We start from the raw sequence: 288,358 nt of genomic DNA, 5'->3' as shown, positions 1-288,358 counted from the left end.
TATGCAAAGCCCTTTCCTTCAGGGGTTCCTATCTGACACTACAACCCACTTAACCACAAAGGGCTCATCTGAACCTGAGGCCAAGCTTAGCCCAGTGATCTGTTGAGTTATTTTAGGAAATTTAGGTCCTTCCTGAAGCTGCTGAATGTTGGGAAAGGCAACCATGTACGCAAATATAAGATTATAAACTGTACTGTGTGCCTTCAAGGAAAAGCACCGCATGTCAGAGAAACCTGAGCCCGAGGATTTGGGGAAGGCTTTCCTGAGGAAGTGATCCTGGCCATGAGATCAGGAGGAAGAGGAGGAGTTGACAAGGCCAAGGGATGATAAAGGGAACAGTTTGTGAAAGGCTCCGAGGCAGGAAGAATAGTGGCCATTTAAGGAAATGCAAGACTGGGGAGCTAGCAAGGAGAATGAGGAGGCCAGCATGTGGGTGTGACGATGGAGAGGAAGTGGGGAGATGGACCTGCAGGTCCTGTTAGAGTCCCAGTGGTTCTCAACCTGCCTAATGCTGCGACCCTTTAATACAGTTCCTCATGTTGTGGTGACCCCCAACCATAAAATTATTTTCGTTGCTACTTCATAACTATAATTTTGCTACTGTTATGAATCATAATGTAAATATCTGATATGCTATATGTGTTTTTCGATGGTCACGACCCACAGGTTGAGAACCGCTGCCTTTGGTCGCAATCAGGTTTTCCTTTAAATTTTTTAAAAATGTTTCCATTACAGTTTTTCTTTAAATATTATTTTGTATTGGTTTCAGGTGTATAGCATAGTAGTCAGATAATCATATCAACACTAATAAAAGAGAAAAATGGTAATTGGCATACGAGCTACCCTTTTCATTGGCTAATCAGGGCTATATGCAAATTAACTGCCAAGTAAGATTGGCAGTTAACTGCCAAGTAAGATTGGCAGTTAACTGACAACTAAGATTGGCAGTTAACTGACAACTAAGATTGGCAGTTAACTGACAACTAAGATTGGCAGTTAACTGACAACTAAGATTGGCAGTTAACTGACAACTAAGATTGGCAGTTAACTGACAACTAAGATTGGCAGTTAACTGACAACAAGATGGCGGCTAATTTGCATATGTAGGCACAATGCAGGGAGGTGAAAGGGAAAGCAGGAAGAAGCCCCCTGCCACTGACAGTGATCAGAAACCCAGGGGGGAGCTAAGAGCTGGGGGGCAGGGCAAAGGCGGCCCTGGGGCCGCCTTTGCCCTGCCCCTCAGCCATGATCGGAGAATCAGGTGCCTTTTCCGCCCTGGCCAGTGATAGCAGGAAGTAGGGGTGGAGCCAGCGATGGGAGCTGGGCACGGTCGAAGCTGGCAGTCCCGGGAGCTAGGGGTCCCTTGCCTGGGCCTAAAGCGGAGCCCACGATCGTGGGGCCGCTGCAGCTGAGGGTCCCCGCTGCCCGGGCCGGATGCCTCAGCCAGAGGCGTCAGGCCTGGGCAAGGGGCCGATCCTGCGATTGGAGGGTGATGGGGGTCAACGCCTGAGGGCTCCCAGTATGTGAGAGGGGGCAGGCTGGGCTGAGGGACACTCCCCCCCCCCCCCACACACACACACCCAGTGCACGAATTTCGTGCACCGGGCCCCTAGTACTTTATAAAATGTTCCCCCCTGTAATTCTAGTACCCACCTGGCACCACACATAGTCACTGCCATATTATTGACTGTATTTCCTACGCTGTACTTTACATCCCCGTGACTGTTTTGTAACTGCCACTTTGTGCTTCTTAATCCAGAGGAGAGGGTGCTTGGGGGACTGGGTGAAAGAGGTTTTCCTTTTTAAAAGTCCACCCTACTGTGACGGACAGAAAGGATTGTAAGGAGCAGGGACAGGTGCAGAAATGCTTGTTAGGAGGCAACTGCAGTCATCTACACAGGCTCTCAGGCTATGACTAGGAGTCTAGTTGTGGAGAAGTTAGATAAAATAAATATTATTTGGGGAGTTTTAACTTTGCCCATTAAAATATTAAGAAAGCATTTTCCCATAAGCTCTACCATTCTTGAAGAATTTATATTCATTCACTTATTCGATAAATATGTATTGTGTTACTTTGGCATGAGAATATAGTAGTGAATAAAACAGGCAAAACTCCCTGCTCCCAAGCAGCCTGCAAGGGAGTTAAACAATAAATAAGAAGATAAGAAATATATATAATAATTGAAAGCAACAAATGCTAGGGAGAAAGATAAAGATGAAAAAGGGGACGAGGAAATGTTAGAGGGTTGCGTTATATATGTCCAGACAGGATCTCACTAAGAAGGTGGCATTTGAGGAAAGGTCTGAAGGAGCTTAGGGATCAAGGCATTACAACTATTGGGAGTGGAGTGGGTCAGGGAAGGGTATTCTAATTAGAGGGAACAGCAGATAATGGTACAAAGACTCTGAAGTGAGGGTGTGACTGGTTTTCCAGAAGGTGATGATGGCTGGAGAGGAATGAGCAAGGGTACGTATGTTATCTGTTCTACAATAATCTGACCTGTCTCCAAGTGTTCGTGTGTAGTTTGGGGACTAGGATTGAAGGAAGAGGAAACTTTACTGACAAAACAAGAAGAATCTTCTATAATCATTTAATGACTCCCACTTCTCTTCCCTCCAAAGTTTTCAATACAGGAAGTCAGGCAAATATATATTTAAAAGTAAACATTAAGAATGAAACCAATAAGTAAAATAATGCCAGATTGAGAATTTTTTTCTCCTTTCCACCTGTGCCAATAGTCTGAATTAATAATAGAGGCATATGGCAGAATAATCAGAATTACTTATCAACTTCATTAACTATGTGTAGTTTCCAAAGTGGCCACAACATAGCAGAAACCTTTACTCATAGAGCAAGACTTAAAAATTCATCATGGTTGTTACAGTAATTGCTATTTTTTTTAAAAATCTTTGCAGACACAACTCCTTGAAATAATATATATTCCTATCAGGTGCTTCAGAGGAGCACTGGCCTTTTTCTTGACAGGCGATGTGCATTTTGGCACCAGATTATTGGATGGAAAAATACAGGCGTTTTTCCAGGCCCTAAACACAGAGCGTGCTATCTATTCGTTTGGATTTTTGCCGTAACCATCGTCATACCAATATGTGGTGGTTTTCTAAGAAGAAATCAATCCAAATGTGTCTTTGGACTCAGAATCCGGGAAGCCTGGGTTTCAACACTGGCTTGGTCACAGATGCGCTGAAAATGGGCAAGTCACTTCCATCTTTGTCTGAATTTCTCCATCTGGCGAATGTAGATTCTGACACTCACCATCAGATAATGTTTGCAAAACGTTTGACGGGCCTTGCTGGTAGACAGCATGTAATTGCAAACTGTTGGATTACTTTTTTTTCTGTCCTAAAAACTCTGCTGTTTTCTAGAAACTATTTTTTTAAATTAAAAATACCACTTTTAAAATATGGGCACGTGGCAATAAAAATTCAGGTGGTAATGGAGAGTAATTAGAAAAAAAATGCAAAGGTCTTTCTCCATGGCATTCCCTAGAGGTAACAGCTTAAAATTTGTTTGTGTTTAATCTTCCTGAGGCCAACCTCCGCAGTAATAACTTATTATCTCTTTATTCTTGACTACCAACTTCAAAGTATATGTGATGGGGCCCCTATGAAAGATGAAGATCTTGGCTCATATACACTTCCTTTTGACAACTGCCGATTATATTTTATTTTTATTATTCTGTTAGATATTTTTTTTTATTTCTTTTTCTTCTTTTTTAAAAAATTTTATTTTATTTATTTATTTATTTTTTTAATTGCTTAAAGTATTACAAAGGGTATTACATATGTGTCCATTCCCCCCCCCCCCCGCCCTAGACAGTCCCCTAGCCTCCCCTATCCCCCAGTGTCTTATGTCCATTGGTTATGCTTATATGCATGCATACAAGTCCTTTGGTTGATCTCTTACCCCCCCTCCCTCCTGCCCCCCAACCCTCCCCGGCCTTCCCGCTGCAGTTTGACAATCTGTTTGAGGCAGCTCTGCCTCTGTATCTATTATTGTTCAAATGTTTATAATGGTCTCTATTATCCATGAATGAGTGAGATCATGTGGTATTTTTCCTTCATTGACTGGCTTATTTCACTTAGCATATTGCTCTCCAGTTCCATCCATGCTGTTGCAAATGGTAAGAGTTCCTTCCTTTTTAGAGCAGCATAGTATTCCATCGTGTAGATGTACCACAGTTTTCTAATCCATTCATCTACTGATGGGCACTTAGGCTGTTTCTAGATCTTAGCTATGGTGAATTGTGCTGCTATGTATTCTGTTAGATATTTCTGTAGCTTTGACAATATATTCAACCTGCCATTTCTTGATCCATAAATATTAAACCGTATCTCTTAATTTCCCTCTAAGACAGTGAGAGATTTAATAACCCTCTGTGGCCATCCTCAATGCCAGTCTTTCTATTTAACTTTTTATTTTGACAAAGATATTTTTAATTTCTGGAAATTCTCTTATATTCTCAAATAGCAGCCTTTTCTTGCTTTATGGATGCAATCTTTTAATGACTTAAGGTTCTCTTCTCTAACTTGAATTACCTGTTTCCTTTATGTTCTTTTGCTTTGTCCTTCATCTTGGTCCTTGTGTTTAGTGCTAATGGTTTTCCCTTCCTGTGTGTGATGAAAGAATGGAAAAGGTGACTTGTCTCTGCCTTTTAGGGCCTGCCTGTGGAAGAGAGGGCTGGCCTTATGACCTGGGTGCAAAGTCAGGGTCCAGAGCCACAGGGCCCAAGGTCAGAGCGCTGGCAGCCAGCCTCTCTGCCTCCCTGTGCCCCATAGCCAGAAGAAAAGGGTCTGCTCTCAGACCACAGCGGAGTTCAACTAGAAATCAATAACTCAGTGGTTCTCAACCTGTGGGTTGTGACCCCTTTGGGGGTCGAACGATCCTTTCACAGGGGTCGCCTAAGACCATTGGAAAACACATATATAATTACATATTGTTTTTGTGATTAATCACTATGCTTTAATTATGTTCAATTTGTAACAATGAAAATACATCCTGCATATCAGATATTTACATTACGATTCATAACAGTAGCAAAATTACAGTTATGAAGTGGCAACGAAAATAATTTTATGGTTGGGGGTCACCACAAGATGAGGAACTGTATTAAAGGGTCGCGGCATTAGGAAGGTTGAGAACCACTGCTCTAAGGATTCACTTAGAGATAAAAGTTAAGAAAAAGGGTGACTGTGTTGCTTTGGTTTGAGCAAGGTTCCTTGGAGCATTAAAATATTGATCATTGTGGCCACCTGTATGTTGTGAGAAGCCTTGCCCCTCCCCTTTCACATCCCTTGGAGAAAAAAACAAAAGAACAGAGAGTAAAATGGCCATGACTGTTCTCTGGGAACAGACTTAGGGCAGTGTCTCTTCCTTAACAAAGCGTACTTCACGTATCAACTCCTAATACAAATACAACAGCCACGAGTCTGAGTGCCATGGAGACCCAGCTGCACCCCCGGCCTCATGCCAGATGCACAGAAGGTTAAAGGAAGGAATCTGCTGAAGGGGCCAGGGGTTTGGTTTGCTAATGGACTGTTTTGTTAACCTTTGCCCATTCAGCAACTGTTCGGAACTGTTTTGTCTGTCTCCTCACCCCACAATATTGTACAGGGTCAGGTTCCATGAGTGAGCGAGCGTCTGACATATTTCCCTTCTTCTTTTTTGATGTTTGGGCTTGATTAGGGTAAACAGGGAAGGAGATTTGAATGAGTCCCTGTTTCCAGGGAAAGGGGGACCCAGTTGATGCCCCACTCATTTCCCCTCACTTGCCCTGGAGGTCAGCTGCCAATGGTTCCCACACTCTGACGGATTCCTGTGACTGTGCCTAAAGGTGTAGTCAACTATAGGCCTAAGCTTGGCCACACTCCCTATGCTCTAAGGTAGTGGTTCTCAACCTTCCTAATGCCGCCACCCTTTAATACAGTTCCTCATGTTGTGGTGACCCCCAATTTTATTATTACAAGTTGATCACAATTAAAGCATAGTGATTAATCACAAAAACAATATGTAATCATATACGTGTTTTCCGATGGTCTAAGGCAACCCCTGTGAAAGGGTCATTCAACCCCCAAAGGGGTCGCAACCCACAGGTTGAGAACCGCTGCTCTAAGGACTAGAGCAGGCCAATCATGCTGGAGTCAGTGCTCCCAGAGCAGGCCTCTACCAAGGAGGTGGGAATATTGAATAAAAAATTCAGCTTTCTATTTTCTCAGAGGGACAGTTCTCAGGTGCATTCCTTCCATTTTCTTAAAATGTCCCGGAAGTATGAAATCCCATTAACCCACAATTCATTAACTTACAATTTATTGGCTCTACCCCTTTTCTGTCTTATTTTCTGATTCCTTCAATGTCCTTCCTAGACTTCACCTCTCAAATAAATTACTTGTACTGCAGTTCTTTTCTCAGAGTCATATTGTAGGGACTACAAAGTGAGATCGGGGCATATTTTGCCCTATCTCACTGGGGCTAAGCGTGCTCTAGCGAGAAGCAAGCACTTGGAGCTCCAGCATGTCTGAACTTGCAGCTGAGCTGCATGAAGCGATGTGGCAGGGCTGAGGCTGGTGAAGTATTTCATCACTTGGATCATAATAAAATTACTTGGTTAGTAAGTACCAAAGTAATGCTACTCATTTCTTCATTTACTTTGTTGACTTAAATACTATATAGACATAAATTATCAGTATGAATAACATAATGTTAGCATTTAGATGATTATCAGATTAGTTGTTTGTTATAGGGTACTTTTTAAGAAATAAGAGTCATTATGAATTTCATTTATTAAATTTTAAAAACATTCTCAAAGTACTGTGAAAATGTAACTTTCAACCTAGAATTCTATACTTAGTATGACAATCTCTCAAAAATAAAGGCAAAATAAAGACCAAGAAAGTTACCACCAACACATCTTCACAAAAGGAACTTCTAATGAAGGAACTTCATGTCAGAAGGAAGATTTGTGATACATAAAAATGGAAAGCATAAATATTGACTGTATAATAGAAAAATTAATGTCTAACGTATGAGGCTGCATATCAAGAGAAGATAGCATATAACTTAGGGAGGGAAATGATTGGCATGCCAACATTCTAAGATTCTTACATGATTCAGAAAAAGTAAAACTATTAATATTAAATTCTTAATTATGCATGTTAAGATTTCTGAGATGATCATTAAAGGAATAGAACTAGCTATATATGTTAGCTTTTATTATTATTGTTATTATATTATTACTAGAGGCTCAGTGCATGGATTTGTGCACCCGTGGGGTCCCTCGGCCTGGTCTGCACCCTCACGCAATCCAGGATCCCTCGGGGGATGTCAGACTGCTCATTTTGGCCCGATCCCTGCAGGCCAGGCCGAGGGACCCCACTGGTGCACAAATCCATTTACTGGGCCTCTAGTATGCATATAAGATCTTTGGTTAATCTCTTCCCGCCCTTCCCCCTCTTCCTTCTGAGATTCATCAGTCTGTTCCATGTTTCCATGCCTGTGTATTGAGCATCTGCCCCCTGCTAGTCAGTGTGCATCATAGCTACCAGTCAGACGGTCGAATGGTCACTTGGGCTTTTATATATATAGGTATATAGATAATTATTACATTCCAGGGATCTTATAGAAAAAAGAGAAGGAGAAAGAGGAAGAGAGAAGGAAAGGATTCTATAATCAAATTAAACATATTTCCTACTTGATTTCTCTAAGTTTTTTCTCAGCTAATGTGAGTTATAAATCCCTAAATAGAGACTGTAGAAGGTTTTAAGCATTTCCTTTGTTTATTTGACATCAAAATCTTTATTTCATTGGATATCTGTTAACACCTTGAGAAGTTTGACTGTTTGGCGAATGCCTTTCAACCCAAATCTGAATCTACTAGAGTTTGATTTGCCTGTTTAAGGGAATAATATAACAATGTGGGCTTGAAAAGAATAACAGACTCAAATAATAAGGTGAATCTTAGAAAGATCTCAGGTTTGGGAAAATAAGACATTAAAGGAGAGTTTAAAATATTGTTGTCCAAGGATACCAGGAAGAATGGGGCAACATACTACAAGCTATTTAAACTGGAAACACCATAAAAGCACCACCTAGCAAATAGGTTGGCAGGCTTCTGCCACAAGGCTATTGAAACAGCTGGGAACACGGCCAAGCAATTCTGGGGAGCAGGCTTGGCGCTGATTGTGGCCTTGTGTTCTTTATGAAAGAAAGAAGATTAATTTATTTTATAAGTCATAATACACTACCTAGAAGCCAAATTGCCCGTTAAAATTCTATTTGCAAGCAGGTGTAGGGTTTCAATATAGCTTTCACTTAACATCACAGAATGCTGCCTCTTCATAATCAAACATGATGCAAACTATCTTTTCAACTACAGTTTCAGTGTTTCAGAAAAATGGCAGGTTAGGAATGGCCTCAATTATAATGGAATCTCAGGATCCGCTTTAAATGCAGCTGTTCTGTTTATACAGTAGAGGAAATAAATCACCACTTATCAACCCAATGAATTTTATCCTCTAATGTGTTCAAGCAAACAGAAGGTGAAAGGTATTTGGTGGTTAGTTTTCTAATTTCATGCTGTTTAGAATATAGAATGTTACCTTTATAAAAGTTCATAATACATTTGTTTAATACTCACCCGAGGATATGTTTATTGACGAGAGAGAGAGAGAGAGAATATGAGTGATATGAAAGAGAAACAATCAGTTGCCTCCTGTATATGAACCCTGACCGGGGATCAAACCTGCAACCTTTTGGTATATGGGACAACGTTCCAACCAACTGAACCACCTGGCCAGAGTAAAGTCTGTAATATTTTAATTGCAATTGATGTGATGTAATTCATTGATGCTTTATGTAACTCTGCATATAGCAGGCGTGTTTTCACTGAAGACTCGGAAATCTGCCAGTGTTAATCACAGTCCTCATGGTGGGAGACTGAAGAGGCAAGCTAGATCTGAGCTGGCCTGAGAAAATTTCGAAAAGGAAAGAAGAGATGCCTCTCACCATCTTCTCCACTAGCTGGGATGCCCTAGGCACTTTTTTCTCTTGCTCTGCAAAGCCCAGTAAGTTTAAAGCCTGCCTCCTCCAGGAAGCTTTCCTTGGTATCCGGCCCCCCTGAATCTTTTTTTCTTTCCTGAACGGAAAGTCCATCTCTCTGGTTCTCAAGGTAGCACTCGAATCCTACTGCCTTGCATTGTCCTCTAGTTACCAATCTGACCTCCTCCTCTAAGCAGTCAGCTCAAAGGCCCATTTAGGTCTTATATTTTTTACTCTTGCTCAATTCAGTGATGGATTTACAAATGGTAACCTATAAATTCTTGCTAATAAAATGACTAATGAAAGAATCAGAGAGTGCAAATATTCAGGAACCCCTTATTCAGGCTGCTACCTGACAGTAGGGAGGTTTGAGGTCACCTGTGGTTTGGGGATTACTTCTATGTCATCCATCTCCAGAGAGCTTTGGGAAGCATACTTAGTGCTTTGGAGAACACTCCTTTCTTATCTGTGTTTGTGATCAGATTAGATCAAAAGCAAAACAAAGGTCTCTCTAGTGATGGAGGAGGGCAGCAGAGCAGGGAGCAGGGCTGGAGACACACTAAGATGTTTCAGTTCTTCCCCAGGCCTCAGCCACCACACTTTGCTACACTGTTTGCCCGTTTATTCCCCACCACAGCCCCCTGTATGTTTCTATTTCTTTTTATAGTAGTTAGAAAAAAATTTTTAATTAGTTTTGACATACCCTATTATATTAGTTTTAAGTGTACACTATAATGGTTAGAGTTAGACATTTATCAGATTACTAAGTGATCCCCCAATAAATCTAGTGTCCATCTGACACCATACGTAGTTATAACAATATCATTGACTATATTCCCGTGCTGTACTCTACATCCCCGTGACTGTTTTTACAACTTCCAATTTGTACTTCTTAATCCCTTTCCCCCTTTTCACCCAGCCCCCAGTCTCCCTCCCATCTGGCAACCATCAAAATGTTCTCTGTAGTTATGAGTTTGTTTCCATTTTGTTTGTTCGTTTATTTCATTTTTTAGTATCTTAAAGGACTGTTTCAAAGACAAGCACTTGGAAACATGTGTTTAGCCTTTGTAAAGGCCTCCTTCAAAGCTTTGCAAAGTTCCCAGGGAGCATTTTGATTATAGGTATTTGTTTTCAACACATGAGTTTGCAGAAGATGAGAGGTCAGCCAGACCCGCCTCTTCTTGCTACTCAGAGGGACTGGAGCAGCCAGGTCAGATGGAGGGGGCCCGGCTGCTCGGATGGGTGCCTGAATGAGCGCCTGGGGACTGGACAAGGCATGGGGATCAGAGCCCTGAGCCCTGCCAGCTTTGGGTGACAATCACACCTGGGTGAGTGGCCTTGACTGCAGTGTGGATGCAGCAGGTGCTACTCTGAACAAGGACCGAGCAGGCTCCTTGAACGTGGCACTGACTAAGGCAGAGGACTGTCACAGTGCCAACAGCTGTCTGATTTATTTCAGGGGCAGCTGTTTCCACGGGAATGGGAAATTATTTAGTCTCAGATCCTTAGCTGATTTCCTTTTATACCATTTCTGTGTCTTTTGATTATTTGCACATCTGGGGAGCTCTAGGATCCTCGTAGACCATACAGGTGTCTAATTTTAATAAAACACAAGTTATTAAAATCTGAGTTCACAAAATTAGTAAATTATGGGGATGGGTTATTTTTTACCACAAAGAGATTTTGTGATAAAATTCAGCGTCACTTTTAATAGTCCTTAATTCTCCTATTGTATATAACATTACATTTATGGATTTCTTTGTCCAGCCTTCAGAAGTAATCTGTGTTTCTAGCCATACACACATGGTGGTTAAAACTATATTCTTTGACTTCACCAAGACCTAGATTTGAGGCCAGGCTCTTCTACTTACCCGCTATGTGTCTGGATATGTTTCTTATCCTCTCCAAAATACAAATGGAAAAGTTTGCAATTATTAAATGAAATAGCATCATTCAGGCACTTAGAGCATAGTAAGAGCTCAGGATGTCAGTAAGCAATTCTTTATGTTGTTATTATCTATAATAATAAAAGCATAATATGCTAATTAGACTGGACGTCCTTCCAGATGACCTTCCAGATGAAGCCGGGGCTGCAAAGGAAGCCCGGGTCCCAGGTGCCAGAGGGAAGCGGGTGCCAGCAGCTGGGGAAAGGAAGGCCCACTCTTGTATGAATTTCGTGCGTCAGGCATCTAGTTTATATATAAAGGTTGGTTTACTGCATTTTATTTAAACATAGTGTGTTTCTTTTTTTCAAGTGAGAGATCTACCTTTATTGCTGTGACCGTTCCTATCTCTTTGCCCCTCCAGTCCAGTGGTTTTGGGTTTAAGGCTGCTGGGGCTCCCTCAAGGGCCGGATTCCTTCCCTGGCCTACCCATCCTGTGATGGGTAGAAAAAAGGCTACTCCCACATCCTACTGGCTGTAGGCAGAGAATAGGAAGCTATTTTCTCTCTAAAATAATGTTTCTTACAGCATAGCCTCTCTCAGAATCTCTTAGGAGTGTTGGTTAAGTTGAAGCTTTCTAGGGTCCTGCTTTAGGCTTTTGAGGTAGAATCTTTTGTGGGTTTGGGGGTAGGAATCTTTATTGTAATAAGCACCCAGATTATTCTGATGCTAATAAATAATATTTTAGAACCGCTCCAATGTGGTCCTTAAGCTTCCCCAATTATACACTCACCTGGGATTCTTAATAAAAATAGAGGTTCCTGGGCCCCGTCCCAGAATTTTCAGTGGAGAAGCCTGAGGTGTGTTTTTAATAAGTATCTCCAGGTGACCCCGAATATCTAGCCAGTGTAGTAAATGCCGCTCCAGAATGGCTGGCTAGTGATGAGACTCGGGTGGTGGTAGTGATGGGTGGTGGTATGATTAGGGAGAGGACAGAGGTGTGAAAGATCTAGAGAGGCACTTGGGTCCCGAGTTGAACCCCCACTGTGAGTGCTAGTCTTTGCGTGTTTAATGTCCTCTTCAGGTGCAAGAGTCTCATGCAGCCATTCCCACATCTGGCTGCAGGAAATGAATGCGCACTTCTGTCCAGACTTTCCTCCTCTCTCATCCAGATGTGCTCATTCCACTAACATTTACTAGTATTTTGTCTCTATTCCCGGACTAGAGTTGCAAAGATGCATGTGCAATGGTCACTCTTGCAGTTTTCTCCTTGCCCCCTTCTCCCCCCCGCAATTTCACACAGTTTTTTTTGGTTTTAAACACCTTTCCTCACCTTGTCCAATTTTTTGCTCTTTCTTCAAAATTTGCTCAAGAGTTAACTCCCCAAATCTTTCTTACTCATATTCCCCATCAGGGTGTAACATAAGATCCTATGTTAGCCTTTATTGTTCTGTATTGAAATTATTCATGAGTATGTCGTTCCCACAAGACTGGGTGTGCTATGAAGGCAGGGACTGTCTTATATATTTTGTATTTCTAGAACAAGCATGGGTCTGGGCAGAGTAAAGGACCTCAACAAACATTTATTAAATGCGTAGATATTTCCTGTGAGGTGGCAGAAGTTGAGTTCTTATTTGTCTTAGGTAAAAAGAAACAAACATTACCCAAGGTCACACAGCCAGGAAGATAATTCAGAATAGTCAACAGAAGTTCAGTTCCACCCAGCCCGTGTTGCTCAGTGGTTGAGCGTTGACCTATGAACCAGGAGGGCACAGTTTGACTCTGGGTCAGGGTACATGCCTGGGTTGTGGGCTCTATCCCCAGTAGGGTGGGGTGCAGGAGGCAGCTGATCAATGGTTCTTTCTCATCATTGATGTTTCTATTCCTTCCTCTCTGAAATCAATTTAAAAAATTTCTTTTTAAAAGAAGAAGTTCAATTCTCCAAAGTTAGTTGAAATTCTAGATCTAGGGACAAGGTTGAGGAGGCTGAGAAAAAGCCCTAGCATGAATGGATTCAATTGTTTAGCAGAAATTGCCTCACGTTACCCACTCTATTCTTTGTTTACTAGGGGAATGTAGGGAGTTCTGTCCACTGCCAGGAAACTAAAAACACCAAGAGAAGGAGGATAGTCTGATAGAGTCCATTAAAAAAGAGAGTGGACACGGGGCTGTGTGCAAATAGGAAATCTAACTTAGAAGTACAGTGGCAGAGGGAGAATTTGCTCGTTATTCTCAAGTGACTCTTGAGCAGAGAGAGACAGCTGTTATCAGAAAGAGAACCTGTGCCTCGAGGCCCAAGTGGTGGGGTCAAGTGGATAATTCATTGGAGTTAAAACCTCAGCTCAGATAAAACATCGCTCAAGGACATCTGACTTCCTGTGCTCTGATTTCGTGCTTAACACACCTCTTCTGTTCACTAATTTGGTTTCTTACATATTTTTTTTATTAGGGAAATATTCTCTTGAGAGTGGATCTGGGTATTCCAGTCTCTAGAAAGAACCCTTCCTCCTTATAAATGCATATGCTAATATGGCAGCTTTTAAGCTAGTTTCTTTTACACTTGGTTAGTTGGGGAAATTTCTCTGAATATGGTCAAATGCCGTGGTCGGCAAACTGCGACTCGCAAGCCACATGCGGCTCTTTGGCCCCTTGAGTGTGGCTCTTCCTAAGCCTTAGGAGTACCCTAATTAAGTTAATAACAATATACCTACCTATGTAGTTTAAGTTTAAAAAATTTGCCTCTCAAAAGAAATTTCAATCGTTGTACTGTTGGTATTTGGCTCTGTTGACTAATGAGTTTGCCGGCCACTGGTCAAATGAATCTGAGTGTTGATTGCCATAGTTTTTAAAGATCACACAAATAATTCATATATACTTCCTCATTGAAAGAGATTCAAATTATTGAAATTAAGTAAAAATGAAAGCTCCTTTCATCACCAGTCCCCCATCCCACTCCCAGTCTCAAGGATAATAATTGTTATGAGTCCCATTTCTATACATTTATATAGAGAGATGCGCCTATTATATGTGTTGCAAATATTTTTCTCTCAATGCATCACATCTGTATTAACTCTATGGTATCTTTTGTCACATAGACAAACATTTCCTTCATGACTATAGAGTTAGTGTCTTGTTTAAGAAGAGAAGATTAATATCTTAACTAGAAAAACAGCACACGCCTGTCTGACCCTAGTAATAAATAGCTTGTGACCTTGAGTAAGCTCAACACTCCTTTGAGCATTAGTTTTCTTATCAAAATAATGAATTTATTTACTGTGAACTACTTTATACCATGCCTAGATGCTGGGAAGACCCAAGTGAATTCAACATTCAAGGACAATATAGTCTAACAATGAAACAGCCATAAGAGTAACAGGAGGACATGTGCTGTCATAGACTTTTGTGCAGGATCTCATGGGAATTGGTGGGAGGATTCCCACATCCTTTCCAGGAGGTTTCATAGGACTTGTCCAGGTGAGATCAGATAACAGGAAGGGCACATTGGGCAGACAGAGCTGCGGGTCCAGAGGCCTGGGGCAAGAGTGAAGAACCACCCATAGTTCATAGGATGGGAGTGGGGCTGGTGGTGAGTTATGAGTCTGGAGCGGTAGGCAGAGACTGTTGTAGCCCATATCATACATTTAGCCTTTCTCGTGACTGGAGTTTGAAGCAGGGGAGTGACATGTTGACTAGCCTTTAATAGAGACGACTTGGCTATTCTGTGGAGAAGGAGCTAGAATAGGGCACGATCAGAAGCAGGGAGGCCCATGAGGAAGGGGCCCATCGTATTAACCCAGGAAGGAGATGGTGAAGTAGGACTAAAGTAGTGGCAGAGGAGATGGCCATCTGGCAGACCTGAGAAATGTACGCCCGCCTTCCCCACAACTCAGGTTTGTTATGAGTCAAAAACAATATGTAGTGTTTTTCCAAGTGGAACTTGTTTATAAACTAAAAAATTCCACTTCATAATGGAATTGTAGGCACTGTGTCAGGCCAGTAGAAATATTTCTGAATAGAGAATACTTTCCAGGGGAGGTAAAAGCCACTATATTGAAAGCACCAAATTATTACATATTCACAGCATACTTATTCCATCCGTCATATTTTGAATTTCTTTATATGGCTATGAATGTATAACTCAAGCATCAGCCTGTCTGCCATCCCCTTTTTCCTACCAACCTCTTATTCCTTGTGTTGGTTATTTCCCCATGTGTGTGTTAGGGCACAGAGGGCTTATTGTCCATCTTGCCTGCCACTCTCAGCCCTGGTATTGGCCACCATCCATCTCATGATTATTCATTACGTACCTGAAAATCCTGGACCAGTGGATAGAGTCAATGTCCTCAACCCAGGGGCCACGGAAGGTGTGGATGGGAAAGAAGAAAACTCTCTGATGTTTTTCATCCCTCTCTTCTACATGCCACTATTTCTCAGAGCAATATAGAGACTTTACATTTTTCTAAAGTGTTATACTGAGTCAAAGGGAATTATAGAAGAGAAAATTATTAAAACTGTAAACTAAGATGTTTACCTTGCTCCAAGGGATAACTGCTTCCCTCTGCTCCACTCTTGTCCCCAGCTCTGCTTCTGCTTCCTGTTCCCAAGCAAGTGACCAAACAGCACAGGGAGAGGACATGCCCTTTGCCAGGAGAAAAGTGTTTCCTGTCTCAGTGTTAATCTTCAGCTCCCTCACTCAGACGTGGAAAAACTATTGAACAGCATTTCCCAGACCTTCTACTGGCTAATAGTGCAACTGCTAATGTTTTATGAAATCCATCCCAGACAATGTGGTACATTAAGGAGAACCCACTGGGTCGATGTGTTCTCTCTCCCTTTCCTACTCTCTCAATGATGCTGGGCCTGTTCTGCTATGCAAAGAGGCTCTGTGGATCCAAAGCCCAGTGTGTGCCAAGCAACAGTGACAGGAAATGAATGTCATCTTGATGCTGCCAATTTGCCCTTTGCGCCTGACGTTTGGTGGGCCTTCCAAAGAAAGCTAAGTTTGTTGAAATTATTTTTTTAAATTTTTATTTATTGATTTGAGAGAGAGAAAGAGAAACATCGCTTTGTTGTTCTACTTATCCATGCATTCATTGGTTTCATTGGTTTTTTCTTGTATGTGCCCTGACTGGGTATCAATCCTACAACCTTGGCACATCGGCTGACACGCCAACCAACTGAGCTAGCTAGCCAGTCAGGGCCTCAGTTTGTTGACATTCTGAGTTTGGTTATCAAAGGCCCTATGTAGCCCCTATACCAATTGGCTGACATTAATTTCATCTATTTCTATTCCTCATGGTTAAAAATAAAGCTGAGTCATTGGTTCTTTGGCATGAAGATGCCCAGTCTCACTCATGTGACATGTGGTCTCAAATGGCAACATGCAGAGGACAGGTGGGTGGGAAAGGAGACAACTGGAAATCTGTTCAGAAAGTTGTAAAAATAATCATAATATATTTGCATGTCCTGTCTTATTTGATCCTGAAATGAGGTGGGCATTGTAATTTTTGTTTTAAAGGTGAGGAAATTGAAGGTCAAAGATTCAGAAGCTTGCCCAATTTGTTCATGTTGGTGGAAGAAGGATTCATGTGATTCAAGGCCTGAGTGTTCCAATATCATAGGCTGGATCCAGTTATGTTTGTCTGCCCCTGGACAAGGAGTGCCATCGTGCAGGGAAGTCAGTGACCAGGAACAGGTGAGCTTTGAGTTTGGTTTTGAAGAAGGGTAGAAATGAGCCCTAGCTGGTTTGGCTCAGTGGATAGAGCATTGCCCTGCAGATTGAAGGGTCCAGGGTTTGATTCCTGTCAAGGGCACATGCCCAGGTTGTGGGCTTGATCTCTCTCTCCCTCCCTCCCTCTCCCTTCCTCTCTGAAGTCAACAAAAAATATATTTTTAAAAAAGGGGGGTAGAAATGAGATCTGGCAAACAGAGAAGAGGGACATTAGTTTTTTTTGGGGTGGGAATTTATTAAATCCTGCACATTAAATGCATCTGGTTGGGAGGTAGCATTAACACAGGGGACTTCTGTGTTTGACCTGTAATCAGCTTAGCATTATGGACCCTTAGCTTCTGGGTCTGTACATAGTCACAGCGTTCAAGTACAATGGTCTCCAGTTCCATTAGGATTTGGGAGGTGGGGAAAGTCAGGGCTGAAACCTGATCCTTTCTCATCCCTTGGAACTTGAAAGAGGCCATGGCACAACCGGGAGCATCAGCTGAGCACGATGGGGCCATTTGCAGCTTGACAGTGTCTGCTGAATTATTGATGTCCCTCCCTACTGCAGGACCTCCCCCTTGTTAACAAATCGCACTCCATATTAAAATTTAAAGAGGCAGATGAGTGCAATCTCTCACCCTATTATTCCCCTCTTCTTTTGCCATCTGAGCTCTAATTTTCAAGTCAATCAGCCTGAAAGGCTTCTCCTGGGAGCTGGCATAGCTCGGAGAGCGAAGCTCAGGACAGAAAAACTAAAGGTCATGAGTGAGATCGTGACCTGAGTCCTGAGTCAACTGATGGAGTCTCAGTGACCCTGGGCCAGGTGAACCTGACTTTCTCTGAGTCACTAAAATACATGAGAAAAAAACTTTGTCACCCCCTTACTGGAACAGCAGTGCCCCTACCCAGTTTGCCACTCCCCTAAAATTTCCCTACAGCAGAGGACAAAACCTTTTAAGCAGTGGTCCAAATTTGGATGTTAGATGTTTTATTTGGCCTGCAGAATAATGTTATTTTTTTAAAAAAAATTAAAATAGTTGCCAAATTTTAACAAATTAGGAGGTTTTGCATAACTATTTGATTTTCTGAAAATCTAAGGACTTGGCTTTTCATTTCTACATTGTGCTACGTTCTGGGGCTGACTGGCTGCTCCTTTAAATGAGGTGCCTCCTCACTTTGCCTCAGTTCCCATCACCCTCTTAGTGGTTGAATCTGTGACCCTTGGTATTAAGAAAGATGGTGGCCCAGCTGGTGTGGCTCAGTGGTTGAGTCACCTATGAACCAGAGTCACGGTTCCATTTCTAGTCAGGCACATGATCAGGTTGCAGGCTCGAACCCCAGTAGGGGGGTGTACAGGAGGCAGCCAGTCAGTAATTCTGTCTCATCACTGATGTTTCCATCTCTCTCTGACTTTCCCTTCCTCTCTGAAATCAATAAAAAAAAATTTTAAAGAAAGAAAGATGGTGAACACACTTTTCTGTGCCTCCTTGAGTCTGTTAGGACTGCCCACAGTGCCCTGGTGAATCCGATCAGTTTGAAACTATTCACCTCCCTCCCCTATGAGAGGACTCTCCATCCCTGGCCATTGCTGTGAGACTGGTGTGGATCCTTGGAGCAGAAGCTCTCAGAGGCATTGTGGTCATTCAGCTCCAGGCTGAAGGACCATGGGGTGTGCTGTTCCCCAGCTCTCAGCTCTCTCCCTCTGCCTGGGGAACAGCACACCCCATGGTCCTTCAGCCTGGAGCCCGGAAGGAAAAGAACACATGGTGCAGGCCAGCCTCTGACCTGGAGTCAAGTCACAAAATAGAACAGAGCAGCCAATCCACAGCTTTCAGCGATGCGAGTGAGCAACAAATGTCACTGTGAGCCACTGAGAATCGGGGGTTATTTGTTACTGTATAGAGCTGACCTATACAGCAAAACCAGGCTTGCCAGGAAAGGGTGCTGAGATGAAAAGGCAGTATTTTCCTACTTTTGGAGGAGAAAAAAGTAATAGCATTAGAGAATTCTTATTGTTAATTTTAATTGTCTTTGATTAAAAACAACTTTAGAGGATGCTGGAAATATCACAGTGGTGGCATCAGAAGCACTGCGTTGAGTTCCTTAATGACCATGTTAGAAAATCTGGAATAGTTTTTCTTTTATTGAGATAATTGCCTTTTAAAAAAATCATGTGTATTGAAGTTGTATTTTCAGTCAATTTCATTTTGTAATAGTAAAGAGGACATTGCAAAATATTTGTCACATAAAGGGTATCTAGCTCAGGTGCCAGGGACTTGCTTGTCTTTTAAGGCGGGGAGGGGGAGGCAGGGGTAACTGGGGACAGGGCCTCTGTTTCTTCTGTTGTAGTGTTTGAAATTAATAACTAACATTAAAATGTACTGGTTGGTGGTAGCACCAAAAAAAAAAACACATTAGGGTCAAATGGCTTAAATGTTTTGAAAATGCGTTGTCAGAATTAAGTGCTGACACATTCTAAGTTTTCTAGTTTGTCGTTTCTAACCCTTCTCTGCTCTTCAGGCCCAGAGCACTTGGTTTGTGTTCTGGTTACTTTTATGCGTGTGTGCACACACGCATGCGTGTGTGCATGTGTGTGTGCGCGTGCGCGCGTGTGTGTATGTGTGTGTGTGTGTGTTCTCCACTACCAGTGAGAAAAGTCCTTGAGGGCAGGGACCCCACCTTGTGTAGCTCTATGTCTTGCCTTGTGCTGCTCCTTGTATAGAGCTAATGCTGAGTAATTCCTGGCAAGATGAGTGAGTAAATCTCATATTTATGACTTTGGCCCTGCTGTTTCTTCATTGCCAACCTATCAGGTGACCACAATGCCCACTATGTGCAGAGCTGAAAGAACCCCAGTGCGGTGCCTAGTGCCCAGGAGGACTCCCCACCTGCCATGGGTATGGTGCTGGTTACAGAGTCCACAGGCCCAGGAGGTCTCATTGGCTCACAGATCATCCAGTAGAGCATGTAAGAATAGTTTAAAACTTGTCTTTTAAGGGAGTAGGGGGAGGTAGGGGTAACTGGGGACAGAGCCTCTGTTTCTTCTGTTGCAGTGTGTGAAATTAATAACTAACATTAAATGGTTTAAAACTTCATTTGAAGATTACCTGAGATCTAGTAGGTAATCTGGAAATATAGTAAATAGCAGCTACTATTATGGTGGTTAAAACTGTAACTGTTAAAACCAGAGGTAAAGTCAGAAGTTAAAGCCAAAATTAAAGGAAGGGAAACCTTCTTTTTCCCTCCTTCCTTTTAATCCCCTCCTGCTAAAGAAAGCTCAGGAGAGGGATCCCCATTGCTTGGAGAAGGAATGCAGAGAAGCTGAGACTAGTAAGGCACAGGTGCATAAACACACACAGTAATTACCTCATTAATATAAAATCCAGTAGGAAACAGGCTCATTCCAGAGGGCAGGGCTGGGCCAGGCTCCTTCCTGGGGCCTCCAGGCAGCATGGCAATTCCTGTGAGGTGTGGGGCTGGCTTGCAGTCTCTCCCAGCCCCTGCAGCTGTGCTGGAGGGCCCAGACCACAGGAGCACTCTCACCCACCTCCCGTCCTCACCTCCCTCTAATTGCTTTAGGTGCTAATTTAATAGTACCTCATGCTAACCTTCACATCTGTTGCCCCATTTTAGGGCCAGCAGAACTATACTATTACCTTAGAGATGGAGGACTGACATGGGAGAAAATTATGTGATTTACCAATGCTTTTTTTCAGTACAAGAGAGTGAAAGAAAAAAGTGGTTTGACAACATGGATGGACCTTGAGGGCATTATGCTAAGTGAAATAAGTCACACAGAGAAAGACAAATACCATATGATCTTTCTTCTAAGTGGAATATATATGTATATATGTATATGTGAATATCTTAAGTTCATAGATACAGAGAACAGTTTGCCAGGGGTGGGGGATGTGGAGGAGAAATGAATGAACTATTTTTAGTTATTTTTTAGTTTAATGAGTTTGATGATAAAAATACTTATGTAATAAAATAAAGAATGATAAAGGAAAAAGTGGGAGGAGACGGAGCTCTCAGACATTCACAGTATTCGTATTCTTGGAGGAGTCCGAGTGCACTTGGTTCATTTTGTGGCTTTCTTCACTGCCCTCCTCACCACCTCACGTTGAGCCTCAGGAAGGTTAGGTGTCCCCAGATCCCTGGCAGAGGGAGAGCCCACTAATAGGATCACACTCTTCCTTCCAGACCACAGGGATTCCCTCACCTTAAGAACTTCCTCCCCTGCCCCCGCCCCCGCCCCATGCAGCTCCCTCTTACAGCTAAGGGAACAGACACCAGGCTGTCTAGAGTGACTTGCTCAAAGTCACTGAGCACACTGGTGGCCTAGTCAAGATTTATGAGAGAAACTGCTGCTTGTGGGGTCTGTCCATCAGCCACCCACCTGGGTCAGTGAGTGTCTCCTTATAACAGCTTTTCTCTTTGGCGCCTTGACAGCTCCTAACCAGTATTTTCATTATTGAACTACAGTTAAGTTTTGGACAACATGGGTATGAACTGCGGAGTTCCACTTAGACGAGGATTTTTTTTCACTAAATACAGCTGGCCCTTCGAATCTGTGGGTTGGGTTTCACATCCGGGGATTCAACCAACCGGGATTGAAAACAGCATTGTTTTCATTCCCAGCTGCAGTTTCCCAACTGGATCCGATGGAAAGTGCTGCTTTCAGTGTGTGGTTGGGTGCAACTGAAGATGGAAGGCGGACTGCAGAGAGTTGAAAGGCGGATTTTTGACAGAGGTGGGCGCCCCTTGGGCAAGCACAGGTAAGAGAGACCTTTGTTGTGTCCGTCTCCACTCCCACTACTAGGTTCTTGAAGTGAAACTGTCACTAACCATCTAGAAACCACAGGCCTAAGACGCCATTTCATCTTTAGAGCCGATTTTCACCTGCTGGGCCGCATGGCCCACTGAAGGTTGAGCAGCGTCCCGTGGAGACGAGCAGGGCACTGTCACCTTCTGGTTGTGTATATGCCGGCCATCTGCCCTGGGAGGGCACAGTGGCAAGAACCTGTGGCAGGATTAGGGTGGACGAAGGGACTTTCTTACAGGAGGTCGAGGGCGTAAGTTCTGGTCTGCAGTGGACATTGTTAGGCTATTGGACAAATCATGTACCTCGTCTGTGCTTTAGTTTCTTCTTTGGTCAAATGAGGAGGATATTCATTTTGATTTTCTTGTTTTGTCAGTAAGTGAAAAAAATTATTTTAAGTTTTTGAAGGTGCAGGTGAGCCCTGGCATAGTATTAGAATGGGTTTACTCAGCTGTACTCTGGCTAGCATCATGGTAACCCAGGGACTATGGCCAAGTCACTTAATCTCATCGATCCCCAGTCCCTTCAACTACAAGGTAATAATCATTAGTAACAGCCTCCTGGGATGTTGTGAGGTTTAAATGCGTCCATGTATATGAAGCACTAAGCCCATGGCTGGCATTTCCTTCGTGCTCAGTACGTCACTGCAGTCAGAGCTAAGATGAACTGGCTCAGATGTCTAGAGTTTAGGGCCTGCTCTAGTCATTGCCTCGTGGCACCTGGCAAGCTTACAATGTAAATGGAAGAGCAAAAGACAAGGGATAGCAGGAGGAGGTTGGAAAAAGGACAAAGTAGAGAAACTGCCCTCCCCAAGTACCAGGATCTCTTATAGTGTTACAGCAATTCAGGGGCATGGTACGGGTGCAGGACAAGGAAAAAAAGTGAACCAGTAAACTGGACAACAGCAAGCCCCACACCTAAGTAAAAAATTTGATATTTTTACTTATGTAAAAATGTAAATGAAATGTATGATAAAGCAGGAAAATGATGGACAATTAGTTCAACACATGGAGAAAAATAAAAGTATATGACACACAAAAAATAAATTTCAAGTGCATGAAAAATCTCTCTGCCTGAAAGCAAAAGTGTAATAATTTTATAAGAAAGTATAGGAAAGCATCTTTGACTTAAGGGTTGGAGAATGATTCCTTAGACAATACATAAAGAAGAAAAAACCGTAAGGGAAACTGTTACAAATCTGACTACACTAACATTAAATTTAAAACTTCATCTTAATAAATGATACCACAAACAGATTAAATGTAAGCCTGAGAGTAGGTGAAAATATTGGAAACACAGATAATTGATAAAGGCCTAGTATCCAGAATTTAAAAAGAACTACAACTCATAAGAAAGAAAACAAAATAAAAACAAAGTGGGATGATTGTCATTAATTGCCAGTAAACACATGAAAAGATGCTCCAGCTCCCCAGTAACTAATAAAACACAAATTAAAACAACCATACGCTACCATTACTCTCTCATTATGTTGACCAAAATATTGAAGTCTGATCTTAGCAAGTATAAGCTAAGATTTGGGTAGATGAAAATTCCCTCATACTACTTTGTACTTAGTTACAATCACTTTGAGTCAGTTTTAGGCATATAATTTAATGAAATTCTATCACACTGCATGGGAGATTTATAGAGGAATGTTGATTGCAACATTGTAAGTCATAAAACAAGAAAAAGGCAGAACTACCTAAATGACCATCAATAGTGGATAAGTTATAGAATACTCATATAATGGAATATTATGTAGGGATTAAAATGAATGGACTAGAATGATGTGGATTAAAAAGGATAAATTTTAAAAACATTATGTTGATTGACAATAAGCAAATTATAGAAGAATAGGCATAATAGAATGTCATTTCTAAAAGTTAAAAAGCATATAACCCAGTCTTACTTCTTAGGACTTTATTATCTATGGATTCCCATAGGTGAAGAGTAGTATAAAATGTGAATAGGAATGATTAACATCAGATTTAGGATGATGGCTGCCTATAGGGTGGCTTAGAGGTGTGTAGAGGAGACTTCAATTATAATTGTAATATTTTACTATTTCAAAAATCTAAAGCAAATAGGGAAAATGTTAAGATTTTACCAAGTTTGATGGTGGGCAGACAAAGGTTCATTATGTGATTTTCTCTCACTTTGTACATCTTTATAGAATTTTGTAACCCATTTAAAAAGATTTTAAATTGGATTGTATTTCCAACACAAAGGAAGGTGAAAGTATAATTGTTTGCTACTAAATTGCTGATGTATGACCTGCTTGCTCCTTCTAATAGCCCAGGACAACTCTCCCTAGTACCTAGCCCAGTGCCTAGTTCTAGAAGAGCATGTCATAAATGAGGATGGAAAGAATGAATGGGCCTGTCATTGGAAATAGAGGCCCAGTCATATGTACACTGTGCCCTTTCTATCATTAAATCACACTTTGAGAGTCATTTCCTTCCCATCCATCTCCCTCAGCCCGAGTTGCCATGTAGTATAATGATTCAGGGGCATTGCATTGAGGGACCCTTGCTTGCAGGACAGCAAGGAGCTGCAATTCAGTCTCAGCTGTGCTCTGAATTCATTAGTGTCTTCCCAGCATCCCGCGGTGCTCAGAAGAATGATCCTGAGAGCAGGGCATTGCTGTCTTCCTCATATTATTGTAATAATAATAACCCAAAACAAACCCAGGGAAGTAAAATCACCAGGGAGGCCTTCCTCTTTAATTAAGGAGTGCAAATGAGCCACAGTCCCACCATGCACAGGACTCAATCCGCCTTTATAAATAGGGGGTTGTGAACATGGGCTGTGTTGTTTTGCAGCCCTGCTGTGTTTCTCTTTTGTTTCCCTCTCCTGATGCCGCTGCCTGTCTCTGTACATATATGTGCACATATGTGAAATACATGACATACAGGATCCAAAGCTCTTTATCCACCTAGCCAGCTTGATGTTCTAAGATTCCTTGGGTGTTATCCAAGGAAATGTAATAGGGACCAGTAGCTTAATGGGTAGGTAATGGTGCTAATGAAGGTAAAGTCTTCTGTTCCACTCCCCAAAAGCCAGAAGGATTTTCTCTGTTCAACAGATACAGAAAGTATCTCAAATCTTGGCAAATAGATCTTTGTTTATATTGGGGTCAGACAAGACAGAGTGGCATGAATCATGTCAAATGCACCACCACCATGGGAACTCAAATCGTCCTCAGGCTGACCCTGGCTGGCTTGCTCAGTTGGTTGGTGCATCATCCTGAGCACCAAAAGATTGCAGGTTTGATTCTCGGTCAGGGTACATACCTAGATTGCAGGTTCTATCCCTGGTCTGGGCGCATACAGGAGGCAATCAATCAGTGATCAACATTTCTCTCTCACAGTGATATTTCTCTCTCTCTCCCCCCCTCCCTCCCCCTTCCTCTCTCTAAAAAAATCAGGTAAAACATATTCTTGGGTCAGGATTAAAAAAATTGGTCCCCAGGCTGGTGAGTCTGTGGACTCCTTTTATGAGAAAAGGAGAACATCTTACATGGGTAAAAAGGGCTAGTAATGTCCCAGCTCAGCTGTAAATGTGAAACTGAGGAAGTAATCTGGGCCAACATTCCTAGCTTTATTATGAATGAGTAGAAAATAGAGACTTGGTCTCTATTCTCATTGTCATTTTTGTGATTTTTCTGAATCTGAGTGTATATAATGTGGAAAAATGTGACAAACTCAAGCAAAGAGAAATTTGGGCTGAATCTGTGGGGGGAAAAATCATGGTGAAATCCATTAGACTGAGTAATAGTTTCCCATGGGAAATGACATAAACCTCATAGTTGCAGTCATTTAAATTTAGACTGAGCCATGCATTTGTGAGCAGACCCCAGGGAACCATTCTGCATTGAAGAGGGGATGGGGAATGTGATAGGCCAGGTGACCTAATAGATCTTTTCCATCTTAAGTGTGGGATTCTAATTAAAATGAGGGTTATTGCCTGTTATGAACCCATTACATTAATATTCTGTAAGGTCTCCAAGCAAGCCAGAGGGAGTTTAGTTTTTCCTTATTTTTGTAGCCACGAGTCGATGAGCCACCTTACCCACATAGCTGCTGCCTCTGCACTGATGTCTTCACTGGTGATACTTGGCTTAAGTCTTTAAAGGAAATTACAGCACTAATTTGACATGGGCTGCAACCATAAATATTGTTCTGGCTAATGAAACAATGGTGATCTGACTTTGTGGTGGCAGCAGTTGTTACCATGGAACACCCAGGACTACAATCTTCTTTTTCACAGTTTCTTCTGATGTTTGAACGGGAATGTTGATCATTGGAAAAATCTTAGCAGAGACCCTGTCATCATGGAACTAACAGCCCTTTTCACTGATGTTAGCTTCTCTTCCTTGACTGTCCCTTAAAAATGGACTCCAATGAGGAGGCGCAGACAAGGCCACTCGAGTGTCTGTGCGGGGCTGGTCTGAGAACCACCAGCCAAGGGGCAGAGTTCAGGGCAGGTAGGAGAGGTGGGTGGCTCAGTTGCCCATGTTGTGTTTCAGGTGAATGTAGCTGCTGGATAAGAACAGTGGTGACATCCATCTGGTCAGATGTTTTATCTGTCTTGTCCCATCTTGAGGATCCCCAAAAGGTTCTTGATTTGCCACAGAACTTTACCAGCAGGAAGTAGACACAGGTATGCATCAGAGGATACCAAGCTCTACCTATTTTAAATTTATAAACTGGGCTCTAATTACCCTGCAGGGAGTTTCCATGGAAATTGGAGATACCACTTTGCAACAGTATAGGCATACAGTATCAGGTAGGCGGGAGGACTGCAAAACCCCAGTTCCTGGTGTCACCTCAGTACGACATTGTCTTTGACTCCTTCGGGCAAGTCTCCCACTTTCATTACAGTGTTTCTAGTGTGCAGTTGTCAGTGTACATACCTATGTCTTTACAGACGGGGGAGAGTCTGTCATTCCATTTATTTCCCCCACAGTATAGTTCAGTTGACATAGAAGGCACTTAACCAGTTAACTACCACGATATTTTGAGTTAAAAAGGTCCGCCCCTTGCATCTATAGACACTTATGGTGTACAAATGGTTAATATGAACCTGTTGGGTTATTACAATAATAACTTAAAACCGTGGTTTATTCATCTGTAAAGTAGCACAATAATCCTAACTCAAATGGCTGTTCTGAGCATTAAATGCTGGAACAAATAAATCACTTAGCACAGTGCCCAGCACTTAAATAACATGTAGTTCCATTCCCCACTTTTTTTTTTTTTTTTTTTTTGGCATGAAAGGCTTATTTACTTCTGGTTCTGATAGATATCAGGCCAAAAAAAGTGCTTTTTAAAAACACTTGAATTTTGTGTTCAAAATGTAGGATAAGTCAGCATTTTGTGCCTTATGATCATGGTCGAGGTTATACCAGCTTCAGTCCAAATTCCAGGGCTTTCAACCTGTAAGATTTCTGAGATGTTCAGACTTGATTCTGTTTCGTACTTCCAGTATATAAACTTGGAGGAACTACCATCAGTGATGATAAAAGTGAATACTGGGAGGTGGCCCTGTTTGCTTGTTGATGGTCAGAATTTTACTTTTGTTGTCCCAGAATACCTCTAGGCCTTTCCTGAAAACTCCCCTGGAGGAGTCTTAACTTGTATATATTGCTTTATTTCTGTAAGCAAGAAGTACCTATAGAGGGATTTGTAAAGGAGGTTTGTGCAGCCGAAACACACCGGCCTGCAGTGCTGGGTTTGCAGGCCATCCTGGGATGGGTTGGCAGGACCACACATGGAATAGCCTAAATGCACCAGAAACCAGTTTTCTGCTTCCACCAGCTCTGAGTTCACCTCTTCCAGATGCACACCCATCGCTGCAGGCCATCCTCTCAGTTGCCCTCTGCCACACAACGGGGCCTGTCAGGAGCAACGGAGAGGCCAATTCGAGGAGGAGCCGAACACCGTCAACACCCAGGTGCCACCTGACAGCATTTCAGAGGCTTAGTCTCTCTTGCTCTTGGTGAGCCCAGTTCCTGTCAATGGTTTGGGTTCTCCCACCCCAGCCCCATGCCCTACCTGACTGATCATCCCGGGTTCCCAGTTCTTCCATGATCTCACCTCCCAACCACTTGAAATTGCGTTGTCCTGGAGTCTGTGAGCAAATGCATTCTTTATCTCCTGCTTTTAATTCCAGCTGAACTCTCAACTTCTGATATGGAATGCTCATCACTGGAATTGCCTCCTTGGAGGGTAGAAATTCCCTGACTCCAGCTCTGTTGCCCCAGCTGCCCTCTGCTGGCCATCAAGGGTACTGTGGTCAACCCTTGGTCACCTGTAACAGGAGCCGTTTTTCTTTGCTCTGTCCTAATTCTCATGCTTTCTTTTCCTTCTTTTTAAAAAACCGTGGTACTGCCTCAGAGATTTCCAGACAACATAGAAACACCCCATCTTCCCATGCTCCCAGTGACTGTCATGGGTGTGCCAGGAAGCATCTCGCACAGCCCCGCCCTGGCCAGGCACTTGATCAGTAGGTTCTTGCTGACATGGTTGTGGAGGATCGTGTGGGGCTTGTGGAAGTGGGGTTGGTAAGCTGGAGCGCTTTGTTACAGCAGGGTTTCTCAAACTCGGCACAGACGGCATTTTGGGCCAGAGAACTCTGTTGTGTGGGTCTTGCCTACACATTGTAGGATGTTTAGCAACATCTCTGACCTCTACCCTCCACATGCCAGTAGCACCTCCCCCAAGGGATTGTCTCCCAGATGACACAAAATGCCCCCTACACACACTCCACCACCTCAGGGTGATGGAGGAAAGCCTTCTTTTCATCAGTAGGATTTCTAAATGCTAGAAGGTGCAGGTCTGTTCTGGGGCCATTCAGTGCCTTGAAGGACACCCTCATTTATTCTGGAGATGATGTCAGCTGCTGACTGCTGGGGAAGTAAGGTGTCTCAGGAACTGCTCTCTGTGAAGGCTTCCAGTGAATCCTCCTGTTTTCCACTGCCTGGCACACTCCTGCGCTCATGTCTGTCAGGCCTGAGTCCTCATTTCTGAGCCTTGCTGAGCCTGGCTTCTCAGTGGCACCCTCTCCCACCCTTCCCCGCTTGTCACCTCCTTTTCCTATTCCGGAGTAGCTCTCCTCCATCCACTTTCTTTCTTTCATAGATTTGTCAAGTCTCTTGTCTTAAGGCACTTCTCCCTTTTTTATGGATTTATCCTCACAATGTTATTCCACTGTAATTGTTGGTTATAATCTCTTAAGAGAGAGAGAAGTTGACGATGTGCGGCTAGCCAGTTACCTTTAACCAGAAGTCATTTCTCCTGCCGCATTGAGACGCCCTTCTGTCTCCACGGCACCCTGGACCTACCTCTCCTCAGCCCGTGCTGCTCAGTGCTGAGCCTGTCTGTCTCTGCTCGGTCCTCCTGACTGGACTGTATTCTCAGGCATCATGTCTTTTTCATCCTTAACATTGCCAGGGCTGAGGAGAGAAGTGCTCACAGCGCCTGCAATGTGCTCAATAAAAGATTATTGAATGCATGACTAGCTTCAACCTCAGGAAAAATTCCTTAATTTAAATGCAGCAGCAAATAGATGGTCTTGAACTTTGAGAAAACTGAGCACACAAGGCTTTGAATATGTCTTTTGCTCTCCTCAAGGAACATAACTCTGCCTTAATTTGTCAGAACCTGACCTTCAGCCTCTGGGTTCACTAGTACCTTTGACTGGGGAGCTCCCAGTCTGTGTCTGATCTGCTGCATCCCATGCTGGGATGAAGCCATTCCTCTGGCATCCCAGTCAGAGGGTCATGCTGGTATTGCCTGTATTGATACTGCAGATTAACAACACATCCTGACAGAGAGACACCTTGTCCCAGTTGTGCGAATGGGATGTTGATGGCATCCCCTTAGACAGCCATCTAAATATAAACAAAGCAGGATGAGCTAATAAGAGAACAAGCTGCAAATACCAGTCTCTTTGTGTCACAGTTTCATAATATCTGGGCGCCAGCCCAACTTTATGGGAATTACTCAGAAGAATCAGAGAAGCTTTTCTTCCCAGGACACTGTTATATTTTGCAAAACCATCATCATTGTTGGCTTTGATTAATATTTATTGATGTGTAGCACAATTTATTGACTATTAACAAACTCCAGAACTGTCATTTTACAATCCCGGGAGCAGAGGTATAGAGAGGTTGAGCAATTGCTTGAGGCCACAGGGTGAATTCGGTGTCAAGCTGAGACCAGGCTCGTTACTACCCAGCTGCCTGGAGGAGAAGGACTGCTGTCTTGGGTCAGCTTTGGGGGATTTGCCTAACCTTTGTGTATTAGAAGACAAAATGAGCCCCTTGGTAGCTATCCCAGATACTGGGCAAGAAGCAAGTTTTCGACATGAAGCAGGAGCCAGCTCGTTTCCCTGACACATGTCACATCTCTCACTGAAGGAAGAGACCCACTGACGCCTGGCTTGTCCATTGGGCATATCACGGTCTAGATGGCATATGAAAGACAAAAGCTCTCTTGTCATCTGCCTTTCGCTCTTCAGAGACAGCCCCCAAAGTGCTGCTGTCGTAGCTGTGAGACAACGCGTCACATAGCAATTAGGGGGAGCATATGTAGCATTTCTAAGCCAGGGGCCATGTGTGGCTGTGGCAGCCACACAGGGAATGAAGTCAGTAGCTAAAAGATCTGGTTAAGATTTAGGAGGCAGACTGAATCAATAAGATCATCTTGCCTGCCTCCACCCAGTCCTCCTGCTGGTTCTGGCCAGAGCGCACCTCTCATCCTCTATTCTGTAGCCCTTGAGACCAGCAGGGGCATGGAGGGATGCACTACCTGGAGAGCAAGGACGCATGTGCAGAGCAGCCTGAGATCAATGTGCACACCTGAGAATGCTGCTGAATGAGACAGACCCCACCTCGTTCTCCACCTCTGCTCCTCCCTCCTTCTTCCCTTGTGGACATGGCTTTCTGTGAGTGTTCATGAGAAGAAACTTATACAAGGTCAAGGACAGAACTCAGAAGCTGGAATTGCTGCCTGCTTCTGACAAACTGTGTGGACTTAGCGTCCTTAACATCTCTGAGCTCTGAGTCCTCATTAAAATGAGACTGATAATACCCACCTTCTCTATGATGCAGGGTCCGATCAGATACTGAATATGTATAGAAAGCATGCTCTACAAATCTGGATGATATTTTTAGACTCAGCTATGTCAGTTATACCCTTAACATCTCAAGCTGATTGAGAGACACAGAACCCATTAGGCACGCAGGTACTATGATTATCCATAGTTATTATAATGTGAGGATTTGCTGCCCTTTTGTGTCCTTGTGCCCTGTCAGGTAGACGGCCTGGGATGTGCCAGTCCATCGCCCCAGCAGACCATTACTAAGTTCCTTAGCATTACAAGAACAGACTGAGCACAATCCCGGCCCTTGAGGATGAACAGTCTAGAAACTAGAAAGCAAGATAAGAGTTGGAAATATCACGTCCTCTAGTCCAGTGGTTTTCAAACTTACAGAAATACCATATCTTCTTGGGCAGCTCAGTGTCTGGAAAGTTCTTTTTCATACTACTCTGCAGTGCTGAGTAATGTAAGTCAAGAACAGGTGAATGTTGGTCATTTCATATGGGTCACCTTAAACATTTGGGGGTTCGGTGAATATCTTTGTACTTACATGGAGTTGTGGCCCTTAGATAAATCTGGAACATAGCTTTGATATTCTATTTGGCCATTTGTACTGGTAACTAATATTTATAGCATCCTTTCCATAAATTGTCTCATTTTAAACTCATAATAACCTGTGAGTTAGGTATTTTTTATTCTCATTTTATATAAACAACTGAGGCTCAGAAAGGTTAAGTAGCTTGCCCAAAGTTGTGCAGCTGGCAAGTGGTGGAGTTGAGATTGGGACTTGAACCAGGGTTTGTCTGGTGTCCCCACCTTTCATGCAATAGTGCTTCACAGATACGCAGTACAACATGCCCTGCTGCTCAAACCTCAGCTGCTCACCTTCCTACTTACAGCTGATGTTCAAGAAACATTTATTGAATCAAACTAAATACACGCATCCAAAGGTCCAGTCCCTACAACTGCTTCCCAACCATGTGGTTCTTCACATGCGTACATTCGGCGCTCGTGTATCCCATCTGCCACTTTCCCCTTATTTTTCTACCAGATACTGGGTATCTCTGAACCTCATTTTCTCTTCCAGTAAACAAGGACGTAGTGAACACATACTACGTGAAAGGCTCTGTTCTGGGTGCTATTTCTGCTTCTTGTGTCCTGACTTTCCTCAATTAAAAAATTATTATTTACACACACATTATTTACCCACTGTGTGCCCACCTCTGCCCTGAAGACAGAGTGAATAGACGATGTTTCCTGCTTCCAGGAACTCAGAGTCAAGCAGAGGAAACAAACCATCCAGCTAAGCAAGTTCCCATTCAACAGTGTGGATTGGAGCAAAGTAATAGATGATTAAATGGGGTGCACAGGTAGGATATAGGGAGAAGTGATTAACTCGAGGGTGTCAGGGGGCTTCTCAGAGGGCGCTAAGCTTTACAGCTCCATCACCCCAGGACTGAGGCCAGGCATGTAGTCATGTAGTAGGCATGCCATATATTTTTATAAACAGAATCACATTGACTGAACATCAGTTTGAAAGGGGCATGGCACAGAATGTGGCTGGAGAGTTTATGAAGCTCAATAGATTTTCTCTGTGGGCAGGCGGGAGGCCTATGCAGCGTAGGTAGAAGAGCACAGGAAAAGAGTCACTGGATATGTGGCTGGTGTAGGTGACAGAAAAGGAGTTGGAAGGAGACGAATGAGAACATTCATTGCCATTGGAGCTATGGGCAGGATTTGGAGGCAGGGGGCATGCAGGAAGGGACAGAAGAATGCCATGCAGGGCACTAGGAGAGGGAGGGTTCTTCTGGGATCACCAGCTTGACCTGCTGTGCCTGGTTTTCTCTGAATTCTTTATTTGGATATTTACATTTATAGTCTACCTTCTAAGTTTGAGATGCAATAAAAGAAAAAGATATAAATGTATTAACATAGCGCAATTCTAGAACCATAGCATAGGCCCACACCACTACTATTACTGAGCAGTAAGTTTGGCTCTAAGCTTCCAAGCAGCCAAAGCAAAAAAAAGGACAGCACGGAGGTTTTTTGAAAGAGACGATGTTTTTTCCGGTACTAAATGCTGAAGGGAATTTCTCAAATCGACCGAAGTGCTGACACCAACACCACCTCCCTGCCTCATTGGGCTCCGTCCTCAAACATTGTGGCCTCTGAGATCCTGTCTGGCTGGTGTATCTGACACTGCATCCTGAACTCCAGCAGCGAAGGAAGTTCCAGCCCTGATTCTGCCCTGTGTCTGGACCTGCTTAGTTACATTTGAGGATTAGATCCTCCATTCCCGTCAGCCATCGGCATGCACATAGCAGAAGAATCTGTATTTGCGGGACACTGGTACTGAAGACGTAACCCATTGTTCGTTCAACAAGCACTTAGCAGAATCCTCGCTGAGCAGGACACTGTTTTAGGCAAAGGGAAAGAAGCACAAAGTTTTGGCCCTTTGGAGCCGATATTTTTTGTGGGATTGACAACACATGGTTGAGTAAATATGTTATGTACTCAGGTAATGATGGGCATGGGGAAGAAGCCCAAAGCAGGGTAAACGGGTCATGTGTGCTCACTTAGTGGCTGGTTTTAGTGGCGTTACGTGGCTCCATGTTCATCTCATGCCTTTTATCTGATGACAGCACCTTTTCCTTAGCAACACGGAAAAAACATTACAGAACCAAATACCTTTCACCAAGCTGTCCACTAAGGGTGGCAGGGAAATGTGCTGCTACTATTTGAGGCAGAGGCTTTTGCCAAATTGTTCATCACAAGAATAACAGTCGTAGCAGCCAGGTCATTTCAATGGTAAATCTAATCTGAGCCCACGCCACTGAATGCAAGCTCTTTCTGAATTCCTTTCCCGGGTGCCAGATTCACTCCTTATATGCTGTGCTTAGATGGGCCACGCCCTCAACATATATTAGCTCAGTGAGTGAGATTTCTGGGAATCAGGAAAGGAAAAAGGCAATAGTGCAGATGGTTAGGAAGCTGGGCTCTGGAGCCAGACTGCCTGGCTCTCCACCTGGACCCCGAGAACGCCTAGCTGGGTGATCTTAGACAAGCTGTTTAACCTCTGAAACTGTTCACCTTGTCTCTAAAAGGGGGTGATAATAGTAAATAGCTAATATAACAGGATTAAATTAGATAGATGTACAACACTCAGAACATATCTGGCCTATCACACCTAGTAAGTGTTTACTGTTACCATTATAACTCCAGTATACAGATGGGGATATTGAGGCTCTGAGAGGTAAAATAACTTACCCAAGGTCATATAGGTAGTGGGTGGTGGATTCAAAATTTATTCCTAGGTTTTTCCGACTCCGAACTCATGCTCTTCCTGCTAATGACTGCTTCCATCACTGATGCATAGGCATTAAAATAATGTTTCCTATAAGAGACCTAGATCCGGATAACAAGAGCCAAACAGGCAGAGGCATTCACAAGAAACCAGGGTCATGAATTATACTGGTGAGTGATCAGCAATGTTTTTCAAGTGCTGTTGTGCCCAAGGCCTCCCACCCAATCAATAGTGTTGACTCAGGGCAATGGGTTTTCCTCTTCCCTGATTATCCACTTCATTCCTTCATTTCTTATTTGTGTACCATTTACTGAGCTGTGGGGTGGGGGTTCTCAGAAGCAGGTGAAATGATCCTGCTCTCAGGCTAGGGCAGGAAAGAGCAGAAGACGTATGCAAATGGCGAACATGGTCTGATACTCAGGAGGGTGGGTCCAGTCAGAAGGGGACTGGAATGGGAAGCAAGAGTGAGGTTGGTTTAGGTTGGGAATAGTCACAAAGGGCTTCTTTGTGCCCCTGGAGGAAGTAACTGACATTAATTAGCCAGGAGACCTGCTAAACAGTGATGTCAAATGGAAGGTCAGTGAGGGCGTCCTCAATAAAGTTACCTACAGAACATAAACCCGGTGCATGCTTTGGAAGTACACTTTTTGGGACGGATTTTACATTGCAAAGTGTTTTTTTTTAATATATATTTTATTAATTTTTTTACAGAGAGGAAGGGATAGGGATAGGGAGTTAGAAACATCGATGAGAGAGAAACATCGATCAGCTGCCTCCTGCACACTCCCTACTGGGGATGTGCCCGCAACCAAGGTACATGCCCTTGACCGGAATCGAACCTGGGACCCTTGAGTCCGCAGGCTGATGCTCTATCCACTGAGCCAAACCAGTTAGGGCGCAAAGTATTTTTTAATCCCTCAGGATTTTTATGGGAAGAAATCTGAATTAGAAATCCACATGCTAAAGGACTTCTTTGGTTCTGTGTTAGTCAGGGTGTGGTCAGAAATTGAAAACCACACCAGTTATTTACACAGAGTAAATTTAATCTGAAGAATTGCTAACCAGATGTAGCTGTTAACTAAGTAAATAAAAATGTAAAAAGAGAACTCTACAGCATCATGAGGTAGGCAACTGCAGGAAGCAGCTCCCACCTCTATGTGGGAACAAGAAAAAAGTTAGAATTACTAAAATGTAGAAGCTTGGAGGAGGAGCCCCTAGGGCTGGGACCCAGAGCTTGAGGAGGGGTGCTGGCCCATGCTGTAGTTCCGAAGGGCTGGAGAAATTGCAAGCTGGATTCAGCTGCTGCTGCAGTAGGGTAAAGAGTTGCTGGAGTTCTGCTCACAGGAACAGGAAGCAGACAAGAAGCCAAAAGCAGCAGACAGGAAGAGGCAAGTCCCTTCCTCCTCCAGTCTTGCAGCTTCTTTCTAGCACTCCCTTTGGCAGAGCCTAACATGGGGCCAGTTGGCAGTACAAATATGAATCCAACACAGGGATGCCTGTGGCATCTTCATCCCCGTCTTCAGCCTGAGAGGGAATCCAGGAAGCACAATAGGTGTGTGATACCAGAAGACCATGCAGGTTTCAAGAGAGCCCTGAATTAGAAATGATTCTTCCTAAGGGAGCGGACAGGAAAGACTTTGTAGATAATTCTTAAGCTGAGCCTTCAAAGGTGGGCTTTGTGGCCCAAGTAGACCTGGTCACAAAGAGAACATTTCACCCAAGGAAGCCTGGGCAAAGATGTAGAAGCAGGAAGGAGAGGTGTGTGTTCAGAGATCGTGAAAATAGTTCATCCTGGCTGGATAAGAAATGAGGGTGTGGTAAAGGAGAAGGTTCATGAGGTAGATCTTCAAGAGTTGTCTCTGCCAGCTGAATTGTTTGAACTCTGCCCTGGAAGCAGGGAAAGATTTAAATTAGGAAAGTAACAAGAACAGAATTTCTTTTGAGTGATGACTCCTCATTCAGTATGGGGAATAGGTTGTAGAAGAGCAAAGGAGACCAGTTAGGATACTTGTAACATTCTAGTTGCATAATGGTGTGAACCTGATCAGAGGCAGTAGCAATAGGAAGGGGGTGCAAGGGACAGACAGGAAAACTACTAAGAGAGTAGTAGTGAAATGAGTGGGAATTGCAGTGAGAAAAAAAAAAAGAGGAGTCTGGGTTATTGGCTTAGGTCACTGGATAGATAAATGGTAGGGCCACTCTCTAGGATGGGAGGTAGCAGAGGTTGGAAGGAAATAAATAGGATAAGAGCATGACTTATGCTTTCTACACGTGGCTTGAGCATTTCAAGTGATGAAATTATTACCTTAAAAGGCAGTTGAGTTGATGTTGAGCTCATGTTTAACAGGGCTCTGCAGTCCACATGACATCACTACCGCCTTCCCAAGAGGTGTTGCTCATTAAGAATATGGAAACCATTCAGCAATTCCAGGAAAGATCTCCAGGATCATTGACACTTAAAGCAGATGTAGTCATCATTTCCCATATTATCATTTTTTCCCTTCCATCCACATGATGGCATTGAGGCCTGTGTTGGCAATATGGCAGATGATGCAGAAATCGACATAAATGGATTTGTCCCAGTGCTCAATGACTAGTTTCTTAATTTAACTCTTGGCCTGAAATTTCTTCCTAAGCAGATCTCCAGAAAACTTAAAAAAAAAAAATTTCATCTTGTGCCTGAAGTGGTTGCTGATCTCACATGAGGACGTCACTATTATTCTGAAGTTCTGGAGGACTGCTGTTGCGTTTTAGTTTGCTAAGGACTATCATGTTTGGAGCCAATGGTTCCTTTCTTCATATCTTCTACATTGAGAAAGTAATTGTACACAAAGAAGTTATAGAAAGCCAGCACTACAATAGAAAATGTTGTAGTGAGGGATATCTAGAAGGCCTCCTTGGCACTTGGGCTTATTCATCTTCCTTTACATACAACACCGTTGCTTAAAAAGGAGAGATGAGGGAATAATTTGTGGGCATGCAAGGGGTCCATGGATTTCCCAGAATCTGTCTTTTACTTCTTACCTCTCTGATTCCCCTTTACACATTTTCACCCACCCAGCCATTTAGCACTACTCTCTCTGCAAAGCCCAGCTCAAAATCACCTCTTTCTCCCCAACTACCCAAGCTCACTGTAATCCTCTGAGCGGCAGTATCAGCGCTGTACCGCCCTCAGCCCTGTCTCATAGTATCAGGCATGCTATCCCACCTTTCTTGTGCATGATCTGTCTTCCTAAATAGAGTGTAAATCTCAGGAGAGCAGAGACGCTCTCATTTACCTCTTGATGTACTTGGTGCATAAATGACTTCGATGATAGCCTTGACCCATGTTCTCCTGGGCTAAGCCCCAGAAGTCACTGGATATGTACTTGGAGGCTAATCCCTGACCTTTCTGTTGTTTATACTCATGTGTCTGAGTAGCCCTAGGGATCTGGCCACAGGACACAGGCATTAAGGAAGCTGCTCCCTTTCTGTAATCGCCCCTGGTTCTTCTCATTTATTCCTCCCCAGAGGTGAGCCACTCTTTTTTAACTTGCACCATATTTATTAACTCTCTGTCTCCCGGTAACATACAAACACGGTCTTGATAAATGAGATACACTATTGCTCTCAGAAGAAAATCAGCTTCTATAAAAGTTAATGTGTTTAGTTCATAAAGAAAAAAAAATCTTCCTACACACAATGGTTGCTTGGAAATCGGTGTAACCACTTTATGACCTCATTTACTAACCAGAATGATGCCTTGTTTGATCTCTGAAATTTGTTTAGGATTCTCAGGAAAGGGCTCCTGGGTGCTACTCACAATTTATACACTGGCCTGGCACACAACCCTGGAAATAAATACTAAGGAAATGGCGCTTTTATTTCTTTTGGCTATAATTTCTTCTCTCTGCTAGTACCTGAGTATTTCTCAAATAGTTTATATTAGCAGACTTTCTGAGCATCTCAATAAGACTGTGTTGGTTTATGATCTCCACATAGGAAAAGAGAGAGTTATTTACCAATAGTATAAAGAAACTATTTGGGGATACAGTGGTTCCTTAGAAAAGTCAATATCAGATCAGAATTCTAATATTGCACTACTGGATATTGTTTTCCCTTTTAGGTAGCTCTTTTCCCTGAAAAATCAGAAGAGAAGTGTACCATTTCTCCCCTCGTGTGAGCTGCTAGCTGTCAGAAACAGAACAAATTTGAAAGAACAGCTGAGAAAATATGAAGAAACCTGTTTGCTGATCACTGTTCCAACATGCTCAGGTATTTTATCTCTGTCACAGATGGTGAATGGGAGCGATATACTCCATATAATTTTGTACTTCAAGTTCAACTCCTCCTTACCTCTCATGGCCACAACTGCACTACCACCAACCACCACCACCACCACCACCATCTCCACCTCCACCATTACCACCATTACCACCATCTCCACCTCCACCTCCACCACCATCTCCACCTCCACCTCCACCACCACCAACATCTCCACCTCCACCACTCTGCTAACACAAACATGTATCTTTGCTTCTAACTTTGGTTTTTAGCAAGAATATGTGTTGGGTGAACGAGATTTGTTTTCTTCATCCCTATGTCTATGTGTCAGAGGATGTGATAAAATATGATTTTCTAATAAGGGGTAATTCTGTACTATTAGGTAGGCTAGTGATGCTTGCTGGGCTACGACAACACCATTATCAATTTGTAGCTATTTAATGATGAAGTCAAATTTGTAAAGTACCGGGTCATTTAAGTTTCAGAGGGGGTTGATCCAGTGTTTCAGTGTTATCCTCAAGGATCTGATTTTTCTGCCTTCCATGGCTAAGACTGATTCCTTCATGGTGTCAACATGGCTGTAGCATTTCCAAGCTTCACAACCATGGAGTATACCATCCAGAAGAGAGTACTTGTTTCTCCAGGACCACAAGGCCATCCCTGAACCACTGACTATGGCCAAGGTGAAGGGTTGTATTGATGGGCATAAGCAAATGAGGGTCCATCCTTAGAGCTGTGGGTCAGATTAGCTTCTCTAGAGATATTTTACCAGTCCCTAGCACCCATCTCATTTTTATCATACCCTATCACCCAGGCCAGATCTGAGCAGACACCACCTGGTTACTTGAGCATTTCCTAGCTGAATTCAGAGATGTCTCTTCTCCATTTAGTCTATATTAACGTAGGTGATGCTCACACTTCTCTCCTACTTTTCATCTTTACTTTGTCTTTTTGTCCCGGGATTCTGTTTATGTTCCAATACTCTTTGCATAGTAGGCCTTTTCTCCCTTCCTGGCAGTATTATTCCTGTCTCCTTTTTTAAAACAAGTTTTCTCCAACCACTTGCTAATTCCACCTTCCCCAGTTCTCCCAAAACACACTCTTCCATCCCTACTCACCATCAAGATGTAATGCACAATAAAATCTCATGCCAGGACACTGACAAATGGCACCAAGGATAGATGCTCCCTATTTTATTTATTTATTTTTTTAAATATATTTTATTGATTTTTTACAGAGAGAAAGAGAGACGGATAGACAGTTAGAAACATCAATGAGAGAGAAACATTGATTAGCTGCCTCCTGCACATCTCCCACTGCGGATGTGCCTGCAACCAAGGTACATGCCCTTGACTGGAATCGAACCTGGGACCTTTCAGTCTGCAGGCTGATGCTCTATCCACTGAGCCAAACCGGTCAGGGCGATGCTCCCAATTTTAGAAGTGGATGTAAACTACTTGTGTTTACACTTCAAAAATGGCTGTTAGGTTGCTTCTGGTTCATTACCTTACACCTAAAATTTGACCAGCACTACCTCAACAATGCCTTTCAACAAGTAAACAAATGAACAAAAACCCAAATGCTTGAGGCTTGAATTCAGGAACTTGAACCAGAAACACAAACCTCAGGGTGAAATCTAGTCAATAAGAATGGAATGTGACTCAGGGCATGTAAATTATCTTGGTATTCAAATAGCCCTCAGGAGTTGAGATGTTTATCTGAGTCTCAAAATTAGAAATCTCCCTCTCAGACTCCTCCAGGATTTGGTGATGTGGTGTTCAAATCTCTGTGGTAATTGTGAAACAGATTTTGGACATTTTTCAAAACCTATTAGTATCATCATCATCATTATCATCATCATCATCATCTAGGAAGTGCTGTATCCACATGTTCCTCTGGTTTTGGGTTACTACAATCAGTGAATTTTTCCCTAAGAACTCTTCCCCATTGGTCCATAAGCTGTTCTCTGAAAAATCTAATTTAGAGATATAGTTAGAAATGACAGGAGTCAAAGAACTCGTCAGAAAGAACAGATGGTTACTTTCTGTGAGAAACAAATGCTTTCTTTAAAAACATCTTCTATTCAAAGCTTTAACCAAGAGATCCTATTCCAACCCCTTGTTGTTGTTGAGATCTGTCTGTGGGTTCCTTATTAACATTAATATAAAAGATTTGGATTTATTGTGAAATATCTTTATTAGGCCATTAAGATACAATGCTATCAAACAGGGGATTGAACGAATACATGAATGGACAGACAGATGGATAGGTATGCCATACAGCAAATCCCTAAAATATTGATGGTAGAATCTAGGTAGTCATGTGTTTATGGATGTTCACTGTCTAATTATTTTCATTTTTTATATGCTTAAAGTCGATTCCCTAACCACGTTGACTATTGACCCAAGGTGAGATTAAAACTATGCTTTTTTTTTCTTTTTCTTTTTTTTCTGAGTCCTGAAGGGCTGAAAAGGGGACCAGGGAAAGAACAGGCTTGAGCCCTGGATGATGTCCAGATCAGTGGTTACAGAACACTCCTCTAATTGTTATGTCACCACAAATTTAATGCTCACAATATGCCAGTGTCTGTACAGTTTTATTTTGGGCATGAAATAATAATTTAATTATGACAGTCAATTAAAAATGGTGACTACTATATTTGTATCTCCTTAAGAACTGTGCCAATTTTTTTATTCATTCTGGCATTGTGTGTGTGTGTGTGTGTGTCTGTGTTAAAGAGAGAGTTTGGAGTGGGAGAGGGAAGAGGGGGCAACGGAGGAATTGAAGAAATAAGTTGCACAATCTTCTGCCCCACTGAAGGGAGATGAACAGAAAAGAGTTTAAAATCTCTTCTAGGATGCATGTACTATATAAATATGTAGCTGAAGTGGCAAACCCTATTTTCTTAAACAATACAAGGTTTAAGGGTTTTTTGTTTTTAATTTTAATTTTTATCAAAACAATAATTGTACTGGGTACAAACCAAATAATGCATAAGAACTCAGGAACACTGATATTTTCCCAGCCAGCTCTTGATTTATTTTTATCTCTTTTCATTGTCCCTGTATTTAATTCTTTGGCTAGTTGTTTCCACAAGTACAGTTATTATAATTCTAACTCTGTATCATAATTATAATTTATAGTCATTATCAATTAACTCACGAGAAATGAACATTTATTTCACATTAACCTGTTCTTTCCCATCCTCTTTCCAATATTTAGTATTTTTATTATTTTAATGCTTCCATTAGTAAGTTACTTCTGTGATATTAAATAATATGCGTAAATTATTTGTTTCCACCAACTTTGTATCATTCCAGTTTGGAAGATGGCCTTACCCTTCCTCTACATATCACCCCACCCCACATTCTGTCTGTCAGCTATGTGTTATTTTACCTTGTCAGATATTTATTAACAATTACAACTTGTTCTGAAATTTCACTTATATGCCTGCTTTGTCTGTGGATTGACTCTGAAATATAAAAATGAATAAATAGTGTCTACATTTGTATAACAATGTAAATATAGTTTACTGCTTGGCCAAGTAGTATATTAGGTTACTTTTCATTTTCTATAGGTTCAATACTAGGTTTCTTGAACTACTTTAAAGAGACTGTTCCCAGCATCAAAGTCAAATAGACTTTCCTTTTTTCCATTTTGTCATTTGCCTAAATTGACATCACATTTGGATTTGCTTCTTATTGCAACCCATTTTTCTTTTCTCTTCTCTTCTCTTCTTTTATTTTTTAGAGACAAACAGTTTATTTGGTTATAAGGAGTATACACAGAATTCTTAATTCCTTTTCTCTCTTTTCTGGTGATAGTCAAATGGACAGTTTATACAAGTGTTATCAATGGGGAGTCCTCTGTGTCCCCACCTGCTGCTGGTGAAAGTGGGATTCTTGGGGCGCTACGGGAATAACAATTTCCCAAGGTCCCCATGGGAGGATGAGGTATCCTGGGAAGCTTTACTTCTGTGGAATTAAACCCCAGAGTCTCCAAGGTCCCATCTCCCTCCATCCCAACATGGAAGAAGTCCCATTTTGTCGCATCAGGGCTAAGATTAAAGCCAGTGCCCAGAGTTTCCACTCTATATTTGCACAGCCCAGCCCGGCATTAGGCTAGGTTAGCTGGTGTCCCCAGCTGCAGTCCATGTGGCTTCTAGGGCCTTTTGGCTATGGAAGGAGCATTGTCAGGTTCAAGGAAGCAGGAGTGAAGCAAGAGGAACAAAAGAGAACTTCTTCGTGTTGGGATTATGGGATTATGGATTCCCAAATTTCTGCATGCTTGCATTGGCTCCACCCCTCTGGCCAAGTACCTTTTCCCCAGGTTAGACTGACATACAAGCACCTTCCCTATGTCACCCCAACTTCACTGTACATGCGCCCACCTTCCCTTTGTTGGACCCCTTCCTGTAAAGCTGCCGGGTCCTGGTGAAGCTGCCCAGATAACTGTGCTTGTAATGCCTGGCCTCCCCTTTTCTCCCTTCCTATTATTAATATTAACAAAGTAGCTTGTTATGAAAGTAAAACAAGGATTTCCTTGCAGTCCTTGATCTTTTGCAGAAGTGCAAAGATGCGTGAGTTATGTGACTTGCAATGATTTTCTAGAAGGAGGTGCCAGCTACGTGCTTTCCAATGCATCAGTAGTTGCTACATTTTCCTGCTAGTTTTCGGGTTTAATGTCAGAAAACAGGAGTACTTCCTTGATGCTATTGGAGTGTGTGAGAAACATGGTGATTAGGCCCATTAATGTTCATGCCCCAGGTATAGTCCAGGGCACTGCAGAAGTTTTCATCTATGAACATGGCCTCATTATTACCAGTGGCCTTGGCCTTGGCCTATTCTTCAGAAAGCTGCCACTGCCACATAGGGTGATGCAGCTTAGGGTAGGCATTGCATATGTCCTTCTCCCTGACAAACAACTCATAGTGCTTACTAGAGCCTCTTTAGAGCAGTGGCATTTGGCCAAAGGGTTCATTATCCGTGAGATTGATGCATGTCACTTCCAGAAGCTCCCCAGCAAGCTTATTAAGGAACCTGGCTGGGGCCTGAGTGGAGAGCAGTCGAGAGCTTTTCCATGAAGTTAGTTTCTGGCAGCTTCTTCCCCAGGGCTTTCTGAAACTCCTGTCCATTTCTGATTCTATGGAGAATGGGGTGAAGTCAATCTCGTAGGCGTGGTCTTCCGGGCCATCTGGATGGTAAGTGACCTTGTAACTGCCTGTAGTGTGCTTTATCATCTCTGAGATCATCTTCATGATTTCCATGAGCTCCTCATAGACTGCATGGACTATGTAGAGCTCACAGGGGGTGAACTCAGGATCATGAGTCAAATCAGTCCCTTCATGACAGAATTGGCACTCAATTTCACAAACCTGGCAAGTGCCACCAAGAACCAGCATCTTCTGGTGGAATTCTGGAACAAATCTCATATATAAATTCAGGTCCAGCTCATGTGGTAGGTGATAAAAGGTATGGCCACAGCTCCCTCTAGGATGATGCTCATCATGGGAGGTCCAATCTCTAGGAATCCTGACTCATCCAAGAAACTTATAATGTGATGATCTTAGAGCAGATGATTAATTTCTGCCTCACTAAGTCATTCAGGATCAAGTCCAAGTATCTCTGACAATATTGTGTTTCTTTGTCTTTGAGGCCGAAGTGAAGATGAGGTAACATATGCAAGCAAGGAGACAGCAGTGTGACCTTATAGGGAATGATGTTCAGCTCACCCTTCTTGATTTTCCCAGGACTCCTCTGAACTCCAGTTATGTCTCCTAATGCAGTTTGTTATGGATATGAATAAATTTTTCTTCTGATTTGTAATTCCTGGAATTGTCCATGACTTGCAACTTGACTCCCTCTCCTCCAAGGTCATAGGAGATGAACTTTTCCTCAAAAAGCTCTTTAGTATGGATCCCACCTGCCACCAGGTCATCCCAAGGCTGCAGATGACTGTATTCTTGAATGAAGTGAATGAGTAACACACCTACATGGAGCTTGTGTGGTGTGGGTGTTCCCCATTGACCTTTAGTTGGTGTACTGCTTGGCTGCAGAAATCATTGGTTTTGGTTTGGGTCCAGGCTCTCCTCCTTGGCACCCACATCATTGTTAGTGGTGTGGCTGGTAGCAGCAGCACTGGCCTGGCTTAGTTCTTTCTCACTGAGCGCCTTCTTCTCTGCTACTTTCTTCTCAGCTTCCAGATGTCAGAAGTGCCAGCTGTGTGCTTCTGTTTGGCTTAGTTTTGCTTAGTTTCAGCTTGCCAACGTTCACATTCACCTCTGCCCCCTGCACCACAGCCATCTCTCCAGAGGGCCCGACCTGAAAGGGCACCGAAGTTTTCTTACAGTTTTTGTTTTTCCTGGAGTCCTTTTTTTGTACCTCCCTTATTTGATAGAAGTGGGGGCATTTCAGCATTTTACTATATCCTCAATTATTATCAGTGTTAATCACACCTTTAATTCCATTGAGACTTCCCTCCTGTTCCTGTGTGGCCTCTTACTCCAGCCTGGACTGAGGTTTTCTAGATCTGCTGTAAATAACATCCTGAAAATCCCCATCATTGTTTGACTTGGTTGAATTAACTGTTTCTTGACTCTTGTCTTCCTTTTTCATTTTAAAAAAATATATTTTATTGATTTTTTACAGAGAGGAAGGGAGAGGGATAGAGAGCTAGAAACATCGATGAGAGAGAAACATCGATCAGCTGCCTTCTGCACACCTCCTACTGGGGATGTGCCTGCAACCAAGGTACATGCCCTTGACTGGAATCGAACCTGGGACCCTTCAGTCCGCAGGCTGATGCTCTATCCACCGAGCCAACCTGGCTAGGGCTTCTTTTTTATTCCAATTGTGCTTGATCACCTCCTCTAGTGACTAAGGCAAGTTGCTTGTAAATGACATTTTGAAAAAATGCTTTCATGCTTTAATCTTCTCTCATTATTGACCAGGTAGAGAGTTTTAGAATGAAAATCACTTTCTTTAATGTCTTTAAACCACTTTACCTTTTGTTGTCTAGCATCCAGCATAATTCTTTTTTAAAAAATATATTTTTTTATTGATTTCAGAGAGGAAGAGAGAGGTAAAAACATCAGTGATGAAATGGAATCATTGATTGGCTGCTTCCTGCACATTGGATGAGCCTGCAACCCAGGCATGTACCCCTGACCAGAATCAAACCTGGGACCCTTCCATTCACAGGCCAGTGCTCTATTCACTGAGCCAAACTGGGTAGGGCCCAGCATAATTCTTTATAAGTCTGATGACATTCTGTGATTCTCCTTTCTTCACAGGTGAACTATGGTATCTCTCCGAAAGCTTTGGGGATTTTTTTTTTAAGTGTTGGGTGATTTTATGCAGTTGTATCCAAGTAAAGGTATTTTTAAAATTCATTGTGCTGAACACTGTACCTAGTTTTCAGTTCCAGGAATTTCTCTTCTCTTCGTGATATATTTTTTCTTATCTCTTTCATTTCCCCTGTGATTCCGATTAATAGGGTAATGGCTTTCTTGGATCGCTCTTCTAATGTCTCATTTTAAAAATTTTACGTATTTCTATCTCTTTGACTCATTCTACATTTTGAGAGATTTTCTCAACTTTAATTTTCAATCCTTCGGTTGAATGTCTAGCTTCAGTAATCACTCTTTTTGTCTCTGAGAGCTCTTTGTTCTTCTCTGATTGCCTCATTCTATAGACCATCTGTGGCCACCACGGAGGTACACCCCTCAGACCTCCCTTCAAGAACCTGCTGGGAGGAGTGCGGGTAACTGACAGACGCCAGGTGACCTCCTTTGAATCATGGAAATATTCAGCCCCAGCCCTCTCTCACTGGAGGCTCCCAGGCAGTGACAGAGCACGGTGGGCCGATAGAGCCCGGTCATTCTGCCAGTTGTGATACCCCAGTGGGCTGGCTGAGACTTTCTCAGACTTCACTGCAGTCTGAAGTGCTTATTTCCACCTTCTTTCCTTCCTCTTCTCCTTTCGAAGCTGTCAGACCTGCATCACAGACAAGACTCTCTCTGCCTTTTCCTGTTCCAACTGCCCTTTATCTTTCATAGGCATTCCCTCCCACCATCTCCTATACTTCTGACTTTATCTTGGCCTTTGCTTCCCGGCTAGAAATGACAGAGCATTTCATCTTTGCTTTATGAATTTACTCTTTTCTCATACCTCTCTAATATATTTTAATTATTTGCATAACACCTAACATCTAACTGATGACATTTAGCTGTTGTAGTGACTAGTAGACTCAAGTCACATTGCAGTAAACTGAAATTAACTAGAAAAAAAGGATATCAACACATCAAGAAAAAAGCATCAGGAAAGGGGTCTAGGCCATACCCCAGCCTGTGTCCAGAGAAGGCAGGATTTTTAATAATTGTAAGAGATGAAATAATATTGAACTAGCAATGAAAGCATGATTCTGTTCCATCTGTTACTGCATAACGTTTTCAGATGTTCTGGCTAGATGTACAACTACCTCATTTAAATAATCCGTGGCAGGCATTATGCAGTGCTGTCACTTTTAGTGATCCTAGTGCTTGCCCACGTCTTGTCTTGCCACTGGATTTTAGGGTCGCGGAGGTCAGGGACCATGTCTTCTCTTCAGTCCTGGTAGGACTGACAATGACAATAGCTGCTGTTTCATGTCTGGTAACTGTGTGCCAGGTAAGGTGGTAAACACTTTATCTCCACTGTCTCCTTTAATCCAAGCAAACGACCCCATTTTACAAATGGAGACATGAGATCTCAGAGAGGTTATGTGAGTGGCCCAAGTTCCCACCGTTAGAAGGAGACTCACATCTGCCTGCATCTGCCTGCCCCAGGATCTGTGCTCTCAGTCACCTCCACATCCAGCCTCTGCCTGTGCCTGACACATAGAGGACAGCAATAGCTTGAGTGACATGTACCAATGGGTAATGAGTGCCATGTCATATGTATTCTACAGACTTGTGATGGGGAAGGAGTGGATGTGCAGGTCTAAGGAGGCTGCATTTATAGTGAAACAATCTTTCTGGAAGGGAGCACAGTGTTTATCAATATCAAATCTTATTTCATTTCAAGTTTCCTGACCCTGTGGAGCTCTAATAATAAGCTGCTTTATAATCTTTGAAAAACAAGTGCTGATTAGGAGGCAAAAGCGAGTCTTTGGATTTCCCCTGTAGGGCCTCTGAGGGGAAGGGAGGCACTGCGTTAACAGCAAGCTTGCTCTCTTATAGAAAACCATCTATCAGAGCTTCTTCTCTCGGGCCCCTGGAGGAGTGATTAAACCAACCACTGACCTCGCCTGCAGCAGCTCAGGAGTCCGTTTTCTTTCTATGAAGGAAAAGTTTTCGGGAAAAGAAAATGTCATTGATCTACAATCAGGAGAAATAAGTTTATACAAACAATATACACAGGAGATTTGGCGACATCTCCTGTGATCTCTTTCCCCCCACTATTCAGAAACATGAACTTTTATAACAACAAATGTCATCCTTTTTGTTCTTGGAATTCCTTTGTGCATCGCGCATAGGTCATCAGGAATTTCTTGTCATAACAACTACCACTTGGCCTTCAGCAGTCTATTAGAAGGTTAGGATTTACCCAGGATTTGAATATGTGACTCCTCTTCCTCTTTTTGGGACAGTGTAATCATTTGGAGGCAAAATTCCATTAGTTTTTCTCCCTAATCTTTTCTTCCACCAGCCTGTAATGCCATAACACACATATTCATTCACCTCCCTAACTCATCCCTTTGGAAGTCACCAGAGATTAGCAGTCATAACTTCAGAACATACAGCGGTGATCCCAATCTTTAGAACTGAGCTGTGACATGGACCAGGAACTCATATGCAAAGGATGTTTGCAAACTAAAGCTGGCTAGTACCCGGTACCTTTCAGTTGATGGCCGATCTAAGGGTCTGTGGACAACTTATAAACTAAGACTCTCTTGCCCGGCCACTGTGGCTCATTGGTACAGACGGGTATGAGGAAAAATTTTTTTTTTTTAGTTTTTATTGAATTTATTTGGGTGACTTCGGCTAACAAAATTAAATAGGTTTCAAGTGTACCATTCCATAATATGTCATCTGTATATTGTATTGTGTCTTCCATCCAAACTCAAATCTCCTCTGTCACCATTTATCCCCCTTTTACCTTCTTCTGGTTCCCCTCACTCCCCTTCCCTCTGGTATCTGGTATACTGTTGTCTGTGTCTATGAGTTTTTGGTTTTTTCCTTTCATCTCTTTTTCACCCAGCCACCAACTCCCCTCCCCTCTGACAGCGGGCAGTATGTACTCAGCATCTATGGATTTATTTTTATTTGGTTTATTCGTTTATTTTGTTCATTCGTTTATTTTGTTCATTAGATTCCACATATGGTACTTATCTTTCTTTGACTGTTTCTTTAACTTAAACATAATGTTCACCAGGTCTATCCATGCTGTTGCAAAAGGTAAGATTTCCTTCTTTTTTACAACTGAGTAGTAGTCCATTGTGTAAACATCACGGTTCCTTGTTGCTTCACATAAGTCCCGCTCCTGGCTTTAGAATCTTAGCTGCAGCCCCGCCTCTTACCTTCAGGACTAATGTGTATATTTGTTTACCATTTGAACTTTGTATTTAAACTTGGGTGTGAATTCCACCTTAGCTTTGTCTCCAGGAAACCACCCCACACAAAACACACTTGGCTGTCACCACCAGTACACCAACTCTGACTATTTATCCCCTAAGTTGGGGGAGGGATTGGCCAGTAGGAAGTTAAGATAATGCACATTTTATGCAGAAGATATATTTATTGGCATGGTAAAAGAGTTGGCATCTGGACATGATTTCCAATTAAAGAAGTATAGAATTTATAAAAGAGCCATTTGACTTTCTAATGTGACATGAAAAGTATGGTTTCTTGTAAAAGCATTTTACAAGAAAAACAGAATGGCACACCTCCAGGCTGATGTAAAGACAATTCCATCAACAACTGCTAGGGCTGCTCCGTGCAGCATTCCAGGATTACTTGACTTGGAAAAAGAAATGATAAGAAATATTTATCTGAAAGGAAGGATGAGCAAGACACACAGCAATGATGCTTGGGGTTTTAAGGAAAAGAGGGCGATGTAGGTGCTTTTCCAGCCGAAGGGCTCCACTGGACGTGACAGCCAGAAGGAACTTGTCCTGATGGTCGGTCCTATCTAGACCTTGGAATTCTGTGCATTCTCTGCATTGCCAAGAGGTAGGGGAGATGAACCATTACTGTGTTTTGTATTAACTGTCCACAGGCAGGATTTGTGCACCAGCATGCGCTAAACATTTGCAATGATTTCCTTTACACTGACATAGGAGAGAGAAAAGAAAAGGTAAAACAAAAAGTTCATATTTCTGCTGGCTTGGAAACATCTATAGTCTATTTCCAGCCACTAACATGGAAGTGTCTACCTTTGTATTCTTCAGTACCATTTTTATGCTTTTATAACTTTCTAGAGAAAGCTCCACTTTAAGCTTTTTCTGTAGATTTTCCCCCCTTGGTATATATATGTAAACCCAAGTATTATGAAAGCTAAAATGTATGTTTTTACTTCTCCTCTATTCCCCCCTTCTTCATGGTTTATAGAGAAAAGTAGCAGAAAGTTGTTTAATACAGGAAATCATGATCAAAAGAATGCAAAGTCACATAAATTCAGTTTTGATACTCAGCTGGTAATAGTAGTAATGATTAATCAACAGTTCTAGAGCGCTCTATAAATGATCCTGTATGACACTTACATGTGCACTAACTAGTTGATTTTGGTTTATAAGGGTCCTCCATAAAAAGGGAATAACATAAAAAGTCACAAAAGAAGAAAAAAGAAAATATCAAGTATGTACTATGTACCAACCTTGTGCTAGATGCATTATACACCTTAACTCTTTTATTCTCCTCAAGACTATAAGAGAGGCACCACTGACCCAAAGATGATGATGTAGTGATGATGATGATGATGGTGGTGGTGGTGGTAATGATGGCTACAATTATCAAGACTTTTATGTGTGCCAGGAATTTACTAACTTCACTCTACCTTCATTCATTCAAAAATCATTTATTGAGTGAGTGCCCACACTGTGTGCCAGGCACTGTTCTAGGCACATCAATATACAAAACACACAAAAACTAGGGCTCTTGGAAAAGATTTGCTGGTGAGATTAGCATAGGAAACTCCCAGGCAATGCACATATACATAGGGAACAAGAGAGAATATGTTAAAAGGGGATACATTCTTTGGAAAAATAATAGATCAGAGTATAATGAATCAGGATTGTGATTCAGATTGCAATTTTAAATCAGATAGTGGTAGGCCTTACTGAGAAGGTGGCACTTGAAGCAGTAAAAGAGGTTGGCCGCATGGCTATCTTGGAGAAGACAGCTCAATGCAGAGGGAACAGCCAATGGAAAGGCCCTCAGGCAGGTGGAACATGAAGAGCTCAAGTAAAGGCCCACATGACTGGGCAGAGGAGAGCAGTATGTGGGGGCCAGATCCGGTAGGGTCTTGTAGGCCAATGGAAGGAGCTTGACTTTTACTCTGAATTAAGTGATAAATCATTGGAGAGATTTGAGCAGATGCATGACATGGTCTAACATATACTTTTAAAGATTCACTCATGGCGGTTGTGTTGAGAATAATACTCCACCTTACAATGGTTCTCTGAGTTTCCTAGACTTTGAATTTTACAAATGAGAACATGGGGCAGAAAAATCAAGTAATGGTTAGGTGAGTGGCAGAGCCAGGAATCAAACCCAAGCCAGGCATTGCCTGACTTCCAAGCCTGGACTCATTTATGACTGCCTTGAAAGAAGAGCATCTAGGTTCACATCAGTTCAAGTTCATGATTACTGACATACAGATTTCAAAGACAGAGAAGCAGCATGTTCTTTTGGCTTGGTATTGGAAGGCAAAATAAACAGTCATGGATTAATTTAGCCAATGATTACTGAGTTCCTATGTTTGAGTCACCATATGAAGGATTGATGTACAAACCACCCCTTAGGTAGCTTACAGTCTAAAAGGGAAGAGATGGATATTAAATATGTGCAAAAAAGTATTCTAGGAATCATTGTAAAGGGGTCTCTAAGCTGAAGTGGGGGCCAAGTGGGGGCGGTCAGTTCTAAGGTGGAGGGGTAGGCTGTGGTGTGGCCCTTTGCAGTTGGCCAAATCCTTTCTCACATCTAATGTTTTATATTGTCTAGTTGTTCACGGGCACTGAGTTTCCTTCAAATGGCTTTTTTTTTTTCCTCTTGAGGTACTTCCAGGAAAAAAGCAAAGATTTTCTCTTCTAAAGCTTCCACTCTCTGGGCCTTGCCACTGACTTTAGTTTTACAATTTCAGTCTATTGAATTCTTCTGTCTGGGATGCATTGCAGAAACCCAGAAAACAGAAGGGAACAGAAGGCTGTCTGTGTTTTTGATGTCAGTGAACTCTGTTGTGAGTGTGTGTGTGTATGTGTGTGCATGCACGCGCATCTCAGATTCCTGCCAAGGCTGTGCTCCCTACCCAGGGGCCTCCCTCCACCCTCCAGTATTTTGTTGAAGAAGCTTGATCAGTATTGTGTCCCCGTGTTGGAGGTGGTGCCTCTGTTGGATGAAGCGGTCACGTTGCCTTTCCGGTTTTCTCCATGTGAACTCTTGACTCTGCTCCTTTTCCATCCTGCTGCCTTGGCTGTCCGGTCCCTTGGCCTGATCCTCCCGAGGCCTCCAGCCGTCGGCGGGATTGTGAGATGGAAACAGGATGGCCCGTGGGCACCTGGCCTGCGCGGCGTTAGAATTTCCGATTCAGCAATGTGCTAAACTTAAAATATGTGACACTGAGAAATTCATGTACCTGCTCGTCTGTAGCTCACACATAGAGTGCCTGCTTCATAGGGTCATATTAAATAAGGTAACCCATGGGATGAGCTTGCCTCATAACGAGGGCTCGATGAATGTAGCTAGTCATAGGGTTATTGAGGGACATGATCTTCTCACATGTGAATTTGCGGCTGTCCTGAGCACAGGGTCATGGCCTGGGCCAACAATAACAGCCGCGAGTCCCTTTGAGGAGGAAGGCCAGAGGGCCGGCTGCTCATTTTGCCTGTCTCCCTGCTGGGAGGGTGGGGACAGAGGCTGGGGAATCACAAGCCCCCCGCTGAGATTTCACCCCAGTGGCTTCCAGGCAGTAGCTTCACCCCAGGAATTACGGAAATATTTGTGTCCCCCAAATCTTGCTTTGGGCACCATCCCAAGGGAGCTCAGTGTTTAGAGTGCTGTGCGCTCAGCAGTCCGGCGTCAGACATTATGAGGCAGGAGAAACGGCAGCAGACAGGAGTCTTCCTCGGAGTGTTTCTAGGGAGGTAATGAGGACGTCATTGTCAAATCACCCATAAATATTGAATGTGTCCTTCCTCCAGGGCAGTTTGGTGGGGCCTTGGAGTCAGCTTAGTGTCTGCTTGCTCCCCGCTCCCCTCTGTGGTCACAGTGAGACACTGGGCGAGGCCTCAGCGCTAGATGTTGGAGACGGCTGCTTTCTGAAGGAGTTGAACACTGACTCATGAGCTTGAGGATGGAGCAGCATCCACACTCCTCAGCAGAACCCGTACACTACACATAGGAAGCGCTTCCCTGTTTCCTGGGACACATGCGGAGTGGTGGCGCCCAGAGGTGGGGTGGGGGCCTGCAGGGGGGCTTCCTTGGAGCGCACATCCACTCCACAGACATGCATGGACCGTCCCTTCATGCAGGCCCTGCAGGTCGGGAGCTCCTGGCCTGGAGACCGGGGTGGGGAGGAGGGCAGCATGAGACAGGTAAGAGAGTCCAGGACATGGGATGCACGCAGAGAGGGAAAATAAAATGTCCAGGGAGCACAGGACCAGGCAGTTGATCCTGATCGCATCTCAAAGTCCTAAAATCCCCATTCATAGGAATGTAGCCTGGTGAGATCTGGAAAACAAACAGATGCACTGATGACTTACCAGTGGTTCTCAACCTTCTGGCCCTTTAAATACAGTTCCTCATGTTGTGACCCAACCATAAAATTATTTTCGTTGCTACTTCATAACTGTAATGTTGCTACTGTTATGAATCGTAATCTAAATATCTGATATGCAGGATGGTCTTAGGCAACCCCTGTGAAAGGGTCATTCGACCCCCAAAAGGGGTCGCGACCCACAGGTTGAGAACCGCTGACTTAAACATTGCTGAATTGCAAACTCCTGCAAGGGCAAGGACTAAGCCTCTTTGACTGGCTTGGTCTGTCTGCCAGGCAGTTGAAAGCACATGGGCATTGAATATGGCAGAACTACGGGATAGTCAAGGGAGAGGCCTTTGCCAGCAGTGTGGGCTGGTGGGGGCGGGGTGCCTTATGTGAGGACTGATTGGCTCAGTGCTGACCCTGGATAAAGTCACCTCTCTGCCTTCCAGAATAGGTGTCACCTATCTTCACAAGTGATTCAGACTAAGTTAATTCAACCCCAGCCTTTAATCTGTCTGTCCAGAACGTTGGCATTTGGCCGCCTGCCCTCCAGGAGGCGGGCCGTCTTAGAAAGGTGCTTTGTGTTTGCAGAAAGGAAGATGTTTTGCACATATGAGGTTTTATCATTTGTGGGTTGTGACTCAATAAGGACATCATTCCCCTTGGGGAAGCAAAGCAGGCCCGGGACACACGAGCTGGGTGACCGTGTTCAAGCATGTCAGAATAGGCCAGAGGGTCACCGTCAGAAGTCACCCTGGAGCAGGCCTGGCGCTGGAATGCACACCTCGAATCGGGACGCTGGAGCAATCTTCTCTTCAGACGCAGATAAAATCAGACCCTCTGGGGTCATGCGTCCCATTCCGGGAGCTTCGCTGAGAAGGGCTTTGGACAGGCTTCAGAGGAGAGCTGTCAGGATGATTGAAAGTCTGGAAGATTATACCTCCGAGAGCAGGTTAAAGGACACAGGTCTGGCACCAACTAGCTGTGCGTTTTAGACGAGTCACTTCTACTCTCAGGAGCCCTGTTCCCTCTCCTGTGAAATGAGGACAGTGGCCTGGCCGACACTCGGGTCCTCCCAGGCCTCCCAGCATTTCTGTAATCCAGCAGGAGAGGAACTTTGTCACTGGTTTTAATTATATGCCTATCTGTTACTCATCTGTCTACCTTACAGGAGACAGAATAAGGGAATGAAGGCTGGCGATGGAGGCATTTTGCTGAAGCAAAAGCAGTGCCATACAGGGCTTTCCCCTAATGGACAGGAGAGTTCAGAACAATAAATGGAACTTACCTGGAAAGTTTTTGTTGAAGACACTCAGTTCTCATGTCTTCAGAAGTCATAGCAGACTCTTCTGCCTGGAGCCCTTGCCCCACCCATGCAGACAGGAGAGCCTCTGGATTCCTCCATGTGGTCAGGTGAGATGGGAGTGATATGTTTCATCTCCCAAAGTGATGCCGGGAATTTGCACCCGTGTGCACTGACTACAGGTCACTGCAGGGCATGAACTCCATGTATAAAGGGGGGGGGGTGCACCTCCAGAAAAGCTTAGCCCCTGCTTTCACAGTGCTTCCAGAGTCAGGGGCTGCCTCCCAGCTGCTGTTGATATGTCTCCATGAAGTCTCAAAAAGTGACTTGTCCCTGGAGGTAGCACCCACAGAGTTCTACCCCCAACCTCTTCATCTTCTACCTCCTCTCTGGAGGAGCCAAACCTTTGGAGCAAGAGTAAGTGAAAGTGGAGCATCTGGGACAGAGTTTGAAAAACAGAACTCTAGAGCCTATAGCTCCCATTCTTCCCTGCCTGGGTGGGAGTGAGTCAGCACGGGGTTGTGTTGCATGGAGTGTGGGAGCCAGGATCACGGCCATGCTGACAGGGACTAACACCCAAGGCCCCCGTGTCCACCTTCCAGTAGTGCTCTTCTTGGTCAGGCCTGCTTCTCAACTTGGGCTGCACTTTGCAATCAGCTGGGCAGTGTTTTTGAAAATACTGATGCCCAGGTTTCATCTGAGATGAATGAAATCAGGATCTCTGGGGTTTCAGGAGGAATTTCCTTATGCTGTAAATTGTACTTTGAACCACTATATGATTCCAGTGGCAAAGGAACCTAAAACACACAAACGATCAGAAGAATCACAAAGGAATAGAAACCCAGCTTACATCCCCATGTCCCTGGCATACATAACCCTCCTTAAAAACCCTCTTCTTTGGAGCCGCTCTGCTTGTTCGTGCCTGTGCTATGCATGCGATGGACATATCACCTTTGATGATCTGATGTACTGAAGACATTCTGCCCTCAATGAGTCAGCAAAAAACAAAACAAAACAAAACTTGGTTGTAGGTCTTGTTCTTTAAATCTTCACCTGAGGATATGTCTTACTGATCTGAGAGAGAAGGATGAGGGAGAGAGAAACATCGATATATGAAAGAAACATCAATGGGTTGCCCCCCTTTATGTGCCTTCACCAGGGATTGAACCCACAACCTGGGTATGTGCCCTAACGAGGAATTGAACCAGCAGCCTTTTGGTGCATGGGATGACATTCCAACCAACTGAGCCACACTGGCCAGGGCTAGGCCAGTTTTGACATCCGCTTACTCTATTGCTGTTTGTCCCAATCATGGTGATTTTGTCATAGCGCCTGACAGTTAGTAGGAGCCTGTCAGTTAGTAGGATCGCGTTATGATTTCAATAACTAATGGGCAATCCTCCGTCTTGCTCCTGAACATTTCAGCCCACTAGGTGCTTAGAGAGTATTCGGGTATTTTATTCAGAACTTAGAAGAGCGACAGCACTAAATCAGTATTTCATATCCGTGGGGGCTCCTGGCTGTGATACAGATTTACAGAATTTTATTTTCCATCTACAGTTTTCCTGCCCTACCTCGTTTACCAGACAAGCAAAGGGCTCGCATTTGTGTTACGGCTGCGGGATGTTTTCACCTTGTCTGTATAAGCACCATTAAATAGTTCAAGATCAACTGCAGAGGAGATAAACAGCAATCTTTTTCACTGTTCAGAGCTGGGTTCTTTGATTCCACTTACTCCTGGGTTTTCACTGTTGTTATTTACTATTCCTTTGCAGCTCTGTAGGTGCTGGGTGATGGATGGGGCAGAGTGCAATCTGTCAGAGCGAGGCACGGACGGGCATACAGTTGGCGAAACCTATTACGCCAATCATCAGTACCCACTTAGAACTCCCGTTTCTCAGCTCTGTTCATCTTTGTTCAAGCTTCTGTTTGTACCTGAAAGGCTTCATTCTCAACCGCCCCCTTCACCTCGTCATCTCCAGATCACTCCTCAAGGCTCCTGGGGTCCTGATATATCTGCTGTTCTTCCCCATGACCACACCTACCCCTGCATCTGCACTCCTTGAGGACAGAAATCATACTTCTTCTTGTCTGAATTCACAGCACTTAGCAGATTATAAACGCTTGAGAAGTTTTTGATCAGTATATTCATTTGATATACAATTGTCCGGCCATCATCCGAAAGTATGTTATGAGAAAAAACATTTTCCCCCCAGCCCCTAAAGGAAGAACCAAGTCACTATGCTTCCCTACTAAGTTCCCAGGCAGGAATGGCGGTTCCTCTTTGACCCCCTTCCTACAGTGAGTCCTCTCTTCCTTCTGACGGCCTTGTAGGAGTTCTCAACTCTCCACACATTCCCTAGCATCCTAACTAGGCCTTTCCCCATCCCTGTCCTCTTACAACACAGTGTTGGCCTCCTCACTTGTCTCCCTGTTGGTAGTCTCTCTCACCTCGAACCAATTTTGCAGTCAGCTTTCACACTAATCGTTATAAAGAGAAAGGCTTGTTTCTGCCTTGAGCTTGCTCAAGAACCCATCATGGCTCCCTATTAGTGTTTATTTTTTCCTAAAATGCTTCTTTTAGTCATTATCAAACTACTTATCCTAAACCTGTTCCCTCCTCTACTCTTTCTCCACCCACCCAAGACAGATTGTCAACTATTCAGTGGGTTCCCTGCAGTTCAGTGGTTGTTTCCCTGCCCATCCCATCAACATGCCCACAATAGTAACATCACAATAGTAACCGTAACCCTTATTTCATTCCAGCACACATGAGAACACTTAATGAGTATATACCACGTGCCAGCCTTGGAGTGTGGGAGAGCTGGTGGAACTCAAAGTGAATAAACTGTAAGTAGATAATTGCAATACCACATAGACTGTAGATAACGTTATAATAGTTGAAGAAACTTTTAAATGTATTTTGATCTATGGTTTATGGAAGGACTCATTGAATCAGGGCCTTGATACAGGATTTTTAAAGGGAGAGGGTAGACCTTGCAGGGTATTGGGGGTTGAGGGGAAGGGTGGAGTAAAGTGGGAAGAGCAGCAAATTTCATGGAATTTGAAGGTACAGGATGTTCTAGGGAACAGTCCGTTATACACAGTGTAGGTGGAGCATAAGGCATTGGGAAAAGGGAGGGTGTCGCAGCGAATATGGAAGGGCAGAAAGTTCATTGGCACCAGGTTGTGTAGCCTCAAGGGTTTGGACTTTTTGTGTAAGAAAAAAAGAAGCCATTGAAAGTTTTTGAGCAAAGTTCTGATTGCAAATTTTTGCAGGACTTTGTGGCATAATTCCCTTAAGGGCTTTGAGAAGTAAAAAATCGGCCTAAGGCAACCAATTTCCTTTTTTGCGTGAAATGCCAGACTTGAAAGAAATATGTCAAATAAAACTGAAAACTGTCGAACATCTCAGACAGCCAGGAGTTTGCTCTCTGATGTGTGGGATTTTGCTAAATGTATAATATTTGCATGTTTCCAGCGTTGTCATAGAAGCAAGTGGCATGTTTTTGAGAACGCAGATCTCTGGTGTTTCCTGGCTAGTACAGGATGTGCTTATATTGGCGGAATTGGGTGCCTGGAGCCCTAACCGGGTGCACATGTACCTTCCAGAGTTGAGATGATGGGATGGTTCCTTCACCCCTTAGCAAGAGTGCCCACTGAAGTCAAAGTCAATCAGGCAGGCTGAAATCAAAAGCAATCCCTTCTCACCAACAGTTGCATTTGCATTTATTTATTCAGAATTGATATTTTACTGGAAGTGGCGACTTGCAGTCATTTTCTTTGTATCATTAAAATGTGTTCATATGAGCCATAAACAAAGGCAGCCATGCCCAGATATCAACCAGAACGACTTGATGAGCGACAATTGCATCGCAGTTCTCCCACAGCATTGCACAGGGGCTCGGCTGACTACCATTACTGAAGACAGTCTTGGCAGGAGGGTATTAGACAGGTGGTTCTGTGTGGTTTCCACCCAAAGACAGACTCGAGGGGGAAAGGATGCTGCCGTATAGCTACCGTCGCTCAAAAGCATTTCAACACTTCAGTTAAATTGATGGGCGAGTAATGCTATAATAGTGCTAAAATCTTTTCAGATTTACTTTGGCTATGGTTTTTGGAAGTATTCATGGAATCATGGCCTTGATACAGAACACAGAATTTTGACAGGAAGAAGTAGGGCCCTGGTGGTTAGAGTAATATTGCTGAAAGGAGCAAATTGCATGGGGTTTGAAAGTGTAGCATGAAATAAGCAATCATATATTTTGTCGAGAAAATGTATTGCGATTACTTGGTTTTTAAGCATGAGCACTTTAAGCTTTAAGGAACTGGTCTTACCTGTGTCCCAGGGATTATATTTTGAGAGCCACTTCTCAGATAATTAATAAATTGAAACAGAATTGAGGGGCTCTAATGCGGCAAGGAGAGGTGAAGGAAAGGGTGAGGGGTGGCCCACACATGCTTTGGAAAACGCCAGCCCAAAGAGCCTGGGCGCACAGTTCTTCTGGGAGGGAGCGATCTGGATGATCAGATTCTTGGCTGAAAATGCTTTACCTTAGAGTCCCTCAAGTTCAAACCTGACCCATGGCACCCACATGCTCTTTCTCTGCAGTCACCGAACCCTTCACTATTGGGCACATAGTAGGTGCTCAAACATTGTTTGTGGAGCAGATCTTCATAGATACGACAACTTCCCGAATGTAAGTGAATCTGAACCAGAATGAAGAGATCCCCGTGCCTGCATAGGGTGCCCATCCTGTTTCCAAAAGGGCCAAACACCAAATGCTGACAGGCATTCTCTCATTCTTGATTTGTTCCTAGTTGTCCATTTTTTGAATGTTAGTTAAACAAACTAAACACCCTGTGTTTCTGATAAAGCTGAATCGATTGCAAAGGTAAAATAAGAACTTCCTTTCCCCAAGGCTGTGCTCAATTCTCCCAAATGGAACTAGAAAACACTATTATTAGTTTTAGCGATGCTAAATTTGTAAAATAGCAATCTCCTCTCCTCGGGGATTCACGCATAATCCCCACCATTTATTGAGCATGTATTGTGCTCTGGTTTTTGGCACTTATCTGATTGGGTAAGCCTATGAGAAAGGTACTAGAAACTGAGGATCAGAGAAATTAAATAACTCAGCCACACCTAATAAGGGACAGAGCAGAGACTGGAGCTCAGGGCAGAATGACTCGAAAGCCTATTTTCCCACTGCTCTGTATCCCAACATGAAACTGAGTTGGGTTGAAAATAAGCTCATGGCTGAAGAAGTATCTCTCACAGGGTTAGATTGCTTGGTGCCTCTCAGGGTATTTCAGCTTAACACCCTGAGGTCAGTTAGCTTTGTGTCTCTGAGCTGTGGACATCTGGTTAATTCCAGTCACATGCGGGCATTTGCACTCCAATTATAACGTCAGCTCTAAATCTGTTGGTATGTCACAAAGGCACAAGTTAAAATCCAGCAAAGAACTGGAGCTGCCACTGTTCCCAAGCAGAAACATCCTTGGAAGCTTATCTGAACAGAAGGCCCATCTGAAACCTTGGAGGTTTGCCCGGCCCTGGTTTCCTCCTGTCTAACTGAAAGCAGAGGCCCAGACACAGAGCCAAGAGGTTCACACTTGTGGGATCAGCAACCTAAATTTGAAGATTTGGACCAGCGCGGCCAAATGCAGCCTGCAGCCAGGGCCCTGCCGGCGTCACTGCTCCGCTGGGCCCCACAGTACAAGGAAAAACTTGCGAGAAGATAAATGTTATAAATGAAATAACAATGCAAATAGACGAACCAACCCCCCCCCCCAGGGGCGGAGAAGAGGAGACAGACCCCCTGCATCACTTTTATAGATTATTCTGCTATCTCTGGCACCAGAAAGGACCCTTTGCTCTCTGTGATAATGCTGGTTGCTAACATGGACTAAGCACTTGCCATGTTTGAGATACTGTTGTAAGCACCTTATACATGTTTTCAGTGGTGAGCGATTGCTCTAGGGGTGGCTGAGAGGCTAGCGCACAGCTTCAGGGTTCCCATGGAGGGCGTCATTTAGGCAGATTCTTTGCTAAAAAGGACCCTCCTCCATTTTTAGAGCTGCACCGCCTCACCTGGTTGCACTATTTTCTATACCCCAGCAGGAGATCACCTTGAATCAAGACGCATTGTTGTCACAGGGTCATGGCCATGGCTGCAGGAGTAACCCACCACCTATTTTGGGGAGTAGGGCTCCTGATTCATCTAAGACCCTTCTGTAGATATTCCACCACCTCCCAGTGAGGCTTCCTGCTCTAGCTACACTTATACCCCACAATCAAACCATATCTCCCCTGCTGAGAACTCTCCCCTTGCTTAGAGGACACAGGGCATCTGTGGGGAGAAAGAGAAGCCGTGTCTTCATGTGTTGCTTTCTTAGGAGGGAGGAAGGTTTGCTAGATACCCCACAGAGACTTCACATTTCATTGGTCAGAAATTTTTTCTTTTTCTTTTAGAGAAAGGGGAAGGGAGAGGTAGGGAGGAAGGGAGGGAGGGAGGGAGGGAGGAAGGAAGGAAGGAAGGAAGGAAGGAAGGAAGGAAGGAAGGAAGGAAGGAAGGAAGGAAGGAAAAGAGAGAGAGAGAGAGAGAGAGAGAGAGAGAGAGAGAGAGAGAGAGAGAGAGAGAAGAGAAACATCAATGTGAGAGAGAAACATCAGTTGCCTCCTGTATGCACCCCAACTGAGAATCAAACCTGCAGCCTGGGTGTGTGCCCCGATCGGGAATTGAACTCAGGTGTACAGGATGACGCTCCAACCAACTGAGCCACACTGGACAGAGCCAGAATTTTTTTATTTACACATTTCTAAACCCAACCTTCACAGGAGTGCGACTGCCAGGATTAGCCTCCCTGGGATCTGCCCCCAGAGCGGGGATGAGGTGGCCTCCCCGGAATCATGTGAACAGAGGTTGATGCCTGAATAAATGGAGGTGAGGCAGAGAGAGCTGGGGACTTCACAGTGGGTAACAGCCAGCAGTGTCCTCTACAGGCCTCCATACTTCACAGTGTAACTGTCCTTCCCACCTCTGCCCCAGGCAAAGCCTGACTTTCCTTCAATTATCGCCTAGCCAGGGCTGGGTCCTGCTGTTCTCCAGGGAAAATAATTGATCCCTTCTTGGGTCCCCATGCCACTCTGTTCTATTATAGCACTTGCACCTATTTTCTATTCTCTCTCTCTCTCTCTCTCTCTCTCTCTCTCTCTCTATATATATATATATATATATATATATATATATATATATATATATATTACAAATGTATTTTCCAACTGGATTGTGAGTTCTCTGATCATAGAGGCCACACATTATTCAATTTTATATTTCCAGCACCTAGCGTGATTCCTGGAATAAAGTAGGTGCTCAGTAAACATGGGATTATTTCTGAATTTTTTATGAAAGTCTATTTCATCATTACCTGGAGGGCGGGCGGGGTGCAGGTTTGGTTTAAAAAGTGGGAGACAAAGGAGGCTGACTGTTGTTGGTTTGTTTTATTACCCTTAATATTTAAGCTGCCTGATTTAAAAAAAGGCGGGGGGGGGGGATGTAAGGGCTCCAGGTGCTGGGTGTAATGTGCTTGATGTCACAGTTCCTGTACTTCCCATAGCTCACAGGACAGGGAGGGATGCATGCGATGCTGACCTCATCTGTCTGTGCTCTAGTTCAAAGACGGACAGATTTCCCAACTTGCCCAAGGCTCTGGCAGGGAAAGCTCAGGCCCCACACTCAGGTCATTCTCATGCAGCCATAACCAGCTGGGTTTTCAGCAACTTGGATGGAGCCATCTGTCTCCCCAGCCCACATACAAATATGCACAGGAAGGGTGCAAATCAGCAGATTGGCGGCTTCCAGGGGACCCAGCTGGGCTGTGCCCTCCCTGTGGGGACCTGGGAAAGGTAAATCCAGGGCTGGAAGACAGAAGACCAGCAGGAAGGCTGAGGAGCTGAGCAAACCCCGCCTCTGCCGCCCCTTTCCTGCCTTTGCCGAGAATAAAGCCCATCTGGCTCCCCAGCCACGTGGGCACTGCTTCTGTGAGTGACACCGTGGAGCATACTGAGTGCCCGGAAAATTACCAGCGGCCTCACACAGTCCCCCACCCCCCCACCCCGGGCACCAGGAACTGCCACATAGGAGCTCCCTTCTCTGGCGCTCCTGGGTCCTTGCTGCCTGGTCAGCTCTCGCCTTCTCACATAACGAGCCTGGTGAGCCCAGGTGGTTGGGAACAGAGGGGCTTTCTGTGTCCTGGACTTAGAGAAGAGAGCCCCTTGGCTTTTCCCACAGATTCCCCCCTCCCTGCTGTAGCTTCTCCTTCCCTACCGCGCCACATCACAGACAGGGTTTAGAGCCGCCCTGGCTCTCCAGCGAAGACGGAGGACAGTGGATTCCACATGAAAAACAGAATAAAATGAGGGTGCTATTAGCCAGCCACCCAGGTGCAGATGGCTTTTGGCAGCCCAGAACCCAGCGGTGATTTAGAAGGGTCTGTCCGGGAGTCGTTACAGCTAATGATCACAGAGTTACGGACTCATTGGCAGGCAGAGCGCCAGCTCCCGTCCCCTGGGAGTTTCAGGGGGATTAATAAACAAAGTGGCAGGCATGTAAGGCAGCTGATTCTCTCTAAAGACATGATTTCATTCATTCTTTATTCCTCGCTCCCGGATCCGATGCCTATTATCCGCATCTTGGAAGGCATCTGTCCCCAGCGCGGCTCTGGGTCAGGGGAAATGATTGTGTTTCTTGTGGCAACGCAAACACTTTCACCGGGAGACGACGCATATTTCACGACTCCCGAGTCATCCGGGGAAGAGGCATTTCATCCCAGTCATCTTCTTGACTCAGGAGCACGCAGCATTAAACCAGAATTCTGCATAGGACCCATGATGCAGCCTCAACAGCGACAGCAAGGATGGCATCGCCACCCTCTATGTATAGCCAAGCCCGTGCGCAGCAGGGAGCCAGAGCAGTAGCTTAATTGACATCATCCACAGAATCGGGGAATCTGTTCATCAGAGCTGGTGCTGCGGGAAAAGGGAAAGGCAGGAACTTCCTCTCCCAGGTTCTTATTCTTTGATTTTTGTGCTAAGGTCTCTCTGATGACCCCTGAGAGGCAGGGAGTGTCTCAGGGAGTGTACTGCTCTTTGGCATACACCCCTGCAGGCTCTCTCTGCCACACAAACCCTGCTGGTCGGGTGTAGAGGGAGTCAGCTGTGTGTCTGCTAAAACTCACTCCATCACCAGTGATCTGTGCCCGGCTTCGCCTCTCCTTGCTGCTTGGGAATTTCTATTCCCTCTAAGCCTGTGGTACTTTACACAGCCCAGAGAAGTACAGGTTAATGAAAAAACCAAGAGCTTGACTTTATCAGTGAAGAGGAAAATGCATTCTTTACAAAAGCAAGAACTAAGTGAATGGATACCTGTGTGAGAAAAGGAGAGTTTTTCTGAGCTGTTTCAGAGTGATGATTTAATGACCATGCTACTCCCTGAAGATATTCTTATTTTGCTCCTTAGTGCTATTTCCTGCTTAAGAAAATCTCATGGAAATAATTCGTAGCATTGACTTGCTCCCATGCAAACTTGTCAGGCAAGACTTCTCAGGAATAAACTCCATAGCAGGGGTTGGCAAACTCTTTCTGCAGAGGACCAGAGAGTAAATAGTGGGCCATGTGGACTCTGTCTCAACCATTCAACTCTGTCCTTGTAACATGAAAGCAGCCTTAGCCAATACGTAAGCAAATGAGTATGTCTGTCTATGTTTCTTTTTAAAAATACATATATTTTTATTGATTTCAGAGAGGAAGAGAGCAGGAGAGAGAGAAACATCAATGATGAGAGAGACTCATTGTTCGCTGCCTCCTGCTCGCCCCACACTGAGGATCAAGCCCACAACCTGGGCATGTGCCCTGACTGGGAATCAAACCATGACCTCTCCTGGTTCATACTAGTACATCAGTGCTCAACCACTGAGACACACCGGCTGGGGCTGTCCGTGTTTCAATAAAACTTTATTTAAAAACAGGCCATAGAGCAGACTTGGCTCACAGGTTATATTTGCCAACCTCTGCTTTGTACTAAAGTCCTAATAAGTTTTCTCCTTTGGCTAAATACTGAGTGGGAGCTTACAAACCCAAGCCATTCTGAAGGGATGATGCGATCCCCACATGAGATGGCAACCCCACAAAAACTGAGCTTCTTGCTTCTGCTTTCTAGCAATAATAATAACTCACAATTTAACAGCTTTTTAACCTCCCAGACATCGTTCAGAAGCTAATATAAATCCTCTCTAAGAAGGAACATGTGATTAATCCTGGGTTTCAAATTGCTCCTACAAATGATTTCCCAAACACAAGGACCTAGCATAGAGTCAAGAAAATTAGGTAACAATCAAACAAAGTACCACAATGTCAACTAAAGCCCATTTGCAAATATGTTAGCTATTAGAATGATCAGATACAGTTATAGAGCAAGAGTGTTTACTATTCTTAAAGGGGAAAAAATAGCAGGCTTGATAGCAAACAACAACAACAAAAACACACACACACACAAAAAAAACTCCCAACCCAAACCCACCACATTTAAATATGACAGCATATTTTTTTCTTTTAGAACCAGTAGAATTTCTAAAAAGGGAAAATGAAACAAGCAAAAATTAAAAACTGAATAGAAGTTTTTAATAGCAGATTAGACACCAAAAGACTGAATTAGATATTAGTAGCCCCATTTTGGAGGAGAAGTACCCAATGTTCCATAATTAGGAGGTGCCTCCTGAGTAAGTTTATTTCTTTGGACCTAAAGTCCTACATACTTTTCAGAACGTGGCCAACTTTGTGGGAATGTGTGTTTATATTGCTACGGGAGAAAAGAAAACGTGTCCTTCTTCTCTTCCCCACATTAAACTGATAATTTTCAATCCAGCTTTGGAGCCACATTTGGCCCCCTAATGACAAACTCCCCACCAGGTCACCAGGATATAGATGCTTCTGTCCTACCTGGAAATGTTGGTCTTATGACCAAATTCACTTGACCTGCCACAGTGGAATTTAAGTTCTTACCTTTCGTTTCAGTTTGTTCTAGATAATGAAATGAAAAAAGAATAGCCTGATCAAAGGGCCCTGGTGTTTAATAACCAAACGTGAACAAAGTTGAGAACAGAAAATAAAACTGTGAAGGAAGTCTTCATAAAAATATTTCTTCAGCCCTAACCGGTTTGGCTCAGCGGGGAGAGCGTCGGCCTGCAGACTGAAGGGTCCCAGGTTCGATCCCAGTCAGGGGCATGTACCTTGGTTGCGGGCACATCCCCAGTGGGAGGTGTACAGGAGGCAGCTGGTCGATGTTTCTTTCTCATCGATGCTTCTAGCTCTCTATCCTTTCCCTTCCTCTCTGTAAAAAATTCAATGAAATATATTTTTAAAAATATATATTTCTTCATCAAAAACTATTTAAAAGTCTATATATGAGAACAATGTTAGTTCCACTGGTAGTCCCTCTCCTCAGGGAGAGAGCTATGTGATCATGCTCCTCCCACAGCCCTGGTCACTGCCCTCAGCCTGGTGTTCTTTGAAGTTCCCATGTTCCCCTCACCCCTTTGGTAACTAACTTCACTGTGACAAGCTCTGCCCAGATGTCTTCACAAGGACCCCAAGGATTTACCCAATTCAATCCAGTTTATTTTGGCTTCCTATAATATAGTCCAATTGGCGTCACCATCCTAATTTTGTGTTATGGTTTTCATAAATTTTAATCCTCTCTATATTTTAATCCCCACAAGACGACCAATATACATTGGATTTATCATCTATTCTTTCAATTTCTCTTCATTCCTTCTTGGATTTCTGGGATAACATTCTTCTGGCCTGAAGATTCCCTTTAGCATTTCTCTTAGTGCAGGTCTCCTGGTGATGAATTCTCTGTTTTCGTCTAGAAAAATGTTTATTTCACTTTCACATTTGAAGGACACTTTCACTGGATAAACAGTTTCAAGTTGGCATTTTTGTTCTTTTCTTTTGGCATTGTATTGCCTTCTGGCTTTTATTTCTCTTTCCAGAAAATGCTGCTAGTCTGACTGAAGCTCCTTTTAAGGTAATGTGTCTATTTTTTTCTGGATGCGTTTCAGATTTGGGTCTGTAGTAATTTTACAATCATGAGCCTATTGTGGTTTCTTTTGAAATTTGCAGCAGTTCTTTGATATTTTTCACCAGTTTTGGAATAAATATCTCAGCTATTATCTTTTCAAATATTTCTTCTGCACTATTATCTCTCTCCACTGCTTCTGTGGCTCCAATTAAATGTATGTTGGATCTTTCCCCCATATCCCATGTATCTTTTACGTGACTCTCTGCATTCTTCATCCTTTGGCTTTCTGTACTTCATTCTGACCTATCATCCAGTTAACACTTCCTCTTTTTTATGTCCAATATGTAGTTAAATGCTCTATTGAGATCCTGCATTCTTCTATTGTGGAAGTTCCATTTCATACTTTTATAGACTTCAATGCTCTGGTGAAATTTTCCCTTTTGATGTTTGTTTCTCTTGAACATATTAATCAGATTTAAAAAAATCAATTTCTCACAATCCTAATATCTAGGTCAACTATGGGTCAGTTTCTGTTGCCAATTCTTGTTTTTAATTCTGTTTTTTGATATGTCTAGTAATGTCTTATTGAATACATAACATTGCTTATGAAAAATAGATGTTCAGGATGACATATATTTTTCCAGAGGGAATTTATCTTATCCTCTAACAAACAGCTGTAGTAAAACAAAAACTGGGCTGATTCAGGCAACTTTAATCTTTGTAAGGCTTTGTACAGCTCTAGCGTATCAACTGAGAGCCTCCTTGGCAGATTCTGAGCTCCAGTTCAGTCTCTTCACCCTCTTGACTGCCCCCACATACCTTTTTCTTGTTATCTGCTTGGCTTTTTAGCCTCTTGTCCACATTCCTTAAGAATGTAACAAATGCCTCTAGTTGAAAACCAGAGTATTCTCTACACCCCTCTTCTCCCAGACATCTCGGCTCCTCAAGTCCTGTCTCCCTAGCGTCAATCCTGAACTCCAGTTTGTTCTCCCTGTTTGTGTGAGGCTGCTCAAAGCTCTCCTGGATTCTCTGCCTCTTAGCCTCCACCTTCTGCCCAATTCTCAGCCTTTTCATCCATGCCCCAAATTGGCAAATTTCCTGAATGAAATTTCCACAGAGAATATTGGAGTCATCTTAATGAGATTCTTGCCTTCTGGGATTTGACTCCTCAAGTTTAGATATTTTGGCTGCTCTTTGATGTCTTATAAACATGTATACTTTGTGTTTTATGTTTATGGATTTTCTAGGTACTTTTAATAGGAGACTTGGTCTGCTATGAGGTACTCCATTATAACCAGAAGTAGGCCAAATTTCCTATAATAGAAACATAAAATTTTCATCTCTCTGCTTCCATCTTTCTTCTTTTGTCAGGTACAAGAAAATTTGGCTCTTGATCCCTTCTCAGATATGAGAATCTTCTTCTAATACCATTTAAATATCTTATATTTTCATTACTTTAGGGCTAGACCTACCTAGTTCATATTTCTGAATATGTCCAGACCTTCAAGTAGAAAAATGTGGCTGTCACATCTTTCCTGACGAGTGTTAGTCCAATGTCTGGGAAGACATATTTCCTTCAGCTATATTTTCAAGCTTCAGATTAATCTCTGCTAATTTCAAAATTTCTCTAATTTAGTGAGGTTCTTCCTGCTGTTTAAAATGGAGTTTTCTTACTTATTATGCAAACATTTAGTTGGCTCCAGAAATTTCTTGGTCCTTTACTTTTTGAGCCTGCCAGTTTGTTACAAAATGTCTCAAAATGAGGAAAAATGAGACAGTTCTATATAATTCTGTTCACATGCCCATTCTAGCCTTCTTTTTCTTTTGTGACTCTTTAAAAAAATATCTTTAACTATATTAAGAATCCATCCAGTGAGGCCCATTTATTAAAATCACATTAGGCATTATTAAGTCAATTAAAATATATCATTCAGTAGACATTGTATTGAGCCTAATTTAAAATGCATATGTTGGAGCCATTATGGATCACTGTGTTGTCAGATACAGTGGCTCTTCATCTGTTGCTGAGAATGATGAAACTGGTTTTTGAAAAGTAAAAGCCATCTGCAGCTGCTTTGAAAGTCAACTGACATTTTGTTAATTAGCATTTATTTACAGTAGTTGAATAACAATATGAAACTACAATAAGGAATGAGCAGTTAACATTGAAATAAAAAAAAAAGCCTGTGACATTATGTTTATTGTTTGGCATCTAGTTAAAGACACAAATTCAGGGATGTAGAAGGGGATTCATTGAAGCCTGTTTAAATGTAAAATAAACTAGGGAAGGGAATGAAATCTCGTGAGAGATGAGATGGGTGCCCATGTGACTTTTGGGTCTTTGTAGGGAACAGGAGCAACCGATACTTGATTAACAGTTAATCAAAAGAGGAAGATGAGAAGTAGATGAAATTGTTTCCTTATTGAACGGCTTTTTAACACATGTCAGATCTTCTGGATTTTGGCAGCCAGCTGATTCCAAATGACTTGGATGACCAAATTCAGATGCCACATCCAACTCGGGTCCTGAACTGTTACCATCAACCTCTGGCCAGGAAGCAGGCAGAGAATGAGGGGAAAGGGAGGGTCCTGGTTTTATCAGGAACATTTTGCCATATTAAAATTAGGTATCAGGAAAAGATTACACACAGTTGTTATTTCTTACTTGCTTTCTTCCCTCCCTAGACATTAAGGAAGTAAGAATGTCAAAACTGAAAGTGACTAAGTTTGTCATAAAAAACAAACAAACAAAAAAACACAAAAAAACAAAAAACACTGGTGATAGGTTACCAGAACTCCAGTTAATCTTAAGAGCTGTTATCAATAAACAAATAAATCACATTTTCACCAGAGAGAAGCACATTTGCCACCTCTGTATTCGTCGCTATAATTGGCACCAATGCTAAATGTTTGTTGACAAAGGAGAAAAATATCAATTCTGCTATTTTGTCTTTTAGGGATAGTAACGTGCTTTCTAACATAGAGGTCCCATGTGTCTAAACTCTCATATGGATAAGCAGAGCACAGCTTCTTTCTTTAAAAAAAATTTATTTTTAAATTGATTTCAGAGAGGAAGGAAGAGGGAGAAAGAGATAGAAACATCAATGATGAGAGAGAATCATTGATCAGCTGCCTCCTGCATGCCCCCTAACAGGGATCAAGCCCAAAACCCAGGAATGTGCCCTGACCTGGAATCAAACTGGTGACCTCCTGGTTCATAGGTCGACGCTCCACCACCAAACCATGCTGGCTGGGCCCCAGTTTCTTTCTTTAAAATGCTGGCAAGCTGGCTTTGCCTCACATGTACAATACTCTGTATTATTATTTTCTTTCCGGAGAGCGATAAAACATGTGGCCAGAAAATAGCTAATGATTTCCATGATAGTAAGCATGCAAACAGCTATGCATGTATGGAACTAGATACCAATTTTCTCATATCTCAGAGGTTTGGGTGTGATTTTCCCACCCAGCCAGGCTGTGAAGTAGGGTGGGCAATTAGTGATGTGGAAGACTGCCTGACGGTGGTGGGTGGAATCTGCAGTTCCTCCCATCTCAAAATGCTCATGTACAAATTAGGAATACAGATACAGAGCAACAACAACAAAGTGCATCAACTTTTTCATTCTCCATTCTTCCACTCTGGCCGAGTGACACTGTCCAGCAATGACCAGGAGTTCAAAACTAGTTTTGTTAACCACTCTCCTTCACTGAAAAGCAGTTGATGAGAGACGTTAAGGACCGGTTGCTCAGAGAATTTTCACTCCACTGAAGCCAGTAATTGTAGCTTAAAATGACGTGGTGGCTTTATATTTTAATTATTCATTTTACTTTTAACAGATATGTTCTGAATCTGCCCACTCCTCATTGGATCAAGTCAAATGAACTATTTCCCTGGCTAGGCATGGGGAATGCTAGTAAGTAAAATATGTGTACTATAAAGAATTTCTGTAATTAGCAAATATCCACTAGTTTTCCTAGAGATTTTAGGTGGGGAGATTAAAAAAAAAAAATAACCAGCCAAATGTGCAATGTGATGGCTGAGTACCATCTTCTTTTACTTATTGGATCTCCATTGGTGTTAAAATTCTTCCAGTTACCACTTTTGCTTCAAAGTATGGAAAAGTTGCAGTTTTGATTAAGCATTTCCCTTCTTTACCAGTAACTATTATTTGAGATCTGCTCTGAACTTGCATACCCTTGTTCTGGTACACAAGAGACCAGTTACTTGGAAATAAATTATCTTTTTTCACGCTGAATGATCAGCCATTTCGTATTTAATCAAAGTGCACCAAGCACTGTAACAAATAGCATCTCCTTTAATGTAATTCAATCCTTCAAGAACCTTGAAAATTGGGCATTATTATTCCCATCTTATGTACAGGAACTAGGGCTTACAGAGGTTAAGAGAGGAGCTCAAAGTGACACAGTTAGGAAGCAGCCAATAAAAACAAACCTTATTCTGTGATTCCAGGGACATGGTCTATCGCAGGACAATTTATTCATTTAAATGAGACAATCAGGAAGATAGTTGATATTGTTAAGGTGAAGGATAAGTGATGCTCTCATCTCTAAGTTTTTAATTCAGTTTGAGCTATGCCATTTTTTATTTGAATTGGCCCTCTTTACTCTTAAAAATTAAAAGTAATGCCAAACCTTCCATTATGATTAGAACATTCAGAAGAGGCTCCTTGAGTCTACTATTTCAGCAGTTTAGGAATAAAGTAGGCATAACCTCTATTGAGCTTTCAGATTCAGAAGTCAAAGGGGGTAAGAAACCCAGAAAGATCTCTAGAAGTTAACGGGAACTTTCTCATCTTGCCATACATGGTCCATTTCTCCTGCTTTCTCTTCCTACAACACGAACAATGTTTGCATTTTCTTTAGTGTTCCTTTAAAGCATAGGGAGTTAGGATCTTCAGTATTTCAAACCCAGGGAAAACTAGCCCTTTAAGGAAAGAGCAGTTTAGGGGAGGGGGCGGGCTTTGTCACAGAGAGACCTGGCATCAGATCCCTCCTGTGGCCACTCCCAGGCCATAAGAATAGCCACTAGTAACCTCTGAGCTCCCTTTCCTGATGGTATTTGCCCTACAGAGTTTTTGCTGAACAAGATAACATTAGCATAATATCTGAGGCAGCAGGAACTGTTTACAGTCAAAGTTATTCCCTTTCTGTCCACTTCTCTGTGTTCGTTCATCTGGAGGCAGCTTATTTTCTATAAGCATTTTTCTCCATTGTGGCTCTTTCTGGCCTGGATAGGTAATTTTAGTATTCGTATTATTCATTGTAATTGTGATAAAATACACATAACATAAAATTTACTCTTTTCACAATATTTAAGTGTACAATTCATTGGTATTAAGAACAGTCCCATTTTTAGACAGTCTTCAACACCATCCAGATCCAGAACTTCTCATCTTCCCAAGCTGAAACTCTGTCTCCATTAAATAATAACTTCCCATTTCCTCCTCTTCCAGCTCCTGGTAACCACCCTTCTACTTTGTGATTACCTTATATAAGTAGAATCATACAGTATTTATCTTTCTGTGACTGCCTTTTTTCACCTAGCATAATGTCCTCAAGGTTCACCCATGTTGTAGCATGTGTCAGAATGTCCTTCCTTTTTAAGGCTGAATAATACTGTATGAACATACCACATCTTGCTTATCCATTCATCTGAACAGATCATTTTGATTGTATGGATGCTTGGGCAAAAATGTAACTGAGACCACCTTCCTTCAAAAAGGACTTCTGTAGCTCTTTCTGGTGGTTAGGGAGGAGGAGGAAGAGAGGGGAAGGCAGTGCTGGGTGGACAAAGCTTGGTGGTCCTCCACACCTCCCCCTCCTTTCTATGATCCAGCATTTTGCTTCCTGCCATGTCCTTCTCCATTGGGTGAGTCATTTAAATAGCAGTGGCCAAACCCTACACCTAAGCTTTCACTCCGACATTAAGTTAGGCAATCACCTACTGTGAGGAGAAAGTAAATAATATTTACTATGAGTTTAGAAATCTTCCCTAAGCTTGGATTTTGATGGTTCTGGTTTCTTAGGTCTGGGAGACTAGGAGAGACTATGTTGTCAGTCATCTGTTTCTTCTGTCTGTTCTGCTTTCTGTCTCTCCTTTGCCCCTCTTTCTTTTTCCACATTCACGATACTTCCTTCACTGTCATGATATATTTGAATCTGTGTTCTTTTCCTGAAATGGGTGCAAAGAAGCATAGTATTAACCTAACTAAATAATTTTCTATTTCGAAACTCATCCTGAGAATTCTCCCTCCGTGTTCATTGTTTTGTATCTCTGGGTCTCCAAATCTTAGGAGCAAAAGGGTAGTGAACCACTAAATACCACAGTACAGTATTGTGTAGTTCAATGGGAATCCGAAAGAATGGAAAATTTGGTACAAATACAATCCACTTACACCAAACTTCCAGGCAGGTTCTCAGACATAGAATTTTCGAAGAATTGTTTCTGCCTCAAACCCTATAGGTAAAAAGAGCACATGAAAACATCCATCCTTCTCTTTAGAAAATGAAGACATAGAAATCAATCTCAGTTTCTTGCCTTCAGAGAAGTATGAAAAATCACCATTGGAAATGTGTGTTTGTCCCAACCTAGGCAGCTTCACAGTTCTCTCTTAAGAAAAGGGAATGAGAGATTTTGAACAGAAGCTGTTTAAAGCCCAAGTCCCAAAGCGTTTTTATAACCAAACTGTCCCTAGAAATGCTTCTACCACAAAGACTATAAAATTTGGTGCCATAAAAAAAATGTAGAATTTTAGAGGTAGAAGGATCTTGGTCCAAACCTCTAAACGATGCTTCTCTTTTAGTTCACACAATGGAAGATGTAGGTGAACAAGAATAGGCACTGTGGCTCGTGTGGTCCATGGTCATTGAAAGATGCTAGAAATAGGATCAATGTATTTGGGCAGCATGAAGGTGGAGGAAAGAACGGAAGAGAGAGGAAGGAAGAAGGGGGAAAACACAGAGGGTACAAAAGGGGGGAAGCAGGAAGATAATATTTATTGCATTTTCCCCCAATAGATATTACCAAAGTAACTAATTAAATTATCTCAACAAACCACTAACAAAGATGTTACAATCCTGGATTTAGAGTTGAAAAAAATAAAATTCAAAGAATATAAATACATATATTCTTAGCATTGACTTGGAGAGAGGAGGCACAGAATTCCTCTTGAAGGGGACACAGGCGAGAGAAAGGCAGCAGGATGGATGTGATGGACACACACTCATCACATGCTTTGACGACAGTCTTGTAATGAAGAGATCACAGCTGTGCCCATGAGTTACACAGACCCTGGATTCATATTGAGCGAAGTTAAGTTCCTCCTTATTTTTCAGATATGGCAAAAGAAAAGGTGATAGTGGGATTTATGATGTTTTCTCTCTACAAGTTCTGTTTAGCACTAATGTCTCCTTTGACCCCTTACCAAATGTGGGTCATAGTAGATTATAGTAACATGGTAGGAAATGGCCTAATACCAGTACACAATACTAGAAAAGAGGAGAACACCACTTTGATCCAAGCCGTGTTTGTACCCTAAGATGTGAGTTTTGATTATTCTTATTTTAGCTTCCAGAACAATTGGTCTTATGACTGATTGGGCTAATAACTGATTTCAGGAGAAAAGATTCCTAAAATACATTGTATGTGTAATTTATAAGCATGACTTTGTTGACACATTATTTAAATAATTTAGAAACAGCAAAAGGCTCTCAGATTTCACCAGCATCTTTTGTCTGAAAACACACGTCTCTTTATTGTGTATGTGTGTGGGGGGGGTGGGTTGGAGCAGGTTCAAATGTAGTGTTCTGAGGCTTCATGCAGAATTCTCTGGCAAATCATTTAGCGTCTGTATGTGTCTGTTTCCTCTGCAATGAGATGAGAAAGCTAGACTGCACTCTGAGACCCATGCCAGGCCCAGCCTTCGAGGCATCTTCATTCCCTGAAAGGTCTGCTTATAGAATGTTCCATTCACTGTTGACTTTTCTGCCCCAGTGCAAAGATTTAAACACAAATCTTCATCCCCATCACCATCCCAGGAACTTTCACAGAGTATCTATTATATGCTAAGAGCTGTATGTATATTATTTCTAATTCACACTATAATCCTAAGGATAGGCAGTATTATCTCTAATATACTGATGGAGCATTGCACTAACTCAAGAATTATTCAGTATTTGGGATTGATTTGGAGATGAATACTATAGGGTATTTTCAAAGCTAATTCACCAAAAAAGGTTTTTGTTTGTTTGGCTGGTTGGGGTTTTTTTTTGTTTGTTTAATTCTTTTTTCTTTAAGGTTGCTTCCTTAGGCTTGACTCACAAGAGAATAATTATAATTTTCAAATTGATGAAGGTGAATTCTTTTTCAAGGCAGCACCATTCTCACTCCGTTTATCAGGCAATTCCTAAACTTATCTTCCCACAAACAGAAGGAACCACTCCTTCCCTTGTGTCCACTTTGGACTCTGACCATATTTCTGTCCCAGCACCTACAATGCTTTTATCAAACTGAATCATTACATGCCTATCTCCCCTTACCAGATTCTGCCTGTGAGTCCCTACAATAATGTCTTTTGTCTTTATTGGGAGAGAATCTTTTTTATCTTTATTGCCCAATCAGTTCAGTAGTGCCTGATATATAGCAGTCACACAAAAAATCATGAATGAATGAATAGAATGTTGATAAATTAGCTTTCATAGAATTATGTAGATTTCAACTATAAGCAAAAATAATCTATGTGTTTTTATCTTTTTTTAAGTATATTTTTAAATGTATGTTTTTATTGATTTCAGAAGGAAGGGAGAGGGAGAGAGAAATAAAAACATGAATGATGAGCAAATCATCAATGAGCTGCCTGCTGTGCACCCCCTAATGGGGATCAAACCTGAAACCTAGGAATGTGCCCTGACCAGGAATCGAACTGGTGACCTCTTGGTTCATGGGTTAATGCTCAACCACTGTGCCACACCAGCCCGGCAGTGTGTTTTATCTTTTCTACATTTACATCAGCATGGTGGGCTGGCAGAGAAGTTCCCCTCAATCATATTTTCCTTTCTATACTCTCTATAAAGGGGTTTTATAAGTACTCTCCTTAGTTCAGGAAATTCTCTCAGTTCTACTTAACATCATCTAGGCCTGATATGACTCCAGAATTTCTGCTTTATCCCTATCCTGTGTCCTCCTTCTTCACCTAACCCTTCCCTGTTGACAGCCAGTTGGAGGATCAACATTGCTCTACAGTTTCCATTGATGAGATTATTAACATTGGAGGTGGAGATGTGACCATCATCTCTCAGTTTATACCGTTATTTCTTGCTTGATCAACATTAGCATTAGATTAGTAGCTGGCTCTCTGCGAAAATATGCCTATAATTTACCTCTTGTCACTCCTTTTCCCTATGTTTACATGATGATTACATTTATGTGTCAACTTGACTAGCCCCTGGGATATCCAGACATCTGATTTAAACGCTATTTCTGGTTGTGCTGTAGGGTGGTGTTTCTGGAAGAGATTAGCATTTGAATCGGTGCATTGAGTACTAGTAAAGCAGATGGCCCTCCCCAATGTGGGTGGGCATTATCCAATCCATTGAGAGTCTGACTAGAACTAAAGGGTAAGGTTGGATTCGCCCTCCTTCTGTCTGATGGCTTCATATGGCAAGTCTACTTTCTCCTTCTCAGACTACACCCCTGGTGTTCCTGGGTCTCCAGCTTGCAGACAACAGATCGTGGGATTTCTCAGCCTCTATAACTGCATGAGCCAATACCTCATACTAAGTTAATTTCAAGATATATCCTATTGATTCTGTTTCTCTGGAGAACCCTAATAGAATTCTTATTTTTATTTCCTCTATTGAATATACCTAAACTTATTTTTCCATTAGTACGCTTTCTTAATTTATACCCTCAGTTTGCTGAGAAGTACATCTTCAAGTAACTTCCTAAGAAGGGTGTGTGGGAGATAGATTTTCAATGCACGGGTATATTTGAATATATTTTATTATTGGGTTGATCATTTGGTTGAGGAGTGTATTCTAGACTGAAAATACTTTTCTCAGACATCAAAGACATTGCTCCATTTTCTTTTGGCGTTCCCTGTTATTTTTGAAAATTTTGATGCCAATTGGAATATCATCCATTTGTACGTTGCTGCTCCCTCCCCTCTCCAGTCCTCTCTCATTGCTGGGACGTTATGATCTCACATCCAGAATTTCACACAGGTACATCTAACTGTGTGTAAACATTCACTAACACATCTTGGCGCCCGTAGGCTCTTTTTTTAATAGGAATTTTTTGACCCTCTAGTATCTTTGCACAAATGTTACTGAGTGAGGCCTTCTCTGACCACCCAGTTGAAGTTGCAGCCCTGCCCCAGCAACCAATCTCTCTTCCTTCCCTGCCTTATTTTTGTCCATAGCACATAGCAATCTCTAACATACTGAGTAATTTGCTTACTTCCCCACCCCTCTTCCATCATAGGAATGTGAGCTCCAAGAGGGCAGGGATTTCGGTCTTTTCTGTTTACTCTTTTATGCCCAGAACTCTGTCCAGCATCTAGTGGGTATTCAATAAATATTTGTTAAATAAATTTTTGTTTCATATGTAAGAAAGAGGAAATAAAAGCTCCATCTGCATGTGTAGGGCTTGACAACTGTCACACTTCACTGTAGATTAATTCTAGGGCCAGCTGTCCATGTGGAGGAGAGGATGTAGAGAGAGAATAGAAATCAGAAGTAAATCTATTAAAACAGATTGTTGAATTATTGGTGGTTATTTTTTCCTGAATTTTTCTGTATCATTTGAATTTTTATATTTATTGTAGAAATTTACAAAGGATTAAAAGTTAACAAAATGTGTTTTCAAGATGTTCCAGTGAGTATTATCCCAGTGTTAGCTCATCATGTGACCTGCCCAGGTGAACATCTAGTCAACACTTCCTCTTCATTCCAAGTCGCTACCTGATTCTCCTCTTCAGCTTTCCCCGTAGACTTTTAACTCCTTCACCACTTGAAAATACCACTTTAACTTAGGTATGGGTTTCTTTAGAAATCTTATCTTTGATAGGGTTGTTAAGATTTCTGCTACTAGGCAACAGAGTATGGTTCTGTCACTAACATCCTTTCATTTTTAGCAAAGTGAAGTCTTAAAATATTTTAATAAATTTGTAAAGATAAAAGCCAACTTTAAAATATTTCTTTGTCTTAAAGAAAAAAAATAGAGGAGGTAATAAATATAATGGGCTGCATATTTGACCGTGTTTCTTGGAAAAAACAGAACAAGCTTGGAAAGAGAGAGAAGGGTGAATATTTTAAAACAACACAAACAACATCCTGAGGCACCAATAAAGTCCAGGTCTGGTTTTCAAAGTTGGATTGATTCTTTGAAGAGCATATTGACTGACTCCACATATTGCATCTTAAACACACATAGACCCATTTACGCTATTTTTTAGATTGTGGAAGCAATGCTTCTGATTAGATAATGCTATTAAAATGCAAATAAAGATTCCAACTAAAATATCATACCATAAAATCGAGAGATAATTTCTCTAGCATGCTGTTTTGAATTCTACACTTTTACTTAAAAATTATATTATGAACATTTACCCTATTATGAAAAGTTCTTCAAAATTAAAATTTTTCAGAAGCATCAATGTACCATAGTCTACCAATGCATTTTTTTTCATATAATTTCTTTCCAGTATTTGTTATTATAAATAGAATGTAAAGAGCATCTCTGTGCAAAATAAAAACCACATTGTCTATATTTCCTTTTCACTTCTAATGACAGAATTCTAGAAGAAGAAACTCTGGTCAAATGATCAGAGGTTTTTAGGCTCCTGAACATACTGCAAATCCTTCCCTAGGTGATATGGACACTCCCCTCAGGCTTACCTGACAGTATCCACTATCTGACCTTCTCTAGCCCTGAGTTGAAAATGAAATACATAAAGGTGATGTTTAGATTTATGAGATTGATAAGCTGGATGTCCCCTATCTTTACTGACCATTTGTAATTCTCCATAAATTACCTTTGTCTTTTTATACTTTTTTTCTATAGAAATGTTAGTGTTTTTTATACAGATCTATGAAAACTTTGAAAAGAAGTGTTACCAACTCTTTGCCTGTTATCAGTGGCAAACATTTTTAAAAGTTTGTCATTTTAATGTTTTTCATGGTATTTTCTTTTTAGTTTAAGAGGTGAGAATTTTAATATTCAGAGTTTGAAACTTTATCTCACCCCATCTATTGGTCTTTTCCTTGCTCAAAGGGTTCTTCTCCTGAGAGCCACCTTATATTCTCCTAATAACTGTGTTGTTTTCTGTGCTTACATACATTGTATTATTTAAACATCACTGAAATTAATGCTTGTGTGGGACATATGGGATAAGGTAAGGACCTAACTTGATATTTTCTATATTCCATTTATCCAGTAATCCATCTTTTCCTTTGTTTTGTGATGTTACCTTTATCATATCTCAAGCTATTGCACATAAATAGAGGGCTTTCTTTTTTAGGACTATTCTCTTTTATTAATTCACTAGAGGCCGGTGCACGAAATTTGTACACTGGCAGTGGGGGAATGGGTCCCTCAGCCCACCCTGTGCCCTCTTGCAGTCCGGGACCCCTTGAGGGATGTCTGGCTACCCAGGGAAAGTTGGCCTAAGCTGGCAGTCAGATATACCTCTCGCAGTCCGGGACCCCTTGCTCCTTACTGTCTGCCTGCTCACTGCTCCTTACCACTTGGCTCACTGCTCCTTAGCACTGCTGCAGAGGTGGGAGAGGTTCCTGCCACTGCCGCTGCGCTCGCCAGCTGTGAGCCCAGCTTCTGGCTGAGTAGTGCTCCCTCTGTAGGAGTGCGCTGACCACCAGGGGGCAGCTCCTGCATTGAGCGTCTGCCCTCTGGTGGTCAGTACAGGTCATGGCGACTGGTCGTTCTGCTGTTTGGTTGATTTGCATATTAGCCTTTTATTATATAGGATATTTGTGCCAGCACCACCCTTTGCTGTAGCTTTACAGTATATCTTCTATCTGATAGAACAAGTTCACTCCTCCGCATTAGCTTTCCTTTCAAAACATTTTTATTATTCTCATGTATTTATTCTTCCAGCAAAACTTCCAAAGAAAAATCCCATTGAGAGAATATTGGATTGCATTAAACCTAAAAATTAAATTGGGTAAAATTGATATACTTGTAATATTCCACACAGACACACTGTATGTCTTTCCATTTATTTAAGCCTTATTTTATGTTTCTTGGTATAATTCTGAGGCATTTTTCACGAGGTCTGACACATTTCTTATTAAGCTTGTATTTCTTGGTGTTTGAGATTTCTGTTACTCCTGTGAAAGAGATTTTTGTCCTCATTATATTTTCTGGTTGTGGCTGGGATGTTTGAAATCCATGGATACTTATTATTCATTTATCTTGCTGAACTCACTTCTAATTGTTTTTTAGCTGATTCTCCAGGGTTTTTCTAGGTATGTGATCCTATCATCTGCAAATAATGATAACTTTGTTTCCTCTTTTCCAGTAATCACACTTCCTATTTCTGTTTTCTGCTGTAACCAAAATTTCTAAAATAATATTAAACAATAGGGAGAATAGCAGACATCCTTGTTTTGTTCCCAATGCTAATGGGAATGTCTCTAATGGTATTTTTGCAATAAATAATTATATAAGCTGCCCGTGAAAAATATGCTTTAATGCGTTTTATGAATTTATTCTTCTATTCATAGATAACAAAAATATTAATCCCCACTAGAAATGATTGTAATACTTTATCAGTGCCTTTCAAAATTGAATGATCATACAGTTTTTCTTATTTGATCTAACAATATAATATGACAATAAAATTTTTACAGCCATTCAGTTTTTTCTATCACCAATTATCCCCTTAAGCCCTCCTCCCCTCCCCTCTGCTTCCCCCCACAATCACCACACTGTTGTCTATGTCCATGAGTTTTTTCTCTTTTTTACTCAAAACCTGCATCCCCCAACCCCCATCTTCTGACAACTGTCAGCCTGCTCTCTATCTATTGATCTGTCAATATGATGTGATGGATGACAATACATTTTCTAATATTAAATCAAACTGATAGATACTACTTGGTTGTTATTCTTTTTATACTTTTAATTCACTTGGCTGTTAACTTATTTAAAATTTTAAAAATATATTAATTCTTATCTTTTTACCCTATCTCTGTTATGTTTTATTATTGAAAATAATAATGGCAGTTGCAATCATTTTTTTTAAAATATATTTTATTGATTTTTTACAGAGAGGAAGGGAGAGAGATAGAGAGTTAGAAACATCGATGAGAGAGAATCATCGAGCAGCTGCCTCCTGCACATCTCCTACTGGGGATATGCCCGCAACCCAGGTACATGCCCTTGACCGGAATCGAACCTGGGACCTCTCAGTCCTCAGGCCGACGCTCTATCCACTGAGCCAGACCGGTTTCGGCCAGTTGCAATCATTTTAAAAGCTTATACCATGTTCCAGACACTGCATTTTCTCATGTAATTCTTACAACAGTGACAAGTGAGATGTAGCATTGTCTGTATTTTGCAGAGAAGGCACCGAGGCCCAGAGAGGGGAGCCTGTCTCCGCAGCCTGTGCTACATAGTTTTGGAGAGTGAAATATGAGTTGGGTAGCTTTCCATGCTCTGGAACAGAATACATAAAATAGGGGGGGGGGAATCTGTTTCTTGACAAATAAAAAGACTGATTCAGATATGTTCAGGAGGCAGAGTGCTGCTGTGACAGTGCACGGACTTTGACACCAGGCACAGCTGGCTTGCTTTCCAGCTCTGTCCATCACTTAGCACTTAGCACTTAGCACTTAGCACTTAGTAAATAGAAACGATGGCAGCAGGCCTGCCTGTCCTGGCTCTGTGCTCCTGCTCTGGCCCCTCTTCAGTCTGGAAGACCCGCCGCTTCCTCTGCCCATCCAATTCCTACTTACCCTCAATACCAGCTGCTCTGGACAGTGCATCTCCCATTGAACGCCCAGCGCTCTGCTGGCCCTGTTCCTGAGTGTGGAGGCTGGTGACCCCACCTAGACATCCCATCGTATTGGTCTTTGCTTCATGGGTTAAAGACAATAGAATGAACATCCATTCCAGGGAAGAAACCTCTTCATTGTATAGAGTAGGAAACCAATATATAGAATGACTGAGGGACTTGTTCTAAGGAACAAAGTGGTACACTAGCTACAGGAGGGGGTAGGCATAGTGAAATAACTTGGTTCTGTAAAAATGGAAACACCTGGATGTGAATTATGGTTTGAGCAACCTGCTAGTTCACTGACCCCAGGCCTGTTCCGTCACCTTCCTGGACCACTTTGTCCTTCCTTACAAATCGGGAAGGATCATATCTTCTTTGTAAGATAGTTGTGATGATAAGAGATAAAGTATATAAAATGTCAGACATGTGCTGGATTTTACTGTAGGTTTCCAATTCTTTATTTTATTACACTGCCTCTTTCTATAGGACTAATTTATTTGAAAGTAGGCTCTGTATTGTATCAGTCCCCTATATTCTCTGTAACACACAGTTCAGTTCAGAGCATTCGGTGGGAGCTTCAGAAATACATTTTTAAAGGAAACAGTTGTTTTCTGAAAGAAGAACATTTGCATAAGTGAGTGTCTCTGGAAGAACAACACTCACTTAAATGAACAATGAATTTAATTCTACTCTCTTGTTTCCCCCCCATTCTTATTGCTCTATTGCTCTATTATGCCTTTATTTTTTATATCATTCCCATATGAGGCAAATACTGCATAAACACATAAAATGTTAGTAACAAATGAAATTTTTAGCCTCTAAGAAAGTAGTGTTCTTGAACAAGCCTTAGGGGTTTATATAGTTTTAATCTATGAAAAATAATTAAGTTCTTCCCAGTGTTCATTTGTATTTTAGTATTAAAGCTCCAGATATCAGAACTGAAAAGATTTCCAGACTCATGCCAGAAGGAAGCTTCTAAGTGTACTCTGGCACAAGGCCACCTGCAGGGTGAGAGAAAGTTCATGATTTCCCACTGTGTGAAGTCACATGGACAAAGTCCTTTTGTCCAAGTGGCCTTGTCATGTGACATCACTAAATATTTTTCACTTGGCCTTCCAATCACGTCCAAAGTGTCATACCCCTCGAAACAATTTGATGTGTGCATAATGGGAATTTGAGGTGAAGCTAAGAGGGGTCACCGGTTGGCAAGAATTGTACTGTGACTAGTGAACCAAATGCAGACATCTCCAAGTTTCCTCAGGACATGTACAAGGTGAGGAAAATTCAAATTAAGAGCCAAAGTCCTTTCAGGGCTGAGAAGTAAAAATAGAGTACTGGTCAGGTTAGTGGAGGACAAAGAGTAGATGAGTTTCTTTTGTTTGAGAACAGAGTTTGGATCAGCATGGATTTCATAGCTTTTTCGGGATTTGTACCTTTCACCAAAAGAAGCAAAGGCAAACTGATAATTTCTTAGAGAGCAGAAGGCAAAAAAATTGGAATTTAATTTCTCACATGGCATGAATAAAAACATGCAATGTTTTTCTTGTTTTGAAAAGTAACCAAAGGATTATTTGGCAAGAATATTTTTTAATTCCTTCTTTAAGCTACTCATTTTCCCGTCTTAAGCAGTCTTTGCTTCTTATACCAGATCCCATTCCCCTATAGCTGTTTAATCACATGAACCCACAAAGGCCTGTGTCTGCTGGCTTTATTCTGCAGATTCTCAATCAGCCCCATGAATGCCTGTTTTGACACCGTCTCGTTAGCAATTCTGTGCACTACCCAGGCTCCTCCTTTCCTACAATAACAGATCTTCATTAGACTTCCATTTTTCAGCCATTTAAATCCTGACTACAAATTTGAGAATATTATCTGGCTCATCTATTTACCAAACTTAGACAGCAATTTTCTCAAAGATACAATGGTTGTGACTTATCTCCACCATTTATATGTTAAAACAATATTTTTCTAAAGACAATATTACCATGCATTTGTATAGTTGTCAGGCAGGGGAAGCGTTATTTTCCTGAAGGATTTTTTGAGAAGGGACTGTTTTGCAAGTCCTCTGACACTCTCCAGTAGAAATAAGTGAGATAAAAATAAGTTGTAAGAAGATGGGAGATTCCTCCAGTGGTGTTAGTTACGAAATGATTTCTGGGGCCCCCGATGAAGTCTGCGCCTGGCTGATAAGCTGAGTAGATCGAAGGCCACTCAAGAATTGAGTGAGAGCAACACAACACAGGTCTTCCCAAATCTCTAGAAGGGCTTCCAACTTTCCTAATCACCTAGTTTTTGGCCATTGTCCAGGATGTCCTAGGGAACTCAGATCCTCTTTTCTTGGTGCCCTTGTGAGTATTGGTCATCCTATCTAATAAAAGCATAATATGCAAATTGACCTAATGGCCGAACAGCAGAATGACCATCCGGGACCACACTATGACACCCACTGGCACCAGGCCAGCCAAGGCAGGTGTGATGTGATTGGTCAGGGGCCCGGCCATTGCCCCATGATCACCCCACAGAGGGAGGCCCAGGCCACTGACCAGCGGGCTGCGACAGGTAGCCCCGGGAAGCCCAGGTCCTGGGTGCCGGCAGCCAGAGGGAAGCCTGGGTCCCAGGTGCCGGAGGGAAGCCGGTGCCAATAGCTGGGGGAAGGAAGGCCTACTCTTGCATGAATTTTGTGCATTGGGCCTCTAGTATTGATTTTAAAATGATGGTGCAGGGATTTCTAAAGAGAGAGTGGTGATTGGGATAGGGAAACTGGTGCTTTTTGAAGCTACAGAAATTTTTAAAGAAGAGTGAGAAAACATCAATTGGCCATCACAAAGAATGATGGTTAAGAAGTTGATGAGGATTATGGGAGCTCTAGAGACCCCAGTATCTCCACATCACATAACACTGGCTTTCATTCCTCTTTACATATTTCTCCTTGAGAATAAACCTCCCTGACAATCAGTCAAACTGAAAAAACCTACTGCACCACAGTTGGAAAAACAGGTCAGACTGTATTAAAAAAAGGGAAAATACAGGAATCCTGTATTTTTGTAGAGTTCTGTTTTGCCTAACCCTTTAAAAATTCTTAGATTCACCACATGGAGGTAAGACCAATGTGATACTTTCAGTATTTGATATGTGAATCTCATAATATGAGTTATCATTGCCCACTATAGTTTATAATGTGCTTTCTTTCGTATAATGTTGTTTCTCAAACAGAGATCATCGGAGATGTGACACGGGTATACACGATCAAAGAATAAGGGGCATCACTTTATTGTTCCTGCTGGTAAGACATTTAAAATGCTATTTTGTATTAAAACAAACACGCATCTATTATTAAATATAATGCATAATTCACTTGATTTTCTCAGATAAAACCTGAGCCTTCAAAGCAAAGCCACGCCTGAAATGTGCCACAAGGAGCTTTGCCTGCAGTGTGCTCAGAGCACTGAGGGTGCTTGGTGACAATCTTGTTGGGAAATCTTATTTCATTTTCCCAACAAGAAGTATAGTAGAGAACATGTTTATCCCTTTACCAAAGAGAGAACGAAGGCTTGGGAGGTTCAGAACTTCTCCAAGTCCCTTTGCCACTTTCTGCTGGGCAGTCCTATTCTAGAGTCTGTGTTCTCAGCTCTAGAAAGTGCTGCCTTTCAGTGCTGTGTGGTCAGTGCCATCCAAATAATTGTCCCTAATTGTGTGGGTTGAAATTCTTTGACGCTCCTTCCACCCACCAAGAGGTGGAGTCCAGCTCTCCTTCTTATGAATCTGGGCTGGCCTGTGTGCACTTTGAGCCACAGAGTAACGAGAAATGACACTCTCCCCTCGTCTGGGACAGCCTTTAAGAAACTGGCAGCTTCTACGTTGGTTGATTGAAGCCCTGGAATGCCCCACAAGAAATCAAACTACCCTGCCTGAGAGACTGTGGAGAGGCCCTGAGGCTTCATAGAGTAGGAGGAGGATATATGTGAGTAAAGACATCTTAGACCCAGCAACCCAGGAAGAACAATAGTGAAAGACCCCACGCAGCATCACATTGTACAGTAGAATTGCCCACCTGAGCTCTGCCTGAATTCCTGACCCACAAAATCATGAGATATAATAATAAAGTGTTTTTTTAAAAAACACTAAGTTTTGGGGCACTCTGTATGCAGCAGTCATTAACTGGGAAACTGCTCAAAGGGCATTCCCATTTCTGTTGCCTCTGGGATTTTTCAATGTTTCATGGAAATCTTACTGATATTCCAGATGTGATACTGTAATTGTCCTACTCATGGGCTTAATAAAGGGCCAGCAACTGAGAGAATTATGGCGACCCATCATCACTTGTTACATCAAGTCTGTAGATGAAGATGAATGTGAAATCAGAACCACCCGGGTCCCCTGCTCCGCTTCTGCATCTGGGCTGCTGATGGTTCTTCCCTGAATTCAAAGTGAGGCTTCGGGGGTCCATAGCCCACCTGCTCCACAAGTTAAACTGCCATGAGTTTTTGTGTCATAACTAGATATTTATATGGCTCTCCCGGGAAAGGTAAGTTTTTCTGAAACACTGAGTCATCCATCTACTGCATACAGATAAGCCATGGATGCATCAGAATGAAGATGTTTTTGAAGTGTTGGCAATGTCTGATCTCAGCATCTGTGTTAATGCAGGATGGGAAATAGAAAGCACCGATGCTTCCTTTTATGGACCTGGAACTCTGCTTAGCCACAGAATGCCAGCTGTCCCCAAGGTCCAATTGCTTACTGCTCAAGAACAGTCAATGTACAAAATAGAGCACACACTGGCAGAGAAGCCCTTGGCCACCATGCAGGTTCAAGAACAGTCGGGACTAATGCCTCTCAGATGATAATGCTTCCCTTTGTTAGAATTTCTAAGCATTTTCTCATAGAATCAAAATTTTGTTTTGCTTTAAGAAGATTCTTTTTTTTTTAAATCCCACCCAAGGATATGGTTTTTAATTGATGAGAGAGAGAGAGAGAGAGAGAGAGAGAGAGAGAGAGAGAGAGAGAAGAGAAGAGAAACATTGATCGGTTACCTTTTGGGACCCACCACCTGGCTGTGTGCCTTCACCAGGAATCAAAGCCGGGACCCTTCAGTGCATGAGATGATGATCCAACCAACTGCACCACACCAGCCAAGGCTAGAATTAAAATTTTTAAACATTTGTTTTGTTTGTTCACTTGTTTTGGTGTTTACAACAACCTGAACTGTTTATTTACAGTCTGAAAAAACAATATGGAATGCTACTATTTAAATGAAAGCCCCTAATAGCTACTTACTGATAACTACTAAAAATCCATCATGGCTTCCCCAGTGCCAGCTTATTTTGCCTTAAGTCTTTCCCTTCACTATTCTCTAACCACTGTGCCTTTACTAAGGACTTATTATATGCCAGCCTCTGTGCCAAGTTCTGTAGAGGCATTATCTGATTTAATATTCATAACAGCCCTAGGAAAGAGATAATATTACTGCTATTTTATAAATAAGTTAACACCAATAAATTATGTAACTTGGCCGAGGTGACATAAATACTGAGTGTTGAAGCCAGATATTTGACTTTATATATACTGACTCAACTCCTAAATGTGTATATAAGTGAGATTAGGTACCTCCTTTAAAAAATTTTGGTATTAAAGTTGTGCTGTCTTTGTAAAAGGAACCAGGAGCTCCAATCTTTTTTACTATGGCTAGAATCACTTAAATGACATATAACTAGCTATTCTTTAAAGGTTAGATAGATTTCAGCCCTGAAACGAATAGGTAACATTTTTAGTAAAATATCTTTTTGACCTTTCCATTGTCTTCTGTGGTAATTGGTCTGCTCAAAGTTTTTCATGTCTCCTTCTTGGATTAATTTTGGTCATTTATATTTTACTGAAAATGATTAATTTCTTCCAGATTTGCAAAGTTGTATCCATAGAGTTGCATGTAATTCCCTATTATAATATTTTTAAAACTCTCCTACATTGTAGTTTGTCTCTTTTCTCATCCCTATTTTTTTTAAATATTTTTACTTCCTTAAGCAAGTCGGCAATAGGTTATACATTTCTCTGGTTCCTTTGAAATACTAGCACTTAGATTTATTTATTGTTCTACTAAATTTTATTTCTCATTAGGTTAGGTTCAGTTTTTTATTTTTGTAAATTCTCTCTTCCTAAATTGCAAAATAAGGTTTTCTTATTCTTTTTCTAATTTACTAGATAGAAAGCAAATTTCTCCATGTTTCATTTTTCTTACTAAAATAATAAAGGCATTAGGACCACCTATTATTATTATTATATTTAAGTTCATGTATGAAATATTCTTTTTCATACTTTCCATAGAACTTGGAATATTATCATTAAGATTTTCTTGACCTAATGGTGATTTAAAAATATATTTCTTTTTTATTGTTTGAAGTATTATAAATAATAGTACATATGTCTCCTTTTTCCTTCAATGACCTCCCCCTGGCCTCCCTTACCGCCCCTTCCCCCTCCCCGCCCCCCGCACATGCCCTCACACACCCCCTCCCTCAATGTCTGTGTCAATTGGTTATGCTTATATGCATGCATACAAGTCCTTTGGTTCTTAATTTCCAAGTAGTTAATATTTTTTACTTTTGGTCAACATTTTATCATATACTCCTACAGAAAATGGAATCTAGCATTTTCTAACTAAAGAATAAAAGAGCATGAATAATTAGGAATTATTCAAGGAGTGCAAAGTTGGTTGTACATTAGGATGTCAATCAAAGTAATTCATTAGAACAACAAGGGGTAAATGGTATTTACTAAATTCAACAATCCTTCTGCTAATACTCCAGGTAGGGGATGAGACTTACAGAAGGGTTGAGTGAGGAGCTCAGCACATGTTATCCCCCCCAAAAGCAATAAAACTAGACAAAATTGTAAAAAAAAAACCAATCATTTCAGACTCTAGGAATTAACCAAAGCAAACAAGTTAAAAAGTATTATGTACTCCTGTTACCTTCCTTGTTGTAAAGTCTCTTTTGTCTAATATTATTGTAGTTACTTAAACATTCTTTAGATCAGTGTTTTTATCTTTTTCACTTTTAACCTGCTTGTATCTTCATATGTAAGGCAGATTTCTTATAGAAACATTATATATTATTTACAGGTACTTCAATTATTAATGTGGTTAGGTTTACATACACTCTGTTGCTATTTATTTTCTATTTGTCCCACCTATTCTTTGCTTTTTTTCCCTGATTTCTCCTGCTTTAAAAAAATGTTTTTTTGTATTTTATTGTCCCCATTATTGACTTGTTAGATACATCTCTTTCTTTTGTATCTTTATCTTATCACAGTCTACCTTCAAATAAATGTACAATACTTGCCATATATTTTAAGAGCCTTACAACAGTGTACTCCATCTTCTCCCCTCAAACAAACATTGTTGTATTACTTTAGTTCCATATATGTTATAAACCTCACAATAGATGTGAGTAGGGAAAAGCCCAGTTCTCCACCTGTGTTTCTCTTTACTCTCACACTACTACCACACTCACACTTCTGACACCAGATGTGTGGAGATTTTCCCCAGAAAGTAATACTATGACACCAGCTGGGTGTCCTACAATTTAACTCAACTCTGACACTATCTACCTGGAGATGGCATCAGATCACAAAGGTTAGGGGCTCAGTCCTAAAAAACCGCCCCTCCCCACTTCAGATACCGGTCACAAGTTGAGGTTGTCACCTGGCTTCTAACAGATTGGCTATAACTCACAGGTGCAGAGCAGATCGCAGAACTCAGGACAACAGTTTGCTTATTTACCACCTTAGGACACAAATGAACATTCAGATGGAGAAGATGGATAGGGCCAGGTGTGTGGGAAGGGGTGCAGAGCCTCCATGCCCTCCCCAGGTGTGCCACTCTCCCAGCACCTGCACATGTTCACCAACCTGGGAGCTTTCCAAACCTCATGATTTTGAGATTTTCATGGAGGGTTCATTACATAGGCATGATCGATGGATTATTAATTCAATTTCCAACTCCATCTCTGAAGAATGGGGGAGAAGAGTAGAAGCTGAAAATTTGAAGCTTCTATTCTTGACTTGGTCTTTTTTTGTGACCAGCCCCTACCCAGGGGCCCACAAAGAGTCACCTCATTTAGAACAAAAGACACTGATATCACCCTGGAAATTCCAAGGGATTTAAAAACTCTATGTCAGGAACTGGGGTCAAAGACCAAATTCTAGAACAAAAGATGCTCCTCGTACTCTTATCATTTAGGAAATTACAATGGTTTTAGGAGCTCTGTGCCAGGAACCAGGGCAGAGGCCAACATATATTTTTTTCTATTATCTCACAGCTTATTACTTTTCTTTAAACAGTCAATTACCATTTAAAGAGATTTTAAAAGTGAAAAAAAAGTATCTTATATTTAACCACATATTTACCATTTCCAGTGCTCTTTATTTCTTTGTGTTGATCCACATTTCTTCTAGTATCAGAACCTCCTGCCTGAAGAACTTCTCTTAACACTATTTGTAACATAGACCTTTCAGTTTTTAGTCCCCCTTTTTAAAAGTCTATATTTAACTTTCATTTTTGGAATAGCTTTTTATCCTTTATCTAGATTGATGAGGTTTTCTTTCAGTACTTCATTGTCTTCTGGCTCTGACAAGAAGTCTGCTCTCTTCCTTATTTCTCTTCTCTCTACATTGTGTTTTCCCCTATCCTCGTCTGCTTTTAAGATTTTTACTTATCACTATTTTCAATAATTTGATCATGATGTGTCTTGGCAGGATTTTCTCTGTATTTCATGTGTGGTTCATTGAGTTTATATTTGCAAGTTTAGAGTATTCATCAAATTTAGATATTTTTCAGCCATTATTTCTCCAAATATTTTTATCTTTTTCCCCCTTCTAGGGTTCTAATTATACATATGTCAAATGGCTTACTATTCTCTCACAAGGTTTCTCCTGTTCTGTGTTTCATTTTAGATAAATTTCTAAGATCGTGGATACTTTTTCTGTGGGGTCTAAGATGCTGTGAACCCCAGTTAGTGTAATTTTCATTTCAGGTATTACAATGGGAAAAATAAAGTAGGGAGGGAGATCAACCCCAGGTAGTTATTTTAAATATGGCCACCAGTGCAAATCTTACTGATGGGTAACATTTAAGCAAAGACCTGAAGAAGGTGACGTCAGGAAATTCATGTCTTCATAATCTTTCAAAGTGTTTTCTATTATACTTTTAGCGCTTTCTCTTTTCTCTTTAATCTGTTATTTTCATCTAATATGGCAAGGATAGATTTTCATTGTCTTCTGTGTGTTCCCTTTTGTCTCACAGTCTTCTTAATTGTGTCCTTTTACATTTTTTCCCATTTGTCTCTCTCCTGTCTTCATTTCCCTTACTATTGGTTCCTTTTTCTGCTTCTCTTTTGGCTTCTGTATCAGCAATGGTTTTATTTTTCTCTTTATTCTTTCCAAAGCTTTGACTGCTCACTCTTGATCTCCTTTCACCTTGTATATGAAGACTTTTATTTCCTCTTATATTCTTATTTCTGGAGATCACATCTTTAATTTAGTTGATATCTAGAGGAAACATTCTGTGGCATGTCTTCCTCTGGGGAATGTTTTTTATCTGAGTTTTGCTTACCATGCATTGTTTTCTTTGTGGCTGCTTTGTGATTATTACTCAACTTTGACTGGGACCAATTCTTTGCGGACCAATTACTTACAAAAATTGTCTGGGAAGGGTTCATGAACTGAATACTGACAGAAGATGGCTTGGGCTTAGGACTTTATTTCCTACCACATACATGCATGTCTACATTGCATGTTCTCAAATGCTAATGTTCTAGAGCCACCTTTGGGGTAAGCTGAAAGCTCATTAGTCCCTTGTATGCCATGTTTTGTTGTTGTTTTTTTAAAGTGGTGGTTTAGTATTTATTGTTCCTGATTATTTTCTTTGCCTATTATCAGCAGTTTCTGAACTGATTGTCACTTACTTCTTCTTATAGAAATGGCAGGACCACACAGGTTATCTATCATTCAGCCCCTCATCTCCCGTCTGCCTGTGATGTTAATCTAGGTTTGGGATACTCACACAACCCACCTCCCCCCTGCCAGAGCTACTGCTATAGAAAGTGAATAATGGTTTGGCTCTCAGCATGGCCAACTACTTTGAAGAAACCCATGTGCTCCTCCAGCTCTGTGTGGTTGTCATCCCCTTCTTGCTGTGCCCCCCATGTGTGGTCCTCATGTTACTGTGTTTGACAGCTATTCTTCATAGACTATTGTTCCCTGGCACTTCTTCCTTAGTTCATGTTCTTCTCTGGGATTCGTTATTATTGTTTTATTGTTGTTATTGGTTTCACATAGGAGAGTGGATTAGAAGAGTCTTCATTCTAATCTTTAATTGGAAGTTTCTATTATTTATTTTAATTCGATTTCACTCAATAAATACTTATTGAATGCCTACAAAGAATAAGGTATTGTGCTTAGCATTGGGAAGAGTAAAAGATGGAGGTAGAAAATCACAGAAAGTGCTTAAAGAACACAAGTAACCCTATTCTATTGGAGCACAAGGAGAAGGAAAGAAACCCACACCCGTCAATGTAGTGGCAGTAGGAGTGTTGTTTCAGCAGAAAAGTCTTTGCAATTTTGCCTTAAGTGAAATAGTCCTATTTATGTGCTGGGAGCCCTCAGGACTATCCTAATAATAGCAATGCTTGGAAGTATTAATAAATGATGCTGAACCATCCAAATAATTATGGTAACTAATATTCAGCGTATTCTTTAGGAGGTACTTTCATCCAGAACCATATGGGTCACTTAGTAAAATAGAATTTTATTTAAGAAAAAAAAAAAAAGACCTAATGTAGGATAAGCAGTTCTCTGGAGTGGCTCTTTGCCTGAGAGTGTGGCTGTTTCCTGCAAACTTAAAGTAATTGTTCTGTGGTAATTAAACATAAATGATAAATAAATAAATACATAAATAAAGTCTCTTCAAGAGGCCAAGTAAAGAATGAAAATAAAGAAATCAAGGGCTGGGGGACCCTGATGTTGTTTCAGACGAAGAAGTGTATTTAAATATAACTAAGTAAGAACGGGAGATGGTGGCCACTTTATTCTCCTGAAGTCTGGGGATATTGTAACCAAAAGTCAAGCCACAAGATTTCATTGGTTAAACTGCTTCTCCTTCTGCCCCAAACCCTGACAAAAAGTCTCCACCTCAAAGAAACAGTAGTGACTCTCAAAGTATTTGCTCATTTATTTGACCCTGACCGTTCTGCCCATCCCCTTTTCTCTGACTCCTCTGTATTCTCCGAAGAACCAAATTTTGCTAAAGCTCTGGGTGCTGAGAAGAAGCCAATGCAGCCCTGGGCTGCTGACAGTGAACTAGAGATGATCAGGTGAACAGTGCGCTTCTTTTCTCTTTCTGAGTCGTGTGGGGTGCCCTACAGATGGACTCGCTGTGGGAGCCCTTGAACTGGGGAGCATCCTGGGATGGAAAAGCGTAAGCACTTCTGGGCTAAGATCAAACCTTGGCTCTCAAAAACGTTAGTAAATGCTCCTGTCACATTAGTGATGATGGTTCTGGACTGGAAATGACTACATATGGGCAGGTTCTAGAAAATACATGTCAGTACATTAGCAATAATAATCAGATGGATTTTCTTGGGAGAGAGAGAGAAAAGAGAATTATAGAGCTAAGACCTGTGGGGCAATGGTTAGCTGAAATGTGGTCCCCAGACCAACAGCATCAGCGTCACCTGGGAACCTGCTGAAATGCTAAGTCTCAGGCCTCTCCCAGGCCTGCCAACTCAGAAATTTTGTGGGTGGGAGCCCACAATCTGTTTTAAAAAGCCCTCCAGGTGATTCTGAACTATGTTAAAATTTGAGAAGCAGTGCACTAAGGGGAAGAAAAATAACTAGGTATAGGTCAGTACTTCTCATGCTTTATCTTGCATCAGAATCTCCTGGTGAGTTTATTAAAACAAAGATCACTAGACCCTACTCTGAGAGTTCCAGACTCAGTAGGGTGGGTAGAGGGGAAGGCAGTTTGCTTTCTAATAGATTCCTACGTGTTCTCCCCTGGGCCAGGGACCGAGGTTTGTGGGAAACGGGAGCAATGTGGCTGATGTTCCCTCAGTCCTGGTGACTCAGCCCAGCCCTGCCAGGCGCCAGCCTCAGAACAGGAGGGCCTAAAACTGAAATGAAGTTGAGCTGTAACATTTAATGACTAATGAGGAAACAATTTGTAAACCTCAAATTGAGGGACATTCTACCAAATCTACTGGCCCATACATTCAAATATGTTAGATTACGGGATTGTAGCAATAGTTTCCTGAATTTGAACACAAGTGAACCTGACTTTGTGGATTGAGATTGTACCTGCTACACTCAAACCCATATCCTCATGCTCCATGCTTTCTCCAGAACAGTGATGACCACAACAATGAAGCTCTTAATCAGCACAAAAAACTTACCAAGAATAGGAATTGCTTGCTCTTTTGACTTGGAATTATTTTAGAACTTTCCAGAGTCCATGGTGGTTTCCTTCTCTGAGTGGTTCCTAGGCTGTTCTCAGAGTGGGCTGTGCTGGACTTGTCCAGGGCAGGTGTGGACTATCACACAGTCTTATTTCAGTCTTTCCCGGGGAGATAGGAGCCGCAGAGTTGACTGCTGACACCCGAGATAGGAAGAGCGGCTTCTTGCGATCTCTTTCAAAGTGACTGCTCTTTGATTTTTCTCCTTGTGTTATTCCTTGCTTCTGGATTTCTATAGTGCTTGCAATCCGACCCAAACATCCTAGCACTTGATTTTAATCCAGCCTAGTGTTTTCCCCTGTTGTCTCTTGTACATGCAACTCACCTCCAACCCAGAAGCGGGAACTGTGACTCCATTACGTTTACGTCCTGAGTAGCATTGCACTGTACTAGACCTGTAAGCACAGAAATACATTTGTCAGTTTATTCACAGAATGCAGCAGTGAGTGAATGAATGAATGAATGAGTGGTAATACCCATTTCTCCTAATATGCCAATTAAAAAAACAAATTCCTCTTGGAAACGTGTGAGATTTGAGAGAAGTTGGATAACAAATTATTTACTAAAAATGCAAGACTTCTCCCTCTGCATATGGTAGTTGTTATTTAGATCATTAGTGGTTGCCTGTATAGTCCCTTCAACTCATTGTTAGAGAATTACTGCATGCGTCATTATTTAGGCCCAATAATGATGCAATGACAAGCTTACTTATTGGTTTTCTCAAGTGAACTGTTGGACTAAGCCAAGCAAGACTGTGAAATAAGCAAAATCTAGCTCTGCTATCCCTCCTTCTAATGGCTATTCATATCCTCCTATCCCCCATCACTACTCTCCCATCTTCTCTTTAACTAGCAATTAATTAGCTCATAAGAGCTAATGTATTACCCCTCTAAAGAACTATTTATCTTTTAGTAAAAGAGTAATTAAGAGCTAACATTAAGAGTCTAAAGAAATGAATCTCTAATTGCAAATTTTCATGCATTGAAGAGTCAGTGGGAGAGAGATTTAGGGAAAAGGTTTCTTAAACTCCCCTTCTAGGAAGAAGCCCATTTTAACTACTCATTAAGCCAGTGCCAATAAGATTTATGAAAAAAATTCCATTTCTAAGTAAAGTTTAGAAACTTTATTTTTATTTTATTTTACAGAAATATATTCATGCTTTGGAGAATACATTAAGCTGATAAAACTCACAAATCACTGTTTTATAAGTCAGAAAGTAATTTAGTAACTTGTTTATGATTTCTCGTTACTATTATATTTATGTATTCTAAGGCATAGAAGTCAAAAACCTGGTAGAAGTGCCAACAATTTCTCCTACTGTGCTCAGAGCAGACATTGGTAATCAAGCACTGCACTCCTTCCTTCTTTACACAGCTCCAGGCAACCATTGCTTTCACAAATTCTATCTATTGCCCAGCAAAGGGTAAAACCTTTGCTGCCAGTGCTGTTCTTCTTGATATCAAGGTACCTAGGAAGTAACTATTTATTAAAATGTTATTTGGCAAGAATGGAATCAGAACAAATGACCACATCCCCAAAATACAATTGGGAAACAAAATAACACAAGTGAAAATAAATTAGAACTAAGGAATTTAAAAAAGGGGGCAGGAAGTCAAGATGGCTGAGGTGCATGGCTCTATGTAGTTAATGTCATTAGAACTTAATTTAAATTAACTGGATTCAGAAGTTCAAAAAAGAAAGGAGGTAGGAAGGCAGAGAAGGAAGAAAAGTTTGAGGATGGAATAACACATGAGGGGTGATTGATTTGTTAGACAGGATCCTTATTTCTATGACAGATGCAGCAATGAGCTTCATACGGCTGTCCCTCACTCGGTAAAAAGCCCCAGGCATAATTCAGTGAAGTCAGTTCTATGGTGGGTCAAGATAACATCTTCTAATTTGATACCAAAAAAAGAACCTAGACTACGGAGATGTGTGGGTGGATAATCCCAAGGGGAATTTGATAGTTTTGTAAAAAATATTTTCTACATTTGGGATATTACTGCCAACCTACAATGTAGTATAACTTTCTAACACTATAATATCAAAAAGGTAGTATCAATCTTGGGTAAGCCTTGATAAAATATTGCTCTTCCTCTCCCCAGAGACTTCTGTCACTGCATTCCCTCATAACATTGCTATGTCCTGTAATGAGGCATTGCTGAGTTAGTTATATTTTAGAAGACTTGCTTCTTGCAAAAGTATGAAGTATATTAAATTGACCATCTTTTTATGCTCCATAGTGTTGCACATACTGGTGCCCTTTCCTCAAACACTGAAATTGTAATTCCAGACGCTTCCCAACCCAGCACAGTTTCTGGTGCACCTTGGCACTCAATAACATGCATTGAATAAATGAATATCTAGGGCCCTCTATTATTTTCTCCTGCATGTTCCAGGTTTTGTAAGAATTTGTCTAATACACAATTTGCATTTGGATAATAATGAATTTGCATTTTCAGATCAGTAAGATAGAAGGTTGGCCCTCTTAATTTTGATTTTTTGTGCTGTTGAATTCCTACTGAATTTTACTTACAGAGAATGAAAGAGACTTCCTGGTCTTGGAATGTTGCCTTTGATGGGGATGTTCTCTCAATGATACCTGCATGATTCTTACCACATTCCATAAACCAAACTAAACTCCAGAAGCTTATGAGATAAATGTAGATAGTGAAAGGTGGTAATAAAAAAGCTAAGAGAAAATACAGATGAATATTTCTCTTCCCCACATTTAAGAAAGGAATCTATACAAATAAAAGGGTGATATGCTAATTAGACCAGGAGACCTTCTGGACGTCCTTCCGGAAAAAGCCATGGTGGTGGGGCCGAGGCAGAGGCGGTTAGGGTGATCAGGCCAGGAGGAGAGGGCAGTTGGGGGTGAGCAGGCCAGCAGTGGGGGGCAGTTGGGAGCGAGCAGGCTGGCAAGGGGAGGTAGTTGGGGGCGAGAAGGCCAGCGGGGGTGCAGGGGGAGCAGTTGGGGGGGGAGCAGGCAGGCAGGCAGGTGAGCAGTTAGGAGCCAGTAAAAAAAGGAAATTAAAAGGAGATACTCTGATCTATATCTTTAGTACATATTTCAAAGGTAATAATACTTAATAGTGGCAAAGGTATAGACTTTCTGGAAAGCATTTTGGCAATACGTGTCAAAATCCTTTAAAGTTCCCATGCAAACCATGGCAAGGCTGTATGTATTACATTATTTTTATCACATTATTTCTAATGGCCAAAAACTGGAGGAAAAATAGAGGCCCAAATAGAATGATTAAGATAATTAAACCATGAAATGGGAAATAATTAATGAAATTATGAAATAATGAGAAAATTCATATGAAATAATATTAACTGACAAAAAAACCTGTCTATATAGCTGTAAATACAGTGTAATTTGTTACCTGAAATCTATATATCTGTATATGCATAGAAAAAAATTTATAAGGAGACATACCAAAATATTAAATCTGTGTTATACTCATAGAAATGATTTTTTCTTCTTTGTACTTATTTATTTTCCAAAAATATTTACAATATTAATATATTATTTCCCCAAGTTTTGAAAAGTAGCATATGAAATAAAAATGGAAAGCTTCATCTAAATGGAAGATTCTAGATTCGAATGTTTCCATATAAACAGTTAGTTTTTTCTAGAAGAGTAATCTCCATTACATTCTCTGGGCTCGAGCCCTTAAGTTATTCTCAACTTACCTCCCCAGGGGCAGGTAAGCGATGGATGATACAATTTCTCTAAGATGATACCTAAATTACTAAAAGTCAGGTTAAGCCTGATGGGTTAAATATGTGGTTTGCAGTAAAAAAACAAACCAACTGACTGTCACACACACACACACACACACACACACACACACACACACACACACAGTCAAAGGGATGGCCATCAGACTTCAGAAGCAAGCTTTCTGGCCAGGATTTCTGGAAAGGTTGTGTTTTTTTTGACTTCACCTCCGTATTTACTGAATTGTTCTGAAATAATCTGTCCACGTGCCTTTCTCTCCTTGAGTCCAGGCTATGAATTCCTTGTGCACAAGTCTCCGTTTTTACTTACTATCTCTGTAGCTCTGAACACAGTACTAGTCAATCAGGAAAGTGTTTCTTGCCGAATGCTTTCATCTGTACCTTGACCATTAAAAAGCAAATTCAAAGGAGAAGTGAAAATATCAGTCTCTTAAAAATAAGATCAGGGAATGATGGTGAATCCTGCCTGCTTCCTCATCTCAGCATGCCAAGTCATATATACATAAAATTGGTGGTTTGAGATTGCTCTGGCCAAAAGTGGCCGCATGAAACCCAAACCTTGTATCATTATCACATGTTCACTTACGACTCTCCCCGGCCATCAACAGACTAATCATTACCTTAAATTAGCCCTTCTTTTAATAACTCTGCTTAGAAATGACTACATAAAACCATGAAATAGAATAGTTTGTCGTTTCACTGAAATTGGACCCACATTTACCGTCATAAACTGCTGTGGTCACTGCTGTTCCTAGTCAGGGCCTTCTCTCTATTAGCTGCCTAGATGTCTCCTTTGTACAGCCAGAGACTGAGGTGGCAGTGAGCTCTGCAGTCTGCAGAGCCCTGGGAGATTCTGCAAGCTGGTAAAATTCTTCCATTTGGGACTTGCCTATACAGTATCTGAAAGAGTTACCTTCCAAGACCCTCAGTGGATGTTTGAAACCGCAGCGAGTACCAGATCTTACATATGCTATGTTTTTTTCCTATACATACATACCTATGATAAAGTTTTAATTTATAAATTAGGCACACTAAGACATTAATAATAACTAATAAAATAGAGCAATTATAACAATATACTAGTACTCTAATAAAAGTTGTAAGAATGTGATATCTCTCTCTCTCTCTCTCTCTCTCTCTCTCTCTCTCTCTCTCTCTCTCAAAAGATGTTATTGTTCTGTGTGTACCTCATGGATATGTTTGATAAAGGGATAATTCACATCCTGGTAGGATGGAGCAGGATAGCAAGGAATTTCATCACACTTCTCAGAATGGTGTGAAATTTAAAACCTATGACTTGTTAATTTCTGGAATTTTCCATTTAATATTTTTGGACTGCGGTTGACCATGGGTAACTGAAACCTCAGAGCAAAACCACAAGTAATTGGGACTACTGTATTGGAGTATCAATGCTGTGTGCTCTGATAGGAAACCTCGAGTGTTATCGTCCTGGAAACTGGTATCCTTAAAGGGCCCTGCTATGTGAAACCCGCCCCACCAATATGTTCTTTAAGCCCTCGCCAGATTTTATATGGGTTTCATCCCATGTCTGTTTCTTTCCTTAGACAGTAAGTTCCGTGAGGGGGGGGGATACTATTTCATGTATCTTTGTAGCACAGTGTCTGAAACAACCAGTTAAAAACAAATTGAATTAAACCACTGGGGGTGGGAAGGGGGGATGTTTTTAGGGCTTATTTTACTTTTAGACTCTTCTCTGGGAGTTCCAGCCTTTTCTAAACATAATTCTAAGCATTTTCCAGGACATAGAAATGGTTGGTAGAAATCTTTGAATCGTAGTTCTATCACTTACTAGCTTTCTATACTGGTAACTTAATGTCTTTTGAGCCTCAATTTCCTGATCTGTAAAATGGGTATGATGATAATAGTAGCACTGTCGTCAGGATGAATGCACTGGCATCATTCTCCTGGCACACAGCTGTGATTAGAGGTTCCCCCGGGCCATCCAGAAGCGTTTTACCCATCAGAGTTTTTCTCTTGTATTTTGGGCTTCTTCCTTTTATCAGTCAGACTTCATGATCCTCTAGGGCAGGAGTCAGCAAACCTTGTTTGTAAAAGGCCAGCTATTGACTATTTTAAAGCTTTGCAGGCCACTCAGTCTCTGCTCCATGTTCTCCTGGGGTGTTTTTGTTGTTGTTATTGTTGTTGTTTTTGTCTCTATAACATCCCTTTAAAATCTAAAACCATTCTTGGCTCATAGGCTATACAAACACAGGCCTTGAGCAAGATAAGCTATATGGACCCATAACATATATGGGTTTATGGGTTTGCTGAATCCTGATCTAGAGTGGGGGTTAGCCAACAGCGACAACATCTCCTGGAAACTCATTAACATAAATTAGTGAGCCTTTCCCCGGATCTACTGGATCAGAAACTTGAACGTGGGCACAGTGAAGATGTTTAATAACCTCTCCAGGCGATTTTGATGCAGGTGTTCACCTTGGCTGCACATTAGAATCCTGGAGAGCTTTAAACCTGTCTGTACCCACGCTTCCCTCCCTAGCAGATCAGAAGCTCTGGGTGGCCCAGGGCACAGGTGCTGAGAGGCTGCAGGTGACTCAGTGTGCAGCCTCCTTTGGGTTCCCCCGATAGAAACTCAGGGGACAGCTTTAGTGCTAATAACATTGCCAAGGCACCCAACATCGGGAGTCCCTTCTTGTTTTGATCGTTTCTTGAAGAAATCTCACTCTAATCAATTAATCAAATGATGGCTTTTCAGCACTCCATAAAAAGCACTATGTTAGGTACACTGGGGATATTTTAAAAACTATATTAAGATGGTCTTTTCTACCTTTGAGTAAAATGCATGTGAAAAGCAGACTTCTCCATTACAATGAAGCTTCTAATTCAGTTTTACGAGGAAGGACCAACTCAAGAAATACCACCCATTTATCCTTTTTCACTGAGTTTAAACCTGGTCACTGGTCACTATTCCCTGACTCCCCTCACCATTACTACAATGGATTGGGTCCATTAGTCCAGTTTTCCAAGAGTAAGGTATAGGGCGTTTCATTCTTGTTTCAAAAACACATTTTCCTGTAAATATTATGTGGAAAAGCCTTTGGATGGTTTTATGTTTGTAAGGTAATTCTAGAGTGCCACATTTGACAAATGACATCAGCCAGCCTGCCCTCGCCATAAACCATTTTAGAACTCTTATGCATAATTTGGCTTCAGGTCAAGGTGGTGTAATATGAACCAGCAGAATATACAGCACAGCGTGTCCTTAGAAGCTATCCTAAAGATCAGCAGAACTCATTCCTGTAAGATAAGCTCATCTGTGGAGCAAGGTCAAGTCCAGTGGTCATCAGAGAAGGATCCCTTCATGGAACTGCTCCTTGCCTGCTTTGTGATACTGCCGTGGGGGTCCCTCTGGTTGCCTCCCTTACATCCATTCCCTCCTACCAAGGACGGGCCTGTCTCTGTACCACAGATATTCCCATTTTGTTCAGGAATCAGCCATGTTCTTCGTGGGGGAAGGGCGTATTTGACTCCTCACTAGCCCGAAGGGTTCAATCTTGATGGTTCATGGTAGTTCCATTTCCTTTGTCAGTGACTGGTTTAGGAATAAGCTTGTGACTGATAATTCTGGCCTCTGAGACTGAGAAGAAGCCTGCAAAAGAAGCTTCTGAAAAGTTCTCTGTGGTGTTTAAAATACATGTAAAGAAGGATGAGTCTTCTGAAGCCATCAGATATAGTGTTTCTTAAAAAAATACGTTTTTATTGAGTTTGAGAGAGAAGAGAGAGAGAGAGAGAGAGAGAGAGAGAGAGAGAGAGAGAGAGAGAGAAGAGAAGAGATGAGATCAATCAACACCCTGAATCAGCAACCTGGGTATATGCCCTGACTGGTGTTGAACCTGCGACCTTTCAGTGCATAGGATGATGCTCAACCAACTGAGCCACACTGGCCGGGGCTGGATGTAGTTTTGTGAGGATATGATGTTTAGAGCTTCTATAGCCATCATGCAACCATGAGGGAATGTGTCTGGAGCCAATAGCCAACACAATGAGAATGAAATACTAGAAAGGTGAAAAAAGTGTGATTCCCCAATGAACTTGTTGAGTTACTGAATTAAAGACCCAGAAACCATCTGATCTCCAGATTTCATGTGAGTAATAAATGCCATTATCTAGGCCATTTTTTTGTGTGTGTACTATCTGTTTTTACAGCCAAATGCATCATAACTAATACAGATGTGAAAGAACCTTGTATTATACTTAGTGTCTGCTTACTCCAAAATCTTGCATATTTGTACTGAGGATTTTTCTTTTGGGAGAAAGATTTTTTTACTTTATTTCTTAGTTTTCTCTCTTACTGACATAGCTTGTCTCCAAAACAAGGCTATGTTTTCCCGAGAACTTTATATTTACCACTCTTCTTCTTGAAGGCCTGAGTGAACTTTAACTTTGATATTACATCAGCCTAATACGGAATGGTAGTCCCATCCACACCAGGCACAAATACGACAAAGGATGGGCCTTCCTATGCAACCGCTGGCATTTTAGTCTGTGTTGTTGTTAACACTGGCATTGGCATCACCATAGCCAGCAGTCTGACAGCCTCAAAACCTTCTCAGTGCTTGACACAATTCTGCCATTCAATAAGTGTTAGTTGGATGAATGCATAAATAAATGCTAATTATTTGCAAACTGCCTATCAAAGAGAATTTAGAGGCTTGAAGATATTTGAGATATAACCCTAAGTAGCCTTTTTCTGCCACATGTAGCTTAAACTAGAGAGTAGAAGTCCTGTAGCTTCTTTTTTAAAAATGAAGTGTCCCCCCTCTCCATCTCTCTTGCTCTGATTCTTACACTTATGCTATCTGGGAATTTCAGAACGTAAGTAATCTGATTTTACAAATATTTTGAAATCAGAGGTTTTCATTTCTGCAAGAATATCTTCTTTTCCAAAGAATTTCATTATTACTCATTAAGAGTTTCTGACATATCAGGGTATGGTGCATGTATACATTTTGAGAGGGCTATGCGGTCATGTAGGTTCTATGTAACTAGTTTATTTGATAACTTCAAAGGTAAGGGACTGTATATAACATGGCTTTGAAAAAAGTGTCATTGTTGGAAATATTTCATCCAGCAGACTGACTTTGGTAGCGGGAGTAAAGAAATTATTAGCTTTGTTCAACCTACTGTGTACTTTCCCGCAGCAAAGGGCAGATTTGTGACCTTCAGGGTGAGCCTGGCAAGGAAGGAAATGTCGTCCTATTTTCTTGTGGAAACTTCATCATTTGTCTCAGAGAAGGGACTTACTTGCATGCTAAGATTCAATGTCTCAATGACCAGATCCTACTCACTGAGGGAGGTTGAATGACCTCAACAGAGAGAAAGGCTGAGACCAGGCTTTTTCAAAGCTGATACTCTTTCAGAAGTCAATTCCTAGTGGATAGGACTTCTCCAATAGTCCCATGAGGGAGGGAAGTGTGTCTGTTCAATGTCCTTCCCGTAGCCCCTTGTTATATATGTAAGGATACAAAAATTATTGGCTGGATTCCACTGATCAGAGTTGCTTGAATCTCCACCTAACACTAAATGTTTCTCTCTTTTTTAAAATATATTTTTATTGAGTTCAGAGAGAGGAAGGGAGAGAGGGGGGGAGAGAGAGAGAGAGAAGAGAGAGAGAGAGAGAGAGAGAGAGAGAGAGAGAGAGAGAGAGAGAGAGAGAGATACATCAATGATGACAGAAAATCATTGATAGGCTGCCTCCTGCATGCCCACACTGGGGATCAAGCTTGCAACCCGGGCATGTGCCCTGGCCGGGAATCGAACTGTGACTTCCTGGTTCATAGGTCAACGCTCAACCGCTGAGCCACGCCAGTCGGGCCACTTAATGTTTCTTTATGAAATAGTGACTTGCTTATAAGTCTGTCTCTTCCATTAAATGCTAAGTGCCTTGCAACCTGATCCATGTGTCAAGTCATCTTTGAACCCAGTGCCTGAAATACTTATAGTAATAGCAGGCACTCAGTAAATATTTTGAAATGGAAGTAAATCATTACATAATAGTGAAAAGGCCCAGACTCAATACGTTGACAAGTATTTACTAAGCCTGGGAGAAATAAGACAGAGACTGTAAATAAAGGTATTTTGCTTATATAATGAGAAGAGAATGTGGTTTAGAATTAGACCATGTTTCGAATCCCAGCTTTGCAACTCACTGGTTATTCTACTTTGAGCTCATTACTTAACCTCACTGGGCCTCATTTCATAGTCTGTAAATGGGGATGACAATAAATTTCTAAATGAGTTGTTATGTGTTGAATTGTGCTCCCCATTCATATGTTGAAGTCCCAACCCCCAACCAGTACCTTACAATATGACCTCTGGCTCTTCACTCAGTAAGCATCATGGAAGAGTCATATCCTGGAATTAGAAAACCCTGGCTTTAAATCTTGAATCTTCTGTTGACTAACTTGATGGCCTCTTCTGCTTACGACCTAAGAGGGGATGACAGTAGGTCAGTCCCAGGGTGAAGGGTCCCCACCCTTCTCACAGAAGTTTGGCACTGCATTTTGTCTGTCTTCAGAGGCATCGCACCCAGTAGAAATGGCAGCCCAGATCTACAGAATCAGCGTTGAATCCCTCACCCACAGGATTGTGGTGGTCAACCCAGATGGCCACCACAGGATTGCTCTCCAGGTGCCTGTGGTCCTGGTTAATAGAACTAGCACATATTCTGTATCAAAGCCCACAATCACTATCACCTACAACGTGCTCTTTCCTCAACCCCCACTGGAGGTGACACCATGGCGGTCCACAGCTTTTTGGCCCCTCTGAACCTCAGGTAAACTCCAGGGGTGTGGGTTACAGCTGTGGAGCCATAACAGCGCATCTCAAGGTGATTTCCTGCCAACAAAAGGTCACAGCTCTTTTGTAGCTGAGAGTGGGGAGAACTTTGACATTGTCATATTTAAATGAAATATTTTCTGCCACATGGGTTCAATTTCTGATGGTGATGTGAAAGGGGTTGCACCCCATCTAGCTATGTTTCTACATGGGAAGGTTAAAGAGGGATCTATCTGTAGGAACACATACACACAGAGATTAAGAAACTATAGTCTGAAACCACAGGAAAGACATAAAGCTGCTATTTCAAATTAGTGAATGTGTTATAAATGTTTAGGCCAGGGGTGGGCAACATTTTTGTGAGTGCGTGCCAAAACCAGCAAAATCTCTGACTCAAAATTCTTCTGCGTGCCAACCCTAATTTTTTGAGAACATGATACGCCTACTTGATATCTCTTAAGGTGTACGTATGTGAAGAACCTTGAAGAAATAATAAAACTCATTTGAGTGACAAGAACACAGTATATGATGATGAAAAATACATTTATTTTTTAATGTATACATGTACACTGATAGTCCGACAGAAAACTTTATGACTCCGTTTGATATTATCAGTGGGACTTTTGCTGCTGCATCACTGATGACAGAGATTTTACATCAGGTTTATATTTCATGACCTTCAGAGATATGCACGAGCTACTACTTTCATCCGTCAGGCTACTCCTATTACGAGACTTAACAAAATTCATCACTGAGAACAAAGATTCACAAGCGTATGTGAATAAAACCAAAACACTGGTTGGATCTAGGAAGGCAGGGAGAGTTAAGGCAGAGGCATAGAAATTGCTCTTCCCCTCTCTCGTCAATCCATGTCTATGGTCTTTAAGATAACTTGTTATGTAAAATTATTTATTTATCTAAGATGCACCTACCTTGAATTTATCTGAAAAATAAAAAAGTTGATATTAAGAAAAAAAATTGTAAATGGAAGATTATAAGAGAGGGATTTGCGTGCCAGCAAAAGTTACTGGAGTGCCATGTTTGGCACGCGTGCCAGAGGTTGCCCACCCCTGGTTTAGGCTAATGGTTGCCTTACATTGATACTGGGTATTTGTTGATAAAGCTGTCCTTTCGCAACAAAGTTATTTAGAACCAAGAACTAATTCAATTGAACAAGTGAGGAAGGATGGAAACGCTATTGTGTTTCATGCCTTCTAGCCACCTTTGCTCTGTGATCTCCTACCTCGGTAATAGTCTTATGGCGAGGAGAACCCACAGCAGGCTTCTGAGTAGCCAGCAGGTATCATGGACCCACAGTGCTAATCCTCTTCTGGACCCTCACCAGTGATAGAGACCGTGGAGGAGGTGGACAGGGTACTGAGGCTGTCTACCACTCAATAGATTCCTGAAGATAAAAGTGTTCTTTTCTATGCCCATTAGTCACCATCAGTATGGTGTAGTCTAAGTACCAAGTCTGAGAGCTAGTGCCAGTCCTGTCACCTATTAGCTGGGTAACCTTGGCTTTGTCCTAATAACTTAACCTTATTGTTTTGCATTTAGAGATTTTGCATCTAGAAGATGGAGCTGTTTATAATAACAACACCTCCCTAGCATTTTATGGTGGTGGGGGGGTGGGGGACTAAATCAGTTAAAGCATGAGGGGGAGTTTAGAAAACTTTCTGATTATATGCCAACACCCCAAAACTATTTGAACCATTTATTTTGGAATTCTCCCATTCATTCCTTTCTCCCTGTTAGCATCTAATCTGAAACCAGCAAGTTGTTTATATCTCCACGAGAGCAGTATTTTTTATTAGCTCTTAAAAATGTTAGTTCTCAATAATTGTATCTGAAATGAGTCCACAACATCAGAACCAGCAGAGCGTTTATAATCTGAAGTGTAATGCAAAGTAATGACTTATCGGTTGTTTTAGGGGTTCTTGCTTCAATAAGGTGAAGGGAGCTGCAACTTGACTCCTTCCATTTATCTCCTCCGAATTGTTTCACTTTCTGAAAGGCTGTCAGAAAAGGAAAGGCTGTGTTCAAAGAGGTAAAGTTGAGATAGAGGTGAAAATACGGTAATGAAGATTTTGTTTCTTTCTCTCTCTCTCTCTCTCTCTCTCTCTCTCTCTCTCTCTCTCTCTCTCTCACACACACACACACACACACACACACACACACACACATGCACACACATGAATTGCGCTCTTTTTCTTCTTTTAGCCACATTCTCTGTATCATTGTGGCTGAAATGTCTGGACGTCAATATTTGCTTTCCATCATTACTAAGAGGAGCCCACACAGCAATGTCATGGCAACTTGATTACTCCCTAACCTCTGAGGCTGCAGGAGACCCTGCTGTCTGGCTGAGCCTACAGGGAGCAGCAAAGCCTCCAGTTCTCACAGAGCTTAAAGTTCATTAGAGAGACAAGACCAGCATGTGACATAGCAATACTATTAGCACATATAAGCTGGAAGCAGGACAATACTCCAGGCAGGTGTCAGTAAGCACCAGGTGACTTCATCTGTTACACCCACAGTGGTGGAGCTGCTGTGTGACCTGGGGACGAGGGCTCCACACTAGAGAGCAAACTTCCAGTGACTGGGCAAGGCCATGACCCTGAGAAGGAGAGGGGAGACAGCCTGGGGGGCTTTGCTGACCTTACCTGGGGGTCTGGAGTCCCCCTTCCTCTCCTTCATCCTTCTCTCTTACCTGTGGCTGAGTCTCTTGGTTATGGGTTCTTAACATTCCATGCTTCAAATGACTATATCCCCTGTTTTCATCTTCTGTCTACCCAATTTTGGAAAGTGAGATAAAAGAAAAATATATACCCTAAGGAGAGACCCAAGGAGGAAATAAATAGAAGTAAATAGAGCCATAATTATCAGGTCCAGAAAAGCAGGTTACTCAGAGTAATTCACACATCATGGAGAGACCAATTAGAACCATTAGCAAGTTGTTAGCACTGACTTTAATCTATCTGCTCTGATTTTGCCCCCATCATTCTGTAGGAGCTGTGTGGTGTCTTTAGATTAACCAGTATAAAGAAAATACACAGACAACCCTCAACCCACAACTGTGTATTGGGTGCTTTACCTGTGTGTGCATTGTGGTACCCCCAAGGGAAGAAGACTTGGACACACACACACACACACACACACACAAATATCTAGTTTCAAGTCTTGATGGTGGAGCTAACATAAAAGATAGGGCAGGTCCCCGGCAGTGTAAGGCAGTGAAATTTCAGCAAGGGTGGAAGACTCCAAAAGTTCAGGAACTCCATGCTGGGTTGCTCGGATAGCACATTTCAGAGTAGTATTTATTTTAGGATATTCATCTGTCTTTGAATAATCCTTCCAAAGCTACTTTTAACTTGATTATTTTAAAATATCAACCTGATTGGAACTTTTTAAAATAAATCACATAAAATGAATTCATGTGGATTTATACGAGAAGTTATAAGAGGCATATAGCTCTTACTATTTTTATATGTACAGCTTTTACTATTCTTTTTTTCAATCAACTTGCATTTCCCCTTCGTTTCCTTTTTATAGTCAATGGTAAAGGGAACCCATATGTCTTAGTCAGCTTGGGCTGCTATAACAAAATAGCGCAGACTGGGTGACTTAAACAACAGACGTTTATCTCATAGTTCTGGAGGCTGGAAGTTGTGATCAGGGTGCCAGCATGGTCAGGTTCTTAGTGAGAGCTCTTTTCCTGCCTTGGAGATGGTGTGTTGGGAGGGGGACAGGGAGTTGAGGGTAGGGGGGTGTTGGGAGGTGGGGAGGCGTGGGGTTGGAGAAGGCAAGGGTGAAGGAGTGGTCAGGATTGGGGTTTGGGGAGAGTTTCCTACTCTCTTCTCATAAGGGCACTAATCTCATTGAGGACCCCACCCTCATGACTTCATCTCCCAAAGGCCCTACTTCCCAATACCATCCACTTTGGGACTTAGGGCTTCAACATATGAACTTGGCGGGATACCAACCTTCAATCCATAATACTCTACTTAAAAATAAGAACAAAAGATTCACACTTACGTGTTATGAATGATCCTATAGAGCTAAGCATTTATAAGTTAAAATTTTAAGGATAAAAGAAAATTCATCATGATAGAAATGCTTTTGAAGATTAAAATTTAAACTTTATTGACCAAAACCAGATATCACTTTTAAAAATTATACTTAGAGTGTTTGAAGTTACGGAATTCAGAGATTCTGGTAGCGTGAAAGGGCAAAGAGGAGATGGTTTTATTACTTGTGAAGGGGAGGGGATCATCTTTCATTCTTCTTATATTAGTTTGTTTATAGTCATTTAATAATGATGAATAGCCAGAGAGATTATTCCGTGATAAAATGTCTAGTAGATTTAGCTCATGCTGACCACACCGATTTGCAGGCAGCTCCTGCTGCCATGGTTTATCTAAGGAGTCTCCCAGCACCTCAGCGCCCCATCTGTCTGTCCCTCCCAGCCACTGTGCACGATCTGCCCGCTCTTCTGCAGCCCTTGCCGGAAGTTGCTGTAGTCCCACTGCCCCTACTGTAGCAGTGTGCACAAAAGTGTGCGTGTGTGTGTGTGTGTGTGCACATAGTGGAAGTCTCCACTCTTCCAGATTTGCAGAGGAGGTGGGAGAGGTATCCTCAGGATCCTGGGTGAAATTAGGAACGAGTTTTCACATTAAATGTTTATCAAAGCAGTTAATTTCTATGGAAATTTTAGCACCAAAGAGGGGTGTACTGAGAAGCAAAAAGGGGCTTAAGTCCATGACCCCTTAGTCCAAGGGGTAATTGCATTTTTGTGTTCCTTACCTTGAAGATGACTCCCCAAGTTGTAAGTGCTTCAAACCCTACAAAACCTGGATTGTTTCTGGTCAGCACTGCTGTTTAATTACAGGATTCCTCTTGGGGGCTTTTTGTAGTCTACCCTGAAAGCCTCGCTACCATACAGAATGGTGCTTCAAGGAGTATCTACTGAGAAACAAACAACACTGACATGCAGCCTGCTCTCGGCCCTGGGAAGTTGTCTCGTCCCTAACTAGGTCCTTAATAAGTGTTTGGTGATTGAATAATAGCGAAATAAATGAAGGGGAGATGGATATACTTGAAGCACTTATCGAGTGCTTCTCGCTGCGAGGTAGAATTATGGTGCTTTTAATTTTCTTCATGCTCGGCTGAGTTTCTGAAATTTCTAAATACAGTTGACCCTTGCACAACACAGGGGTTAGGCGCACCGACCTCACACGTCAGAAAATCCACGCATAACCTTTGACTCCCCCCAAAACTTAGTTGTCTCTCAGTCTCTGGGGGGGATTGGTTCCAGGACCCCCATGGATGCCACCATCTGTGGATGCTCCAGTCCTCTATAAAAGAGTGTAGATCAGTGCATCCAGTTGGCCCTTTGCTTCTGTGGACTCCCAACTGCAGGTCATCCAAAACAGGACCGGTATGTTTTGAAAAAAAAATCCACATTTAAGTGGACCCACACAGTTCAAACCCATGTGATTCAAGGGTCAACTGGATTCTACAATGAGTATGCATTACTGTGAATAATTGAAAGTGTGCTTTAAAAAGGCATGGTATAGATGTTCTTTAATGTATGCAATGCATGCATGAAGTGCCTGCTCTGTGGCCTTGTTAGTGTTTAGGATGCCAAGTCAAAGAAGGCACACAGTGCCTCGCCCTCAAAAGAAATCTACATGCCAGTCACTGTTCCCAGCCCTGAAAGGATAAAACACAACACAGGCCAACATGTACAGAGCTTGGTCTATTCAGGGTGGGCTTTGTAGATGAGAGGAGAGAGGTGGGGAGACACAGGAGCTTGTTACCCTTCAGGATCCTTTAGGGTCACATCTAGATACAGACTTCTTTCATTTTACATAGGAGTAGGGGTCAGGCACCAGAGAAGGGTTGACTACATTTGGGATGAACCCAGCAGATAGATTTCCCCTTCCCCTCAACTTTAAGAAGGAATGCAAAGAGAAAAAAAAAAGTCTACTAAATTGGGGGTTAAACTACATATCTGAAATAACAGCTGAGTTATGGAGTGCTTGCCATGTGTCAGCATCATGCAAAGTGTTTTGCACATATTGCCACCTCATTTTAATTTCCTTGTACTTTCACAACAAGCTTATGAGGTAGGAGCTCTTCTATCATGAATCCCATTTTACAGACAGGAAAGAAAGGCTAAAGGAAGTGAAACAAGTGGCCTAATGTAAGAGATGGCGGCTGGCAGCCCCTGGCTGGAATCCTAATTAGCCCACTTTCCCTTCTTAACTACCCCTCTTCAGGAAGCTAGACTACAAAGAGTTCTGGTCCAAAAAGAAAAACAAACTAGAATACGGATAGCTTAAAAAATAGAATACAAGCCAGTTTCAAAAACAATGTGATACCAGCCTTTTAAATTGAAAAAGGGAGCCCACTGGAAAATCCTTTTTTTTTTTCCCCAAAAGGCCGACTTCCTAGCCATTATGGGCGGTTATGAACTCATTTCACTAAACTAAATTATGAATTTGCTTTTCAGTTAAGAGTCTCAACATTGCCACAGCTCTGGTGTGCCCCTTTCCATTTTCCCACTTCATCTCGGCTGAGAGTGAGAAATGATTGGATGGTGAGCGATCCGCGGGACCCAGGAGGCTCTTTCTGACCCTATTGTTTTCTTGGGTGTCCTCACCCTGGAGGCCTGACATTCCTCACGTGTCTAGGGCAATGCAGGCGCAGCGAAGCGAGGGGAAGCCACACAAAGGCATCCAACAGCTATCCACGCTGAGAGATCAATTAAGTGCACACACGGAGCACCCCATATGGCCGGGGAGAGGAGAAGAGTGCCTTTGCCCAAAGGGTGGGAAATTCACCCCCAGCGAGGATCCGCTAAAACGGAACAGATAAAGTGGTGGACGGTGATCTTTGCAGACCCCAGCCATCCCAGACCTGCCCAACTGGCGCGGCCTCCTCCCTTTAGTCCCCAGAGGCCGGGAAGGGCGGGGAGGGGCGAAGGGCGCCAGATCTGGGACCCAGGGTGCGCCCGTCACTTTCCCTCCAGTGCCGTTCGCACCGAGTGGCCGGTGCTTCATTCATTTTGCAGGAACCACCGCTCCAGGGCAGGGCGGAGGCGGTTTGGTGGCGGGGCCGGCGCCGCTGGGCTGCCTGGACCGCGAGGATGCCCGGCCTTCCCCCCGTCTTTATCCCGCAGCCACAACCTTACGGCGGGGCCCACGGGCTGGCCTGGGTCTCCCGCAGACCTGGGCCCTCGGGGCCCCTGAGCCGCCCCGCGGCTGCCAGGCCACCGCCCGGGTGACAGGCCCAACCTCGGCTTTCGCGCCGCGCGCTCCGCTCCCGCTGGCCCCAGGGCGCGCGCACACAAACCACAAACACAAACACACAGGCACACACGCCCGTCCTCGCCCCCCGCTCCTCCCCGCGGCCCTTCGCACCCCGACCGTCCTCTCGCCGGCTCCCTTTCTCCCGTGCGCGGCGCCCTCGCGGCCTCCGCAGGCCCCTCCCCGGGGGAGGGGAGCCGGGCGCGCGGGGAGGGCCGGGCGGCGGGGAGTGTCTGGCTGCCCCCGCCCCTCGAGCGAGTGACTGGGCGAGGAGGTCCCCTCCCTCCCCGGCTCCCTCCCTCCTGCTCGGTCCCCTCCCTCGCGCGCTCCCTGCCCACTCCCGGGGGCCGTGCCTGCCGCGGCCGCCGCTTCTTTCACACTTTAGTTGGGAGCCGCGCGCCGCGCTCAGTGACTGGCGAGCTGGCCGCGCGCCGCCGCCTCCCGCCTGCACGCACGCGGGCCCGGCTTCGGGGCTTTCGGCGGCTACTCCCGGCCGCGGGGCGGAGGGGGAGCCCGGGACCCTCGGTGGGCAGGAGGAGGAAGAGGAGGAGGAGGGAGGAAGAACCCGGCGCGGAGGCGAGGGGCGGGGGGCGGGAGGCTTGCCACCTTCAGCCCCCCCCGCGAGCGCCCAAGGTAAGCGGGAGCCGCCGCCAGCCCCGGGGCGGGGGGAGTGGGCGGCGGTGCGCGCCCCGTCTCGGCTCCCCGGCACGGCACGGCACGCCCGGGCGGGCAGGCAGGGAGGCCTGCGGGGTGTCTGCGGCGCGGAAGGGATGGGAGCCGCGGCCGTGGCGCTGCCCGCGCGCGGCCGGGCCGAGGCTGCCGGGGGTGCGGGGCTGGAGGGGTGGCCTGGGCGGAAGCCGGGGCGGAGGGCGCCGCAGGGGGCGTCTGCCGGCGGGGGCGGAGGGGTGGGATGCGGTTGGGGCTGCTGACGGCTTTCGTCACCGCGAGGCCTGGGTGGCTGGGGTGAGACACCCCTCCCTTCCTACTCGCACCCCCGCCGCCTTCAGCCTGCCTGCACCGCTCTAGCTTTGCATGTAGCCTTCGTACTTTGCCAGCCGGAGCCCGAAAGAAAATAACAATTCAGAACCCTCTGCCTGGTCCCCAAGCTCCTTCTCTCCCGCTGCGACTGATGGATGTGTGTGAGGGTGCCGTGATCCCCGGCATTTCTGAAGTTTTGACCTTTTGCGGGGTGGCTGGTCCCGGTGCATCTGTGTGCCCACCTCCATGTGTTTATTATTCGTGCCCCTGCGAGGCTGGCAGAGAGGGCTTGCTGATTGAGCGAGGAGATTTCACTGCTCCCTGCAGGCAGCTGGAGAAGTGCGCTGCTTGGCGGCCTTTGGTCGGCAGCTTAATGCCCTTCCTCTATCATCCACCAGCCGCCTCCCTCTACCGAGGGTTTTTATTATTTTTTTTTCCCCATTTACTGTTTGTGTGAGAGAAGTCCCCGGGCTTAAGGGCTCTCATCTCCTATTCAGTCCTTTTCCCAAGCTCGTCATTGGCTCAGGCAGGACGGTAACATTTGGGGCGGCTTTCGTTGCTCCAAGAGTTGCACGGCCAGAGATGAATTATGTATACACACAAACACGCATTAGTCCTGACAGATGACAAGCGAAGTGTGAGACAGAAATGTTTTGTTTCCAGTAGGAAGTTGAAGACCTATGTAGGAGGCATCTTCCATGCATGTGGGCTAGGACAAGTGTTTTAAAATAGATAGCGATTATGTTGTGTGTGGTTGGAAGACAGCCACAAGTTCAGCTCCCGGGGCAACTCTGAAAGTGATACACCCTGGTCACCTAGAACCTCGGTAAAGGCAGGCGGGCTCTGACTCAGACCTTGGGAAGGGGCTGACACACCACAGATTTCATGTAGAATTTTTTTTTAAGGAAACAGTATGGACCGTTTGGGGAAGTGACACCTTGGTTACCCGGACAGATGTTATAAACACTTCCAGCAGTGGGCTCACCCTCTACTAATGAGAATAGCCGTTCAGCTGGCTGGACTCGGGATGTACCAGGGTAGAAAACAAATCCTGGGTTACCGCGGGCCTGGCCTACTCTAGCTCTGTTGAGGGGAGAAGGTGATGTTTTTGAAAGGGTCTTTAAGTCCAAGATGCTCCATTTTCCGTTTTCTCCCCTTTTTCATGCTCCCAGAGCTGGATTGTAGCATCAGTAGAACATGTTTGCCCTGTGTTGCCTTTTTGGGAATGCAACTGATCCGACATGGAAATTAGTTTAGGCTTGATCACCTGGTTTTGTTGCGCTACAGCTGAGCGTACTTATCTGTGTTACACCGCTGCTGGGACCAGCACTTCACCAATGGCAACAGCCACGTTGAAATTAACCTCCCCTCCTGGCGCCTGTGTGCAAACCGGATTCAGAGAAGGGCTGTGAGGCTACTGGGAGAAGCAACAACGACAGCAAACTCAGCACTTGGCTGAGTGGATGCCGGAGGAGGGGTGGGGTGTACCTCTTGTCAAGCTTATCTCCATTCAAGCAGATTTCGGAGAAAACTGGCTTTGGTTGGATAGGGAGGTCTTAGAGCCATGGCTAAAAGTTTATCCTCAAAGACCCTGAGGTTCTAGCTTTCTACTTCAACACTGACTCGGTTTCACTGGGTGAGAGAACGGATCGTTTGGTTTTCTTGGCTCGTAATTTATCCTTCAACCCCTCGTGTCTCCCCACCCCCGTCTTACTTTATTGTGAAGCATGGATTTGGGGGGGGGGGTGACTAGGCCACCCCCTAAAGTGGTTTGAGCATCTTGAGGAATCCCAGGGCGGAAATCAAGAGCTTGTTTATTCATTGGTACTATTTTCTCGGACTGATTCATAAAACCTACCGAGGAAGAAAGTGGCTCACCCCATGAGGGGTATCATTTCCAGGCCGATTGACGGGGCCTCCACTCCGTGTTGGACCTTTGACCCTTCAGGCCTTGAGTATTAACTCCTGAACGGCTTGCTCCAGGCTCTTCGTGGTCCCCTTCCCCTGGGTGTTTTCCTTCAGAGAATGGGACACCGGCTGGGACAGGGAGGTATGGTACCTCCCATGAGGGGCAGGGAGGGCGGGTGACTCATTCCCAGAGGGTCCTGAGTGTTAAGTATCCAGCTTCTCTCAAACTTCTCAATACGCCGTAGAGCCCCATGGAGCACAAACAAGGGCATTTGGGGCCATTTTATGGGCCTTCTTCGGAATTTTAGAAGTCCCATAGCATGGGAAAAGGGAATGTTGCGATTAATCGGGTTCTCGTTAAAACGTGGAAAGCGGAGCGCAGTGGATCCGTATGAAATGCTGCTCAGAAAACTGAGAAGACAGGACGCGCCTGCGTGCAGGGAGGCTTGCCACACTGGAACGGCCTTTGAACGCTGGTGACGGCGGTGACTCCCAGGGATCATCATGCAGGAGCTTATCTGAAGTGGCATGTACATTACAGAGACACGTCTTTTTAAAGTAGGCAATTATTTAGCTTGACTATCTCAGTTCTGAAGTTTAATTTTACAAGTTACAGTTGCAACAAGAAACAACTTGACATGCTGTGGTTATGCAATTATGACAGGAGCGATTGGGCGGAAACTTGGCGAGGAGGCACGTAGCAGTCACCAGGTATTAAGAGGTTCCTTGACTTCTTAACATTAAACATGTTCCCAGGTAACGCGGTCCCAGAGGAGACGGCTTTCCCAGTCTGAAATGGACACGGATCCATCGTGTAATGGTTAGCACTCTGGACTCTGAAATGGACACGGAGAAGACCCTCGGTGCAGCCCCTCCCCCGCCCCCACCCAGTAGCCACCACTTTGCCTGGTAGTTGGAAGTCACTCACTGAGTGAATGGAATGGAATTCACCTAATTAGTTAAAATCTAGAAGGCATTAAAAAAACTCCTTGGAAATGCATTAGATGCGAGCTTCCATTTTACTAAACCAGTAAGATGGTTTGTGAAGAGCTCCATGGCACGTGCCTCAGGTAGGGTTTTAAGTGTTGAAAACTATGTGACAGGAAAGTAACATACCAAGGGCCAGGTCCTCTCCAATGACTGGAATTTCTGGTTAGGGCATCTCGATTTGGAAGAGGTACAATAGCCATATTTGCCGAGTATTTCTTCGCTCACGGTTGTCACGCTGGCCTCACTCTTCTGTGTCTGAGGGACTCAGGGGATGACAGCGCCTCGTGTTTGCAGTGTGCTTTATGGTTTTCAGGATCCGTCCTGTAGCCTGTCTTCCTGTGCTGCAGCCTCCGCACTCGGGGTCTTCCACGCGGGGGTCTCTTCAGGATCGGGGAGGGGAGGAGGGTCCTGGGACAGCGCAGGTAGCCCCACCTCTTGGTTTTTCAGATTTTCCCAAGAGAGGCTGTGTTCAGCAGTCACTGCTGTTCCCTCTACAGTAACTTAAAACAAGCAAAGGGAGATCTGTCTCTTGCAGTGAGCGCCCCTGGGCTGCCCGCATCCTTGGCTCTGCCTCTCACTCTCTTCTCTCTCCAGCTGCTTTTACCTTTTATGCCTTAAGACGAGTGCCCCCTCACCTTCCTATCCTTTCTGAAGGTTTCCCCTCGTTTTCTGTCTCACAGATTTTCACCATAGACCCTCCTGCTTCTTGGTCCCACTGCCTAACTGCTGCCTGCAAGGCTTGGGTTGGATGTGTCTGACTGATCTCCAGTTCTTAACCGCATCTCCAGCCCCCGTGTTCTCCCCGACTCCTTCCACCTCTCTGTCAAGTGTAGACTCCTGCCCTCAGGGCCCTCTACCTGCCCTACTTTGCCCCACACCCCCTGTTACTCCCACTTCTCTCCATCAAGCCTTTAGATCTTCCAGGTGCCTGCCTCTGCCTGTTCCACAGGCTCACGCCCTCCCAGCAGGTGTGTTTAGAGTATTCATGACTCGAAGTCCACGTGCTTTGTACCTTGCAGAAAAAATGGAATTAGAGCACCCCCAAGTTCAGGGATCTATCTGCCTCTTTCCCCCCCCACTTTTGATTCTACTATATTGTTGGACTTTTTAAGGCTCTTGAAGCCATTTAATGGTAGCTGAAGTACATTGCTTGTTTACTTCATTTAGCTATTCCATACTATGTTGGATTATAAATAAAGGACTAGCCCAATGATGATTGTTATTTTGAAAGATTTGGACAACAAGTCTTGAAAAGCGTTTTATAGATTTTCATAATAGCACCATTGAAAAGGCTTTATTGCCCACCAAAACCTACTTACTAAACACAGAAGGGGAATGGTTTATTTAATTTCATCCTCATTACCTTGATTTTTTTTTCTCCTTTGGTTAAATAAATGCTGGTTAAATAAATATGACTCTAACTTGAACCACATTTTTTTCTCATTTGTTGTGGTTTTACTGCACGCCATGAAAATTTTATAAGCTCACGGGACACATTTATGCCAAACAGTGTTATCCCTAACAGTGTTGGTTTTCCCTGTAAGTTTGTGGTCTATGTTGGCCCCTTCAGTAGGGTCAGTGGGAGAAAAAAATATTAAGCTGAGGACCACTACTGGCAAATCATATCCTATGGACTCGTTGCATACAAAGTTGAATTGGTCTTTTATAAAACTGTACTTCAACAGTAGACCCAACATTGGTTGTGCAATATCCTGAGTGCTCTAGGCCTTTGGAAAGAAGGAGCTTCAGAGCAGAGCAGGAAGAATGGCTTTTCAGTAAGAATTCCCTTTCTCTGATGGGCCTATATTTATTTGAGTGCAGTGGAAATCGAAATAATTTCAGTTCATTGTCAAGCCATGTGTCAGGACATAGCTTGACCTCCCTTGGTGACCTATGGTTGTCCCCGCCTGGGCAGGGGAGGGCAAGGGGAATGGGGAGTCTCCACACTCAGGTGGGACGTGGGGACATTTTTTATACCCATCCTCACCGATGCTAGTGAAATTGGTGAGACACTCAACAACTCAAGAGAAGCGGCCACTTCTAAAAGCGTCTCCCTGAACCCCAACGTCAACAAGGAGGTCTGCCCCATGGTTGCTTACATGTAGTAGCGCCCCAGTATGAACACCATATTCTTTCATGAGAAGACCGAAAGGCCAGCTGTCGGGTAAAGAGCGCTATAGGCTGCCAAGCTGTGGTTTGCTGAGAACTTTACAAAGACATCGATGGTTCATACATGCCAATGGGTGACTTCAGCAGTTCTTCCATCTGAAAGTTCTGCCAAAGGTAATCTTCCTAAGATTATGTTTTACCAGGTCTCACAACTAAAGAGATTCTAAAGGAATGAGCAACCTATATGTCTCAGGCAGATACTATTACTTTTTTTGAGGAAGGAGGTACGAGTCCAGGAACCTTTATGAGTTGCTTCATATTTGCTGAAACTAATCCGTGAAAGTCTAGTTACAGCTCCCAAAACAAATCTTCTTACCCCCGGTGGTCTCCCCAACATCTACCCCTGCCCCGCTTGGGACTTCCTCCCTGCTTCCCTCATGGGCAAAGCTATTTCTCAAGGCTTCGTTCAAATCCCATCATTTCAGGGAGCTGCTTTTCTGAACATAAGAGTGGTGTCTTTCTTGCCTTCCGTGAATTCCTGTAATACTTATTTGGTGTTTATGTATTTTATTTCTTTATTAGTTTTCATTTTTGTTTATGCATTTTTTTTGTCATCCCACAAACTATAAGCTATTCAGTTATACCCACTGGGCCCTAAGAGTGTATTAATGCTGAATAAATAGCTGTTGGTTGATTGACATCTGGCCATTGGTCTGAGGCTTAGAATTTTTCTCTGTGAAGACTTTGTTTTCATTTAAAACTCTTTAATCAAATGAAGAAGTGTAGTATGGAATGAGAAAAGATAATGGGGATTTTTTAATTCCTTTGTTGGCCAAAGTTAAGGCAACTAATCTTTCTTACTCAGATAATTTATTAAACAAACATCTGCTTTCATTGATGACACTTGGTGTCATCCGTGCCTGGCCCTGGAGAGATGCTGGTGATACAGGTAGAAAAGGCCTGGCCTGGTCTTTGTGGAATTGTCAGATAAGTGCGGGAATCGACATGCGAACACATGCTATGTAGTGAACAGACAGAGGTGCATTGGGAGTTCAGAGAAGAAAGTGGCCAACTCTGTCTAGAGGTGGGCTGACCATGCAGCCGGATTCCCTGGGACAGTCCTGGTCTGGGCCCATTGTTTAACATTGTTTTTAATGGCATCTCCTCTGCCCTCAAAGTCTCCCAGTTTGGACAATAAACAATAAACTGTGTGATTCCCCAACATCGAGAAGTCATGGAAGGCTTCTTAGAGGAGGTATTAGGATGATATTCAAAAGCTACACAAGAGTCCTTAGGGTATTATTTACATTTCCCAAAATACTGGGGGACCTCCATTGGGTTGCTAACTTTATTTTTCTCACTTTACTATGGATTCATAGACTGTTCAAAGACTGGCATGCGGGGATAGAAGGATTTGGGGGCAGGTAGAAGATGAAATAGGGCGTTTCAGGCAGAAGACACGCTATGGTGTAGAGACAGCTGGAAATGGGTCATCGTGCCTGGAATTTCCACCTGCACTAGAGCATGATGGGACAGGGGACTGATGAAATATGCACAGCCTCCTAGTACAGTTTGGACTTATTGCCCAGAACATAAGCAGTGAGATGCACTGAAAGAGGGAGAGGCATACTTTGCATGGTAGGTTGTTCCATCTGAGTGTGGGTAAGACTGGACGGGGACAGACACTGGAGTCCGAGCAAGTGTGCTCTGGTACTAACTTGGTAAGACATGATGGGAGCTGATGCTTGGGATGGAGTGACGGGACAGACAGGAAGCAAAATTGATAGGACTTGGTGACCAATTGGGAATGGAGAGTGATGAAGGGGACAGAGGAAAGGATAATTGCCACATTTCTGGATGGATCACACTGTCACTGAGATGGGGAATTCAGGAATTGGGAGGAAAGATGATGCAGTTTGGAGTATGCTGAATTTTAGGTATGTGTACTTACATTCTTTGAGATGGAGATATACTGAAATTCTGGTCTGGGATTCAGACGAGAGGTTTGGGATGGAAGGGTTTGACGTCAGTTCAGTCATCGCTTTCTTAGGGAATCATTCCCTGATCTCCACGATGAAGTTAGATCCCTCTGTTTCTTACTGCACCATGCTTATGCATTGACCACTTTTATCATTGCACATTTATCTTGTGATTCTTTAGATATGAGCCTCTGTCCTCTCACATACACTCCTGGACGTTGCATGGGTTACATCCTGATAAACCCATCGTAAGCCAAAAATTTCATAAATAAAAAATGTGTTTAAAAAACAAAAGCCCTAACCGGTTTGGCTCAGTGGATAGAGCGTCGGCCTGCGGACTGAAGGGTCCCAGGTTCGATTCCGGTCAAGGGCATGTACCTTGGTTGCGTGCACATCCCCAGTAGGGGGTGTGCAGGAGGCAGCTGATTGATGTTTCTAACTCTCTATCGCTCTCCCTTCCTCTCTGTAAAAACTCAACAAAATATATTTTTAAAAATGTGTTTAATTCATCTAACTTACCAAACATCACAGCTTAGCCTAGCCTACCTTCACATGCTCAGAGCACTTCCATTCTCAGGATATAAACTCATCCTAATTTGGGACCATCCGTGATTGCCTTCCTCTTATTCTTCTCCTCAGAAGCAGGTAACATAGATGGGAGTTTTGTAGACACGATGGGATGTGAAAACACAATATTCAAAAAACGCTGGCACACAGCGCGCTAGAGTTTCTGTTGTTCACCCTTGTGGTCCTGCAGGTGACCCTGAGGTGCACTCGCTGCCGCTGTCCAGCATCACGACAGAGCGCCTCCCACACTTCGCTAGCCCCGGGAAAAATAAAAATGGGTAATTCAAAGTATGGTTTTTACTGAGTGAGTATCACTTCTGCAGCATCGTAAACTCAAAAAAGTGTAAGTTGAGGGCCATCTGTCTATCTGCTTTGATCCTCTTGAATCCCCAGGACAAGATGCCACACAGTGGGGGCCCAGGACATACTTGTTGAATGAATGCACAAAGAACGAATGAAAGGAAGTTTTTAAAACATGGTAGTTGAAGCTACCTGGTTTGGCCTGAGATTGCCTGGGGCAAGTACATAGAAGAAGCAAATGGAACAGTGGGTTCCAGGGAGCACCAGCCTCTAAGGGCTTTGGATGGAAAAGGATAGTGAAGGAGACAGTCTCCCCTAGAGGCAGGAGAGCCAGGCAGGCATGGCTTTGGGAGAAAAGAGGGCGGATCAAGAATCGGCATGTGGTCAGAACTGTCACATGAAGAAGTAAAATAGCATTGAAGAGGCTTTCTCAGGATCTGTAATCCAGTTGTTAAGTAGAAGTGGAAATGTTTATCTTATTGGAGATATCAAGATTTCTTATGGGTCCTTAGCATTGTAATCTTATATAATAAAAGGCTAATATGCAAATCGACCAAACGTCAGAACAACCGGTTGCTATGATGCTCACTGACCACCAGAGGGCAGACACTCAATGCAGGAGCTGTCCCCTGGTTGTCAGTGTGCTCCCACAGGGGGAGCACCGCTCAGCCAGAAGCCAGGCTCATGGCTGGTTAGTGCAGTGGCGGTGGCAGGAGCCTCTCCTGCCTCCGTGGCAGCCCTAAGGATGTCCGACTGATGGCTTAGGCCCTCTCCCTGCCTAAGCTGTCAGTCGGACATCCCCTGAGGGCTCCCGGACTGCAAGAAGGTGCAGGCCAGGCTGAGGGAACCCCCCGAGTGCACAAATTTTGTGCACCGGGCCTCTAGTATTATATAAGCTTGTGCCGCATGCGAAGCTTGATGCTTTATCACTTGGTTAGTTTTCTGTGTTGGGATTCTGAGGTTTGCCTTACATCATTTACGCCAGCACCCAGTGTGGTACAAATCTGAGGCCATGTTTTGCGAGGATGATGCAATAGCTCAGTGTTTCATCATTGTGAATTTATGCATGTGCATATTGATTTATAAGGGGGTTACAGTACTTGAGTGTTTACATTCCACCAGAGGAGGAGCTATCCACAGTAAGGACACATTAAGTTACAGCGTTACAACACAGCATGGCTCATTGTCTGATTCCAGAAGCCAGGCTGCATAGCAATGCCATTAAAGGTTTTAGTATAGCATCTCTCATTGCAGAATGTGACTGTTACTTGTTCTCAGTCTCCACTGAGACTCAGGGTGGAGCTGGGGGCAGCATCAGAATGTATTGGAAAGAACGTGGGTTTGGATTTAGCAGATGCCCAGCTTTGTGATCTTGAGTAAAGGTGGTAATAACTGACAGTAGTAATAATCAAAGGTAAAATGTATTGAGTGCTCACTCTGTGCCTGGGTACTGTGCTAAGTACATTACATGCATTTTCTATAATGTTCACAACAGTCCTATGAGGAACCTACAATGGTTACCTCTACTTTATAGGGAAGGCAGACCTGAGGCTTAGGACCTTGACCAAGGTCTTGTGGCCAATAAGGGGTGGTGCTGAGATTGGGATCCAGGCTCTGGGACTCTTTTTTTTTTAATTGCTTAAAGTATTACAAAGAGTATTACATATGTCTCCCCCCCCCCCCCCCCAGGGTCTGGGACTCTTAAGTTGGGCTTTTAATGAACAACTCCTAGCCAGTTGTGTTTTCTCCATATGCCTCTTCCCTTCCAACACACACACACACACACACACACACACACACACACACACACACACACACACACATACACTCCCTTCCCTTCACCTATAGGTCCTTTTTGAAACAAATTATGTCATCTTGTCTGTACAAACTAGATTAGGTTTATAAATGACTAGAGGCCTGATGCACAAAATTCATGCAGTAATAGGCTTTCCTTTCCCCGGCTGCCGGCACCGGCTCCCCTCTGTCACCCAGGACCCGGGCTTTCCTCGCAGCCCCAGCTTTGTCTGGAAGGATGGAAGGATGACTAGAAGGATGTCCGGTCTAATTAGCATGTTACGCTTTTATTGTTATAAATAAGGACTTTTTCTTTTAACAACCACAATATCATTGTCATGCCTAAAATTTTTAATAATTCCTTAATATCAAATATCCAGTCATAAAGCAAATTTCCCTGATTGGCCCATATTTTTAAAGAATGATTTATTTGTTACATTCAGGATTCAAACAGTTTTCACACCTGAGAATGCTTCCGGCCTTAGTTGTAGGCGTCCTTCCTCTATTTTTCCCTTTTCTCTCCCCCCACCCCCCGTAGTTTGTTTGTTGAGGAACTAGGGATCTATCCTAAGAGATTTCCTGCATTCGCCTTCTGTTGTTTGCTGATTGCATCTTTTTTCTTGGTGTTCATCACTATATTCTTTGCCTATATTTCTTGTAGTTAGATTGAAAGCTTGATCAGATAGTTTGGCAAGAATACACCGTGGACAGCGTCATGCCTTCTTGTTTCTTCTTTTGTGAGGGTATGACTGATCAGTGGATTTAGATGTTGTCGGCCAGATCTTTCCATTATAAAGTTTCCGGGGCCCTTTAGAAACCACTGATGGTCATTGTTTAGCTATATTGTTTCTATAAGAGTTGTAAAGTGATGTTCTCTCATCTCTTCTGCATTAGCTGGAGTTTTTCTATCAAGAAGAATCAACTACATCAATTACTTGGTTACCTCGGGGTATAGTTTATATGGGAATATTAATGCTTAGTGTTATTCCCTCTATATTAAATAGTGCTCAGAACAATGAGTTGATTTTTCTACAAACTTCCAAAGAAGATCATTGAGGGTTTGGTTTGTTTGTTTTTGTTTTAAGTATCATTTTGGACGCATGGATTTTAACACAATTTATGTGTTTCGATCCTTTGCAGTTACTGCTTTTGAAGCTCTACATTTCTTTGGCTTGTAGGAGATTCTCTTTTAAATTGGCTTCTGAATTCTTTTGACATGAATGTAGTGGTCTTTAATGACATCTTTACTTTCTGGTATAACAAGATATTTCAGACTTACCTAGAACTCTTCCTGCCCCAGATCTCTTTAATGGTAAATGGTATTTAGAGACCATAGTCTGGGTGTTAGGGGTTCTCATTGTGAATAGGCTTGCAATTGTTTCTAGGTCTGTTCAAGTGGACAAAGTTAGGAAATATATATGTATGCATAGCTAGCTACTAAGATACGGATATGTATATATATGTATGTTTATAGGTATGCTTTATGTATACATATGTATGTGTGACATATGTATATATACATATATGCATATTGTTTCTATCTAATGTAAGCAAATATATATTTCTTCCCTCTGAGGAAAAAAATGTAGCATACTACAGTTCTGTATCTTGCTTCTTGCACTTAGTATATTTCAGAGATCACTCTGGAGCCGTTTTTAAAAGATTTTTTCATTGTGTTTTATAACTGCAGAGACTCTATTATAGTCAGTTGGCTATCTGGTTGTTTCCAGTCTTGCTCTTACATTGTAGTGGGATGATTTGTTTTTGTTTATTTGCAAATCAAAAATAAAGCCAGAACTAAAACATTATTTTTCCTGAACTCACTGGACAGCTGAGTGAACTGTGCTGCCGTGAACAGCTGTGTGAATATTTACGTCCGTATTCTCGCACAGCTCGATTTGGTCACTAAATGTTCTGTTATTAAAATTCCATTCAATTTATTTCAACCAATAAAACATCTGTAAATACTGGATCTGTATTTTAAAACTTCAAATTTAGTTCCTCAGTTATTATTAACATTTAAATCTGTGACCCATTTGCAGTTTACTTCCATGTGTGGAATGGGGAGTGGATCCAATTTTCTCTTTTTTCTACGTGGCTATCTGGGTATCACAAACCATTTATTAGAAAGTCCATCTTTTTTCCACTGATAAGTGACATGCTTCTCTCATCTACCTAATTTCATGTTCCAGAACCCTACTATTTTACGCATAGAGGCAGTATAATGTACAACATTAAGACCACAGGCAATACCATTTATAATCTACCAGATTGGCAGTGTCCGTCCACATCAAGCTTTGGGGAAGGGTATGAGCAGAGGGAATATGCATACAATGCTGGTGACAGTAAAAATTGGTGTAATGATTTGGGAAAGAAGATTAGAATAACATAAAATGGTCCTCTGATTCCCAAGCCTTTAGGATAGCAAAGCAAGGGAGCAGAGCAGATAACTTCAGTTTGCCACCCTAATGTTATCATTTGCTATATAAGTTGGGTTATGCAAAGGATGGGAAGCACTGCCTTAGAGAAACTCTTACACGTGCAAAAATGCTCACAGCAATGCTACTCATAATAGCAAAACAACTGATATGGCTGCCAATAGTATGTTGATTAAAGAAATTGTGGGTCATTTACAATAAACAGTAGCGAGAGTGCTCTACAGCTGAGTATGTCAACAGGGATGAATCTCACAAGCGTAACAATGAGTGGAAAAGCAAGACAAGAATAATACCGTGTGATCCCAGTTATGTGAAGTTAAAAAATGCTAACCGAAAGCACACATCATTTAGGATTTACTCTAGATAATAGTCCCAATAAGAATTAGATACGCTTTCCATGTTACTGACAAATAAACTTGGCACGCCGAGAGGTCTAGCCACACAGGAAGTACATGATGTCCAAAGGTCAACTCGGAGGACACATGATGGGATTTCCATGAAGGTTTTTCTGGCCCTGAATGCCAGGTTCCCAACTTCTATTCCAGAGCATCGTTTAAGAATTTCAGGTGCAAATCTGTCCCCATCCTTTTGCTCTGTGGAGGCCCATCCCAGAAAAGTTAATATTTCTACACATAAAATTTTCGAGAAGAAAATCCTTGGATCTATTGTGACAGTTCTTCATAACATCTATGTGAATTTTGGGGGCTATTATCTAGAGTAAATGAATTAATGTACATGCTGTATTTGCCATATAGCATATGTTTGCTTCTCTTCAATAGCATCAAGCAATTCCACGCCACCCCTGTCATAGACTATGGCCTATCATAGACTTGCTGGCCTCAAACGAATTTGATTGGGCAGTGAGAGAATTTCCAGGGTTTCTGCTTGCTTTCTGATTTGAAACCTCCCCTAATTTTTCATCCTCAAGATCAGTCTGAACCCCCAAACCTCTCTTGACGGGGCCTGTGCAAAATCTTTGCAACCCACTTTCCCTTCCGGCATTAAGATTCTATGCATCTATTTCTCTATCTTGTGAAAAATCTTTAAATCTGTTTTTTTGTTTTTCCCTTGGTTCCTCAAGGATTATGTTATATATCCCAAATTGTGATGTCAGCAAATGAAATTTATTTTATCTTTTATCTGAGTCGTTATTTGGCTTTCTTAAAAAATCAGCTCCCCCCCCCCCAAAAAAATCAGACCCAGTACTAATAATTAACGTTATGCTTTGAAGTGGCATCATGTTTATCTTCAAAGTGCCCCTACCTTACGTCTCTGAGGGGGATAGGGTGAGAAGGAGGATTCACATGAGCATTTGGTTGCTAGGGAACCTCACTTACTGAGGAACTGTGACTTCCCAAAGTTATATGGAAATGATGGTAGAGCTACTCGGAATCTCTGAGAACACAGTCCCTTTTAGATCAGTGCCCTTCAGCTCGCTGAGGAAATACTAGAGATACTCAGCCTCTGTCCCTGAGGGTCATTACACTTGCTGTTTCAAGGGCCTGTATGTGGCAAAAATTTTTTCTAATCAAAATGAGAAGGTCTTTTTCTAATCAAAATTAGAGGTGATAATCCCCAGCTGACCTTGTGACTGTGGATGGAGGGGTGTCTTTCCAAGCCCTAGGAGGGTAGTTTTTATAGTGATACTGAAGCCATCTTTATATCTTCCATTTTCATCATATTTGAGTCTCTACCAAGTGCGCTTAGGTTCTACAGTCAAGAAAAATACTTTCCCTTCGTATATTCTCACATGAGATTTTCACGATGCTTGGTGTGAAGATAAAATCCCTTGCAAGTGTTCTGATTTTCCACTTGAAAAAAACCGTGGCCCTGACTGGTTTGGCTCAGTGGATAGAGCGTCAGCCTGCGGACTGAGGGGTCCCGGATTTGAATCTAGTCAAGGGCATGTACCTTGGTTGCGGGCACATCCCCAGTGGGGGGTGTGCAGAAGGCAGCTGATTGATGTTTCTCTCTCATCGATGTTTCTGGCTCTCTACCCCTCTCCCTTCCTCTCTGAAGAAAAGTCAATAAAATATTTTTTAAAAAATCATGATAGCTAAGACTAACCAAGGTAAAAAGGAACCAATTAGAATGAAAGCCCTGTGATTAGCAAGGAAGCACAATGAGTATATCCAGAAATGAATGCATGTGAGATTCATGTTGGCTTTCTATTGCTTGGTTAGATCCTATAATGATTTTTTTTTTTGGGGGGGGGCTCTTCTTGGGATATTAGATGTTGTCAGTTACAAAAGTGAGATTAGAGTGAGGGTGGGGGAGTAATGACATTTGAAGAGCAGAAAAAGAAACACTTATGATCAGGAATTGCTCTTTGGGAAACGTGTATTAGAACTTAGTTAAGTGGCATAGAGGACCGCAAGTATGAAGACATTCAGCTCCAGTGAGCATGGCTTGTCTTCTCCACACAGCCTGAAGGTAAGCTTGCCGTTTACAGGAACACATTCAGGCTGCATTTCCCTCATTGCCCCTGGAGAGGACTGTTCAGGAAGGACCGAAGTCTCACTCTGCCTGTTACATTGTGTGTAGTGGGCCAGCTGCGTGTGTGTGAGAAGTAAGGGAAACTTGTAGAAACCCAGGCCTAAATTTGGATGCGTTCATGAGACTAAGTGGGTTTTGTCCTCCTTGGTGGACTAAGTGGGTTTTGCCCCAGACCCCATTTCTCTATGGAACTGATGCTTTGATGCGAAAGTCACTGCTTATCACATTTTACTCATCTAAGATGAGTGGGTGAAAATTCATTAGGTACCTAACTGGCATTTTCCATAATTCAATGAATATGCATCTACATTTGGTACATTTAATACGATAAACTCAGAAAATCTCTCAGGTGTAAGATTTGCTTTCTATGCTAAATAAAACTTTCCCCATGAGTCACATCCACTTAGTGCAGTGTATGCATCTGGTAAACCAATGCTTGCACGGTAGTTCAGAAACGCACAAACACCATTTTTTCTCTGAAGTAAGTGAAAAACATCGTCCTCCAATTAATCTCTAACCTGCTTACCTTTGAAGCATCATGCCTTTTTGGGGTGGGGGGTATAGGGGAAGGAAGGACCCTGGTTTCCCACAAACTACTCAGGGTTGTAAAGATGCCAAATGAGCATTATATTTGACGTGACTATTCGTGTTTTTCATCAAGTGTAAAGAAGTCTAAAATAGAAAGTAATATATCTTCATTGCATTGAAGGTCAGGATAAGGTCATGATGAAGTTAGGACAGGACCCAGAGTCTGGGGTTTGCCCTGCTCGGGTGGGTGGATTCCGACGCAGCTGTGCTAATGGGTATCAGGTGAGGAAGAAGCCAGAACTTTCCACTCTCAGGGTTTGTAGACCATGAGGTGGGCCACTGGGAGTCTGGGTTCCCATTTTCACGTTTTTACTAACCTGACTGTAGTGGGAGTCAGAGATTGCGTTGCTTCCCTGAGAACAAGCAACATAAGAAAGAGCAGTTGGAGAATTAATAACTCGATGGCAGTAACAATGAGATTGGGCCAATAAGAATGAGAAGAGTGTCCTAAATAAAAAAACGTAGCAATTCACTATTTCCTTGCTGAGTAGGTACATGACTCAGTGCACGTAGTAAGACATTTAAATTGCTCTTTTGAAACTGGGAGCTGTGTGTTAATATTGTGACATCGCAGTGGAGGAGGGTTTATTTTTGTTGTTGGTGGTGATGTATTTGCAGGTCAAACATAAAGCCTGAACTGAAACATGACTTTTCATGAATTAGAGGGACAGCGAATGAACAGAGGAGGTGAGGGAATTCATTCGGGAGCAGCAGCCCTGGGTATGGAGGGTCTGTGCTTGTTGGCAGACCCTATCCCCAAAGAGACTTCAGTGTCTCAACAGAGGGACCCATTCTGTCAGTGAGAAACACCATGCTTTACTGGGATTTTTATTGCCTTGATTTTTTTTTCATTTATTACATTGTTTTGAACCCAAACCCACGGAGGGTTATAATTTAGGTCATTTGCCAGGGGTTGGAGCTCCCCTAAATTGAGTTGTAAGTCACAGTGTTTGTCATCCAGGAGGAATTTTTAACGGCATTGGGTATTTGTGAGGAGGAACGAGGAATCCCTGATAAGCACTTGGGAACAGGCATGGTCACTGAGCCACTCAGCAGCTAGAATGTGAAGGCATTGCCGCCCCCCCCCCCTCCGCCCCCTCCCCCTAAAGGCTTTCCCCTCCTTTGGGGATAGTCTGACCTTTGAAAACGCTTGGTCAGGTTTCACTCCCTTTTCTCTTGCATCCCAATCTGATGAAGCCTCATGCATACTCAAAATGGCCGATTAGGGTCCTTTGACTGAATCCTGACAATGTTGCATCAGAAAATCTCAGAACAGAGTCTGTGCCTTAAACACTTGACTGTTCTCACAGGGACCCAAGGGTTTCAGATGTCGGCAGTGTTTCTCCGCTAGACACCCAAGCGTTATTTTAGCCGAGAAGGTGAGCTATGGGTCGTTTCCAGCATTTCCATTTCCTGTTCAGCACTTGTTGGTTTTCATTCTTACTCCATTTTCAAAGAACGTTTCCTTCGGTGTGTTTTGCATTGTTGGGAAGATGTCAGGCCCACAGTTGGCTAAATGACTTGCTGTTGCTTCTTCTTCGTCCAGGTGAGTGACAGCTGAGGGACCAGAAATCTATTGTTTGTCCTTTCATTGAGGAGGCTCTGTGTTGGCGTTGGTTCTGCTCTTCAGCCTTTGTAGAATGAAATTACCTCACATCAGTATTGGGGAAGTACGGGAAATGAGGCAGGAATGGAATGGATGTGGGTGTAGACTGTGGGCTTGAGATAGGGGATGGGAAGACAGCTGGAAATGACCTGTGGGTGGATTTTTAACACAATCCCCCTTTCAGCAATCATCCTGGAATAAAGGGACTCATATTGGATCTTGGTGAATTAAAACAGAAAGAAGAAGAAGAAAGTGATCTTTCCTAAAACGAACATAATTCCCTCAGTCATGCATGAGAAGTTCTTTACAGACCACCAATTAATAACTCCTTGCAGACTGAGCACTGTGGTCCTCACGGCCTGCCCCATTGCCTGGTTCCCTGCAGGCCGGGACACATTCGTGCAGAATTGAATTAAATGTGACTCCACGGGCTCTGGTCCTCATTGTTTCATTTCCCTTCTCTGCGGGTTACTGAGTAATATCTTACCATTCTAAGCTATACCCTCAGTTGACTTTGTTCTTGTTTTTGCCCTTTCTCAAGCCGCACTGCAGAGGAGCTACCCACAGAAGAGAATCAAAACATTTATATAAGTTTGTATAATGGCAGGAAGAGACAAATAGCGGAATAGGGATAAAGTGTGAAAATTAGGCAAACTTAGGAGAAATAAAAGCGATCGACTATGGAGAAGAAAGTGTAGGGACAGGAGGAAAGTTCTTTTTTTCCCAATAAACTAGAAATAAAGTGTCTATTCTTAAAATTTAAGATTATATTTAATAAACACACTGCAAGATTATTTTTAATTAAGAATTTATTATTCTTGTCAACAAAAGAAAAAAGGAAGTATCTATATTAATAAAAGGGTAATATGCTAATTAGACCGGATAGACCGGACGTCTTCCAGACGTCCTTCCTGACAAAAGCCGGGCCCGGACGAAGCCGCCCGGGGTCCTGGGTGCCTGCAGCCGGCCTGGGTGAAGCTGGCCCAGGTTCCGGGTGCCTGTGGCTGACCAGAGGGAGGGAAGCCTGGGTCCCGGGTGCTGGAGGAAAGCCGGTGCCAGCAGCCAGGGGAAGGGAGGCCTACTCTTGCACGAATTTTCATGCATTTGGGCCTCTAGTATTAGATAAATGATCTATGCATAGTTTGTTTATCTACAAAATATGGCTTTGGAAGCAACGTCCTGATCGCTATACCCGTGTCTGGTTAGGTGAAGAGGTTTCAGGAAGTTAGAACTTGTCTTGGGAGGAAGGGATATGCTGAGGTCCAGGGTGTTTTCAGGTGGATATCATGGATTTTATACTTTCATCATGACTTTTAAACATGTTGAATGACTTTGATCAAATCCATAATAGCACCAGAACTGTCTTAGAGCCGACCTCTGATTTGATGTGCAAAGTTGAAACAAAAATGAAAGCCAGTTCATTTCCAAATGCGCATATTTCTGTAAACTGTAATGAATCACAGCTGATTTCATGCGGATGAAGGCGGCTAATGGTAAATGACAGTGTTGAATGAGAACGTACCAGTTTTCAGATTTTTCTTCTCATACGTACTTTGAATTAATTCTCTCTGATGTAGTGAAAGGTTAATTTGCCAAAAATATTTCTCACCTTAAATCTCTGCGTCAACTAGACTTTGTTTCTCTCAGGCAGTTCTAAAATCCTACAGAGATCATATAAATGAAATATTTCCCATTTGGAGAACATGCCCTATTGATTCTCTGTATTTTATTGCCTTTCTTTTGGTTTCAATATGTACGGAGGCTTAAACAGGAATATCTGTGCCTCATGGGAAGATTTATGATCAAATGCAGGAGTCAGTGAGGCCCCATCTGGGTCTCAGGTTTGGGCTTTAACTTGGCTTAGAAAGCCTTCTGGATCCTCTAGCCCCTTGAGGTCTCTTCCCCAATGGACTAGGAGGCAGGACATCACTCCCTTATTCATGGTTGCAAAATAAATAAGAATTTTTTTTCCCATTAAAGTGTGGCTACTGGGCAGCTTTCCATGCTATTTTCGAATTACAGTGTGGAGGGCTCAATGCTATCTCTTTGCTAAAGTCAACGTAACTGAAAGTTCCTGGTTATAGGGATTTCTTTCTAAATGCTACATCCTGAGCTTAATGTCTGAGGACACCACGTTCTGGGTGGCTCAGAGCGTATTTGACTCCTTCCTAGTGCTCATCCTAGAGTTGGGACACCCAAAATGGCACAACATGCACATGTAGAAACTACTTTTTATGGCTGTTCTTCATCGAATAAATTTCAAAGAGAACTGAGAGAAGAGGCTTTCCCGTCCGCGCTGCCTTTCTTTATTGTGCAAGGACAGATGGCTTTTTAATGGGATGGATTCTATGGCAAAGGTGGCAGCATTGGCTGCTTTTTATCTATATACATAAAAGCCTAATATGCAAATTGTGCCCGCAGGAGTTCGACCGGGAGACCTATCACTCACTATGACGTGCGCTGGCCACCAGGGGGCGGCACAGAACGAAGGAAGGCCCCAGCCGGCAGTCGGCAGTCAGCAGCCAGGGAAGGGAGGCCCTGGCTGGCAGCTGGAAGGCCCCGATCGGCCCTGATCGCTGGCCAAGCCTAGGGACCCTACCCTTGCACGAATTTCGTGCACCAGGCCTCTAGAATTTCTATGTTTTAGTTTAGTTATTCTACTTCCTTCATCCCCATTATTTTTCAATATTCCTATCAGATTAAAAAAGGATTTCTTTACAAAACTTAGAAGCCAGGTTTAGTGACCGGAGGAAGACAGCACTATACCCGAGTGTGTCAGCCCTTGCGATGGTCAGCAGGCCAGAAGTGGGCTTTCTTGGATACACCACAAGCTACAGACTCAGGTAACGTGAACGTGTCTCCTTGCTTGGGAACCTCCTTATTGGTGGTGAACCCTTAGGGGAAGTCTCATGACAAATGATGCTTAGGTACTTACTTGTCTGTTTTTTAAAGAAACACATTAATGGAGACAAAGAAATCAGAGCGAAAATGGCAGAGGGATCGAACGATAAAACCGGGAGAGTGTTAAACTCCAGCGATGCCTTCTGTTGGGCTCTGCCTCCTTCTGTTAAAGGCAGTCTGCAGATCTAACCCTGAGATTCCCTGTGGCCAGGCAAGAGGAAGAAATTTCCTCCGTGGCGAGATTCAGTTCTGAGATATAAATACATCTGTGCACAGGTACCACTGTTGCTCCCACACGGGGAGAGATTTCTCCTTGGGAAGGCGCACTGAGTGATGCCAGTGTAACTGTGCTTGGGGAAATCCAGATTTCTCCCCAGGCCTTTCTAGAAATAATGCTGTTGATGAGTGCGGTCAGGGAGCAATGCAAGACATCATGTTCTACACGTCGGGAGGGATTAACTCTTGGGATACAGTCATCCTAAAACCCTGCGAGCAAGCAAAATCATCTAATCTCTGCTGTTCTTCCTGTAGTCTCTCTGGTGGACGTGTGTTACCAGGGTGATCCCGCAGTGTCCGCCATGAGTAGCTTCTTAAAATCTCCCAGCGAAGGTGTGACTGGAGAGTCATACATGATGTGACGGACATATATGTAGATGTATGACCAAATCTATGTGGGAGAGATGCTTAAAATCCTGATATTTGTCATCAGAGCTCCATAGGGGAAGCTCATCCTGGTAGCAATTAGACAGCGCACTCACTGTTTGTTGTTGACTTTATTTGAGCTAAATCACACAGTTCTCATGATGACAGGAGGAGTGGAGAGAGGCAGCCGCTTTGGATCAGGAGAGACATCCTGTGTGGACATCTGAGTGATGCCAGGGCTGGCACTCTTTCTCGGTTCATGAAAGCGTTGGAAGCCTGTAGGCTGCTTCTTTCTCGTCCTGGTCAGCCGCAGAGCGCGGCGGGAGCTCTCTGAAGTAGTGCTGGGCAGACCTGAGTGACGGGAGGAGCACTTTTCTGAAGAAAGGCCTGGGAACCTGAGCCTCTGAGTCTGTGGGCCTGGTTGGCTGTCTCACTGACCACCAGCTTATAGCGAATACCCACAGGGAATCTTGGAGAGGGATGTAGGAAGTGAAGTGGGCGGGTGTGTCATCATTGCCCTTCCTCCCAGAGCCTTGTGAAGGAGTATCTGTGCCCTTGAAAATATGGTCGCGTGTGTGACTCCGTGTGTGTGTGACAACTGTGTGTGTTGCGGGGGTGAGGGGTGGAGGAAGGGGGGCATCTTTAAGCCACTTTTTCCACCACCTACCCTTTTCCAGAGAAGTCACAAGAAAGGGCGGAAGGAGGAGTCTCAGAGTCAGAGGAGGGGCAAGGGAAGGGACGGTCATTCTGCCTCATATTTGCCCATTTCCCTGAAAAAAGGTCCCCTTAGGTACGAGTCGCACTTGCTTTCTCCTTCCTTTCAGGTAAGTCCGTCAGCCACTGTGGACCTGCTCGTGTGATTATTAATAATAACCTTATATTTTTGTACAGCCTGAGAGATTATTTTGCAAATAGTTGCTCAATAAATGCATATTGAGTTCATTTGATTCTAGACCCTGGGAAACTATTCTTGGGCAGCTTCTGAAAGAGGAGTAAACATCACTCAGCAGACCCTTCGTAGAGGACTGGTCATACTGTGGGAACGGCTGTGTCTGTGGGCACTAAGGCTTGACCTCGTACACTTGAACTAACTGGAGGAGTCCTTTAGGTAGAAAAATGATGTTAAAAAGGAAAAATCAGTAAGCCTAACCAGCCTGGCCGGTGTGGCTCAGTAGTTGAGCATTGACCTATGAACCAGGAGGTCACGGTTCGATTCCCTGTCAGGGCACATGCCTGGGTTGTGGGCTTGATCCCCAGTGGGAGGTGGTAAGCAGGAGGCAGCCAACCAATGATTCTCTCTCACCACCGATTTTCTATCTCTCTCTCCCCTCTCCCTTCCTCTCTGAAATCAATAAAAATATATATTTTTAGAAACCTAACCAAACCATAGATTTGGCAGTAAATGTTCCAAATCCATGGTTTATTTTTATGCTCTTACATAGCTTTATTTAGAATCCTAGATTGACTTGCTTTTTTTGTTAATATTTGTTCTTTTGTTAAAATCTGAGAAAACCATGTGTAAGTTTTATGATTTAAGAGCTAAAACTGATGCTTCCCACCCTGGCCCATGTGGCTCAGTTGGGCATCATCCTTTGCACCGAAGGTTGCCAGTTCGATTCCTGGTCAGGGCACATCCCAGTAGGGGCCATGCAAGACGCAGCCAATCAATGTTTAGCTCTCACATCGATTTCTCTCTCTCTCCCTCCCTCCCTCCCTCCCTCCCTCCCTCCCTCCCTCCCTCCCTCTTCTTTCTTCTCTCTCTAAAGATCAATTTACAAAACCACAAAACTGATGCTTTCCATTCCTAGTTTATTGATTCTTTGGGCAACCTTTGCATCATTTCTGTAGGTTTCTTCTTGTCTATATGGAGGGAAAGTGAAGCGCCTTTGCCTCCATTATTTCATTTTTCAACATTGGAGGTCATTCATTTTGTTAGATCAGAGATGCATTTGGCGAAGATGAATGCTTATTAAACCATGTGCTCGTTATTAGATGGACCATGTGTGTGATTATGGGCTCCTTGACTTCTTGGAACTTTAATTTTCAAAATGATGACATACATTTTATGGTTCTTCCTAACCCCCACCCAGACATGGCCTTGTTCTAGGCATTGCAGATACAGCAGTGAGCTTGACCATGGAGTAGAGTGTGGGGTGCTGGATTCGAGACGGGCATGAGTCTTCATGTGTTTAAAGTGCACTACTCAGGAATACAGGGTCCTGTTAGCTTGGCTACTCATCAATGGTGTGACCTTGAAAAACAGGTAGCCTCGTTGGACCTATTTTCCTTAAGTCTCACGACCTGATACCAGTCTAGACAAGTTTTCAAACTTCAGTGCACATCAGCATTGCCTAGGAGAGGGATTGCAATGACAGTTCCTGGGCCTTACCAACACATCCTCAGGCAGCAGGTCTGGGATGGAGCCTAGGAATTTGCTTTTTTTTTGGCCTGTTCTGTTCTAATGCAAGTGCTCTGTGGACCACACAGTCAGAAACACCTGGTCAGTGTTTTTGGAACCATGGGAGGTGACCCATTGATGAGTCATGAGGTCAATTTGATGGTTTTTGGAAAGCCTTTCAAAATATGAAATAGAAAAGGTCAGGGGCCTCCTGCAGCAAAGAGCAGTAAGATGGCAAGCCACCATGTACATTCTTAGGTGTTTGTGACAGCAGCACCCACTTCCAGGAGCCCAGTAGACGAGGGCGCCTACCCTCGCCCATTGACCTGCATGTGTGGGTAGGAGTTTGGGAATTCCTCATTTCCTGGAGCGCTGGTTATGTCAAGAAGGCGAATTTCCCTGGGGTAGGGGCTTTAAGACGTAAACAGCTCCGGAAGTATTGATCCCATCGTGACCGGGAAAACTCTTCCTCCGAATGCCAATACAGAGTAGGAAGATCCTTCCATTGAGTAAGGAGTCTTCTCCCTGGAATATAATAGGAAACCCTGCTCCCTTCCACTTGCCAAAAACAACTTGGATAACACAGAAATAACAGTCCCAGGCCAAAAAGGCTGCCAGGGACAAACTACATCTTCATAGCAACGAAGTCATCTTCCTTAAAGAGATGACTTATTGCAAGGAGGTCTAGAGGGTTAGCTGGTTATTCCTGACAAACTGAGCCTCTCTCTCTGCTCAGTACATATCCTTTGGCTGAATGCTCTCTAAAGCCACTTCAATTCTAAAATGCTAAATAAGGCTTTTCTTTTATTCATTCAATCATTTTTTTCCCCTTGAAGGAATCATATAATCTAATATTTTCATCCATCACAGTGAAAGATTTTAATTTATGGAAATGATAATGGGAAAAGAATACAGTTTTGTGAAAATTAATCAGCATGTTAGCTTAGGAGGCAGTTGGCAGAAATCACTAATTTAATTTATTATAGATACACGTATGTATGTGTCCAAATGGGAAACATTGGCTTCAAAGTAGCTTTGGTGATTTTGTATTAATTCCAAAGATCTTGGCATTGCTCGAAAACACGTGAAAAATGAGAGTATCCACCACCTAACATCTTGGGAACGCTTTTTTTGCCATCAGAGTCTGATTGTGATCCTCATTCGAAAACCAGTTTCATTATTTTAATGGTCACACCTCATTTTTATGGAAACCAGTATTACTCAGCATGATTACCTACCTTATCGGGCCAGCTTGGCTTTGAACGCCTTTTGGTTGCTTCCCAGAATCAAATCCATCTTCATAGAACGACAGTTCCCTGTCCCGAGCCCTTGAAATGGGACAGAGCCTCAAGGCAGTTCAGAGAGTGGGGTTTCAGTCATAACTGAGCATCCCTCTTCATTGTGTCACCCGAACAAGCGAACGCTCCAAAATGCCGAAATTTCCGAAGCATTTGTTTTAAGACACAACTTGGTCACACTTACTCGATTTCGATAGACAAGTTTTGCCAATAAAGTGTCCGGAAAAGAGATGGGAATTAGTTCGGTTTATCGAGTGACAGGGACCCCGGTGGATGCGGGCACTCCGGCTGCTCTGTTTTCTACCTTCAGGCTTGCAGTTCAGCTGAGAGCGACACTTGAACAGGAAGAGGACGGGTGACGGCCTAGGCAAGGCAGGGCATGCCACAAACTCGGGATTATTGTCAAAGCCGTCCTCCGTGGAAAGAAAAGCTGCATATGAAGAATATGGCCTTTGCAGCATAAAGAGAAACAGTCAAAATTTAGAGCTGCTTCCATAGCGACAATGCTATTTTTCAAGTACAATTAGATCCGAAGTACCCCTCCCCCACCCCCACCCCCAAGACACGAACGTGGCAAGCAGCCCTCAGTGGTTAGAGCATACTTTTCATTACATTTTTCCCCCCCGAGGGACCACTGGTTGGTTTTAGATGACTAATAAGGTAAAATGTTCTACTCATAATAAACCTCAAAAATGAGGACTTCAGGATGGTTATCTTGATTAAAGCAGTTCAAGCAGGGATTTTAAGTGGGGGATTTCTAACAGTTCTCACAAGAGGAATTCTTGGCATTTATGCATAATCCAATTTTAGATCTTTGAGCTCACAATTTAAAATGATCAAGTAAAAGAAAAGCTTCCGTTACCCGTGTGATACTTGGAAGGGTTAGATATTTCATCTGCTCGAGGCAGCTTCCAACATCAGCACGCTGGAGTCTCCGTTCAGCTCTGTCCCTGGCCACGGAGGTTGCCACCTCCCATCTTGGAAAAGTGGGAGCCACTGTTTTCTTAGTCAGGGTCTGGGTGAGAAACCCCCAGGCGAGTTTGGGCGGAAGATCAAATGGGTGGTTTTGGAATAAGGCCAGGTCTGGGGACAAAGCATTGTCATGCTCTCTGTGTGTGTGTGTGGGGGGGGGGGGGGGGGGCGGGGAGGGGGGCGGGGGACCAGCAGAACCCTCCGGTGGCCTTTCCGCCCTCCCAGGGCCTGTGGTTCAGGAGTTGCTTAAGGGGGTGACAGTCGTCCCTGAGATGGCACCCCAGCCTTGACTCACCACACCGCTTATTCTAAGCCCTAACAGTGGGTGACTGGGGTGGACTGCTTCCCCCTCTGCCTGAGGGCGGGCTGACCCTTCTGGAAACGTTGGCTCATGGGTCCCGTCTCCCTTGTGGCTTGGTGGCAACTGAGACGTTGGTCCACCACTGAGATGATTCAGTGGAAAGAGCCTCTGACTTCTCCTTTCCTGCGTCCGTCTGGGAGCTGCTGGGCTCCGCTCTCTGAGTTCACTTAGGTTTCGGGCTTGGGAAATGGCTCTCAAACTGCTCCAACCCAACTCAGAAATTGTGCTTAGGAGGTCGCTGTGTTTAGAGAGTGCCTTTCTTCCTCATGTTCATGAATTTTGCACGTAGATTTTTCTCATTTAGTGTGAAAACCTGCAGGCCACACATGAGGCTGGGGGCACTGCCACCGTTTGCCGAGGCTCAGTGCGGGGTCGGGGGCCTATGCTGGCCTCCCAGCACGTCTTGGGGAGACCACGCTGATTCCCTGGGCCATGCCATGTCCCTTTCATGTCCTGTCATTGTCGGTTTGGTTATAACAGTATCAGGATGATTTTATTAGAATGACCATATGTTTTATTACGGAAGTGCAGCACCCTGCAGTCTTCCTATAGCATAACATGTCTCTGGGGTCTGTCTGTTGTCCGGTGCTACTGAAGAGGTAAGTCAGTTTTATTTATTTGTTTACATTTTTTATGTTTCAATTGGAATTGACATACAAGATCATACCAGTTTCACGTGAACAGCACAGTGATTAGATATTTATATAACTTGCGAAGTGGTCACCCCAGTAAGTCTGGTACTCACCTGACACTGTACATCGTAGATAGTTATTACAATGTTATTGACTCTATTCCCTCCGCTGTACTTCACAGCCCTGTGACTATTTTCATAACTGGCAACTTGTGCTTCTTCATCCCTTCACTTTTTTCACCCAGCCCTCAACCTCCCTCCCATTTGGCGACCATCATTTTGTTCTCTGTACCTATGAGTCTGTGTGGATGAATTTTATAATGAAGGAAGCAGAATGGACATCAGATTGTTCTGGATCTGTCTGCAGAAAGCCCAGCACAGGCACACATCGTTGTCGGACAGTGATGGCGAACCTTTTGAGCTCGGCGTGCCAGCATTTTGAAAAACCCTAACTTAACTCTGGTGCCTTGTCACATATAGAAATTTTTTGATATTTGCAACCATGGTAAAACAAAGACTTATATTTTTGATATTTATTTTATATATTTAAATGCCATTTAACAAAGAAAAATCAACCAAAAAAAATGAGTTTGCGTGTCACCTCTGACACGCATGTCATAGGTTCGCCATCACTGCTGTAGGATCTTGGCTATTTACTTAATCTTTCTGAGTCTGAGTTTCCTTAGGCTCCTTAAGACATTAGGGAGGAATGTAACGTCTTTCTTACTTGCTTTTGGTGAAGATTAAATGAGAAAGCACTTGTATAACGCAGTATCTGGCACATAATAAATGGTGGCAGTTGAACGTTTTTGTACATTAGCTACTCTGTTTCTTGGGTTGGTTTCTGTGGGGAAATAACTAGTTAACAGTTTACCAAACAGGAAGTACTGGATATTCCATGGAATCATAAGAGGTTAGAGGAATAAAAGATCTCATGCATTCATTCTGGAAATATTTATTGAACACTTACTACATACCAGGCTCCTGAGATACATCAGTGAGGGACACAGGTAACTCCCTGCCCTCCAGGAGTATGCACTCAGGCTGGGGACACGGACAATGCACAGGAAACACAATAAATAAGTCTCTTATGTTCAATCAGAGTTGGGAAGTGGTAAGTTTTTCAAAAAAAAGAAAAAAAGGGCTTGCAATTTTAAATGAATCTAATTGGAAGGGAAACACTTAGTCAACGATTTGATGGCAACAGAGTTAGCCAGGTAGCAGTTTGGGAAAAAAAGAGCACTTCAGGTGGAGAACAGCCACTGCAGAGAGAGACCAGCGCGGCTGGAGGGGGCTGGGCAAAAGGAAGAGCAGGAGTGAGCACACAGGGGCCAGCATATGTGGAGGCCTGAGGGCCATTGTCCCGCTTGGGTTTTACCCTGAGCGGGAAGGTGAAGGGGGGTGTGGAGCAGAGGCATGCCATGATCTGGTGCAGTTGTGTGTGTTTTTCTTTCCATTTTGTTTTGTATGGGTTTCCGGCGTGCATGTTAGTGGTGAGACAATCACATACTTTGCATAGTGTTCCCCTGAGCATTTCCAGTACCCCAACTGGCACCCTCCACCTGTAGTTATCACAGTGTTATTGGCTATATTTCCTATGCTTTACTCACTTCCCTGTGACTGTTTCGTCACTGCCCACTTGTGCTTAGTCCCTTCACCTTTTCACCCACTGCCCCAACCCCCTTCCCTCCGGCAATCACCCTCTCTGCGTCTAAGAGTCTGTTCAAATTGTGTTTATTTTGTTGTTCAGATGCCACTTATGAGTGAAATCATATGGTATTTGTCTGACTTAGTTTTTATAGGATCTCTCTGACCGCTGCTCTCAGAGCAGTGGAGAAGAGTGTATCTTGGGGGTCACCTTTAACCCCTTCATGTCAGAAGGAATTTGGAATCAGAGTTTGAATCCTGGGTCTACTGCCATACCATGGGGGAGTGGTGGAGTCCGAGATCCCAAAGTTCAGGAAATCTTCAGCCGAGTCTTGAAAATATCCTATTACTCTCAGAGTGCCAAGATTTAGGTTCTTTGTATCTACGAGTCTGTGTGCAAGAAGGGAAAAAAAATATACTGATTCCATTTATTTTACCAAGAATATATCTTTGAGGGATGAATGTATTTTTGTGCACAAATTACTTTTGATATATATTTGTCCATATAGCTCTGGATATATGGATTGGAAACTTCAAATAAGAAATGAGATTTCACACAAATGAGGTTGCTTGTGATATTTTCTTAGACGTTCTCCAGGTCTGGTTAGCTGAGGAGTCACCTGTCGAGCAGTTATGGAACAAGAGTACTTCAGTGATGTAAAAAAGGGAGGTATGGGGAAATATGTCATTTTTACCTGAAGAAAGGTGGCTTTTCTAAGGCATCGGATTTTAGACAATTAGGAGGGAAAAAACAAGTTGGTTTGCTGGGTTTGCCTTCCCATGAGGCTTCTCATTCTTAACCCTGGTCAGTTACTCAACCTGCCTGTCTTTCTGCTTTGGAGAAGCCCCCAAATGCCTTATTTGGCATCAGATGCCTCCTTCCTGTTGCTTAATCTGAAGTTATCAAAACTAAGTTAATGCCTTAGAAAAAAAACACCCACAAAATGCTAAAAAGTCAAAAGACATTTTCTCCTTTAATTCTAATTTTATAAGAATTTTTAAGCCCATGATTTTTTTTTTTTTAAATAAGAAGACCTGTAATAAAGATTGATCATTACTCAGATGCCAAGGTACTTATAGGGAGAATGGGTGATTATCTAATTTTTTTATTATCTTGGTCTTTCTATTTCTTTTTTGTCACTTTCCCTACATTGCAACCCTACTCCTATGCTTGGGCTGAAAGGAAAAAGCGACGGGATTCATTCATATGTGTCCCTTTGAGCCATGAATGTCACCGTTTCACCATTTTTTTTTCTTTTTGGTGCATTTTCCCCCTGACCTGCAATTACCCTTTGGTTTGAATTGCATTCTTGAGGTGTTGAGTCAAAAATTGTCCATGGGAAAAATAAAGTTACTTTAGTCTTTTAAATAAAACATTACTTGATGTTGGCTAGCATTAGGCCATTTTATTATGTTTCTGATAATTTTTAATATAAAATTCCTTCTCCCTTTCTCCCACTCCAGCTTACAAAGAAGCCGATTTAACAGAATGCCTGGTTTATAATAATAAATAATTCCTATTATTTATTATTATTATTGAATAAGTGTTGAAAGTGTATTCAAATGGTGTTGGAAAAATTGGATAGGTACATGCAGTAATGAATTCACCTTCTTACACCATACATAAGAATAAACTAAAAATGGATGAAAGATTTCAATGTAAGGCTCAAAACCAATAAAAATCCTAGAAGACCTGTAATAAAGATTGATCATTACTCAGATGTCAGGATTGTGGACTTAATTGAATAGGCGAGGGGAAACCATTCAATTTTTTTGAGTAGGAGGGTGACATCAACAAAGCTGTCCTTTAGGAAGATTAATCTGACAAAACTATGTAGGATGTGTGTAAAGATCACATAGACCTTTAATGGAACCACCTACTTGGAATAGAAATCCATTCTGCAACATCTTTTACAGTGAATGCCTGAACACACCCAGAAAGAGGAAGATCACTACCTCCTGACATAGCTCCCTCTTTCCCTTCTTCTTCCTTTGTTTCCTCCTTCCTTCCTCTCCTCCCACTCATCCATTCACCCATCCACCCACAGATCCACCTACCTATCCACTCACTTATTCACCAGCCTATCCACCCATTCACCATCCATCCATCCATCCATCCATCCATCCATCCATCCACCCATCCATCCATCCACCCATCCACCCATCCACCCACTCACCCATCCACTTGCCCATCCATCCAACCCATCCACCTAGTCACTCATCCATCCATCCATCATTTCTTAAGCATTTCCTATGTGCCACTTACTAGCCTAGGTGCTGAGAGTATAATGTTGAAAACAAGGTTGTCCTGCCCTTGAGGACCTCACAATCTTTAATGGCCACAAGTCCATTATTGAATCACTGAGGCCCGATGCACGAAATTCGTGCAAGAGTCGGCCTTTCTTTCCCTGCTGCCGGCACCGGCACCTGGGACCTGGGCTGGCTTCTCTCTGGCCCTGTCTTCGTCAGGAATGACATCAGACGTCTGGTCTAATTAGCATATTACCCTTTTATTATTATAGATTTTTATTATTGGAAAGTTCCTTTTTCCTTAGCTTGAGTCAAAAGCTGCTTCCTTCGAGCCCCTCTCCTATTGGCCCTACTTTTCTAATTATTTCTTGTAAAACAGACCAAATGTTCTCTTCTTTCATGTGATTGCTTTTATCCTTTTAAGAACTGGACCATGGAGCCTCTTAACTCTTCTTTGGGAAAATGTATTTGCCTTAGAAGGTTCTCATAAGGCAGGGTCTTAAAATGTAAGGACTTTTGGAGCTGATGGAGACTTTGGAAGTTATTTTGAATTCATATCTCAACCCTCATCACTTTCCGGGTAACATCTGAGTCACAAATAAGTTGTGACTTGCCTAAGATCACAGAGCAAGTTAGTGACAAAACTAGGACAAGAACTCAGGCTTTTAGGTGTCCAGACTTGCAAGACTAGTGTGTTCTCAAACCTTCTCTCCTGATAACCCTTCCCAAGTGTCCTGCAAATGTGGAACCAGAAGTCAAGTGTGGTATCTCAAGTGTGTTCTGACCTTGGCAGAGAGCTTTGATGAGAGTTAACAGAATGTGCCAGGCTTCATGCCAACCCCATTACCTCCATTTCTCATCAGTTCTCCCAACAATCCTTCCAGGGTGGGTTTAGTACTCTCCTTTCTAATGGGGAAGCTTCACGGGGGAGTGAAGTAGTTTTCAGTCCATAGCCATAGAGCTACCAAGTAAAAGGACTGCAGTCCTCAGGGAGTGGGAGGATGGGGTTCCCAGGTCTGCGGTGGGGCTGGCGAAGGGGTCTCAAGAAGGTCACTTTTAAGCCAAATCCAGCTCTTACTTTGCTATTTTCATCTCCAGGCGTCAGACGACCACATACCCTGCCCAACTCTTGACTCTAAGTGAACCTGACTTTTCTTGCTCACCAAGAACTCCGTCAAAAACAGAATAATTTGACATGGTTTCCTAGTGAATTCTTGATAGTGCCTGGTACTTACCAAAATCGGCTACAACCCCTTTTTAGCTTGGACAGAACTCTGTCTATTGGTTTAGTTTCCTGGACCTACCCTATTTGGGGGGGGGGAAAAAGGAACAAATACACTCTGACCTGTCTCCTTTCGTTTGTAGAAACTTCTCTCCCTCTTTGTGGGTCCCCAGTGATTTCCGAGAGGCTTCCTGGTCAGGCCCTCCTTCGGTGCGCTGGGTCGCTTCCGTTTTTTCTTACATTAGGTTGCTGTTCACTTCTCACCTGAAGGCTCCAGGAGGCAGTTGTGGGGAGAGAGCCCGGGGGTGGAGCTGGAGGCCTGGAACAACCTCCGGCTGTGTGATCCTGATCCTGGGGTGTTATTTCACCTTCCTTCGCTTTGGCTCCCCATCCGAAATGAATGAACTCAGTGTCTCCCCTCCCTGAGCTCCTGGGATCAGGAAGCTCCACCTCCTTACAGAGTGACCCTCCAGCTCCCAAACAGAGGCTGGTTGTCTCTGCCATGGGTTTGAGGAGCGTGCCCCTGACCTTTCCCATCTTTCCCATCATCCTTGCTCCGAAAAAACCCATGGATTTTCTTTCTTCTCTTCCTGCCTGCGCCCCCCGGCCCCCGCACCCCCCCCCTCCCCGACGTAGCTCATTTGAGGCATGGCCATCCTAACATTTTTACAGCTTTGAACAACTCTTGGGCAACGACCTTGTTTGTCCACTTGACTTCAGGGCTGGAGCCATCAACGACTTATCTCAAACAGGATCAAGTCATCCAGGTCAACCAGGATCAAATCCTGGCCCAGCTGTCTGCCCTCTGCCTCGATGCTTGACCTGTCTGAGTCTCAGTGTCCTCGTCTGTAAGATGAGGGTGATCCTAGGCTCCAGTTCTGCGGCATCAGGGTGTCAGTACCTCCCTGAGCAGTCATCCGCGCACAGTGAGCACTCGTTCAGAGCCATCCTAACATTTGTGCCTCTCCCTTCTCCAACCATCGGAACCGGGCCCAGCAGACCTACACGGAATTCTTAGCTGCCCTATGCGGTTGGTTCATCCCTGTGTGTAAGCAGACGTGCTGCTGCTCGGAGAAGCATTTAAAATCAGGGCCTTCCTGCCATGAGCAGCTCTGAGGAGGAGGATAGGAGACGAGGAGGGACCAGAAGTGATTCTTTGTCTAAACCTTGTGAGAGCTGGTTACCAGTAACGTACACGAGAGCAGCTTCAGATGGCCGAATGTGAACAAGGCTGGCCCTACTTCACAGTGTATCAGAATTCATAAATGCACCCACATCCCACATTAAATAGGATGGATGTTTAATGATGTGAGCATCGAGCTGTATTTGATTGTTGGCCTACTACACTCATGTTTTTTAGACACTTGAGCGTTTACTCGTTTTGATAGTTCTGGTTTCCTTGTGGATTCTGGAGCCAGCTGTGCTTCCCGGGGTCACAGATGTTTCTGAGGTTGGTGTGAGTCCGTGGCTCACCACCTGTGCCGGCAGTGATGGTCTTAGAGAGGGCAAGTGGGGGATCTGAGCTGACCCCGGGCTGAGACCCGGTGGCTTTCCTGAAGACCCAGATGCAGGAGTGGTGACATCTCTGCATCATGGTTTGCAATGGGGCCCCCAAAGGACCCAGTTAGGAAGATAAAACCGAGAACAAGGACTGTGGTGATCCTGCCTTCTCCCGTCGCCCTGCCCTCAGACTTCCCCTCCTGTACTCGGTTCCCCATCTCACCCGCTCTCCTCCGTCGATACACATTTGGTCTGATGGCTCAGGTTTACTCATTCATTCGTTCATTCGTTTATTCTTTCATCAAACATTCATTGAGTGCCAAACACTTGGGTTAAGCAAATGAATTCAATACTCATTCGGTCCTCAGGGAGCTCACAGTCCTTTTCTTCTCTATTTGTATGACCACGTGTCCAAAGGGCCTCGAACGAGGTGCTAGCATTGGAAAAATAAACACCCTCCTACGGGAGAGGCACTGGCATCTTCTTGGCTCTCCTGTGATTAAATTGGTGCCCACGTCACTCTCCTCGCCCCACGCTGGTTACACGTTGTAGGAAACTTCTTTGCGCTTGGGAATGGCATCATCTTTTTTCTTAAAAAAAAAAAAAAAAGAATTCATGCAAATCTCGAATTCTAAACTTTTTGTGACTCCATGATTCTAAATTAGTTTAGGGAACGAGGCAGACAGTTTTTGAGCGTGTCTCCATGGACACTGTGAATGCTGTGTTGAGATGTCTGCTTACTCACTTTTGGTACCATCTGGCAGAAAAGAATGCTTGGATTTTGGTCTGAGGGCAACTCAAGGTATTTAGAGGGGCCTGCTGTTCTCCTGATATTCGGCTGCAGTGTTCTAACAGCTTAGCGAACCAACAGGTAGCAGATTGGCCAGATAAAATACTAAAAAATACGAATACTTTAAAAAATATAAGTATATGCCATGTGATATACTGTGGGACATGCTTATACTAAAAATTATTTGTTATCTGAAATATACATTTCGTGATTTAAAATTTTTTTTCTTTTTGCCTACATCTGGCAACTCTAGGGAGCATCCACCTATATTTGTGATCGTGGGAACGTCGTGGTACAGGTCATATACTGCCCCGAATTATCTACCAGATAGTGAGAAATTCTTCAGTCAGCCCTGCCTCCCACTGGACGGTCTCCACTCTAAGCCCCTCCCCACATACAAGGAGTTGCCATTTTAAGGGTAAACCACTTTGCTATTTAGACTTTGATTATGTCTCTGCTCCCCCCACTGCTGATGAACAACCATTCTCCTGAAATCCCTAAAATGTCCATCCATAGAATCTACATGTTAATTAGCAGTCAGTTACTTACAATTTGAAAACTAGACTTTTTTGATTGAAAAGTATTTGGTGAAATTAGAATGAAATTTATGAGTACTTTTTGGCTTTGTACTTCTTATGGGATAAAATAGCTCTGGAATTTATGTAGGGTCAGGACCTGTTAACTCGAGCACACGCCAGGAGCTAGCCCCCAAATACCAGATTTTTCTACAGTTCATCTGTGGTTCTCATTCGCCTTGAAATATTTATAACTATAGCCACTCATCATGCCTTCTTTTGAGATCTGTTGTTTCTGTGAGGAAGAAGGAAAAATACAGCCCCACATCCTTGCAAAATTTATAGGCTGTTGGTGAGTTAAGATAGTTGCTGAAGAACTAAATGGAGAACACGAGAGGTTTTGCAAAATCCTTAAGATGGCTAGGAACTCCTCCTCTTTGCTTTTTTGGTTTTCAAGTAAAAGAAAAGGGAATATGGAGTAATAAATATACTGCTTTTCATTATTGTATTTGATATCAAGAGACAAATCTCAGTCTTTTTTAAAAAATAGATTTCAGAGAGGAAGGGAGAGGGAGAGACAGAAATATCAATGATGAGAGAGAATCACTGATTGGCTGCCCCCTGCACACTCCACACTGGAGATCAAGCCCACAACCCAGGCATGTGCCCTGACTGGGAATCAAACTGTGACCTCCTGGTTCATAGGTCCATGCTCAACCACTGAGCCACGCTGACTGGGCTCAGTCTTTTTTTTTTTTTTTACTTTAATTTAGTCGTGGAACTGTGGGCACTGAAGTTCAGGATCAGTGGTATCCAAGAGGTACATGCTTTTGTTCTCTCAAGTGTATGGTGTGGGGACCATTGGTAGCGCTCTTTTCCGAGCTGCGCACAGACACGGGTGTGTGAACTCTTTTCAGGGCCCTGGATTCGCCCTCACCCTGGGCATTCCTTAGGCAGGGAGCTATCTGCTGCAGCTGAGGCAGCAGTGTGGGGTCCCCTCCTCGTGGCCTCCAGGGGCACAGCAGACCTGGCAGCTCTTCCCCTGGTGCCATTGCGGGGAGTGTGTGTGTGTGTGTGTGTGTGTGTGGTCATTTATGCCCTGGAGTCCTCCCTGCTCTGGTCCAAAACCATAACCATAGAAAATCCTTCTGCCTCTGCTCAGGCTGCCAGGAATAGTGCTCTTGGCACTCTCTGCTGGGCAGGCAGAGAGAAGGGTAGGTATGCAGAAGGCTTTCTTTCCCAGTCTCCTCTTTGCAGTGGACTGAGAAAGAACTGATTTAAAATATGCAGGGTATTGCCTGGCTGGCGTGGCTCAGTGGTTGAACATTGACCTATGAACCAGGAAGTCACGGTTTGATACCCAGTCGGAGCATATGCCTGGGTTGTGGGCTCGATCCCCAGTGTGGGGAGTGCAGGAGGCAGCTGATCAATGCTTCTCTCTCATCATTGATATTTCTGTCTCTCCCTCTCCCTTCCTCTCTGAAATCAATAAAAATCTATGTTTTTAAAAATGCAGTGCCTACGTTCTGCCCCTTGTGTGCTTATCTGTGTAAAGCACAGATGTGAACACACTACCTGTCCACATGGAAACTTCCAGCGGTTCCCATTATGTGTGTGAAGTATTTTAGTTTTCATTGCTGAAGAATTTTTTTTTTTAATCCAAGGATAGCAGCATGGTGAGGAGGAGAGGAAAATAGGATGTTAAGATGAGAACGATCCAATAAAAAGGGGGGTGCCGATGATGCCGAGAGAGGGGGTAATTGCAGGAGAGAAGGCCTTGGTAGGTGAGAAGGGATGGGGAGGTTGGCCTTAGCAGAAGGAACACCTTTTGCATTGTAACGGGTGAGAGGGTGGAGTGTGTGACATGGATGCAACTAAATTGTTGGGAAGACAGGATTTTTTCTCATTTCATGGCACCTATTTTCTCAATGACGTGTTACGATGTCAGCTGAGAGTAAGGGGTGAGGTATGAGAGTTGAAGAATTGGAAGTGGTTCCCGTGGAGAGCTGGAGAGGACACACACACAGAGGGAGAGCGGAGGTATCACGTGACGAAGCTGAGTGCCATTGGAGCAAGCGTTCCACGTAAAGAGAAGCCATTGCTCAGTGGGTCTGAGGCAGAGTGGCCTTGGGACCCAGTTCTACCTGACCCCTGGGAGCCCGTGGCCTAGTCACGTGCTTCTCTGAAGGGCAGAACATGAATCTGGTCTGTGCCGGACCGCTTCGCGCCCCGCTGAATCGACGAGTTGTTGGAACACTTACTCCCCTTCCTCCCTTTGCCCTTCCTATGACTTCTCCCGTCGCTTCCCCCGAGCTCGCCCTTATTCATGCACTGAACACTTAGTGTGGCACTGACCTCTGTGCCAGGAATACAGCCGTAAACGAGGCAGATGAGGCTCCTGGTCTCATGAACCTCTGTTCTAAGCGGGGGCAGCAGCACAGTAACTTCAGATACTGGTCGGTGTTGTTAAGCCAATGAACTGAGGCAGTGAGGCTGAGTGACCAGGTTGTCTGGTACAAGGTCCGGGGTGGGGAGGGTACTTTAGAAGGCCCCTTTGAGGACGTGACCTTTGAGTTGAGTCCTGAAATGTCGGAAGAAGCCAGCCATGGGGAATCTTGGACCCTTTGGAGCCTTTTCTGTCCCTTTTAGAGAAGAGGAGATTAGACGAAAGAGAATTCCTGTGGGAGTGGGGTGTTGGGATGGGATGAGGAAATCCTCTTGGAATTTTTGTTCAACAGATTAACATATTAAAATATTTAAGTCTCATCATGGAAGGAATCTCTCTCTTGCCTTGCCCACTCCCCCCTCCCCTCCTTCCCACCCTCCCTCCTTCCCTCCCCCATATTTCAACAACTGTTCATTTCAGGAAACAAAATCATCCTGGCAACACAAAAAGGAGTTTGATCTCCGGATCAGAACCCCACTCCAAAATGAACTCAGCAAATGGACTTGAAACTCAGGATCAAGGCTCTCCTCTCAGTAACAAAATCGAACAACAGTAAATAAGGAAATCGTTCCTCCTAGACCTTCCCTTGGTTCTTGTCTTTCCTCCTGTCTGAACTCCGATGTTCAGTTCCTGTCTTACCTGAGAACTGTTTATCCTTTGCTGTCACACCCTGAGTGTAAAGATGGCCACAGCTGGGGGGTGAGGGGCAGGCTGGCGGGGGCAGGCTGTCTGTGTGCTTGTTGGGTGGGGCCAGAGGAACTTAGGTTTCGAGTAAGTTATTATGCAGCCATAATGCCATGTTATGGACTTTTCCCAGAGGAAAAAAAAAAAGGAAGGCTAAAGAGATCACATACTTAGACGCTCAAAGATCGGGCTCCTCCTCATTCTTGATGGATATGATACAGACCTTAGCTCAATTAAAATAAATGTTATATACATATATATATATATATAATGTAATATATATATAATATGTAAATAATTTAATATATATTTATATGGGGGGAGTAGGAGAGGAGTGTTTGGTAAAGTTTGTGTCACTTAGAAGTCTGTGGTATTAAGTTATGCAATAAGCATTAACATGATAAACATTTTAGGTGACCTGATTTATATGTTTTACCATGAAAGGGACCTGGCTGAAGAGACCTGCTAGATTCTACGTTTTCCAAGAAAATCAAGTCCTAGAAAGGTTGCATTTCCTTTTGAATGTTGCTGCCAGAGATACATCAAAGATATGGGGGGGCGGGGAGGTGGGGGGGGGATCTTATCAAGTTCTCCCTAAAATTTGAACTAAAGAGTCCCGCTTGAGGCTTTGTTGTTGGACCCAACACGCTAGGTCAAGTGCAATTCCACCTCCAACCTTTGGAGAGGCAGCAGGGGAGAAGAACCTCCTTAAAATCCCAAGTCTTCCACCAGAAGACAGCTTCCTCCTTTGGTTAGTGGAAATTTCCATTCCCAGGATACATACGCGTTTTTCCCCAATGCAGCTTCCTCTTGGTTTTGTGATTATTTTTAGTGAGTTACCGTGTTTCTCCTCATTCCCTATTTACGCTGTATCTCTTATTTCTCCTTCCCCATTACTTAATTCCCACATCTCTTTTCTTAAGCTTTTCCTACACTAAGAGAGATTTTGTTTTTTTATGTTTCTCTTTAAAAAAAAAAAAAAAAGGAAACATCTGGCTTGTCTAGAAATCAAATGATCAGATGTGCCTCCAAATCAGAGGCTTGATTCCAGGCTTGTACTTCTGTGTCTTGTAACACAGTTTGAATTCACTCTCTGGTTTCTTAGTTATTTTATTCTTACTCGGCCTAAGAGACCCCATTTCAAAATAAGAGACAGGAGCAATGTTGTGACTGGCATGTGCCAGTGCTGTGCACGTCCATGACTTTGGTGAAATCTCACACAGCAGTCCTCAGATGGGATCATCCCCAAGTTACAGGTGAGGAGGTAGAGCTACTAACCTTAACCACTGTGCTGAAACTGCCTGGTTATATATTCTCCAATAAATGTACAATTCTGAGCTAATTGGAAGTTTATTCGTGTATTTAAAGCTGCTATAAACCCAAGATACTATTAAATTTTTGGACTTGGTTTAGAAGCATGACAATAATAAAAGAAATACGTAGGCCCATTTTGCACTGCTCATGTCCAGCAAACATCCATGTTCATAGGGGTTGGTATTCCTTAGTAATATTATGGGTAGGTATCAGTGAATGTCACAGCCAGACACTTGGACTCCATTCAGTTATGTTGTAGTCAGTAGATAAGATAGCCCTTTAGTTGAGTGCACCATGGATTTTCAGATCCAATAGAACTCAATTCAAATCCTGACTTTTCCCCCGTTCTTGAAGGACCTTGCAAGCCTCTCAACCCCTTTAACCTCAGTGTACTCATCTGTAAAATGGGATTAACAATAATTGGCGTTGCTGCGGAGGTGATTACCTTAAATGGGAAAATCTATGTAAATTGCTTAGAGCCTTGCACATAATAACTATTCTGTGAAATTGTAGTTGTTCATAATGATTGTTATCATCGTAGAATCTTTGAGTTGGGAAGGACCTTATGGTCCGATGGACTTAGTACAAGTTCTGGTGCTCCTAGCATCAACTTCAGCCAAGTCGTTTGCCTGCCTGAGTTTCTCTTTCCTCATCTACACAATGGGAATGATTTTTAACACAGGACTGTGACATCTGTAAAGTGTCTACCACTAATGGACCCTCATAGATGGTGGCGACCCCCTCCCTTTGGCTGCCAACCTCTAAGGACAAGGCAGCCCTAGGGAGCTGGGATTGTTTAGCTTTACTAACAATTGAGCATTAGCTTCCCTGTGACATTTGCCAGTTTGGCCCTAATCCCATGATTTAAGTGATGGAGAAAGTTATTTTTGCTCTCTGGGTCATGACTGTGATTAGATCTAGAAATATAATCAGGACCCTAACCCACTTGATTGTTAAGATTAAAGTCTTTATTCTTCTGTGCTTGATCTTTATCTCCATCTTCCTGGATACACTCTGTTGCCGAACAAAACATTCATGTACATGAGAAAACCAGCTCTAAAAGAAAGGAATGTGGCAGGCGGTCTATCCGTTTCCATTAACGTGTGGCTTGGATGATCCCCGCTCGCGCGTGGTTGTTGCCAGTGATTCCACATTTAATATTGAGATCATCAACACGTTAAATAATTTAATGCTGAGGGTGACATTTTAATTCGTTTTATATCTCTGCTCCATTCTCCCTTTCGGTCCAACTGCGCGTGAAGCACTGTAGCTTGACATCGTAATAACAATAGTAATAGGCTGGGCTTCGTGAAGCAAACCATGAACAAAGCAGCTAAATAAAGAACCCTACTGTGTATTTTCCTGAAGGGAGTTCCCCGCCTTGCAGGATCATCCCTGAGGTTTAGGTGCTAAATCCTTAATCATAGTCTTGGCATTTTTTTCTCCTTATGTGCAGATTTATTTGATTTCTGTGGGCTGTTCCCGTGTGTCCTGCATAAGTGGCTCTGGGTGAGATTATTATGTGTAATGTTAGGTCTTACGTAACCTGCTTTTCAATGTTTTGGACCTGGGAGTGCAGTAGCTGTTCTGATGTGAATAATCTGATTTTAAAATCCAAAATATGGTTGGCCACTGGATGCCAGATTTTCTTTCTTTCTTTGTTTTTAAAATATACTTTTATTGATTTTAGAGAGGAAGAGAGAGAGAGAGAAACATCAATGATGGGAGAGAATCATCGATCAGCTGCCTCTTGCCGATCAAGCCCACAACCTGGGCGTGTGCCCTGACTCGGATTTGAACCATGACTTCCTGGTTCATAGGTCGAGCTCAACCACCGAGCTACACTGGCTGGGCTGGATGCCAGGTTTTCTATTCCACCAGCTGGCCAGTCTACAAATACCACGCTAACTTTCCTCCCTCCTCTCTTGGAAAGGAGACTCCAATTCCAGGAGCAGTCATTGTGAACATATGCCCTGTGGGCTCAAAGCAAAAATTTTTATAAGCACAGGAACTGTGAAAGATAGTTTGTCTACTTCGTTGGGAGAATTCTTCACCCCAAGTTATTGTCCCTGATGATTACACGGTTAGTGATTTATTCCTCTGAGTCCACACACCTTCTTCCCAAACTGCCTGGGTCTCTGAGGGACAATGCTTAAGTCCCAACGACTTGATCCCAGCGCGTCCCTTTAACTAGCTCCCTTTTCTAGAGCTGGAGAAGGGATGGTAGGGCAAGAGTGGTTCTCATTGGCCTGCAGTCCCTGAAAGGGGGCATCAGGCACAGAAACCCAAGCAAAGCCTGGAGTCCACTGGGTCCCACTGCGTTTAGAGCCTTCTGTGCTGTCTGGGCAGGAGGCCAACCAGAGGTTAGGCTGTATATGGACAGCACCGTCCATGGTGATTCGAAGCAAAGCACAGCCTTTTAGAATGAACTGGTCATTGAAAGTTCTTCCAGTTAAGGAATTCTTGCCCTTGCGTGGGTGTGGGGAGAGTACTCCTAAAACACCTTTTCCCCATTTGTTTAACCTGGACCTCTGGGGCGGGCCCTGCCTCCCAAGGAGGCCCGTCCTGGAAGATCCCCCAGAGCCTCATCGTCAGTCTCTGCAAAGGAGGATTTTAATCTTTTTCCTCGATCTGTGGTTCTTCTCACTCATCTTCCCTCAAAATGGACTGGGTTCCAGGGCACCTGCCTACCAGCTGGGAGATTTGGGGAAAATCACATTACCTCTGAACCCAGTTTCCTCGTGTAAAACTAAGGGAAGGATGTATGACCTAAAAGAAGGGTATATGACCTCTAACCTTCCTGTCCACCTCCCACGGCCGTTGTGAGGAAGATGAAGAAAGTACTTCATTCAAGCCCATGACACACACACACGATACACACCAAGCAGGGTTTGTGCCAAGGGCACGGGCATGACGTGGTTCCATCTAGTGAGAGAGAGAGCCTTCTTCCAGCAAAGAAGATTCCTCCATGCCTGTTATAGCCTCGGCGTGTACATAGGGCTTGTTCATGTGTGAGTAGAGTGCTGTGTACTGTAATGTTATATGTGACCTAATAAGGACAATGGTGAGATGGTGGATTAGAACTTCCGTGGCCGCAGAAAGGCCGCCTGGCAGAGGTAACGTTTGGGTCAGGCCATGGTGGGTGAATCGAGTTTCATGAAAAATTTCACAGGTCGCCCTTCTTTTCTGCGTTTCACAGAGAACTGTCAGTGGTCCCTGGCCTGGCCTGTGGGAAGCACGTCTTGATTTTCAACGTGTCCATCCGTCCTAATGAAATCAACCCGCCCATGTGTGTGTAAAGACACGAGGCACGGCCTTGTTTTCAGATGAAAGTTTTTCGAATGTAAAATTTTGTAATGAAAAACCGATGACTTTACCTGAGCCCCTCCTTTTTTTTTTTTAACCTGGTACTACCGCACTTTAAATTAAAGCATGCTGTATTTTTAGACCTGGCGTTTGTTTCTAAGGCAGAGTAATTATAGTGAACGGGAACACGCAGTGAATTGGAACGCACTTGCTATGGATGTGGAAACAGAATTCGCCTTTTGGAGGCGGGGGCAGGAGAAAAGCCAGGGCAGTGAGACGGGTTTCCAGGGAGGGCACGTCACTAGAGTGAATGTGTTCCTCAGGGGGCATCGGCTAACAGGGCCCTGTGTTTCCTAGAGGGGCATTTTGTAAAATGAAAGTTTTGGTCCCTAGAAAAAATGTCATGCGGGGATAATGGCGAAAATTAATTAAAAGGGTACACGTGACTTTCCATCTCTTTATTACTGCTTTACCGTAGTAATTACATCAATGTTATCTTGTTGGCTAAATATTTCCCTTGCGGGTCAAGGGATGTGATTATTTGGGCTCCGTGTTTACAACACAAAATAGTTACCCGTGTAGGTGATGCTGTAGAGATGCCTCCTCAGTGAATTTTCTTGGGGAATTAACTCTTTAAGCACGGGGACTTCTAATTCAGAGAATGTTAATGAGAGAAATGCTTCACATGTTCTTTCCACCAAAGTACATGAAAACTAGTATCGTCCTGATGCCTTTTGGGTCATTGTGGGTGCCAGTTACTTATTACCTTGACTCTATGGAGAGGTGCCCGGGCTGCTTGAAGTGGTCCGAGAGCCTGGAGCTCGAAGAGTAGGTTATGCAGGTGCGTTGTCTAGATGTCTGCTTCTTTTATCACCATCCACTGTCTTTCATGCCGTGCTTTATCCTGCCCTTCAACCTCATGTCTTTCCCATAGCAGATAAGCATGCTTTGTCAGCCCTGTCTTTTTAAAAAATCCTACCTGTATGTCTCCTGATGGAACTCAGCACCCCCTCGGAAGTATTGTTGGGAAAATATTGAACCTGGGCCTAATCAACCCTTTAAATCTAAGCACCAACTTACACGATGTAGAGGAATAAAATGAACAGTGATTGATACTTCAAGAGTGCAGTCAGGAAAACAAAGCAAAACAAAAAACAAAAACACTCTTAGAGAATAAATGGCCAACTGGGTAAAAGACAGCCGTGCAAGGGGACCCATAGATTAAAAGAGACTACAGAAACTCATCAGCCAGTTATAATATGTGGGTCTTATTTGGATCCCGATTTAAACAAACTGAAAAGAAAATGAGAAAATATGAGGCCCTTGTGGGAAGTTGACATTAACTAGATATGTAATGATTTTAAGGCTGCTTGTTTTTGTTATTCTTAAGATGTGACAATGGTGGCATGGTTATGTTTTTTCAGTGTGGTCTTTTAGAGATAGGTACTGATATTTAGGAGTGAAATGTTATGAATTGGTGTGACTGAAATGAAATAAGTTGATCGTTGTTGATAAATGAAATGAGTTGATAACTTTGAAGTTCAGGCATAGGTACAAGGGACTACATTAGACCGTTCTCTCAACTTTAAATATGTTTGAAATTTTACATAAAACGACAACAAATCAAAACTCTACTTGGAAACCCAGCCCTGTCTGTGTACTGCCTGTTTTTCACATACATGTCTGTAGAGCAGGGATGGGGAACCTTTTTTTTCTGCCAAGGGCCATTTGCATATTTGTAACGTCACTCTCGGGCCATACAGAATCATCAGCTTAACAATTAGCCGGTTATATTTGGTCAGACATTTCATTAACTCACTCCTCATGCCTGGCAGGGCCAGACCAAATGATTTGGTGGTGCCGGACATTCCCCACCCTGCTGTCGAGGCTCTAATTATCCTCAAAAACTCGTACAGCTTTTTCTTCTGGGCCCTATTTCATCTCTGTCTCCCGCCTAAGCCTTCTTCTCTTCTTGCTTTATGCAGGGAGTTCTTAACCCGTGAGTTCATAGACGAGCTTCAAGGGATGGATGACTCCTCTGAAATCAACGCTTTGTCCAGCTATCCAGCTGCACATTTGTTTAAGGGTTTGGCTCATCACATTCTTCAGACTTTCAAGGTTCCATGATTCAGGAAGGTCAGGAACCTCCTCACTGCACGCCCTGCTGAACAGCCACATTCGTAGCTTGTCCTCCTGCCTGCTTGTTTGGTCTCTCAGATCTGATCTCTGGTTCCCAACTCTATCCTGTGCTTCCGCCCTGTCCGCTCATTGTCAGTTCTGTATCTCCACTGACACCTCAAGGATGGTTTTGCCGTTGACCCAATGCTCATCGTGCCCAATACCTTTGACTTAGCCTAGATTCACTTTCTTCCTCACCTCAACATCGGCTTCTAAATGGCCATCGGATTCTCGTCATTTTTCCTGCTAAACGATATCCTTTGTGTCCTCTTCTTACGTGGTACAGTGTCTTCACGTGGAGGCTCCCCACCTCTCACCTGGCTGCTGGACTGGCCCCGTAAACCGTCTTCCCAATTCCTTGCCGGTAGTCCAATCCCTTCTGTTTCTAGAAATGATGTTGCTAACATAGGAGTCAGGTCGTTTTGCCTTCCTGCCCACATCTGGCTCACAAGGTCTTAGCAGGCCCCTGTCGATCTAAACCAGCGGTTCTCAACCTGTGGGTCACAACCCCTTTGGCGGTCAAACGACCCTTTCACAGGGGTCGCCTAAGACCATCTTGCATATCAGATATTTACATTACGATTCATAACAGTAGCAACATTATAGTTATGAAGTAGCAACGAAAATAATTTTATGGTTGGGTCACAACATGAGGAACTGTATTTAAAGGGCCAGAAGGTTGAGAACCTCTGAAAGCAGTCTCATTTCCTGACACTCCCTCCTCGGACCTATTTAGAGCTTGACATATTTGTCAAGGCTCCTGGGCTTTGCTTATAAATTCATTCCACCTGGAAGTCACCACCTAGCCTACCCTTCTTGACCGCATAGGGAACGCCACCTTATCTTTCAGGTCTCCGGGTGGCCCTTCTCTCAGAGGCTTCCCTGATGGTCCCCTCGAGCACCTGGGACTTCCCAGCAGTGCTCCCTCCGCCATCTGCAGGTACAGCCATTCAGAGTCGTCGCTTTCATCGCTTTACAATTGGTCACAGGGCTATAAGCCAACCTGTTAGTACCTTCATAGCATCTTTGAGACCGTCTAGCTCTTGCCCGGTACTGAGGGCATGAGTGTTTCATAAGTGGTTGCTGAATGCACGTCGACCTGGGCGTCCGGAGACCCTCTGACATGTGGGCTCCACCTTGAGCTACTACAGGAGATAGTGGCAGGGAGACCACAGGGCTCCTTTTTCTCGTGGATCTCATTTCCTTAGGAGAGGGGAGGTGCTCCTTCACTGGATATACTGGGGTCAGTGAAATGGAGAGCGTGGCCACCACCCTCTAAGGAGTCCTGTGAGGCCAGCGCCCTCTCCCGGCGGGGTGCTATTTGCTGCCCTCTGCTAGACTCCCCCAGCCCCCAGTTGTTCATTGGTAGGTGTCTACCCAGCTCACCTGTAGCACTAAATCAAGGAAGGGGATTAATGGTAGACTATGTTGTCTGCCCAATAATATATGCATTTTAATGGATGTCAGCAATGCCTTCATACCGCGAATGAGACATGTGTGAGTTTCATGGTGACTTTAGCAGAGATGACAGTCACAGGGAGGTACCTGCCTTGTAGGTTGTGCCTTGCCCAAAAAGTGCATACACACACATACACACACACACACACACACACACACCAAAAAAAACCCCACACACAGAGCTTGGTAAAAGTTACTAAAATAAACATGTAGCCAAATTGCCTGCCTTTTGCTTTAACTCTCCTGTCCTCTGTTATGTCCATATCAATATTAAACTTAATTAAATTTTATCTGGATGAAAGGCTTTATAAAGGTCAGGGAAAAAAACTAACTCATTTTTTGTGCTAATGAGTTCTTTTGTAAAAATCAGAAATGAGAATGGAGGGGGAAGAGTTTCAGCTTCCCTCTGAATTCATCAGTATAAAAAATGCTTATTAAAGCTATGATTTAAAAAATGAATCATGTAAAAATAATTGCCTTTTCTTTTTAACATTTTATAGTTTTACCCAATTTTAAAAGATTGGTTTTAATCTCAGTCTGCCCATCAATAATTGTAATATTCTGCTCTGTGGCTCTAAAGAATTCTACCCACCCCCACCCCCCCACCCCCCCACACACATGCACTCACATTCACACACAGTTCTTTAAAACTTAGGCATGGTTGCTTAGCATGCTGAAAAACAAGTGAATTAAAAGTTAGCTGCAGAAGTCCCCCCAAATCAGTATCTCCCACCCGGGTGGCCTCTCCAAGTTCACAAAAAGGGCATTAGTGAATTGTAAGCATCTGAAAGCTGAACTTTTCCATGTTTATAAATTTAATGAGCAAATGTTCCATTAGGTGATTACATCCTTTATAAATAATTTTGTTTTGAGAAATAAATATTAATGTTAGTTTGTTATTGGAGACGAATAAAAGCGCTAATCCATCCCCAAGTGATTTTTTGCTTTGCCTTTAACACTGAAATCAAAAGTTGCAGCCAGAGCCAACGACTTGAATGAAATTTCCCTGGGTAGTGTATGGAGTGCTTCTTAAACTGCTCCTAGACACGTATATGTGCAAAGTTAGATGTCTCCTGATGAAAATGTTCTAGAATGCTTCTTGGAAGGAGCTCATTTCTTGTTGATAAGACAGAGGCCTGGTTGGCGGGAGTGATGGTATCACCGCCATGTCTCCTCTGAAGGGCTTATTCCCTTGAAAGGGTTTTAGGTAGAGTCCCCAAAGCCTGGACAAAGCGAAATTCCTCTTCTTTGCAAGTGTGGGGGTGAGACCAGCTTTTATCCGTCTGAAGGAAATCACACTTCTCATCTCACTAGTGGGGTCGCCATCGGATATGGGCCATTGGATAATGTTGTGTTTGTCAGAAACAGCAGAATGAAGGGTTGCCCCCAAAGTAAGCTCTGTGTTTTCCTGCTTGTGAAATCAGGCCATATTTGCCTCGAATAAGATCAGCCTGCCCCCAGCCGGCCCAGTGGCAAGAGGGGCGTGTAACCACCATGTGCTTTGTTTGCACGTGGGAAGGCCGTGATTTGTATACCTTTCCACGACATGTCTGTGTGGCTGATGGCTCAGAAAAAACTTCGGTCGGCCTTTCTATAGCTAAAGAACATCGAGCAGTGCTGTGAATCACTTTATGTATGTGTCACACCAGATCGATGAGATTATCCAGGTTATATGGGGTAGCAGCGTAGTCTGTGTCTTGCTTGTTTCATCTCCCTGCCTGAACCTTCTTGATCTCTCTCTCTCTCTGTGTGTCTTTCTTGTGACGCAGTATAGTTTGATTATAAACTGCTCTGTTTGAGGAGCCATTTTTAAGGCCTTAAAAAATGTGGTAGCTTTGCCTCACTCCTATTGTTTGTGCCATAAAAGCTTCCTCTGGCCCCATGAGCGGAAGGCTTTTGGTCAGAAGAAAGCATAACGCCCTTTGCTGGGAGGATGCTGTGCTCCAGGGGCCGATGCTCTCTCTTCAGCCAGGGTTATTCCCCTCCGGAATGGTAAACAAGCTACAACCTATTTCCAGAAAAATCTTGAAATGTCTCTAAGTGGTGAGCAGCACAGCCCACGTCACTTTGGGGAGAGGAAGCCGTGGTATAGCCAAGCTTACCTTGAAGAACTGAGCCCCATCTCCTTCTCCGGAGCTTCCAGGGGCCGAGGGGAGAACTCTATATTCACTACCTTGACTTTTGCATCTGTGAAGCTCCAGGTAAATGCATCGTTGCCTTGGGTGCAGGTAGAGCAGAAAGCAGTGCTTCTGGCATTGTTTTTGCTTTGCTGTTGCAATTCTTTCTTTACTTCACACAAACATTTTAAAATTTTGACTAATATAGGATTTAGTACCACTTTTTACTAGATGTGCCGTTCTCGGGACACGAGTGTTTCATTTTCCTAAAGGAAATAACCCAGGGTCCACATTGGCCTGTGGTTTCAGTGTTTTGTCTTTTCATTCGTTTGCTGAATGTACTGATGTTACTATCCTTTCTTGTTCCAGAGCCTTGACTTGGCTTGACTCTGCCTCCTCTGCTGGTTTTTCATCTCTGAGGAAAGCTCCACCAAAACTGGTTTTTCATTAGGTTATTTGTTTATAATTGCCGTGTTTGACTTGTCCTTCAGGAAATCGCTGTGAGTTTTCATCTGTGAAGCTTTGGGGATTAAGGGACAGTGAGTGCCAGATACTTTCTAGCTTTTTAATAGTTCTTGCAAACTCATCAAGAAACTACACGATTCTCTCTCTCTCTCTCTCTGTACTTGAACCTAGTTCTTACTTGCTGTGATTTGTCAGGTTGATGCCTGATCTCCTTTCATTGCTTTTTGCTTAAATTTAACTTCTTCTTGAATGAACCAAATTAAGTAATTTCCTTCTCGTAGCTAACACCTCAAGGCAATATGAAGTTTACTTCTGAAGTAGAAACTTGATGGTCTTCAGTGACATGTTTTTATTCTGTCACAGTAAAGGTATTCCCATTCTTCCTCTTTGGAAACAACTATGGTAGTACAAGTCCCAGATTTGAAAATTTTCATGTTAAAATTATCCCAGTGTCAACTCAAACCCTACCTTCTGCATAGTCTTCCCTGAATCCATCCAGGCATGCACTGTGACTTTATCTCTCTCCTCTACTTGTTTTTATGCTAGCTCTGTGCAGTTTCTTACTTGCTCATCTTTTACCTCCTGCCAGTCACTCCATTGGCGACAAATACTTTCATCTATATATTTGTATATGACCAGCTGTGCCTAGTCTACTAGTAGTGCTGGCCCACAGAAGAGTACATGTTGAATGGTTTGAGCATTTTGAGGGGAGAGAAAAGACCAAGCCAGGCAGAAGTTATCTGGGGAAGCTTCCTGGGGAAGGTGATGGCGATCATTTGGTTGACATTATCTCTTGCCTTATAAGTATGATAACACTGCTGCCAGTATTTTAGAGTTGTAAACAAACACTCCATAAGAAGATGGTGTTGCTGCCGAAGTAGCAAACTGTGAAGATATTTAAAGAATATTCTGAATTTAATTCCTATTCATAGGAAAGAACTTGTTGGGGTCATAGATGCGATTAGAATTGCATCTGTCATCTCGAAGGGAAAATTGGTACAGACAGCAAATACTTACTGAGCAAAGATGGATAAAACTGGTTACCTGCTCCCAAGGTACTTATGCTCTGCCGATGCAGAGACTAACACCAGTTAGACCGTGAGGAGCTCTGCAGTGGAAAAGCAAGCAGGATGCTGTGGGAACCGAAAGAGAACAACATGGATTCCAGCTGCAGGGCGTAGGGGCTAACTGGTTGGATAGAAATATTTTTCACATAGATTTTTATCTCTCTTATCTTCTAAAGTGGAGTCAACCCACCACAGGCAATCTGACCTCTTTGTGATCATTCACGTGAACGTTGGATTTGGGGCTCAGTCACCTGAAAGCCGCTGCCACTGTACTGCATTTCCCGGACTCTTCTGGACTCTTGCATCTGCTCACGATTCCTCTCTGCTTCTTTGATGGGTATCTTGCCAGCTTTCAGTGAGCTTGCTTCCCACATTCTCAATCTGATTTGTTGCGGGCTATAACACAGATGAAGGGAAATTGTGATTGTATCAACTTTCAGTATCCTGAGGCTTTCGTATGGGAGTCAAGCTTAGCATAAAGATCATTTAGGCAATAATAGCCATTTTTAAAAATATTTTTTATTGATTTCAGAGAGGTATGAAGAGGGAGAAAGAGATAGAAACATCAATGATGAGAGAAACATCGATCGGCTACCTCCTGCATGCCCCCCACCAGCTATTGAGCCCGCAACCTGCACATATACCCTGACCGGAAGTCGAACCATGACCCCCTGGTACATAGGTCAGTGCTCAACCACTGAGCAACTCCATCCAGGCAATAATAGCCAATTTTATCATTTTAAGGCATATACACTTCCTGATGCTTATTCTCTTATTTATAAGATCGCTACCTTCTATTAAGTGTCTAGTCAGTGCTTGGATCATGGCAGCTGCTTTGTAGACTTTGCTTCACATGCTCAGAAATGTCCTATAATGTAGATGATATCAGACCCATTTTATAGAAGAGGACACTGAGGTTAAAGAGATTAATTAATGTTCCCCAGGCCTTATAGCTGGTAAACAGCAGAGTCTGAGTCTTCCCTAATCTGTTTGCCTCCAAAGCTTAGGTTTTTTTTAACTGTCCCGTTCTGCCTCTGTGGGTCGTGTTGAGTGGCCTATGCTTTGTACGGGGACTGAATGGCTGAGGGGACTCTGACCCTGCCCTCTGGGAGCTTTGGGTCTGGCGGCCAGGTATTTGAGGGCTGGACAAGTGATCCCAGTAGAGGAAGTATCACTAATTTGTGGTCTGTGGTATAGATTGTTCTAGGTATCTGCCCTTTTGCCCATCTTCGGCTAATATTTGCTTTTCTTGGGGAGTTTAACCAAAGAATGATAGGGGGGAAAGGTTTGTAATAATCCCCTAGGCATTCATTCATCTGTGCTGGGTCCCCCTGGGGAATCAAGTGAAAGGAATCTTCTCTCAAGGAGTTAACATATATACTGCTAGATCTAGACTATTTGAAGCAATGAAAAACCATATATTATGCTTGGCACTTGTGTACTGAATAGTAAGTGGGTATGGTTTTGACTTGGCTGTAATTTGAAGTAATACTCCAAAAGTATTTCGGTTTTACATCTTCATTTATTTACACCAACGCCGGCTTTTACAACAATCTGGCTTTTGCAAGTTATCACAAGAGATTGGAAATTTTCTCATAACAAAGTTAATTTTCATTCATTTCTAAAGATCTGCCATGAAAAGAATTACACTTAGACTAACTTGGAGTTTAAGGGGCATTAAAATTTGCTTCAGGAAACAAAATGAGGATGGAAGCTGGAACTTCAAAAAGAGTGAGAAATTAACTGTTGCATAAGTGAGTTTGTGGCAAATTTAAATAAATAGGAATTGGAGTAGTATTTGTATTTCTAGCTAGTTTCTCTGTTTTAGAGGTAATTCTATCAAAGGTTTTCCCATTCTTTGAATAAAGCTAAGCATATTCTTTCTTTAAAAAAAAAAAAAAACCACCACAAAACAGAATATCTTAGTAGTAATTATATTTACTTAAATATTATTTCACTGCCTTCTATGGAGGTCACCTGGTATTATTTGTTATGAAGTACTTTTGCTTCTGAATCTTGATTCCTTTCTTGGAAATGTTAACATTATAGAGATTTTTCCAGGGCCCTAACTTTTCATCTCAGCTTCTACCATCTTCACTAACAAAGAAGATTAGCAAGTGATCTGGGAAGTAATTTATTTAGTAAATAGCCTGATAGCCAAGAAGTTCATTACTCTAACAGAATGGGCTGTATTTTTCCAACACACAAGTTGTTCCTGGGGAAGGGGAAGGGTAAATCAGACACTTTTAAGGTTTGCCTAGACACCTGTAGGCCAAAGAGTACGAAGTGTTACATCTGTACCCATAGGATGGGTGCCAGGTATAAAAGTGCCTGATTGGGCCATGTGGAATAGCGGAAGAACCTGCAGGCAGCTTTCCTTGTTTATCCCCCAGTGACTGAATGCCTTTCCTTTCTTATTAAAGATTTTGTTTCTCTTTGTGGTGCTATCAGTTTAAGACCCCAAAGCTACCCTGGGATTGTTATGGCCAGTATCCATTGAGTAGCACCTTCTTCATTTTCAAGATTCGTGGTATTTGGCAAACATGTGTTGAACACCTTCTGTGCATCGGTCACTTTGCTAGGAATTGGGGATAAAGTTTTTTTGTGTGTTTTGTTGTTGTTGTTGTTGTTGTTTTTAAAAGAAATGAATTGGCGAGTCCCTGCAGTTGTCACTCAGTTTCTAGTTCTAGAGACAGACTTTAGGCAGGCTGAGAGGATGCAGTGTGGGGAGAATGGGGGTGGTGGTGAGGATCACAAAAGGCCTTCTGAAATGTTACACTCTGAGCAGTCTAGAGGTTGAGTTGACCTGCCAGGGAAAGCATTCATAAAAGCTTTTACACACATTCCCTTCTCTTTGATTTTTCTTTCTTTTACTCTTCCTCTGGCTGCTTCCTGGTTCCTTCCACCTCCCACCCCAGCCGCTCAGCGTGTCTTTCCCTTACACCCCATTTCTCTCCTGCTCTTCTGTTGTTCTTCAGGACTCTTCCACAGGGGGACTCGCACGCAGCCCCTCCCACAACTAAGAAAGCCAAGCGAGCCAGCGCCCAGAGAGAAAACACATTTCCTCTGTGCTGGATTGGAGACCGTCACTGCTTTTCTCTAGACGTCTTCGCCACAGATTTAATTCAAAGTCATGTTGAAAGGTAGTTCTAGAAATTGTTTGCGGTAGGGGGAGGAACTAGCAAGAGGCAGGAGGAAGTCACTCAGTGAGTCCCCAAGCCCCAGCGCTCACTCTGCTCATAGCGGCAACTACAGCATGGTCAGGAGAAACAGGACTCCTTTATAGATGTCTACATCCCCAGTAAAAGTAACTTCAATAGACATTCAACAGAGATTGAGTTGTGGGTGTGCCAGCAAGGGGCACTAAGGTCGGAGATGTTATAAATACCATTGACTATGCTTTGATATTCTTATTGATTTTTGTTGTTATTCAGTAAAATCGTATTGCTCTCAAGCGAAGGAAATCAAAATGAGGTGACTCCCTCCATTTCTGAAGGTGGCATTTCCCCTTTATCGTCTCTCCAGAGGCGCGCTCGACCTGATTAACTTTACTGGCCTCTGGAGTTGTGCTGTCATTGTCCTCTAACTCCTCCAGTGAAGATGCTGGCAGATGACAGAGCCCGTGTGGTGTGGGTGAGAGGCTCTGCATATGGGAAAGGGTGTGGAAACATCAGTTGTTTTTGTATCTGTGATGCCAGCGGGTGCCCTGAATTCGGTAGCTCTCCATCACTGTTTGACCTTGAGGACAGGTGTCCTCCCTTGTCTCCAATTTTCTTGTCTCGTGTTTGTCTTCTCCATAGAAAATGTTGATGCTTGCGTGCCGGCCATCATCGGAGCATCGCTGGTAGAGGTGGCATTTTTGTTGCCAGCACCTGTTCCACTCCCAGGACCCAGGAGCACCCATGTGGTTCATTGTGTAGCCAGGCATCTTGCTTAGGACCTCAGAGCACTCAGCCCACCAGGGTTTGAACTGACTTGTCTCTTATAAGCAGCATAGTAGTCCTGTCCATTTAGTGAACTATGCTAGTGCCAGTGGACAGGCCTCCCTAATGCCTTACACACTCTCTTTGGTCATCTTGACAGAATGTTGTTGGCATCCACCTTGTAATAAATGTGGGTGGTTGAGTTGGAGGGGAGAGGAGCACCATTGGCTACCTCGCATTGGATTCAATGGGTTCATGATTTTTTACCTGAAGCCCCCTGCTGTGGAGAGCTTGGGCAGGTTTGGCGCTCCATGTCCTAGGGCGCTGCCATCCATCGGTTCTCCTGGTCATTGCCGCTACCCAAAACATGTCTTGTTGGTGAGCCCATTTCCTGCATGCAAAGCCAGAGCCACCAGCCAGGAGTCAGCCAATGTTTAAAAAATGATGCAAGTCTGGCTGCTGCACTTCCTGTCTCAGAGATTGATGATCTTTGGCTGTTCTGCTGAGGTCATTGTACATCTGGTTTGGGGAGAGTCTAACAAGGAAGGGGACTAGTCAATCTAGCAGGAACCCATTACGCCATGAATGATGAAGGGTGTGCTCCTGTTTTATTCCTATCTGAGTTGTTTGCTTCATCCGGGAAAACAAATGGTCGTGTCACCTTATAGAGAATTTCACTTTCTCTTTGACATACAAATAAACAGCCTCCCACGTTTCATTTATTTTTGCTACTGGTGGAAGTGTTCATTAAAAAAAAACCCTCACATTGTTATGTTCTTTTCCTATAGCATGACCTTCACTATGGGGTACGCAAGGGAAACCAAAAAAAAATGTATATTTTTAAAGAAATGAAGGATCTTTCACTACAAATGCCCCCAGAAACCCAGGTCCATTAAAGCAAGATGGATGAAATGATGACAAAAACTAGCAGCAGAGAGGAGGATATGAGCCTTATCTTAAACTGAGTCTTCATTTTATTTCCTGTAATACGTCTTGGAGATGAGAATTCGACTTTTACTAATTCATTAAAGTAAAGCATTAAAGTGTCCCTTTCCTTCCCTCTTGTCATCTTCATCTGGCAGAACGTTCCCAGTAATGGGCACGTTTATTTGTTTCCACTAAAACCCTGTGTTCAGCTTCTGGCATATAAGATATGTGTGAGGTGTTGGTTGTTAGCAGGTGATAGATGCTGGCTAATTTGGATTTTCCCAGGGCTGAATCCTAATTGGCCACTTTATGGGCTCTGGTCCCCAGTAATGTATACACTTCCTATTTATATTCCTTGACACTCAGGCTGTTGGAGCCCAGCAAAGAGACTGCTGCTGTGTTTGTGACCTTCCCATTGCTAGCCAGTATTGATTTGTGGTCAGCCAAACCTGATTTGAGCAGTGGGTTTGCAGGCCCATGTCTTGGGGGTATGTGGATGTGTGGCAGTGGAGGGTAGAGATTCGGAGATCTTGGCATTCTGTTGCTAGGTTACTGAACCCTGAATTTTTGAATCCTGAACATGTATTTGTGTTCCAGAATTGTATTTCTGGTTGAAAGCAGCTGCTGGGTATATTTTGGGGAGGAGCACTATGAGATATAGCATAAATATAATGAACTAGCTAGAAACAGTACATCAAAAAATAATTATAAGGAAATGTTTATGGCAGACTAAGAAAACGAAATTGACTCTCTCTCTTCCTCGGTCTGCAACACTGGGAGAATCGTTTTGTTCACAGGCAAGGAGTTGTTGGGCAGCGTTTTTGGGGCCATGATGGTAACTCAGTCATGAACTTGACCTTGTAATAAAAGTTAACTGATGCAATTGTGGATGCTGCAGCCACTCCTTCCCCCTTCTCCCCCCAGTAGGTATAGAGGTAGGGGTGTCAGTATTGGGTATTGGGTTTTCTTTCTCTTTTCATTCCTTTTCTTCTATATTTTCTCTTCTATTCATAATTTTGTATTCAATGGACAAAAGTTTCTATTTAAAAGTAACATTAGTTCAGAGAGTAATTGTACCAAATTATGGTGTAATTACGCTTTCAACATTTGACCTTTTAAACAGTCTCTAATAATTTGAAATTTTCAATAGCACTTTTGGAAAAAGTTACTTTTTCATAATTTCCATAGTTCTCTCAGCCTGCACACTTTTGCTTTCTAGCCAACATACTGGGTAACAAATATTTATACTCTTTTCCTACTTTCTGCCAAGAATTGTGCAGGATCAAAGACATCAAAAGCATGACTTGCCTTGAAAAATTCATAAATGAATTAGGACACCAAGACAAAAATGCACAAAAGTTAATAATATAAAACAGTGGTACAGGTGATGTACCAAGACTGTGTATATGATTATTTCCTAAATGAGCGGTAAATGCTGACTTCAGGAAGAGGGGATTCCCACAGGCCAGGTTAGACTGAGATGGGAAGACACGTAGCAACAAGTACATATGGACACATGCTGATGAGTTTGTAGAAGGGAAAATCTGTGTGGCTTGGGGCAAGGTTTTGTAGAGGTGATACGATTTGTTCTGAACCTTGAAGGATGGGTAGAATTTGAATACCACAGATTAATGGGGAGCACTTCCTATTTAAGGTACAACTGAGCAAAGGCACTTACTAGTAGGGTTAGAATATGAACACTGTCCAGGGGTTAGTAGATAGCGACTGGACTAGCTAGAGTGCTGCACCTGTTAACAGCTGGGCGAGATTGGAGATGTAGATGGAAAGTCTTGATTCCCATGAGGAGTTCATACTTTCTTCAAGAGGCATTCATTTTTTATTTATTTATTGAGCACATACTTTGAGCTAAGCATTGTTAGAAGCTGGGGATACAATAGGGAATAAGAAACATAGAGTCTGTGTCTCTCAAGGAGTTTCTATTCTAGATTTGTGGAAGAGGTAGACAGGCAGTTAGGGAATTAAGAATCCTGTACTATATGAGGGCTAGGAAGAGGAATTATCAGGCTCACGGGGCCCTTTTAGGAGGGACAACCCACACAAAGTAGAAGTTAGCCAGGCAAAGGTGAGGAAGGAGAGCTGTCTAGGCAGGGAAGGTAGCAGGTGCAGAGGTAGGAAGACCATGCCAGCCCACTGCTTGCTATTCTGCACAGGTTTATTGAGTTCCCACTCTCTGCCTAGGCACCCAACATAGGAGCGGAGACAAATACAAGAGATGGTTTCTTCCCTCAAAGCACTTAGTATCTATAGAGGGATGTCTAAGAAATACCAGATAACGAACTCTATAAGCAAGGGTTCAGGAAAGACAGAATAGGGAAGGAAAGAGCAGGATAGTGTGAAGGCTGCTTCCTGGAAGGCTTAATCGGTAGAGAGGTGAGCATGTGAGCGGAACATTGAAGGAGAAGGGTGGTCTGTGAGACCACCTGATGTGATGAAGAGGATACTAGTTACCTTAAGGCAGTAGGAAGAGGTGACAGTTAGTGGTCAATGGGTCTGGGACCTGGCAGGTCCTGAGTTAGTCACCTAAACTCCCTGGCCTTCAGTATTCTCATTTGTAACATTAAGAACCTTGACCTCAGTGGTCTCTGAGGACATGTCGAGCTTGAAAGTCCCGGAGGCATTAGTGAGCCCTGGAGGACCTGGGGCTATAGGAAGGAGATAGAATTAGTGCATTAGAAATCATAATTTGTCTTTGTTCTAGAAAATTCACGGGATAATTACTAACTTATGAGAAGTATGATTTTTTCCTAAAATTGTTAATCATGTTCTGATGCTTTTAAACCTACCAGTAGGACTATCCTGATGTCCATTGGAGCAATGCCAAGTGAGATTTTCCTTTCTCAAAAAATCTAAACTCCCAAAGAAATATGTCCTAGAAGAGGCGGATGAACAAGTGAGAGGTTTAGAGGCTGGGCCCAGGAAGTAATCTACAAATCCAAATTTTAATTTGGATTTTAAAAATTCTTTAAAAGTTTCAGGGAGATCTTGGAATTAGAAAATGTTTGCAGTTCGCTTCCCAGGGTGGTAATGACAGTGATGTAAGAGAGGCGATGGTGCGGGTGACACCCTCCCAGATACAGGAATACTAAGCAGCTTGCCAGATGTGCCTTTCTCACATTCAGGACCAAAGCTGTCTCAACCTGGCCACACTCTGGAGGTCCCCCAGACATGACAGCTGGGCAGAATAGAATGTGGTCGAGTCCTAAATGTTATAGAATATGGCGTGCCTTCCTCCAAGAAAAGGGTTTATCATCAAGCCATGCATCTAGTTCTCTAGTCAGAGGACGACTTGCAGCTTCCACGTGTTAGACTGGGACTGAATATGGGTCTGTTGGACGGTTCACACCAACAGGGCCGGCTGATGGGTCTGGATGCTCAATTGCGCCCTCCTGTTGGTGGGCTCCGGTCCTGTTGCTGCTGCCCAAGCCCTCCAGTCCTCCCAAGCTGTCATTCTAGGCTCAGTCTCTCAGTACATCTGCTAGGAAGGAACACCACGTTCACTAATTATACTACTTCAGATGGGGAACATTGGGCTGGTGATTTACAATAATTATTTCAGAGTAGACTACAGATGTTGGCAACGTTTATGAGGTCATGCTAGCTCATAACCTATAACCCCGTAATGTTCTTTAATAGCTTTTCCGTGGCTGAAGAAGAGCATCAAGACTAGGGAAGAGCTGCTTGTCCTCCCTTTTATGTTTTTGTTACCTCAGACCGTGCTAGACACTGCTGAGATGTGGTGGGTGCTGCAGGAAGGCAGCGCCATGCGTGAGCGCGTCAGGGCAAGAGAGCATCTCCTGGTACGTTAGAAAGGAGAGGCCATTATTCAGCCGACTTTGCTTTGTCCTCCTGGGTCTCTTCTCTCAGCTCCTTGCTTTTGTTTTCTGTAAGTAGATGATTGCACAGAATGTGCTTTTGGCCTAGCTCTACAAGATCGATGAAGCTGCCGAAAGCCTTGTGCGTTTCTTGAGAGCAGCATGAAAACTGAGGTGCCTTTTGTGTTGTTGGGTTTTTGTGTGTGTGTGTGTGTGTGTTTTAAACTCAGTAGGCTAAAGGGGCATTGATTTATTCTATCCGGAAATGATATTTATAGTTTCAATTTGTTTGGTTTTCTAAGGACATCATTCTTAAATAGTTCTTTGTCTCGAAGAGCTGATCAAATATTTAAATTTCAGCAAAAACAAACAAATAAACAAAAAACATACAAGCCAAAAAACGCCTTCATTTTCCAGGAAGGGTGAGTTTTAGAAGCACCGCTAAACATCCCTAGATTCTAATTGAAAGTCAGGAAATGTACATCCATTTTGGAGTCTCTGGTCCCTAATGGAATGTTGAGAGCTAAATAAGTCTCCCTATCCCCCAGAATGATTATTGAAATAAATAAAAGTGTAATTATCTGGGGAAGATTAGAGCCAACAGTGTAAGTGCCAAAAGCTTTCAAAATTGCATTAGACTAGTATAATATTACATATTATTCTCTTCCTAGCTTTTTAAATCACATATTGTATACAATTTTAAAGTATCTATGATGGCTCAGATGAACATCTTTCACTGTAGTCACTGGTGAGGCACTCAAGAAATTAGTGTCCATGCAGGTGACCTAGGGCATGGTGTGAGGAGAGCACCCTTTCTTAAAAGCCCCCAACATTTCTTTGTGAGAGGAGCTTTATAAGAGAATTCATTCACTCAACATCTATTGCAGACCTACTGTGTGCCTGACCTGTGCCAGAGGGAATAGAGAGAATAATAATTAGGGCATGATCGTGACCTTGGAAATCTACCTGGTGGAAAAGACAGACACACAAACACATAATAGCAGGACGATGGGAGCTGCACATTCACTGAAGCTGTGACAAAGCTTGGGAGAGCTCACGGACCTTCAGCTTGTGTACACACAGCAGCCTTTGTCTTCGAAGGCCTGGGAGGTGCCACACAGAGGCTGACCTCCCACCCCCAACACTACAGAAGCACAGGCTGCTCAGGGCTCTCTTTGCAGGGGCTGCACCTGGACCCTGAGCTTCTATTACAGAATGTTCAGTCGCCTGCTTATTTGGGGGCAATTCCTCAGGACCATCAAGATGCCACCATTCACCTCTCATCTCTCTTCCCATCTCTTCTTTCCAGTCTCTTTTGCCTCTGCCCCTCTCTTCTTAAAGTTCATCCCCATCCGACTAAATAATAATGATGATGGTGATGATGATGACAATAACTGTCAGGTGTTAACTGCTTATTGATTGCCAGGTGCTGTCCTAAGCACTTTATGTATTATCAGCTCATCGACTCCTCCTCAAAATTCATGCAGTCTTATCCCATCTTATAAATGAGGACCCAAGGCACTGTGAAGTGAGTAATTGACCCAACGCCACACAGCCCCTTTCCCTCAGAAAACCACAAAATATTGGGTATGGTCTTTGTGTCTTTAGATCTTTTATGGTGTGTGTGTGAGTGTGAGGAAGAAAGAGACACTAAGTCCTTCACCAACAAAAATATTTTACCTTTTTGCTTTCTTTAAGTTTTCAGGCACTTCCAGATCTTGAGCTGTTCTGGATGGCACTCGGAGGTTCCGGAAGACAGAATTCCAGATAGCCAAGGCTTACTCTTAGGGATGCTTATTTGAGGCAGCAGCTCTGCCCAGCAGGCGTGGTGGGCTCACTCAATCATTGGATCATTGTTGACGCCTTCTCAGACCTAGGATAGCGTGGCCAGAGGTAGGGCACAGAGAAAGAGAGAGATCTTAGATCAGAGTTTGCACCAGTCTCTAATGGTGATTTCATTTATTTTAGTCTGGAGGGGGGAAAAGGAGGAAAGGTTATTCGGGTAGGGAAGAAGGACTCATGTTTAGATTTTTGAGGGAAATACTGTTTATCAGTTTCTAGGATTCAGATCTTTTCAAAGTGTTACTACATTACTTTGTTAAAAGTATACAATTCTGAGGCCATTAAATATACCTACACTCAAATAGTAATACCAAAGTCTTCAAATAAAATATAAGCAGACTTTTTTTGGTTTGCAAATGATTCTCACATTTGCTCCTAATGATTAGTTTAGATAATTCATATCTTTTGTGTCTGTTGGTTGTATATATTTTTATCTACCACAGTAAGAAGTTTAAGGCTGAGGTCTGAGCCAGGCCGGTATTAAGCTTAGAGATGGGAATTGAGTAAAAAAATGCTTGGATCCCAGTAGTCTTGTGTAAAGTTGAGGCTCTTGATTGCGCGATGAAAACATTATGCGTGCTTTTCCCATGTGCGCATCAAAGATCAATGGCATTTGACTCTTGTCCTTGGCACATGAAAGTGACACTCACGTTTGCAAGGGGTTTGTCCAACTACAGTTCCGTTGTACTTTATAGTGTTAAAGAGGATCAGTAGCTCGAAAGTGCCATGTCATCTGTTTCACTGTCCTCATCAGTCAATGCTCTCTGAAGGTCTAAGAGTAGCACAGTATGCTGATGTTCTTACATCTCTTGTTGCATAAAATAAAGCTGAGGCAAGCACTAATTTAATTAACTTGAAGTAGCCTACGACTCTCGAGAACATCTCTGATCCTCTTTCCCTGTGATGTGCATTAGTCGTTGGAATTTTATTTTTAATATGTTTTTATTGATTTCAGAGAGAGGAAGGGAGAGGGGGAGAGAGATAGAAACATCAATGATGGGAGAGAATCATCCATTGGCTGCCTCCCACACACCCTCTATTGGGGATCGAGCCTGAAACCCAGGCATGTGCCCTGACCAGGAATTGAACTTTGGGTCGGAGCTCAACCCCTGAGCCACACCAGGAGGTGGGCTGGAATTTTATTTTATTGCTTATGATCTGTTAGCTGTGTCTGAATGCTTAGCCCTTCAAGGGCAGGAATCATATCTGCTCTTCACAATACATTTCAACATGCAGATCACCCAGAATGTTCTTCACGGCTATTCAGGAAGGATCATGACTTCTTTGTTTACATTAAAATCAAATTGTGCTTTTATAGTAATTCACACTTATTCTACTTTCAGTGTCTTGTCACTTCTTGATTTTTGTCTTTCCCTTTCCGTCTGTTTCGCTCATTTTCTCTGGGGCTGCCTATAGGAGTCCTCTGGGCAAACCGATTCCACCCAGTGTTCATGAAAGGCCATGGCTTTGAAAGGTAATGTTTTGCACCTGGCACAGAAAAGTATGCGAAGGAAAATATTACTTTGCGTTTAAAGTGCTTTTCAAAGCATTTCATTATCTACCTGCATTGACAAAACAATTTTTCAAAAGAGGGGAAACTGCTGTTATTATAAGGGTCCTGACAAAGAAATCACAGGGTTTTGTCCCAGCGACAAGGGGAACCAGCAGCGGAGCCATTAAGAGGTCCCTGTCTTGGGTGTCATGAAGCAGAAGGTTTCCCACTGACACAGGTAGACAGCTTCCTGCAGATACTCTTGGAATTCTGAATCCTGAAAGTGGGAAGAAGTCAGAGAACTCAAAGTCCAGGAATATCTGCCATTGGCTTTGATCACTGAGGAGCAGTTCTAGAAACAGCATCATTCTGCATAGGTTCTCCCTGGTGTGGGATGGGTGACTGTAATCAGGACGTCGTGGTTTTCTCTCTTGCCTTTCCAGAAATAGTGCCAGCCATGCATGAACCTGTGTGAGCATATGTGCAGGCAATGCACAAGTAGAGATTGCAGGTGCAAGATAAGGCATCAAACTCTTAAATCCTTAGCTGAAGAACAATTATTTCACACACTTTTTCTAACCAGCTTCCTACAAGAAATAGTTTTAAAATGCATTTAATTTTTATTAATTAAAAGCTGGATAGAAAAGAGGAAATGTTAGAACTAAGCTTTGTTCGTGTGTTTTTTTTGTTTTGTTTTGTTTTTCACTTTATGCATCATTAAAATCAACATCCTTGGGCCAAAACATCACTGGTGATAATCTTTAGGTCTCATAGGAAATGTTTTGGAAAACAAAAACTTGCAAGGATGTCCTAATTGGGTAAGCGTTGAAGCAAAGTTTGTAAATAAATTGGGTTCAGGTAAGAAATGGCCTCTTTGGCCCTGACCGGTTTAGCTCAGTGGATAGATCGTCAGCCTGCGGACTGAAGGGTCCCAGGTTTGATTCCGGTCAGGGGCATGTACCTTGGTTGCGGGCACATCCCCGGTGGGGGGTTCGCAGGGGGCGGCTGATTGATGTTTCTCGCTCTCTATCCCTCTCGCTTCCTCTCTGTCAAAAATCAATCAAAATAAATAAATAAATAAAAGAAATGTCCTCTTTGTAAGGGGTAATTTCATCCTTAGCATCACTTGGCATATTTTCTGGTAGATCATAGAATCGAAGAGAGAGGGTCAGACAGAGGAAGTCCAGCCTTGGTGCCCAGGCAGGCAGGTGACCTGAGCCCACTCCCATTCCAGCGCTCTTGCCACTTGTCACCTTGCCTCCCCATCCCCACCCCTCACTGCCGAAAATCCAGCAGAAATGTATCATCTTGCCTGGGATGTCTTGTTTCTGAGAGACACCTCCATACAGTTATTGTTTGGGGAAGTGAGAGTTTTCCCATAAAGAAAGCAGAAGCCACACTTCCCGTTTCTTTGGGGATAATAGCATATTGTTGATTGTCACGCCACCGAAAGAGTGTGAGGCGAGGAACGAATATCTCCTCTGATGCCAGCAATTGCTTATACCAGGAAGGCCTGACTTTCCCAGATTATTCTCATGTCACATGTGGCGTCTCTTCATGTGTTATTTTTAATGTGCACAGCGGAGTGTGAAATGGGGGGACAGTAGCCCTAGGATACAAGAGCTTCATGACTAGACATCACTTTAGGCTGCTGTCCTTCCTCCCAGCGGGCGCTGTATTAACACTCATTTGAGTGAAGCAGAACAGATGGGCAAACAGGCTGATTAGTTATTTATACATATATTTGTTTCTCTATGGAACTAGATGTTGACTCTTTCTTCAATAAAAGAAAGCAGTCTTCAGATATCGCCTTATCTTGATTTCCCTTTTTAATCAGGGGAAGAAAGGGGTACTTTGTTCCTGATCTATTAATAATGTGGCTGTCTCTTTTCCTCTTTTTTTAAAAAAAAAAATTTAAATTCTTTATTGTTTAAAGTATTACATGAGTCTCCTTTTTCCCTCATTGACCTCTCCCCAGCCACTCCCACCCCCCAGCACATGCCCTCACCCTCCCTACTGTCTGTGTCCATTGGTTATGCTGATATGCATGCATACAAGTCCTTTGGTTGATTTCTTATCCCCTCACCCCCTGCCTTCCCTCATAGGTGGGACAATCTGTTCGATGCTTCTATGTCTCTGGTTCTATTTCTGTTCATCAGTTTATGTTCATTATATTCCACAAATGAGTGAGATCATGTGATACTTATCTTTGTCTGACTGGCTTATTTTGCTTAGCATAATGCTCTCCAGTTCCATACATGCTGTTGCAAATGGTAAGAATTCCTTCTTTTTTACAGCAACATAGTATTCCATTATGTAGATGTACCACAGTTTTTTAATAATCCACTCATCGGCTGATGGGCACTTAGGCTGTTTCCAGATCTTAGCTATGGTAAATTGTGCTGCTATGAACATAAGGGTGCATATATCCTTTCTGATTGGTATTTCTGTTTTCTTGGGATATAGTCCTAGAAGTGGGATCACTGGGTCAAATGGGAGTTCCATTTTTAGATTTTTGAGGAAACTCCATACTGTTCTCCACAGTGGCTGCACCAGTCTGCATCCCCACCAGCAGTGCACGAGGGTTCCTTTTTCTCTGCATCCTTGCCAGCACAGCACTTGTCGTTTGTTGATTTGTTGATGATAGCCATTCTGAGGGGTGTGAGATGGTACTGCACTGTCATTTTGATTTGCATCTCTCAGATGATTAGTGACTTTGAGTGTCTCTTTTCCTTAACTGCTGACTTCACAGCTTTCAGGGTGCCCATTGCAATCAGAATTTGATTTTTCTTCAGTCCTCTAAGCTGCATGTGGTAAATTCATATTCTTTCTGGCCTAGGATTTCTTTATGGAGTTTACCACTTGTTAATTCATTTTTTAGAAGTATCTTTCTTGACAAGGAAACTGTTTGTAATATTTTGGCTTTTCTATCCAAAATGAAAAAGTCCCTGAATGATTGTTGGAAAGTGAAATTATACATCATATTATGTAAATATGAATATTTTCCCATGGATTTTTTTTTTTTAAATAGGGTCAGGTATCTTTGATTTTTCTAAGAACAGATGTTGCTTATTTTTTTTTCTTCCCAATTTCATAAAAGTCGTTTTTTTTGATAAAACTATTCCTTCAGTTCAAAACATTAAGGTAAAGGAAAAAGCCATCAGCAATTCCACTTCTGGGCGTATATACAAAGGTAAGGACACCACTACTTGGAAGAGAGAGCTGCACTCCCATGGTCATTGCAGTACCATTCACAGTAGCCAAGGTATGGATACAACCGAAGTGTCCATCAGCAGGTCAATGAATCAAGAAAATGTCATATATTTCCTTACAAGGAAAGAAATACTGCCATTTGCAACAACATGGATAAACCCTGAGGGCATAATGCTAAGTAAAATAAAAGCCAAACAAACGCTGTATGGTTGCATAATATCACGTTAGTCCAACTCCTAGAAACAGAAAGTAGAGAGTGGTGGTTGCCAGAGGCTGGGGGTGGGGATGGCGGATAAGGAGGGGCTGGTAAAAAGGTACAAACTTTGTACCCTTTGAATTAGAAGATAAATAACGTCTGAAGATCTAATGTATATAAATATAATGTGGTGCCTATATGATAATACTGTTTTATATAATTGAAATTTGCTAAGAGAGTAGAACTTGTGCTCTCACCAAAAGAAAAAAAAAAGTGTACATGTGTGAATATGGAACGTCTTATTCCATGGGACAGGTTATGTAGCCATACAACCATTTGGGGACACTTGTACACAAAGCCATGGGCGGTTCATTAGACCCCACGGTTTTAGAGGAGCTGACGGATCCTATCATGTAGATTATTTAGTTTTAAAAAAATCATCGTCATTGGGGCTTGGTATTCGAAGCTTCCATCAGACATCAAAGAGATGTTCCAGTTTAATTCTCATGCTGCGATCTGTGAGTTCAGAAATAGCATGGTGTTCATAACAATATGTGAAAACGAGACTCTCAGATCTGCCCAGCGTTGTGGTCTCTGCATGCACCGTTAGACTTACCTCGCTAAGTGGCGTGATTTCAGGAAGGTAGATGAATGGAGGGGGTGGGGGTTGGGAGAGAAAGGCTGAGCAAAGCTAATGGAAAAAATGGAAGATAAAAAAATTATGCTAGTGTTTATGTGAAGGATAGTACAAACCGAGGGGAAATGTTTTTGCGCAGATTACTGGAGCAGTCATTGTAGGGGTACATTTTTTAAGATCTGTTCAATTTGAGGTCTTGATTGGACTGAGGTCAAGTAAGAGAGTTTTCAGTAGAAATGAAACTTTGACTACATCAGGCTATAAAAGATGAAGTTCAGGGGTGTTCTAGTGTTTCCATCCTTCCTTCCTTCCTTCCTTCCTCCCTCCCTCCCTCCCTCCCTCCCTCCCTCCCTGGTCAAGTCTCAAACCAGGAACCCTACCTCCTTTACATTCCTTCTCCCAAGGCTGAATCAGGTGCCCTGGGGCGAACTCCCCTGTCATCCTGTGTTTAACCTGCAATACGTGTACCAACCACATTGCTGTAAAACTGGTCTTTCTGAAATCAGTCAACCAATGGGTCCAGGCTGCCTGTCACCACCTGAGCCAATTAAGCAGAGACAGTGTTGAGTCATAATATACAAAGTATGAGTGTTTATTCCAATAATGCCAGCAGGTCATCCACAAAAATCTGCTCTACCCTTCCCCATAAACCAGCTGCTTATATTGGGTAGAAGGACAATGATTACATGGGAAAGTAGGAATTACAGGCATGGGAAGTAGGCAAGGTATAAAGGTTACAGATTACAGGCAATGTGGTTTGGAGAGGGGGCAGGGTCACAGAGGGAGGGTGCCTCGGGGGACAGGATTGTTTCAGCAACCAAGTTATTAATCCAGGCAGTTCTCAGAAAAGGGGGATGGACTGCATTCCGAAGTTAGCTCCCACGTCCCAGGGTGTACAACTCTCAGCCCGGTTACAATGTGCTTTCTCTATACAGAACGGAACCATCATGATTGATATTTCTTATAATGATAGCTCGTCCCCAATATTCTATTTCTTTCCCTAACATTTCTAATGATCTCCTTTCTCTGTTCATATTCTGTGGGGACTGAGAGGAAAACCTTATCCTGGCTTATCCCCAGTACCCACCAAACACATGTCTGTCAGTAGTTTTCAGTCAATATCCGTTGATTAAATGAATGAGTGATTGGATAATTGTTTATGTGCAGAATGCAAATGGCATAGTAAAACACTTTCCCCAGTGATCCATCAGCTTTACGGAGATTTGATGCCTCTCAAATGGCTTTATATCACCTTCAAAATGGGCAAGATATTAATATATAGTTAGATGAAGTGAAATTTAAAAACATCAGTCTTGATATTACCGCTGTAAAATATATAGTGTGTATGTTTTGAAAACAAAATCTACACCTATTTATGATTTGGAGAGTGCTCCTATTGAGCAATAGTGTTTGTGTTTTAAAACATAATACATGGGAACATCCTGAGTGATCACTTGAATTGAATATAAATCCCATCTAATCTGGATGGTAACATGCCCCTCGCCTCCATGCATGAATAACAGAGAAGGCCTTTAAAAATTATTCTTATACTAGAGGCCCGATGCATGAAATTTGAGCATGGGTAGGGTACCTAGGCCTGGCCGGCAATCAGGGCCGATCTCTGGGGCAACAGGCAGAGCGATCAGGGGGCCCCCGCTGGCACCTGCCTTGGCCAGCTTGGCGCTGCCTGCTCGCTGGCTCCGCCCCCCCACTGCCACTGGTCGCCTCCCTCTGTGGGGAGACTGGTGGGACAATGGGGGGGACCCCCACTGGCACCTGCCTTGGCTGGTGGTCAGTGCACATCATAGTGACCAATTGTTCCCCCGGTCATTCCGCTATTTGGCCTATTTGCATATTAGGCTTTTATTATATAGGATGTTTTATGTTTGTTAGCTTGCTGCCATGAATTTGATTTTCATGTGATTTCAACTTTTTAAGTCAAGTAAGATTTTTGATACAAACACAACTTTAAAACGCTGCACCGTGCTTTTCAGAGGTAGGTAGCAAAGGGTAATTCACATCTGAGATCCTTAGATGTACTTCTTGGACAGCAAATGAGGAAAGAGAGAATCCCAGAGTGGACAACTGTGAATCGTCATGGGATTTCCCCTGTCCTTCGGGAATTTTGTTAGGTTTCCCGCTCTCCCTCCTATTTTCACTTCGTTTATTTGGAAGAGGTGGCAACAGACAGGGAGGCAAGTGAGGTTTCTCCTCTCAAGTCGGGTTGCTCACCTACGTGTGAGGTGGTTTTCCCACATTCCTTTCTAAAAAGGGAGGATTTCATTCTGGGAGCCCACACCTGTGGTCTTCCCTGGTAATGGAGGTGTGGAGGAAGGGGTGCCGCCCTGAGAAGTGCTGGCGGGGAATGCAGAACTGTAGCAGCAGCAGCAGCAGCAGCAGCAGCAATCACAACAACCCTTAGCAGCCACCTGGTTAGGATACCCTCTTCTACCCTTACAACTGAATCCGACTCCTATAGTTCTTCTTGTCTCATATGTCAATGATGTTTCTTTGAAAACCATGATGGATTGACAGAATGGATTTGGACACTACTCATTTAATATCTCTCAAGGTATGCTCAAGTTGGGATCAGAAAGTGTATGGTGACGAAAGGAGATTTGATTTTGGGTGGTGGGCATACAATGCAATATACAGATGACGGATCATTGCATTGTACACTTAAAACCTATATAATTTTATTAACCAGTATACCCCAATACATTTAAAAATAAAGAGACCCCATGTTTTATTATACAAAAATTTGGAATGAGGCTTTCTATATCTTATGACATTTTTCAGTTTATCTTTAAGTTGGATAAAGTTAGCACGGCCTCCTCCAGACCCCCCAAAAAGCGCGCGCGCGTGCGCGCGCGCACACACACACACACACACACACACACACACACAGACTGTGCTCTTCCACATTCTATTTAGTATCTTAGCCCAGGCGGTTCCTTACGTGTGGATGATGCTACCATCTTCTCAGCCTGGCAAATTTCTACCGAACTTTTAAGACCCTACAAAATAGCACTTCCTCTTTTAATCCTGCCTTTGCCCTGTCATCCTTTAATCTCCTTTTTTGAATTCTGCATTGTCATAGATTATTATGAAACCTCTATCGTGGCATTTACTACACTGTATTGTGTGGTTTTTTTAAAATGAATGTGAGCACATGTACCTCATCAAGTCCCTAAACTTTATAGCCCAGCATGACTAGACCATCAAATCAAAATACTGTTTCTTTAATGGCATTATTGCTAAATATAAGAATAGGGATGTGTGTGTGTGTTCCATATAGCTTTAAAACCATGAAAATGTGTTAATACGAGGCTACCTAATAATATAGAAAAATGATAAGCATTGGCTGGGGGCAGGGGGAGAATTTTTATTGTTTGTAAAACTCTACCAACTGTTAATGACTTAATACAACCAGTGATAGAACATAGTCTGAAAACTATGCAAAGACATGGTCAGTGTGGTAGCCGTAGAGTTTACTAGTATATTGAAATTTGCATTTGCTTGGCTCCATTTAAGAACATTACCTTTGTATCTCAGTTCATTTGTTAGATTGATTCAGAATTAACTTGTAGTGTTAGGGTAATTTGAAAAACTCCCTTTGCTGAGATTTTATGGTTGAAATGACTTGATTTCATGACACCGATGGATACATGTCATTCGCTCTCTAGGAAGAGGGGCTCAGGGGGGCAGCAATCTTGTTGGAAGAGGAAGCCTGCAGCTGCGTTTTGGTATCTGTTCTTGGGACTGAGAAGCATCAATTCTTTGTAAAGGAGGCAGGAGAGTGGTGAGAGGAGGGTGCTAATGAAGATTAAGAGCAGTAGCTTGATGCTGCTTTTCCTGCCATGAGCGTGAGGAGGTGAGGGCCTGTATTACGGTGGGATGGATGGAGATGAATGAATGGGTAGATGGTCCAAAGGAAACATCTGTAAGACTGGAGTAAGTCATCTACAATGACAGGTTACGGATAATGAAAGAGTAACATAAATAAAAATGAGCAAGCTGAGCAGAGCAAACCCTGAGAACTTGGGCCATGACCTTGGATGGGGTGGGGGACGGTAAATTCACTTAACCAGGGGATTATCTCCTTTGTCGTTCATCAGAGATCAAATGAAGACACAAGACTCTGAAAGAGATAGACAGCTGCTTTGTTTTCTTCACATTTCTACATTGCTCAGTCCTTAAAACATTCAGCTAGCTAAGCAGAAAATGGACAAAAGTAAATTGAAGTCCTTGCCCTCATCTCCTTCCTTCATTCTACAAAACAATGTCACCTCCGGTCAAATAAAATGCTGAATTATTTGCAGAACCCACCAGGAATGTGTAAACTAGCCCATGGTCCAGGAGGAAGGCCACCTCCTCCTGGCAAAATCTGAGAAGCTGAGGTCAGGCCTGCAGGGCAGGATGGGGAAGAAGAACTTTCTCCAGCCGCCCAAATGATGTGCATCTCATGAGCATGCTTTCCTAACTCTGAAGGCTTCTGATATTCCAGATCATTACCAAACGTGCTTGCCTGTGTCTGCCAAGTCATAGTACTCCCATATTTATTTGAATAAATAAATATGTATCTATATTTTTATCTCCTTAAAGAGTTCAGCCACGTGTGGTATAGGGTCCATGCCTTCTGCTCTTGCTTGCTGAGCAGGGATCAGGTGGGATGGTCCATGTTGCATTGCGTTCTGCAGGGCTCAGTGCCAACCCCAGCACAGTGAGGCCGTGCAGGGATTCTGGTATGTTCCTTGTCCCACAGCACAGCAAGACTCCCAGACATGGGCTTTGTCTCACTCATTCTGATCTAGCTTTTGCTTCTTGCAGGTGCGCACATCTCGACCCACTCAGCAGGAAGGCGGATTTTCTTCGTGTTTAAAGAGAAGAAAAATGTCCCCGTGTCTGTAGAGATGATTTGCAGTTCAGCCCGGCTGAAGCTGAGCGAATGAGACTATGGGCTGTGCCTCCGCCAAGCATGTTGCCACTGTTCAAAATGAAGAGGAAGCCCAGAAAGGGAAAAACTACCAGAACGGAGATGTGTTTGGCGGTGAGTGCCCTTGAACTTTCGTCTTGACCTGTTGATCCAGGCCTTTCACTTTCGAGGGAGTGAATCCTTGTACTGTTATAATGTTATACCATTTGGGGGGTGTTGGGGAAGGGCTGAGATGTGAGAGAAATCAATGCAGATTTCATACATTGGACAATTTTCATTGTAACTCATATGTAGGGGGCTTCGAGGAGGACCATGAGGGTTTTATGCCAAAGCTAGCATTTAAATCAAGTTTTCAATAGGACATAAATAGGTGTATGGGACAGCATCCACAGAGTGTCCTGGCAGAACTATAAGCCTGAAAACAGGTCCAAAAGTGAAGAGAGTGAGGATTAATAAATGAGAGAGTGAAGCGTTTCGAGGGGGAGGTTGTTAATAGAGTTATTCTTTATGTGAATGATAACATTTCTGAGTCACAGATACAAATACAATGAATCGAATAATCATTTTTTGGCCTTTCTATGATGTTTCAAGGTGACTGTAGAACATCTAGTGAGAAGGTCACAAACTGCTGACTTATGGCCACGTCTGGCCTGCAGATACAGGGTGCCCCTCACAAATGTATACACATGCTTTGAATAATTATAAAGACAGTGTTTATTAAAATAGATTTCAATTTCAAAATTGAGCTGTGAGCTGGTAAAGCATGTGGATGGCAGAGTGGGTAGCGTTTCCCCTGCATCAGGCTGTCGCCTCCAGTGACCACGAAGCCTCCCTGGTGGTCAGTTCACTCACTGCCCAGGGACTTTGCCTGCCCGGCCACTTCTAGGCTTTTGAGTTCACCTGACCTTAAGCTTGTTCCTTGGAAGATCAAGTATCGCTCTGATGAAGTATTATCTGTGTGTTAGTACAAAATTCCAGTTAGTACAAGGCAGCTGCAGCAGTTTTTATTGAGTTACTTGATCAGTAATACACACTAGTTGGCATTTATATGGCACTTGTATTCATAAAAGTACCTCTTGATCTCATGTTTGATCAAGAATCTCATTGAAATAATGTTTCCATGCAATCAGCTGAAGTTGCACTACACAGTCATTGTCACACAATTCTACTGCCTTTAGAGCCTCTAGGCTTTGATCCAGGGTAATGGCAGGTTCAGTCCCTGGATGACGAGTTGGGAATGCTTTGGAAGGCCCAATGCTCTGCTTGTGTTGGACGGGTATACATGGGGAGGAGGATTTTGTCTCTTTAAGAAGAAGTACTAGCCCGGCCAGTTTGGGTCAGTGGTTGAGCATTGACCTGTGAACCAGGAGGCCACGGTTCAATTCCCAGTCAGGGTACATGCCCAGGTTGCGGGCTCGATTTCCAGTGTGGGGCATGCAGGAGGCAGCCGATCGATGATTGATGCTCTCTCTCATCATTGATATTTCTGTCTCTCTCTCCCTCTCCCTTCCTCTCTGGAATCAATAACAAATATAAAAATTAAAAAGATAAAAAGAAGTACTAGTTTCCTGGAACAAGTTTGTTTCTAGTGTTGACTGCATAGGCTTTCGAGCTATGGAGAACAGGAACATAGCATCTTAATAAAACTAGAATCTAGATCATTGAAACCACAGTTTCTGGGAAAATGGCTCATTGGAACCTAAACATCCATTTGGTAACTTAGTTACAACTTTTATAGCCGAGAAGACTTTCTATTGTCCAAAAGTACCATTTGTATTTTGCAAATGTTAGTATTTAATAAAGGAGCCTGGTGTTGGGCAATTGTTGCCTCCGGGTCTCAGCGGCATTCAACAGTGAGCACTTCTGTCTCAATCACGAGTTGGTGGGTCAGCTGGAGTGGCTCTGCCCCATGTCTTTCATCTTCCTCCTGGGACCAGGGAGCCAAGGGGGCATGCCCTCCTTTTGCAAAGGGCAAATGCGCAAGGGTGCCTCTTAAGCTTGGCTTAGAGCTGGCACTGGTACCAACATTCAAGTCAAGTCACATGAACAGTTTCAGAGACAAGAGACAGAGAAGTACATCCAACCACAGTGCATTCATGGCAAGGGTGCGGATGTAGAGAAGGGTCCAAACTTGAGGCTGATTATCCAGTGCAGCCTGAGCCTGCCCAGTCTGTGTGGCTCCATGCCGTCCATGCCCATGCCATAAAGTGCAGCTGCGGCCTCTAACTTTTCTGTATCCTCCTAATACTCATATTGAAGTTTTATTCACTCCTGCATTTGTCATCTCGTTATTCTCTCTAGTGAACATTTGCAGGAATACAAGGAGGGAGAGAGCTCCCTAAACCAATCAAGGGACATTTTTCCTTATCCTACAAGGGCCTGGGGGGAGAATTGTCAGAGTCCAGTGTTGCACATCAGTGCCAGTGTCCTGGATACTACTGAACGCTAGTGCTCGAACATCACAAGAGCAGGTCCTATCTGTGTTTCTCCATTGAAATTTGTTTGCAAGCAGTGGAAATGTACAGTAGCCAATATAATCAAAGGTGAATGATAGATCTGGATGGACCACTTTTAACCATTTGATATCTTTTTTTCTTAAAATGTATTTTTATTAATTTCAGAGAGGAGGGCTGAGGGAGCGAGAGAAAGAAACATTAGTGATGAGAGAGAATCCTACAAGCCCCTACTAGGGATCAAGCCCGCAACCCGGGCACATGCCCTGACTGGGAATCGAATTGTGGCCTCCTGGTTCATGGGTCAATGCTCAATCACTGAACCACACCAGCCATGCCCGTTTGATATCTTTTGTCACCCATTGTTTCAGTGTAACAAAGTACCCCAAACTTAGTGGCTTGAAGCGGCACATGAATCTATGGGGTAGCTGGGTTTCATCTGCTGTTTTTGCCTGAGTTCAGTCATGCAGGTACCTCCAGCTAGGAATGCAACTCGGCTCAACGGACCAACCAAGCTCTAGGCCTCCCTGTCCCCTAGACCTCTTTCTGGCTGGGTCGTCCAACTTTTCACATGGGTGTGTGCTTCTAAGAGATAAAGTAGAAGCTGTCAGCATAATGCCTGGGCCTGAAGGTCCAAGAATGTCACTTTTGGCACCAGTCACAAGACCCAGCCAGCGTCAGGGGAGCCCAGGGGCTCTCCATCTCCTGGGTCTGTGCCACAGGGCGGGGAGGAATTGTTGGGGGCCTTCTTTGGAGACTGGTCCCCACACCCATTGAGGGAGGCAACGAGAAGTCCATGACCAGATCATATTCCAACCTGGACAGTTATATTCTGCTTTATACATCACGCATCCTTTTTTTAATGAATAAAGTAGCCTCATTCACTTTTTAAAAGCTAAATGTTTCTAAATGTTTGAAAATGTTATTACCATGTGTTGCTGACGTGTTGACAAAGTCTGTGAAGCGTGGTGTATTTTGGGGCCGGCTCTGGAGTATGTGTGCACACGCACATTCGATCCTGTTCCTAAAGGTGTTAATTTAATTTTGTAGCTTCCAAGGACATGCTGGGGAGCATTGATCAAGCAATGTGTTTTGACAGATGGTAATTTCTGTTTTTATGAAGCAGTTTGATCTCTGTGATATTTTGGTTTATTTGGGAGACTGACCACTCCAGAAGTGTGAGACAGAGTTTACGTAGACTATGCCACCATGAAGGATTGAGTGAGAAGTGGGCGCCTTGATTTCTAGATTTCATAGAATTCAGGTCATCGACGCGGAAATTTACCACTGACATTTACCCAGAGACTTTCTGTCACTTTAAATACCAAAGCATAGCAAGTTTTGGATCTAGAGTTGTGCCTTACATACTGTGGCCCTTTCAGAAGTAAAATCCAGGCCAGGAGCTCATCTCCAGATGGGAATTCCCTTCCCTCATTGGTCAGGGCAGATGTGAAGAATGGCCTGCAGATCTGGGAGGTCATTCAGAGGACAGCTGAGCAGACTGCCAAGACCAGTTTGCATAAAATAAGTGACCAGCAGGTTCACGTTATCATAAACGAGTTAAGCAACTTCTAAGGAAAGCCAGGTGCTTACTGGATTTCTTTCAGCAGTCATCCACTTTGTCTATTAAAGTAGGTGCATAGAACAGGTTTGGGAAATGAATATATCAAACCTGAGGTCACTATCTCTTCTGAGCTCCTCCCGACGAGGGGAAAACTCGTTAGTTCTGTTGACTTTCCTATTTGCATGAGGGTTACCAGTCCAGAAAAGGCTTTCAACCTGAGGACGTTGTCCCTTCCAGTTCCCAGATCCTATGAATCTCAGCTTTCTCTCGGCATCAGTTTTCCTGCCACTACCAGAATTTAGGTTGGGGTAGCCTGTACCCCAGAATAGTTCAGTGTCCTCTCGCCTGATCTCCATGAACCCCCTTTATTGTGTATTTGTTCTTTGCTTGTTTTTAAATGTCCATTTCTTGCACTATGTCAGGTTGTGTCCGATTTTCAAAAGTACACCCGTGTCGTGTCAGTGCTCCTGCTCCAGAACTTTCTATTGCCCCTACTTCTCAGCTGGTGAAATCCTAAATCCTCAGTGAACATGGAAATGGCTCACGCCTACCTTTGCAGCCTCGTTTCATACTCTGTCCGTCATGTTCCCTGTCCTCCAGCCAGACTAACAGCTCACCTGCGTCCTCATCGCACACTCCCTGTCCTCCAGGCCCCCCACTGCACCATCACCTCTGCTTGGCCTGGTCCCTGGCTCCTGCCTTCAGCTCCTTAAGTCCTGCTCTTTTCCCGAACTACACCTAAACTTGCATGAAACTTTCCTAACACCTTCACAAAGTTCTCTCCTTCCTACTGTACTTACACACTTGGTTTATTTGTTTATATGTCTGATCTTCCATTGTGTGTTTATATGTGTCATCTCTGTTAGGAGCTGGTGAGGCCCCCGAAGGCAGGGACTGTATGGTCCTGCGAGGACACAGGCTTCCCAGGATGCCAGCAGCTGGAGGCAGAGCGATCAGGTTGGGCCCTGACCATGTCAGTTCCCCCGTATGACCAGGTGGCCTTGATTGGTGCTGAGTTTGGTTTAAGGACCAAGAGAGTCTAATGTTTATAAGTACTACTCCCTGAAGTAGAAGTGCTTAGAACACTATAGAAATTTCTTCTGGGATCGTGGTGTAAAACTGAGCATAAAAGAGCAGCAGTGAAGCAAGAATTTGGCTGATTTCGTTCACTTGGGCTCTATATTGCTGCGTGACTTCGGTTCTGTTCTGATCTTTGGCTACATAAATTAAGAACATGTAACAGGTGAGTGTGTGTGTGTGTGTGTGTGTGTGTGATGTCATGCCAAACTGTTACTCATCTGAAATACTGTAGAGACCAACTTCACAGGTGATAGTGAAGATTAAATGAGAAAATTTATCAAATTCAAATATGTTAGATTCCAGATTCCAAGTAGCTGGAGGCAAAGTAATAAGTCACTGTTTTTTTCCTATAATAATTTCTGTGTACAGTGGAGATTAATTCGTCTGTTTGTGTTTATGAGACAGTAACAGGGAAAATAATATTTAACTCTGTGCCATTCAATACTGTAGCCACTAGTCACATGTGACTGTTGAGCACATGAAATATAACTAGTCCTAAGTGAGGTATGTTGTCCGTGTGAGGTATACACAGCATTTTGAGGACTTAGTATGAAGAAAAGAATATAAAATAGCTTATTAATAATTTTTTAAAATATATTTTTATTGATTTCAGAGAGGAAAGGAGAGGGAGAGAGATAGAAACATCAATGAGAGAAAAATCATTGATCGACTGCCTCTTGCACGCCCCCTACTGGGGATCGAGCCTGCAACCAAGGTATATGCCCCTGACCTGAATCGAACCTGCGATCCTTCAGTCCAACACTCTATCCACTGAGCCACTCGGGCTAGGGCATTTATTATTAATTTTTGTGTTACATGTTGAAATGATATTTTGAACATATTGGGTTAAATGTAACATTTTAAAAATTAACTTCACCAGTTTCTTTTTAACTTAATGTGGCTACTAGAAATCCTCCAAGTGCATGTGTAATTCACATTCCATTTGTACTGAGTAGTGCTGGTTTAAGTCACTGAAAGGCCGTGGTGGTGTTTAGAACTTCTTTTCAGGTTTCAGTTTGGGAGTTTACTTCGTACTGAATCGAAGAGAAAAGGGGTGGGGCTGAGGCAGCTGCCCCCGTTTTCTGCTTTGACACTGCAGAGGTGGGAGGTGCGCTCGGCTGGGAGGAGGGTTTCGGGTGCCCAGAACCATCAGAGAGGCCGAGATTTGCAGCTGGGCAGATGAGGAGGAGCACACTAAGTCTGGCTCATCTCTCTGCGCTGATTCGTGATGGTCCTTAGCTGCCTCCAACGTAACTTTTGTGCTGGCCTGGGTGGTTTCTGTTGACTTCTGGTAGTGTGATTTCCCAGAGGTCAGCGAGGAAATCGTCCCCCACCCATTTTGTTTCCACTGAGTCTGAAGAAGAACCGTAAGGGCAGGAGACGTGTTTGATGGGTTTGTGCAGAAACCAGCTTCTGTTCTGTGCGAGGTGTGTGAATATGTGTTATCTTTCAATCAAAAGACTAGTTTGACTCATACTTTACAGTTTGTAAGGCCTTTTTCTATGTGATTATCATTATTTTCCCCGCTTGATACAAAAGGAAACTGAAGCTAAGAGCCATGCCGGTACAGTGAACTAAAGAAGTGGGACTGGTCCAGCCAGCATGGCTCAGTGTTGGAGCGTTGACCAATGAACCAGGAGGTCACAGTTCAGTTCCCAGTCAGGGCACATGCCCGGGTTGTGGGCTCAATCCCCAGTGTGGGGCGTGCAGGAGGCAGCCAATTAATGATTCTCTCTCATCGTTGATGTTTCTATCTCTCTCTCCTCCCTTCCTCTCTGAAATCAATAAAAAAAAATTTTTTTCTTTTTTAAAGAAATGGGACTGTGGCTGGAATTGAGGATGCTGACTTAAAAAAAAAATTTTTTTCCCCCAGTTAGAGTTGACATTCAATGTTATGTTAGTTGTAGGTTTATAACATAGTGATTCGGTACTTATATTAACAGACAAGGCTGGCACCCATCTGACACCACCTGTAGTTGTACCATTGTTACCTACTTTATTCCCTAAGCTTCGAAGATGCTGGCTTTACCCAGCATACCTTGTTTGTCAGTTTGCTTTGTTTAGAATATGAGTCAAATTCTGTGCATAAAAGAAATGTCTGGAAGGCTGTTCACCAAAACATGAACAATGGCAAGCTCTGTGTCGTGGAGTTTCAGGTGGTTCTTAATCTGTCCTTGTATTTTCCCGTACCGTTTACAACTTTTCCAGTTAATATGTATCGTTCAGGACAGCTATCGATTTTGATAAGTATGATTCCATGATTCCCTCTTCCAAAGGCCTTCCGCTGGGCTTTCAGGGCAGGTGAGATCTGTCCCAGTGAGATCGGTCTGTCACTGAACTAGCCCCGGGCAACAGGGGTTTGACTGTCAGACTTGTTTGTCCAGGTAAGCAGAGTCTGATCACTCACTGGCACTTGTTGGTTTCATTTAAAACCTAGTAGTTCCGTTCAGTCTACTAAGTAAGTACATGCTAACAATCTGCTGCTCAGGTGCTAGGCACTGGGGCTATAAAGATGTACTAGCCGAAACCGGTTTGGCTCAGTGGATAGAGCATCAGCTTGCGGACTGAAAGGTCCCGGGTTCGATTCCGGTCAAGGGCATGTACCTGGGTTGTGGGCACTTCCCCAGTGGGGGATGTGCAGGAGGCAGCTGATCGATGTTTCTCTCTCATCGATGTTTCTAACTCTCTCTCTCTCTTCCTCTCTGTAAAAAATCAATAAAATATATTTAATAATAATAAAAAAGATGTACTAAACATGGTCCCTGCCTTTAGGACCTGATAATGATATGAGATGGGCATCTCAACAAAAAATGCGATATCGTATGTTGATGATGTAGCAGGGTCTAGGGGAAGACTTATAAAGAGGATGATTAAGCCCTTGCCAGTGTAGCTCTGTCATTAGAGTGTGGCAGCACACACACCAAAGGGTGGAGGGTTTGAATCCCAGTCAAGATCAGGTTTGATCCCTGGTCCTAGTCAGGGCTCCTGTGAGAGGCAACCAATTGATGTGTCTCTCCCACATCAATGTTTCTCTCTCTCTCTCTCTCTCTCTCTCTCTCTCTCTCTCTCTCTCTCTCTCTCTCTCTCTCTTTTCCTGTCCTTCTTCTCCTTCCCTTCCTTCTACTCTCTCTAAAAAGCAATGGAAAAAATATCCTCAAGTGAGGATTTACAAAAAAAAAGAGGATGATTAAGGTCTCAGCTGAGTCTTAAAAGACACATAACAGACAAAGGAATGAGGTGGGACAGGAGTTTCTGGCCAAGAGACAGTGGGAAGGCTCACAAGTACATTGGACATCAGATATGTTGAGAGGAGACGGGGAAGCTTTTACCAAACCAGTGGGGGAATGACTTTAGAAACTCTCACATTAGGGCAAGAGTTGTAAATATTTGGAAATTGTACACTAATTTTTTTCAAAACACCACAGAGCTCGCACAGGCAGCTCAGGAATCATAATTATGTCAGGCCTCTGGAAATTGGCTGAGCATTTAGAAAACACTGAACAGGAAGTCCAGATCTGCTGCTGATTTCTTAACATAAGTTTTCAGCCTCACCTCAGGTGAGATCATCACAGACCCTGAAATACGAATGCGGGAACAGGCCTCAAGTCCCTGTTGAGACTGTATTATCACTACAGCATCGTAGAACCAGACGAGCCAGGGGGTGCAACCACTTGGTGGTGTGGTGTTTGTCCCACGTGGGAATCCAACATGGCTCTGTTTATTAGAGCACATTGGTGGTGTCACCAAAGTAGATGCTAGAGCCATCATATATTCTTCATGTGTGATAGGATCAGGAACCTAAAACCATGGCGACAGTTACTGCCTTGAGAGGCATGTAGGCACTGGTTGCTGCAGGTAAGCCCCGAGCCTTTGCCCCCATTTTTAGAGGGAGGGTTGGGACACAGTGGGAGGTGGCAATGGCATGCCCATCCCCCTGGCACAGAGCAGGAGTCGGGCTGCCACGCCATTCACCCACGAGGCCTTCCTGAGTGTACTTCAGTGGCTAAATATTTCCAGCCGAGTAGTTTGTGATCCTAAATTGGTGTCACAGTTTAATTGTGTTTCTGATAACAGTATTCTCAACAGTGAGGAAAATTGCTTCATCCAATTAAGTCCTCCGGAGATAGCAATTCTGCCAGTGGTGTTCGCTGGCCAGTTACAAGGCGAGAGCAGCTCCAGTTGATCCTAACCAGGCCCCGGGTGCTGGTGAGTGTGGAGACAAACAGTCAGGTGACCTGCCCGCAAACAGTTTACCCAATTTTAGAAAAGACACCATTTAGGCCCAGGAAGTAATTCGGCACGAAATAGACATTTGAAAACATGAAACAAAGCGCTACACTGAGTGTTGGCCCAGATGTGCATGGGTACCGTGGCAATGGGAAAAGTCACTGTAGGCCTGCTTTAGGGGTACAGAGGAGTAAAGTGATTGGAAATAAAGGCATTTCCTTCTTAGAGAAGAATCTAGCTACTCTCCAGGATCTCATTATTTTATCATTGTTGAGTCCTTGAAGATAATTCTTATCATTTAATCACACATTGCCATTGTCTCATGTATCACAGTGCCTGACCTATAAGTTGTTTGATAGTAATGACCTGATCTGAAAAATAATGACAGCTGTTACTTACCGGGTTCTGTGATGCCTATTCACAGGTGAGGGAGTGGAGGCTGTGAGAAGTGAGAAACTTGCCTATGTTCACGCAGGTAATACGTTCCCGTGGAGTCCCTGTCTGATTTCAGAACTTCAGGGAGCAGACGTGTGCTTTAGAAAGAGGAGGCACTGGGTTAGGTGTAATTGGGGATTTTTACACTAGTACACTAGTGTAACTGGTACACGGTTCATCTAGTCCAAGAACTTTCAGGCCAGTGGAAGAGCAGAGCGTCAGATCATACGTCTTCCTTTCTAGCCGGGTCATCCATTGAGCAAGCTCTGATTTACTGAGCCCTGTTGATTGCAAGGCCTGTTGGGCTGGCCCAAACCCTGTGCACTGATGACAGTCCGCTGGCCCACCCCTCTCAGTGCCAACTTCGCCGCCATGAATTCTCCGTGACAGGGTACTCCAGGGCTCTGAAGAGAGAGCACACTCATGTTATGGCCCATGTTGTACACTGAGTTTCTTTTTTTTTGTTCCCTTTAAAAATATATATATTGATTTCAGAGAGGAAGGGGGAGGGAGACACATCAATGATGAGAGAATCATTGATTAGCTGCCTCCTGCATGGCTCCTACTGGGGATCGAGCCCGCAACCCAGGCATGTGCCCTTGACCAGAATTGAACCTGGGACCCTTCAGTCCACAGACTGACGCTCTATCCACTGAGCAAACCCAGCTAGGACTACATTGAGTTTCTTTTGGTGTTGTTGGCAGATAGTCACTAGTACTGGTAAGAAGACACCCCCTGTTTTGTACCCTGTTCCTGAGCCAGCTCCTGTTGACTAGGATCTGGGGGACTTATTTCTGAACTGAAGGAAGGGGGAAGGGCAAGCCTGTGTTTTAGAGGCTGGGAACTCATTTGCAGGTCTGACTCTGTGTGGCTCTGCAGTTCCTTAGGCCAAATGAAACCCAAGTGTCTGGAATAATTAATCCCAAATTCTCTAGACTTTGGGGATAGGAAGATAACAAAAATTTCAAAGTTGAGGCTTCATCTCCTTGTTTGGGTATTTCTGTTTGTTCACTTCATTGTATTAAAATTCTCTGAGGTTAAATGGAAAATAATCTGGTTATGAAATTTGGGCATGTGGGATGTCTTCATTTATTGAATGACAATGTATATGCATTTTTTTAAATTTTAAAGATATTCTCTTTGATTTCAGAGAGGAAGGGAGAGGGAGAGAGAGATAGAAACATAAATGATGCGAGAGTCATTGATTGGCTGCCTCCTGCACACTCCACACTGGGGATCGAGCTTGAACCTGGGCATGTGCCCTCCTGGTTCATAGGTTGATGCTCAAGCGCTGAGCCATGTCGGCCAGGCAGACAATGTATAGTTAATGTATATGCACATGGGCCGAAAAGAAAGCCTCTCGGTGTTGACTGAGAAAGGCGAGAAACGATGATCTCTGATCAATCTTTACTGGTGGTGCCGATTACAGGCGAGTCTCTATGCTTCTGGTGTATTTTCCACATATTTTAACATCTCTTTATTAAATACTTTTTTTTTGGAAACACACTAGGATGAACATCACTCTTAAAAGAGAATAATCTAGAAAACGTTCTAAACGCAGTTTCTTTATTCAGTACCTTTTCTATGGCAGGCATCATTTCAGGTATTCTGCCATTTGTGAATTCATTTAATTCTCATACTACCATATGGGATAGGTTTTAATAGGAACTTAGCAGTTCAGTCCCCAAATCTGTACATTTAACCACCATGCCTTGCTACCTTATCGTCCCGTTCCTTCTTAACTTAAAGTCACTGCTTGCCTAGGTTATAATAATGAAAAGCAAAGTGGTCAAGATCCCAGCAAGTGCGGCCCTTTTCCTTGTTTTCAGAAGTATCCTTTAGGAATGGTTACCCAGAACAAAGGTCTTATGTCCCCCACCCTCAACACGGACTTCACCGTGGTGAAAACTGATGACAGTGAACTTCAGGGCTCTGGAAAAAGAGCTAACTTTGCTAACTCGTGCTGCTTTTATTTGCCTGTTTTCAGACCTGTACCCAACAAGTTGCTTAAGATTTGAGAACTAGCTGTAAGGTAGGAAATAACCATGATAGAATGCCCCATTTTAAGTTTATTTTTAGCCAGTGGGCTCTTCATTTCAAAGCATAAAGAGGAGAAACCAACAGGGTGATGGGGGGGGGGGGGGCGGCGGTGGGGTTGTCACGTGACTAATGTTAAATTGAGCTGTCCTCATCCTTTGTGACTTGAATCTCAATCTCTCTGTTCGTCTCCAATTTTCCACTGTCATTCTTTGCCGAAGTAACTTCTCTTAGAGTTCACAGTGGCCTACATACTGCATGAGGTTTTATTTAAATGGACAAAAAACCAGTGCCTGTCGCCTAGTCAGCCCAGTTTATAAGGAAGCTGTTGACTGGAGCAGCTGGAGATCTGGGGGATTTCTGGGTTCAGCCAGAGTCTCTGCTCCAAGGTGACCTCTGTGAGCTTCAGTTTCTACATCTTGGGAGTGAGTGGACTGAGCGCAGGTGATTGCTCTGCGAGAGTTGGGCATCAGTGTTCAAAGTCTCTACTTGGGCCCCCAGACTGTGAACAGCTCACACAACTCCGAGTTCTCCAATTTTCTGAAGCCATGGGGCCACTGAAAAGATGATATTATCACACTGTTTTTATTTTTTTTAAATAAAATGATAGTGGTGGTCGTGTTCAGTAATGAATAGCTTTATGGTCCAGAGTCAGTTAAGGTGTTGATTGCTTCATGATGTCATTTTTTTCTTCTTCTAAGAAATTAAAAAGAAGTATTGCCAGTATCTTCTGTAGCTTCAAAGCATTACCGTGAGCTAGAAGGTGAGAAAGTTGGAAGTGTGTGGGGCACTGTCCTCCCCTCTATCTTGTCTGGCTGGGTTTTTATCTATCTTTCACCCAGCGATGCTTAAATTGGTGTTGTGCACTTGCTAGTCAACGTGAGATTCAAGTTGCTGACTTTCTGTTTTTCTTTTTTCTTTTTTTAAATATATTTTATTGATATTTTACAGAGAGGAAGGGAGAGGGATAGAGAGTTAGAAACATCAATGAGAGAGAAATATCGATCAGCTGCCTCTTGCACACCTCCTACTAGAGATGTGCCCGCAACCAAGGTACATGCCCTTGGCTGGAATCGAACCCGGGACCTTTCAGTCCGCTGGCCGACGCTCTTTTCACTGAGCCAAACCGGTTAGGGCCTGACTTTCTGTTTTAAAGTTTTTGTTAGACGCAGTGGTAGAGGACATTGATTCTGTTATTTGAAAGGGATAATGAACTCTAAAATAGAAGGTAATTTCAAACAAAATCAGTCAAAAAGAGAACATTTAATTTCCCAGATGACTGACTTTGTCAAGAACTACTGTACTGTAACCTGGTCACTTTCAAGACAAGAGACAGTCAAAACTTACAGAAAGTAAAATTCTAAAGGATAGCAGAGACAATAGTCCTATGGTTGTAATAGTAAATGACATCTAAATCACCCTGGCTGATACGGTTCAGCTGGTTATAGTGTCGTATGGTGTACCCAAGGGTCCCAGGTTCAGTTCCTCATCGGGCACATACCCAGGTTGCAGGTTCCATCCCTGGTCAGAGTATCTATGGAAGGCACCCGATCAATGTTTCTCTCTCTTTCTCTCCCTCTCCTTTCCTCCCTTTCAAGAATCAATGAAAAATATATTCTAGGGCAGGGGTCCTCAAACTTTTAAAACAGGGGGCCAGTTCACTGTCCCTCAGACTGTTGGAGGGCCGGACTATAGTTTAAAAAAAAACCATGAACAAATTCCTATGCACACTGCACATATCTTATTTTGAAGTAAAAAAAAAAAAAAAAAAAAAAAAAAAACGGGAACAAATACAATATTTGTATTTGCATGTGGCCCGCAGGCCATAGTTTGAGGACCCCTGTTCTAGGGTGAGAATTTTCTTAAATGTATATGTAAATAATAACCTGCTAACATATAATTGCCAACACATTTTTTAGCTGTGAATGAAAATGGTCTTTGATGGCTTTTGAAAGGTTGCGTAAGTAAAGTCTCTTAGAAGGGCCAATGCTAGGGAAGGGGATTAGTGCATAGGAGGAAGTGCAGCCCTTTAAAAAAAAATTAAAATAAGATGGAGGAAGGCCGTGGGGGACATGTGTGCAGTCCACTTCCTTAAAGGTAATTTAAGTTCATGCTCCAGTTATAATGTAAATGGATATTTGCATTTATGAAAAGTTGAGGGTACAAGATGAAGGTTGAAGTGAAAAAGCCTGGCACTAAAACAGCAGTCTACCAAACTAATGAATATTTTCAAATTGTGAAACAAAACCAAACTGGGACAAATCTCCATTTAGATTACGTTCCATTTCCATTTTAAAGACCACATTGGAGACCAGCTAAGTTGCATTTGAATTCCCTCCTAGCTACAGGCACCCGTGTTTCACTGTGTAAATGTCACTGTCAATTTTGATCTATGACCAAAGAAGGAATTGTCAAACTATATATGAAAAAGGATTTTCTTTTTCATGTTGCCCCCAGCATTTTTGGCATTTATTGTTTCAGCTATTAAACACTTTTTTTTCATTCATCTTTTCCTTCCCATTGCCTTCTTTCATTCAAGAAATGTTTCCTCATTAAAAGAGTGTTTAGATTTTGAATTTTGACCACAGCTTTTCTCCTTCATTTCTTGCCTTATTTCCCCCAATGCAGTTACTGAATTGCCAATTATTAAAATAAAATACAGTATGCTTTCAGCTCCTACAGAACTCTGAAAATGGTAAATATTCATTCACAAAATGTTTATTGAGAGATTATTCAATTGGCTTTTAGTAGCAGAGGTGACACATAATAAGACAGTGACAGCCCTTATTTTGCCTACCTCCTCGATGACACAAGAAATAAGCAGAGAGACATTTAATCACTGTCAGGCGGGGATGAGCCATGAGAAAAATTAAAACGGGGAGAGTCACGGGGCAGCTATTTTAGACTCGTTGGTCCTAGAAGATTCATCTGAGCAGTTGATGTTTTTGAGCAGACACCTGAAGAAAGGGAGGAAGGCTTGAGAATACCCAGGGACAGTGTTTCAGGCGAGGAACCACAGGACCAAATTCCTGAGGAAGGTAGCTGATAGGTTCCAGCGTGAAGCCTGAGGTCCTCATGCCAGGAGAGTGGTAGGTGATAGACTCAGAGGGGATGCTGGGGTTGGAATGTACATGCCACATGTGGACTAAGGTTTTTAATTGAAAGGCATATTTTTGCTGCTATGTGGTGAATCCTATATAATAAAAGCCTAATATGCAAATCAACCAAACAGCGGGACGACCGGTCGTTATGATGCACACTGACCACCAGGGGGCAGATGCTCAATGCAGGAGCTGTCCACAGGCCCCAGGCCAGCCACGGTGGGTGTGAGCGGAGGCGGGGGGCAATCACCCCCCTCATCGCCCCACAGATTGGCCCTGATCGCCAGTCAGGCCTAGGGACCCTACCCATGCACAGATTTTGTGCACTGGGCCTCTAGTAGACTATAAGAGGCAAGAGTGGGAGGAAGTGACAGAGGCTGGTTAAGGCAAGAGGTGAAGGCGGTCTGGATTCGGGAGATTTAATGGAGATAGTGAGACCTGGCCAGGCTCGGTATGTATTTGGGGAGCCATTAAATACGAGCTGCATGACCCACGAGTTTTTCAGTTCGGGTTGGGAGTGGAGGGTGACATTCTGTGACAACAGAAGCCCCTCCTATCTAGTGATTCATAGGATACCCGGTTTTTAAGTTCTAATTCAATGACTGTGTTCTCAGTCTTAGCCACATAGAGTGAGAAATGAAACTATGGCCTGTTGTATAGAATTGCATAGGCCTGTCATACTTTGCTACATGTTGAAAATACCTGATTTAAAGCATCCAAAGACTTCGAAATTACAGTTCTTTTTTTTCCCTACTTTTCCAGCTTTATTTGTATTTAATTGACACATAGCATTGTACAGATTTAAGGTGTATGGTATGATGATTGAATATACTTACATATTGCAAAGTGATTGCCACAACAAGGTTAGTCAACACATCTATCACCCCCCATAGTTACCTTTTTGTTTTTTTGTGGTGAGAACTTTAAGCTCTACTCTTAGCAACTTTCAAGTGTATAATAACTAGAGTCCCCACATTGTACCTAGGTCCCCAGAACTTCTGCCATTTGTAACTGGAAGTTTGTACCCTTTGACCAATATCTCCCCATTTCCTTCATTCCCCGGCCCATGGTAACCACCATTCTACCCTGTTTCTATGAGTTCAACTTCTTTAGATTCCGCATAGAAGTGATATCATACAATATTTGTCTTTCTCTGCCATTTGGCCATCCACGTTGTTACAAATGACAGGATTTATTTCTTTCTCATGATGAAATAATATATATACATACATACATATATATATAAAACATATATGACATTTTCTTTATGTATTTCTACATTTAGGTTGTTTCCATATCGTGGCTATTGTGAATGATGCTGCAAGGAACATGGGGGTGCAGATATCTCTTTCAGATAGTGATTTTATTTCCTTTGGCTATATACCCAGAAGAAGGACTGCTGGATCCTATGGTGGTTCTATTTTTAATTTTTTATGGAACCTCCATACTGGTTTCTAGTGGCTGCACCCATTTACATTCCCACCAACAGTGCACAAGGGTTCCCTTTTCTCCACATCCTCACCAACACTTCTTATCTCTCACCCTGTTGGTAGTAGACATTCTAACAGGTATGAGGTGATACAGTGATTCTTTTTTGTTACTATGCATCCCTCTAGGAAGCAAAATGGAATGCTACCTTTAACAATATTGGAGACCACAGTCTACCTTTAAATAGGTTACATGTACACGGTGGGTGAGGGTCCTAAGGACCACCTCTCCGTCAGCTCTCTGTCCTCAGGCTCCCACTACAAAGCCTACTTGGAAATTGCTATGTCATATAGGTTAGATGACAGGAATTTAATTAAACTGCTCAGCTGCCCTTATGAATGACTCTCATCCTCTCTCCCCAAAAGATAAATATTCAAAACCACTATCGTTGTTTATAAACAAATTGAGCAAATGTGTTACTGAAACAGGCTTGTTCTTGCAATCACCACACTGCTGTTTATGTTCATGAGTTTCAGTTTTATATCCCACATGTGAGTGAAATCATATCGTTCTTGCCAGGGGTCGGGTAAGAAGGAGTCCCAATGTAAGGTGACAGGAGAAGATTTGACTTTGGGTGGTGGGTACACGGTGTAATATTCAGATCTTGTAGCAGGGGAACCCACCCTGAAGCCTACATGTTCATATTGACCAGTGTCACCCCAATCAGTTCAATCAGTCAGTCAATAAAAATAAAATAGGCTTGTTCGAACCAACCAGGTTGTGGAAGGTGGTGTGTTTTTATGTACTGCATCGCTCTCCCGATCAGCTCTCCCAGACACATCATTCCCAAGGGCCATTATTTGTCACCACCAGAACACACTTTGGTCCCCTAGGCCAGGGGAAAATAACTTGGCGACGCACAGTGATCTTTCATCTTACATGAATGAAGCTCCCGTGAGAAGAGGTACTGACTTGTGAAAGGAGAGAAAGAGGGTGAGAGCCCTCCGCCTCCTTCCCAACCACGTGTGGGCCCTCCCCCAGCACCCCAGGACCTTCCTTCATGAACGCGAGCCTTTCGTTCATGAGCTCTGCAGGGAAAGTCAAGTCATGCATATTTTTCATAAGTGGAGAAGCTACACTATTTTATCACATCTTCCCCTTTTCAAGATTCAGTGGCGATGCTTGTGAACTGGGGAATGACTTTAACTGAAAATGACTCTATCTAGTTTCTTCCTGTTCTTGTGAATGGTTTTACTGCCACTGAATATTTTCTAACGGTTGTATAACCCAGATCAAGTCATCCCCCTCTTGCCCCCGGAAGCCAGCTTCAATCCAGAGACGTATTAACAAGAAACACTAAGATCATTGAAAAGCAGTTTGCATTTTTACTGAATAGCATCGAAGAACCCCAAAGAGGTCTTCCATTCATAAACCACTCTACACCGGACTGGCATCAACTCTCATGAATCCCTAGCTCTCTGCCAGTCTGGTGACCTTGGTCTGTCTTTCCACTACCTCAGAAATCTCCCCCTTTCTCTAATCTACAAAACTTTCCCCTCCATCCCAGCCCCCTTGGGTTTCTTTTTGTTGTTGCTGTTGGGGTTTTTGTTGTTGTTGTTTTGTTTTTTGCTTCAGGCCATATTATCTTCTCATTAGTTCTGCTCTTCGCAAAGTGCGGGAGCCCATCTGGCCTGATGGTGAGACAGGTGCCTGGGGGTGGGGGCGGGGGGCTGCTGGGATGCTCCAGTGCGAATGCTTTTCTCTGTCCGGGTCATTATCTGAGAATCTGTTCCCTCACAGGAATCCACTTAAGTCAGAACTCAATTAAAAAATCAAATCAGTTCGATTCTGGTCAAGGGCACATGCTAGGGTTGTGGGCTCGATCCCCAGTAGGGGGCATGTAGGAGTCAGCCAATCAATGATTCTCTCTCATCATTGCTGTTTCTCTCTCTCTCTCCCTCTCCTTTCCTCACTGAAATCAATAAAAATATGTTTTAAAAAAATCAAATCAGATGGACATCAACATATGCTTTGTCCACATCCTTTTCGAACCCATTCATGCTCTAAGCCTCTATCATCTCACCAATACATTTCTTCCCTAGACTCAGACCAGCCTGGATTTGAACCCACCACTGCCCCTTGACCACCCAATCAGGGACTAATCTCTGCAACTGTAAAAAGGGGCTTGGAATACCGGCCTCACGGGGTTAACATGAGGATTAAAGCAGAGGGCAGGACAGAGGACCAGACGGGCTTTTGTCTTGAATGATTACTAAGACTATTAAGGTTATCAATGGGCTGGCATTTATCTTAAACGGTTATTAAAGGTAACAGGAACCCCACTAAGAACAGCAGGGAGGACTTAGCTGGCCTCCAACTTTTCAGGCGTCCCAGCAGTTGGTCCTGCGGTGGGCAGAGAGCCAGCCAGCGGTGCAGGACAGTCAGAGCAGGGCTCCCGGGACTCCTGATAAACTGCCAGCCCCACAGCCATGCAAGCCCTCCCTCTCGGGGTGCGGCTCTGCCTCTTCTGCTCCTCCTGGGTCTTGGTTGGGAATTATTATGATGTGACACAGAAATGAACCCCTCCCATAGAGAGCTCTGGTTGCGCATGCATTCCTGCAGGAATCCAGCCTGGCTTGGAGCTGGCTATATCGCTTGTCAGAGATGAATGTTGGGGGCCCTTAATGACTGGATAATAGTCCCCTGGTCCCTGGATAATGAATCCCAAGTGAATGAAGGAAACATATTGTCTGGCCTCTGAAATGATTAAGTGATTCAAGAATGGGGTCTGCGGGGTCCGGTCTTCGTGATTAAAGGTGCGGCCGTGAGAGAAGCTGTGTCACCCTCCGGTCCTGACAGCCGAGGGCACCTCTCATCCTGTCTTCTCCAAACACATGGACGAGACCCTGGAATGCTAAGGGACTGCGGCACTCTTGCACTGGGCATCTCAGCACGCTGAGCCACTCCGAGAGCTCTACCCCCTGCCTCCAGGGCACACAGCTGTGAAGTCACAAAGCCAGGCCCAGAAGAGAAAGCCTTTAAATCAGGGGTGGGCAAACTTTTTGACTGAGGGCCACAATGGGTTCTTAAACTGGACCAGAGGGCCGGAACAAAAGCATGGATGGAGTGTTTGTGTGAACTAATATAAATTCAAAGTAAACATCATTACATAAAAGGGTACGGTCTTTTTTTTTTTTTTTTAGTTTTATTCGTTTCAAATGGGCCGGATCCAGGCCGTAGTTTGCCCACGGCTGCTTTAAATCCACCCATTGTGATCCATGTATGTCCTGTGGAGGGAGGAGCTGGGATCAGGTGCGATGGCACTTCCTTTGCCCCTAGGGTAGACCACCCCCTCCATCTCAGCCACTCCCTGACCTGAGTGCTTTGGGGGAGGCAGGAACTAGGTCTGGCAGCTGTTGCATCTCCCGCTCCATCCCTACCAGTCCCCCGCCCCCCCACCCCACCCCGCCCCAGCTGACTTCAGGATAAAGATGGCACCCTCTGAAGCTTCTCTGTGTCTTCTCTCTCTGGCTCTTTCCCTGTCATATTCCTATGTCCTTCCTCCGCTTCCTCAAACATCTGGTTCATGTATGTTTCACCTTCTTCCAGAGAGGCAGAAAGCCTGAGATGAAGGTGGTTGGGTCTCTCCGGAGGAGAAGGCTGGGACAGCCCAGAGGATGGACGCTTTGCCTATATTAGTGGCTTCAGTGCCGAGACACTGGGCGGTGGGGGGTGGTCATTTCCCTTCAACATGGAGCCTGCCTCTTGTGGAACTTGGCACCAGGTCTCTCTGGAGTGGCCTCATCTCTTCACCTCTCTGTGGCCCCAGGAATTCCGTGTGCCAACCAGGAGCCCCTGCTTGCCACGCTCTTCTGGCCTTTGAACTCACTGTCCCCTCTGCCGGCACCTGTCCTTCCCCACACACTGGTGCCCCTCAGAATCCCGGGGGGATGTGTCACCTCCTCCAAGACTCTCCCCAGCCTTGCTCACGGGGGCTCCCTCCTTGCTGTTCTTATCACATGTGCTTCTCATCGTTACACACACTAGACCCCCTCCTTGCTTATTTTCTTATCTCCGCCCCAGGACTGAGTTCTACATGTCCTAGCACGTAGTAGGTGCTCACTAAATACTGCTGAAGGAAAGAAGGAGAGAAACACAGAAAGGACAGTGGAGGATAGCCTGGCACTTGATTCAAGGACAGAAAGCAGGCACTTCCTTCCTCTCACGTCCGAACTATAACCAAGAAGTGTTGTTCCCAGACCTTTCAGGACAGAAGTGTGTTCATAAGTTGCTGTCGTTTACAGTCAATATGTCTTATTGACACAGCAGTCTATAAGGAAAGCGCTACAGCTCCAATAAGAAAAGAAAGGGCCAAGGATACGAAAAGATGCTACACAGAAGGAACTGCAAATGAACGATCAGCACATGGAAAAAGTATGCAGTATCACTAGTCAACTTGGAAACATCAAACCAGTTTAAACATTTGGTGCCATTTCGCCCTTCAGTTCATAACATGTTTTTGAAAAAGGTAACACCTTTATGAGGGAGGGTGTGCTGAAAGGAGTTTTACACGAAGCAAGACGAAATGGAGCCAGCACCAACACAAGCCCTTTTATTCCCGGTGTTCAGTATAAACAAGCATTAGGTTTCACTGGAGAATAAGGGCACACTAGGCTTCTGAGATCTGCTGTCTTGGTGACAGTAACATTTTTGGATTATGAAATATCATAACGGGGGATATAGACAAATATGTATAATCTCCATGCCTACCCCAGTAGAAACCCCATGGCCAGATACCTCCACGTCTTTTCTCCACAAATATAGTCTAAAAACATAATTTTCCTGCTTATTTTTTAACAACTTATATTTCTACACCACTAGAAGAACTTAATGTATCAAACCATCTTTTTAAAAATATATTTTTACTGTTGACAGTATTATAGATGTCTCCCACTTCACCCCCCTCTATCCCCCTCCTCCCAGCCCCTGCCCCATGTCTTCACTACCCTATTGCCGGTGTCCACGGGCTATGCATGTAAGTGTATAAGGTCTTTGGTTTATCTCTTCTCGTCCCCGCAACCCCACATCAAGGTATGTCAGTCTGTCCCATGCCTCCATGCTTCGGGTCTTACTTTGTTGGTCAGTTCGTTTTGTTCATTCGATTCCACAAATAAGTGAGATCATGTGATATTTGTCTTTCTCAGATTGGCTTATTTCACTTAGTGTATTTTCCAGGTCCATCCATGCTATCCCCAAAGGTAAAAGGCCCCCCTTTTTCACAGCTGCATAGTATTCCATAGTGTAAATGTCCCACAGCTTTTTTAGCCACTCATCTACTGATGGGCACTTGGGCTGATTCCAAATCTTAGCTATCATAAAAAAAATGCTGCTGTGAACATAGGGGTGCATATATTCTTTCTGATTGGTCTTTTGGGGTTTTAGGATGTATTCCAGAAGTGAGATCGCTGGATCAAATGGAAGTTCCATTTTCAATTTTTTTTAGGAAACTCCATACTGTTTTCCACCATCTTATTTTAATTTTTTTTAAAATGTGAAACACACTCTGAAAAGAAGTGAGAGTATTTGATATTTGATATAAATGCACCAAAGCCTTATTTTAGAAATGTTCAAACCATTTAGAATGGGCAGTTGTCCGCAAATCATTTAATAATTGTTGCATTGGCAAGAACGAAGTCACTTGCTACAAGTGAGGACAGAGTGAGGATCAGTCGGGGCTGCCTGACTCGGAGAGGTGCTGATGGGGAGTGAGGTCCTGCGGCCGAGTCTCCACCTTGTGCTTAAGGTTGTTGCATCACAGCCTTATGGCCTCTTCCCCCACTGGATGAGGACGTTACTTTTCTTTCTTTTAATTCTCACCCAAGGATGTTTTCCGTTGATTCTAGAGAGAGAGGAAAAGGAGAGGGAGGGAGGGAGATGGGGCGGGGGGTGGGGGGGGGGAGAGACATCTATCAGTTGCCTGCCCAATGCGCCCCAAAGGAGAATCACAACCTGGACATGTACCCTGCCTGGAAATTGAACCCGTGACCTTTCAGGGCATGGAAGGACGCCTCAACCAACTGAGCCACACTGGCCAGGGCTGGAGATGTTACTTTTGGAAGTACAATGCAGCTGGGCTTACAAAGTCAGAGTGATTTTCTGTGATTAAGAAGCTAAATTTTGATCTAAGCTATAGATACTATTTTATATTTGTGTCATGTATTGTCTATGGCAGTGATGGCAAACCTTTTAAGCTCGGTGTGTCAACATTTTGCAAAACCCTAACTTAACTCTGGTGCCGTGTCACAGAAATTTTTTGATATTTGCAACCATAGTAAAACAAAGACTTATATTTTTGATATTTATTTTATATATTTAAATGCCACTTAACAAAGAAAAATCAACCAAAAAAATGAGTTCGCATGTCACCTCTGACACACGTGTCATAGGTTCGTCATCACTGGTCTGTGGTATTCCCAGTCATAGAAATGTTATTGTGCTTAGTTTTATATTTACTTAGAAGCTTGCAGTTTAGGTAAAGCCTTCACCAGAGTCAAGCATATGGTTAAAGGCACTCTAACTAGTTATAAAAACTTTGTAATGCCACTTATTTCAAGTTTTCAGCTAACCTGTTCACCTGCTTTTTGTGGCTTAGCCATCTTTGAACTCAAGAATTGGTCCAAGTGTTCTGCATCCGGGCCCCAACATATAAGAGATTCTTAGAAGATTCAGTTCTATCTTAAGCTTGGAACAGTTTGCCATTAGTCTACATCACCTCATATGTGAAGGAAATAACTTGGAGTTTTGGGCAAATTTTAGAAGTGAAAAGTGAGAACTTTAGAAATTTGGAGGCAGAAGAGATACTTGTAGCCCAGAGAGATTAAGAAGAAATTTCATAAAGAAAGTGAGACTTGGGCTACAATAGCCTCTGAGTCAACTGAGAGATTGGAAGGAGATTCCAGATAGGGGAATAATATAAATTTTCAAAAGCCTAAATATAGTCCAGCCAAGAATTTCACATTGAGGCTATCCACAGACCAAAGGTGGACTTGAAGTGGGCAGTTTTGCCCACATTGTACTTGTCGTATTGATATTTTTTAAATTAAAGATCTTTTTTTTTCTTTTTTGGAGAACCCAGCAGGGGGAAAAGTAGGACCAATAGGACTGAGCCCCTGAGGAAGTCCAGGGCTTGGTACCCAGCAAATGTTGCACGAATGTTTGTTGAATGACTAACCAATGGAGGCTTGAACAGCTGATGAGGTGGATGGAGTGCTCCACAGTAAAGGCCGCTCTTTCCTAATGCAATGGCCTCATCTGTCCATCCTTGCTTTGTAGTGCCAGCATCCTGCCTCTTTGTCCTTCCAGAAAAGGGGTTTTCCTTCCACAGTTACTTTCTTTAGAGCAGCCTTCACCCTTTAGACTCTGAAACAGTCATTCTAAATTGGAACTTCACCCGTTCACTCTGGTACCCTCACTGTAGGCTGTGAGCCAGTGGCAATAATAGTGGGAAGATATGTAAGAGGACAGAGGAGCATTATTTTGTCGTACCTCGGGTCTTGCTTAAATAAGGATCACTTTTCTTTTTCCAAAAATAAATGTTATTTATTAATCTTTCAGAATTATTTCCTATTTTCAATAAAGTAATATAGGCATGTAGTCCAAAAAAAAATACTAAAAGCTTATTATGGACAATAAGCCCCCTTCTCACTTCCTCTCTCATTTGTTAACACAGTAAAGTTGCAATTTTTGGTTAAAGCAGTTGTTGATGTTTACATTATATTTTATGCTTTAAAAATAGTGTTCCCTGCAAAACCAGCAACGGCGAACACTTATTGAGCATTTACTATGGACTGGGCACTGTTTTCATGTGATAACTCACGTGGCTCGGTGTGAGATCAGGCACCATAAATATTACAGATGGAGAAACCAAGGCACAGAGGGAAAAGTAACTGGCCCAAGGCCATAATGCTGGGTCTTCTAGCTCCAGAGGCTGCGCTCCTCGCCACTGTGAATGCTCATTTGTTGAAAAAACATCCTTCCAAGTAAGGAAATAAAGATCGTAGGCAAGAATTTGAAGTTGTACCAGGAATTGGGGACTCAAATTTAGTTTGCTTGGAAGACAGAATGTTCAATGGAAAAGCCCAAGGGGAATAAGTTTATGCTATAAAGCAGGATAGTTTGTTTCTTTTAATTGGCTTTTCTGTTTTTGTAAATACTTCTTGTACCTTCTTTCCCAAGCCCTCATGTTTCCCTGAGCATAGAATAATAGTCCACCAGAGAATCTTCATGCAGATTCTGGACGAAGAGGCCATCCAGCTCATTTCATTAAGATGTCCAGAAGCTGGGCTATTTAGAGATGAGGATATGAACACGGAACTTTTGAAACTGGAGCAGTCTGGAAAAGATGGGGTTTATTATTATAGATGTACCACTGATCGAAGGAAGGCTGGGTGAGAAGGTATGAAAGTTTAGTAAACAACTGTAGCCCTGGTCGGGTGGCTCAGTTGGTTAGAGCATCGTCCCAATACACCACTGTTGTGCATTCCATCCCCAGTCAGGGCACACCCAAGAAGCAACCGCTGAATGCACAATTAAGTGAATAAACATATAATTTTAAAAATACAACTATTAGATTTCTTCTTACCTCAGAGTGCAGCATATATTGGGGTCTTCTGCTTTCTTCCTTCTTCCTCATCTAATATGTACACTTAGGAAAATGGTTAACGTTTTTTATACTTCCGGTATTATAAATTCTTGCAGTACTCATCTCTAGCTGATTGACTCCTTTACAAGTCAGTTCTATTGATTACAAAAGTAACTGTGTCACAGATCTATCCGAGAAGCCTGGGAGATCTGGGACATGCCTAGGAAGTTGTCCATAATGGAAGAATTGAAGGGATCCAGAAGATGGGGATGATTCCATACTCACCTAAAGGCAGTCCAGCCAATCAATACCCTTCTAACTCTAAAAACGTACATGCATAGAATATACTTTATGTCAAAAGCGAGGTACCGGCATTTGGTGGGAAACAGTGTTTTCGGCATGATGGAGCTGCCACGGAAACAATTGGCCCCTCTCTGATGTCCCCTGAGGGATGAAATGCCAGCAGTATCACCAAAGCACGGCTTTTCCCCTGATCTGTTTGGCTTGCACAGCGTGCAACTGCACACACACACACAGGATGGGGAGGGGTGTCAGTCTGTTTCTGATGTGCATTTGAATAAGCCACCTGACAAGACCAACAGGAAGAAAAGAAAAATTGTGAACAGGTGTGCGGGAGCTGCAGGAAGACGATCCTGCTCCCCCTCCCCTTAATCAGGTTGGCTCAGTGTCCTGTCGCCAGGACCCTGGGGCTGGGACAGTGGCCGGGCTGATGAAGAGGGCCTGCAGTCCCACATCGATGCCCCTGTGCCTTCAACAAAAGGGAAACCAGATTTCAGTGGTGGTGGCTGCACTGTCAGAACCGAAGGGCTCTTTTATCTGCACAGAGGCCGGTTGGCAAGTGCCGGTCCTGAGGGCTGCGTCGCCATGGAAATGAGTGACACATTTGTGATGAGTTGTCTGTTTCCAGATGGACAGCTTCGTGCCGTTGAGAAATCCGACAGCCCATTTTTACGTATTTCCATTGTACAAACGGTGGCTTATGTAAGGGTCTTGCTGGCTCCTTTGTTTTCTACCCGGATGACTTTTGTGCAGTGTGTGTGTGTAAGTAATCATGATGGGTCGGGCTCTGTGGCTGTTTGCTTTTCCTTTCTTCGTAGCCAATCACAGTGCGTTCCTCTAACACAGCCTTGGCTCGCCAGCCGTGGCTGCTGATGACACGCTCAGTCCTACCCTCTTTCTACATTCGTGGTGACTCTGCCTTGATGCTAAAAGAAAGCCTGTGTTTGGGATAATGCTGCTTTGAAAGTCACGTAGCCAGCAGCTCTTCCAGTTCATTGAAGAAAAAAATATTAGAAAAGTATGAATAGCGTGTCTGCTTCTTTCAGTTCAGTTGTGTTCCCTGGAGGGATGAAGAGCCTGAAGATTGAGTATTGCAAGGGCGCTGAGAGAGCAGTGGGCTGTGGCTTGGCAGATGGCAGAGGACGGGGCGAGGCAAGGGCAGCTTCTCTCTGCAGCTGGCTAAAGGGCCATCTTTCGGAAGGTTCTTCAGAAGGTTTCTTAGGTCCTAAGATGCTGTGCTTTCCCCATTCTATCATATGAGTGTTTGAATCCTATAAACAAAAGTCATACAATCCACTGGAATTGTGTTAAAATGTACTGTGTGTGTGTGTGATTTATGTTTAAATAATTAGAGCTCACTGTAAGTCATTAAGATCACAGTTTAGATCAGTTAAATGTTAGTAATTATCCCAGCGAACCATGGTTTATAAATATTAATGTCCCAAACTGAAGTTAAGGAGGCCCATCTTAGCTATTATTTTTTCCTTTATTTTTCTTTCTCTAATTGTACTGGATGCATAATTTGTCAGTGTCCTTTTTTTTTATTAAAAAACAAAAAAAAATCAAAACTGCTTTTCCAAATTCTGAGTAAATAGTCCTTAATTAAATGTGCTGATTTTATTAATTCACTTTTCTTCTCTTCTGAATATCAAATTGGAAAGTGAAATTCTTGTGTGTTGTAATTGTGGATCAGAATTCATTGATTAACTTGTTAGCACATTTAGGACTTGGTATTCCTACAGGGCTCATTACTGTAACCTCTCACCAGTTTTTCTAATTTCTTTAGAAAGAAGCAAAAGCAATAACTACCTTGAATTATCAGGTGGAAAAAACGATTGGCTTAGCCATGAACATGGAGTCTTTATTCAGATATATGCACATGTATTACTTTCATAAGGGTGATAATTTTAAGAGACGTTTGAACAGCATAATTACCTGGAGGAATATTGCTATAACAAGTATCTTTGGTAGTAGTCTACTAAGGGATAGTATGAGGAAGCCTGAAACTATAAAGAAAGTGGTATAAATAATAAGGCAGGAAATTATATAAAATATGTCATTGTATCAAATTAGTCATAGGCAATAAGAAAATATATTGCAACTGCCTGAACTGATATACAAACTTCTTTATTGATTGACATCTTTCAAGTAACCTATTATAGACATTATTTCATACCATATGCTAGGCTATCATCAATTTGTTAGCTGATGAAATTTTCTAATTCAGTTGTTTCTGTGATTTTTCCCCCTGACGAATCGGACTAAAGATGAATCAAAGTCACACATATTTTGGACCTCGTTTGCTCAAGTCATATCCTGTTGATAGGACTCTGATGAAAATGTCATCATTGTTATCACCAAACCTCTGCCCTGGAAAAAGAGCGTTTGCTGTATCTTTTCCTGAGTTTGTCTCATGATGTTTATCAATATTGGGATTTATTCTATTCTCTCCTTGGCTGTTGTGAAGTTTAGGTCTCACCATGACCCACTGTGCTCTCCAGTCTTGTATGATATACCCACCTGTTACATCCATTAGAATTACAGCTCTTTGTACATGTGACTTTATAGAGAGGTTAAATGAAAGTGTGTGCATGTGTGTGTGTGTGTGTGTGTGTGTGTGTGTAGAGAATGTGAAATAATTGCAGGATGCTCCATATTTAATATGGGGATCACAAATAGGGACAATTTATTTCCCATTGTTTATATCGGTTTGTTGATCAATTAAACTCTTTAGTCTTAAACAGTACTTTGTTTTTTCAAAAGAAAAATTCAGAAATTAGGTGTACCTGAACTGCTGAAAATTGCTGCCACTGGTATTTTGAACTCGCCTTCTCATAAAGAAAATATTAGTTCATAGGAGAAACATCTTCCTTAGACCATGACGTGATATGTCCTTGAGTGTACAGACCCCAAATAGTTTCACAGGTGGAACCGCCTGCTTCCTCGGCCCCTCTGCCTCCTGTAAAAGGGCCAGGCGGTGCCACTGTCATTAGCTGTCCTCATGGCGCCGAGCTTTCCCCGTAGACAGGGGAGTTTGCGTCTTAGAAAGAGGCTGGTGAAGTTCAATCCAGATGATTTCAAATGAACCCCAAATAAAGAGCGCAGGAAAAGGTTCTCAACACATCACACTATTGGGCTTTTCTCACTGACACTTGCCTACTTTTGTGAAAAAAGTTATCAAATGTCTTCTTTTTTTTTTTTTTTTTTTTTTTTTGGTACTCAGATGAGTATAGGATCAAACCGGTGGAAGAGGTCAAATACATGAAAAACGGGGCAGAAGAGGAGCAGAAAATAGCAGCCAGGAACCAAGAAAACTTGGTAAGAATTGAATTTCTCACATAACAATGCATTTTGGTGACACCGTTGTAATAAAATCGGCGCTGCGTGTTTAAATGGCAACTCCCTCACTGGGCATAAGATTTCTTGAAAATGCTGTCACTATTTATAGCTTGCCTGGAAGCCAACCATGACTCCTGTATCCTGTTTGTTCCTGAATAAGCCCTTCTTTAATCTTGATGGAGAAAGCTCCAGGGGAAACAGTAGCAAAATTATCAGTGTTTTAAAATGCTTAGATTTAAAGGGAAAAGCATGAAGTAGGGTTGAGATGTATGGGGAGAGGACCATTCTTTTCTTTTTCTCCAGCTCCTTTAAATCCTATACAGGTCAGGGTGTGCTGGGCATGTAGCATGTTGGGGAAGTTGCCTTCCAAGGGAAAATAGTGTACTTTCAAGGTAGGTCTCTATCGAAATAGCATTTCACATTCGTCATGTTAAAGGTGTTACGGGGATTGAGTTCATGTGAGAATTGTAATGACCCGAAACAGAAAAGGCCGGAACCTTTTTCTTTAATATGAATCAATAGACATGCTTTCACTTGATATTCCGTCTCTATAAAAACATTTAGTTAATTGTCATATTGGCTGATTTCTTAAAAGAGGTTTCAAAATCATTAAAAATATGCATTTATTCAGGTTTGCTGGAGCAAAATTGCTTTTATGTTTTATTGTGGGATTAACTATTTGCTTTTTTTTCATGTTCGACTCAATGTACTTTTAAGAAGCTTGCAATGTCATAAAATATCTTCACTTGACTTAAACTCCTTTTTCTGCGATGTGCTTTGTTTTTATGACTTCTGCGATAGCGCGGGGAGGTTGCAGAATATTAACTCAGTGCGCATGAGTATCGAAGGCTGTCATGTTCCACAATACCCAGTGCCCATCCCTACTTCCCATGCTGGTATTTCTGAAACTTCAGGAAAGAAATGACCTTTATCTTACAGCGTGTGAGTTTTCCCTCAAGGTGCTCTTATCATATTTAGGCCAATTCAACATGTTTCCTTTCCTCTTACTGCTGGTGTATCCTTTTTCAGCACAGTGGCCAGTATATCTACACCAGTGCTTTTTTTCTCTGCAGATTGTAGATTCAAAGGTACAGACATTTCTGGTCTCGTTTACTTGTGGATCACCTGTGACCACCCCATACCCCTGAACTCTGCCCTCCACTCAGAGTCTAGGCCTCCAGCAGCAGTTTTCAAGTGTGTAAAGACTTCCACAGAGAACGGAGGTCAATGGTTGTCTGATTCTGAGACTTCTAGACTGCTTTCCAAAGTTAATGACTTTCAGCTCTCCGGGAGCATGTCACCTTGGCCACCTGGTCCGTCCTTCAGGGTGCGGACTACATGCATAGTCAGATATGGACCAGGCATGTAGCTTGAGAAAACTAGTAGCCTCCTAGATTTGAAGCTTACATTGGAAGATGGATGAAATAGATTTAGCAGTTCTTGAATTTTACCTCCATTAACATGATCTGAGTCAAGCAGTTTTTTATGTTTCAAAGAATGATTTTCTTTAAGATGTAGGTCAAAGTATTTTTAAACACATTCTTATTAAAACTGAAGAAATCTGCCGAAACCGGTTTGGATCAGTGGATAGAGCATCGGCCTGCGGACTGAAGGGTCCCGGGTTCGATTCCGGTCAAGGGCATGTACCTGGATTGCGGACACATCCCCAGTAGGAGATGTGCAGGAGGCAGCTGATCGATGTTTCTCTCTCATCGATGTTTCTAACTCTCTATCTCTCTCCCTTCCTCTCTGTAAAAAATCAATAAAATATATTTAAAAAAAAAAACTGAGGAAATCAAGGGGCTCAGCAGGGTGACAGTGGAGGCAGAAACTGCCGGGTTCAAATCTCAGCCCTGCCACTTGCTTGCTCACTGGGGGATCAAGTTACTATTCTAAATCTCCCACCCATCAATTAGGGAAAAAGTGCCCCCTGATGGTGCTGTTTGGAGGATGACATGAGTTATGTATTGTAAGGCTTTGAGTGCAATGCCTGGTACACAATAGGTACCTAATAAGAGTTAGGCATTATCATATAAAACAGAAGGAAAGAATAGAGGATGTTAGAGTCGGTGTTTCTTTCCTTTTTCCTTCAGCTATTTAGTGAGAGATTTCTAAATGAATAGGTTAATGTCAGTGTTACATACACGCCAAGAAATCTTGCTCTGGAACTATGAAATAACTTAAACAAGTATGTTTTGAGCACTATTATGTGTAAGGACCTTACTTGTATTGAGAGCCTCAGGAAGGTTGAGAGAACAGTTCAGTTCAACAAATATTTTGATTGCCTCTGTGTGCAAGACTCTGTACTAGACTCAGAAAACTAGAAAAATAAGGAAGGCACTGACCTTCATCTTCAGGCACTTGTGTTGCAGTGGACAAGGTGAGCACCAAATGATTATAAATAAAACAGGGTGAGTCCGGCCGGTGTGGCTCAGTGGTTGAGCATCGACCCATGAGCCAAGAGGTCACTGGTTCGATTCTGGTCAGGACACATTCCTAGGTTGCAGGCTCAATCCCCAGTATGGGGCGTGTAGGAGGCACCCAGTCAATGATGTTTCTCTCTCATCAATGTTTCTATCTCTCTCTCCCTTCCTCTCTCTCTAAAAATCAGTAAAAACATATTTAAAAATAAAACAAAACAGAGTGAGATTTATTCCAACCAAGAGGGCAGTACAAAGTGTTGCCAATGTCAGAGGAAGCAAAGATCTGTCTGTTGGGTTATCGGACCCCACTTCATGAAAAAGCTGGTATTTCCAATGGGTCTCGAAGGACAGAATGAGGACGAGGGCCCCAGGCAGAAGTGACAGAACTGGGAAAGGCAAAAGAGATTTAATAAAAAGCTCATAGTCCTATTTGATTGGGGAATAGAAAGGAAGAAGAGAAATTGTCGTTAGGGTAGCAGTGGGAAATTAGAATCAGAATGTAGATGAGGTAATATAGAGCCTCGATATCTAGCTGAGAGATCTGAAATTAATTCCGTGGATACAAGGGAGCCTTTGGAGGTTTTCGGCAAGACCTTGGCATGATGCGATTACGATTTGAGAAAGATTGTGTGGCAGCAGCACGTGTACATGGATTGGTGTGGGGTGCTCAGGTGGGAGATCATTTATAATAGTTTTTGCAAGAAGCAATGAACCTGAATTAAGGTGGTGGCAGGGAGAATAGTAAGGATTTGGTCGGGTTGCAATAGAAGCAACAACAGTTGACAACTCATTACAGAAATTAACAAACAAACAAAAAAACAGAGGAATCAGAATATAATGGTAGTACCAAGATTGTGATGCCTCCCCACCCCTAACCCTGAAAGGTGACGGTGGCAGCAAGAATAAATAGCATCTTCAATGAAGTCGGACAATCACTAGGAAGATTGTGTTTGCTGAAAATACAAGGTCTTCCTTCCTTCCTTCCTTTATCCCTTCATTATTCGTTATTCACTGTTGCCCACCCTTCAAAAGATCACAGTGTGTCCATAAGAGAGAAAGTTAAGCCACTGTTCACAGGACAATGTAGTAGGCGCAGTAACAGGACAGCTGTACTACCAGGATCTGTGCTCTGGAGGACTCAGAGGCCCATCAGACATAAATCCCACCCCAGGGAGCTCGCTTCTGGTAGCAATTAGAAGGCATGTGACCTAAATGACCACAATTTAAGGGACATTGTGAATTTAGAGGTTGGATTTGAGCAAGTTTAGGAACTTGCGGAATACCTAATAAGAGAAATCCAGCAAAGCACAATATGGAGTTAGGACCACTGCCTGAGATACAATATGTTTACTTGAATGTATGGGTGAATGAATGAATAAGAGGAGTTGGACCTAGGGGTCCAGCTAGTAGTTGGCTCAGTAGTATTTAAAATTTTTTATTAATTTATACTTAATTATAATTGACATACAGTCATATATTAGTTTCAGGTGTAGATTATAATGTATCTACATTTATATACCTTACAAAATGGTCACCACAGTAAGTCTAGTACCCATCTATCACCACACATAGTTATTATGATGTTAATTCACTATTTTCCTTACCCCCATGACTTATTTTATAACTGGAGTTTTTAGATCTCCAGTCACTTGGGCCCCCTGACTGCAGTTTCTGTGGGTGGAGGAGATTCGTGCTGTTTTTCTGAAGCTGATGAGGAATCATTTATATGCCAATCATTTATGTCTCTACAGAGATGTGTGTTAATTCCAATTTTCAGCATTGCTAGACATGGTATATCCTACTTTACTCTCTCAGACTTTAATGCCTTCTTAAGAAAGGTGGTGTGACTTAGAGATAACATATAGATATACAGTATGGGTCTGGGCTCCGTCATTTCTAGCTTTATAATTTTGATCAAATATTTAAAACTTCTGAACTTCAAGTTCTTCCTTTGAAAACTGGGAATAACAAAATTATTGTATTAGAAGAAAACCTAGGATATATTTAAAATCTTAGCAAAGAGAGGCTTTCTTAAATAAGACATGGAAAGGCAAAGCTATGGAGAAAGAAAAGTGGTTATTTCATCAGATCAAAATTAGTGCTTCTATAAAACAATAAATACCCAAAAAAGTAGTTAATAGATAGGCAACAGCCTGGGAGAAAATAATTATGACATATAAGTGGCAAAAGATTAATATTTGGGATTTAGAAAGAACACTTGTAAATAACTAAGGAAAATATAATCCATTAGGAAAGTAGGTAAACGAAATGAACAAATGGTTCATGGTTAAGGTATTAACAATAAGCATATGAAAAGATGTTCCACATCACTAGTACGGTGGGTGATCTCTTACCCGACTCACTGCATTAGAAGGTTCACAAATTCCTCTCCGAAAGATGCTGACTGCAGCCAAAGGGGTGCTTACGTGGATGGCTGGTGGGCTGCTTTCTAGAACACCTCTGTGCTTTTGCTCCCTCAAGTTAATTGTATGTTTTCCAAGAGCCGGTGTGATGGTTCCCAAGCCTGTTTATACTGGTTGAATGTCATTGTAATTATGCGATTTAGTTAAGTAACATGTACACCAATGAAACACAAGTGTGGAAAGAGAGCCGTTTGAGTGAAAATTAAATTGAATGCCTTAGAAAGTCTTGATGAAGGCACAGTACTGAAAGCTCGCTGTTAAATTAAATTGTGCACTCAGATTAATTCACAGGGTCTTTATACTCACATAAGAAACCAAACCAGGGAATCTTGGATGTGCATTGTAAGGTTGTTGTTAATGCCGGGGCGAATGGAGTTCCAGCCAGTGGTTCCTCTCTTAAGGGAGCATCGTTCCTACGTCAGAAGATGGGAGATGGAAGGCACAGCTCTGTTTTTAAAATTAAATGACATACTCATTTTTATGTTGCCCTGCTTTCACTGCCTTTACTGTTTAATTACCAGTCTAGATGGCATTGCCTAATACACCTTTCACTGTAGTCAGGGAAATGCAAATTCAAGCATAATCCTTTAGATTGGCAAAACTTTCAGGTTTGATAATATCGTATGTTGGCGTGGTTGTAGGAAAATCTGTATTCACATACTAGTGGTAAATAGCTTGGAGGGCAATTTCGCAGAATCTATTAAAATGCAAACAGGTACACCCATGAGCCAGCACTGTCACATCTGGGTATTCACCCCAGCAGCTGCCTGCGTGCATGAGGAAGCTTGCACAAGACTTCTCACTGCAGTACTGTTTCTATTAGTGAGAAATGGAAAAGGACCTCCATGCTTGTCAGCAGGAGAGTGGCATAGCTGTAGTCTAGTAGACAGCAATTATATGGAATGACTTAGAGCTTATGAACTGTCTTGGAGAAATGCAAGTGGTAGAATGGATGTGTATAGTATGATATCAATTAAGGTTTTTTAATAAAACAGAACAACTATCTATATATCTACATCTATATATAAAGATGTATATGTGTGACGAGAGAGAAAGAGAGAGAGAGAGAGAGAGAGAGAGAGAGAGAGAGAGAGAGAGAGAGAGATTCTGCTAAATTGTCATCCGAGTCTATACAAAAAAATCTGGATAGATGTGTCCAAAACTACTAACAGTGGGTATCTGAGCTGATGGGGGATGTAAGCATGCCAAGGCTCAGTTTCCTCCCCTGCAAAATGGGGATAATAATGGAACCCACTTTAGCAGGGAGTTGTTAAAGTTAAATAAGATATGCCTGCAAACTTTCAGCACAGTTTCTGGCATAGAAAACGCCACCGTTGGCTGTTGTCAACAATGGAGTTGGATTGGGTGAGAAGGATGAGACTGAATTGGATGTGGTGCTAAAAGGGAATTTCAATGTTATTAACTTTTTAAAGAAAATACAAGTAGATTGTGTGATCTAAAATTTAAAAAGGTAGGATAATAATAAAGCTCCAACTTTTGACTACTTGGGAATCTATAATATAAACAGGATTGTGTCATTTTTTCATTATCATAAGTATTCTTGGTGTTTCTTCATTCTCTGATATCTGATTAACAGAAGGCAATTAAAGGGAAGCCCAAGGATCATCCAGCTTCACTTTGTGTAGGTTAACACTTTGCATATAAATAATTTAAATTATTCCAGACTTGGTAGTATCCAGTCCCCTTGGTTTCTCCAAAGTAAGTATCTTGACAAAGAAAGACATTCGGTTTTAGTTGTGAAGTGCTCCCCCTTCCTATACACTAACACATTATCTTGTTTTCCTTGATTAACATTTGTCATTCTTTAGCTGTCCTCCCATAGATGTTAATAAATCATTTTCTGGTGGATTTTTTTTTTGTTTAGGTGTTTAGTTGTTATTGATGGGTTTGTCTGTTGTTTTGGTATTTCTTAGATTTATATGTATTACAGTGTTTTTTTATTCGCTATTTTCAGCTATTGTTGTGTAAATGAGATGACATACATCAGATGACATATATCTTGGGTGGCTGCACTTTGATTTTATACTTATGCATAGAGGTGAAGACTGATTGGAAACACCCTTGTATAACTCACCAGCTCCTGAGTACAATCAAATGGCAAAATAAACAGTGTTCTAATGTGCGTTTGTGGGAGAGTAGAATCAAGCTGTAGGCATGACTACATTCTCCCTCTGCCTGTTGAGTTTGTAAGAGCCTCCATACCTATCTCCAATGTGTTCCATTTCCAGTAAATGTCAGAGCATCTAGATGCAGAAATTACGACTTGGACATTAGAAGATATGTTGGATAAGAGGAAATGTTCCAGAAACTATGAGAACTCCCCTTGGAGCAGTGGTTAACTAGCTGGTGAAAACTGGGACGTGCCCCTGACCCACAGAATACATGTGGCTGAAGCAGGCCCACGTAGTGTTCCCCAAAGCATTGGATTGATTGACAGCCTGAAACCAGAGAATAGTCAGCAATTCCATTCGTCACTGTAGGTCAGTGGGAAAGCTAAGCACTCAAGACCACAGTCACCATATCACTCTCTTTATTAGAGTAGGCCTGTAAGGAATAAAATGCATGTGAACATTATAAACTTTGATCTATAGTGTTTATTATACCAAGATATACGCATTCCCATAACGATGTTCTCATAATTGGGAGCCCTCTAAGAGTCGATTGAAATTCTTCTTTTTAACAAATTCGACGATGTTTACTCATTCAGTGACTCTCTAGAGCAGCTACTAGACCAGCAACCTGACTTTCTGCTTAAAGGTTGTTCCTTGTGATCTTAGCAATGACTGTTTATCTTTGAGTGTTTGTCCTCAAATGGAAGGTCAAGTAATTATTTTTAGAAAGCAAATAAGACAAAAGACTGTGACTTTGAGTTGTCCCAATTTCCCAACCATTTAAACATTCCTGGTTCTATTGAGAATAAGGTAAAATAAGCAAACAGACGTGACAGACAGAGTCCAGCTCTGTGAAGCACCTCTTCCCTCTCCTCCTTCCTTCCAGGTGTATGCTGGATTTGAGCTCAGGCTGGGCCTGGCATGGGCTGTAGGGGGAGGTCTACTCTTGAGGGAGATAATTCCTGGTTGGGGAAAAATCTAGAGGACTGAGGGTTCCCAAACCAAAGTGAAGATAGAGGGTGGTCCCGAGAGTAGCTGATCCAGACAAGAGAAACTTCCTCCTAGAGCAGCTTCATAGACATCACTTTAGCACGAGACTCATCCCCAAAGTTCCCCTGCTTCTAACTCAGTGGTCCCATTCCCACTTCCTGTTCGCTCGTGCATCAGCCTTGGGTGCTTCCAGATTATTAGAAGAACAGCATCAGGATCCCCGGCATGATCTACCTGGACCTTTTAGTTTCTTAAAGGAATAACAGATCGGGTGGGTAGAGGTTTTGGTGGCACAGAAGGAAGGAACGAGAGGGAAGGATGCTACCTCTTCATCGATCTTGGAGATGTCCTCTGTCCAGCTAGCGTTTTGGTGTTATTTGAGCCAGGCACATTCAAGGTCTTACAGAATCCTCTGGCACTGTGCCCATTTGTTTTAGCGTAGGACAGGAGGAGACTTTGATTCTCTACAGATGAGGGATTGTCGAGTCAGCCTTGTGAGTTTCACGTGTTGAACAAAAGCAAAGTTCCTGATTCAGGGACAGAATGTTACGAGAATAAGAGCATGCCCACACAGTGCTTTGTAAACACAAAGCCCACTGCCAATTAGAGTGATGATTGTTGTCACTCCAGGACACCTGGGTTTGTTTCTCAGCTTAGTTGCTATTTCGCGGTGGAAACAAAGGCAAGGCACAGCATTCTTCTGGTTTTAAGTCAGAGTTAATGCCAGTCCCTTTGAACCAAGACATATCATCAAACACACTTCATTCTCTAACAAAGAAAGCACAGTGTTAAAGTTCTACTCAACAGATACAGAAACCAATGAATCGAAGATGGTTTTTGGAGCAACTACTATAATCATCCAAAAACGCTAGGCATAGCAGAACATGACTGAAATCCCATTTCAAATGGCTTTTTCTTTCTCTTTTCCATGCTAGTCCACTGAGCCGACTACACGCACGTAAACATGCTCTTAGGGTTCTTGTACAACAGACCTCTTGAATCCATCTCTAATTCAATGTCTTCAGTTCTCGCGGTCAACTACGCATTGTCTGGGCACTGAAGGAATATAAGGATTGACAAAGCACAGCTGCGACTCTCAGGAAACTCAAGGGGCAGCAGATACATACACAGCAGGTCCCTAATAGTGACCCTCATGAAGTCTTTCGGGAGAGCAAGGATGGGACCCTGACTGGGAGATCTGGGGAGAGTCTCAGAGAGCTGGCCTTGCAGCTGGGCCTTGAACTAAAGCAAGGCTTCATTGGCAGATAGGTTTGGAAAGGGATTTCAAGCAGGAGGCATGGAGATGTGGCCTGAGTGACGAGTTGATGGAGCACGGTGTGCTTATTTGGTTAGTTGGTGTGTGACAGCTGTTTTTTCTGTTTTAGCACATTAATTTCTGGTTTATAGATAGCCACATTCTTCAACCAGTTTGCAGTGTTTGTAACTACAGAATAATTAGAGCAGACCTCTGCTCATCTAATTGAAAGATTGAGGGTGTTGATAATGACTTCCCTTTTCCTAGCATTGTTGCAAAACGTGATGGCTTTTACATATGCTGTCCTGGGACGCAAGGGGCTGTCTGAGGTTGTGGTGCAAGGCTACTCCTGACCTTCTCCTGCTCGGTAAAGGGTAGCTGCTCATTTATCCCCTGAAACGTTCCCTGTTCAGCTGTGGGAAGTACAGCAAACACAAACAATACCTGGGGTTTAGACTGTGGGCCTCTTCTCCAAGCGCAGTAGAAATAGGAAGTGAAAAGAAGCCCTTCTCGAAAGCTCGATTTGATGTGATCCACTTGGTCATTTCAGATATTGGATTGACTTATCTAAAACATGGGTATTTTTTACCCAAAGGGCCCCATTGCACAGCAGAGTGGAGAGGAATGAGTGACAACTGAGCAGGCCACCTAAGATGCAACCATCGCTATTAGACTATCCAGAGCAATAGCGCAGAGGTGAGCCTTTTCTGAGGGTTGTTCATATTTCTCTCTTATCTCCTGCGTGATGCTAAAAATAAAACCAAAGCATCTAAGTTTCACTCATCGGTTGGCAAACTCAGTGAGGTAGCTTACCGGAAATTAATAATGTATGCCCCGGAGGTGAGGATATCGAAAGAAAGGTTAATGTTTCCAAGAGTCGGCTTTGAGATGTGTCTCTTCTTGTGGACTTTATTTGTGAGCAAGTCATACCCAGTACTAACAGAGATAAGGACTCTACCAGCCCTGTTTGTTTTGAAAAGATTGTTGGTAATACTGACAACAGATTCTACACCTGCCCTTCAGGAAAGAGAGAAATAAATAACCAGGCATAAAAAATTCACACATCTTCTTTAAAGACAGGGGGATGTATTGTTTAGCTTGTCAACCTCCCAATAGATGTATGAAGATGCCATCGTCACCGCCTGCTCCGTTCATGCTCGGCCTAATTTAATTTATTTCCTGGGTTCTCCATATGGTAATAGGTGCCAAACTTCCTCCTTCCTTGAAAATAAATTGTATTTATTTTCCAAAACTTAATGAGCTGGCTCCATTTTGTTGTTGTTGTTGTTGTTTATTTCAGAGTGTGATGGTATAGCATAGATTTCTATTTACTGGCAGACTTCTGCTCATGGCTAGATCATTTGAGGGCTTGCTCCATTGGAGGCTGACCAGGTTTTTTTACTACTTTATGGATTTGCAAAGTGGAGGGCACTTAGACCAGAAACAAGACAGGAATCTGGTGATTGGGCCTAGAAGATGAGGTATGGGCTGGTCTCAGAAACAAAGCAGACTGTCACTGTTGGAAGTGGGGTGCAGCAGTTCTGACATGAACCTGGGTCTCCCAGGTGCTAACTAGGGTTCCTTTACTGCTCCTGAGTCTGAGACACGCAGAGCCTGAAAGGAGTGTCAGGGAACACCAACCGTTCGCACGGAACTCCGCATTCTAGTGAGACGGTCCATGTGATGAGGTCTGAACACTCACAAGGTTTGGTATGACTGACACCACGTCCTATCAGAACATCTGCTGTCCAGGAGCTGGTGGTCCAGGGAGCAAGGTGAACAAGCCATAGCCATTGGACTTGGTTTGTTCCTGTTATTCTCTATTTCACTGTGCTTTTAAATTAACTGTTCCCTGATTATAAATGTGTCACTTGCTTGAATTACTTAAAAGCATCCTTGGGAAATAGAGAAGTGGATAAAAAGAAATAAAAAATCAGTCATAAATCCCATAACTTTTTTTTATGTTTTTATTCCTAATGTACATAGAGATATAACTTTTTTTTTCCTGAGGAAAAATAATGGACCTGAGTTTCTTACAGAGCTAAGCAGAGCCTTACCTAACATCCAGAAATCATGCTCCTGGGGTATTTTCCTAAGTGATTTTAAAAACTAAGATCACACAAAAACCTTCACATGAATGCCGGTAGTAGCTTTCCATAATACTTTTTGTCTTCAGTCATTCCTTTAGGATAAATCCCTGTACGTAGGATTCTTGAGACAAATATATCTACTTAATTACCCTCTCTCCAAAAAAGAAATCTTTGGCCAACTTGCCTTTCTACCACCAGACTATGAGAGTGCCCATTTATCTTCTTTACCTCATGGGGAATTTTGCAATTTTTAGTTGTTGCTACCAAAATTTTTTTGTTTTGATTTGCATTTCTTTGATTACTACTGAGTTTTCACCTTTTAAAATGTGTTTGTAACTTAGAATGTAGGTCCACTGGGGTGAGATCCTTATCTGTTTTAATTTGGGACCTGACCTAAGGCAGGTGCTAATAAATATGTCATGAATAGATGAATAAGTTGTATTTCTGAAGCTTTACTTTTGCTGGAATCTGCTATTTCCCTTTTATTGGAACCTAGAGAAAAGCAAGGCAAGAGGATTGGTTCATTCTCTTCTTATACCGGGATGTAAAACTGGATATCCTCATGAGACTTCCTAAGTAATGGCCTCCTTGGGCCTGACTCGGATAAGTTGGCCCATCCTTATGATGCCGCCTTTGAACTTGACCCAAGACATTGCCCCATGAGAACATTGCACAAGAGGGGAGGAATGGTTACATTCAGGGAATCATGACATGAGCAGAAGTTTAATTACATATTCTAACATCAGTCACCCACCCGTCCATTGGTACATCCCTTCAATTAGGATACAGAACTGGGATATCAGTATTTTTTTAGACATTTGAAATATTCATCAGTTATTCCAAAAGTGCTGAATTACACATATCAATACAGTTGGACAAGATCACTTCACTGGCTGCTAGAAGATTTGGGTCATTCAGTAGATTTCAGCGTCCTAAAGAAGAGCACCCTTACTCAATACTATGGACCAAGAACTTCAAAACTTATAAGGTTCCTGCTTCAACCTCAGGGCAGCTTGAAGTCTCGTAAATGATGAGATCATTGAACTGAGGTGAAACTCTTTGGATATTAGAGTATTTGTAGAAAATACTCTAAAAAGTGACTGCTTAAAGTAGCCATTAGTTTGGGAGTACGTTAAGATGAACTACTAACAATACCAATATTTTCTGAGTGGAAACAATAGTGGACTTTCTTTTCCCCTTAAATAAAGACTGTTCTGCTTCTCCACTTTTGCAAATAGTGATATTTTGCTTTGTTTAAGGCAAAGATAAACATGCCTGCAGGGGTAAATGGAAGAAAATAGCTTTTATTTTAATCTTAACATTAGTTCTTAAAACCTTTATTTTTACATAAATTTGATTATTATAATTATCTTCATACCATTAGTTTCCATGGAAAATTAACTTCCATTTGTAGCATCTTAATTTGTCATAAAATTACCATAAAATTTATACAATGTACTCTTCCTATGTATTTCAGTGTGATTGGATCATAAGCTTCTAGTTTTGTCTTAAAAGCTTTTTTAAATATATTGATTTTAGGGAGAGAGAGAGAGAGAGAGAGACACCAATTTGTTATTCCACTTACTTATGCATTCATTAGTTGCTTCTTGTAATGTGCCCTGACAGGGGATTGAACCAGAAACCATGGCATATCGGAACAAGGCTCTGAGCTTACCCTGTCAGGGCTAGTTTTATCTATCTTAATTTTTATCTTTTTTATTTCATGACATCTTCTTTTCTATCATTTGGCTTTTGAGCGATTTTTTTAAGTTATTATCTTAAACCAAGAAAGCATATGAGCATTAAGAAGTTTTGGCCTAAGGTTCTGATTGTGTAAGCAGAAGCCATATCAGTGTTGCGATATATACAGGAATTTTGTGACTGAATCATGAAATGCACCTAAAGACTAAACTCCAAGAGAAGTTTGCTTGTGTTAACTGACCGAAAGGGTATGGGAGAGTTATCTCTGGGGAGCAGGGTTATGAAACATTCCTCTTCTTTTAAAAAGAATCTTTTCTGCATTCAAAATGTTTTCCTCTTAATTGGACATGTATTGCTTTTAAAACTCAGGAAAAGGAAGTTATACCAAAAGCATTTAAGACAAGGATTTACAGCCGAGCACCACAGCAGCGCTCTTACTGTTTCAGATGTTAGTTCCTTTTTCCCTTGTCGTGGACACTGTCATGGGAGGGAAGGCCCATTCACACAACTTTCATCTCAATCGAGAACCGGTGGAAACTTCATTCTGCTGTCGGTGGCATGGTCAGGGAGGGAACGTAGCCATATAACTTCTCAGGGTTTTCTAAACTCGGAAGGTAGATACATTCACATGTGGACAAATTGCTTTGCTATTTACGAGGTCTTTAAAAAGACATAATTTAAGTTCTGTTGTGAAACTGTTCTCATTTAGTGCGAAATAGCACTAAATTTTTAATTTTATTGTTAGCATTAGTGACAGGAAAGTTGAGTTAACCAGATTTCCCAGAGAGTGGAATATGCTGATGAAACACCATAATTCCTTTATTCTTGCCTGGTTATGGAAAGTTTTTTGAAAAATATTTGCCCCCTCTTTGTTAGTAAGTGCAGGATTTTGAACATTAGTAAATTTTTCTTTCGTGATTCAGTTTCTTGCTTGGCCTTAAGGTCATTGTCAAAATACCAAAAACTGAACAATAGGAGGTGAGGAGATTTGGTTAAATTTGTGCTAGTCTTCTGACATCCCCTAGAATAGACTTTGTTTTTTTTGTCTACACACTATTTCCTTTCAGACTTACCCTCTAAGTATTGTTGGAGCATCCTTCCATTCCCAGCACTTTATTCTTTCACTTGGGATCATTAGTGCTGAATTCTCTCTCGTCAGCTCAGGTGGAGTTTCGCAGGTAATACAAACATCAGTGAGGTTATGGGCATTCTGAAACTGTTCAGGGACTCACTCGGGTTGGTTATTGCTTTAAACAGAGAATCGTTTGACAGCCGGATGGTAAACTCACTGCAAACATATCATTCTGCTGAGAATGCACACTGTTCGCTGGGTAAAAATAAAAGCATCGGTTTTGAAAAAGAACACCTCTGTGTAGCCTGTTCATGGAGAAATAGCCCAAAATGTAGGAATGTTTACATAGGTACATCTTTTATCATCCCTCAGCCCTTTAAGAGAATCACCCTCTCCTAGGGAACTGGCTCAGCCACCACTCTAGGTATGTATGATATCTTAATATTATCCCCCGCCCCCAAATCTCCCAGTTGCTTAAAGAAATAGTTGCTTCATCCTAGAAGAAAACCAACACCACCACTACTGTGATGCTCTATTACTGATGAACAACCCACTACAAAATGTAGGGCCTTCAAATAATAAGGTACTGTTTCTTGGTTCTGTGGATGGACTGACTTCAGCGAGACAGCTCCTGCCTAGGGCTGCTCACACACTTGCACTTGGATGTTGGCTGGGGTTGTAGTCACACTAAGGCTCAACTGTAGGTTCCAGATGGCCTCTTCACAGGGCGGGTCGCTGATGCTGGCTGTGAGCTCCACTGGAGCTATCGACAAGCACCGACATACAACTTTACCACATGGCGTGGGCTTCTCACCGCACGGTGGTCTGCGAACAGTCTCCCTTCTCACCTGACAGCTGGCTTCCTAGAGCCAGCGGCACTTCCTCCAGTGCCATTTGTCAGAGCAGCCACAGAGCCTGCCCAGAGTCACGGGAGTGGAAAGGTAGGCTCTCCCTCTGGATGTGGGTGTGGCAGGGCTGCACTGCAGAGGGGCACAAATGGGAGAGACTGTAGCAGCCGTCTTTGGGAACGACAGTCAGGTATAGCCGTTAACCTGCTCCAATGTCAGGGTGGGTAGGGACAGCTTTATGTGAAAAGCGTTGTGGGAAATCCAGTTGGCTTCAGAAACCTGCATGATGTCTATGGTTCAAGTTTCTATTTTAAAAGAAAAGCTGACGGAGAAACACATCTACTTCATACTTGGGGAAAACGCCTTTGTAGGTACCAGCTACCCAAAAGGCTAACTGTACCTCATCCAGGGAGACAAAACCATTGTGTTGTTCATGTCTCAGACAGAGGCTGGCATTGGTCCCGAGTCTAGGGAAAGAAGTCTTTGGCATCCAGCCTGGCCAAGCTACGTTCTGACTGATGACCTCACTCAAACTCCATGAGCCGTGGTCTCTCATCTATAAAATAGGAGTAGTGATTTCTACCTTTCTGTGTTGTTTGGAAGAATATATGGTAATTTTTGTCAAACACCTGGTATTCTGCAGCTCATAGTAAGTACGTAAGGAAAGCCAGCTGTTTTCCTCTTATCTCTATTTTCTCATTTCTATCTGTATCATATGCCCGGAACACCTACCAGTTACTAGAGGGTTTTAAGCACTTCAGTGCTTGATAACTTAGGTTTTACTATTCTGCTGAGCGTCATCCATATAATTTTGTAATGGAGTCTTCTAATTAATTTCAGTTTCAGGTCTTTGAACTTATAAATCTAGTATATGATTTTTTTTTTTACTTTCCTAAAAATGTTTATGAATATGGTGGTTGATGTTGTATCATTGCATTTAAAGTTTTATGGTTCAATTTTCAAGTTTAAATTAGTCATGTTATTAGAATTTAATTTCAGTATGAGTGAAAATGCATGTTTAACTAGAATCTTTCATCTCTCATTAATGAGGAAAAAATTGTGTCTATCACTAGGCAGTCCTCTTGTCTCAAGAGCCTGCTGATTAGCTAAATGTTTGGCATATCTCAGTAACCCTAGTAAACTGGATAATTAAAATTAGCTTCTATCACACAGCATCGCACATCTTATCTTCCTTCTTAAGAGCATCTTCAGCTGAGAGCTTTCTAATAATAGTTCCTCAGTACCGAACTGACCTCGGGGTAAAGAGAGAGAACATGTCCACCAAATGAATCTCTTTATTTTGTGTGTTTTTAAAGAACATTTAAGTGGGAAGCATTTTTACTTTCTCAAAAGGTTCTAGTCTGGTTTTAGAGGAAAAATAAATCGTTTATGAGCTGAGCTCCCAGTGATCTCCCAATCATTGAAGATTCAACATTGATGGACAACCTGTTTAACCTTTTTAAGTTGTTCCTTTAATTGTTACACACAATTTTAGGAGCATCATGGACTTGAAAGGTTTTTGTTTTTTTTAGGTTGGCACTGGTATAGAAGAGCACTCTACAAGTTGAAATATGTTATCGGTGACCTAAGGAAAGAAAATGTTTCAACCCCACTCATTTATTAATTCATTTAATCAATCAACACATATTCCTTAATCACCAGTTACATGGCAGTGACTGTCCTTGATTTGGAGAATTATGAGGGAGTTCTCTAGAAGGGGAAGGCAAGCCATAGAGTCTGCAAACAGGCCTAATGAATAAACACATGGTACTAACGCACTTACCCCACACTTAGTACATCAGGGAAGCCTTCTTGGTGAACAGAAGCCTTCTTTCTGTTCTCGTTTAGCTAAACTACCTTCAATATCAAAAGTCCGAAAAACCTTATAGAGAAATATGGACTGGTTGGAAGTATTGGTTCATTTATTTACCAAGTAGCCATTGGGTCTTTATCATGTGCTGGGAACTGTACCTAGAGCCGGGAATACAATAGCACACAAACCTATGTAAAGCAAGATATTTTCCTTGTGAACTGAGTTTGGAAGGAACAGGCTGGTAAGAAACATAAAAACAACATGGTACGTAGTGACTTAGAGGCACAAATTACTATTTAAAAGAGCAGCAGATAAGGGAACAATTAATTGTCTCTCAAGATTCCAGAAGGTGCAGCCTTGAAGGATGAATAGGAGTGTGGAGGAAGACCAGGTGGGGGACAGCAAGAGGAGAGGCCCAGGGCTTTAAGGTTATGCCTTCAACTCAGAACTCTCTCAGATGTGGAGTGAGGAGCGTGTGGGTGAGGTTTGGATTCTGAAGGACCGAGTATACCATCCTAACAAATTTGAGCTCACCAGCTCACAGTGACACAGCACCTGGCTCCAAATTCAGAAAGATCCATGTTCAAATCTTGGCTCTCTCGCTCACTCGCATGTTAACCTGTCTGGGCCTGACTATCCTGAGGACACAATTGCAGGACCTACCTAATGGGTTATTGTTAAGGGCTACATACGATAAGGCAAGGGAAGCGCTTAGCAGATGCTTGCCCATTAGCAGACACTCAATAAATGTTTGCAGTTGCTGTAATTGCAAGATTTGATCCCATGGACATTGGAAAGCCACTGAAAGTTACTATCTTGCTATTGTCAATGGAGATTTACTGAACCTCTTTGTGCATCATCTTAAAATGTTGTTTTGACATTAAATGAGGCAATCAAGTCAGTATTTGTAAGGTGTTTACAAACAGTGCCAGGTACATAGTCAGTGCTGTCTAAGTGTTCATTGCATAAGTTGATTGAATTTAATTGGCTAAGGGATAGAAATATAGTATTCTCATTGTGTGGATGAATAAGCTAAGTTCCAAGAAGCTAAGCTTCTTGCCTAAGGCAGGATAGCTAATAAAGTGTGGAACCTGTATCCAACCTGTGTTTCATTCCATATCGTGACAGCTGCTTCTTAAAATTTGATTTGGAAGTATATACAAAGTCCCATCATCACAACGCATTTGTCACTTTTATGAATTCTTGTCAGACTGTTTCTCTTCCTGCTCAGGTGCAAGCAATTGTTTTCACAGAGTGGCCATCCTAGCCAGCATTTAATTTTGCATTCTGCTTTTTTTTTCTTCTCAGCATTATATAATTATCCATTGTCCTTTAGAGTCATCGTGTTAAATTTTAATGGATGCGTAAAAGTACTTCAAATTGATTTTCCTTTGCTTTTGTCCTGCTGTTGGGTATTAGTCTATTTCTGATTTTTCATTATTATATCGTACATAATGCTGCTGTAAGCATATCCTCCAATACAGCTATTTTCTTCTGCTGATTTATTTCCTCAGGTAAGTTTCCAGGAGCGAGTTCAATGGGTTGACGGTTATGAATAGTTTTATTGTTTTTGAATAGTTTTATTGTTTTTGACAAGCATTGCCTAGTGCCTTCCACCAGCAGCGTATGGAGACAGCCAGTTTCAACACCAAGATAAAGAAGGGGCCTCTCCAGCAATGAATGTTTTAATGTTTAAAACTCTTGCCAGTTTTAATTAAGAATAAAAATGATACCCAAGGCCATTTTATTTTTTGCAGTTTTGATTATTATTTTCTATAACCATTCTTCAACTAGATTGGCACCTAATGCAATACCCTCTTTTATGCGTTCTTTCTACTCTTGTTTTTATCTTTCAATTCATAAACATTTCTTGAGTATCTACCAGACCTTTACAACTTGTTTTGGAAACAGAAGTGAAAAGATAAGGGATTTTATCGTCTGGTGGACAAGATATATGAGCAAATAGGCAATTTCAGCTTTGCGTAATAAAGACGATAAAAGGTATCCACACACAGTAACAGGGAGGGCAAGGAAGAACAAACAGTTCTTTGTTGAAAGAGATAGATGTTGCACGTACACATATGTGTGCGTGTATTTAGCAAGCAGATCCAGATACACATATATGTGGGTGCATGCACCTGGAGAAAAATCTGGAGATGTATATTTGGTCACCATCATCATAGGTTGACAAGAGGAACAATTTCCCAAAGCTAGGAGCACTGATGAGAAAGGGGACGGGAGGAGACAGCAGCCCAGGAAAGGAGAATGGAAGGGAGAGGGCAGTTAGGTGGGAGGAGGGAATTCAAAGAGGGGAGGAGTGGTAACCTCGCCAGGTGACTGAGTGGGGAGACCTCTGTTGAACTGAGCTATTAGGCGATCATTGGTGACCTTGATGGAAGCAGTCACTGTGCCTTTCTAAAAAGGAAGTCAGCAGCCTGCCCTGGCTGGTGTGGCTCAGTTGGTTGGGCGTCATCCTGTGCACCAAAAGATTGCCAGTTCGATTCCTGGTCAGGGCACATGCCCGGGGTTGCAGGCTCAATCCCAGTAGGGGGCATGCAGGAGGCAGCCCGTCGATGTTTTGTTCTCACATCAGTGTTTTGCTCTCTCCCTCTCTCTCTAAAATCAATTTTTTTAATCTTTAAGAAAGAAAAAAAAATAAGTTGGCCTGATACTCGTTTACCTTATAATGCCACTCAGAATGTAAACATCCTTCCTGTCCCTATATGCGATGGAGCACAGTGGAGAAGGAACCTGGGCTTCAGGGTTCCTGGTTCAAATCATGGCTTTGCAACTTACTAGCTGGGTGACCTTGGGAAAGAATCTTCATACTTTTTTGTTTTTTACAATGCCTTCCCTGTACAGGGCTTTTAGTATTTAATGAACTGATGTTTGTACAAAGCTTAATGCAATGCCTGGCAATTGCAGTTCCTCTGCATGTAATAGTTGCTATAAATATCATTATTACTTGAAATGTAATAGAGATATACTTTAAAATAGTGATTACTATACCTATCCTGTATTATCCTGCATTCTTCTAGTCATAACTGGGCATAGCAAGGCAGGAGAGTGGAGTGGTTAAGCACTGGATTGGCATCGCACTTACTTAGCCCTGGCCTCAGGCAAGTTATTTATCATTCTGGGCCTCAGTTTCCTCATCTGTGAAATGGAAACAATAGCACCCACCACATAGATTTATTTTAAGGATTAAAACACAGTGCTGCATAATAAGTGCTATATCAAAGCTATCTTTGATGATGATGATGATGATGATGATGACAGCTACATCTTTAGACAAAGTAACTATCTTTTAAGAATATTAGTAATTCTGTGCCTTTTGACTTTTTCTCTTCACTCTCTTTCCCATACTTTATTTATTCTGAGAGTCTTAAAATTCTTCCTTTTGAAGTTTCACTTATATTTCTCTTTTGTTTCAGTAATTTCATCAGTTATCAGATTTGTCAATCAATACTTGTGATTTTTTTTTATAGCTCTTGTTTTTAATCACTAAATGTTCTTCCCTGAATTGATGCTTGTGCTTCCTTATTGCTGGGAACTTGATTCTATGGGAAATTGATTCTATGGTCACCCAAGCCCTTTTTAATATCAGTATCTCCCATGAAGTGATTTCCCCTTTTACTCTATATCTGATATTTGGGGCAACAATCTCTGATTTTTGTAGAAATTGATGTTGGGGTGGTACAGAAGCCATTTAAATATTCTGTTGATCACACACACACACACACACACACACACACACACACACACCCTGCAGTCCTTGTACTCTCGTTCTCCTGCCCCCTCTGTTAGACAGTTTTTACAGGGGGAAGCGAAAACTGTACTCACTTTCACCTCTTTGCAAGTGATCTGGTTTTCTGGACTTGGGCTTCCGAATACTCTTGTTTGCTTTTGTATCCTTTTTTTTTTTTAATATATTTTATTGATTTTTTACAGAGAGGAAGGGAGAGAGATAGAGAGTTAGAAACATCGATGAGAGAGAAACATCGATCAGCTGCCTCCTGCACATCTCCTACTGGGGATGTGCCCGCAACCCAGGTACATGCCCTTGACTGGAATCGAACCTGGGACCTTTCAGTCCGCAGGCCAACGCTCTATCCACTGAGCCAAACCAGTTTTGGCTGCTTTTGTATCTTAACTAGGTCTGCCTGAGTGTATGTTTCTGCTTTCAAATATAACACAGCACACGAGGTAGCACTTCCAGCCTCCAGTCTACAGGTTGTTTGCGTTTGGCCTTGGTGTTAAGTTCTGGGAAGCTATCTTTTGTTGGTTCTTCTCCCCTGAGAGAGCCCCCTTGCTTGCGGGCTACGTGTCCATGCTCTTATTTTCTATGTCTGCCATCTTCTCTCACCTTCTTTTCAACGTCTGATTATTCTCAACCCTCCATCAATGTCTCTTCTATCTGTTTCTGATCCACTAGCCCAACTCTCTGCAGAGTGGGTTTTAATGTTGACTGTGTGCAGGGATCTTATTTCTTCTATCACGGACTGAGAGCGTCCTGGCCTGTTCTTGTGTCTTAGGGGGGTTGATTCCTTTTATCTCCCTGGGAATGAGTAACAGCTGTTTCCTGAAAAATCTCTTGCATGGTCTGCAAGGTTTATTTCAAGGGGATTATGATTGCTTCTAAGCTCTTCCTAGTTTTCCATTTTTCATTTGGGCTATGTAACCTTCTCATTAGGATCAGATTTTTTTTCTCTGTTTTTATACTACCGCTCCAGTTGTTGGAGTGTTTACTATATGGAAGCTGACTCTGTTTCATTTCCAGCTGTTTGGCGGGTCGGGAACAGGTCTCTGAGAGATGGTCCCCTTTTTCTCCACTGCACCCCCCCTTCTCCGTAACCAACAGCACAGTTCCTTCCATTGAGATTGTAGATGAGACCATGTTGAGGTGACATTTTCATCCTGTCCCAGCCATGTGGTTACGGCCAGTACTTATCTCCTGAAACTAGTTGGTGGAGCATTTTAAGAACGTTGTACCATTTGTGTAGTAGATTAAAACTAAAAAAAGTTCATCTGATTTCCTCAATTCACATTACTCCTTGTGGCTTTTTTCATTTATGTATGTATTTATTTAGTGAATTTTTCAGAAAATTTCATGTAGCTCTTGTTTTAATTGAGGGAGATAAGACTTTCCCCTCCTGATTTTCCCAGAAGACCAGAATGTGGCATTTGATAATGATCAATCTAGAGCCACTAGACTGGCATGGTGGCGAGGTCTGGAGCCACAGGGGACTGGTGGACCCCCGTCACAGTTCACTGCCTGTGTGACCTTGGGCAACGTAAACATGGTTCTGAGCCTCGTGTCCTCAACTGCGGAACAGTAAAAATAATACCTACTTTACAAGATTGTTGTGAAGATTAGATGTGGAAAACACCTAACAGGTTGCCAGGCACGTGGCAGTTTCCTGAGAAATGATTGCTGCTATTATTAGCTTCAAGTTCAAAGTCAGTTCTGTGCTTATGCGTGAATGAGTGGGAAAGCTATGACTTGGAATTCACAATTAGAGGGTGGAGGGTGCTATTGTAGAAACATAAAAATAAAACAACAACACTGGACCGAGGGTCAGAAAAAGGGGGTCCTGCCAGTATCTCTCGCTGTGCTCTTGGTCACGTGACTCCATTTTTGAGGCTCAGTGTCTTCATCTGTAAAATGAAGGGGTCCCTGCCCTCAGGTTCTCTATGTGTCTTACCTCTGTCCTGGGTATTAAAGTCCCATTTTGTTTTTGCTTTTTCCTGCACATCTGATCTTGCTACTCCCCTGTTCAAAACCTTTCTTCCATGGCTTCCCATTGTTGTGGGGGTCCCACCTGAGCTAGATGACCCCACATGGCCTCTCTGGGTTCCCCTGCTGCCCCTCCTGGCTCATGCTGTGGCCAAGCTCCTTCCCACCTGCAGCCTGCACCCCTTAGAGTTCCCGCCCAGGGCCGCCTCCTCTCTCCTCTTTCCCCTGGCCAGCTCCAATGAGCCTGTCTCAGCCCTAATGCCCTTGTCTCAGGAGAACATCCTCTCACCCCTCCCCCAGCCCTCCTCGCCGCCCCCCCCCCCCCCATCTCATTTGGGCATGGAGCCTTACATTTCTTCTTTGCCACGCTTATCGCAATGGTAATTAAGGTTACTTGTGTAACTGTTTGCCTTAGGCCACCTCTTCTTGTTCGTGTTCGTTCCCCAGCACCTCGCTTACTGCCTCGCATATCATAGGGCTAAGTCAATGTTTGTAGGATAAATGAATGAATAATCAGATGGATGTAATCTTCAACGTAATGCTAAAGGAGGCATAATCTTTTATTTTTAATAACTTCCTGTAGATCCAAAATTTAGCCAGGTTGGATGCTAAAGAATAATGCATGCTTCACGAACAACTTCAAAAATAAACGTTCTAACGTGAAATTTGCAGCTATGGTTTCTTTCATGTAGAAAAAAAGTAAAATTAGATTAGATTGCAGTCCTCATTTCCAGTAAGAAGTGACCAGCTCTGCTGTACCCCGTCAGATTGGGGCGGGGCTGGGAGTGGGTGGTGGTGCATGGCAGGCCTCTGTATTTTGTGGATGTCTTGGCCTGTTTCTTCGCTGTATCGAGACTTGCCTTCAGTTCGAGACTCAGACCCATGGGGACTGAAGTTGGTTGTGGAGTGAGTCTACCTGAGGGTGGGTGGGCTCTGTCTGGGGGAGCCCTTGCCAGGGCATTCCTGGGTTTTCTTTGACTCATGAACACCTGCTACCTTACCTTACCTGGCCCACCATAACCACTCTGAAGAGGGCTGTTGAGTGAATGGCACTTATTTCCTTTTCCTTTCCTTTTATGATAATATGACTTTCATGAAATGTCATTCCATGGTTTATAGAGTGCTTTTGTGGCCATCAGCTCATTGGATCCTCACACACTGTGAGGAAGGTACGGCAGGTAATTTCATACCCATTTTAAACTAATTTTAAAAAGGGAAAGAAAATCTCAGAGGGGTAGTCCTTGCCGACTGTCACCTGAGACTACCTTGGAATGCAGTGGGATCTAGCTTTTAATTTTATAAATATAATGTGCCCAGAGTTAAGGAGGCAGGAAGCTCAGAGACTCAAATTTCTAGTCTTCAGATTCCTAGTCAAAGACATCAGTCAAAGACATCAACCAACTTTTTTTGCAGCATCAATTTCCTGCTTCTTTCCATCTCAGTGCAAAAGAAGGAACAAAAAGACACTATTATAAATGAGTATTTCTTTTACACATCTAGCTTGGGTTTTTTATTTTAATGATTTAGACTGCATAGCTTAGGATCCTTTTCCTGTGATTCCCTCAATGATTCTGCAAGCATATATTGAACATCTTCTCTGTGCTGAGAGCTGTCCCAGATGTTTGGAATACAATTAGGATAGGATTCCTCTCTTTGGGGTGCTCACAATGTGACAGGGGCATGGATGCATAAATAACTAAAATACAATGAAACGAGTGATACTGTAGAGATAGCAAAGTCTAGGGCATGATCATTGCTACATGGGAGTCAGAGACAGAGCTAGTCACAGGAACACTCAATGGAGAATAGAGAAGCGTGTAGAAGGGATCAGTCCAGGCAGAGACAACAGAAGGGGGGTGGAGGGGGCGGGGTAAGGAAGTCCCTGGAAGGGAGAATAGTCCAAGGTAGCTGTGGCAAAAAGGAACAATGGAGGAAGAGCGGTCTTGAGAGGGAGGTTGGGTAGACTTGGAGGTCTGAAGCTGTTAAAGCTCAGGCATTCTCGAGGCAACAGGGAGCCCTTGATACTTTTTTCAAGAAGGTATGTGACATCAGATTTCAAAAATAACTGCCATGAATGTGTTCCCTTCTAGCCATTCTGAGTTCCAAATGGAAGATTATGTGAGCTAGAAGTGAACTTTTTGTGTGTGTGTAGGAAAGTGAGCCCCGTTCCCACTGGCTGTCGTTTCTGAGAGTATAGTGAAAATGGCTCAGGACAGCCGTGTGGGAACTTGGGAAGAGGGGTGGGTGGGACTGAGACCAATGGCTTTGCATGCTAATGGCTGGTAGGCTGAGGATTTAGCTGTCCCTGATTCTGTGATGTTGGGACTGATGTTAGCCCTATGAACACGGGGACACCAAGCAAAACCTGAAAGAAATGCTTCCATGGAATATGCCAAAGGAGAGGAAGAATTCTTGTTTTCCATGAACCATATTCAGAGTTTAAACCAACAAGGACAGATGTTTTGCTCTCTGAAAGCGTTCCCAGCCCTTTCGCAACTCCTTACAGCATCAGATGCATGAACCACGTCAAACGGCGTAATTACTGCTGAATGTCATTTTCAAACAGCAAATGAGGATCAGGGAAAATGGTGAATTGTGAACCTTTTTTCCTCTGAGAAAGTTAACTAAAAGCAAATGCTGTTCAATGGGTGGACTTCATTTTTGTTAATTAAGCCTGTGGTTTCTTGTATGTGTTCTTAAAGCTGGGTGCTTACACCATCAGAGCCAAATTTCAATCACGTCTGAAGTCTTACTCAGAAAGAAGTCCAAAACAGTCCAACCCATTGAGTGTCTTCCTGTGGACTTTGGGAAATGTATTTGGAGAATCTCTTCCAACAATTTGGCTATTTCCTCAATCAAAACCTTCAGAATTTTCCATTAGCTTTGAGCCCTGGCAATCTACATTGAATTAAGTAATTTCTATGAATAGCTTATGTTGATTATCCTAAGAAACTTGAAATGATGTAATTCTTAGCTTTAAGTTCTCTTGTTCCCCCTTCTGATTGTGACATTAATCCAATAAAAAAGAAATTTTAAGAAACTTCATTCTTTTAGCCATGCCCATGAGAGATGAGCAACTTCCATCTTTTTAATGTACAGTATACAGAGGAAATAGCTCTATGTCCATGGAAACATCTTTTAGTCTCTCTGGCCTCAGTTTCTTCATCTGAAAACGAGAGATTTGAACCAGCTGACATGGGAGTAGTTAACATTTAATTAAAACCTGTGTTTCTCTTACATATAGTCCTCCCATCCCCACTGTGGGGCTGTTACGGAAGCTTCACAGTTTCCGAGTTCCAGATTTCTTCTAAGTCTTGCTCTGCCACACTCAACACACCGCTTTCCTCCTACTCCAGCACCTACCGTCATATCCACATTCACCCAATGAGAAGAGGGAAAGGACCAAGGGGAAGGCACACCCGTTCCTTCAAAGGCGGGATTTAAAAGTGAGTGACATGCCCTGGCTGGTTTGGCTCAATGGATGGAGCATTGGACTGTGGACTGAAGGGTCCCAGGTTCAATTCCAGTCAAGGGCACATGCCTGGGTTGTGGGCTCGATCCCCATTTGGAGGTGTGTGGGAGGCAGCTAGTCAATGATTCTCTCTCATCATGGATGTTTCTATCTCTCTCTCCCTCTCCCTTCCTCTCTGAAATCAATAAAAATGTATTAAAAAAATAAAAGTGAGTGACATACAGCTTCCACTCATACCCCCTTGGCCAGAACATACGTGGTCACACTCACTGTGAGAGGTGGGAGATGGCTGTCACGTCACGTCCTTGTCCTGAACACTGCACCATATAGAGGGAGGAGAGGGGTAGATCTCTGAGGACAACCGGTGGTCTCCTATCAACATGTGAGGTCCTTTCCAGTTTCAAAATAAATGGAGTGTAGACTGGCACTTCCTTCCTCATGTTCCCATTACAACGAGTGTGCAGTTTCCCCGCCCCAGGAAATGCGGTTTTATTTGTTTCTTTTAAGCCAGCGTCCTAACGAAGATGAACTCAGTGCATCATCCTAAGTGAATTTGCTTCCTCTCATCATTAGGAGAGACGTCCTTGCCCTATTGATCTCCGGGCATCTGGCCTGCTCTTCTCCACCCCAGCACATGGGATGCTGACTTCACTTCCTTAGGTCCTGGGCTTGGCCTTTTTCTAGGTGTCTGGCTGGTTATCTTCGGGTGAGAGAATAAGGATATAAATCCTGTCTTCAGAACCTAGCAGAAATGACAGGGAGAGGATAGCAGATCCTTACCTATTTACCCAGAGGTAGCCTCAGGGGCCCCTAAGGATGTTGGGGGCCCTGACAGCCTAAATTGTTCCTAACATCCTCCAGTTAAAACTTGAGAAGCATTGGCCTGGCTTGCTTCTTTCGCTTGATAAGCTGAGTGGACCTGGCAGTCCAGAAGGGAAACTCAGGGTCTTAATTGGCTTTTTGAGAAAGATGCGCCAAGGAGTGCATCTGCATTGGATAGTCCGGAAGCCGGGGGCTGACACGGGCTGGTGTGCAGAGCTGCTCATTTCGAACCTTCTGAACTTGAGCGGGAAGGTGACAACCTTCCAGGTGGCTTCTGGCAGGCGTGGCATGTCCGCGTGGCCAGCTATCCTTTTACAGCTTCTTGGACGCAGAAATTCCTGAGTTTGCTGAAGCCGAATGTTCTGGGAAAGGAGGGATGAGGGTGATTAATTGCCTGAACTATGCTTTTTGTTTTTGCTTTCGGGCAAATTCCTCCTCCGCGAGGGGTGCAGTCATCTTTAGCTTGTCAGCATGTTATTGTCACAACACGTTGGGAGGCTCAGCAGCTTAGCCACTTACAGCTGAGTAATTAATTGAGCAAAAACCCCCAGCCCTTCTGCAGATCTCACCTGAAGATCTCATCAGTGTGGGGACATTGGCTTGCAGAACAGGACAGCTCATAGGAGAATACCAAGAGTGAACACTATGTGTCAGAAAGCATTCTAGGCATTTTACAGGCATTACCTCATTTAATATTTATTAACAACAACCTATGGAGATGTGTTTCATATCCCTACTTTGCAAATAAAGAAATTGCAAGCACTGAGGTAACTTGCCTGGGATCAAGCAACCAGTAAAACTGGATCTGGATTCAAGCCAGGCAGTCTGGCTCCAGTGGCTGGAATGACCCAGCCACAGTTCACAGCAGTATTCACTCAGGATGGTAAGTTACAGGATTAATATGATTCAGAGGAAGGAAATGCATATTTTAGCAAAACTTTATTATCATTTTTAATATTTTAAAATATACTTTTATTGATTGTAGAGGGAGAAGAATAGAGAGATAGAAACATCAATGTGAGAGGAACATCGATAAGCTGACCCCTGCACGCCTCCAACTGGGGATTGAGCCCGCAACCTGGGCATATGCCCTGACCAGGAATTGGACCTGTGACCTCTTGGTTCATGGGTCAGTGCTCAACCACTGAACCACACCGGCCAGGCTATTAATTTTTTTTTTATTGTGGGAAGTTTATAGATGAGTACCTGACAAGCAGGTCAGGAGCTGCTGCTACTGGATGCGACACTCCATGTGGGAGAATCCTTGATTCCCCGCCCCTCCCACCCCCGACGGGGAGAGTTAGCAGAGTTTGTGATCATGAAACAGTGCTCATACTTAGGTAGGTCAGGAGAGAATCTCTGTGGAGTCGTGTGGAGCATGGAGCAGTGACAAGACAGGAGTGATTGTCTTCGTATCTGCCTGAGGAGCCAGCAGAGCCTTGGGGAGAACGAGTGTAATGGCCCAGAGCTCTCGCCGGAGCCCACGTGCCTGCCTTCCATGGCCACCGCATGCGGGAGGACAGAGTTTCAGTTCCGTGACCTTCCCTGAAACTCTTTGTGAACAGGGAGGAATCCTTTGGGGGATGTCACTGTCATAGGACCAAACCTTGGAGCTTGAAGCATGGCATCCACTGTAGGGGCCACATAAAAGGGCTGAGGGTCACTGAAAGGGCAAGGTCACATTGGTTGGTGGCCCAGATGCACCACAACAGGGGAGAGAGCCCTCCCTCACCCCGTGAAGAACATACGTGTGTGCTGAAGGGGAGGTGTGGCCAGAGCCTGTCACGAAAGCCCCCAATCATGGCAGGAACAGCTAGGCCAGCCCAGGTGAGGGCCAGGTGGGGGCGCGGCTGCCCATCAGAGGTGGCCCTGGCACAGGGCAGAGCAGCAAGGAAGCCTCAGTCCCCTAATACCTCGCCTGGGTTTCCCTGACGGGATAACGAGGGAGAGGCATGGAGGTCCCAGCAAGGCTCCTGGGAAGAGGCCATCTTCTTACCCACACCCTTCGATTTTTCTTCCTCAGACCAGTGTGGCCTGAGGAAGCGACCATGATGATTAAATGATATTATCATATGCTAAGTGGGAAGTCAGCTGGTTAGTTTCATAACAATACAAGGCCTCCGTCGCTCGTTTATGTGATTAATGTGATCGTTTGATATCATGCAGCCAGTTGGTCTTGGTCTTTGGCTCTGGTTGCCTCGATGTTGAGGAAGGCTTTCTAGAATTTCTCTGGGCTGCTACAAGAAGTGTTACAAGAAGTAGATTTGTTTTTCTCAAAATGTTTTTTATGACTTCTGGTAGTGGAAATGTCTATTTAATAATTTAGTGAAATGTCATCAAAAATAATGCTGGACTTTTAAAAATAACTAAATATCCATTTGTCTTCATTATTATGGGACTTGAGGGTGCTGGCGGTGGGAGACCTATAATGATTTCAGGTGCTTTTCGCTAGTGAGGAGTATTATTTTTGCTTCCCTCAAATATCACTGAGTTCCACTCTTCTTTATAACTTTTTATAAGGGATATTTTCCAGAACCATTTATACTCCCCAGGAATTGAAGCCAAATAAACACTCAGTTGAGTTCATATTTGATTTGAGACTATTGCGATGTTTCATTTAAGTAGTTTGGGAAAATACAGACATTGAGTTCCCATTTGATCCCAATCACTCATTCTGTTTCTGTTTTTAAACTTCTGGTTCAGCAACATTAAAGGGAATTAATATTTAGATTTAGATCACTTCTGATTTAGGGTTCATAGCTTGAGGTTCGAGGTCATGCCTCTTATTAAAATCACTTAAAGTTCTGTGTATTTTTGAGAAGGTAATCAAATCGAAATGATTACTTCTACCTCCAAACCCACATTGATGTTTCTCTTTCTCTCTTCCCCACCCTTCCTCTCTCTCTAAAAATCAATAAGAATGTTTTTTAAATATCTTTAAAACATACTACTAAAGATAATCATGGTAGAAAGTGCTGTTTAGTATATTTTATATACTTTTTAAAAATATATAGATATAATCTGGTATAGCATGCACCTTTTTTGAGAATGAAACACTTTCATCTTTTTCTCTTCATTTTCCTAATGAGTGATTTTTTTTTTCATTTTTCAATTACAGCTTGCATTCCATACTGTTCGGTAGCAATTTCAGATGCGTAGCATAGCAGTTAGACAACCGTATACTTTACAGGGGTCCCCCGATATTTCAAGCACCCATCTGTCCCTCTGCATGGTTGTTATGATGTTATTGACTATATTCCGTCTACTGTAACCTCTTAAAATTTAAAATTGGGGCACTGGAGCCTGCCCTGGCGCTCCTGTTGCCCTCCCCTCACTCTCCCCGTCCCGCACCCTCACAGGCTGGGCCCGCACTACACAGCACAGATCCTTCTTTCCCAAGCCCCGGAGGACACAGAGGTTGCTGGGCTGTAACTGGACCCACACTGGCCTCAGCATTTCGTGTGCAGCCTGTTGTGTAGGGACTGGCTGAGTGACGCGTGGAGGCTTCCTGCCTCAGTATCTTCAGCCAACTGGGCAAGCATTTTTGTTTCAACGAGTTTTGCAAGTTCCAAGATGCCCGGCTTACCTGCAATCTTATGAATCATTAGAATCATTTTTTTTTTTTTGTCTCCCTTAGGTTTCCTCCCAGCTTAAACAGCCTGTCAAAAACTCCCCTTATTCCCATGCAGGCTCGTGAGGCCCTGCGTCCTGACTCTGCTTACTCCTAGAAGCAGTGGGTTTCTCTCTAGCCCGGGGTGAAATGTTTCTGTGGAAATTCTGCCCTCATCTATGAAGTTATGAAGGGCATCTTTGGCCTCGCAGCTTCCTCTTCTTACTGTCGAATCTTTGTATTTTTTTTACTAAGTGTAAATAAGTCTGCCCCAAGTCTGGTTATTTCTTCCAGGACAGCATCTCCATGGCTCTCTTCTCTATTAATTCACTCCATACATATGCATTTAGCACCTACTGTATGCCAAACACTGTGCTAGGAACTGGAAATAGACTTTTGAGCAAAATCCCATGGCGGTTGCCCTAGTAGATTTCACTGTCTAGTGTGAGAGACCGATACTACGCAATTAAGCAAACCAGTCAGTGACTACATACTTTAATAAATGCTGTGAATGAAAAATCCCGGTGTGGATATAAAGCAGGGAAACGCACAAAGCCAATGATACAGTGCCTTTGTGCAAATGAGAAAAAGGCACCCCCTCTCGATAGACAAATTAAAAGGCAGCCCCTCCAGGTATGTGCAAACCTGTGAGAACTCAGTTTGGCAAGCTGTTGGAGTCTTTTTCTGGTTTGCACAAAGGAATCTCTATGTCCAGGCAGATACTGCCTAGTACCAGGGCACGTGACTTGGCCAGTCGAACAGCCTTCCCCTCCCCCCCCACTTGACTAGGAGCCCTTACTGAGAGCACTGTCTGCCCAGCCACTGGCCCTGGGAGCCTGGCCCACCTGGAGGGTCAGGGATGGCTGGGACAGACCTGAAGGATGAGTAGGTGTTAATGAAACGATGGAGGAGGGACGATGGGGAGGACCATCCAGAGTTCCAGACAGAGAAAAACTGCTTCTTGGAGTCCCCAAAGTAGGAGAGAGTCTAGGGCAGTGATGGCGAACCTTTTGAGCTCGGCGTGTCAGCATTTTGAAAAACCCTAACTTAACTCTGGTGCCGTGTCACATCTAGAAATTTTTTGATATTTGCAACCATAGTAAAACAAAGACTTATATTTTTTATATTTATTTTATATATTTAAATGCCATTTAACAAAGAAAAATCAACCAAAAAAATGAGTTCACGTGTCACCTCTGACACGTGTGTCATAGTTTCGCCATCACTGGTCTAGGATGTTCCAGGAACTGAGACTAAAGAAGGAGACTGAGGGCAAGGGTAGGGGGAGATGAAGCCAGAGCAGCCAGAGGCGTCCAGACCATAAGGGCAGGATTGCCTTGGACTAGGCAGTAGAGCTAGCTTGAGGGTGGCCTTGAATGCCAAGCTCAGAAATTTCAACTGGAATATTATTCCTTTATTTATACAGGGTCTGAATTATTCTGCCGCCTTTTCTATCTGTAAATATAATCAATCTTTATTTAAGTGTGTCTTTATGATCCTACTTCCTTTCCGATTAAAGATACATACAAATTTATTGTTTTCTTTCTTGAAAAAAGAAACTGCAAATGGAATGCATGCTCTGGACAAGTCCTTGGGCTTGCTGTTGGGAACATGGTTTCTGAGAACCACAAGGGGGAAATTTAGAAAGTTATCAGGAAGCTCTCTGTTCCCTTCCCCACCACCAGAGCGCACACACATGCATATACACATGCATATGCACACACACGCACGCATGCATATGCACACATACGCACACGCATATACGCACGCATATGCACACACACATATGCACGCATATGCACATGCATATACGCACGCATATGCACATACACATATGCACGCATATGCACACGCACATATACGCACGCATATGCACACAACGCGCATATACACACGCATATGCACACACGCATATACGCACACATATGCACACACGCGCATATATGCACGCATAGGCACACACACAACCGCAGGAATGTCCTCTCCCACGTACAAAGCCGAGAAAATTAAGCCAAATGGGTTTTTCTGTTTTATTTTGGCAGCGTTTCAGGTATTTAAAACTGCAGCTAACATCTTACTCATTTAAAAACTTGAATAGGTTAACTGAACATATCCCATCATCCATGAGAACAACCAGAATGAATATACTCTTCTCTAGGAAGATGGTGTGGGTGACTCTCAGACTCAGGGGGGATTGTTTGACATTTGTAACAACCTGAAATGTTGACCTCAAAGGGAATCAGGATGTACATTGAAATATGTGTATTAAATACATAAAGTAAGGGAAGGGATCATATAGACTGACGTTTTTACCTTTTTAGTTGTTGCATTTTAAATATTTTATCCTCTAATGTTCTGCTAAGTTTCTGTTAATAACATTGCATTCCCCACTGATTTTCTGCCTGGCGGATATTTCTGTGGGTTTTTTTCTTTTTGTCTGATTGCTTTTGTGATGTGTGAAAATTCAGCTGAAAAGGTACTGCCGGCCAGGCGGCTCCAGGACATTCCTGGCAGGTATTTAGGTGGTCTTTCCCTAGCCCATCACTCTTCTTTTTAATACAAAATGTGTCCATAAAGCCCCCAAATGACTAAATTTCCTATTTATTTTTATGTAGTCATACAGTGTAATTTTAGATGAAAATACCTGTAACTAAAAATACCTAGTCATATGTAAAAAGCGCCTTCCTAACTATGGCTAAAGGACTGGAGATGTGGATGGATGTTTTTCCTTAAGGTTACCAAGAACTATTATACGTTGTGGGGTGTAAAACCCAATAGTATCAAAAACACCTAAACATTAATTAAATGTCCAGGAAAGCATATTGTTCCAGATCACATTGTAATGTCTGTTAATGTCCATTTTAAAGACCTCTTGGAAGGAAAGTAGATTATTTTAATTATGTAGTCTACTCAATTTTTTAAGGCAAATTATAATGCTGCCCTTTTTCTAATTTGCTAAATTTCTCTTAGCCACCTTCTTAGTGTAATCTGACAGCTGATGATCAGGGGTCAGAGTCAGTTAAGTCTCTTCTAGTTTCATAAATATGGACCATAGCTACCCGTGCTCGACTGACTGTGTCAAGAGCTTGAGTTAGTGACATGATGAAAAAAATATCTGTTTTTAATAGAGTTTTTCCAGCTTTATTGATGTATAATTGACAAAGTTATATATATTTAGGGTGTACAATGTGATTTAATATATGTATACACTGTGAAATAATTACCAAAATCAAGTTAATGAACACACCTCATAGTGAGAACACTCAAGATCTACTCTCTTGGTAAATTTCAAGTACACAATGCAGAACTATGAACTGTAGTCACCATGCTGTACATTAGATCCCCAGAACTTATTCATAGTATAACTGAAAGTTTGTATTCTTTGACAAAATGCCATTTCCTCCACTCACAACTCCCTCCCCCCCAAAAAAAACAAAACACAACACAACAACGTATCTTCTGATAGCAAAATAGTTTTGGGCAGGGTAGCTAGAAAATATTTCAAAGAATGGTGAAAAGGAACTTTTTATCTCAAATATTAAAATATATAATGAAGCTGTGATAATTAAAATTATATTGCAGACATAGGAATCAATGGAACAGACTAAATAGCCAGAAATACACACACACACATTTATGAACACTGGAACACAGCAAACCAATGGGAGAAGAAAAGAATTATTCAGCAAACCACATACCAAAATAAACTTCAGAGAACTAGAGAATTATATGAGGGGTTTTTTTTTAAATGTTGGGTTTTGTTTTTTGTTTTTCTTAATCTAGGCACAAAAATAGGTGACTATTTAACCAAGACTAGGATGGGGAAGGATTTTGAAATATGAAAGCAGTGGAAGAAGCCACAAGGGAAAGAATTACTTTAGTTCATCATATTTTAGCGAAGATCGTTATGAATGTGAGGAACCAAACCAAGTCAAAATACCACAAGTAAGTGGAGGGTTTACAGGCGAGGGATCCGGATAATCCAAGGGCAGGGACTGTGATTGGACGGGGCATTCCCTGGGCTGACATGGAAGAGTGACCTGGATTCTGGAAGGACCAGGAATCCCAGCACTGGATCTGCGTCCAGTTACACAACCTGTGTCTGTCCTTCTGGTTGGCTGTCCCACCTGGGCCCATCAGCCTTGGTTGGCCGGAGACAAGACCCATTGCCTGCTCCGGGCAGGAGCAACTTCTCTAAGAAAACGATGTGACTTGGACAGAAAGGGGCTCTGGACAGGGCAGAAATGACTCATGCCTAACGTATGCAAATCAGAAACTCCTCCTTGGATCCAAAAGTACAGTAAACATTTAAAGGTAAATACCACCCCGTAAAAAAATATTTGCAACAAATATTTACAGAAATTAACAAATATTACAGAAAAAGATTTAACTTCTTGAACACAGAAAATGCTTTTGTCAGACAATAGGGATATTCCTAACAATCTAGTTTTTTAAATGGACCAAGGATATGAAACAGATAGTTTATAAAAAAAAGAAAAAAAAAGAAAATATACATAGAGGATGGAGAAGACTAACCTTATTAATAGCAAAAAGAAAAAAGATTTATGAAGACACTAAGATAATTGTTTTTGTCTAGGAAATTGACAACATTTTTGTGACCCTTTTTTGTGTTTTTAAAGTCATGCCGTCAATTCCGGCCAGGGTAGAGTGGGTCAGACGCTCATATCTTCCTGCTGAGGGTGTAAATTGTTCCAGCCTTTCCGGATGGAAATATTTCAAGCCGTGAGGTGCACGTGTTCAAATCGGTCAAATAATTCTTACTCTAAGAAGAATGTAGTCAAAGATGTGTATAAAAATAGTTACTGTAGCATTACCTGTTATGGTGGAAATCTGGAAATAACCTAAGTCCCCAATATTATCCTGAAACAGCATAAGCCATTAAAACCATTTGTTCAAAGAATGTTTAATTACAAAATTCCGATTGTGTAGATAAACAGCAGAGAGAAAGAAAAGAGAGGAACAAAGAGATGTAAAACGTATATAAGAAATACTAGAGGCCAATGCATGAAATTCATGCAAGGGTAGGCCTTCACAGCCCCGGCTGCTGGGGCCCTTGGAGCTCTGGCTGCCTCTCGCGCCCCCCCCCCCCCCCCCCCCGCCCCCGGCCCGCAGCACCTTGGCCTGGGGCTGCCCGCATCCCACACCCCAGTTCCTGGTTCCACGAAGGGCTCCACATCTCCCCCGCCCCTCCCCCCCCATCGATCGCCCCACAGAGGGTGGCCTGGACCCCGCTTTTGGGGGAGATCCCAGAGCCTCCTGATTGATAGCCCTGCTGGCCGTGGCCTGGGCCTCCTCTGCGGAGCAATCGTGCGGCAGTGGCAGGCGCCCCCAACCGATTGTATCGCACCCCCAACCGATTGTATCGCACCCCCAACCAATTGTATCGCACCCCCAACCAATTGTATCGCGCCCCCAACCAATTGTATCGCACCCCCAACCAATTGTATCGCTCCCCCAACCAATTGTATCGCTCCCCCAACCAATTGTATCGCACCCACCTTCGCTGGCCTGGCACCAGTGCGTGTCATAGTGTGGTCGTCCAGAAGGTCGTCCAGACAGTCGTTCTGCTGTCCGGTCGTTCGGTTGATTTGCTTATTATGCTTTTATTATTATAGATTCCCAGTTAGAAAAGGCTCTCAGTAGTTTTCACAAGTGGTTTATTTTATACTACGAAGATATTAACTTTTCCGAAAAACAACAGCAACAGCATATTTGGTATTGATATTGAAGTAAATTAAACATTTTTATCATATGACCCTCAGAGGGAACACAGCTGCTCAGGAAACAGGTCATTGCCATATATTCCTGGCCTATTGGTTAAAAATGAATAAATTAGAGACATGCATCTCTAAAGGTCCTGGTCCTTGCCCAGGATGCATAATAGATGCTCATTGTACATTTGAATCCCAGATCTCTGCACATGTGCTGAGGGCCCTGAGTCCTGCGGAGTGTATCTTCTTGACTGTTAATGTGATCTGGTGTGGCTTTTCACAGAACCAGGGTGAGGAAAGATACATTCTGTTATTTTAGGTTAGGGGGGAAAATAGTTTTAAACTCTGTTAATAAGTCCAAGGGAAACAAACTAATTCCATTTTTTCTTGAGAATGACTGCCGGATTTCTATTAATAATCCTAGGTTCAGAAGTTATTTCACAGGCTGTCTTTAATTTTTATTTTTAAAAACTAGATTAGAATTCACATAAATCACATCCTACTATTTATTCTTAAATCAAAAAAATGTCAGTGTCTGCTTACTGTTTGCCCAGATCTGTGCTCCACACTTTAAATGTGCTATTTTATCTTCACAATCGTATGGTTATGGTTTTTACTCCCATTTTACATTAAGTAGAGGCTTCAAAGTCAAGTTTAAAAGAGATGGCTTTGAACCCATCTGTTAACGGGGTTATATAGGGCCTCATTCATTCATTCATTCATTCATTCATTCATCTATCTATCCATTCAATTAATAAAGCAAACATCAATACAAAGAAGTCTGTATATAGCAAAGATTTGTAAACTTTAATTTATGGCCCACTTCCTTTGATTCATAATTTATAAAATGACATTTAAATACAATAAGAATTATGAACAGTTCCTTAAAAATTCTTTGTATCTTAAATGGGTCTGTAATAAGATTCTTTTAATTCAATGGTTGGAAGATTCTTGAAAGTGGAAATAAAAATTCAAACTTTTTATAGTTTAGTATAAAGTTCAAAAGTGTAGTGTGTGTCTGTGTGTTTTTAACAATGATATAGACATTTCTCTAATTCCAGAGATCTTGAACTTCCCAGCTAAATGATAGTCTTCTCCACCAACTCCCTTCTCTATCAGCCTGCTGTATTCTCTTCTTAACTATTTCTCGGGATTTGATTTGATTTGATATTACTTATATGTTTGCTCATTTTTATTGCCCGTGGCCTTCACTAGAATGAAAGCTCTATTAGGACATGAGCTTTTGACTTTTTCCACCCTGCTCAGCCCCTAGAACAATGCCTGGCACATGGCTAGTCCACAGTTCCATTTCTGTGGAGTGACTGAATGAACGAATGGACAAACGAATGGATGAAGGAGTGAATCTCTGCCTCTCTCTGATATATTGGAGCAGACCCGCCCCCCCTCCTTTTTGAAGTTCCTGGGATTTCCAGGAGATATCTGATAGGTGACTTTGAACAGAGTTCCAACACTACCAGGTGGCACCGCCGGGCCCCCGGCCCCTCAGCCACTCTCCCCGGCTTCCTGTGCAATCTTCTGCTGGATTCCCAGACCCAAGAAGCCATCAGTGCCAGCACCAATGCAGCCCCTCAGGACCCAAACCAAGGGCACCAGTGTCCCCAGCAGGATGCTGCTGCTTTCCTTCTGGAAGAATCCTCACCAAGCCCACCATTCTGGGAACTGCATTACCAGCCTTCTCTGCACATGTGGGAATGTGTGCACACTCACATGCACACATGCACACACTGACTACACATACACACTCATGCCTGCACACACATGCACACTCACATGCACACACAGGACCACAGCTACCAGCGCTCCCAAATTCTTCTCAGGCTTTTGGTAAAAGCTCCCTTGGTTTCACTCCCAGGTCAGGGGTGTGATCCGAGGGAGAGTGTGGGTGGCGTGGGAGGCTTGACCAAACCAGACGTTCCAAGTGAGGAGAAGTGCCTGCAGCTCCCCTCTGACACTGGGGCTTTCAACAAGCCTCCGGCAGGAAACAGTTTCCCTGGAGGCAGCGCTGTGCCTGGGACAAATGGTCACTGCAGCAGCCCGCAGGGCCATCTGGACACAATGGACCCCGAGGTGAACTCACTTCAGCCCCAGCCTGGGACGGCTGCTGCAGGGAGATAAAGCTTTGCTGCTTCCTTTCTGCTTTGTTTTGCACTGTATTCTAGAAAGATACGTAAGAAATGTTATCCTGATTAGCAGTGGCTCACTCCTCTCTCTCATCCCCCCAAACACACTCATAGACACAGACAGACACACATGTACACACACACACACACACACACACACACACACTTAGAGGCATTCACAGTGTTCACCACTGTCTAAGTGCTCACGGGGTTTGATCTGGCTTCTTGGACACATAAACCGAGGCCTGTGAGAGTTCCCTGCGGCCATGGCAGGACTCGCGTCTCCCAACCTGAGAATAGGAACCTGCCATGCCTGTTGACATACACGGCTTAGCATGTCAGCAAAACATGTCCAAAAACCTGTTCCCGTGTCCAGAGCGGAGACACAGAGCCGCTGCTGGTGAAAGGAGGCTTTGTTTGAAGAAGGGTGCGGCCTCTCATGGGTCTGGGCCCAGGGGGGCGCAAGGCCCCTGCCAGGGGCTAGGCCAACCCAAAGAAAGAATCGGGACAGCCCCTCTTTACTTAAAACCAAAACAGGAAGGAAGGAACCTGCCGCCATCACTACCAGTTGTGGCTAGGGCTCATTCTTGTTTCAGGTTTGCGTACTCGCATAATGCTTTTAACCAGAAAAAAAAAAAAAAGCTGTTTTAAGTTTTATTTTGCAACAATCTGTGTGTTGAGAAAGAGTGAAGAAAGGGAAACAGAACCAGCCTTACAAAGGTGATATCGGCACCGTGACAGGAGGACCAGGCCGCAACAAGAACCATATTCCACCTTTTTTATAGGAATTCGGGCACAGGTCTTATATAAAATCTAGCTGGTGTTGCTAAGAGGTTAGAGCATCGGCCTGTGCAGCAAAGGGACATAGGTTCGATCCCCAGTTAAGGGCAGCGTCATCCTGTACACCAAGAGGTTGTGGGTTCAATTCCCAGTCAGGGCACATACCTAGGTGTGGGTTCCATCCCCGGTTCCAGCGTGTACAGGAGGCAGCCGATCAATGATTTACTCTCACATTGATGGTTCTCTCTCCCTTCCTCTCTTTTTAAAATTAATTAAAAAAACAAAACATATCCTCGGGTGAGGATTTTTTTAAAAAAGGTGATCTTACTGTTCAGGATGATGGCTATAATTTTAGGAAGGGAACGGTGAATGGGAGATTGTCTTGGCTCAGACAATCGCTTCTATTTTTTGTCGAACTGAGTCACCCCGGGATAAAAGCAGCCCTGGGCATCACAAGGCTTACTAACCTTTATGTCATTTCCCTCCCACTCTGTTCCCGGAATGCTAGTTGCGGGGTCTCTTTCCTGTCAGTTTTTATCTTGCTTTGAACGGTAAAGAGTTTCTCCTCGTTGGCAAACGTGACGTCCACTTGTGAACGTTAGTGGCTGTATTTGCAGGCATGGGAGCTGCCCTGACTCCCAGGATTGCCTGTCCAATCGGAACTCACGGCGATATGCGTTCGTCTCCGGACTCGCATGAATATCAGTGTGGGGGTCATGGATTGATCCATTCTTGTTCTTATAGTGTTGCGTTAGCCTTAAGGGCCCAATTTATTTTTTTTTTAAATTTATCTTTATTGTTGAAAGTATTACAAATGTCCCCCTTCCCCCCCTCCCACCATTGGCCTCTTCCACCCCATTCCTGTCCCCTACCCAGGCCTTCACTGCACTATTGTTTGTGTCCATGGGTTATGCATATGTGCATATAAATTCTTTAGTTAATCGGGGGCAGAGGGTAGAGGGAGGAGATGAGAGGCCCAATTTAAAACATCTTTCTCTTCAAGTTTTATTTTCCATTGATTTTAGTGCTCTTTGATTATATGTTCCTTTGGTTCTTTTTTAAGGTAATTTCACTTGTAGTACTACCACAGAATGTGGCTCATGGAGCCTTGAGTTCTAGATGACCCATTGGGATTGGGGCAGAGCTAGTCAGATTTTGTGAAGTGGGGCATTTTGGTGGGACTGCACCTGCATGCAGTTGTCCTAGAAGGACATTGGAACTAGCCCTTTTTTTATATGAATTCAGGCACAGGTCTTTATATAAAATCTAGCATATGGCTCTGGCCAGTGTTCTCAGTGGTTAGAGCATCAGCCTGTACACCAAAGGGCAGTAGGTTCGATTCTCAGTCAAGGGCACATGCTCAGGTTGTAAATTTTCTGTCCTGGCTGGGGCACATGCAGGAGGCAACCAATTGATGTGTCTCACTCTCATAGCAATGTTCCTCTCTCTTTCTCCCCCTCCTTTCCTCCCTTCCAGTCTCTCTAAAAATCAATGGGAAAGAATATCCTTGGGTGAGGATTAACAACAACAACAAAAAATCTATCATATGTCCTGCTTTACCTTCTTGGTATTTGAAATGATAAGAGCAACGGGCCGCTACCTGCATTGGCCATGGCCAGCTCTCAAAGGGCCTGGTCTTGCCAGCCCGTGTCCTGTCTCCCCTTCCCTCTTGTCGCTGACTCATTAGCAGCCCTGGAAGTAGAAGCTCAACTTACTGTTCTCACCTTAGCTCTCCGTTTTCCTCTTCAGCATGTGTCCCAGCATGGACAATCTCTACCGTCCATCAGTAACTTGCCCTTATGATTTCTTGGCCCAGACCTGTGTGTGTGAGGACTGCTGATTTCCCTGGGGCTCTCAGGACATTTGATCTTGGCAAAGTGACAAAGTGTGCATTCTTTTATTTACCAGGGTAACTGCTGGGATTTTTTTCTTAAATTACCCATTCTCCGTGCCAGGAATTCGGAAATCAAAATATACGTAATCCATTAGGTTTCGAACACAAGCATCTCGCTGGAAGAAGGTCAGAGGTCTCGTGCAACCATCTACCCAGTGAAAGGACCCTTCTTCAGCATCCTGGACACAGGGCCCTTTGGCGGCCAGCAGCCACTCCGGCTGCCCCAGGTCACCAGGTGCTCCTCTGGGTGTTGGGCGTCTGGAATCCGATGAGAAACTTTGTGTAGGCTGGGGTTGGGTCCCTAAGCTCTCTGTTCCTTCATCTGAAATGGTGACTGTAAGAATCATAGTAGCACTTCCTTATAGAATACTGCGAGGTTCACTCAGTTAATACACGTAAAACCTTTGGACATTGTTTGGCAAGAGCTAAGCGCCAGTCACCGCTAGTCAGTCATGCTGCCCTGAAGGTGGAAGAGGTGAGTCAGGCTGACTGATAGACTCAGACTCTGCCAGCGCCTACCCAGGTGACCATGAAAATTAAGTTGCCTAATCTTTTCTGAGCTTGAATTTCCTTATCTGTGGCGTGTGGAGAAGGAGTCCCCAGTAGGTACTTGCTGTGGCAGGCAGGCAACAAGATGCCAAGTGACTTGAAGGGAGAGCAAGAATTCATGTGAGATGCCCGATACAGAGTTGACCTGCATTCAGCAATCACGATGAGTCACATTTTTCTGCTCGATAGAAGAGGCCCAAAAGAAAAAGAGATTTCTGGTTACTTTGCCTTAAGAGACGATACAGCGCCGAAACCGGTTTGGCTCAGTGGATAGAGCGTCGGCCTGCGGACTGAAAGGTCCCAGGTTCGATTCCGGTCAGGGGCATGTACCTTGGTAGCAGGCACATCCCCAGTGGGGAGTGTGCAGGAGGCAGCTGGTCGATGTTTCTCTCTCATCGATGTTTCTAACTCTCTATCTCTCTCCTTTCCTCTCTGTAAAAACTCAATAAAATATATATATATATAAAAGAGACGATACAGCACCGTGCCTGTCACATTAGTGCTTCATAGATAGCGGATTATTTCACTCAGAAGAGAGAAAGGGAAGAAACTGAAGGGTAATTCAGGCTTGGAACTTCCAAGCACAAAAGAAAAACACACAATATTTTTGCAAGAGCCTTTTATGTTAACCTACGGGAATGTTTAAGGTTCTCCGATGTGTATAAAGTTAGAATTCCTAGTAGCGCTTCCTTGGACTGACAGCACATCTCGACTGGTTCCTATGAGCCGAAAGAAAAGGCAAATCAGAATATTTTTAAGGAAATTCAGATTTCTTTCCTTTGAGGTATTAGAGTATCCCCCCTTCCCGGGAAATCTGTAACTAGCTGAAAGAGTCATTGGCTACCTCGGTGGGGTACCCAGTCTCTCCCTGCCATCGATTCCAGGCCAGCAAGCCATGAGAGCCCAGAAGCAGGCTCCCTGAACCCTCCCGTGTGGCAGGCAGGCTCCCTCGCTCACCACCTCTCAAAGGAGCCAGTCCCTGGCCAAGGTGCGCCTATGAAATTAATTCTTCCCTTCACCCTGAACAATTCTTAGGTTATAGATTAATGAGATGGTGACGAATGGCGGCTCTTACATTTGGGCCCGTTTTAATGAACAGACAGTAGTTCTTTTTAATTAACCTGTCGGTTGCCTATATGTAAACGATGCTCTCTGATGTGCATAAGGGCCTTTGAAAACTGTTTATGTTCCTCAGTCTGTTAAGCATTGCCTAAGCACTCTTGTGTGCAATGCTACCTGTGTTCTCAATGAGAAATTAGTTGCTAAGTAGATATCATTCCCAGCCTTTGTGGAATAACCCAGTGTGGGTGGAGATCACCGTGACCAGGTCATTGACCCTATTTATTCAGGATAAATTGGCATGGCAGGGGGTTGCCTCACCCAAACTGAGTGGCCCAGTGCCCAAGTCAGAGGCATTTTCCTGCATTTCAGAGCTGGTTCCATCACTCAACCCTCTGCCTCCTCAAAGATGCAGGAGCATGCCTGCCCCCCAATATCCATATCTGAGGCTGGGCTTAGGAGTGGGGGTGGAGAGGATACCTGCTAAACTTCCCCAAACCCCCTTGAGCAGGGCTACAGGCCCCTGACCTGATATAATTAGGTAGATGTTACCTGGGTGACAACATACATTTAGTGACAAGATGAAGCCCAAAGCTGGCATTTTAGGATCCATAGATGTGAATTAAAGGACATAATGAGTTCACTTGCCCCAATACCACCCTCAAAGTGTTTCCTCTCCTAAATCCTTGAACTTGGTCCCTGAAACGTAACTTTTGGCTCTACAAGTCTGACATTGCCTACTGAATGAATGTGTATATACTTAGGAATTCTTTAAATATAACACGTTAGGTTTTTTTACCCTAGTTTTTTTTTTCTTCTTCAAAAAATCATCTCATACACACTCACCAAAAGGCTTTCAGGGTTTTCTTTTTTTAGTCTGTGTCCCAGAATAGTAGTTTCCAAGTTGCCAGCTGAGAAAGGACCTATGTGTTGTGTATGCCGCTGAAAGCTATTTCCAAGCACAAACTAAGTGGTTTTTAAAAACGAACACATGGAAAGAGTCCCGTGGTTTCGTGCGTAGCAGGAAAATCCACTTCACCTCCATCCTACTCCAGAAGCTGTCAGGCCTCCTAATCGTAAGCAATCATGATCTTGGACTTGAGAGCGGGGAGGAAAAGATTATGTTTGACTTAGTAATTTTCAAGAAGGTCAATGGTTCTTTTAGCGAAATGGTGTTGGGCTGTTCACCTCCACTATCAAGCCACAGTTAGGAGAGTAGCCTGCCCTGAACTACATAGGAGTTCACCCATGAACTTGGCTGAACTCCAGGGGCTCATTTGTTAGCTCACATTTCTGTCTGTACAACTTCTCAGTCAACAAAGTGCTCACTGAGTTCCTTTTGCCTCAACTGCTGTAGGAGCTGCATAACATCGGAGCTGTGCCTAACGCGTGGCCTTCAACTTCAAGTCCTTCCCTCCATGGGGAGAAGCGATGAATGAGCCGGGAGGGGACACACAGTCATATCTCGGTCAATTGTTATTTTCCGCACAGCGCCTTTCAGCATAGACAGTTCTACTTCGTTTCCTTTTAAGAAGCAAGTGGTAAAGTTCTGCAAATGTGTTCAGTGCTGGACTTAATAGATAATGTTCATTCAAAAAAATGTTAAACAGCTTCTCCTAAAATTATTTTGTGTAGTGGGCACAATTCTGGAACAAATACTTTAAAAAAAATTTTTATTTTTCATTGAAAGTTGACTTTTTTTAATATTTTTTTTATTGATTTCAGAGAGGAAGGGAGAGGGAGAGAGAGAGAGAGAGAGAGAAACATCAGTGATGAGAGAGGATCATTGATTGGCTGCCTCCTGCACGCCCCCCAATGGAGACTGAGTGTGCAACCCAGGCAGGTGCCCTTGACCAGAATCAAACTGGGGACCCTTCAGTCCACTGGCCAACACTCTATCCACTGAGCCAAACCAAGTAGGGTGACAGTTGACTTTTAATATTATATTAGTTGCAGGCGTACAGCTTAGTGGTTAGACATTTTTACACCTTTCCAAGTGATCCCCCAGATAAGTCTAGTACCCACCTGGCGCCGTACATAGTCGTTACAATATTATTGACTATATTCCCTATGCTGTACTTTACATCCCCATTTCTATTCTGTAACTGCCAATTTGTACTTGTTATTCCCTTTAACCTCTTTCACCCAGTCCCCCAACCCCTGCCATCTGGCAACCATCAGTTTGCAGAACAAAAAAAATTTTAGACCACTATTGAAAATTCAGAGAAGGATATATACTTACCTACATTTATAGAAGGATGTATATTAATTCCTAGTTGTATCGCCTATGGATGTGGGTCTGCATGTCCTTTGGCCTTTTATATGTTAACTACATTCCATTTTCTACTTTGGACTGAGCGTGTGTGGCCACATTCAGCATAACCACTGCTGTACTTTTCTAACCTTCCTAATCCTATGTATTTACGGCATCATGATTTATTAACATGTACTTAGGTAATTTAGCTTAATTGTGGAGCAACGGAGTTAGAACTAAGATTTCCTGATTGCTAATGATTTTGGTTCCACTAATTTGGTTCTGTGCTTCCTTTAGCTCACAGATTCTATTAACTGCCCGAGACACAGTCTTTTCACCATCAATAATGCTCTAGAAACAGTGACACCCTCTTTGCGTTTAACACCTCCAATTCATTATCTTTTAATTGAGTTCTCAGATTTGCAGGTGGAAGAGAAAATAATGTGTGATTAATGCCTCTGCATGAATAAGAAGGAACTGTACATATAATGAATGTAACTTATTTTAAAATTTCTCCTGCAGTAAAGTATTGTGTTGACTAACAGTTACCAGGCAGAGATTAAACAGGTTTCAATGAAAAATTATAAGCTCTCCTTACCCCAAAGCTCAACTGCATGCAAATCCCAAGAACACCAATGAACACAACCCCTAAAATTGTTCAATAGCGCCCCCTAGCATACATAGTTTTAGGCTATCACTAGGAAGCCAATTCTAGTTGTCGTTTCTTCTCTAAAAAGTGATTTTTAAAAAATATATTTTATTGATTTTTTTACAGAGAAGAAGGGAGAGGGATAGAGAGTTGGAAACATCAGTGAGAGAGAAACATCGATCAGCTGCCTCCTGCACACCCCCTACTGGGGATGTGCCCACGACTAAGATACAAGCCCTTGACCAGAATCGAACCTGGGACCTTTTAGTCCACAGGCCAATGCTGTATCCACTGAGCCAAACCGGTTAGGGCAAAAGTGATGTTTTTTTATGTGTCTGATTATATTGGCACATTCTTCACATTATTCCTGAATTGAATTTCTGAAAGTCACTGTAAACAGAGGATACGTAATATAGTAGAATAATTTCTTGTGCAAATATTTTCAAAATGATTTTACTTTAACTCTGGCTGTCTTCTATTCTGTCTCTGCTTTGGTTGGCTGGTGTAAGGAGGTTTTTGTTTTCTTTTGGAGTAAGTCATGTAGGAAAGAGAAAAGAGCAGAGCTGGGTAGGTTCCTAAAGTAGATTGTGGAAATCCACAAGGTAGACGTAGTATATTGAACTGTGTCCTTGGGGCGTGTTAAGAGCACAGCCTCCGGAGCCAGACCCTCTGGGCTCTGTGATCTTGGGAAGGCTCCTTAACAATTCTGTGACTTAATTTCCTCACCTATAAAATGGGTTAATAGCTCACAGAGCTATTGCACACACCACATGGTGAATGCTCAGTGACAATCAACAGTTGTTACCGTTATTTCACCATGGATGCTTGCAGGTGGTCGTGACCTACAGCTTGGGCTCTGATATCAGAAAGGCATGAGGTCAAACCCTCCAGGAGACCTTGGGCAAGTTGCTGAAACTCGGTTTCCTCAGCTCTAAATGAGGAGCATAATAACGACTGCATACAGGTGTAAAATTAAACAATGTACACAACGTGTAGGTTAAATGAATAGGACAAGTAGAATGTAGACCCCTTTATTTCCTTCTGAAATGCTAGGAAAACAACAGGTAAAGGACTCTTCGGAATAATAATAATCCTCTTCTAAGACCAAGAGAACAGAATACAACACATCAACATTCTGCAAGGCGGGAAGCAGGGAGAGAGGGGTGGGAACAAACTTAACAAACCCGAGAAAGCCATTTGCACTGCGGAATGAATAAAAGGCTCAGGAATTGCTGGCGCCACGCGTCTCTGGAAATGGAGGTGAAAGTGGGCTAAAAATAAGAGGTTTCATTGTAAGATGGAAGAGAGGGAGAAGGGGGGAGAGAGAAACATTGATGTGAGAGAAATATCAATCGGTTGCCTTCCGTATGCTCCCAGATAGGAGGTCAAACCCACAACCTGGGTACATGGCTTGACCTGGAATTGAACCTGAAACCTTTCTGGTGTTAGGGACAACACTTCAACCAACCGAGCCACCTGGCCAGCGCAACAGCTGTTATTTTTATTGTTGTCGAGGTTTTGTAATTAGAAAAGACCATCACTGACAAGGAATCGAAAGCTCTGTTTATTGTCACATTATCACAGGAGCATCAGTGAAATACATACGTATTGCCTCACGTAAGAAACAAATTAAATATGATTATATCTGTGCTCTAGGAGTTTCTCTTCTATAACAAGAACTGTGATAGACAGCGTGGGGGAGGGGGAGAGAGAGAACACGCATGTAGGGAAATGTGCCAGCATACATACGTGCTGTTTTTGTTTTGTTTTGGGTTTTTGTTATTTTTGCCCTTAGCGTTTCCAAATGACCCTTGCACATCAGATATAACATTCACATTTGTGAAATTTCACTTCAGTTTCCCAGTTGAAAAATGGCTCCATTGGTTTTATTAAGCCTCATCAGGAAACCTTGGATTTTGGTAAAAGATACCCTGTAAGTGATCTGCTACATTATGGTAGATGCCAGAATAGGGGCAGGGTTTTTGTTTTTTAAATTATCCTTCAGAAAAGTGGATGCAACCTTGTATTTGAGTCACGTGGTATAGGACACACTTGATATTTTGAAAACAGAGTTTGGGGGAAAAACTTATTAGCCTAAAACACTGACTTCAGTCAGGGGTCATTTTAAGTTCTTCTGAAAGAATCAGTTTTGTTTCTAAATGAAAAAAAGTTCTTAGTTATTCTTTCTGTGAATCATCTTAGCCTTTGCACAGTTACTCTGACACAGTAACACAGTAAATGGTGAGCAGTGTGGAGCTCACCACTACTAAATGGGCATGTGTGGCTTAGAATCCAATTTCCAAGACAGCAAGCACACAATAACCCAAACTGCATTTTATGTCAAACGAATTAGGGGCGACGATGTTAGAAGACTCAAATAGTGGACGACCCTGAGTGTGAAAACACAGATGTCAGGTGCCCCTGAAAAGCTTAAATTGTGTCATAAAATGTGAGTGTGGAGAGAGCAGTGTTTCTAACTTAATATGATTTTTCACACACTAAGTGTTTTAAATGTGTGGAGCTGAATGAACAGACTGTATGTTATAAGTAGTTGCCTGAGTATATCCACAAAGGAACATTCCTTTTAAGCTCCCAAGACGCATCTCCAAGGGTCTTTGGAAGAACGTGGAGCGTCCATTAAAGCTCTTAAGCATGTACTTTCACATACTTTTCTCCTTTGCCAGTTCCACACTTTTTGGCCTTTTACTCAGGAAAAGATGTTCACCTAAGTTGAGAGGCAAAGAATGAGGCAAAAAGCAAACTGTCTCTTCAGACTTATTTGCCTGTTAGGGTCTAGAGAGAGAAGAACAGAGACCAGGAGATCAAACGCTCAGAAACCACCTTGCGTAATGGTAGACCGAAGGCTTGCTGTATCCTTCCTAAACCCTGAATTTGAAAGCCTCCTCAGAGAGATTAGAAATGACAGGTCATTTGTTCTTGCTTTTCTCCCCAGCTTGGTGCCGGGCTGCCCAAGGGGGCCCCCTCCCACCACGCTCCCACAGCAACAGTAAGTGCTTGGCTCAAGTGTCTCATGGGCGTGGAACACAAATTGGAGGGGGACATGTGGAGAAAGGAGCGTGGGAGAGCATGGGCGCTTTTCTGGAAAGCTTCTAAGAGCTCGAGAAGATAAGCAAATAGAGGCATTGGTGGTTAAACACACCCCTTTTTAGCATTTCAGGATCAATTCTGTTTGCAAAGTTTAGAATGAAGATATTTCTAGCAGCACCCATTTCTCCAAAAGGAGACTAAAAAAAAAAGGAAGAAAAAGAATGGTGCTTACTCTTCATTGCCTAAGTACCCTATTTCAATTTTAAAGAGCTTTTGCAACCCAAATGCTAGCTATAACCAAGCAGTCTTTTCCTAGCCTCGGGCTAAAAGTACATCAATAATGGAACCACGCCAGGTTGGATTATTGCCTGTCAAGACTGTGGATAGAATTCTAGTGACTGGCTCCATCCATCCACATTGTAAAATAATCATACCAGGAACGAGTTGATGCTGGTGTTGGCTAGCAAGCCCGGGGGTGCTAGTAAAACATTTGTGTTCTCTGTTTGCTCCAACCTCTGATGGGAGAATAGAAGAGAATGTATGGGCAACGAGCTAAATTTAGGGTTAACCAGGACAAGTCACAGAAGGGATTGAAGAAATAATAAATGGAAAGAAAAGAAAATTCGTTATTTTCCACCAGTCAAAAACTCAAAACTCATATATGTGAAAACATAAAAAGTTTAAAAATAAATAAGTACACTCTTTGCCTGGCCTGTATGGCTCAGTGTTTGAGTGTTGACCCACGAACTAGAAGGTCACCATTCAATTGCTGGTCAGGGCAAATGTCCGAGTTGTGGGCTCCATCCCCAGTGTGTAGCATGCAGGAGGCAGCAGATCAATGATTCTCTCTCATTATTGATGTTTCTATCGCTCTCCCCCTCTCCCTTCCTCTCTGAAATCAATAAAAATATTAAAAAATAAATTAAAAATACACTTTTAAAAAATCCTAATACATGCAGTAGAGAGTTTGTATATTTTAAAATATGTATAGTAATTGGGGAAAAAACTTCAAGGTGAGAATTCACAGGCAGAAGAATAAAAGGTGTTGTGGTCACTATTGCTTCATTTCTCCCAGCAACCCCCTCACTCCTGCTGAGAGATACCCCCTAACCCCCAGTGGTCACACCCAACAAAGGGCAGGGGGTTTGTGTAACTGGGCTCACAAGGCCTGTCAGGTCACAGAGTTGGAAGGATTGCATCTGGGGTTGCCACAAGGCCATGAAAAGAATGAAACCAAGGTGACAAGCGGGAAGAGAGAGGAGCCATTGCCTGGTCCCCTAGATCCCGTTGGCCCTGAGCTCAGAGTCACAGCTGTGAGGCCAGCCCACCTACTCTTGACCTTCGGACAGATGTTCTCTCCATCTGCACCGCTTCTCTGCCCCGAAGCTTACGTTTCATCCCCTGTAAGAAGAATGCACTCCTGACCAGCCCTGTTTCTGCCATGACAGCCATGTCACCTTGGCTCTGCCTGCCCAGAAAAACACCTGCACTTGGAAGGTCAGCCCACCCATCATGCCTTACAGCTGTGGGGTAACAGGTGTCAGCTCAGCCAGAAACCTGGCTGTCATTCTCCACTATACCTTTTCCTCTTCCGTCTCCCCTACACATTCAGTTGACCTCCAGTCTTCTCCATTCTCCAATTATAATTTAGCATTGGCAATGTTTTTTCTTGTTTGTCTTTTTCTTGTTGTTTTTCTCAGAGCCTAGCAAAGCGCCTAGCATGGAGTGGGCACTCAGCAGTTCTCTCAACAACTCAGTTCTCGTCTCTATTCCCAGAGCAGCCGTCTTATTACTACAGGCTGTCATTTGTGATGCCTTCCTGTACAGCAGGCTCCCCAGGGGAGGAGGTACGACTTTCATTGCCATTTCACTAGTGAGGGGGCTGACGCACAGAGGCTGTGGCACCTGCTCAGGGTCCCACGGTAGGAAGCAGAGAGGCGGTCTGACTCCGGAGTCCAGACTCGGGTTCTGCTTGCCTACATTCAGCTTTTCATCGATCCCCTTCTGATTTACAGACAAGTTTCCTGACCGCTTCTCTGCTTCCGCCTCTGAAACACAATTCTGGACTTTTGGGAAAATCCAGATGCCCAGGCCCAGCCCTCCCTGGTCCAGCCCCTGCCCACCTCACCCCCACATCTCTCATATGCCCTCCCGGCGGCCCAGGCTCCCTCTGGCTGGACCAGGTTCGTTATGGTTCTTGGTGAGTGCCATGTTCTCTCCTCTCCTACCAGGCTACGCATTCCTCCCCTGGACCCAGCCCTGCCCGGTTCCCTCGGCAGGAAGCATCCGTGACCTCCTCCTCTGAGTGAGGTGTCACCCCCAGCACTTCCCCACACGTCCTTCTCTCACTTTGAAACATCTGCTCACTTTCCTGTTGGTTCCTTAGGGGATGAGGATTATATCTCTGATTTCTTAGCACAGTCAGGCACTTAAGTACCATTGAACAGTGTATTCGTGAAGAATGGGCCAGGAGGTTCCTCTGCCATGGTGTTCCACTGTGAGTGGGATGAGCAGAGCCTCCTGCCACCATGGACATGTAGCAGGTGCAAGAGATAAACTTGTATAGTACGGAACTACTGTTATTCGGGGTTGTTTGTTATTGCAACATAACCTACCCTATCCTAACTGATACACATTGGGCAAGAATTGACTATGACTCTTCCAGATCAGTTCATTCTCTGGGTGTGTGTATGTTACTTCTTTGAAAATCTTGGAGATGCATCATCTTGTTGAAAATATCCTCAACCCAGAGTCCTCAGTGTAATGTATAACAACACTATGGCCTCCTCTTTGTAATCGGTGACATGGTATCTTAAAGCCTTTGTTCTAATTTGGTTGGTATATAATGAAATCATTTCTGAGCAATTTCTTAAAGCACTATTTACTTTTTAGAGATTATTTTAAACATTACCTTGAGAAGCAACTGTGTGAAAAATATTGGGTGCTTTAAAAATGACTTGCCCCACTTGACATTTGCTTGATATAAAATGAGGTACGTGGCTGTATTTTATTTGTATTTTAATTTTTAGAAAAGGAATTTCCTTAAAGCAGAGACTTTTCAGGCCAACTTCATCACTACTGAATAATTCTTACAAAAGCCTACTAATTCTAATCATCTGTTTGGGTGGGTAATGATAACAGAAGTGTTGACTTTGCATAATTATGATCCTGGTGAGCCCGAGTCAGCAATTGCATCTCACAGCATGGGCCTTGTCACTTGTTAACGTTCAGAAATTCTCACAGAGTGAATATGACTCAGCGGATCGTCATCACTCAAAAGACACAGACAAAACTCCTTTATATTTGAGGAGGCAGTGTCCTAGCTCATGTTAATACCACTGGAGAAATCACAGATGAAACATCAAATGAGATTGTTTCCTTACAGAGTACATACTACGGGTTACTCCCCAAATGCTGGAATGAGTTCTCATTTATTGTATAGCTGAAGGTGTGCCTACATTTTAAAGATATGCATGTGTCCCCCTAAATCTCCTAATTCTGGTTCATAAATAACCTTTTCTAGTGTACAGGTACTTTCTGAAATGCAGCGGTTCCCATGTGCACAACAGCACAGTCGGTGTGGAGGGCGGAATGCTCTGCCAGTTCATATTCAGTGCTTGGCGTCTCTTCCCTGTGTAGATCCCTCGTTAGCAGTCTCCGGAGCTATTATTCCCACCCCCACTTCTTTTCTCTGCCTCCAGCTCCCTGCATCCATCTGTCCCCTGGGCTTTCTTTATAGTTCTGGGCCCAGAAAAAAGAAAATGAGATTTCTCCCACACTGCCAACCCAGAACCAACTCAGGGAACCTCACAGGGCTGCGGCTGCCTAGCTCCTTGCAGACTCAGCCGGACAACACAAAGACTCAGTGGGGAGCAGCAGCGGCATTGCAGGTGGTGTGACTGTCTCCAGCATCAGAGAAACTACTCTGGACACGGACAAGGGCGTTTTGTTCATAACGAAGTAAAATTATTCCAAGCCCGGGAGGAAGTTGTTTGATTTGCTGTTTAAATAAAACTGTCACTCCCTGACATTAGTTTGCAAACCCCTTGGAGAAAGGGAGGGGTTTTTTCAATGGATGGAGCCCCTAAGTAGGAACCGTTCGAGGGGTCCCTGCCCTGCTGGGCCTCTCTGTGGACCCCCGGGCAGCTCTGTGGACCCCCAGCGCTGTTTGAAACTGTCATGTGGAAAACCAACTGGGGGGATCCCTGAGTGTGAAGGTGTCTTTTCTCTGAAATAGAATTCAGGTCACCTGGGCCTCTTGTTTGAGATGCAGATTCCTGGGCCTGGATCCCAGACACACGCACTCGGCGAGTTTGGGTGGAGCTTGGGGATATGGGTTTCTGTGCGCATCCAGATGATTCCGAAACCAGCATGAGCGGGTCACGTACAGCGCTTCTCCCTGGGACCGCTATGCTGCACACCTGAAACTAACACAAAATAATGTTCAATGCAAACTGTAATTGTGAAAGAAAAATTTAAAAATATGTATAATAATAAAAGTATAATATGCTAATTAGACTGGACAGCCGAATGACCTCCCGGACGAAGTGGGGGCTGCGAGGGCCAAGCCCCTTGCACAAACCTCATGCATCAGGCCTCTAGTAATAAATACGAGTAATCCTATCTAATAAAAGAGAAAAATGGTAATTGGCGTATGACGATACCCTTTTCATTGGCTAATCAGGGCTATATGCAAATTAACTGCCAACTATGATTGGCAGTTAACTGCCAACAAGATGGCGGTTAATTTGCATATGTAGGCACAATGCAGGGAGGCGAAAGGGAAAGCAGGAAGAAGCCCCCTGCCACTAACAGTGATCGGAAACCCAGGGGGGAGCTAAGAGCTGGGGGGCAGGGCAAAGGCGGCCCTGGGGCCACCTTTGCCCTGCCCCCCCAGCCATGATCAGAGAATCAGGTGTCTTTGCCGCCCTGGCCAGTGATAGCAGGAAGTAGGGGTGGAGCCAGCGATGGGAGCTGGGCACGGTCGAAGCTGGCAGTCCCGGGAGCTAGGGGTCCCTTGCCTGGGCCTAAAGCGAAGCCCACGATCGCGGGGCCGCTGCAGCTGCGGGTTCCCGCTGCCCGGGCCGGACGCCTAGGCCAGAGGCGTTAGGCCTGAGCAGGGGCGGAGCCTGCAACCACGGGGAGCTGGGGGTCCCCTGCCCAGGCCTGACGCCTCTGCCAGAGGCCTCAGGCCTGGTCAAGGGGCCGATCCAGTGATTGGTGATCGGAGGGTGATGAGGGTCAACTCCTCTGGCCGAGGCATCAGGCCTGGGTGGGGGGCGGAGCCGGGGATTGGGGGGATACGATGGTCCCCTTGCCCAGGCCTGAAGCCTGGGTCAGAGGCGTCAGGCTTGGGCGGGGGGTGGAGCAAGCGATCAGAGGGAGATGGGGGTCCCCTGCCCAGGCATGATTCCTGGGCCAGAGGCATCAGGCCTGGGCGGGGGCCAGAGCCAGTGATCAGGGGAAGATGGGGGTCCCCTGTCCAAGCCTGACACCTCTGGCGGAGGCGTCAGGCCTGGGCAAGGGGCCGATCCTGTGATTGGAGAGTGATGGGGGTCAATGCCTGAGGGCTCCCAATATGTGAGAGGGGGCAGGCTGGGCTGAGGGACATTCCCCCGTCTACACACACCCAGTGCACGAATTTCGTGCACTGGGCCCCTAGTACTTATATAACTATATAAATGTTACTAAAGAGTTGACATTTAAAACAACAACAACACTGCTCTACAACCTGCCTGCAGAGGGCCCTTTCAATGGCTTCCACTTAGTCTCACTTGGTCCCAGTTTATTTTAGGTACTTGGTTTATGTGTCACATACTAGTCAGGTGTTTCTTGCCAAGGGAAACAATATCTTAGTCATCTCTCACATCACCTCCCAGGCTAATTCTCTTCCTGGCACAGCCCTCTCTGTTGGGTCTGCTCCATCCCAGGCTCCCATCAGCCTCCTTCCTCCTCCAGCCCTTCTTGGTGTTGTTTGTTTGCTTGTTTCATTTTTTAAAATCTCTCTCTCTCTCTCTCTCTCTCTCTCTCTCTCTCTCTCTCTCTCCATATATATATATATATTATTGATTTCAGAGAGCAAGCGAGCAGGTGAGAGAGAAGAACATCAATGATGAGAGAGAATCATTGATCCACTGCCTCCTCACAGGTCCCACACTGGAGATACAGCCTGCAACCTGGACATGTGCCCTAACCAGGAATCAAACCATGGCCTCCTGTTTCATAGGTCAACGCTCAACCACTGAGCCACGCTAGCTGGGCAAGACATCTCTTTAAACCTTCCCTTCCCCAATAAACACCCTGAGTAGAAGTTAAATGATATCTATAAGCAAACACAGAACTGATATATGGATGCAAATGCAGCTAACCAGTAGGCATATGAATGTTCCGTTTTGCAAGATACTAGGTATTTTGAGGAATACAAGGACATGTAAGAACAAATCCAAACTTTATTTTTAAAATAAAGAAAGCCTTGCCCTGGCTGGTGTGGCTCAGTTGGTTATATTGCCCCATGAACTGAAAATTTGCTGATTTGATACCCAGTCAGGACATATGCCTGGTTTTCAAGCTCGATCCCATAAGGTTGGTTCAGGAGGCAGCCAATCGATGTTCTCACATAGACATTCCTCTCTCTCCCTCTCCCTTCCTCTCTCTCTAAAAAGTCAATTTTAAAAAAGTCTTTCAAATAAAGAAAGCCCACAATGAGACACCCACTCAAATGGCAGTAATGGAAGACATTACCAAGCGTGGGTGGGAATGTGGAAAGCTGGAATCATTATGCATCACTGGTGGGAATGTAAAATGGTGCGGCCACCTTGGTCACATCTTAAATAGTTGACTATAAATTTACCGTATAATCTAGCAATTTCACTCCTGGGAATGGAATCTGCCCAAGAGAAATGAAAACCTATGCCCTCACAGACATGTGTATGAATGGTCATAGCAGCATTATGTGTGATGACCACAAACTAGATACAATCCAGATGAATGGCTAGACAAAATGTGGTATAGCCATACCCTGGAATGTTATTTGGCAATTAAAATAAGTGAAATACTGAAATAGGCTACAATATGGATAAACCTCAAACACATTACCCAAGTGGAAAACGCCAGGCTATCTATTATAGGAGTCCATGTATATGAATCTAGAAAAGGCAAGTTTGTAGGGAGAGAAAGCTGACTGGTTTCCTGGGGCTACAGCTGAGAGCAGGAAATAACTGCAGATGGATTTGGGGAGACGTTTGGAGTTGATAGAGCTTTTCTAAAACGGGATTGGGGTGACAGTTGCACAGCTCTATACATTTACTAAAATGTGTCACTTAGTAAATGATGAATTTGCAGTGCCAGGCCCCTGAGCCAGGCAGTGTGACCCTGAGGGTACAGGGAGGACATGGGCCCGGCCTTCCTGGGCTTAGTGCTTTAGAATTCTCTGCTCGTTCTCCCACCTGCTTTGTAAGAAATTAGGCAGCTCATCTGTTGTTCCCTGATGACATCAGCAGAGGAAACAATGTCTATGTCATACATTTCAAATGTTCATGAAAACATTCTTAAGTTTAGTGTGAGGTAAGGAAGGTAAAATAGACTGCAAAGTGTGCTCAGTGGTTAGAGCAGTGATGGCGAACCTTTTGAGCTCGGCGTGTCAGCATTTTGAAAAACCCTAACTTAACTCTGGTGCTGTGTCACATAGACATTTTTTGATATTTGCAACCATAGTAAAACAAAGACTTATATTTTTGATATTTATTTTATATATTTAAATGCCATTTAACAAAGAAAAATCAACCAAAAAAAAATGAGTTCGCGTGTCATAGGTTCAACATCACTGGGTTAGAGGGTCAGCCCACCCACTGAAGGGTCACAGTTCGATTCCTGGTCAAGGGCACATATTTGGGTTGCAAGTTCAACCCCCAGTCAGGCATTGTGGAAAGCAACTAATCTCTCTCTCTCTCCTCCCTCCCTCCCCCCGCCCCCCCCCCCCCGTCCCTCTCCCTGTCTCCCCCACCTCTCTCTCTTCCACTCTCTCTATAAATCATTGGGAAAAATACCCTGGGGTGAGGTTTAACACAAAAGAAAGATACACTGCAAAGGAATTGTAGCGATTCTTTCTTTTCTTAGAAAATCACAAAATTACCCTATGTTTTGGGATAGCAGTGTTATACAGATAAGCTCATGTTTGGTGGTCAGTAACAAACGACTACCAGAACATATGAGTCACTGGAATTTCATTGATGTACATGGCTTTTGTGATCCTGGGAGAAATACAAACTCAGAAGAGTTCATTTGAGGGCCCATCTGTCTCACTGCCTTCTCACATGGCTTTGCATGTGGTAAGAAAGGTGGGGTGACCCATGTGAGTTTCATTCTTCCCCTTAGCCTGGGTCTTGAACTATTGCCACACCCCTGGTTCCTGGAGACTATATAGTCACTTCTTAAATTGGTTTAGAATAGTCTTTCCTTTCATTTTAGGGGTATGTTTTGTGAGCAAAGAATAAAGCACCTTGAATATATCTTTTTAAATAATGTCTGTGAAAGTAAAGATGAGTAGTGTTATTGAGCTAGTGTGCTGACTGATATATCAGTATTTTAAGATCTGAGAGAACTTCTTTCCCATCTGGCTGGTTTCCTGGGAATAAGAAATCAGATTAGGCCAACAGCCAGAATGTGCCTCTTGAATACAGGCTAGTACTGAGCTTTACTCATCCAGTTCCAGTATTCCTCGTGGGTGGGAAACGGTCGTTATTTTTAGGCCTGTTCTTGTCAGTGTCACTGCTGGAGCCTTGTGCAAACTTTATGCCGCAGTAACTCGATGCCTTTGTCTTTTACAAAGAAAACGCACTGAAGTCGGTTACCTGGGCAAGTCCACAAAGGCTGCTCTTCCTGGCCCGAGAATCTGCTCTTGGATTCTTACTGTTTTCAGGAACTCAGCCTAAAAACCACATTCCAGTTGCACATCATTTTCTAAACAGAGTCGTAGCTGTTATAGAGCTAGTTGCTTTCTTCGTGACCACATTCCCTGCTAAAATGTTCGGTAGTCCTGCCTGGACCGCGTGACCTCTCTGCCAGGACTTCAGTCCTTGTGAAGCAGCCGGCTGTGGAGGGTCCCAGCCATCTAGCGTCTCTGTGATGAAAGTCCATGCTGTTGCTGAAGTGCTGATTCTCATCTTGTCTTTTGTGTGTGTGTTTCAGGAAAAAAGTGCCAGTTCAAATGCAAGACTTAAAACTAACAAAGAGATTCCGGGATTAGTTCATCAACCCCGAGCAAAGTAAGTCCTAGTTCCTATATTTTTATTGTTTTGAAAGCTAAAAATATTTTCAGAGTGAGTTCCATTTTGCCTATTAGATAATCAAGACTTATTATAAAGCTGTGTTCATTATGACCAGTGTAGTTTGGTCTAGCAGCGGTTCTCAACCTGTGGGTCGCGACCCTTTCACTGGGGTCACCTAAGACCATCGGAAAACACATATATAATTACATATTGTTTTTGTGATTAATCACTATGCTTTAATTATGTTCAATTTGTAACAATAAAATTGGGGGTCACCGCAACATGAGGAACTGTATTAAAGGGTTGCGGCATTAGGAAGGTTGAGAACCAGTGGAAGGAACAGATTGGAGAGTCCAAAAACAGTCCATAATATATGACAGAGCAGGCATTTAAACGATCAGTTAGAAGAAAATAAAGGGGGATATCTTTATGGGGTAGAGAAGAATTTAAATAAGTCACAAAGGATGCAGATCTTAAGGAAAATGATTAATTACGGTGACCACATTAAAATTAAGAACTTCTGTTTATCCAAATACACTGTAGGACAGTAAAAGGCCAAAAAAGGATGGAACAGGTGTAATACATGTCAATACATGTAATTGACAGTAGTTGGATTTGCAGAATACCTGGTATATAAAGTATTCCTACAAGTCCGTGAGTAAAAGGCGGAGAACTCATAGAAAAATAGGCTGAAGACATGAACAACCCTTTCACTGAAGAGGAAACAGGAATGGCTAATGGATAGGAAAAAATACAAAATGTTGACCGGGATATGGAACACAGGCACTCTTAACGCCTGCTGGTGGGAATCTAAACTGGTGCCATTACTTTGGGAAACAATTTGCATTATCTACTAAAATTGTACCTGCACACACCTTCTCCCCAGCATCGTCACCCTCAGGGCAGAGGAGGGAAACGCCCAGCCCGAGGACCATATAAGGCCCTTCAGAAGTCCTTTAGTCTGGCCTTGCCGAGGCAACCGCAGGCGGGACTCGAATTCAATAAATCTATGAGCTTTTTTCACAGCAACATAAATTTCTATCAAGTAAATTATATTATTTGAATGATGTTATAAATATCCAAAAGACTCTGGGCAGAAAAAAGGTCCCCAGCCCTGCTGTAGAGAAGGCCTAGGCATGTGTGCCCGCAGAAATATCCATAGCAGCACTGTTTCTGTGAGCTCCTGAAGCTCTTGGATAAACCCAAATGGACAGTGTAGCTCAACCGGTTGGGCGTTGTCCTGTCAACTGAAAGGTTGCTGGTTCAATTCCCAGTCAGGACAATTGCCAGGTTTCTGGCTCGATCCCCAGTAAGGGGGTGTGCAGAGGCAGCCTATCAATGTTTCGCTCTCTCCTCCCTTCCTCTCTCTCTAAAAATCAATTTAAAATTTTTTAAAAAACTTTTAAAGATATATAATGGCTAACAAAAATGCGGCATATTCTTTTGATGGAAATACTACATATCAGTGAAAATGAACAAACTATAGCTGCACATATCAAGAAGGAATCTGCCCTGGCCAGTTTGGCTCAGTGGATAGAGCGTTGGCCTGTGGACTGAAGGGTCCCAGGTTTGATTCTGGTCAAGGGCACATGCCCGATTTGTGGGCTCTATCCCCAGTGTGGAGTGTGCAGGAGGCAGCCGATCAATGATTCTCTCTTGCATTGATGTTTCTCTCTCTCTCTCCCTCTCCCTTTCTCTCTGAAATTGATAAAAATATATTATTTTAAGAAAGAAGACAGAATCTCACCAATGTAAAGCTACAGTGGTAAAGTAAGTAGTAGGACCTGCCTAGAGGTAGTTTCATTCATATAAAGTTCAGAAACAGGCAGAACGAAGGAACGTAGAATATATGTATAAGTGATAACACAATAGACAAGCAAAGAAATGAAAAGGCATTAAATTAAGAATCATGGTTCTCTCTGACTCGATGGAAGACAGTGGGACCACAGGTTCTAATTCTTAATTTGAGTGGTGACTCCATGGATGTCCTTTTAGTATTATTTAAAACCAGACAAATAACATGCTATGTTTTCTCTACTCTGTGTTACACATTTCACAATTAAAAAGTTAGAGAGAATAATGAGTCATTTTCTAGGTTGTTCTAGAACTGAATCTACCTTAGTGATAAAATGCACTGTGTGTGACGTGAGAGCCAACTCCCTTTTCCTCAAAGACGCTCGGGTATCCCAGAGGCTACAAGAGCTCTTCTGTGGCTCCCCTAAATATTAGCAAATCTCCTGGCGGTCCGGGTGACATGAATAAATTCTACACAGCCCCACCCCGTTCCAGGATAAATGCGACCATTACATATGTGCAATCGTTGCCCCACAAATCAAAATCATCAGTAGAATAAATTGTGTTATCTCTGGTTCCTCCCAGGAAATTGAGACAAAAATAGCCTAGTTCCTAATCACGTTAGCCTGGTATCTGGCATTGCTACAGCCATGGCTGCTGCCATGCGGCGATTAGGGCTCTTCAGAGGGCGGTCAATGAGCTCAGGGATTAAAGTTTGTCACTTTCAAAGAACATGAGACATTTTTAAAATCCACTTACTCCCTACGATGTCGGTATAATGGGTCGGCCGGTGTGTGCGCCCTCAGGTGAGTGTGATGCTATACTCACAATCTCCCTCGTTCACTTCCCTGGGAATCACTTTGATCTACACTAACGACAGATAGCTGATGACAGAACCTCATCATCTTTCCATCCAAGCCACGGGACACGGGCTATTTTTAAATGCTTCCCTGATCGCTGAGTTCTAAGCAGAGACCGGATTAAGGAGAATTTCTTTTTCGTGTAGAGTGAATACTAATTGAACTTTGACACACTGAAACAGCGAGTTTTGCAAACTGGCATGAAGCTCTCAGAGAACTTGATTAAACCGGCTCACATGTTTATTCTAAAATTATGAAGAAAATCCTGTTATCCATACAGCAGCATTCGTGTGTGTGTGTGTGTGTGTGTGTGTGTGTGTGTGTGTGTTGTAAACTGTCCGTCAAAGCATAGGGCTTATGGAATTCAACTCAGAAATCCTTCTGGGGCCCAAGAGAAGAGTGTTAACTTGTCCTACTTGCCAACTCACAGGATGAAGGGAGCGCATTTACTATGCAGTTGCATAAAACAAGATAACGAGCGTTTGTTGTTTTTCCCATGAGTGGAAGGACAATCTCATACCAGCCAATGGCAGATTTGTTAATAACAACGGTAGGTAATTCTCACATCTTCATTTGATGCAACACGTGGAACATACTCTTACAACTTTGTGATCTCAGGCAAGTGACCTGGTGTCTCGGAGCTTCAGTTTTCTCAGAGAAACAAGAGGGTGAGCAATCCTGTCTCATAGGGCTGGGGAGCAAATGAAATCATGTACGCCCAGCGCTTATCACAGTGACTCAGTAAGAACGCCTTCATATTGAGAAAACACCCAAATGGCCTTTACCAAGAAAGTGGGGAAAATAAACTCCACTGTATTCGCACAGTGGAATATATTCGAGTTAATATTAAATTAGTTCATTTAAAGTTAATATTTAAATTCGTTAAGATGAATGCACAAGGCTGGATGGACCTCGTCAATGTAATATGCCAGAAGAAATGAGTAAGCCCTAAAAGATTGCATAGAGCGTGATGCACTCTTTGTGAAGTTAAAAAAAAAAAAACAAAAAACAAAAAAAACTAAAGTAAGTCATGGTAGGAGGTAAGTTAGCTCTAGGTTGTTGTCAAGGTCCTAGCTTTTGTTTTTCATTTTGGTTTTATGGGTGCTTATTAGACTATTTTGTAAAAACTAACAAACAAAATAATTAATTAAAACTGAGCCTGAGCCATGCATGAGCTACAAACAAGGGTGTGTCGTGATGTGAGGACTAGGATTAACCCCACTTCCCTGAGGTCCAATTGAAAAATAATAATGATGACCATGAAGAAATAACCATGTTCAGGCCAAGATCTGCCAGGAACCCACTGAGTAACTGAATTTCATTTTTGCAGGTGACGTCTTAGGGAATTGGGACCTTGCCTTCTCATACTTTTCTGGCTTAAGTTTTTATTATTTGGAAACTTTCCTTTCAGTCATTGAACATGAAAGCCACGTGTCTTTCAGCTCGAAAGCTCATTTTGCTCACCTTCTTTCTTTTTTTTAAATATATTTTTATTGACTTCACAGAGGAAGGGAGAGAGAGAGAGAGAGAGAGAGAGAGAGAGAGAGAGAGAGAGAAACATCAGTGGTGAGAGAGAATCATTGCTCAGCTGACTCCTGCATGCCCCACACTGGGTCTCGAGACCACAACCTGGGCATGCCCCTGACTGGGAATCGAACTGTGGCCTCCTGGTTCATAGGCTGATGCTTAACCACTGAGCCACGCCAGCAGGTTGCCCACTTCATTCTGTTCATTTGCTTACTTGTCAGATTCCATCATGTTATCATCTCTAGTCTCGTGAAGCTGAGAAGTCACAGAAAGAAGGGCCTATGCTAGCACAGGGTTAACTCACAAGAGCATTGCCAAGGTCAACAGGGGCCACACGTTGTCCTCCATGCAGCACTGGGTTTTCCCAGTTGGAGTTGTCATTATTAGAGAGAAACAAGGATTACTAAAATTGTTAAGCTTTATTAATTAAATCAGGCACCACCATACAGGCTTTTTTTTAATGTATACTTTATTGATTTTTTTACAGAGAGGAAGGAGGAGAGAGAGAGAGAGAGAGAAACATCGATGAGACAGAAACATCAACCACCTGCCTCCTGCACACCCCCTACTGGGGATGTGCCCACAACCAAGGTACATGCCCTTGACCAGAATCAAACCTGGGACCCTTCAGTCCACAGGCTGACGCTCTATCCACCGAGCCAAACGGGCTAGGGCTACCATACAGGCTTTTATAAAAGATTTTTATATCTAATTTAGCATCAAGTATTTATACTTTTTAAACTAAATTATAATTCAATTATTCCTTTCCAATACCTGGAGGAAACATTGAAAACCCATGTGCTTTTTCCTCCTCCTGGCTCCCCACTCACGATCCTCAAATTGGGCATCAGAAAGCACCCAGGAATCTCGTTTCTCACAGTGCAGCGTAAACTTTTGAACGAAAAAACTATTATTAATGCCAGTGTGTTGACAGGGTCTCCATAGGAGAAGAGGTCGTTCACATTTATCTAAGCGGCAGTCAGTCCACATGGGCTGATTTATTTTGTCAGAGTACCAATCCTGGCTCTGCCCTCGTTGGAGGGTTTCGGGACTTCTCTCTGAAACGATCCCCTGGGAAACAGCCGAGTGAGCCTCATGCTTTTAGGTGCATCCCCCCCAAGAGGATGCACAGGTGACAGGGACCGCGTGCAGCCTTTGTGCCCTCCGGCAGCGTCTGTCACTTCCAGGGACAACAGAGTTTGTCTGAAAGAGCTTGTGTAGAGTGTCAGGATTGGACGATAAGTAAGTCACCCTACCGCTCAGTATTTTCTAACGCAGTCCACACACTGTCTTTCAAGGGGCATGATAGTGAACGCGCCTGGTGGGTGGCTCTTCCTCGTAGATGTTTGAATGAGGCAGAGATGCTGGACCGCCCTTAGACGAGGGAACACCGTTTCTGTATCAAGGTTGTGATCCTAGAGACACGCCCGACGGAAGGCTTTGGTTAGAATTGTTTCTCCAAGGGCGAGCGGGAAGGTGGAAGTGGTCGTTTACTTCCTGTCTTGGACCCCTACCCAAAGTAAGGTGACGATTTCGTTCCAGATCCAGGTGGGGTTGGAAATACACGGCCTTGTCTAATTACTTCTGGGTTGGGCGGCTTTCATCCAATTTGTTTTAACCAAAGGGATACCTGGTTTTTGTTGTGTGTTTTTTATTGATTACAAAACATGTAGTGAAACCGCACAAAGCTGAAACCACTGAGGTTTTTGAGTTTTTGCTTTACCACCTTGGGGTCGTCACCATCAACCTTGGTCCCAAGCTCCTGATACGGACCCTTGAGCCTGGGCATTCTTTTGTATTGACTTTATTAGGGTGACATTGGTTAATAAAATAATATTGGTTTCAGGTGTACAATTCTATAAAACATCGTCTGTGGATTGTATTGTGTGTTTACCACCCCAAGTCAAGTCTCCTTCCATCACCATTTTTCCTCTCTTTCCCCTCTTCTACTTCCCCCTCCTCCCCTTTCCCTCTGCTAATCACCTACTGTTGTCTGTGTCTATGAGGTTTGCTGTGTTTCTTTTTTCCTTAATGGAACCCAGACACTCTTGCTAACAGGAGGGCAGACCCATTTGGAGAGTGGATTTTACTGAAGAGTTCCCCTTTTGTCCATCTACTGTGCATATGTTGAGTACTAACCACACGTTATTGTTTTCGTGCTGTGATAGTTCAATAAAGGAGTGAATGGAAGTTAGCAACAGTCATAGAACGTGAGAGCCGGAAGGTTTTCTAGATGAGGAATCAGAGGTCTGTGCCTCACCCCTGCGCACATCTGCGCTGCGCTGCCTCTGTGAGGTCATGAATCACATGCATTTAAATAGCGATCATGTGGTCAATTAATATCATATATATTGCCCTTCCCATTGGTGATCTCGGCTCTGCTTACTGGTGTTACCACATTCATCTCACAAGGTTTGCTGTTAAATGGGGTAAGACAAGCAAACACACAGGGCAAGTGCCACCCAAACCTGCCTCCTGACTTTCTCCTTCATTCCAGGGGAATTTCTGTCCCTGGGAGGCACATTCGCTGTCGCCAGTGCAGCAGGTGTTCAGGGCCAATGTCAAGTTCTCGGCTCATTTGCCGCCAGCCCACATCTAGACAGCTGAATATCATGCTGATGCTTTGCAAAATACACATTTCCATATAATAACTAGGGTTATGCACAGGGTGGAAATATGCCATGTGCTGCTTGCCTATCCTTTTTTAAATCACAAATATGTATCTGAAGAAAAATTTGGCACATACCTCCCAATAACACCACTGTAAATAACATGTACATTGACAGGAAATTGTATTCCTTAAATCGCAGGCACTGATAGACTCTTATGAAATGCATCTGTAGGATTACTGTAATAACACTTATTCTTACTATGACTTCAGAGTATTTCTGTGGAAAAGTCTGCAATAAAGAAATGTCCACCTCCAAGTTTAGGGCCTCAGCATTTTTCCTTGAAGGAGGAGGTTTAAGAAAACATTGAAATGTGCGCTCTTTGTTTTTCAGCATGCACATCTCTGAGAGCCAACAAGAATTCTTCAGAATGCTGGATGAAAAAATCGAAAAGGTAAGGAGTCAAAGTACATGTTACAAGACTAATTGCCTCTTGGGTGAGGGTAACAATCTTCTGGATCCTGTGTCACAAAATTATTCTTGTAAGGGCCTGGGTAGAGAGTTAAAACAGAAGTTCCCCCTACACCAAGAAAATGTGACTGTGAGAATGTTTCGTGTCTAAGGAGGCTTCCCAGGACCCTGGGCTACCCCTGATCATTCATTAAAGTGGGCAACAGCAGATAGAGACACGTTGTCTCTAGGGACAGTGTTCTGATCGCTGTGTGTTGTCTGCCCCTGAGGCCCTGCTCTGACCTCAGACTGCAAGCAAGAAGGTACCTGCCAACAGCTACCTAGTGCCTGACACTACTCTTAAGTTCTTACCTCGTGTGCACGTTGCAATCAGTAGCCACCTCAGGGTATATAACTGTGAGACATGTACTATCTGCGTCTTACAGGCAAGGAAACTGAGGCTCAGAATGCTTGAGTAACTTGCCCCGTTTTGCAATGATAATAATAATGGTAATAACATTGGGAGCCCACTTCTCTGAGGCTCCAAAGCAGTCTCTCCAAGTTGCTCCTCTAGGGATGTGTGGATTTGACACTGACAGTGAGATGCAAGGTTGATCCATGTGGAAATTGAACCCATACTTATGATCTCTGAGTAGCATATGCTAAGCAACTGAAGGAAGTATGGACTATGGTTAATGATTACAGGCTTGCATCCTTGGAGAATTTAAGTTCATCACTGCAGAAAGGTGAATTTTAACTATTAAATCGGAGTGTTATCGTTGGAAAGCTTTATTCAGATGAAGAGTAAAATCTTAAATTCAGAACATGTCATTACAATAGGAAGGCATCACCGGCCAATTTTACCTTTGAAATTTTTTCTGTTTTAATTTTTCTTTCTTTTATTTTTTTTTTTCACTTTTTGTGGTCCTTTTATCTGAGGATTTGTCCATGAATTTCTCAGTTGTGATCTCTATCACTCAACGGAAGATAATGAAGAGGCCTTAAATTCATCAGTATTTCAGCAGCAGAATAATTGTATAATAAGAATAATTGTATAATCTAATGCACCACTAAAAGACCAGCAAATAATCACCAATGTGAAAATAGAGATAATGAATTTAAATGGTAGTTTAGTCTATATCACTCCCTGACTGTGCCAAAACCTCATTTTAGGAATATAATATTTTACTTTTATTTTTAGTGAAATTTTGGCTTATGCATGACTTTTCAGATGGAAAATTTACCAAGTTTCACATATTGGTTCAAAAGCTGTTCAACTTGCCGATACGTTTTGTTTTGGTAAAGAAAAGCATAAAAAGAAATTATCTGTCCCCACTATTTTGGTGAAGATCTTTTCATTCTCAGTTTATTTGGACTTTTTTCCTCTGCGAGCTTTCTGGCAACAAAAAGATCTGCTTAGTAGTCAGGGGTAGTCTGTAAAAATTGAAATCCAAATTGTAATTTATCTTTTAAACAACATATACAAATCTGACATGGCGTTAAAATGACCTCATTCCTTTCTGGTGTGTTTCCATAATTGAAATTCTACCTCTTTTTACTCAAAAGTGAAATTCATTGTTCCCATCTGCAATTCAGTTTCCACTTTTCCTTCTGCATCGGGGTATAGAGAGAATGATGAGTTAAAAACAAGTTTTCCACTATTGAGTACATTTTTTAATTTTTAATTTTTCAATTACAGTTGACATGCAATATTATATCAGTTTCAGGCATACAGCCCAGTGATTAGACATCATATAACTTGTTAAGTGATCACCCGATAAATCTAGTTCAGCAAGGGGGTGTCATTTAATCTGACATGGGCCAGGGCTAAGTCTGAAGTCCCTTAAATCCAGGTCCAAAAAAATCAAGGGTTTACTGTATAAGGAATCAGTTACAACAGGGAAAATTTTTATAAGATGATGTTAAATGTGTCAATAGATTGAAGTGATATTAAAATGACATATATATGAACAGAGATTTAAGAGAAACTTGAACATGCTATTTATTAGGAAGATGGGGCTGTAGGAAATTTTTTAAATTTGATTTTGATTGATGGTTTTCTTGTGTATAAAATAAGAACAGTTTTATAAAACACCATTTTGTAGAACTCTGCTGTTTGATGGTAGTGCTAGTCTCTGCAGCGGCCGGGGGGCCAAAGCCAGCCACCAGACAAGAATGCTTTTTACATGTTCTAATGTGGGGAAAACAAGAAGCAGAATCATGTTTTCTGACATGAAAAAAACATGTGAACTTCCAAATTCAGTGTCCACAAAGTTTTATTGGAACACAGCCCCGCTTTTTCTTTTTTCTTGTATCTGCGGCTGCCTTCACCTTACATCGCCAGAGTCGAGTTGCAGCAGGAACCATACGGAATGCAAGGCCTAATGTGTTTACTGTGTGGCCCTTGGCAAAGAAAGTGGCCCACGCCTGCTCGAGAACATCAGTTGAGTGTGGCCCAGAGACATGGGCACCCACCTTCGTTATCCCTGCTCCTCTTATCCTCACTCCTGCTCACTTCCTCCTGGGGACAGCATCTTTGAGGTCACCTGAATGCCATAGTCAGAGAAAGCTTGACAACTGTGTGCCATAAAGCTTCTAACATAGCCTCCCTTTTGTCTGTAGGATGAGGATTTGGGTTTATTAAACACTTTACGAGGGGAGGGGATTAAAGCCGTTTAGTTAATACTCATTCTCTCTTGGAAGTGAAAAGCCCAATATACTGGAATTGTTGTCACTGCTGTGGGTACCCCGGGGATCCTTCCCTTAGATGATCCAAGCAGCTGTCAGAGGCTGGAGGCTGTCACACTCCTCCTGCTCATTACAAACCCAGACCTTTTTCCAACTGAAATAATAACGTGTGAGTCTAATTAGAATAAAGCCTGTTAGAAACAGAGACAGCCATTAATGCCTCGATTGGTTTTTCTAATGAACTAAGTCGGGGGAGGAGACGAGCATGACTTTTGCTTTTCTTCGGCGTTTGTTGTAAATTGTTGTTGGACCGTAAGTGAAAATGCTATTGAAACACACCCTGGCTGGAGACGCTCTGTGAGTCCAGCCCTGGCCATGGCCCCACAGGAGGAGGGTGGAAGGGCGGCCCTTCATGGGGCCGGGGGAGGGGGAGGAGGCTTTCATTCTACTTTCCCAGCCTTTCCCGCCCCCTTCTGATCATGTTTGTTCTGGATCCTAGCTCATTGTTCCCACTGCCCAAGGGGTGGAAGGCGGCTCTCCCGCCCTGTACTCCTGCTTCAGGGACAGAGCTTCATGGCCAGATGCTCATAGAACCTTGCATCTGAGGTTGTCTCTGGCTGGTGATACCTGGAGGGAAAGGTTGCGGGGGAGGGGTGTTAGGGGGGCAGAGACGGAAGATGACCCGTTAAATTTCTGCACCAAAATCCAGATGTGGCATTTGGGTTTCCTTGCTCACGATCCTCTTTGGTGCTTGGAAAGCCGGGCAGTCGCACAGTGCAGGGTAGAAGGCTATGCAGGAGGCATAACTGAGTCAAGAAACGGAGTTTCAGGAAGCCCATAGTTAGGAAGAGAGCGGAGGAAGACGAATCACGCAAAGGAAGCAGATAGTGGGTAGGAGAAGCGAAATACCACACAGGCCAGAAACTAACAGGTGCTCCCAGCATCATCCCGAGAGGTAAAGGAGGGGAGGATACACTCTTCGGTCAGTCAGTCAGAACACAAGAGCCTGCTTTGTGACAAGGATCACTCACACTTCCAGACAGAAATAAGCCTCGTTTAAGCCAACTTCTATAATGAGCCTTCATTACAAAAATTCATGTTTGGTGAAAGCAAAGTCTTGACTAGAATATCTAGTTTATGTTCCTAGTACATGTGAGGTTCTGTTTTTTAAATTGATTTTAGAGGGCAGGGCAAGGGGGGAGGGGAGGAAGAGATATCAACTTGTTGTTCCACTTCTTTATGCATTCATTGGTTGGTTCTTGTCTGAGTCCTGACTAGGGATTGAACTGGCAACCTTGGCCTAGAGCAGTGGTCGGCAAACTCATTAGTCAACAGAGCCAAATATCAACAGTACAACGATTGACATTTCTTTTGAGAGCCAAATTTTGTAGGTAGGTACATTGTTATTAACTTAATTAGGGTACTCCTAAGGCTTAGGAAGAGCCACACTCAAGGGGCCAAAGAGCCGCATGTGGCTCGCGAGCCGCAGTTTGCCGACCACGGGCCTAGAGGGACGATGCTCTAACCAACTGAGCCACCTGGCCAGGGCTCAGTGTGAGGTTCTTTAATGCAGAACCTGGTGACAACAGCAAAAGACATAATTTAGGATGCCTGACTGAATATTGTGGAGAGTAAACTAGATGTCATTCCAAACGTGGTTTACGCAGGTGTTACCTATATACATAAAAGTGGTGAATAACGGGCTGTGGCCTTCTGTTACCCACTTTTGTGCCCCCTGCCTCTGACTTGCCTCTCCTAAGTTCCAGGCCATCCTCAGAACCAGTCTGTGCCCCCGTCTCTGCTGATACTTCTGCTCAAGCCATACTCTGTATCCACTGACTTGCTAAAGAGGGCTGCTTTTCCCACCGTGACCTGCAAAATGTTGACAATTTGCTTCGCTTATGAGAGTCCCAGGACACCTCCTATATCATGTCATTCAGTAGCCTCCACCTCCATCCCTACACACACACACACACACACACACACAGCACTCCCACCCTCCAGACACCCGCCATTGTGATGGGGCCACACAAGGATTCCATTAGGTATCGAAAGACATGTTGGCTAAAATTACTATAAAACGTGGTGGTGGGAAGGACCACTGGGAGAGGAAGAGACCAGCCCCTTGAACAGCTGGGGGAAATGTCACTCGAAGAGATGATGTTGCGATGAGATCATAAAGATGCCATAGGCTGGGAGTGTGAGAGATGAGAACAATGTGTGTGGAAACAGTGGTACCCAGCAAGGACCTGCCTGTTTGGGACACGTGGTGATCGGCCCTGTTGGTGGTGTTTGCGTGGCAGCAGGGAGCACAGGAGCCATACCTCAGCAGGCTTTTTTTTATTGGGGGAGGGGAGGGGAGGGGATATTCGATGGATTTTTGTCATGCTTGATAAAAATGCTGCAATGAAAATATTTTTACACGTGCTCTTAACAACTTTATGGAGCTATAATTTACATACCAGAAAATTTACTCATTTGAAATGTACAAGTCAATGAATTTTAGTAAATTTACCAAATTGCACAACCACCACCACACCCCAGTTACAAAATTCCTCATCACCTCAATAAGACCCCTCCTGCCCACTTACAGTCCATCCCCTCTCCCACCTCCAGCCCAGGGAACCAATGCATGTGTATTTTTTAAATATGTGTTTGGGAGTTTATCTTTGGATACTGATTTCTATGGTTTCTGTAATGAAGGGTGTGCACATTTTTATGACTCACAATACCTATCACCCAATTGCTTTTCAAGGCAGCTATATACCATTTTATACTGAGGCCAGCAATATATGAGAGTCACATTTCATTGTGGGTGTGGCTATTTTTAAGTAATAGTGTTATTTTAATTTGTATTTTTTATTACTACAGCAGACCACTTTTCTGTTGGTGTGTTTACTGGTTTTAATTTGCTCTGAATGAGTTTCCACTTGTGCCCTTTTGAGATCCTCTCCCTGTTCATTTTTTTTATTGGTGTGAGCGTCCCACGTAACTTCCATCACGCGCACACGTATGCTGTGGGTATTTTTCCCAGGATGAGGTTAGCCTTTGTACTTCGTGGCATTACTTTCTGACATGCAGAGTCCAGTCTCCCGTGATCGGATGGGCTCTTCTTTCCTTTCACCTTGTGATCTCTTCTGTTTCCTTGAAGCGTTGTCTCTCTCCAGAGCTTTGACAGGAGTTCAGTTTGACATTCTGTTCTATTATTGCCAAGATGTAGCACTTTGATTCTTTTGGAATCTGTTGTTACTGGTGATTCCTTCTGTCAGTACTTAACTTTCACACATCTTAGGCTGCATTCCTTGGATGTTTTCTTCTGTGTTGGTAATTTTTTGGTGGGTCCATTTAAAAAAACCACAACTGTTGTAAAACAGAAGCACATGCCAAGGAGGGAGACCTCGATGGAGACCACGTTATTTGCAGATGACGGACCAGGGGACGCTGTTGGTCGGGGAAGGCCTATCCTCCGGTCCCAAAGGCCCAGACGAAGCCGTTCTGTGGGCACAAGCAGGGTTTGGGCTCTGCTGCTGAGGGCTTTCACAGGCAGCTTGGAAAAGCGCCTGACGTGTTCTGGCCGAAAAGACAGGGTTCCCTGTCTGCAAGGTGGAAAGCGGAGGCCGCCCTACGTTAAATAAGAGGTCAGAGGGGAAAGCCTCTAGGTCCCGTCCAGCTCCGAGATTTCAGCTCTCTCTAGTGTTTTTCATCCTTTCATTTATTCAGCAAATACCCATCAAGCATCTGACAGGCTGCCGACACTAGTCTAAATCCTGAGGGTGCAACAGAGTGTGAAACAGTCCTGCCCACTCGTTACTTCCATTCAAGGAGAAAGACAGCCAATTAAGAAATTAATTAGTACACTAATAATGTCAGGTGATGATTAGTAATATAAATGAAAATGAAGCAGAGTAAGACGTGTTATTGAGTATAGGGTGTTCAAGGAAGACAATGAGGTAACATTTGAGCAGAGATTTCGAAGGAGAAGTAGTGGATGCATGAGGGCTGGGGTCAGCAGGAGCCAGCCAGGAAGGAAGAAGGACAAGCATCCAGGCCCTGAGGTACACGGCTTGACTAAGGATCTGAATGTAACGAATTGATCTAGCTGTGGGCCGAATTTCTCACCTAAGCAGTTTATGAGCTGTTGGATCTATTGATCTCATTTTTCAATATCATCATAAGAGCTGTAATTTACTAAGTACCTACTATGTGCCATGCTTTGCTAAACAGCCTTATGTATTTTACTTCTAATTCTCACATCAACACTGCAAGTTAGGTCTTACCGCTCCCATTTTAAAGATGGAGAAACTGAGGCTCAGTGCTTCCTCTCAGTCATTTTGACCTAGCTCTAATCCACTCCGTTGGGAAAGTACGCAATTCACAGTTGATTGTTAAATGCCTGAGGTGCATGTATTAGTCCAATGCACCCTTGTTTACAAAAATATACTGAAGACTAACAGGATAAAATTGCACCTGAAACTGCACTGTCAGGCCTAGACTGCTTGTGTACTTAAACTTGAGGAGGAAAGGTACTGTAGGCACTTTGCAGGAACAGTTTATTTGAAGTCACTCATTCAACTTGCAGAATTTTAGAATTTGATTGCATATAAGCATAACCCATGGACACAGACAATAGGGTGGTGAAGGCCAGGGGCAAGGCGGGGGGTAGGCTAAAAGGGATCCATGGGGGCACGGGGCGGGGGGGAAGGGAGGACATATGTAATACTTTCAGCAATAAAGATTTTTTAAAGCTTGCAGAATTTGAAAGTAGGAGAATGTCCTTTCCCTTGCTATTCCTTAATATCTCTAATTCTTAGCCTAGACATTTCAACAGACAAAATCGTTTACCCTAGCGCCTTGGAAATGTATGTTCTGAGTTGACATAAACTTCCGTACGTTTCCAAGAAAGTAATGCAAACAGCGGAAGAGGATAGCGGGTGTTCCCCTGCAGAGTAAGGGCACGGTCAGGGACACTTCAGTCAGCAAACACTGTGATTTGTGTGTATGTCTGCACCAAAATGCCCATGTGGTTCTTCCAACACCCCTTCCTGGTCAGCATCATCGGGCATTTCCGGTCCTCCAGCTTGTGGGGCCCTGGGAGGGACCCTGCTCTCTGTAGCTCTCAGTGGGGCCTTGGCACAAGGGTGGAATTGTGTGCAGCAGGCGCTCATTCCAACTGCCCAGAGCCCCTTGACAAAGACTTACAGTTTGTAGTCCCTTGTAGGGGAAAGGGCGCGCTCCAGCTCAGAGAATGCTGTGTGTCTCCCACACCCAGCTACTCCCACTTCCTGCCTTCTGACAGCTGAAGGTTTTAAGGCGCTCTTTTTTAGCACAGCTCTTTAAAAATGCAAATGAGACTTGAAGTCGTGTCACAGAAGCCAGCTCCCTGTCCTGCCCCTGCCCGGTAGGGCCGGTGTGCAAGTGGGGCCCCAGGTGATGCCAAGATGAGGCCGCTCACGGCGCAGCTCTCTCCGGTTCCCATTTCTTAAAGCGATGCCGGCCATCCGGGAGCTCGTGCTCTTGATGTTTGTGATTTTCAGGTTTCTGTTCATAAAATATGTGTTTCTCAGAGCTGCTGACAGGTGATAATAACAAAAATGAAACTGATTTGAATTTGAATTTTGTTACCAACTTACTGCAGTTGGCGGGGCGGGGGCGGAGGGGAGGGCACGGATTACCCTGGGCCCTTGGGCTGGTCTGAGGTTTGTCCACAAGTCACAAGGCACCCCTCCCGCCTTGCAGGGTTGGCGTGAATACCAATGAAATAATGTCTGCAAAGCAACCAACGCCATTTTCCTTCTCCTTCTCGCAGCAATTATGGTCATTCCAGAGGAGCCGATGCTTGGGAAATCCAAGTTGCGGTCTTGAGTTTACACAGACGTTTATATAGATTTGTTCCTCCCAAGGAGGCACTTGTCATAGTCAACATGGAGGGTCTGAAATGCACCTTCTACTTCATAAGCCGTTTATGGAGTTCGAGACGCTGCTTTATCAATGAGTGCACCAGTTCACCTGTGTGTTGTCTGTCTGTCTGTCACTGGGCCCAAGTCTTCCTTGTGGATGAGGGGCCCTCTGAACCCCATCCTGGCCAGCTGGGCCTTTACTTCGATGTGAGGCCTGCGTTAGATAGAAGAAGGGAAGGGACTTAGGTGTCTGCCACAGACGTTTTATTCGAGAGCGTGTACGTGTGGCCTGTCTTGGGTGCAAGGCTGTGGTGGGAGGAAGGAGTCCCTGACAGGTCACAGTTTAGGACCTCAGTCCTCACCTGGCAGTCGCAGGACGGGGGTCCCTATTCCTCTGCCAGGGGGCTGAATGAGCACGCGGTTTAATAGTCATAATAATACCAGCAGCTAATATGTATTGCCTACCTGCCAGGCACTGTTTTTTTCCACTTAATCCTGATCATGACCCTCCGAGGCAGAGACGATGACTATCCCCAGGAAACCAAAGCCCAGTCATTTGCCAATGTCACACAACAGCGTGTGTCCCCATATGCACTGGAAATGTGTCCTCTGTCCTTACTTTTGAAAACTCCATGAGCCCTGCCTTTCCCCTCCAGCTGAACGCCCCGTGCCCACTTGCAGGTCTACTCCTGGGCCTGTGAGGAGAGCCCCACCTGGTAGGTGGGCTTCTAGCATAGCGTTGCTATGTCCGGATGTGTCCTGTTTCCCACCCTGGGGAGTAAACTCCCAACAGTCAGGGTCCGTGAGGCTCTCCTTTCTCACTCTTCACCATGTGGCCTGGAGGGTGTCTCCTGATGGGTCCCCATTTGCTTGGGAGGGGTCCCAGGGAGGCCGTCACTGTGGGGTGACTGCTGAGCGCACTCTTCTCTTCTCAGGGAGGTCGTTGCCCAGTTTCTCTGCCTAGAAGGCGTTTTCATGCAGCGAATAAAACCAGCCTGGCGACCATACTGGGGTCAGGCACTCCGCAAGTAGCAGGGGGAGAGCTGGCAATCAGACAGTGGAGGAAACTAAAATACGCTAATGAATGCCAGGAATTTAATCTCCAGCAACCCTGTGAAGTAGGGACTGTTGTTGGCTTCGTTGTACAGATGGGGAAACTGAGACCCAGAGAGGTAACTTAAGTGAGATCCCAGAGCTAGAATCAATCAAGCTAGAATCAATCACCCTTCAGCCAGATGGCCCAGTAATTCATCACAACAACAGTTAAGTATTAGGAGAATGGGAAATACTCCCAATATACAGATACTGTGACAAAGAAACACGTAATACACTTGGTAAATAGTTTTATGCAAAATTATTATATTCTTTAAGTTTGAGGTGCTTTTATGAATAAGTTCTAGTTATTGAGAAAATTCTGTTTTTGAAGGAATATTTCCCCCCCCCAAAAAAAATTGAAACATATAGCGTGCATTTTAAAAGAAAAAGGACAAAGGATGCGAAAGTATTAATGGTGACTTCTACAAAGCCCTCATCTGCGACACTGTGATGCGGGCAGGTGTTCTGTTCCTGTGATGGATTACAGACCAGGAAGCCGTGGGGTTTGACCGAGGCAACCCGGCCAGGTCAGATGTGGAGCTTAAACCCCAGTCCTCAGGGCGCCTTCATAGCGTTTACGTCCTGCTGGAAAGAAGATGAAATATGTTCACATGTCGCAATTGCATAGAGTCCGCAAGCCTTCTTGTAAGCGAATGAATCAAAGGCATTTCTGTCTTTCTGGTGCATCCCACACATGCCAAACATAGTCTTAAGATATGTTATAGTCATCGAGTCCTTGTTGTTGTTTTAATCCTGCTTTAATTTAGAATGGATTAAAACTAAGACATCCTGGATTACTCCATCCCCTTCTGTAAAATTGTAAATTCCGGGCACGGAGACGCAGCTATCAGATGTGAACTGCCCTGGCCCCAACGGTGAAAGGCTTGGGTCCTGTATGATAGTATGAGTTCTTACCCATATAAAGTAAGGGCTTATTTGGGTCTTGGTCAGATTGCCATGCCTTGAGGTCTCTGCAGTTTATAAATCGGTATATACAGTTTCTAAACAGGTCGTTGTGACATATCTATCCTGTTGGCCGGTGGTCGCTGATGAGCTCTGGGGTTTGGTGCAAGGAGACAGAAGCCGACAGAAAATGGATACAGGAGTGACTGTGTCGGGCTCTGCTTGGAATTTCTCACTCACAGTCACTCTCTTCCTTTCCCCTCCAGGGTCGAGATTACTGTTCGGAAGAAGAGGACATCACATAGCACCGACCTGGCACCCGAACCGGGAGCTACTACTGTGTAAATAGGTGACACCCCAGTCGAAATCTCTGCAAAGGTCGGTCCTCTTCACGGAACAGCACTATAGCAAAAGAAGATCATTCCATATCGTATGCCCCATTAAATTACAGTGTTTCCTAATGAACTCGCAAAGGAATATTGCTAAAAAAACAAACAAAACAAAACAAAAAAAACCCTGTCATTGAACTTTCTTTGTTGCTGCTAGTTAAAACCTGTTGCAACTTTTCACTTCTCTCATGCAGCAAGATTCTGCGATTTCACCTTAAAGATACTGTCGGTCTTACGGGGCTCTCCAGCCCGTTTCCTATAAGATGAGGTAGTGGTGAACTCGGCTATCAGACTTCTGTTCTCGGGCGGTCCCGCTTCTAAGCGTCTCCTTCCCTCTCTCCTTCCTCCCTGTGTGTCCAAAGTGGTGCAGAGCCTTGCTTCTCACGGGCGGGCGATGTTGCTCTTTGGAGATGGGATGGTTGCTACGGCCGTGGTTCCCTGCTACGAAGCGGCAGAAAGCATGCTGTGACCCTGACTCCTGGGCGCCACCCAGGAGCCCGCAGCAGGCGGTTTCGTTTACTGGGGTATCTCCATTAAGCAGTGAGCTCACGACATTGGCTTTGCTCAGAGGCAGTCGGACGTGTGATCACAATCATTTCAAATCCCTCTCCCCCACTTTTTTTTCTAAGGAAATAAACATTTTACTGTTTTTATGTATCCTTGTCTTCTCCCATTCATCCAGTTCAGTGTTCTCCAATGCTCCTGGGTGCGGAAGAGGAGCCTTCCTTTGCCGTGGCACCGAGACTTGGCCTAACGGCTCCCTACCCCTCCCAGGGGTAAGCGACCACGCATTAGCTGGGCAGCAAGTGGTCAGAAGAGATGAGGGGACCCCCCCCCCCATGACTTTCTAGGAGGGCCCGAAGCCACCCTGTCACCTTTTTATTAGCAAAGAAACCATCCTACTTCCTACTTCTCCCCCCTCAGTGACCCAGAGCCTGGTCACTTTATTTCCCCCTCCTTGTAGCCCT

The 288,358-nt window shown here is 43.2% G+C and overlaps 1 protein-coding gene, 1 long non-coding RNA gene and 1 pseudogene across 4 annotated transcripts; 2 read left to right on the top strand and 1 right to left on the bottom strand.

The window, feature by feature from the left end:
• The first annotated feature begins 16,462 nt into the window (after positions 1 to 16,462).
• On the top strand, positions 16,463 to 86,482 carry LOC132220765 (uncharacterized). 2 transcript variants are annotated; one of them, XR_009449860.1, is made up of 7 exons: positions 16,463 to 16,630; positions 21,293 to 21,429; positions 37,988 to 38,136; positions 57,169 to 57,252; positions 70,323 to 70,399; positions 84,731 to 84,800; positions 86,165 to 86,482. It is a non-coding gene; the product is annotated as an uncharacterized LOC132220765 (long non-coding RNA). The 2 variants fall into 2 exon arrangements; XR_009449861.1 differs by lacking the exon at positions 70,323 to 70,399.
• LOC132220644 (lysine--tRNA ligase-like) lies at positions 42,769 to 44,447 on the bottom strand (annotated as a pseudogene).
• Positions 86,483 to 112,226: 25,744 nt separating the features above from the next.
• On the top strand, positions 112,227 to 288,047 carry C18H1orf21 (chromosome 18 C1orf21 homolog). 2 transcript variants are annotated; one of them, XM_059674294.1, is made up of 7 exons: positions 112,227 to 112,532; positions 182,708 to 182,927; positions 211,303 to 211,397; positions 259,818 to 259,871; positions 269,099 to 269,175; positions 276,362 to 276,422; positions 287,268 to 288,047. In XM_059674294.1, the coding sequence occupies exons 2-7, from the start codon at positions 182,834 to 182,836 to the stop codon at positions 287,304 to 287,306; spliced, it is 420 nt and encodes a 139-aa protein (XP_059530277.1). In that variant the 5' UTR covers positions 112,227 to 112,532; positions 182,708 to 182,833; the 3' UTR covers positions 287,307 to 288,047. The 2 variants fall into 2 exon arrangements, with proteins under 2 accessions (XP_059530277.1, XP_059530278.1); XM_059674295.1 differs by lacking the exon at positions 259,818 to 259,871 and having other exon boundaries at positions 112,236 to 112,532.
• The last annotated feature ends 311 nt before the right edge of the window (positions 288,048 to 288,358 follow it).

The sequence above is a fragment of the Myotis daubentonii genome, chromosome 18, assembly GCF_963259705.1.
Source record: "Myotis daubentonii chromosome 18, mMyoDau2.1, whole genome shotgun sequence".
Lineage (NCBI taxonomy): Eukaryota > Metazoa > Chordata > Mammalia > Chiroptera > Vespertilionidae > Myotis > Myotis daubentonii.
This window is presented reverse-complemented; position numbering and strand designations above follow the sequence as displayed.

What these genes read in the sequence shown, in the direction of transcription:
- C18H1orf21 (XM_059674294.1), top strand. Translation starts at nt 182,834, where the DNA reads ATGGGCTGTGCCTCCGCCAAGCATGTTGCCACTGTTCAAAATGAAGAG. An exon ending in GAACGGAGATGTGTTTGGCG is followed by an intron (nt 182,928 to 211,302) that starts GTGAGTGCCCTT and finishes TTTGGTACTCAG; the next exon opens with ATGAGTATAGGATCAAACCG. An exon ending in ACCACGCTCCCACAGCAACA is followed by an intron (nt 259,872 to 269,098) that starts GTAAGTGCTTGG and finishes TGTGTGTTTCAG; the next exon opens with GAAAAAAGTGCCAGTTCAAA.